The following is a 288,358-nucleotide window of genomic DNA, read 5'->3' on the forward strand; positions in this document are numbered from 1 at the left end:
AACTATAATGTTGGTCTATTTTTCAGCTAAGGAGAATTGGAGTCTTGTAAATCCCTAAATCCGATTCTCTAATTCTCCTTTAAATTAGTTTTAGGAGTCTGTTTCAGGACGACACTAATTGCTCCTGAAAAAACATCCATAAGCTCAGCCGTGAACAAAATTACTATTTCCAATAAAATAGACCATTCTATAGCTAAATTTTTTCACACATATTTTTATTATTTTAGCTTAGCTAAGCTCTTTTATTTTTTATCCCTATTTATATATATTTATATTGAAATTTTATTTTTTTGTATATTTAAAACTTTATCCTAATCCACACTAATTTATGAAGATATTAAGAATTGAAAGCTGTTAATGTATAAACATAATAAATTAAGCTACTACGGGTGAAATCTCACAAAATATTCTAATAAGTTAAAAATGGAATATAAAAAGTACGTTATTCCTTTAACATTTTTATTAACAATTCCAGTTTCTAAATAGTATTTATAATATTATAATTGCAAAAGTAAATTTGCTTGTTACCTCTTAACGCAAGAAGATTGGTCGAGTACATATAAGTACTCAACCAATCTTTTTTATGTTTTGCATATATGTAGGTTGAAGTTGGAAAAGGACATAGGGTGTCTTTCATCCCGGAATCCCGTTCCGGAAAAAAATTGTTCTCATTTCCGTGGGAAATTTGTGAAGCCGAAGGCGAAGCCGCGGGCTAAAGCTAGTTATTAAATAAAATCAAATTTCAAAATTCCTTAGTACGACGCGAGAAAAATTGGAGCGTTAGGATTTAGTATTTCCGCTTTGTTGTGCCCACGACAGTTCAGCAATTAATAAGGGATCCAAGAGATAAACTATCAGGAACATCATAAATCACGTTTTAGTTAGCATGTGGACTGTTCGATAAGCTGGACCTAGCTTGACGAGACTGATGGCGCCTCCTAGTTGTCCTGACCAGCGCAACTTGACATCTTAAACAAGTGACTATAAGTCTAAACCATAGATAAACAAAAAGAAAAAAATACCCGGGTCTACATTTTGGCTCTGGATGGTTCCTGTTCCTGGGGTTCATTTCTACATGCAATTTGGAGAGGAAATACGAAGTGTAATTTGAATCAGGTAGTATTCAGGATGATGTTCGCATAATTTGATTTGATTTAATTTTTAAACGGTATGCAACAACTTGCAATAACGTATGTGTTCCGATTTCTCCATGATATCTTTCTTTACTCGAAACTGATGGCCTGAAGTGGTATTTTATGAAAATAACAATATAATGGCAATTATAAGTTAACAATAGTGAACACCCACTCCAAAACAGAGGGTTCTCATTCCAGTGGGCAGCTCAAGCGCAGTCCACGCACGGCCGCATGTCTACATACTTGCACAGTTTGACAGATGGCTGTGGTATGGACGCTGCTTCCAGTTCAACTTAACTAATTTTCTGATGTTAGGTAAATATTCTGGCCTTGTATCAAATAGTTTTAAATGTTACAATATACCAATTTTATTAATTGATAAATTGAATAGAGGTTATTGCGTTAACATTGCAGTAATACTTTCCGGAAAAAAGGACCTAGTGTATATTTATATTCATCTATTTGTCAAGTAAGCATTTTATAGCAATTGTGTTATATAGTAACAAATATTTTTTTTATTTATCTATCTATCACTTTAGCGGTTGTCTGCATGCATACTAGTTAATGTTATAAATGCTAAAATCTATCTATCACGCTTCCATCGCTAAATCGTTGGACCATTTTCGATAAAATTTAGAGCCGATATTTTTTTCGTCATTGGGCAATAGCTAGTACTATATATAACACAAATACTTGCGCCAACTTTAACGATGGCTCGTACCCGTTAGTGGAAGAGAGGCCTTACTGTCGAATGATAGCGGACATATTATTCAGAGTATCGCTGACACTGACAAAGTCTGTCGTTAATAAATAGTCAGCCGGTGCTGACAAGCCTTACATGGTGTTTATCAAACAGCAAACTCGCCCACTCAGTATGCAAGTAATAGATATTTTTAATTTGTTTAACAGTTTATGTTACCAAAGTAACTTTAAATGAACTGAAAGTTCTAGAAGCATCGAAGAACGATGATGATGAATTTGACGTAATAATAAATGAGTTTCTTTCGGTATCTCTGCTCAGCAGTGTACCTACGTTCCGAAATGCCAGTACTTCGTAGCTTTTTGAGAAATTACTATTTACTACATAATATTATAAAATTTGAAATAAAAAGTTCCTGTAAAGGCCTAATTTCCGAATAATTATTTTGACTATGACTTTGCTTTTAAAGCTACGAAAGCTGTGATGTCTCGTAAAACTAGCTACGACAGCGACGTTTCGTAGAACTAGCTACGCAATATCATGGAATTTGGTACGTAATCTCGTAGAAATAGCTACACAATCTCGTAGATAGCTTTACGAGATTGTGTAGCTAGGTTTGAATTCCTATAGTTCATCAATTATAAGTTTTTTAATGTTGTAGATGTGGCATTAATTAATTTATAGTTACTTTTCCTTGGGAAGTAGACTCGGGGTTCTCGACTTTATATTGAACTAGCTACGCCCCGGGTTTCGCTACCGTGGGAATTTTGGGATAAAAAGTACCCTTTGTATTATTCCAGGTTATATTTTACCCATGTACCAATTTTCATAACAAGCAGACTAGTAGACTTTGCATGAAATAATAACAAACATACATACACACATACATCCTAACTTCACACATACAGTAACTCTCGCATTTAGAATATTAGTAGGATTAGCAGGATAAGATTAAAGATCATGTGAAAATCTATATAAAGCATTAATTAAATAATCTAATAAACTAATACAATGCTGTTTCTATTATTAGTGGTATTGGTCCAAAGTTTGACTGCCAACTCCCACGGCCCATAATGATAAATATTGGCGAATTTGCTGACGTCTATTGTGTAACAATCCGATTAAATTAAAACAGATCAAACTTAGTTCGGGATTAATTTAATCCCAAACAGTTAATCCTATTTCATTTTTATAATAATTTTCGAAACTTTATATTATAAGGCTCATTAAAGTGCTTAGCCAATGTTGATCCAATTTTGCAATTATCCAATTAGTGCTCATTCTAATTTGTATCTAAAATCACTGGGCCTGGCACAAAAATCAACCAAAAAAATCAGTCACTCAAAAACGTATCATATTAACGTCTACCATCTCAGCAGACTCTTTAATTTTAGTTTAATTTTCCCTTTACAGTCTTTATGACAGTAAATCATAATATAAGTTAAGCTTTCCCTTATATTTTATACCATAAAATAACATCACATGATCACATAAGTGAATATGATTGTAATTGTATTAGTGTAAACAAGAAAACATTTATCATTTAAACCAAGAGTACAGTAATAGAGTCGTCATCGTTACTCTTTAGTCAGTTCGGCATCACTCGACTGCTGCTAAACTAGAACCACCTCTACCAACCGCCATACCATAAATCCTGGGATATTCTAGTACTACCGGGTGTTGGTACCAATGTATCAGGGATGGGACTCGTTTTCCGCCAAATAGGTTCATATCTCTACAAATACTTTACATACTTACTTCATGTCATCGCAACGACCAATTATTTATAATACGCGATACATCACTAACTATGAGGAGTACGATATTCAACAAACAAAAGCGTTTATATCAAAAGTTATAACTACCCAGTAACAAAACTTTCCGCACTACGGGAACATTGAATCTGGTCGCTTCTCGTCATGCGTGCACAAATGCATCTGATTTATCTACATGCGCGTCCGACAATGTTGTTTTATAGACCCATCGGCCATCATTGTATACCCGCTGCAATGCAATCATCTGGCTTCCACGCTACTCTCGACAAATTAAAATGGACTATTGATCGACGGTCGCCTACATTTTATATGTTGTACATGCATATTGAAATCGCATCATTTTAATTGAATTTTCAACGAGTTAAGATTTTTTTATTAAAGTACTGATTCCAGTAATGCTTATTCGTGATCCAAACGAGGCGACAAATAAAGAAAACCATCGAAATAGGAATTTTCTGAGAAAACCATAGATAAAAGAAATATAGAGAAAACCTATTTTCTAAACATAGATTTACGGTTAAGGCAAATTGACACTTCCGTTATCCTAAAGGCATCGATATAATTTGTTTATCGTTTGTTATCGAAACAAAGTTCGTCTACTTTCATATGTTCCCGACAGATATCGATGGCACATGGTTGCATTTACGGCGTCCCGAACACATTACAAAAGCCATTCCCTTATCTAATGTTCTCCTTGGATTTATTTAACTTTTCCACGCCTCCACATCTTGAAAATCGTTCGATAAAGATGTCAACAAGGAAAGGTCACAATTCTGGGCGCGAAGATATTAGGGGCCCCCGATGTATTTATACGATTGCCTGTCAATATATTGTACCTTTTGACCTGACCCCAAATGACAGAGATTATTGAAGAGTGTGTGTGTGTGCGTGTGAATATATACGTTTCACTTAAAGATTACTTTTATTTTGTACTATCTTTTTCTATAATCTGCGCGAAAGTTACTATAGTTATTTGGTCAAAAGAAAATCTATCCCACGGGAACTGTACTTTTATTCGGGATAAAGATAGCTTATGTGCTATTCCAGAACATAATCCATCTCCTTGCCGAATTCATCCAAATCTAGTTACAGCGTTTTATATATAAAAAAGATAGATACCATGACCATCGCAAAATTGAAGCAGCAGAGGCTAAATAATAGATTTTAAAAACTTATTTATTTATTTTATGAAAGCAAATAATATCTTGCGCATATAGCTTTACAAATAGATACTTTAATATCGGAAATTTGAAACCGTATAAAAATATCACAAAAACCATAACGAACTTGAAAGTTGCCGAATTAACAGACTAACCTAAGAAGTTCAGTTCATTAACTTTGAGAAAAAAATTAAGGTCGAGCAATTCAAGAAAGAATTAAAATTTGCTAGGCAATAAATTAACCCGGCCCGTGGGCGGGGTCTCAATCTGCATTAGTCGACACCAAAAACGGGCAATGATCTCAGTAAACAACAGGTTGTATATTTATTTATTTAAATATATAAACGTCCAAATTTTTATTTATTTTAAGTTAAATTTTTCCCGATTTCTTCCTCAACCGTTGAACGTCGGAGCACTTCTTGGGTTTGCCCCTTCTGCCAGGGCCAGGCGCAATCGACATAGCCATGTTCTTTACAGAATTTTCCGGTCTACGCAAAACGTGGTTTATCCGCTATGCCGCGGATATGAAATCTAATGCGAATTTCTTCAAATTTATGACTATGCTATTTTCGAGGCCATTACACGCAAATTATACATTTCAGACAATGTCATTAACTAATATATCAGTCTAACAAAGTAAGTTCACTGGTAGTAACGTTAACTTTTAAATGTTGGACTGGTAAAGAAACGTATAAATCACAAGTAGTGTTTAAACCTGGAACCTATCGACCACGGACGCTTTCAGAGGCAATCTTCCCACTATCACTGCCGATACATATTAATCCTGTTTATCTAAATACGTCTGTTTGAAATCGGCCGGTTTTGTCGGATTTTTTCCCCTCGAGGTCGAGACGCACTTCTCTCCAGCGATTAAATGAAATTTCACGGCCGGTTGCCTGCAGAAACTCACTGGACAAAGGTCTCGAATATTTAAATTGAATGCTTTTAATCCGGCGAACTCTTCCCCTTTTTCTTAGGGCTGAATAGGATCTATTCTACGCATAGTTATGGTTGTGTCTAATGTAAAAGACACTCGTCGCAAATATTATTATAATAATTTATTTAAACACCTATCCGAGTTCAATTTATAACTTTATTTTCTAATACTTTTAGACAAAATTAGGTGTACTTAAGCATATAAAAATATACATTAGAAACAATATCTAAAACAAAAAATATTCTAAATGGGTAATATGTTTTCATAGAAGATTTACGTATCCCTGTCAGAAGTTGCGATGCGGTAAGAGTTCTCTTGGGAATACTTCAATTTTCTAGAGTACGCAATAAATTAAAAACAAATAAATCAGCCAATGCAAACCAAATTCATATGTTGATAAAGAAATAAATAATCTAAACGAATCTAATAATCCAAGCATTCATCTCTTTCATTAAATAAAGTAATAGGTACCTCAAAAGCAGCATTCTTTGACTGAACACCGTTCGTTTGGTATATTTGCTACGAGCAACTAGACGCGAGGTATGGACAGATAAATTACAGCAATTTTTAGCATTTTCCCAGCAAAAAAGTAGTAAAAGAAAATATTCGTAGATTTGCCTTTTTTAAATATTGAGTTATATTCCTACTTTGAAAAAATATTTTTGTCTTAAGTAATGACAAATAAGTAAATTCGAAGTACAATAAACATCAATGATTTGAATGCAAGTATTTAGATATAAACAATTAATATTGCGCAAAAGACATAAGATTTGACCAACACTAACATCTGTACTAACAGATAAAGCCTGCCAAAATAATGCTTTTTCTGATCCCACATTATGAATGATATTTGATTTGAAAAAATAATACGAGCAGATGCTTCACCGTATTGACATCGATGCCAAAATTTGTGGAATGTCTCGGCATCCCAATCCGAAGCCGGCACCCTTTCACACTAATCGAGCAATTTCTCCCGTGTTATTAAGGCAGAATGGGAATGTTCGCAGGCCGTTGCGTTCTCGCAACGAGTTTCTTATAGACGGTATTGAATTTTTAAACAAATTTTTCGGCCCTCCGTACAATCCGCTCAAATTTATTCTATAGGGCTAGATATTGCAACATTAAACCCTCAATGAATAATAATAAAAGGCATTTTGAAGCCGGAATGTAGCTATTTAATTAGTTCTTTATTTTCTAAACTAAGGCTTAATTAAATGAAAATAAGAGAGATATGGAGTCATGTGTTTTGTGCCTCTGATTCGTTCGAGTATCCTAAGTCAACACGACGAGCTCGGGCCGGCTCTGATCAAACAGAGAATAACCCTGGGAAGCCACTGGCCAATACACCGCGGCTCAGAATTGTCTACAAAGATCAAATATTGCGTATTTATACGAGTATAATAAAAAGCGTAATAAAATATTGAAATACAAATAATTCTAATAATAATACGATTTAATACTTAAATCTTTTAAAAATTAAATACAAAGTTAGAGATCTCTATCAAATAAAACGCTATGCATCACTTGAATTTAAAGCATGATTGAATGATCATAGTATTACCATGTATTTTACTAAAGCATTGATTTCATTTGTTTTAACATCTTTGAATTTTAGCTGATTGAAGATTGAAATCTTGAAAGTAATCTCTTAATGAAAATCTGTTAAGTCTAGTCGTTAATAATGAAGTTTAAGAAGTTAAGATCAATTTAAAAATACTACAAAATACAAAAGATATTTCCCCAGGGCAGCGTTAATGTTCCGGTGCTGGCGTGGGCCATTCGACCGAATCTCTGGAAATTAAGGCAGGAAAAAAGTCAATAAATCCAAGAAGGAAGCTGGCACAGATAACGAATGTCGCTGCGAGGGACGCGCGCCCGCGGGCGATCATTCCTTACTCACTATAGTCTTAATTAGCTATACTGAACTTATTAGAACGTAAACTTATGTCACAATTAAAATTTAAGAAAATATTTTCTTCAATTGTAATCATTGGTTCTCATAGTTTATTTTCCGGTGATATAAACATTAAACACTTTATTGTATTGGTTTCACCTGGATTATTAGATCAACTACGGGAAAAAATTCAAGTGGTTCACTCAATTAAATAAGGCGATCGGAAAATGGACAACAAAAAAGTCGGTGTTACTTTACAACTCAACCGAAGTCTAGTTTCGTCCATGACTATCCTAAACGTTACAACTATGTACTATTAGGGCTCTTGCACTTACTCATATGTATCTAATAGTCTATATGCAACATATAGAAAAGATATAGTGTTAAAAATTGTGTTTTTACAAGAGTTCGATAGGGTTAAATGACTAAATACATCAGGCAGATTTATCTAGCGCTTACATGTTTATCTGTCATTACAATATAATATTTTATTTGAAAGTGATGAAACAGGCTCAATCTTTTGTTGTAATACTGTGCTGTAATACTGGGCAGGACAAAATTTGTTACGTGGCGAGTCGAAACCGTGTCGAATTAAGAAGAATCCACCGTGGGCTCCGTTGCACACGAAAATCACACTCCTGTTAATGTGGCACAAGTCCCGCTTCCAGTCGGAAGGGTAAACAAAACACAAGGGAAGACTCCGTTATTTATTTTCTTAAAACTTTTGATTTCCCAGACAGATAAATGTCTAATTTAAGAACGCGAGTTTTTATTAAATTAAGCTTTTAAGTAGCCTGAAAACTTTTGGGTCCTTTTTCAAACTTTTTAATCAAATCTGTAATCTTTTAGCGTATATTTAGTATCTGTAATAGCCATAGGTAATAGCCATAAGTAAGAACACTGTGGCAGGTAAAGTATTAACATAAATAATATACAAGTAATTAATGATTTTCATTTGTATAAAATTCTAACCCTTGAATTCGTTTACTTCTTTCAACAATCAATCTTCACCTTAGATGATGCCTCATCATACAGCATCAAAAATTGTATTTTTGTACAATAAAGCTTTAATTAAATAAATACAACATTATTAGGTAGCTAAAGAGCAAAGTTAGGCAAATATACAGTTTGTCTGCATGCCGAACGCACTTCGCGCAATTCGCCACTGAAAGTTGGTCAACTAATCCAAGTTTTCCTTTACGGGCTAATGAGACGAGTTTGATTCGAATTCCCGCTCCCGACGCGCCGGGAAAGCAGCCATCTTTGAGCTCCGCGCCGCGCCGTCCATCCAGAAACGACTGCTATTTATCTCGACCAATGAATTCTCGATTTATTCAACCAACAAACCAACGCCTTGGGGTTTCAATGCCATAGGAATTTCAAGATAAGGTGCATCCTATATGTGCTCTTCGAGGTTTTATTCGACTAGTGTGCCTATTTTCACCGAAATCCATAGGACTGCAGTAGTTGAGTCGACTATAATTTTAGTTCAATTGAAAAACTTTGTAATAATCGGCCGTAATATCAGCATACAATAAAATTTTCCAATTAAAAACACCTACAAATTAAACAAAACAAATTTAATTCTAATAATAAAAATCTTTATAATTTCTTCTTTATAATGACTTCACAAAATATCTTATTGTTCTATCTAGATCTTATTTTAAAAATCTGCATAGAACCAATTTCATAAAGTAAAAAAACGCCTTGGGAGAACAAACAACTACGGACTGAAGAAACTACACAACTCCTTGAGGAAATTAAACAAGCTGGCGGAAACAAAGAAAGAATTATTTCTAAAATAAATTTGTAATAAAAGAGCATCGACATCAACGGCTAATTTAATTAACTCATAAGTATCTAATATTTTTCTAAGTCTTTTATGGAAAATTCCCAGGTGGCCTAGGAAGCACCATTTTATTATACACATAACCCACCTAGGGTTCTGTGTATAAATAAAATGGTGCAGCCAATTAAGTCGAATCTCAACGTATTTTTTCTTTAAAATAATAACAACTTCTACAAACAAACGTTTCTGTGCTATTCATAAATAATTATACACTAATAATGACTCTTCCCACATAAACGTTTTCTTGTAGATTAAACTGCGATCCTCGACAGGGTTAGTGGTCGGCGGCGAGTACTCAAACAAAGCGGCCTTCCTAATAGAAATTACACACCCTCGAGGTCGAAAATCAAATTGACAGAAGAGGTTAAACAAACGACGTGGTCGGGGCGCGGGAGCCAGTCCGTCGAATATTAATCGGTCGGCAAATGCGCTTTTATTTGTTTTCCTTCCGATGGATCGCCGCCGCGCGCCGCTGCCCGTGATCTAACTTAACGGCAATCAACATACTTGATTACATTCATTTATTTTGTTCCTTTTTCAAACGGGACTTTGATATTTTCATGGCAGATTCTTCAGTGTTTTTCTTGCGAAATACTGGCCATCACTTCTAAGTGTTGTATTATATTATATTGTATGTATATACCTAATATACATGCTTTTAAGTAACGTGAAAACTTTTGGGTTCTTTATTGCCATGAACATTTCAAAGTTCCATTGGAAAAAGGAATAAAAAAAATAATATTTACTTATTTTGTTCCCTTTTTCAAATGGACCTATGATGTTTTAGGGTTCCGTACTACAAAAGGTAAAAACGTAACCCTTATAGGATTTTGTTGTCCGTCTGACCGTCTGTCATCTATCACGTTAAAATTTACATGAAATATCCAGGTTGAAGGTCCCTTGAAGCTGTGAAAAAATTGAACATTACCTGTTTAGTTTAAATTTTTAAGACGAAATCAAAATTGACGTCATGCAATACATAATCATGTATTGATGGGATATTTAAGGTACCTACTCGAAGTGGCACTCGTAAATTACGGAACCCTCAATGCGCGAGTCCAACTCACACTTGACTGTTTTATTATGACACTCTTTTCTATACCTTTGTATGGTGATCCATTTTAAAATATTTCATCAAACATTTTGGAAACATTTTTGTTAATGTTTGTTTAAATAATTTAGTTAATTAAGCAAGCAAAATAAAGTTATAAATATTTGTTATAGATTATTATAGTTATAGATAATTATTAAATCTAAAACTGCGAAAACAAACAAAGTAATCATCAAATATACAAATTATTGGTACTTAGCCACCATCAAAAGCATTACATATTAAGTGACTAGCTATTTTTTTGATCACATTATTCAATCACACTTCGGTGGTACGAGTAGTAGTATCAGACATCGTCATCATATCTTCTTCCGCCGGCACAAAGTTCTTCTGGACCACGTTATCTTCCATGAACTTCCTGCAGTATGGAGTGAACTGGAAGGAACAATACAGAACTATGTTGGCAACTGTACTATCGAAGCTTTCGAAAATTGATAAGATAAGTAAAGAGAGTATTTTTATCGATTATCTTCCATCCGATACCTATTCAGTATTATTGAAAACATCGATGAATGATAATTATAGAGAAATAGAAAAGTATACCTAGTTAGACTTTCTAGCTTAAAATTTCTTGCTTTTCTAGATTAAAATCATGACAAATATATAGAAATTATTGTGTGCATTTCTAACCCACTTAACAAAAAAAAATGATACTACCTTCTCTAAAATATGCTTCACCCTTATATTGATCCGTTTCATCTCGGTACGCATGTATGAATCTCGATCAAAATATTTGTTAACATTCCAATTTTCTCCCTCTATAATTAATGGCAACACGCAAGGTAACCCTGAAAAATAAAATAAAATCTTAGATTAGCATATAATGTATCTACTTAATAAAAATAATGTAATGATTTATTACGAATTCTAATCTAATAGGTAGGCTTATTACAGTAGCGCAAATAATGTTACAGTGTATTATGTGTGTGTAATGTATTACACTAATGACTAGCTATTTTGACTAGTTAGTTGGTTTTAGTTAGTACTTGACTAGTTTGTGTATGTACACTGTAGTGTACATACACAAATTATAGTCGGGAAAAAATACACACAAAACAGAGATGGGCAAAATTATATTACGGATTAGAATCACAATTTGTAGACCGAAATTATGATACCATTTATCACCAAAGTTCTTGGAAGTTCAAACGTTTTTTAAAAAATCACCTTTTTTAAAATTACAAATTTTTGGATTGTATACTACTTATTTATCATTGATTTATTCACCTTTGAGTGAACCCAGAGAGCCGTCGCTAATGACGCCCAAGTTGATGTACAACTGAAGGCCATTGGTTATTCGAGGCTTCCAAATATATTGAAGTATCCTCACTATTTCCGATGCTCTGAATATAGAACCATAAGGGTTCTTTCCTAAACGAGATACGACCTAAGTATTGATAAAAACAATTAAAATACTAATAATAAAAGCAATATACTACTTCGAGGGGGCCCTTAAGTCGTTTCGTGTCGCGGGCGTATATAGGTCCGTATACACCTAATCCCCAGTAGGTTACGAAGATTATTTTTAAATCAAAATCAAATCATTTATTCAGAAATTAGGCCTTCACAGGCACTTTTTCACGTCATATTCTAAATTAAATGATATTTACCAAAGCTATAAACTACGAGTATTTCGGAACGACCACTGCTGAGAAGAAATGCCGAAAGAAACTCATTCAAACAGTGTTGGTCCCTATTATGCCAGAAGGGCTTACCATTTTTTTTAATGTAAATTTATGTATAATTTTTTATCATCGTCTGGATCCATTAGCTAATAAAAAGCCATAGCAAATAAGCATTTACAATGAACAGTGCAATGGTAAACATTCACAGTACCTACTTCAAATATTTTTTGTCTCTTTAAAAATTGTCTTAACAAAATTTCACTCACTTTTTCTCTCAGTTCAGTTTTCAGCCAATTATCACATAACTGCAAATAGTCAAAGCCATACAATTCGAGTGTTTCATTCCCCATAACTTCTTTTCCACAAGCACGACTCTCTTCTAGCGTATCGCTCTTTATCAAAGGTTTTTCTATTTCAAAATGGAAAATTTCATCGTCTGCGGCCCATGCATGTACATGATTAAATTTAGTCAATTCCGTCTGAAAAACCATACGATATCTGATCGAAGGGACGCAAGACTTATTATACCTATGTATTGTATATCCATGATCCACACGACCATGATCGCCGTCTAAATTCGTAACACTCAGCTTTAAAGACGACGATGTCGTCACTTCGTCAGTCGTGGAAGTTTTTGAGAGGCCTGTGTACTGAGGGCTTAGTGAGGGTTTGCATTTCACTTCTCACTGTCGAATTGATTCAAAGTGACACACAGCTAACCAATCACATTTCGGTGTGGTTGTCGTTGCGTCACAATAGCCCAATGTAATTGGTTCGCTGCGTCTCACTTCGAACAGATAGACTCAATGGTAATATGTAAATAGCAAACTCGCACTAAGCCCTCTGAAGTAGACTTATTGTGCTCGAAATGATAATGATGCTGAAAGACGGCAGTCATGATTGAAATTTAGAGGAGGCATTGGGTACCATAATTCTAAACTACTAATTATAAGTTTTGGTTATAGGTAGCCGGTGATCAGCTCAGTACCTACCTACACAGTAAAATCTAGAGTTTTTGTCTACAAATTGAAAAATAAGTAACGAATTACCTTTAGATAATCAGCTAACACAGATCTGACCACTACGGGCACAGGAGTAGGACAAAAGAGTATATCTGAAGGAAGATCCTTGCATACTTCCCTCAAAATATATAATGTTATCAATCCATCAGCCACAATTACAGGCTTCTCTTTTTTCTTTTCAGGTATATTTTTCTTACGTTTTGTTTTTTCTTCTTCTTTAATTTCATTGTCGGCCAACGAAGCGGTAAGGTTGGTGGCGACTTTCAAAATAAGATACATCGTGTCAAAGTGCCTTTCGTCGTGTAAATTAGTATAATCAATTCTGTTCGGATTTTTGAAATTTGATATAAACATAAAAACATCCGCATCTGAAAGACTATAATACAAGGAATATATTTATTATGGTGCTTACCTGTATGAGATAGAACTATATAGTATTAATACATCATCATCATTAGATTAGTACCTGTTTTATGACAATAAACCCTGAAGTGGAACCCAGAACCAAAACTGATATAACTTCAGAACCTTACTTAGGTTTCACCCCAGTCCCCAAAAGAAAATAGTGCACAATGTTTAGCACAGAGACAGACGAAACGTTCAGGAGTAACATAAGACTACTTTTTTATTATGGTTTCACCCGAGCGAAGCCGGGACGGGCCGGTAGTCATTAAAATATAAAACTTTAAATCAAAATTAGGAAATATGGTAAGTGGACGTGGCATACACTGTAACGTATTCCCGCCTAAACAACCGTATAGTGAAAGTGAAACTGTTTTTCAAATGTAAGTATTTTAACATCAGCCGCAGCAGTTGTTAGATTATAAAGTTGTTTAATTTCTTTAGAACTTTGCCCGGATGAGTCAAAAAATTTAGTCCACAAATGGTACTAGGTAGGTACTTTAATACTCAACCATTATCTGTTTACTCAGGGGAAATCCAGCTGCACCTATTATGTTATGAAAGAAGTTACGAAATGGCCTCTGGCGTAATCTTATTAACATCTGTAATATTGCTCCTAAAACTATAGATACATAAACAAACTGAAACGAACCTGGGCAAATCAGAGGATACTACAATATTGTTGCAATTTGCAAAGGCACATCCTCTGAGCTCCATTTTGAACTGTTCAGCTAAAGATATTTCATTGCAATACACGAGAAGAATAAGGTCGATGTAGCGATTGTACCCGAATACGGAACCTGCCATTATTTCCGAGATCGCCAGCTTGGACCCGGCCAACAGTGGATTCACGACCAAAAGCCTTAAAGGAGGCTCAACGGGTGAGATTTGCAAATTCATTTCTATTTTATTTTTCTACGAAGGTTAAATAATGTTATTTTGATTATAAAAATAAACATAACAGTGTATGTTTATATGATGACATTGATGGTTTTCAAATTTCAAAGTAGAAAATTCTACGTACCTATTAAGGGTATAAAAAATAAAGAAACCTTTGTTCCACATCACATCAATTTGAATCATAGGAAATTACTGCACATTTTGCTATGTCGATTAAAACATTTATTTTAGACTTTATTAATAATTTCATTATGTAAGCATTCATTTGTGAAAATAAACAACAATGTAGCATATTCGGGTGTCGAAATATTGGGAAAAATCGTTTTCCATAAGATAAAAACTTCGAAAACTATGGAATACGCCTCGCGCTGTAAAATTTTCGAGCCAGTAAACGGTCGAAAAAACACTTCTTACACGACTTCTTAAATTCAAGACGTATTAAAATATGGACTTCATACAGGTAAGATCTTCAGTCAAAATCAAGTTTATATCACTTTATGACCACAGTTGACCAAATATTGCAGAACATAACCTAAAATAGTGTTAATATTTTCAGGATAATCCACTAAATCCTTCCTTTTTCCTTTAAACTCGCACCACAATTGCGTAGACGTATTTTTGGTCGTAAATCTGCAACAATATTGAAAATTGACGCTTTTTGCCTCCATTGGCAATGTTTGTGTACCTTAGTTATACCAGTAGCGCCATCTACGCTGAGCTTTGCGTAATATGCCCTATTCAAATTGACGCGAATAGAGATAATATCGCATGAGCTGCAGCGAATTATACGCGGGATAGAGAGCGACTGATATTTCGAAATGCCGTTGAACTTGAACTTTGAAATATTTTTACAAAAAGTAAGTAATTAAAGAAGTAACTTTCTTTGTACTCAGCTCATGAACCCATTTTCTTCTTTTCTTCCTCACATCTTGAGATTCTTCTTCAGTTAATGCTTATAACAAGAAAACCTCAGCTTCGATGTCAAAAGACATGTTTTCCTATTGAGAAATCAAATATAATGTCGCGCGAGATTCGCCTCTTATTCGTCAAACCCTTCAGATTATATTCCATTTCTACGGGTCTCCTTTTCATATATACAGAATAATTATGAATGGATTCCTTCAAGCCGCTGCTGTCCCGTTGTTCTCTACATACAATAAACAGGTTAGTGAATAGTGTACTTTAAATGTTAAATGGTAGGTATCTACTGTCTTTTTGGCAATGACATTCGTTAGAGTTTGACATTGACATTACTTTGACGCGTTTACTTTCGTTTTGCAAAGTTGCATACAATCGGCGAGATGCAATACAAAACAATTATTCAATTTAGAGTTTATCTTGTGTAATAATGGCTTCGGCAAGTGATAAACACGCAGAAGTATCACCAGCTACATCTACGACGTCGGTGAGATCTCAATTCTTCGATAGATCACCATCAGTTTCATCAGCAAAAGATGACAAATGGCCAGAGCTGTTGATATCACGACCAGACAACTCCTACTTCTATAGTTCTAAAAGTAAGTCGCTCTTATAGTCAAATTACACTTGTAGTTACTCCTTGGTACTGTGTGCTAAATTTTACAAGTTAGTGTATGAAGACGCTTCATGTAAATTGGAGTCAAAAAACAAGAAAAACATGTTTTAAATCCATATTCATGATATTTTACATGCTCATTGCTAATGTTAGCATAGTACCTATATAATGCTAGTTTAAAAATCATTTAAATAAAATATGATCTAAATACCTTTACATTTGATTATTTATTTGTATTAGTAGTTATTATAATAATTCTACTTTAAATTAAAGATATTACAAACATTGCCAAATAAAGTTGTTGCACATGTTTAATTCTATAAATGCTAACAACTCTAAGTAAAAAGAGACTATAGGGTAATTTAATATTAAGTAACAAAATTAATTCAATTATTTTGCTCAATAATAAATCGTAATAAGTTTCTAGGATTGCAAAAGTATTGGCTCCAGTTTTCCAAATCACAGCTTTTACTTTATTACTAGTTATTTTAACAATTATAATTATATAATATAAAATATTATATTAATTTGTTGTAGTAGTGTAGGTATTATTATGTGGTCAAAACTATTTAGTTTATTTTTATGCAGGGCTAAAGTCCTAAGTGCACATGCAAGGGTAAGAGAGATGTGTTATAATGTGTATTTAAATTTTTTGTGACAATAACATTATTTCATACTCCTTAATATATTTAATATATTTGTATGTATCCACAATGGTTGGTATAACCTTTTTTTTAAATTTATAATTATATCTTTACCTACTTACTAACTGGCATGGCTACCAATAAAAAATAAATTTATGTATGTATGTATAATACTTAAATCATGTGAAATGGCCCAGTAGATAGTAAAACATAAATTATAAATTGATGCTTATTCATAGTCGTATTCCGCATGGCTGAGGGTCGTGGTTATTACTTGCAATGAAAGAGACAAAACAACTTTCTTGGCATTATTAATGGAGTGGTTTGCCATTGCCTTCTCCATTTCACACACAAGTTAATAAGAATCAACCAGTGTGCAGGTTTCCTCACGAAGTTTTCCTTCAGAGGGAAACAAGTGGTGGACTTTGAAAACTACTATACATGAAACAGATTGGTATACAAACTCATGTGGTACAAGTAGGATTTGAACCTGAGACCTTTTGATCCACAGGCGGGTGTCTTAACCATTACACCACCACCTTATGCTTAAATTTATAATTATTATATTATAAAATTAGACCTAAAAATCTAAACTTCTTCTTACTGATGTCTAAAATTATCTATAACAATCATTTAAAATTCAAAATCTTAATAAATAATATTGAATGTAAGTCTACATTTAAAATAATTATTTATTATTATATTATAAAATTTTGTTAATTTAAATATTTTTTCATAAACTTCATTTCCTATAACTATTTGTTTTATAAAACTTTATTACAAAAATATAACAAAACAAATGGTGGCCATATGGGATTATCTACCTTTGGCAGTCAACTAGTAAGTATTAAGTCATGAATTTCACCAACTTTTTAACGTCATAAACTACATCTACAATGAAATCTGTAAACAAAGTAAATTCTGGGAAAAACCTCTGCATTGCTACAGTTCAGCAAATTTCAACCCTCACCAAATGTTTCCCTAGTTTTCCTAAAGATGGCGCCTGTCTCGTCATGTATTGATTTTCCGGCCACTGTAGACCCTCCACGAAAAAGCAATCAATAGTGTCGAATTTTGCTGGAAAATTCTTATTACGCACATTTCCCGTGATTAATTAGATTGTTATTATAACAGTAGTTCTTTTGAAGTATTTAATAATGTCGCTGCTTATTATGGAGCAATAAAATGTATTAGCTGACCACTCGGCCATCGCCTTTGACCTTCAAGTGAATCCTGTGTGCAATGCATTTCGAGAAGTGATCGTGTTTCACGGCAGTGCATTGTTTTCGCTTCATAGTTTCTTTGCGGGCTTATTATGCGTTCTCTTGCGGCTTCACACGGGGTGGATCCCTTGCCTGGGTTAGACATTCCACCTGGATACCATCAGGGTGACAACCCGGACGCCGAAATGGCCGGCGCGCAAGATACCATCTACTTGTGCAACTTCCGCGTCTCCGTCGACGGAGAGTGGCTCTGTTTAAAAGAACTCCATGATATGGAGATGACTGACTCTTACACCCGACCATCGGAAGCACCTATCACGTCGCCTGTCGATCCTATGCATGCACTCATGGGTAATATATTATCTGTTCTTTATTTCATAAAATTTCTTTAAAAATAAGTACAGGCAATAGGAAAAATCATTATAGCTGTAATCAAGACCATAATGACGTTATGAATAGAGTGAATCATCATTATTTGGTATTTATTGTTTACCTTCCTTGAGTGTCTTACATATATACTCAGTTATCTCGAATTCGATAGTACGACGTAATGTAAAATGAAAATCTAACTGCTACCAGACATTTGGTATTATCAGTTTATGCATTTTCTATCTTAACTCTCTCTTGATAAAACATTTTCTTGTTGTATAATGTTTCCAAATAGCAGTTCCATCCATCAACATCAACTTACAGCCGTCGAAATACTTATTGGTTTCGTCTGAGTCTGATTTTTGATGTCCGATTTTTCTTACTGCCAGGCAAATAGATACCCTTTTTCTCGCATGAACACTTTCATACCTCCTCTGAATGATTGCACGGTTATTTCCTCTATATTCATTATAACATGTCATAACTAAACGATAAACAGTCGGAGCCCATGGTCCGTTCTTCCCTGAAATGCTAATTCTTAGCGTGTTTACTCGGCTACATTTGTGAGGACCAATACGTCTATAAAAATTAACTGTATGTACATCAAATGTTATATTTACAGGTTATAGCTATCTTCACGAGTTCTTATCAGCAACATGCTTCGACTTTACAGAAATTCATCCGATATTGGCTTCGTCAAATCTTTATAGAGGAATCCATCCGCAACACGCTTCGCTTCGTTAAACTAAATGTTGTTTTGTTACAGCTCGAGACCCTGTGGTGATCGAGCGCAGCAACCTAGTGAACATCTCTAAGCTGATCGTGAAGGAACTGATCGAGCAGTCGCTGCGCTATGGCCGGATGCTCGACAGCGACCACCTGCCCCTGCACCACTTCTTCATCGTTCTCGAGCATGTCATGCGACACGGCCTCAAACCTAAGAAAGTGAGTCACTTCCTTTTTTATTTTTTATAAGCATGAACTAACATCTGAATCATAGATGCTTCACAAAATGAAAGCCTGATAGGTACCAGGACACCTGGTCCTGGTACCTATCAGGCTATAACATACATACAGGCTACTAACATTTTATAAGCCTGTTTTGTGCCCCTGTGCTAGTCTAAGGTTTCAGCTTTCTGTCTCCATAATGGCGTAGTTGCCAGGGTTAGCAATAAAATGTACAAAAGTTTTTAGAAATGTAAATGATACATACTTTTAATTAACGCCACTTATTTGATCAAGTGGCTACCTTGATAACCGATTTACCTAATAAATATTTCGGCTTATACCTACCGAAGATATTTTATTAAGGGACAGAATCAGGTTTGCTACTAAAATAATTGTTTTTATGCTACTATATTAAGGCCATGTCAAGGTCATGCGATGCGGTCACTAATATTTAGATAAGCGCGTCAACAAAGCGCTACTCTTTTGCAAGAATGAACAGTATTTTGTTATACCTTTAAAACTTATGATTCTTGGCAGCCTGTGTAGCTGGTAGCTTACTCATATTTATTATTGTTGGATATACTTACATGCCTATCGTTGCGACACAAGAAGATAATCATTCAAATTACAGACGTAACAATTTCGACTCCCACGCTGCGCAATAGAGCTCAGTACAATGACCTGCCGACATATGTTACTGGTTTATAAAAATCGGATGTTACCTTTTTATTTATTTATTCGTATATTCTTATTTCTTGTAATAACTGAAACTTCTCCGATGAATCTCCATAAAGCCAAATATAAAACGTGAGTCGTTTCAATGTCCTTGATCGGCTTTGGCCATAAGGATGGACAGTAGAAGGGGCCATATCCAAAAAAGATCATCATTTTTTTAGTTTTCGTGTACATGAACTTTAGTATTTTTAATTATGGTATCTCTTTTTAGGGTTTACTGGGACCCAAAAAGGAGCTATGGGATATTCTTCAAATGGTCGAGAAGTATTCACCAGAGGCGGCTGACATCACCGCGAGCATTAGGGCTTTACCCACTGTCAAGTAAGTTTCAAAGGAGCACTTGTACATTGGTAAATCATTAGGGAACTTTTCACCGAAAAATTCCTTTACCGCCTAAAACAGGATGTTTTTTCATTCTAGCTTAAGCACCGTCATTTTTATTACCGACAGTTAAATAAATGAATATAAATATCTACTTTAAATATTTAGCACCTAAGTGATTTTAATATTTATTATATAGAACGGCAATGGGCCGCGCGCGCGCTTGGCTCCGCCTAGCCTTAATGCAGAAACGGCTAGCGGACTACCTGAGGATCCTCCTGGAACACCGCGAGGAAACCCTCGACGAGTACTTCGAACCACACGCCCTCATGCTGAACGAGGAAGCGGTCATAATCACCGGGCTGCTTGTCGGCCTCAATGTCGTCGACTGCAATTTGTGTGTCAAGGTAACGCACTCATTTCTCTATAGATCAAAGTCATGTTTTTTTGTTACCGTATTGGTTCAGTATTTGTAGTTCATCGAAACTTCACTAACACGACAAAAATAATTACGTTTAATAATATATCTTAGAAAATATATCCCGATGAAATCTTAGGGTTCGAACAATTTATTTTCACAATTTTAAAGATCGCGAAATTATAAATGCAAACACCGATTCGGATGATAATGTCCCAACTGAAAACATGGGTAAACAGAAATCCCCTTAGACGATCACCGCGTAGAAATAAATACATTATTCGGTAAAAAATATTACAGTTTTTATATTTGCTTACAAACTAAATAAGTCTACGCAAAAAACGTACCCAAAGGTCAGCCTTATGCCATGACTGGAAGCCACAGCGCCGATTTCATCTAGTACCTAAACATAAATATAAAAACGTAATAAAAATAACACTCATACCTTTTAGGAGGAAGATCTAGACAGTCAACAAGGCGTAATCGACTTCTCGCTTTACTTACGAGGCAGCAACTCCAGCACAGACATAGCCGGCAATGGAAACAACTCCAACAACGAGACCAAACAGCGCCATATTAACACTATGCTCGATCAGAAGAACTATATCGAGGAACTTAATAGACATCTCAAGTGAGTCCCTTTTATTTACTTATATATTTACTAGTATATAAAAAATACATTACATCGTTTTTTTAGACAAAATAACAGATTTTTGTCAAATGCGGGGCGTAATAGAGAACAAGTAAATTAATACTTGTTGTTTTTTAACTAACTAAACCATTAGCTTTTGGTTTACTTTTATCCTTAATAAAATTTCTAAATAAATTAAAAAAACATCATGTTAACATCGATATGTTGATTCGTCGTATTATTATTTGAAATTCTATAATATTATTAGATTTCAAAAAGATTCTTCTTCGGTTGGACTTTCAAGTATCATCTTTGAATAAATGATAAGAAATAATTTTAAAACACGTTTATTTTAATATTTCACCTAGTGAATTAAAAACAATATTACAGCGCAACGGTAGCTAATCTCCAAGCCAAGGTCGAAGGCCTAACAACCACTAACGCCCTAATGAAAGAGGACCTTGCCATCGCCAAAAATACTATGATACAGCTGGTGGAAGAGAATAATCAACTGAAACATGCATTGGGTAAATATGTCACATCCTTAAACTACCAATATATATTGGCAACTATATTTATATATGATACTGACGTGTGATAGACAAACACAAGTAGCCATAGTTCAATGCTCTCTAAAGACAGTGCAGTTACTTTTTATAATGACATTTTTGACGCAAAAACATCCATATACATTATATACCATAACCATGAAAGTAATGTACACTTTTGCAAACGTAATCACGAACTTGCTGTATAGACCGGCTGTTTTTGAAAAAAACTATTTCTGTTACAGGTAAAATTTCTAGACTACAATAATTAATATTAACTTAAACTATAACAATATAAAGAAGTTTTAAGTTCATTTACCTACATTTATAACCATCCCGAAAGAAACACTGCATTAACAAATTTCTATGTCTTTTCCTCTCATGAAAGCACTTCCGTTGACCTAGTTTGACATGTGTTGACGAAAATCTTATATTCGCTGAAAAAATGACTCACTTTTATTTAGAAAAGTGTTATCTTTATGGGCTAACCTGTGTGATTTGTCGTAATATATTTATATTTATTTATTATTTATTCTATTTAATGTCGATAGCATAAAATTTGTCCAATAAATAAATGCAACTAAAATATTTACAAAATATTTTTTGGTAAAAATCTTTTTTATATTATTTTGCCGATAGAGAGGTTGATTAGTCCATTTTCAATTGATTTGGAGCACTTCAAACTTACAAAAAAAAACTTTTTAATCACCTCTCTTTAATTACCCGTGTTAATTACTTCGCAGCTTTGATTCAAAATGCGAAGGTTGAAAGTGAAACTTTGTTGTTAAATCACCACGAAAATAAATACAATAGGCACTTCAGATTAGACACCTTGCGATCTGATGAGTCAGTTCGGTTTAGTCTGCATTAGTATGCCGCAGTCGCCGCTCGTCTTTATACCATTGTCATTTAATAATCCACTACCGCGACCCGTTATGCTCCATAGCTCAACCTTAATGGGAAATTCTACAGCAAAAACGCGTAGTCAGTGGTTCAGATCTTGTGAGTTATTTTAATAGTTTTAAATATATCACGTTGGCGGCTAGTGAGTTGGGTTTATTTACGTATACACGTGATTTTTTTTTCTCCAGGCCAGGATATAACGAAAGACACTAGGATGAAAGTGACAGAGTTGCAGTCGGACGAAGAGGTAACTTATTTTAAATTCATGTGTGCTCATTAACACTTATGCGTTAGTTTATCTACTCTTAGCAAATATTATATCACTAGCTATTTGTTGGTTGGCATTTTATGTTGTTTTTTTCCTTCATTTTATTTTACAACAACTACTCTTAGTTGTGATAGTGATAGCTCCATAATCTTTCAATACTTTAGTCAATACTAAAGTATTGAAAGATTATGGAACGTCACTGTTATTGTTATCTATTCACGCTTAGTAATGATATATGATATGACAAAGTTTATTTGAAGCTAGTTTTTTATTTTGTTATAAATACAACAATAAAGTACTACTAACATTTGAAAAATATGAAAACGATTTCGTAAATAAAAAACGCATCAATTTGTTTCATATAATCTTAAATGACCAATTAAACAAAATACGATTAATTTTTTCAATTAGCATATTAAGAAAATATTTTAATATCGCCCATAAAGATTTAACAACAACCGTGTTCAATATATTGGATTTTTCGACAGCGTTAACCGAAGCAGAACAAAGTCATTATTTAAATCGACAAAATTTAAGGAAAAATTATTTCAAATACAAATTTTATTTTGTATATCACCATGTTAACTTTGTGGTTGCAATAAAATATTGAGTATATGTTCATATAATCAACACTCAATATTTATCAAGCGTGCAACGCATAATTTGCGTTAATTAATTAGTATATGTCAGCATAATGTCAAAAACCCAATACAAAGACACCAATTGAAGGGTAAAACCAGCTCCAAAGAAGCGTATGAATCAATTAATGAGTCAATATTTTGAAGATATTTGGCTCTAATGAATGCATGTTCATATTTATTATTTCCATAATATTTAGTTTACTGCGGTAAACAAGAACTAATTTTATTTTTTTTTTTCTATTATATTACATCTTAAGTTTCGCTTCTGCGCTAATTGTGGGATTTTGGATATCGACCCTAAACCTTCTTGAAGAATATTATACACAAAATAATTCTACAAATCGAACCGGTAGTCAAAAACCGTGCGAAGTGGTGGAGAAAAAGTAGGAAAGCGCAACCTGGTGCTACCGCTCCATACCTGGGGAAGCAAACGGGAAAACACTCAGATGTCTCTCATCTGAGTGTTTTCCCGTTTGCTTCCCCAGTTCCCCGTTCCAGAGATTAGCATGTCCAGATGAACAACCCTCCTTGAGGTGAATGCTATTGTTGTCTACCAACTGCCAAGGTCCGCTTAGTCGCTTCTTACGACATCCAAGGAAGTCATGGAGTGATCGTATTTTAGGGCGGAATTACACTCCATCGACAAGAACATACTAAATCTTAAATAAGACGAAAAAAGTAACGTAGAGTACTTCTTTTCTTTCATTGGCCTAAAAATAATAAAATAAAAATATTTACGGACATACGACATTTTAGTACATACTAAAATGCGATATCGCATTTTAGTATGTCCGTAATCGTATTTTAGTTATTGAATTAAAATTTTTAATTTTAAAATTTCGCCCATACATTTCAGGAAAAACGTAGCGTCAAAAGCGTAACCTCTGATAAATCAAAGAATGACAAGGATAGTGAGACTGGGAAAGTACTTGAAGAAGAGAGAAAGAAGAATCTGGAACTACAAAAAGAACTCGACTTACAGGTATGACTGATTATATCTAAATTAAAATTTAAAATTATTGTAAATTAAACAATATTATTAATATATTTAATTATCAGTACAATATCAATAGCATTTTCAAAAAAATACAAACCAGCGATGGACTTGCCACTCATTACTTCAACAGTAACTGAACTTCAAAAAGAAAAAGGAAGAAAATATTCAATACCGCATCATTAATTTGCAGATATCTTTAAAAGCAGAAATGGAAGTAGCTATGAAACTATTGGAGAAAGACATACACGACAAACAGGACACAATTATATCGCTGAGACGACAACTAGACGACATTAAGCTAATCAACTTAGAAATGTACAAAAAATTGCAGGTAAGTTTTTAATATATCAATAGCATTAGTACATTTTTACGTAGACAGAGAAAACTAGAGAAAACAAAAAGAGAAATGCGTATTAGAAATATACGAGAACGTGACGAGTGCTAATATATTTAATCCCTTACTGTGTGCCCAGTTTTACAAGGCCAAATCTGCCACTTTGTATGAGGCGGGCCAGGAAGTTGTATAAAAATTTTCTATCTCATATAGATATGCTAGCCCGTTGTCTTTAGTTTTCTTTGTATTTGCATTTTTAGGATTTTGTACCCTTTATTGACAGCATTAGTTACATTTTATGGAATTCATCAACAAGCATTTATTCCTATTTCCATGACTAATGGCACAGTTTTCATTCCAAATTTATTGGCGTTATTCAATTCACCGACTCAGACCCTTATTATAGTCATCGTCTGTACTTTATACACTAACACACTGAGTTCGAAAATTCTTAGAGATACACCATTTACTTTGTTCGGTGTATTTAAAGTGTTTCAAATTTATTTAAATCAATTAAGATTTATTGATACAAAATTATTAAATGTATTTTAAACTTCTACAACATTATTTTCATGTTTGTTTAATTTAATCTACACTAGTTAATTTAATCGCTCCTGATTAATTATTTCTACGAGATTTCGAACTCTAAATCGCTTATCCAAATTACTAGTCAACTATATTCATTTGTTTGTTTTCATCAATCATAACAAAGGCAACACGCATATTCCATCATGTTGCGTGGGCGCTTTACTCGTCTCCTGCCCACTCGATTCACCGCTTAATTAATTGGTATCTTAACAACCGAGTATGAGTGTACTAACATTTTTGTCTTGTCCTTATTTTGTTGCAATCGATATACTAGAATGTTGCTTAACTCCTAGTCCTAACTTGCTACTAAAATACCAAATAGCTTGATATCAGGTTTTCAATATACAGCTTATAAAATATATACTAGTAAAAGCTTTTAAGTGTTTTTTGTCTTATTATTGGACACTTAGTTAAATACAATCGGTACAAATGTCTTCTTTAATGGACTTCCGCTTAGTCACTGTTGTACTGTTTCATGACCTGTACTATATATTTTTACATATATTTTGTGGTCAGAAAATTAGAGTCACCTTATTTTTTCTTTTTTGCATTTGGAAATACTTATACATATGTATTATATCAAGTTATACAAGTAAATATTTGCCTTTTATAAACCCTAATTCATCGTATTTGAAATATTCAAATAAAACTTGTCCAAAGATTATACAAAATATGTGGCAGTCCACACAATTCTCACCATCTTATCTCTCTAGGCGGACCCTAATTTTTCTGATTGTCATTTAAATTATTATATTTGTTACGTTTTTCATATCTATATTATGAAACGATAATTCCGAAACAACATAGTAAACGCTTACATATATCTGATAATATTAAAGTTACGCAGTTCTATTTATTAACTTATATTGCTTATATATAACTACTAATTTTACTGTTATTATATATATTACTAATGCAATGCTGTATTCATCAATGCCGCGTTTGTCGCACGGAAGGAATGCGAGATGGAACTCACGCAGAAGGGCGAAATGGTCTCCAGGCTTCAGAGCAAGGCCGAGCAAATTGGCAAAATTCTCCACAACCTTGAGAAATATAACCACTTCCTAGGACCCGATCACGATCTAGTCAAAGCGCTCAGGTCTCCCACCACTAACGAAAATAACTTAGGCGAGAAATTAGAAAAACTCAAGGCCCTAAGCGCACAAAAGGGTACAAAGTCCAGGGACGAAGGGCCGCCTAACAAAAAATTAAATTTACAAGAAATACCACCGTTTCGAAAGACCAGTAGTAGTAGTAGTGATAAAAACACAGATTAATAAATCTAATTCAATACCATCAGTGTAAGTATTTGTACAAATGTTCCGATAATGTTACGGTGTTATTTCTTCTGAAAACATTATGTAACATTACTAACAGCATTATTATAATTACTAAATTGTTATATCAATGAAGTATTCTAATGTTGAGGCTAATATAATGACATCAATTACCTAATGTTAACTATTTCTCATACATTCTAGTACTTAATCCAAATAATATAGTCACAATATTAACCTATAGTTGAATAAACATGTGAATTGCTGCTTGAATTGTGTGAATAATGTATATTTTGTATATCATAGTATATTCTAGCACTGACAAATCTATGTTGTACAAGTAAGCGTTATTCAGTTAAATTTTTATTGGCCTTGTTTTAGGAATGTGAAAGTTCCTTGAAACATAAAACTGAGCTAATAGCCAAATTGGAAGCAAAGACTGAATCAATGGGCAGCACAATACATCAGCTCGATGAGAAGTAGGTTTAACACTTTTTCCTTTGTCATCGTCACCCGGCGGGCGCTGCCTGCCATACATTCGGATCGAGAGGATTAATCGATTAGCATCGCTTGATATATTAGTATCGATTCCGCACCTAGGTGTGAGCAGTGCACCGCTTGCGAATTAATCATAATCATACGGTGATTTCCTGTCACTTGATATTGGCAAACCCTCACAATAAACGTATAGAGAATCAGTATTTTGATATTTTCTTGTATAATTTAGGGAAATATTGTTGCGGTGATAATGCTACTGTTGCTTTAGCTTTCATATTGCTGTGAGCTCCGTTGAGACTTTTATATTCTTATTGTTTCAACTTGTTTTACGTTTATCAATCCAAGTTGTTATTGTATTCGTTAATGTTAAGGCTCAGGACGTTACATATTACTACCTTATATACTAGGTACTCCTTTCTATCGTCTTAATTTAGGTAATATATAAAATGAATTAGCGCAAGGCAGCTCCAATATATTCAATTTAGATTAAATTATTTATATACTTTTTAGTGATATCCATTGTAAAAGTGACGAATGTAATTTGTAATGTCTGCAATCTGATCTCATTGGTTCCATTTTAAATTATATAAAACTATTAATTTTATAGAATTATTGTGTAAGCTTGTTGATGATTTAATACTCAGTTTGTCTTTGATTACTTTTTAATAGTTTTGTAATTCGGAGGCCGTAGATGTGTAAACCGCCTTATTTATAATAAAGCATTTCAGTCGCACACAGTATTTTATTGACCAGAGACTAATCTCGCTTGTTTTCATTTTATGTTGATTGTGTAGGTTTGCCGTTATCAATTTTCTAATTAATTTTGCATGCTTTTAACTGACCAATGAAAATATATTATTGTGTATATGTATTAGTGATTACTGTTTCGGCCAAAAATATTGATTATGCACCCATTCAATGTGTATATGAGTTTAAAATACATTTATGAAACTCCTTACACTGTATGTACATAGCAATTAAAATTTCTTTTTTACTTTTATTTGCGATAGAATATTTTCATTTTAACATAATAATGGATATATTTTGAAACACAGTAACATCTGCTCATAATACACGCATATGGTACTTTGTTTTGAAAATATAAGTTGTCTCTACAGCTCTAGCCATGAAAAATAGTTTAGTAATCCAGTATAAACATTGCACTTGGATGTAAAACTTCCTCTTGAATCATTCTATCTATTAAAAAAACCGCATCAGAATCCGTTGCGTAGTTTTTAAGATATAAAGAGCGGGAACTGACTTTATTTTATACTGTGTAATGATTGTGCATAAAATGGGTCCGATGGGAATGTTATAAACTCATTGGTTCGACTTGGATCAAACCTAGACTTTTCGATCACAGATGGGTTTTATCTCTCCCATCACCGCTTAGGAGTAGATATCGTATGTGCATAGACTGCACACTTTCTACAAACTATATATCATCCAAAAGGGTCTATAGCCAAATATTTCAACAGAATTCCACGATAAACTATAAAAAAATTACATCACTGCTTAAATTCGTGATGCCAATCATTACTGGCCGAAATGCAATAGTTAATGAAATTTGACTTGAAAAAGTGCATGTAGTTTCTGAACAAACTTTTTCGATTTTGACCAACCTGGCGGATGCCACTACATATGATGTGACTTAGAGATAAAAGAGTAGGTAATAGGCATAATGAAGTGATGGATAAAACAGGTTACAAGAAGACAAGCTAGCCCGGAAGAGTTTGGAGGAGAGCGCCCGCTCTCTGGGTCAGAAGGCGGCCGTGGCTGAGACCAGGGCCGTGGCGGCCGAGGGGGACCTCAGGATTGAGCGCGAGTGGAGGATATCCCTGCAAGTACGTATATTGTAATTATTTTATATTGTCCCTTCACATTGGTATTGGGTCATATGTATTTGCAAATAAACGACTTACATTGCGTAGTTTTGATGCGAATTATGGATTGATACCCGACAATAGTAAGCGTTGTATGTTTTTGCAAATATCGAATAGCCATGTGAGGTATGCCAGCATTAAACAAATACCACCTCCGTGGCGTGCTTAAGAGTGCTTATGGATCTGCCAGCCAATAGAATAGCTCGTGGGCTATTCCATTTTGTACAGAGTTAATTCACTAGGATCCCCATGTAGTGATGATCTTTGAAATGAAGAGGTCATATCTATGAAAACTATTCATTAGTCAGAATTATATATAAACTCGAGTGGCACGAGTTGAGTTTCAACCTGGGATCTCAGGGTGATCTCAGTGGGCGTCTTGGCCAGTGGACCACAATCGCTAGAACAAATGGGAATATCTTTGTATAGACAGATGTTCAAGTCTAAATTTTCAAGGATTCATTAAAATATATAAATGTCAATTTTGTTAACAATTGGCTTCAGAGAAAGTTACTGTACGTGATTTTATGGAACATCAATAACGTGTACCAAACAAACCCAGATATTCGTAATTTTAATTAATTAGTGAGTCGGTTCAAGTCCTAGTTGATATACTTAGTTTGGCTGTTGCAAACTACGGTTTGTTCCCATTGAGATACAACGCGATTTGTAACACATCGGGGGGAAAATTCTCGTTGTTTGTAACTATCTTCCTCCCAATGAGTACTGTAACTCAATAGCACGCTGTATTAACAATACTTACGAAGATTAAACATTCATATATTTTGTTCATCAGTTGTTGTATGTAAGTAGACTTAGTACTACCGAACGGGAATACAGAGAGATTCACCAGGTAGGTGTCGAATGGACAAAACATAATTCAACATTTGTACATTTCACAGGAATCTATGATAAGAGATCGAGACAAAATATCAATGCTAACACAAGAAGTGGAATCTCTAAAATCTATAGGACAGGTCAGTTAATTTATACTTTTATGTTTTAAAACCACGACGGATCTTCAAAATTGTATAATATATTTCAGGCAAGATGAAAGTAACATGTGTTTTAATTTAATAGTTGACTGATTGATTAAAGTTAAACTTATTAGTTGGAAGCTATCCGTAGAAGTGCTTATAATATATCGAGCTGTAAAATATATTTTCTATAAACCGCAGAAATACCTAGCCTTGCAAGAAGAGCAACACCTCCTGAAAACACAGTACAGCGAAGCTCAGAAGACGCTGGAAGAGGTTGGGGCAACACTGAGCGAGAACAAACTGCAGTTGGCAGAACTGCTGGAGAGAGAAGCCAGTGTTGCCACAACCAGTGATGAAACTCCAACGTGGACGAGCGACAAAGACGCAACAGCGTGTACTGCATGCGTTAAGGAGTTCAATATTACTAGGCGGAAGGTATGTTTTGTTATAGTTTAGAATAGTACCTATTACCTATATCTTTGGTATTATTGGTTAGCGATAGTATTAGCGTAACGTCATGAGGTCACAGTAGGCTGCCATGCAGTTGTAAAAGCGGGCACAGAATGAGGATCAATACGAATACACGTTTCTCTAATAATGCTAATAAATGTGAATAGTTAGCTTGAGCTTGCTATTATTGCGGTAAATTGCATGGAAGATGAGCGTTTTTTAATAATACAAAAATAAATAGTTATGATTTTTCTCTCATTCATTAAAAAAAAGTCAAATCCTGCTTAAACTTAAAATATGTTTTGTTCTATGAAATATTGTAATGTATATATTTCCTAAGCTTTTAACATTTTTATGAAGAAGAATATGACATTCCACGAGAAATGGTACGCTATGGAGCGCATCTATAATAAAAATAATCCTCGTCGAACCTTTTCTCTCGGAACATCAAATATTCCCTCTTATTCATAACAAAATTTAACATAAGTTAATATCAGTAACATCATCTAACCACATTTTAACAGCCAACTTTAAATTCAAATCCAAATCATTTATTCAGAAATTAGACCTTCACAGGCACTTTTTCTCGTCAATTTTTATATTATATAGTTATTTCTCACAAGCTACAAACTACTGGCATTTCGGGACGACCACTGCTGAGAAGAAATGCCGAAAGAAACTCATTTGAACAGTGTTGGTCAGATCGGCTTACCATTATTGTTTCTTACAATGTTTTTTTTCTAATAATATATAAAAGTACATAATGTACATAGTCAAAAGGTATATCAAAACAGGTTATGATTGTGATCCGAGTGCTGATTATAATATATATACATATATATATATCGATGTGATATATGAATTCCAGCATCACTGTAGAAGATGCGGGCAGATATTCTGCGGCGCTTGCAGCGAGAAGTCAGTGGCGCTTCCTGGCAACACCAAGCCGGTGCGCGTGTGCGACGGTTGCTACGCGGAGGTTCGACTTACGTAGATAATATTGTAGTTAGAACCGGTGTAATTAGACAGCTCCAAAATATTGTGGGACATAGTTTATTTATTTTACTACTTTAGATACTATGTGCATCAATCTATAGTCAATGTCAATTTACGATGGGCAGATGCGGCATATGGGATGTTCCTAGGGTAAAAGTATATAGTCCATATTTCTGCATTCTGCTACTTCTATTCAGAACAAAAATAAAAACACATAATAAAACCGTGCATAAAGAACCTTTGTCCATGGAAAGTCACATAATTATGATTATTCTCTACTTTGCTATAATTTAATGAGATATTATATCAATTGATTTGCTTCGCCGAGCGTTTGATATTTTTTAAATTAAAAAAAAAGAAATATTTAGATGTTTTTCGACATCGTTTGGTTTTAGACGCATTTATTTAGATACATTTCCACAAATATCTTAGTTTACTCGTAAATTAACAAAATTAAACTGTCTTTGGGATAATTTAATCATAGACACATAAATTTGTATAATATAAATAAATATATTTTAGACCAATTACAAAATATTCCGTGGAGGCATGTCTTGAGTGGTTTTATTAAACGGTATACCGTTTAAATACAAAATATTTTGCAACGAAACATAATGTATATGATAGGAAAATGTATTAAATATATTTTAAATATTTAAATAAATAAACTTGTTTATTATAAAATAATCGTTTGGACTGAACGCTAAAGTTAAAGTAATAGTAATAAAATTAATAGTGCCTAGTTATTATTTCAAAATGAGTATAAAAATGACGAGAATTTTATAAAATAGCTCTATATATATATTCCTTATATGTATAACGATCTCCGTCATATATGAAGGTAAGTGGTAAATATTTATGTAATTACTTAAGACTGTAATGTTTAAATTAATATGAAGTTGTTATATAGAATTTATTACATATGTTGACCGATTTTAGTTCTTACGATTAATAATGAATAATCGTATAGGTAAAAATGGCATTACAATTATGACATGTATGTAATTTTAAATATATTATTGAATTGTACATATTTAGTGGATGCTCGAAATGTTTTGTATAAATATGAATTGTTAACAATATTCAAATGTAAATATGTGTAAATTGTGCTATAATTTATCGTGTACAATATATAGATATTGAAATTAAATACTTTCGCTTTTTATTTGCTATGTAAGGAAAAATACTTATTACCTATATAGTTTGCAACTAGTCATCAAATTAGATAATATAAAAAAAAATATTATGTCGTCTTTATTTTATCAATGACGTATTCTTTGAATAAACGGAAATTCATATTTAAATAATATTTATTTAAAATTATTATTAATCTAACATTGTGTCTAATATATGCGCCATCGCCTCGGGGTTGTCTTCTGGAATCTGGAAAGTGAATCCATATTTTATATTGCTGAATGGACGAATGACAACGCTAAATTTAAACGTTATTGGTCTGATCACTTTCAACATATAAATATGGTTTTTAATTATTCTGAGTCTTTAGTGGACCAACATATTATAATATATTTTTTCTGTAGATAATTATTTAACTATATTAGAACTCACCCAATGTCCTGCTCGGAAAACAGACCAGAAACTTAATTGATTTGCCGTTTTGTAGTAACAATTTTTCTCCCCATTTATAGGGAGCCTTTTTGCGTGCCTGAACTCTTCTGCTCCGTACCATTTTAATTTGTGAATCCAATTTGATGCTCCTGCAAAAATAACCTCTCTAAACATTTTAATTATTTTGGTTCATGCATAAATTACTTTTAAATGAAATTAAAACGTAGGTTTACCAGCTAACGATGTGATGACATCCAAATTTCCGTTATAAACAGCAATTTTCAAATCCGTCGTATTTAGAAGAAACTCTACTGAAATTAAAATAAAACTATAGGTTGTCACTTGGTTGGCAAAAAAACAATTTAGCCATATTACATAATTAAGAAAAACAGGTCGTTACATAAATAACTACTTACAGAACTTAGTCGTTGGGAATAGAAAACTTATGTTCAAATTGTCAAAAACAAGTGCCGATGTATATGAGTATTCTATGCTTTGATTTACTGGCAACACTGGCTTTACATATCTGTTTACTTGAACATCGAATCTCTCTAAGGCAGCCTCTGTTTTCTCTCGGTTAATGTTGTAGAAATTCGCCTCATAACCTCCTATTTCCGTCACTATGGTTGTGAAAAGCAGATTATACCACTTGTCCGCCTGAACATATTCCTTTTTGTTCATGGCGTTGTTGAATTTTTTCGTTACTTCCATACTTTTCAGATATGTGATCTGGTCTATAATGCCCTAGAAATAACCAGTTAGTAACTCATGTTTTTGAATAGTACTTAATTGCTTAACAATTAAAAATCCTTCGATTTAACCTGCCATTGACTTTTATAACATTGCCATATAACATGGATAGATGGAAATGTGCTTTATCTTTCTAACTGTGACAGACACAGGTCACACAGTCTATGATTCGTAGCACCCGAACTGAAGAACCAGTATTTATAAAAATTTTAATAAGTAGTATAAAGTGCTCGACATTTGCTTACCATCATGTACATGAATTCTGGAAACATCATTGTGCTTTCTTTCGGATCCACCCAAGCGCTACCGATACCAATTCCTTTAAAATTCATTTTCAAACGCTTTCTCTGTATGGCCTGAAATGAATTAATTCACTTTTGTTTATAATTCCCACATGACGACGTCGACGTCGTCGACGTAGGGCGAGTAAGTTATTACATAAATTAAAAATGTTAAAGATCGTTCGGTATTTACTCTCAGATACTATGCTGTCACTATACATTATTTAGGATTCCTTTATTATACTAATGTAACATTATGAACTTTAACAGCAACTTTGCACCTTCTGTAATTACAATCTGCAATCTGTGTAGCAATTTCAACAATTTCACACTTTAATCCAACATCGATATCGATGAATTAACCCATTATTACCTCAATATTTACAATTATTTCGCCAGTAATTTAAGTTTAATTTAATACCCAAATTTTCATGACCAATACGTTCTTATTTGTTATCTATCTAAATTTTTCATTAAAGGGGAACTCCTAGCATATCAAATGCCTCCTATGCATAGCAAACTTACCGTATGTAGATAAAATGCTACCCGTGGACACATTTTCCCTCCATAACTTTGTCCGAAAATATATGTGGGCGTATTGCGAAATTCTTTATGCCTTCTAAAAAACGCTTTTACAGCCTTGGTGAGGTCAACAGCTGGAAGATGCAACAATGGTGATTGTCTCATTACGTTATTAACATCTTTCCCACAAGTCTCAACTTGCAAAGATGCTCGACAGATCCTAATCGCTACGTGCTACTTAATGCTACAAACTTTATTGTCTCATTATATTTCTTACTGATTTAATTAATTTTACACCTTATTTACATTCTTAGGGTTCCATGTCTCAATAATAGGTATAAACGAAACCCATATGTAATAACGTCGTTGTCTATATTCTGTCAGTCATGATCTACGGTTTCTTTCAGCTAAATAAAAAAAAAATAAACTTATAAGTCAACGCAAAATCAAGAGATATGACCATTGTCTCAATTTGCGATTTTATAGCGGAATCACAAATAGGTTACTTCCCGTTGAGTTTATCATAAAATTCGGGAAAAGTAGAAAAGTTCCTGTGTGTGTTGTTTTGTTGCTCAACTAGGTATAGTTGTTCCATAGGGAAGTTTTTTTTCACTCTGACACTACTTGAGTAGTGTAGACTAGCATAGATATCTTGTGCGATTTTGTTATAAATTATTTATTTCGTAGTTAATATATTCTTACCAATTTCCTTATCATTTTTTACAAGCAGTGAGTTATTTTTGACATAGCTAAAACCAGTCCCAACGGGATGGTCTATTAACAACAAATTCCTTCCCTTCACCTGAAATAAAATATGACACGAGGTTATAACAATTCAGAAACTATGTTGCTCTCTGTCTAATCTCAGTGTTTTCCCGGGTCTCAGAGACCGCTTTGTTACTTCTTCTCCACTTCCCTATAATTTTTGCCATCTTTTGTCGTCACATCATTGGCACACATATCATCCTTGAACACATTCAGGTACCTCAAGCACTCTTTGGGTTTGTCATGGCTATATTATTTCCCTACTGGAGGCGACCCTATGATATGATAATACATTAGATGATATAAATTCCAAGAAGAAGACTGATTCCGGAAAACTTTGTTAATCGCTAAGCGTTACATAGAGTTGAGCAACATACCTACCCAAGTGTGATTTCGTGGTTGGAAGTCCATATCGAGCGGTCCAATTTCCCCAAAATTTGCAACGATGCTCGCAGCTAGGCCGGGCCCTCCTTGTATCCATATAATGAGAGGCTTGTCATCCGCGCCCACGCTGGTGCCGTCGGCGTAGTAAAGCCAATAAAACATATATGCCCCTGGCCTGACCATAACGTAATCCTGCACGCTCTCCCATGGCCTTGCCTTTAGAGCTTCTAGATAAGGATTCGTTTCTATTTCTACAACAAATTAACGAAATAACTACTTACCTACAATAGGTATTTTTGTTTTTTTTTTTCTTCAATTTTTTTTCTCTTTACACATTGAAAGTCTAACTCGCTTTTGACCGGTAGAATTAAAATTAGTGAACAATCTCTATAAAAATACACTTGGTCCTCACTATCCTATCAATCAATACAAACATCACTCCGGAACTACTAAACCAATTGGTTTCTTTAGATGTAAAAATCGATAGATAGGTCTAGAGAAGAACAAGTAGTAAAATAAGTATCTGAAATAAAATATAACCACACCACAACAAAATTAAAAATCCACATTACCAACCTTAGATCCAGTGTTTTGAGGATCTCGAATATGTTTTTTGTTTAATTTTTAGATAGGTACTTACTTGCTTTAAATTTATTTCGGAATATGTGAATAAATTATGCAAAAAAAGCCGTATACCCATTTTATTACAGGTATACATTTATTTGTATTTACTTGAAAGACAGTCACAATCACAGCTATCTAGCTAGATAGATCAATTTTTTGCACCGATAATTCGCTATAAGTAGGGTATCGCAAATTACATAGAAATATTTGGTTACAGGTGTTTTTTTTTTAATTTTCTACTCTATTTACCTACAAATATAATGGGTAATTTTTTTCTAAGTACCTACATTTACGTATATAACTGACTTCACAAGTAAATTAGTTTGTTAATGAAAAGTTTAATTTACAAGGGCCTTACAAGAAAATAATTTCCCGCCTCTTATAGCGAGCTGGTGGTTTGTATAAAATCTTTTTAGATTTTTTTAACAGTTTTTTAAATAATTAATTGCATATATCAAATATATAGTAATAATAAATATAAAAATACCTAGGTAACTTGTTATATGTTAATGTTATACATATAAAGTGTACATAGATAGTCAAAGCCAACAAAAATAAATTGTCAACTTACGTATCGTTTAATTTTGGCACAAGATATCTATGATTACTGATCGATGCAATGATCTATGTGATAAATGAGTAGACAAACAAAGGTAATTTATGAATTCACACATTAAATAAAACGTACTTATATATAAATTAATAAAAGTAAGAAGTGTCACATAATAAAATAATTTAAAAAAGCTCACCTCCGTTTATACAAATCAATGCATATAATATTACCGCTGCAATTGCACTCAAAATTGCACTAGACATGTTGAGGGTGTAGAACAACAAAAAAACCACACAACCACTCCGCGAGTCTCACTCACACTTTTGCCGCGCTAAATTTTACATTTCAGACCTAGCCGTCGTCGGTGATATCACCAATATATATAATGATCTAATGAATTAAAATGGCTCAAAATACAGACACGTGCCTCGAGCCTCAGGTCCTTAAGTGGAGACTGTCACGCGTTTTCCATTACTACACAACACTCAATACTACGTAGGTAGATGGTATTTGATTAATTAGTCACGATAATATGGGAAGTCTAGCGAAATTCCTTGCAAATGTATCCTAGCTAAAGTTCCTGTGTTCACGTCTTAAGACACTTTCAGAATGACGACGAAAGGTTAACGCTTGATATTTTCTGCGAAGGTTACGCTTGAATTATTTGCCATTTTGTGACGACATAAAACAATGAAAGGTCAATTCCATGTGTTATGCAAAGATGATCAACGAATGTTACTCGTAATTTCAAGAAGTTTATTTTAAATGAACAAATCTACAAACGATCTTACAACTGTGTTTCCACTGTTTGGATATGTGGGCCTAGGACGTCGAGTATATCTTAGTGGATTGGTTCCAGTTGTGTGGGTGCCCGGAGTCGTTATTGCAGCGGCTGTGAAGGTGGGTATGGCTGGTGAGGCACCTACTATGTTCCCAAGGGGACCCCCGACTAGGCTTGGCCAGTAGGTGGTCTGGCTCTCTGATGCTTCATGCTCATGGACAGGTTTGATGCTATCTAGAAACAGAAAATCGAAGGATAAACTTATGACTAGGGCACAATAGCGCCACCATCACGTTTTTATCAATTTATAGCGAAGACTAAAGAAATACGATCATTCGATTTTAAAGATTTGGCTATGCTTTTACAGCCGGCTGTCGGTCTAACGTCAACCCTCTTTGGAGGTGCTATTGTGGCCTATCAACTGTTAAGTCATGTGTCCCTTAATAGCCGATGACATTCACAGGAGGATTTGGAGTGGTCCTATTCTAGGGCGGGACCACACGCCACGTCCATTCCTAGCATAGTCGATGAAAAAATTTACCTGATGGATTCTCAGGTCGTGGCGGGCGATAGGGGTTACTTCCGAACAAGCCCCCTGACCAGAAGGGGGAGACTGCCGAATATGACGGCAGAGGGGGGAGGGCGGGAGGCAGGGAAGACGTGGTCGGAGGCCGCGTCCTCGTCGTCAGAGTATCCGAAGGCTTGTTGAACAGGTTGAAGAAGAAGCGCTGGTGCTGCTTGCCTTGCCTTTTGTGTAGTTTCTGCGTTACTGCGAAAAAGTATGCGAAAGTTTATATTTCATCTGCTAGGTATATTTAGTTAACAAAACAAAGACGATTTTTTACTTGTTAAAAAAATTGGAAGTTATTACAAAGTAAATTTTGATGTATTTTTTAATCTACCCCATTCCACACAGGCCATGTTTTTTATTCTATCGACCAGAGGAAATAAGTAGTTTACTTTAGATGTTTGTTGGTGAAAAAAATTACCTATGTTCTGCGTAAAACTATTTAATTTACGAGTAATAGTAGAGTATTTACCTACATGCACGTTTCCGATTTTAAAATTCATATAGACATGCACGTTTCCGATTTTAAAATTCATATAGACATGCACGTTTCCGACTTTAAAATTCATATAGATATTTTAAAAAATCATATAGGTATTAAACTTAGGTAAGTACCTAAGCTCAAATCGTTTTCATCATAATCTTCTATGTCTCCGCAATCATCTGGATCGTCCTCTTGAGGTTTCTCTTGCAGATTATTTTGTGGGAGCTCCTGAGGCCTCACCCCGTCGTGAGACAGCAAGTCTATGAATGCTCCTCCGAAGGTCCGACCTCGGATTCTGGTCTGCCAGTTTGGAACTCTTCTATGTGGCGCTATCTTGTTGGTAGGACAGCGAGAGGGTCTCACTTGCGCTGATAGAGGAACAGCCAGCAGGACTACCTGATCAAATACATGATTTGCCACTCAAAATATGTGTTTTTAGTTAAATCATCACGAGGGATAATCGAGCGTTCGCCGTTAATCAAAGAGATCTAAAATATTTTTTTATTTTTAAGAAAGGCTTTGGGGCGTCATATCCTAAAATGTAACCGGAAATATCGTTTTTTTTTGTACCACTATTTTTACCAGGTATGACTTAGATTATTTCTAATTTACGTACCAGAACTACAGCGCAAATATATAATTTTTTAACAGACTCCATGTCTTCGATTAACACAAACTCAAAATGAACGTGTTTATTAACTAACAAGTCAGTGTTGGCTACTTCTCGCCAAGATAACCGGTGAATATCTGTCGTGGAAGAAAATGTATTGTCGGCTCACAAGTTGGGTCTCCCACACAAGTTTACGTATGCGTATCGTTGGGCAATGACCGCTCCATAAAAATCTTAATATGGTCAAGAAATCGCCAGGATGCAGGTCAAACGGTAACTGTGTTTTTGAAAGAGGCAGGCCTTACTCCTAGGTTGCAACGTAATAACGTGAACTGATCATGAATTCAAAGTAATTTTCTCTAAATGCGATTAAGATTCTGCTTTAACTTGATCTCGTGAGAATAAATTAAAGCTATGCTATATATAAATATAGCGGCTGTAACTTAGAGTAAGTTCCCTTTAAAGTACCTAAGTACCTATGGTTAAAAATAGCTGCAAAATAAACTAGAATGAATAAATTTAGGTAGATAAACAAATGGACATCAATTAACTTAGAGCCATTATTCAGCTTAATCTGATATCTACGTACAACCAATGATCTACATAATTTTGTCTGACCTACTTGGATTAGGTATACCATTGTGTATACCATTGGTACCATTGGGTATACCATTTAATTTTAAAAGAAATAAACTTTTCAGGAGCCACAACTTTATTACATACCTACTGTTTTTTTACTTTGTGAGGGTCTAGAAAATTACATTATCCTAGCCTTGCCAGGTAGGTAGGTATTTTATAGTGGATATTGTTAAAGAAGGCTTAATGCTCTAAAAATATAAATCAGAGACAATCTCGTTGCTATGACGATTATTATAAAAACACAACCGTCACTCTCCTTAAAAATCTTTCCTATGAATATTATATATATAATATATATAATATATTTCTAAATTAAAACTCTGTCTTATTCTTCCTTTGTTGATTATTTTCTTTCTTCCGTAGTTCTAAACTACGCTCTGCTACCATAATTAATAGATATGGAGTGTGAACTAGCTGCCTATTTGTCCAGATTGATTCTACTGATAGGTACCTAAATATAATAGGTTACAAATTTATTTAACAGATTTGAGAAACAAATTTGTCTTACAAACAAAAACATTCGGTAAATAAATTCGGCATAGGTACCTAGTTAGTATTAACTCCATAGGTATTCACCTAGTTGGGGTAATGTTGGTGACATTTAGGTGACCAATTTTTTGCAATAACCTTTTCCTATTTGAGTAGTTGTCTGATCGGTCTCAAATTTGAAGATTCATTTCGAAATTTACTGCATAATTTTTAACTACCCAAATAAGTTCAATGAAATACTTTCAAGGCTTACTTATGACTAATCAAATTAATAATGGCTTTTCCAAAGTGTTCCTACTGTTTATATATTCTGTGACGTTACCTACTGGCAAAAATTGACCACCTTATATGGTGTTGTGAATTGCAATGGCAGACCTACGTTGAAGAATGTTTTTTAACGAAAAATTAAGTTTAATAAAAAAATTTAACCCTTTGACATCTAGTCCAAATCCCTCCCTTTTAAATCTAAGTATCCTCCCAATCTAAGTGCAAAAATCATCCTTCCCTATATTTTATTATAAAACAAAGTTTTTTGCCGCGTCTGTCCGTCTGATGTGATAAACTCAAAAACTACTGCACTGATTTTCATGCGGTTTTCGCCAATTGATTCCTGAGGAAGGTTTCGGTGTAGATATAATTTACGTTTCCGTCTATTGTATGTACTGTGATTTGCCATTACTTTTGCTTGTAATTTGCGTATCGATTATATTGTATATATGTGTTTAAAATATAATTAAATCATTGTAATGAATGTTTAAAAAAATATATTATTAATTAAAATTTAATTTTATAAGTATATATCTTGACTTCTTGTTTTTCTGTTTGCCATTTTGATACAATGTTGGTACGATCATTTCTTACCGTTTGCGTTGTTGGCAATGCTGACAACTGACAATCTGTCTTTGTCATTAATCTGTCATCACTGTCATTATATATGGTGTGTGGTGCATTACAAGGTGCATATGTCAGATGTGACAATCAGGGTTGCACGTTGCAATAATCTGTTCTTCGTTCTCAGATTTATTTTTCTGAATAACTTACTTAAAATTAGTTCAAAGAAACACATTTTCTCATCATTATAATGTTTTATTTACCCCGTTACTCATAAAAAAGTTTTAATACATTAAAATATGTTTTGTCACTATCGCACTTCATAATATTTGATATTGACAGAAAAAGATAAAACATAAAGTGTGATTATTAGCTTAAAGTGTGATTCTTTTTTATTAATAATACCTATACCTAATTACATAAATTAATGATCTACCCTTCTTCATAAATGAAATAATAAAATCATTTCAGTTCAGAAAAAAAAATATAGCAAATAGCAACCCCAACCCCAATTTTCATTCAAGATTTTCGGAAAATCGGTGTTTTTTATTATTGAATTAAAATATTGAAAAATATTATTTTATGAATAATTATGGCGAAACTGCAAGGCAAAATTTATCTGGGATATGAAGAAGAAATCATTAATGATAAAACGCAATCACTACTGAATTACACAGTCAATAAAATCGGTGGTTTACCAGTAAGTAAAAAAGGCAAAATGTGATTTTTAAAGAAAATTGCTGTATATTATTATTTATTTTTCAGGATTGGCCTCCATTGGCAAATATACATCCTCCTTCGAAATGCCCATTGTGCGGTTTGCACAGATTATTGATCGTACAGTGTTACGCGCCGATTGAACATTCCATTTACCATCGTACATTATATGTATTTGCTTGTATCAGTCCCAATTGCTGGATTCAATCAGAAAGGTGAGATAAAAATAATGATAGACACAGACCATTTTTTATTTTTATGATACTGTAAGCATTTCTAACAACAATTGAGAACCAAAGTAAAAATAAAATCAAAATTTTCAGTTGGCTATGTGTTCGAAGTCAAATTCAAGATTCAAGTACAGACTCGAACACAATGGTTGCTATGCCGAGTTGTGACACAAACTCGTCATGGTGCAGTGGAGCTGATGAGTGGGATGAGAATGACAATGGAGATACAGCAAACGGCAATGTTATGAATATTGACAATGCTTTTAGTGCCTGCAATATTGCTATGCAAAGGTGTCACAATATTATTTTAATTTTTTTTTTCATCTACCAAAGGGTACAATTTGCATAGAATTAATTTAATAATGGCTAGTGTTGTGAACCGTAAAAGTTAATGACAACAACTGTATTAACACTGTCAAGGTGTTATTATTTTTTACATGTCAATTGATACACCCTCATTGATGAGGAATATGATTATAGATAGAATTAACTCAAAAACAAGTTGGTATCACTGCTACTTGGGTATCGTAACAGCAATAGCCCAATCAGTAAAGATACAAGCCCTAAAGGTAAAGTTTTAATATTAGTTCTGATATATCTGAACTACAACTTTCCAAATCTCAAAAATAAATAAATAATAATTTTTCAGATGAAGATCTCTTCCTTCTTCGAACTAATAAATAAAATAAAAATATAGTTAAATAATTTTGTTTATTTTGTTCTTTAACTCATTCAGGAATTCTGATGAAGATGATGAAAGCAACTCTTTGGAACTGGAATCTGTGGAGCAGGCTTTGGGTAACCTTCAAATGTTTGATGCACATAATGCTAACATGTCACCAGTACAAGGTATGTATTATGTCAATTTCATCAGACATTTTCTGTTGATACTCATGAAAACAAATATAAATTCTTTAATGTAGGTGAATTAATTTTTTAAAAGAATGTACAGATATTCACTTATTCAATTTCTCCTATAATCTAGTGCTTATCTACTAATTTGAAATCAATTACAATCTTTAGGAGCTGTGGGTGCGATAGGCGTCCCCGCCGCGGCGGCCGAGCTGGAAGGCGGCGATGAGCCGGGGCTGGTGATTGTGGACACGCCCACTGCTCCATCTAATGACATCCAAGCTTTGTTACATCAAGTGAGGATCATATTTTTCTCCACTTAAATAAGGACCCAATCCACACAATCTGACAGACAATAAACAAATATCTGTGATCACAAGTACAAATATTTACCTGGGTTGGGAATCAAACTCAGGACCTTCAAATAGCAGATAGGCGACCACTACGCCATAGTACAGTTACTGGTAGTGACAAATAAAAAAAACGTTATTTTTATATATTAAATGGTCTATAATTAAATAATCTCATAGTAAATGTGATTTAATAAAATATTTATATTCATTGTAGACAGCAGAGTTGCCGCCCGATGTAAGGAGTCGACTAATATGTGGGTCGATGCAATTTATTCCTAAATATATTTATGTGGAGGAGGAGTGGAGGACCACATCCAACAATGATGATAAAGTTACAGATCTGCTCAACAAATACAAACGGGAAAATGGTAAACTACTTTTGTTAAGTAACATAAATAAAGTAGTAGTATGGTCAACCAACTTATTTACGTGGTTCCTACAGTCGAATTTCAAAATCGAAACAGAGAGAGCTTGAATTGAGCACTCCTCTACTACTAGGTTGTAAATTTTGGAAATCAAAATTATTAATATACATAATTTATTTTGTAAACATAACAAATATGGAAATATAGGTACTTAAACAAATATGAAGTTACGTATTTCACATTGTCTGCAGCTGTTTCGTCCTCATCTTGGTCATCAAAAAACAGTTTTTTTAAAATAACTGGAGAACACTCAACAGCCCACACTAAGCCCTAAGCTTGTATAGCAGGTCCAGTGGACACAACGCGCACAGAAACGGGTGATATAAATACCCCCCGTTGGGAATCCATATAACGGACGGGCGTGGTGACCACTACGCCAAGAAGGCCGTCGTTGTCTGAATCTCATCAAGTGTGGTATCGGTTTCAGATCTGGGACCCCGGGCGGGGGCGGGGGCGGGGGCGGAGGCGGCGGGCGCGGCGGAGGAGGAGGCGTACGAGGACGCGGCGCCCGCGCACGGCGACCGCCTGCTGCACGCCTTCCTCTGCCGGTTGAGGCGCAACCCGCATCAAATACTCAGGTACTATATCACCTCTCTCTCTCTCTCTCTCTCTCTCTCTCTCTCTCTCTCTCTCTCTCTCTCTCTCTCTCTCTCTCTCTCTCTCTCTCTCTCTCTCTCATCCCGGTGTGTCCCATTTGTCCTATGAAACATAATGCCGGCTACAGACTATCGCCGAATTCAGACAAATGCCATGAACAAGAACATTGCATAGTTTGCAATGTGTGCCGTATCCTCCAGTTTTGGCGTATTGATCCGCGGTAGTGAAGAGCTGGCATAATATAAAAGATCAAACTGCCACGCAAAACATGTAAATAAAGATAAATGGTATAGTTTTCCTCTGAACATTCACAAAAAATATCTTTAATCCTACACTAAGGCTACCGCTAACGAATTTTCTAACAAACGCAAAAGGTTAATTATTGTAGAAGCTTATGTAACAGGAGAGTTATCAATATTTGTTTATGGTATGACATGACATGGTACTGACATTAATAACTGACGCGTTGGATCAAATCATTCATCAATGTCTATCTCTCTTGCACTTAGGGACCTTATGAACCTTTAGCACTCTTTTTAATCTCCAACCTACTGTTTCAGATACTCCCGTGACGAGCCTCCGCTGCTGGGCGCCCCCCTGCCCAGCGCGTCCCCCGAGGCCCCCTCCCCCTCTAAATGCCCCCGCTGCGCCTCCCCCCTCATCTGCGAACTGCAACTCGTGCCCGAATTCGCGGAAACACTTCGGCTTCACCCTCACAACACGCCGATTTCACATCTTCACTTCCTCTCAGTTCTAATATTCACGTGTTCTCAAAGTTGTTGGCAGCAAGCGGACACGCTCGTCAAAGAAACCGTTGTCTTCCAACCAGAGGTTTAAATTTAAATGAAACTGCCAATATCTACTGCAATATTTATTGTAATAAATATATAATAAGCACTCGTAGTCGGTACTTTGAGTGGTCAAAATATGAAAATAATTCTTCATCATATGTTGACGTCAATGACTCCATGACTACTGCTAAAGATGTAAAGAATCGATCTAAATATATTTAAAAAAATAATCTTAATATTATATTGTTTAAAATGCCTTGTATGATGTATGTTCTCCATTTTGTTGCCAATTACATTGGAAATGTGTGAATTTATATGTTTACAATCCGTCTGTGATGTTTATTCATTAGATTTTAATAGTGGTATTTAACAGTGATAACGATCTTTGAGTGATGAACTTACCAATAAATTTTAAATAGTATTTTACTCACTTGTATGCCAGTTAATTATATTCTAATTATGCATAAGGCGTATGCACATGTTTAGTCTTCTTGTATTTTTTCATCCTTTTCAAACTATACTCAAAATGTAGAGTAGAGAACTCATTTTAAATTGGTTAAAATAGTCTTACTTTTAAAAATAGCCAAATCTTTTTTATTCAAAATAATGTATTTTTTATTTCATAAGTATAAGCTAGATTTTTTTATAGTATAAGTGAAATGATTTTCTAAATCTTTTATCATATAAAAGGCAATCTGCCAATTAAAGTGTTTCAGTAGTAAGTTTGTACGTAGTTAAGATTCTGTAAATTGGTAGAAGACTGGTTGCCTTAGACTAATCTACAATAACTGTTTGCATTCAATTAAATAATGTGATTGCGACGTTCAAAACAGCAAGCAATATATTTTTTAATTGGTTCTAAACTATAATATAAGAAATACAATGACCACGTCGCAATCACCTTAGTTATGCTCGTCTATTCTTCATTGATTTACGGTATAATAGGGATCTAAAATGGAAAACCGACGCTAAAATTAAAAATAATATTTATTGCACAAGAAGTCAAAATATCCAATTTCCATCCATTTTAAATCGTAAGTTGTTTTTAATATTGATGTTAATATAGCGACATTATTTTAAGAAATGTTTCGCAATTAATATTATCTGTGATTTTTATAAAAGTAAAAAATAGTGCCGATCCATAAAGTCGTTATCTAAACTAGTCACTTCATTTGTTATTGTAATACACTTTCAAATATGACTTTTGTTTTATTAATATTTAGTACTATAATTTCTTCAACTTCCCAGTATGCGAAGACCGCTCACCCAGTTGGTGCTTGCGCTGTACTCATGAAGCTAAAGATAATGCTGGAGCCCGCACTCATAAAGACATAATGCAAGATACCTACATGCCATCCACATTTATTCTTCTTTTTCTTACAAGATGCGTTTTGATACTAGTGTATGGTAGATATTGATACTATATATATGTGCCTAAAATACACTAATTTCATGTTATCAGAAGGGCGCGGCAGTATCAAAGGTCAAGGAGGTATTAACCAAAACATGCCTTCTATTAACTTGTAATGTTCTTATACAACTGTATTATTCGCATGACATTGCGAAGTGGAGATGACAAAGTAGGAAAGCCGTATACCTCCAACGCTTTGCGGCTGGGAAGAAACGGGGCACACTCAGATAAGACAGATAATTCAATGTGCATATATTGGTTTGTGTAGATGTTATTTGTGCACTTTCTACAAGGGCGCTAGTATATAAATATTAGGAAGGAATAAGTAATGGTCTTGGGGCCCAGTGTAAAAAGCATTTTGACAAAGGATAAAATCTATCTACGGTGAGTATACATACCTACAAATGAATAGAGCAAATACGGTAATAAAAAAAATTACATACCACATTTTTATTAAAAATATATAGATAAATGTACCTAACCAAAATAAATGTCTGTGTACCTACTTAATAGATTTTTCTGGAAGCTAACGTATATAGATTTTTCTGGAAGCAAATTAATAAAAACATATTTTTAGTACGTGTATTCGAACAGATATTGACTTTTTGACACTTCTCGAATATTACCATTATATGGAAATTTGCTATTTGGTAGAAATGTTACAACACCATCACTATTTAAATGATTCTAAGGCACAGATATTAGAATGGTCTAAGAGGGAAATTCGGTTAAAAAATATTTCTCTTGTTGAATCAAATAAAATACATGAATAATTAACACAGCAGTCCTTTTATTTTTACGAAAATAAAATTTACCAAAAACTTGAAGTCTTTAAAAAAAATTGTAGTGTATATTTTTATTATATTTTTTATATGGTAACCCCAGTTTCCATAAATGAATCGGCGAGTCGGTGTGACTGAAGAATAGAATATCAAATTGTGTGCCGAATTTGTAGTTTTGGCCTGCAGTAAATCAATTATTTCACGTGGTGTCTTATCATACAATAGAAAAATCAAATATTTAAGATGTCGGGCGAAGCAGCAGTCCCACCTCCTGTATTATGGGCTCAACGTAAAGAAGACATATTGCTCACATTCAGCGTGGAGTCAAAAGATCCTACTATTAAAATAGAAAAGGACTCAGTTTATTTCAAAGGCGTCAACGTGCCAGACAATAAAGTGCACGAGGTCACAATACCGCTATACGATGCAGTGGTTCCTGAAAATAGCGGTTTTGTAAATAAAGGGAGGTGCATAGAAATGGTGCTTCGTAAAGAAAAGAAAGACGCCTCATATTGGCCGAACCTTACCAAGGATAAAAAGAAGCCACATTACCTGAAAATAGATTTCAATAAATGGAGAGATGAGGATGATGATGAAGAAGGCGACACCGGCAACGCTTACGACCTCGAGGAGATGTTGCGGTCTATGGGCGGCGGCGGCGCCGGCGGTGATAAGCCCGACAAGCCTTCCTTTGATGACTTGGAGAGTGATTCAGATGATGAAAACTTACCAGATCTTGAATGAAATGAATGTAGTGATAATGCTAATATTTAACTCTTGACAGTACATTATGTATTAAGGTTTTTACAGTTATAATAAAACCATGATGAAAAGACACATTGCATTTTAGTTAAGCTTTGAACTCTTTGGCTTTTTATTGATTGGTCTATAAAAGCAATTTGTTATTTTGTAACTTACTAAAACTGAGGATAATAAATAATTTTTGATTCTATTCTGGAAGCTAGTTTTAAAATATACATCATTTTATTTCAAACATTGAATTTACTTATAAAAAAGGAAGAAAGCATCTTAATATTACCAATAATAATTATATTTGATTAGAAACATGTCATCTTGTGATCATTCAGCTACTAAATCTGTTGCCCGTATCACATTGAAGATTCATACATATTCATACACATAAATTTGTAATCTAGTAGGCCTCTATTTCATAACTAACCATCTAGTTAAATCAATACTGCCTATTAATGTATTACGCATTAATACATTTGTTCAATGGAAGAGAAGCTTGAACCAATGGGCTGACTACCTATGTTAGAATTTATTTTCAAAAATTAAATTATTTAAAAATTCGAAATTACTTATTTTTTCACTAGCGGCCCGTCTCGCCTTCGCTCGGGTAAAAACATAATCAATTATAAAATCCTTGCAGTTGTTTTTGAGTTTATCGCGAAGACAGGCGCGACAGAGTACTTTGTTGTATAGTATGTAAGAATAAAGGATAAAATGTAGCTTATGTGCCATTCCTCCATCTACATATTTATAATGTTAAGGCGAAACGTAGAAACACATGGACCTCAATAGCCACTCCAATGATTTTTCAGAGCATACCCTTTTAAATATATAGGTACCTTCTATTGTAGTATCTTCATGGACCAAATTTTTATTTTTAGGGTTCCGTTGCTCGAAACGAACTTATGCGTTTTGAACTTAAACTTTAAACTGGCCCGGAAGTAATAATTATTTGAAATAATGATATACTCTTCCTTTTCGTCCTCTCCCTTTTATACAGCTGTACTAGTAATGAATAGTACCTACTACAAGAAAGCTTGACAGACTTATGACATTAAAAAATATACACCTTTGTATAAAAAAAAAGTTTTATTTGTCACTGATAATTGCGTTACAGACTCACGTTATCATTTGCTTCTTTCACTCAATGATACAGATGCGCTATACAAGTGGAATTGTTGGCCATGTCTTCTGAAGTTGAGGGTCATGGTCATGCAGTACACGAGTCTGTTGAGGCTCTCGCACTTGAGCATGTAGGAGGCGCCCTGGCCCGGGCTGAACACCGGGGCGCCGAAACTCTGGCAGTCGTACATGAAATACGACCCTTTACTCTTACCGAAAGCCAAGTTTTTGCTCGGACTGGTCAAAATCCCCAGTTTATTCTTCTCAAAAAAGTAAGACAACGCCTTACTCAAATTAAAACGATCCGGAAACATGTTATAAACGAACCCGAATATAACTTTATCAAACCTAACCGAAAAACTGTATGGGAACATATCGTCGAATTTGGGACTCAAATCGGTCAAGGAGATCTCATGGTTTTTATTACCGCCTATTTTCTGTAGGCACTTAGTGTGATACATATCTCCGCCTTTAACGATTCCGTCGAGGAAACTACCGGTCCATGCGCTGAAGTTGCACGCTTCAGTCATCATTAGTGCGACGACACTGGTGGCCAAGTATTGTTGTCCTCTATTTTTCTCACTAAATCTAGTGTCTAACGGATGGATGGTTCCCCAGAGGGAGTACAAATCGCCAGGGAATTCGATATCCCAGTCCTTCCACTTAGTCCTCGGAGTCCCCCGCTCGAAGCCCAGATCGTTGACGGGGCTCATTCGGGACCAGGGTATGACCTCGATGTTGAGCCAGTACATCTTCTCGTCGACGGCGGGACGCACCTTGCGGCGTTTGAGGTAGGGCAGGTTGGGGTTCTCATCGGGCCGGAACAGCGGGCTCAACTTGTAATTCATGGCAGCGTGCCGCGGCGCGTTCTTCACCGACGTCAGCTCGAACGTGTAGAACTCCGGGTTGTCCATTTCTTTGCAACTGACGACCTTTTTTATGCGACGCATCAGAGCGTCCATGGAACGATACAGAGTCCAACTGGCGACTGGATTTCCCTTTTTCCCTTCGTCTTCCTTAGCCTTCGCATCGGACTTTGCTGCCGCTTTGGATTCCTCGGCTTTGGGATCGGGGTCCTCGGAGGGCGGGGGGTAGGGGTCGAACAAATGGAAATATCCGCCTGTTTGACAGATCACCATACTGCACTGAGGATATCTTATTATAACGTACCGCAGTCTCCTCATTACAGCTTTCAAATACTGCTCGAGCCTCTTCTCGGGGTTCTCATTGACGACGATAATTTTCTTTATATTTATGTTGATAAATTTTCCATCCAATAGCACATTTTTTATTACTCTCTTTTCACAAACACTCAAGTTGGTCGCCTTTTCGTGTATCTCTAGCCCTTTTTCTATGCAAGTGTCCACCATGAGCTGATCCCAGGTGCGGATGGGATGCATGGCCGCCATCAGCATCGCTATCAAACTGACGAAATGGCAGGATTTGACGTCGGTAGTCTTCTTCCTGTCTTTGAGTGCGGTGGTACCTTCCACGCGGTAGACGCCGTCCACCAGCTGGTAGCCCAGGGCCGGCTGGCTCTTGACGTCCGACACTTCCAACGACGTGGTCTTCTTGTCGTTCGATGACGGAGCCAGGGACGATTTGGATTTTTTATTTTTAGTTTTCATTGTCTGGTAGTCGTAGTCCTCCGGCAACTTCATCCGCGGCTCACTCATAAGTCTCCGTACTAAAATTCTACTTAGAATGAATTGTTGATCTTCATTTTTTCCGTCCTTGTTGAACAATACTCTGGAAAAATAACATAAAGTTTCATATTTGAATATATACTCTTGAAAATGATATAAAAAAATACATTTCCACAGAAAAAACAGATACATTTCCACAAACAAGTATGTGGACTCGCTGGAGCCTAAGCTAGGAAAGACGCTCGCCTGTGATTTACATATGAAAGGACAAACAGACATATTTTCACATCCTTTACGTAGTTATTATAAAAATATACTTCCGACAAACGCGACAGGGGTTCTGTTGCGTCTGTCTATCTGTATTAAACTCAAAAACTACCAGACGGATTTTTGTACGCTTTTCACGGATAGATAGTGCGATTCCCGAGGAAGGTTTAGCTGCGTAACTTATTTTGGTTTTATATTATTACGAAGCGGGAACGGCCCGCTAGATTATAATATTAATGTGCCTGTAAATTTACCTGCTAACAAGATCATGCAAGGTCTTGAACCTCAGGAAGCAGGCCTTGCCCTTGTCCTTCCCGTCTCTAATGCCCATGGCGTTACAGCTGCTGCCATCGAACAGATAATAAAGCCCGGCTCGCTTGAAGAACGCACAACTATAGTTGGAGGTGGTGATCATGCCGCGGTCGTACTTCGTCAGGAATTTATTCGCGAGAATCTCTTCCATTTGCCAGGAGACGCCTTCGCCTACCACGTCGATGTTGGCGTGGTATGCCTGGAATTGATTGGTTTGGGTGTAATCCATACTAAAGATCCCCATGTCGCATCTATCTGTATGAACGCGATAAACTGATCTAAAATTGCCGGACGGATTTTTATACGGTTTTCACCAATAGATAGTGTGATTTCTGAAGATCTTCTTATAATTTCTTATGGTTTTACCAACCCGGACTGGCCGCTAGTAATAATTAAAAATAAGTTTTTAACTAAAGCATTTTTAATTCTTTTATTGTCGTCAGAAAGATCTTAATGCATTCAATACGTGACCAATAAATCACGTCCGTCCAGTGAACCGTTTAGAAGTTCGCTTGTTGCCGATCTTGGACGCACCACGAAAAAAAAGTGAAGCTACGTGGAAAATTTCAACTTTGTAGGACAAGCAGAAGTAGATCATTGGAAGATGACAAACATCGGGACAGGTACCCAAAAAGCCCAAAAAACTCAATACCCAAAAAGCGATAGATCTCAGGATCAGCATAAATCAAGAATCATTCTTTTATCGAGTATGTTATTTCTAACAGCGGCGGCAGATTTTCAGACGCCTAACTAAAGGCTCAGACTTTTAAAATTTGTAATGCCATGACTTTTATGAGTACGTATACCGCAACTTGTCGCAATAGCACATACAAAGTGATCTACTTTACCGGAACCAGATGTTGATATGAAAACAGCAATAAACGAGTCGGTTGGTGTAAAAACTCTAGTTAAAGAAGTTCGGACAATAACAATAAAAACAGAATTAATTTACCTGATGTCCGATAGCAATTTTCGGTATAATATGCAACGGGGCCAGTTGGAATTTGTCTTTTTTATTGGCATACAACTTCTGAGCGGTGTCCACGACGAAGCTGACTATCGCCGGGGTCCATGTGTTAATGCTGTATTTATATGACGTCACGATCGCCATAATCGATGCGAACGGTAGTTGATCGACAGCGTTCGCTTCAGATATAGCCGCAGAGCCTCGAACCATTTGTGAGGTATCGGGCAAGTCTTTGAAGTTGCTGGGTTTGAGGAGTTCCTCTGAGGGGGTGCCTTCGATGAGGGCCTCGTTGAGTGGAGGGGTCATCTTGTTTCGCAGTTGTCGCAGTTTGAACCTGTAGCGGGCGTCCTCAGTGAGAAGGATGCGGCGGTCGACGTTGGTCGCGGCTGCCGTCTGGACTTCCTCTTCTGCGGGGACATCTTGCATGGGCGCCAGCTGCAAACAGCTTTGTTTTTAGGGTTCCCCACCACACAAGGTAATCGGAACCCTCATAGGGTCATTGTGTTGTCCTTCTGTGAAGACCTTTTTCTCAGAAACGCTTAGAAGTATCAACTTGAAATTTATATCAAACATTCGAGTCTAAAATCTCATTCAAACGGGAAAAATCAAATTTGTAAATCAATGCGATCAATATCTATGACCATTTATTTCGCAAGAAAATCAAAAGCTATAAGGCACTTCCCGTTGGCTCACACTTAACAGGTTTTTTTAAATATAATTGATTGCATGTGATTGAAAATGATTTTTAACAAATTCAACTAAACATAGACTGAACTTGACGTCCCGATATGTATAACTGAAAATTCCTGAAACACTACTGTTTCGAGATAAAGATTCAATTATTATTTTGATTTTCAAGACATTTGTATGTGTGGTGCAAAAATCAAACTGGCGACATAGATTTCTTTCACTTTGTGCACTTGGATGATATCACAAAGTGGAATAAACCGATGTAAGTGCGTACCGGCACTTCGACCTCGGACTGCGGCGTGGGCGGCGGCGGCGGCATCTCGGGCGGGAGCTCCTCCGCCTTGCGTCGCGCCTCCTCCTCCTCCGCCTTGCGGGCCGCCTCCTCCTCCTTCTTGCGTTTGATCGTCTCTTCGTCCTCCTCTTCTTCTTCCTCCTCCTGATCCAACATATATCGACGGTCAATTGTTTGAAAAGGAAATGCCTTGACTTAAGGAAGCAACAACGACATTCCTAAAAAGGGTCGAAGTCGACTTTCTGAGATTGTATAGTCGGTAGTAAAACCATGAATTTTTTTTTCTTTAAAGTGGATTTTGGATTTTCCTACATCACAGAGTACACGTACGGATGTGGGAGAGAGATCGACAATCAATCAATATATGTACAAAATGTACATAGTATAAAACAATGGAAGTGGGATATACCTACTATACTTGCTCTTCCTCGCGAGTAATGGATGATCTTTTCATTATTTTTTACATAGATAGATACATATAATTCACTTGTTAATTGATAGAAAGAGATAAGAAATTATTCAAATAAGTTATTGTAATAGTTTAAAGCAAAAAATACATACCGCTTCTTCACCTCCCTCCGGTGGCTGAAAATTATAAAATATTATATACATACGAACTGTAGTTAATATTTGGCTTTTTGGCTACGGATTTTTTGCATTTTTATAGGTATAATGACGTAAATTTATTACTTCAAAACTTTCTGTGCATATTCCCTATTGTGGGTTATGTAATTACTAATACTTACATCCTAATTTAAGTAGGCATACACATAACTTTTTGTCCCTATCGAGTCGGGATAACTATTATAATGGCATTCGACCAGAATGTGGCTTCGCTGAAGGCTCTGTCGATATCCTTGTTCAAGCCCTCATAGTGCAGGACATGGGACATTTGGGGCAGGACAACAAGTGGGCCATTGATTGTATAGCGTTGCAGTCACACAAATTGTTGCTTTTGCTTACAATTGTTGCTTGGGAAGAAACCCCATTTGGATAGGTTTTTTTATTTGGATATCATTTGTTATACATGAATGAATGAACTCTTCTCTGTTGTACACAAAGTAGGTATAAACGATAAAAATGTGATGGTGGGCATCTTATGCCAGCTACACACTATCGCCGAATTCAGACATGTATTTGATCTTTTATTTATCGCAATGAAAATCCGAAAATATATGGCGAATCCGGCGAGTCGTTTGTTGATAGTGTACAGCCGGCATCAGAAAGTAAATTCTTAAAATGAGATGGGAGAATAGTATAGTATATGTTACGGGTGCGGGGGGCGGCGTGGGCGGCGGCGTGGGCTCGCGGTCGGGGTCGGGCTCGGGCATCTCGTTAGACTTGTCGCGGGGCTTCGGCCACGGCGGGACCACCTGCGTCACCGACACCGTCGGCGAGTCCAGGTTCACTGCGGCCCGGGGGGGACGGAGAGGGGGGGGGGATAAATAATGCATAGTCTATATCCTCTTACTCTTATTTGTTAAAATAAAAGAACTCAAACCTATACATTTTAAAGTGAATGAATGAATGAATTTATTTTAGACTGTGCACATATACAAGTCCATATTATGTTAATAAGAGACAATAACTAAGTAAAATTTAAAATGCAAGTTATTGTATTGAACATGTAAGCACTTAAATAATGGGCTATCCACCCTTTCTGACACCACCCTCAGGAGTGTGTAAAACACAGTAAGAGTCCCCTTTCCTACTTTACCTGTCCACTTCGCACAGTCTCGGCGTCCCTAATTACCAGACTATTGGCACGCGATTCTACCTTGACGACTTCATTATTAATGTCGGACATTTATTACTTACCAATCCTCTCTTCGAGCGGTTCCGGGCCCATTTTCTTGTAACGCAACGGTATCGGCGGCAGGTAGTCCTCTTGAATACTGTCCACTAAAGATATTATGTCACCCATCTGCTCTTCATCCAATGGCTGTGACCAAATTAAAAATAATATCGTTAAAAACACCATACATATTAAGGTCAACACTGAAGACATAACTTGAATTAAGAAAAACTTTTGTATTACATGATTTAAACAGTTAACATCACATAAACCTACTCAAATATACTGAAATCTCGTCCCTATTACTATTATTACGATATAAAGATCTATGTAGAGCAACTTGACATGCGGTCTAATGTACAGTCGGCAACATTTCAAACTGCCATGCACTGCCATGCTTTTTGATTTTTTACACCAACCCTGGGCTTCTCTTTATCGCGTGTGTTAACACTAGTGTCAGACTACATTCAATTCGCCTAAAGGCATCTGACATGATTTTTACGAATCTATTTTATAACAGAGTACATACTAACATGTAGTGGGTCGCATACTCACTAGTAACTCACTTGTAAACAGTGTCCAGGTTTGCCTCATGAAGTTTTCCTTTATCGGAAGCATGTGGTGGTCTATATTAACTAGTACTAAAAAAAATTCTAGGTTTACCTTTTCCCCGCCGGGCCTCTCGACTGGCAACACATCCTGCATGATGGCCTTCCCGTCGCCCTGCGCCTGGTACACTGGCAACACTTCGCGGTTGGCCTTCTTCTTAGCGCCCGGCAGCTGCTCGTCGCTTAGAGTGCATACTATTTGCATCTGTAATCAACTTTTTATCTATATCACATAATTGCAATATTCTATCAAAAAACCAATACATATTCTCCACAGTATAACGAATCACCTTTCAGTCTCCCATAGATTCCTATACGATTTCCTAGGTTTGTTTGGCTTAAGTAAGGAATCCTACTAATATTAAAAATGCAAAAGTTCGGATGTGTGTTATTTTGATATACAATCACTCAAAATTTATTGGACGGGTCGATGTACACGATAACCTGAATTATAACGACTTTTTTATATATAGTTTCATCAATTAGTTTAATCAACATACAAACTCTGCGATAGTGACTACTAATGTCTTCAGGGGCAGTATCACGTATATATTTTTTTGTCCGATATAATTGGTATCTCTTTCATCATACAGTGTTATAGAGATAGCAATAATATTGATCAAAGACAATAAGTGAAATTGCACTAGGGAAGAAAGAGGATAAATACCTTCGGCTGTCTCTTCTTCAATTTGAGTACTTTGAACGCGTGAATATAGAACTGTGTGGTCGCTGGCAAGTAGTCCCAGTTCTTAGTGAACACTTCAGCCATAGTCTCTGGATTCAGAAGCATGAAGCAACACGCTTTACCGACTTTGAACGATCGCATCCCATCGTTCGTCCGCGGGTACGGGTCGAACAAATAATACATATCTTTCTGTCTCCATACGGCCAGAGTATAGTTATTGAAATCCAATATACCACTATTGTACTCGTGACTAAAAAATTCCTCCAATCCCGTCTTGATATTCAACAAACATTCTTTCGTAGTAAAAAGCTGCCCTTTGACTCTCTCTCGATATATTATGATTTCGCACGCGTACGGTCCGACGATTATCTCATTAGGTATGTTGTCTATGGAAATATCGATCATTACTTTAGGGTGCATGCAGTCCACAAACAGTTTGTTTCCTAAGCGTAATATTTTGTCTAACGTCTTAGAATACCACGTGTTCGGGGGTGAGATTTTAGCGTAAGTCATCGCAACCACGGATATAGGCAAAGCTTGTCTGAATTTCGCTTCTTCGAAACATCTGTCACCTAAATGCATATTGGCATTGACTATGGCACAATTTTCGTTCAAAATTCGGTATCCCATCATAGCTTTTTCAGCTTGTGTGAATTCTCTTTCTGATTCTAAATCGTCGTCGCATTTTTCATCGACCATTTTGAGTACTTTTACTGGCGCAAGGACGAATTTTTGGTCTTCGACTACACTTCGGGCTAACACGACTTCAGACACGGCTTCTAAGTCCTTGACGTTGATAAGAGCGGCGCATCCCTTCGCGTAGTTGGAATATGCCCTCGAGTCCCTGCCCGCTGGGTCGAAAATATAGTAGCATATTTTGTCTTTCCAAATCACTAGTTTCAACACTCTGAAATATAATATATATAATATACACTCAAATCAGTAGAAAATCTTAAAGCATAAATTAAGTTAACCGGTAATAACCACGATGACCATAAAAACCCATAAAGAGTTTGCACGATGAGAATTAATGAGTAAAGAAGAGGTGAGTTTGTCAAGACAAAATCCTAGTCTCTGGTACTCCCATAGTAATACGTATGTTAAAAACAAACGTACCTAGACATGAAGATGCCGGCGCGGTTATCTTTAAAGAAGGCTTTCAGCCCCCGGCACAGGTTGTAGATGGTGGGGTCCAGCGACATGGTGTAGCCGACAATGTCGGGCTCCCCGAGGAGGACCTGCATTCTCTTCCCGTTCAGCACAAGTGTCTGTTTCTTCCCGAAAGGCAAAACTTCGCAGATTCCTTGCACAGCGGAGTGGTCGTGCACCTTCTCCAAACATTGCATGTACCTGGTGGGGATATTTAGAATCTTCTAAATTAGGATCTTTATTTTGCTTCCTATTTTTATTCTATGCTCTTCTCGATCTTTACGTAGGACAAAAACGAATCTAGGCCTGAGTCCTTAGACCTTAGTCTACCTGTCTTTTGTCCTATTGTTGTTTAGGCCCTTAGGCCTGATTCACCGCTTCTAATCAGACAGATTAAACTTAATGCTAAATAAATCGGCCTGATATTATTGGCTAATAAGGCTAACCCTATTCAACATTTGTGAAACACAATTTTTAACGCTGATATATTACATAAAGACTTTCAGATACTTTATCAGCAAGCGGTGAAATATATGTGACACTGACAAAACAAATAATATAAATAAAAGTGATTGGGAACTTAGTGAACTGAAACTATAGTCTATTCTTCCGTCGATATCACACGTGCCACTCGGCCCGTATTTTTCATTAATATATTAATTCGTAAAGCTTCTAACCCATATTAATACAAACCATTGGTCGCCAGCGTCCACCAAGTTGTCCACCAATTTCATGGTCCACTGCTTGGGGTGGTAGTGGAAGGCCAGGCAGTATGCCATCACGCTCATCGTCAACGCTTGTCTGCCTCTGGACCTGCCACCTACAGAGTGGATTTTTTGGATAAAGTCGTTTGTCATTCGTCGTTTCAAAACAGGGCCCTTAATTTGTCATTCTCACTCTCTACCTGTCACTCACAGCCTATTCCGAAACTTTATTATTTTCGAGTGTGTTATTGCTAAAACTGATGTCATTTTTTTATTCAAGTGGCCTAAAGGCATCTGACATTTAAGATTTACTACCGACATGTAGGTAAGCAGTCGCATACACACACACTAGTAAACTTAAAACTGTCAACCTGTGTAGGCGATGTTTTCCTTCACCGGAAGCAAGTAGTGGTCAATGAAAATTATGAGTCAGATTGATATAAAACTCATGGGGCACGGGTAGGATTCGAACCTGAGACCAACACCGCTTCGGAACTTATATTTCTGCCTTCCGGAAGTATGTAGTACTATTAGTACTATATAGTCGAACTTTTCTAGTTTCAAAGTCAATCACTAACTATACTAATTACCTTTTAAAATAGGCGAGTGAATTATCTAAAATTAGAATATATACAGTGGATTCAATTAATAGACACTTAACGAAAATCGGTTTGACATTTTGCAAATATAACTTTGTCATTTTTACTAACACTAAGAAAAACAAATTTTTAAAAATAAGATTACTTACCGAACTTGTTGTCGTACATGTTGAATGAGCCAGTGAGTATTCCGTAGTGGAGTTCGCCTCTCTTCTCCTTATTGCACGGCAGCACGGTCAGAGAATGCGTCTCGAACATTCCTTTCTTCAGATTCAGCGGTATTTGAGCCTATAAATAAAAGATATATGTTATTTCACAAATAATAATAGAGACAACAAAAAAAAACAAAGCGCACTATTCCCCATTTTATGGTGGCGTATGATGAGAGTAAATGGTGGAAAATAGTTACCGCTCCCTTCAAAATTTACGTTCGTACTGATGGCGAAATTGAACGTAAGTGCAGAAAAGCGTACCTATTCATATCATCATATTCGCTATATATATTATAAATTGGAAACTAACTAAATAGTTTCCAAATGATTTAATCCTCAAGACTTTCATTTATCATTAAGACCAGTTTACCTTCTTCGGAAGGTTTGAAAATTTGCATCAAGAGCCAGAAAGCAATGATATATAAAAAGGGACCTAGCGCGAACAAATTCGTTTAAGCTGCACTACTGGTAATCGTTATAGTAAATCACGTAATTATTAAAACTGATAAATAACTGATAAAGTGACATTTGATTCTCGTGTTTCATCATGTGAATGTATTTTAACATTTTATTTTATATAAAGACAAGTCCCGTACTGTACAATGTGACGGTGCAGACTCACGTGTTCGGGGTTGGGGATGTCGTCGAGGCCGCAGGTGTCGTCCTCTTCGGGCGCGCGGCGCCGCCGCTGTCCGCGCGCGCGCGGCTTGCCGTCCGTCGTGCCTTGCGGGTACGGCACGTCTGATTGGCTGCAAACATCGCTCGCACGTTTATAATTTATGGTTGTACCTAGGTTGCTACTTTTAATAAGAAAAAACCCCCTCTCTACTTCTCTTCTTCTTAGATAAATAAAATTTAAAAAATATATTTCAAGTTTCTTCCTGTGGCAGCGACTGATCCCTTTCTGACACCAGCAAAGTGGGTAGGCGCCAAAGCAATTACTGTTGCTATATCTATGATCACTAAAGCGAACCAACTTTTGGTTTTATTATTAGCATATATTCGCTGTTTTTACATACATAGGTATATTCGCTTGTGTATGCTTGCTCCCATGCATAGATGGGATTGAAACCCAAGACGTGCAGACTCACGTGTTCGAAGGTACATAAAAAGTCTTACCTTCTTGACTTTCGGGATCCTTGGCGTTTTTTCATAGCAGCTGCATATTTTCTGCGTAAATAAAAAAGTGTTACCTATGATTGTATTTGTTCGTTTTGTAGAGACCAGCAAAAAAGGGAAATTATAATTTGACGATAGAGGATGGTATTTAAAAAACAATTTGAAATAAGATATTTTTATTAATCTGTATTTGACATAATATAGAGCAGTTTCCCAATCTATGGGTCGCGTATCCATTGGCGGCGGGCGACAAATAAATTGCACATATCAAACTCACTGCGATTAAAAGTAACTCGAGTTGTTGTCAAAACTGTAATGGCGAAATATAGAAAACAATTTCATTCTTCCCATTGAAATAACTTTTTTAATGTAGGTATTCATTCAAATTGGTTATTGTTAAACGTCCTAGAGTTGAGTCTCGAGTTTGGGAACTTGTATTAGTCACTGGTATAAAAGAATTATGTTTTAAGCAAAATTGTAATAACTTTATTGTATGAAAAATAAGCACATTAATAATTAAAAGAAACATTACAACAGCGATGTTACCCCATGTAGCATAATATGTTGTCACATTTTTGCGCAATTTGAAGTTGAATAAATAATCATCAACAGCCATTTTAACATTGCCCCACTGCTGGGGCATGCGGGCCCATTATGAATTGGATTGGCGTGTTTTAACGACTACAAACACAACCTTCCGAAGCACTGAGAGCTCAAGATAATACATTTTTGAACACCCATCCCATGACCAACCATTGTGAGTGTGTCTTAACAGCCATTATCACAGGCCGAGGGCTCTAACCACTGCGCCATGGAGTTCCTCAAATGAATAACAATATCTTTTTTTATTATAAATAATCAAAAATCGAATATTGAAAAATACTCACCTACATTTCTTTCTGGTGCAAGTTTTCCTGTTGCATACCCTGAAGATAGAGATATAGATTTATTGTTTAATGTTCCTACTAGCGAAATAGTGAATATATTGATGTCGGTAATCAAGTGTTGTTAGTTAGATGCCTCTAGATGATAGATGAGTAATTGTACCTAAAATAAAATAATTCGATTTTTCATCACTGTAATCTCTAGTGGTAGACCATAGTGAATTTCATATCTTCTGTAACCGATGACCCAAAATGAAATAAATCTTTATAAACTTACCCTCCTTTGTGACACGGCTTTTTCTTCTTTTCCTTGCTGTGAAATAATGTTGCTTTAGTTAATATACAATCTAAGTAAATTGAAAATAGTATCCAATTTAAAACACATAAACGGTACTTAGGTAAGTACCGATGGGATCCCAATTTCGTATCAAATAGTAGAACAAAAGGGATCAAGTTAAGATCTTGCCAAATATATTAAACTCTAGCCCGTTAAAAAAAACTAAGTAAATTGTATTTAGATAAGTAACAACATTTTATTTGATGTTTGGAGACAGTGTAATTAAAGGTACAGGACACTGTAGAAAAACCCTAGACCTGTATAGACCACGTCTACAAAGTCGGCAACGCGCGTGTGTCACCCCTGGTGTTGCAGGCTTCCATATAGGCTGCGGTGACCACTTCACATCAGGTGAGACGCCTTGTTTGTCTACTTGGTAGTATAGAAAAAATGTATATTTTATTTACCCTGGCACTTTGGTAAGTCCACCAGGCACGGCGTCGGGAGCGAATTCCTTATCTTTATTGATTATAATGCCGCTGTGAGGTTTGTATAATCTGAAACAAAAGTATATTTATATACATATCTACATTATTTGATTATATAAACACAGATGTATCTGTATTAATGAATCATGAAAGAAATCTCAAAATTAAAATTAAGTTGTATCAATAAGAAATATTTATTCTCATAAAAGCAAATATACGAAACATTATATAGAGAGTGTATCAAGTGTGTCAAAAAAACCTACTCGTGTCCAGATTTCGGTGGGAGTGGCGGCTTCATCTCCCCGGGCTTCACGGAAGCACGTTGCACTTGGACATTTTCGCCGCTCATTTTAGGACTGGCAACCTGTAATACCGGTTTTATTTTAAGTTTGCTTGTCATCAATTTTTTTTCTCTATATTTTTATTACGCAACTATATTTAAGTATGTTTGGAACAAAGAGATATTACTTAACAACATATTTCTTTTTTTATATTATACTAAAAATCTGTTAATATACAGTTTTTTAGAATATCATTAAATCGTCAATTAATGACAACTTATGCCCCATTCGGATATAGTTGTGTCACTAATCTTTTATTAATATTTTTGAGTGGTTAGTTAGCCGTGTATTTGTATTAAAAAATCCATCCATATAAATATTATAATTGCGAAAGTCTGTCTGTCTGTCACAAATTTCACGGCTAAACCGCTGTACCGATTACAATGAAATTTGGAATAGATATAGTTGAAGACCCGGGGTCAAACATAGCTACCGAACGCGGATAATAATAAAGTATACTTGCATTAAAAATAGATTTATCCGAAGCTGTATGCTTTATAACAGGCACTGGTTTGGGCAACATGATGTCACCAGGCAAGAGGTCGAAGTACCGCACTTTCTTCTTGTACTTTTCTCTCTTCCTCCCAGTTCTCAAGATTCCGCTGCATTCGTCTTCGGAAGTCGAGTCGAAATTAAATCGACTGTATGGCCTACAAGTGATACAGAAGTCTAAAACATAGTTATATAAACAAATGAAAGCTTTCTCTCCCACCTAACTATTTGGACCAACTTAATTATTAGGTGATCATTGAAAATTAGTAACTACTTGTTTTATTATTTTGATGATAAGTCCTATTTCTTTCTTGCAAGCAAGTATATTTAATTTACATTATTGGCAAGTTTGAATTTTTTTAAATATACATGGACAGAGAAAGAGAGAGAAAGAGCTGCAAAGTCAGTTTGATATATAGGGTGACACCCTACAGACTACTATAATACGAGAATATGCTTAGATACCCCTAAGTTATCAAATATGTCAATGCACGATATTCAAACCCCTAGTCTGCACTATTCTACGACCCCCTTTATGCCGTATGTAAACACATGCAGTCATAAATTGGGAGAGTTGGCTTTATCCACGAGTCCTACAAAGCGCACCCTCTGAGCCTAGTAATCTCCAATAGGCGGCTCCCAAGCATACGCAATATATAGTTAGTAACTAATAAAAATACATGAGGGCGCGGGTTTTGTCAATGTTTTCTGGGTGTAATTGACATGATCCGTAACAGTTACATTATTTTCAATGCCAGACATCGCAGTTAGAATGTCAATACAACAATGCCATTCGAATAATTAATAAGTTTAAAATTTGTTGTTTGTAAAAACTGATAAAATAAATATTTCATACTTTTGCTTTCCTTCCCTTCCTGGAGCTTGCAATGGACAATGGCTAATGTATCTTAATCTGAAAAATTAAGAAGTAGTTACATAGGTGATATAATGCATATATAAAAGCATTATGATTACGTTACAGGAGTAACTTAACAGGCATAAATCTGTAGCATAACTACAATAAATACGGAACCAGCCTTTATGGCATATACAGCCGCACATACCCTTTTCAGTCATAGGTAAAATCCCCCCTCAAAAATCAAGCAAAATCGTTGATGTCTTCCCAGTATTTATTATTCGTAGCTTCACAGTTTTATACTTGCTCATTCTCCCTTCCGCTCACTTGAAAGTGTATTTCCCTTGCTTTAATAATAGGGGATTTAAACGCACATTTGTTCCCCTACCTATGGTGAGAATTTATTATTTTCTAGGGAATAGGGGCGGCGTAGCGGCGCATTGGGAAAGTTGTCACTCCTTTCCTCAAGTTCTATTTTTTACAAGTATTAATTAATATATGTATAAACTATCTTAGCATTTTTTAATTATGTTACAACAACATGAATTAAAGTAGACTTTTTAGAAAAATATTTTCGTAGTTAATAAATTTTTTACTTAATGTTATAGATTGGAACTAATATTTAATTCACTGTTGTCCGTCACTATGTATTCTACATCTATTTCCAAGTACGTAACGAATTTTAATGCGGTTTTTTAAAATATATAACTACCTAGTTTTATTTCTGAGGAAGGTTTCGGTGTTAATTTATTATGGATTTGCCCGAGATAATGACCTCCCCTACACTACAAATAACAATAGGTACACACTTACCTAATTTCCATGGGCGGAGCCATGGGCACGAAGGGTTCCCTACATATTGATTTAAATTTTTTGGTTTTGAACTTTGGTACTTTTAACTTTGGTTTTTCGTTGCTAACCGCTGGAAATTTCAATAATGATCAAAATTAATTGTTGAATTCCGTTCTTATGTTGCTAGATGGCGCCACAACGAAAATAACACACGTTTCCAAACTATATATACAACTTTATAAGCAGAAGGGGCAAGTGCGGGTTTGCATTTCACTTCTCACTATCGAATCGATTCGAAGTGAGACGCAGCGAACCAATCACATTGCAATGCGGTTGCCGTTGCGTCACAATGGCGCAATGTGATTGGTTCGCTGCGCCTCACTTCGATGGTGAGAAGTGAAATGCAAACCCGCGCTTCACCCACTGTTGACTGTGTTTGTACAACTTTGACATATTCTAATTCGTATAAGTATTTTGGCGTAAGACATACCATAGTGAGATCTAATTTAGAATATCGCCATCTGTGTATTATATTTAGATGAATAAAATATAATATAGAGAATAAAATCAGTACTAACATTCAGCTTCGCAGGTGAGAGCCTGGATGATATCGGCGACATCTCTGCAGCTTGTGTCCTTGCCTTGTTTACATACTTTCTGTACCCTCGGTGGGCATTTACATGGTCTGAAGACATTAATATTACGAACATTTTTTATACTATGTACACCAGCTCCAAATGGATTTAATAATTTGTACCTGTGAGCATTCTACCAATAAATACTGAAATATCACTTACGTTTTTTTGGGCATAACTGTTTCTATTTATGATATTTTTGTTATTTATTTACTAATATTTTTGAATATTTTTCATTTTATAAAAAAATGTTTTTATAGCAAAGCTGTCATAGCGACAGTTAAGAGTAAAGAAACGGATTGTCATAGTATTCCAAATTTGATGTAGTTTGCAAATCAGGAAGGTTGAATTTAAAGTTTTTACCTGCACCACAGATAAGAGCATTACATCAATGTTCTTACAACTGTGATAGTTATGTGACCTACACATAATGTAGACATCATAATGTTTAGGTAGTTTATAATAATAAAATACGCAATATTGCATATATAATTATAAACTTTGTAGCCATCGATTATTCTTAGTTGTCATATATTCCGTGAGTAGACCATGGAATTAGTAAGTACTCCGACAGAGTACCTACTTATTCCATGAAGTATACTTACTTAATCTATGTTATAGTCTGATTTTTTTCCTGAAATATATTTTTATAGGTAAGTAAAATAAACGAATAGTACCTAAATGAAAACAATTAAAAATCTTAAAAATTGGAGGTAACTGTAGTTATAAGCTGTGATCAACCCATGAATCTATAAATAAATGCCAAAAATATTAAAATAAAGGTTAAAATTGCATATAATTCAGTGTTATGTTTATTTAAAATTGGTACAACAATAATTTAAAAAATATTGGAATGTTAAAATGTGTAGGTACTAATTAAACACATGAAATTATTTTACATATACTAACTCGTACAGTCAAGCTACCACTATGCTGCTCTAATAGTGGTCAGTTTGCTTTGAATTTTGTCACTTTGATGTGCAGATGACTGTAAAGTACAAATACATAGGTAAAAAGATAATAACCAACACCATAACATTCACATTTTAAAACAATGATAATAAATCATAAAATTTTGCTACTTTCATTACATAAATAATTACAAAAACACTTAATTTTTTTTTAAATTACCAAAAAGGTAATGTACTTATATATTTTTTAATATTAGCTAAACATTGAGTTGTGAAGTGTGTCCAAATCTTCTTTTCTTTGCTCTGCTCTCTTCTTCTCTTTCTTGAATGCCTCATACCCCTCATCATCTGTTGCTAACTCAAATCGGCAAAAAGGACATGAATTTGTCTGAAACAGAAAATTCCAGTCAGCACAATATATATTAAAATTTAAATATATCAATACTACCTATTTCCTACAGCTTCATGTGTGGTAGCCTATGTTTGACCTCAGGCCTGCTTTCATGGCTAAACTGCTATGATAATATCTATTTCATCAGCCATCTAAATTGGCCCAGAACTTTATTCCATACAATTATTATTATAATATAGTAATATTATTATATAATTACATATCTCTGTAACAAAATTAGTTGTTTTTATTACCCTCTCCAACCAAGTTAATATACATGTGGGATGAAACACATGATGACATGGCATTTCCTTAGCTTTCTCCCCATCGCCAAAGTTTTTCAAACAAATTGGACAATTTTTGCTGGTGTCATCAATTGCCACTTCTGGTAGATTTTTGACAATTTCCTTGGAAGCTGGTGGGGGTAACCTGCAAACATTGAGTAGACAGAATTGAAAATGATTGTGAAACCAAATGTGTTACTCAATTCTTATCCCAAGACCTATAAATCAATTAACTTCTATTTTTGACTACACCTTATATTTATTGTCAAAATAATCCATTCAAAACTGTGTTTATTACTCATAAAATACCTGTAATAAAATAAAATAACATAAAATGGACTAACCAGAATTTTTAATAACCAAAGAATGTATGGCAAAGCAAAATTTGTTACAAATTTATTTACATGAAGTGAGAAACCCTGTTAATGATAGAAAAAATTTAGTTACCTACCTGGGCCATTCCCCAGAAAAATTGTCATCGTACATCCCAAAGTCAATAAGAAATCGAGCCATGTGCAATAAATGGTTAGGTTGCTCTCCCTCTGCTAACTCTCTCCAACCCATTTCTTCAAAATATCCAGCCATTGAGGGAATTAAGTGTGAGGAAATAGGTAAGTGCAAGTATCAATATATTTTTGTAATGTCTCGCAGGAGCCAGCAAGGAGATCTAGCCTTTATGGTAACACAAGTATACGTTTTTTCAATAAATTTTCACCCACTAAAGAAATATAATTGTTTTAATTCAAAATAAAATAATACAAGCAAAATAAATAGAAATAAACATTAGCAGTATTAGCAGTGAAGTGACAAAGAATGACAAGACAAAATGAATTTGACAATGACACAACACGTGTTGCCAACCTTCATCCTACTTTTCAAATGGACGTATTTTTTATTTTGACATTTAATTTATCGGTTATTATATCTGTGGTTATTTTAAAGTGTATATTATAGTATTTTTAATAAATGAAAATCATGCTTTAAAACAAAAAACCAATATGTAACAACTCTTATTAATTTTGTATAAAATTTTGAACAGGACCTACTCCTTTTGTACCTAGTTTACCTACCCCTCAGAGCAAGGATACCAACCTACTCACTGTTATGCAGCCAAACTCTTATTAGTAAATACAGTCAACAACACATGAACCTACCCAAATTCATTGCAAAACTCGTCCTTATTACCATGGTACCTATAAAGATCCATGCAGGGTAACTTGACACGCGATCGACTGTACATGGAGCACCTACTAATTCCATGCAAACTCCTAGGTAAATACCTCCAAAAACTAGGTCAATTAAGCTTATTTTCCTCTGTAAACACCAGTTCATATTTATACTTCCATTTACATAGGTAACAACAAAGTCCTCTGCCGCGCCTGTCTGTTCGCGATATATACAAAAACTAGGTACTGCACGGATTTTCATGCGGTTTTCACCATAGATAGTGTGATTTCTGAGGATGGTTAAGGTGTATAATTGTTATGTATTTATCCGAGCGACGCCAGGACGGGCCGCTAGTTAGTTAATTAATAATTCAAAAGCTTTTGCCAACGGCTTCACCCGCATTTATTTCCCACGGGAGTAGTATTTTTTCCAGGATGAAAACCTATGCGCAAGTAGTACTAATTATATTTTCCTACTTCTATGTACGCCCACTACATCGGTAATGGTACTACAGGTCATACTAACTAGCCCAAGTCCCACACCATAGTGGATGTTCTCACAGTTTTATTTTCGTAGAACAATAGCCGAGTGGACCGGCTTTCTAAAGGGGAAGTATTTAGGTTTACTTACATAGATACTCAGAAAAATAAGAATTCGATCAGAGTTCCCGAAATACTTACATCCCGCGGCAGTTTGTTGAAGTCTCAAAACATAGACCATTCAAAATAATAGAGACGTTGTTATCAGCTACTGGTAGCAACTGCGGGACTTCTTTGGTGGCGCAAACTCTACAACTCTCATTACAAATTTAGAATCGATTCATGCAATTTTTGAGAATAAAGGGCCTCTTTCACCGCTTGCTGATAAAAGTCGATAAATACCGAATATCGATTAAATACCGTAAAGGTTTGAAACCTTTACGATATTGATAGTGTTGAATAGATTTTATTTTTATTAGCAGTTAGTTTTATCTGTCAGATAACTATAATATTTTATGAGAAAATGGTGAAATAGACCCAAAATAAATTAATATCTAAAAAAAAATATTTTAAACATACGTACTTCCTATACACACACATTTATAATTAACAACTAAATAAAGATGGTAACTAGTTTGATCTCCGAACTTTGCCCATAAGGGGCATAGCTTTATACATAGGCCTCGCAGGAATCTTTGCAATTCAAGTTTGAAGCAGATATCTTCAACGGATTGAGCTGAAATTTTGTATACACTCTTAGTTTGGATGACAATGCATTATTATGATAAGCATGGTCTGATGGTGCACCCAGGAACTGCTCCAGACGTGGGATCTTGTCAACGGTTTACTGCACGGACATGATTTTTGTCACGGATTGAATGCAAAAGGATCTCTCTGACAACAGCTATACCTAAAAGCTTGTGTCAGAAATAACGTTTGAAATAAAAAATTTTTCATTCAACAGCAAACGTAACATGGAAGCAAGACACCAATAACCAAATAGTCCACCCACGTAGGTATCTTAAAATAGCCTGTAATTTAAACTCCCAATTTCTAAACAACCCTAAAACTTCCAGATGCATTCGGAATTTCGAATGAATAGAAATAGAGCTGCTGCTGGTGGTCAACATGCCCAAAATAGATTTATAGTTTTCCTTGCACCGATAGCATCTTGATGAATTATGTTCAAGAAGGTCATGCTGTTTATCAATAGCGATGCGTACTCGCTTGGGAGTCATCGGAACGTCAACATTCCGTCATCGTCACCTAGATAAGGGCAATCAAGGTAGGCCAGCCTGCTCTTGCCACCAGCCAGTACCGTACTGTAAAGCGACGCGACAAGACGTTGCATTCGTGTTCGTGTATCCCGTAAACTACAAAACAGAGGTATGTTTACATTTTCTATTTTTAAATTAGTCAAACAAAACTGGTTATTAATGCCTACTATGTGAAACGAACCTAAGATACTTTACACGCTTCGCACTATTATCTAGGTGTGATAGGTATCACTAATAAGATAGGTATGATAATAATAATAATAAACGTAAGCACTATTATTATTAAATCTGTTTTATATTTTAATTATAATAATGAATCATAGATATATAATAGTAGCTGTTTACGATTAAAAGAAACTAATTTTTATTTCACTACAACAGATAGATATTTATCATCTGAGTATATTAAATACATAGGTACCTTACTTATATTTTGAAATCCTACAAAATAGTAAGGAAATACTTCTATTTACACACCTTGTACATGGTAACTACATATATGTAATGTACAGTTTGATTTTAATTCCACTTTAAAGAAATACAAACGAGTTTAAAACAAGTAACGAAATACCTATACATACGAGTAGGTGATTAAATGATGATTAAGGTTTACTTCATCAAAAAATCTAGGTTTTCTAGAAATTATTACAAATTGGCATCATGTTCATTTCATCAGCTTTTAACGTTCCAATTTTATGTCGGTCTATTAAAATTCATATTCAAGTTTTTTGTACTACTGCTATAATAGGAATCGACATTATACACGTTGTCTTACCGGAAGGATGGCACGTTGTTTTTGTTAAATTAAAACAAAAATAAACTTCTGAACACACTACAAACTCCGTCAATAGGATGTTAAACACATGTGCATGTGTCTGATCATAAAAATGGAAATCTCGAATGTCCGCTCAAAATATCAAAGTCGTATTTTGAAAATGTGTCCTTTTGAATCTAGAAAGCATTCCTCTATTTAACACGTTTAAGGGGTCATTTTCCAGTCCAATACACTACCAACGCAATGACTAGCAAGTAGCACGTAACTAATTATCGCACACGAAATCAAACAACAGCCGAATTCGTATAATTAAATACGTATTCGTATTATCGCGTTCATTGACTCAGTCCGACACTTTCACCAGCAGGGCACGCTACGGGAAACAGCGAAGGAGGTTTGGATTCAAAGCGTAGGTGTGCACAGTGCATCTTAGATTAGATATCAAGTGACACACTTTGGATAAGCATCACTCGTATGCACACGTTTTAAGACCGAACTTCCGACGGCTCCTGTAGTCGTGTAATAAAATGTATGTCAAAGTGTCCATAATGGGTTTAATCTGCTGCAAAAAGGAATAAAATGTACAAACTACACATAAATAATGATTTCAATAATGCTATTATAATAGCATATATGAACTTCACTATAAGAATTTAGGGAAGTAACTTTCAATATGTCTATTTACAGCAATGGCGTAACTACACCCTCTGCGACTCGTGGCAAATTCATTTTAAAATTTCCATATGCTTGTGACCCGATCTTCAGGTAGAGTTCTAGCTAGAGCTTCCTTCCATTTTCAGTTATTGAATGTTATTGTCTGAAGTGTGAAAGGTTGCTGTGACCCTTCGCCTATGAGAAGATTTCCAGTATTTAAATTCTCCATTTATTTTTCCCTAAGCAAGAGCCACTGTCATGTCTTTTATTTACTTTGGCTCACAATGATGAGTAACAAAAAAGTAGCAGCATTTGACTGGAATCATACTGGAATCGATTGATTTACAGTAAACAAATATGAATATTTCTGACAAAAATAATTATTTAACTCTATTCAGTTTGTTTTTAATTCTATTATATTGTATGTAATAACATACTAGCGGCCCGTCCCGGCTTCGCTTCAGTAAAAACATAATAATAAACTATACACCCAAACCTTGCTCAGAAATCACACTTATCTTATCTGTGATCTTCATGGTGATCTTAAGTGGTCATAACTGCATAAAAATCCATGCAGTAGTATTTGAGTTTATCGCGAATAAACAGACAGACGCGAAAGAGGAATTTGTTTTATATTAAGTAAGGATTATAAAATGCTGCGTCTGTCTGTCTGTGCAAAAAAAAACAACGTAGCCACATGGTTTTCGGATAAAAGAATTGTTGTTTGACTATTTCCGACCGTAGATACTTTTATATATCCTACTACGGTTTTCCTATTTATTTTGGGGTTCAGAATTGAGTGTTTATCGAGTCAATAGTCACATCTGTGTGTGTAAGGTAATAAATAGTATTCTGAATTCTGTGGTATTGGGTAATACACTAGATGGTAACGGATTATGCTATGATTATAAACGGATATAAAAACGATTAGGGCAATCGATAGGCTAAACAGTATTTTAGATATGATAAGAGTACAGAAGACATACTATATAATAGAGGTACGGTATACCGCAAGAAGAATGCGATAAACTACTTAGGTATATATTTAGTTTCTTATCGAGAGATTACACGCCGTCTGCGTATTTTTGTTGGTGTTTTTACATTAAGTGTAAAAAAAATAACTTTTAAAGAAAATGTATTAACTATTGGGCTTTGGACAAACAAAAAAAAACTTATATACTTATTCATAATATATAAGCTTATATTATATCGTTATATAAAGCCAATTTTTTCATTTCAAAAATATCTGAAATCAAAACTATGTATGGGCGATTTGCCACCTACGTATTGACATTTGTGTAGTTGATAGTGAGTTAACAAAATGACAAGTTATATCCACAAATAAGTGTGTAGGTGGCCGTGAGGACACATTTTATACACATGCAAACTTACGAGTTAACTCTAATAAACGCTAATCTATAATAGTCTACGACCCCAATACATTGCTGGGCAGGATGCGTCAGACTGCAAAATGCAACTACTATTACGTTGACATTTTTTTCGGCTATGCATATACATATGTAGAGAATATCTTTATTATGTTGCTTAATTTCACCCATATATCTAATCAACTTAAGTATCAGTTTCCTCAAGATGTTTTCCATCTATGGAAACTACTTCGTATATGTCAGATTACTTAATGCCCTTATCAGAGTAGAATTGGAGCCTGGGTTTTTCGATCACAATTGTCGATGCAGTAAGTTTTTGTGGTGATACACACAGGTGTGCACCGGCCGTTCATACTATACTTATATTACCATCCTCAATATTCGACTGTAGGATCAAAAGAATTATATATTTGTTTGCAACAAATAAAATAAAAAAATAGATATCGATTTTGTGATGTATGTGTGTGTCATGATTTATTTGTGACTTAATAAAAATAAGTATTAACAATTACTACCTACTGCGAGTATAAGTAATTAACGATAGACTATATCCAAAGCTATAACCGTAATGAGGAACAGAAAATACAATATAAAAAATCGTTTGTTTTCAGATAATGGGCAACGTGTTGTTCTCCGTGATTTGGCTCATCATACTCATATTCATATCGATATGGATAGCAGGCATCGCCGCAGGATTCTACATTATCTTAATTCCTTTCACAGTGTGCATAGAGCCTTTATCGGTAAGTGACTACAATTTTATCGTTTTATTCACGACCAATATGACCATGACGGCGGAAACAATATGAATAAGAATGACGATATTACTTAATCATTTCGGTTGAAATATTTTGAATAATGAACTGAGTACATCATGCGTAATAAGTGGACCACACTATCTAAATTCAATTTAAAGAAAATATTTTACCTAGTATCTGCGAATGTGAACTTGATTCTTTGTTACCTATCACGCTTTATCTACTCAACCAATGTCTTTAAAATTGTACATATATACATATTAGTTAGAGTACAGAAAAGGAAGTATGGTATCTTACATTCCGGAAAAAAGTACTATTCCTGTGGGAAACTTACGCGGAACAAGTCGCAGGCAAAGACTACCATTGCTATTGTATATACTACAAGAAGCCTGTCCCGGCGTCGCTCGGGTAAAACCAATCTAAGTTACTACTAAAGGTTTCGTCTGTCTCTATGCCAAATTTCATCACAATCGTTCAGTAGTTTTTGAGTTTATTCATTACAAACAAAAATACAAAACTTTTCTCTTTATAATATTAGTATGCAAGTATGGATTATTGAAATGTATAATATGAAGCATATATTTTTATGAATATTTAAGCAGGATAAATAAAATTCTGACACAGTCATAGACTTTAACTATCTTCAGATTGTAAAATTTTAAAAAGAGCACGAAATTATTTAGTCCTCTCATTGTAAACTATGATAATGATACTTGCAAACACTATTTGTTTCAAGGCGACTGCTATTTAACATAGTTGGAAGAAGTAATAATAATTTAGTTCTAATTAACACTTTTTGTTTTTCAGGGTCTAACGGACTTCCTGTTAACGGTAATACAATTCCCGAAATACTGCGCACAGTGCATGATGGACGGTAAAGGATTCTAATTTTTTATAATCGATCGATTAACTTTTTAATCGACTGATCCATGAGATAAAGACTTGTGCCATGTGTATTTAGTGATGATATCAACGTGCAAATCCATTTCAGTGGTTGTGTATTTGTATTTATTTTGTATGAACAATATGGTGTAATGTGAAAGCTATGTTTATATAAATTTGTTTGCACTATAGTTCATAAACCTTAAAATTCTATGAAAAAAGATGAGAAGAGTTATTAATTTTCTAATATACTTAACCACGATTTCCGAAAGTCAATTGAGATGTTTATGTAAATAAAACCATGTGTTTGAGATAAAAAATATCAGGCTTATTGCCTGCTTTTCTATATTGTTAACAACTAAAACAATATTTATAATTTAAAACATTGTCCATGTATTACACTTTAAGTTAAAAGAAACCAACTTATCTATGTACACTTAAAACATTAAAACATGTAAAATAAACATTTGTTTCTTATTTCATACAGTCCATTCAACAACAACAGCTAGATCACAACATATCACATTAGAGTACATGCTTTTATATAATATGGTACTATTTAAGTTTTGATAGCTTCTATGATGACATTTATGGATTCCAATAGAGTATTTCCTTGTTCGATACAGGAACCAATCACATTCCTAAAACAATAATACATTTATTTACACTTTAGGACGAATATATTTTTATAAGAGAAAAGAATCTAAACAAATGCCCACGATTTAATGTTGGAGGAAGAAAGTACGTTATATTGCAAATATAAAATAACACATTCCTAGAAGTTATTTGCGTAGTCCGCGGTGTTTAACTAGTATTAAAACTACAGAGATAGCATACTTTATCTTATCATAGGTAAAAGAAAATTCTGGATTGAGAGTGAATAATCAATGTCCTACGTCGAAACAAATTTTACACAGAATTTCCTAGACCATGAATATAATCTAAAAATACTTTATAATTTCCAACTAAGAGAATAGTTCGGTGTCCTCCAAAGTATATTTAACACTCAATGAAGTTCAATTGGATATGCTTCTAATAGTGGAAATATTTTTATCGAGCTGACAAGCAAACATAGTAATGTAAAACATAGTAATACTGCCATCGTCATTTTGAACATGTCGTCCTCAAAATACGTTAAGTAGGTATTATAATGTCCGGTAGCGGAAATCGAAATAAAGACGACCACAAAAACTAGTCTAGAAATTACTTGAGACATTCAGGAGGGAACGGGTCGAGTCAAATCTCATCTAATCTTACTTTGGTGAGAAGGGGGTTGTGGTAAAAATTACGCATTTTTTCCTGCTAAATTAGTTGCAAGTAAAACGTGAGTCATAATTAAGATATGGCCAGACGGTAACGGGAAATTATTAGATTTTTTTGTTTTCCTATAACATTTATACGCTTTCTTTCATATATTACTAACGTATAATGTTAGATGACAATAAATCCAACGCATTTATTATAGACACATTTTGAAAAATATCACGTCACATTGTGGGATGGAGAGGGGCTTGATCGAATCGCACATCTCACCTCACGAAATTTCTAGAAGTCTCCTAAGAATAATAATTAATGCATCATTATGTTGATGTCTCACCTGTAGACTGCTTCTTCCCTGTCATTCAGAAGGATACCAGCTTCTTTCAATCGAGATTTACCAAGTCCATTTTCATTATTTACTTCATGAATCCTAAAAAACATATATATACATATATAAAGCCAGGTTTCAAAAGCCCTAAAATAAATAAAAAGCCCGGATCGTATTTTGATTAGTGTACGTGCAATTGATAAGTAAGATGTCAATCGTGAAAATTGCGAATCAGGCTTTATTCAAACTAACAGTTATCAGTGTTCGAGCATAAAATTCATATTAATAACTTAATAGTCAAAGCATTTATTCAGAAATTACACCTTCACAGCCATTTTTTCAAAATTTTGTGTAATATTCATAAGTTAGTCATTTCTCAAAAAGGATTTTTTTCACAGGCAATCTTGATATTGCCTTGAATTTCATTTCGGAACGAGGGTTGCTGAGAAATGCCCAAAGAAACTTGTGTAAACAGTGTTGGTCCCTATCTTATCGAAATCGATTGATATTGAAACTTTAGTCAGATATTCATTTCTTGTCTGTTTTTATTGTGTCACGTACACACACATTACCTAGTATCACATCTCTATCCCTTACGGGGTAGACAGAGCCAGAATTAGTGAAACTCGGAGGCCACGTCTACGTAAAGTGATTGAGTAACTATTTTTGAATTTATTCTTGAATCACAATTCTATACTAGTGATTTGGATTCATTTATGTCATAGTGTTATGGAGTTTAAATATTTTAATTTGAAAAATGGAAACATTCTGTTGTACGTACCTCCGAAACAAGTTACAAATATTTTTAATGTGCGCGTTAGTCTTTTGAGCCTTATCGTGAATTTCCATTCTTCTACCACTGGGAAAATTCTTAGACTGTATTTCATCTTGCGTTGTTTTACTGGAAACGGAAAATCTGAATGAATCTTCAAAATCCTAGCAAATTTTGATTTTATACATAATGAACGTAAATAAACGAGTAAAAGAATCGTAAAATCACGAATACATATCTATTTAAAAACGCGTACCAATGAATTGAAATATTTAAAAAGAAATCATCGTAAACTTTCTGTCATCAGAGTAGACAAGTTCACACAAATAAAATGTTAAACAATATCTCATAAAACGAAATAACAGAAAATGATTACCAAAACGAATATACATTTGCCGTAGTTTGTTTGATTTCACCCATTAATTTGATAACAAGCATTTTAAAGTTATTATTATTAGCATCAACTGCAGCTTCCTCTACAGGCTCATCTTTATTATTCTCCATATACTCTTCTTCATTACCCTGGATGTTATAATGATCATACTCATCTAAATAACTTTCTTCCATATTGTCATACTCATAATCAATCAATTCATCATTGTAGTTAGAATAATCAAGCTTATCCATATCTAACGGTTCTTTATATTTGTTTTTCAGTTTCTCTTCAAACTCTGGGCATATGTTGAAATTTCTTATGACATTTGGCTCCTTAGCTGCTGGTGTCTCTGAATTTGTATGTACAATGTTATGTGTCAATTTAATAGGGTCTTCTTCGTCGATATTCACATCATTGACAGTTTCAGTTTCATCTTTTCTCAAAAGATGGAGGCTCGTAAAGAAATCGTCGCGAATATTGATTTTCCTTACAAATTTTACAGCTCGATTTTCATCATTCTCCTGTCAAATTTAGAATAGTGTACATAATTTATTAAAATGGTAAATTAAAAGTGTAACTCCGTTATTAATAAAAAAGTTAAGGCATACTTTAAGATAAAGTGTGTTTTGTCAACATCACACCTTATACTGTTTCAAATTGACAGAAAGAGACAACATATTCTTTAGCTTAGCTTAAGCAAGCTTTAACTTTTTTATGAATAACAAGGTAAGGCTTTTCTATCAGTCAACCAAAAGTATTCCCAATATAACAATATCCTACGTGTATCCATGGACTTTGGGTCAACAAAAAAAATGCTGCAATGTAGTGTGTTGCGCCGGCGAGGGCTATAAAAAATCTATGAATAATGCCCATTTAAAAAACAATATGACTTAGAAGTAACGATTTGACCTTACCTCATTCGGTTTCATTTTCTTACTCGACCGTAAGTTATATTTTCCAGGACTTTGAATATTCTTAGCCTCTTTAGGAGTTCTTCGTGAACTACTGGATTTGTTTGAAACAGTTTTGGTATTTTCTTCAGTTGCGCCCGCTGTACAAAAATATATTAAATAAATACTTCAATTAGTTTTTTACTACATATGTATTACTACTACTACTATATTGACATATCATATTTTAAAATTACACAAATCTTACTTACTGAGCTCGGAGCTAACTCAATCTGTGTATAAAAAGAGAGAGAAATATACTGTGTAATTTATTGATGACTCAATAACATTTTGTTATAAGTAGGAGTTTACCTTCAACACAGCTCTTGCCGCCGGGGACGTCGGTCGTGTCTCCAAACGAGTCGTTAGCCCCGCCCTCCGCCATCGGACTCTCAATATGCTTCAACAGTTTAGCGAGGGATTCTGAGGCTACTTGCAGGTCTTCACATTTGTCCAATATAGACTGGAATACAACATTCAACCATACACATTATACAAAAGTGCTATTCAAATTATGTATTTAATTATTACACGAATGGCCTTCTTGGGTTATCTGAAATTTTACAGCACTAATATTTTATTTACAGGACTTCGTGTTGAAAAACTTTGCATACAAACTCGATTTTTATTATCTCGAGCTATTTCGTGTCGCGCCAAAATTCCGCCTCTTGTAATGTCCAGTTCTATCAATGTATGTCTCTCACCGTTTTAACTAGAAGTGTTCTTTGCAAAATGCTTAGAGAATTATGATAAAATGTAAATAGTCTCAAAAATACAGATAATTATAACAAAATAGAAAATAGTGATTGTAAAGGGACGAAAAAGGCAATTTGTACCTGTAACGAATCCACGAGATATACACCGTAGCTGTAAAGTTCCATGAATTCATTTGGATTGAAATCAATTTTTATTTTACCTACAAGAAAAAAAAAACTGTATAATATAATTATTTTGTAGTATGATGTAAAATAGTAGAAGAGAAAATTAAAACGCTTATTGTATGTTTGCCAATGGTTTGACAACTAAGGAGACCGTATTAAGTGGAGAAAAAAAGTAGGAAAACGGACCATGTGCTCCGACGCTTAACGCGCACGCTCAGATGAGATAGAGAGAGAGAGAGAGAGAAATGTTTATAATGAATAAATGTTGAACTTATCTAACCTTTAATATCGCTCATTCTGTGCAAAACTTGAGACAACCTAGAGGCAGCTTCGAATACATCGTAGTCGCCTATGAAGGTTCTCTTAATGCATTCCGCGGCTTCGTGCAGCGTCCACGGCGGAGGCATAGCCTTCACGATATCCTCGGACTTCCTCCTCAGTATCTGTGTCAACACTTCCTCCATGATTTGATTGAACTCTGCCAACCATTCATCTCGTCGCGTCCTCAAATTCTGCTCCATTTCTTTACTAGTTATCTCAAACATTACATTCTTACTTTTCACCTTGTAACTTGTAGCCTTTGAATTTTCTTCACCTTTATTAATCTCTTGAGTCTCTGAACCGACGTTACTGATTGAATTTGAAATAACGTCTGCCTCCGAGGTAGAAGTTTCTTCAATTAATATATTTTCACTAGCTTCTTTCTGCATACAAACACTGCTATTTTCGCTTCCTTCGCCATAGTCAGAATAGTAAATTTGTGTGCTTTGAGAAGGCGGCTGATACATGTCATCGAATATATTTGAAATCTGAGGTGCATATGCATGGATTTCAAAGGGAGCACTCTGCCTGCTGCTACCATCATCAAAGCTCGAGGTGGAGTCAGAGAATACCATCGACTCATCTCTTCTCTTTCTATGCCATTTAAAATGCTTCTTATCGCCGTCATTACTATTGCTTCTCGAAGTTAAATTTGATATGCTACGTTTTAATCGAGCCTCTCGGGTGTTGTCATGACTAATTGTAGTGTTACTTTCTTGCCTTTTTACTGCGTTGTTTTTTTGACCTATTATTGTACTGTTTTCAGGAACAACATTAGTCTCTTTATCGACATAAGTCATTTGTGTAAAGTTTTCTACTGTATTAACACCGACACTGTCTTTTTGTACAGTTGTTTGTGTAAATTCTAAGCTGAGGTCTGTTTGCACTTCAGCATCAACCATTTTACGTGCAATAGGAATAAGATCTTCAGTCTGTACGTTGGTTTCCTTTGTGTTTGTTTCAGTATTACATGTTTTATGACTACTCTCTCGCACTGGAATGTTTGTATCAAGGGTCTCTATTGCCCGAACATCGTCAGAAGTGTGTGCACAGCTTTGTATATCGTTTGGTATAGTTACTTTAATATTACGTTCAATGATGGGATTGACCATTTTAACTTGTTCATATTTGTCACTTGTTAATAACTCTTTTACATCTTTGATTGTAAAAATTGGTATGTTCGAAGTATTCTTCTGTAAAGCTTCTTCATTAGAAAGTAATATCTGAAATATGTGTGTTTTATAATATTTACCTTTTGGAAGTGGTAGCATTTATTTAATCTTATGACATTATGAATTTAAATATGAGTTGAAATTATCGATTATTAGTTAGTAGTTTACATTATTACGTACCATATGTTCATTTTGTCGCCGTAGCATCAAGCAGAAATTGATCATACCAGTGCCATCCTTTATTTCACTAGGTTTGAAAGAATACTCCGCTAGAAAAAAATATTGCTGATACATGTTTCTATAGACGTTGTTGATTAATAAGATGTTATTAATCAATGAACATCAAAAAAAGTTAACACTCTATATATTTTAAGTAATTATAATGAACATGACCGACATGTTTCATTCCATAGGTAAGGTACACCATAGGTGAAGGTTCCTACCAACTGGAAAGCACAATAAGCAATTTTCCTCAACTTTATTTATAGAGGTAAGTTATTCGTAGTATAGTAGATATGTTTACGCTGAGTCGGAGTTTTATAGCACTACAGCCCCGAATAATACAGTCAACACTCGAAGATGAGAAAGAGAGAGTTGATGTATTTTGTCTCTCAGCTGTCAATATTTTTTATCCCTTGGCTTCGGCTTGTACCTCATCGAAAGAGTAATGTCGACAGTGGTCATCGTGACAGACAAGACATTCGCATTAGTATGGATATTGATTTAATAAAGACACTGATGCCGCCTTAGAATAGGACCACTCCATATCTTCCCATGGATCGTATCGTATGAGGCGACTAAAGGGCACATAGCCTAGGCAGCTCACGGGCAACAATAACATCTCCGGTCTTCGCGGCATTGTACTCACCGATGACAGCCCGCTGCGCCGCGAACAGCTGCGAGAGGCCGCGCAGCACGGCGCGGGCGCCGCTCAACGCCGCGCCGGCGCGCGCCGCCGCCTGCAGCTGCGACAGCACGCCGCGCGGCACCAGCAGCTTGCATTGCTGGTCTGCAACCACTTGCTTGTGAGTATCGCCCGTCAACAAACACCAAAAACTATATCTATATCATTTAAAAGATAGATAGGTGTAAGTTTGATATACAGAGACCCGTATTCCTCATGACTGAGGGTCGTGATCATTACGTGGAATTAAACACACACAACAACTTTCTTAGCATTAGTAATGGAGTGGTTTGCCATTGCCCTCTCCATTTCACACACACGTTAATAATCAACTAGTGTGCAGGTTTCCTCACGATGTTTTCCATCACCGGAAGCAATTAAGTGGTGGTCGATGAAAACTACGAGTTAGATTGGTATACAAAGTCATGTGACACGAGTAGGATTCGAACCTGGGACCTTTCGATCCACAGGCGGGCGTCTTAACCATTACACCACCACCGCTGTGGTTAAAGTTTGATATACCACTACAAATAAGTCAACATGGACTATTTGTAGAAAATAGCCAAAAAACAAAAGAATTACATATCCTGGTTTAAACCTAATTTAAACTCACATGTAATTACTTATCAAAAACTTCATATTACCTGAAGTAGTCAATACATTCAAGAAGTTAAAATGATGCATCAATACATTTTTATCGACTACAATGTACCAAAATACACAATCAGAATTTTCTGTAGCCAAATTCTTTAAAATGTTTATATCAAGTTTTATTTTGGTTCCATCAATGGTACCATTGTTCTGAAAATAAAAACAAGATTAGAGTGATATTTTAGATTGTTATAGTAGTATAGTCAACAGCACATTAACCTTCCCAAATTCATTGTGATTTCGCCACTATTAGCATAGAGGAGAGAGCGCTATAGAGGTTCATGCAGGATAACTTGATGTGCTGTTGACTGTACTAACTTGTACTTGAATTTTATTTATAAAAATACATAGATTTTTACCTTTAACCACTCCTCATCTTTATGAACAATTAAAATATCTTCAACTATTTTACTTTCAAGTTTGGATGAAGAAGATCCTGGGGCCAGGCTTATTTTATTGCAATCAAAATGTTCTGAAATGTAATATATTATACCTTGAACATTGCACAAATTGTTTCATTAACCAACACATATAATACAACAGATATAATATTTATATCTTGGTAGACAGAGCCACAAGAGCAAAAATCGAAGCCCAATAGTTCCACATTCTATTATTGTCTTGAAATTCCATGACATAAATTGGAATCACTACCACTACATAGTATAAAACAAAGTAGAACAAAGAAGACAGTTTACAGACAGACACGGTATCTGTGTGTTTGTAAACTTTCTTCTGCAAATAAATGCAATGAATCTTGACTTTTTACTGTGATGATATTATGTTATTTAATTGATTTTTTTTCCCAATTGTCCCAAGGTTTACCTATATAAATGATATCTGTATCATTGCTTGTTTGCTCTGGCAAAGCCAGGCCAGGTTCCTAGTTAAAAATAAAACTTACCCTGAACTGTGTTATGATTATTTTCCTGAACCACTTTCAAAGTTTCATTTACTATTTTTTTTCCAGATATAATATTTCGTAAGTCACTAACTCCATTCGGCATTCTTCGAGGAGTAAAAGTTTTCCTCACATTAAATTTATAATTCCATGGTGTGAATTTTCCAACTCCATGTGAGCGAACAGAAAAGTGTTTGCCTCTAGGTTTCGTATTTTCAAATGCAAAACGTCTTGAAAGAGACACTGATGTATTTTGAACAGTGATATTGTGATTGCAGCAATTATCATGAGAAATGTTTTCTGTTGTTTGGTTTATGTTAGTTAAGGATGGGCTTGGGTTACCCAAGAATATTGGAGGATGATGGATCCACATATCAGGTCTAATGCCAACCATATTCTGAATAGAACTCATGGGAGTGCAGTTTTGACATGGAGTCACATAAGGTTGAAAATGTGGTCTTGGATAGTTACTATTTATGATTTGGTTATTGTAAACGCTTGGTGAAGTATATTGTGATATCTGAGACTGCTGAATATTATCTTGATAGGAATCATGGTTGCCATGATCGCAAGGTGGCTCTCGAGGTTCTGGAAAATTATCTAGTTGAAGGGGCAGCTTTGCTGTTCTCTTCTTAGCTTTTTCAATCTGTTGAAAATCAGATACCATTTGAACAGACGACTGTTTTTTTGTTGAAGACTGTTTTATTATTATTATAGTTTTTGTCATGTGGTTATACATGTTACTTGTCAAAATCTTGTCCCTGCCCATAAATGCCCATTACTGCTAATGCTAAGCAGTAATATGCATTTTAATTTATTATATATATTGATATAACCAAGTGAATACAACTATAATTATATTTTCTTTTTAATACCTAATTATGTCTGTTTCATGTATAACAAGTAGGTATATTTTATATGTATAGTTAATGCATAAATCTCTCTCATCTTTGCATGATCTCATCCCAGTGGCATTAGTGGCTGTGATGCCTTAAAGCCCAGCAAAAATAAACCTTATCCTTTGATTTTACAACTGGTCTTCTAAACTAGCTCATTTTAAAACATTTCATCACCTGTATTTTAACTTAAGACATATAACAAACAGGTTAGAAGATAGGTAATTATTAAAATCAATGGTAGCACAGTGTTTCTAATAAAGACATGGATTGATTTATAAATTTAGAAGGTATACATATTGTAAGCACATGGTATCTTTTTGTCAAAATTGAAATACAACAGGACACCTGCAACAGTCCACTTTTCCTAGAACTAAAAGTGACCATGTCCAATATGCAAGCCTGACCGGTGTTCTTACACGTAAGGTATACACAATATTGTAACTATTCGCTATAGAAAAAGAAAGAACAAGAGAAATGGTCCCAATATGAGAGAACTAATCAGTAGGCCATCTGGTGCTTGCACTGGCACTACAATTTGACAAATGCTGCAAATATTTCAGATGCAAAAGTACAACACTAGGTACATTAAATACATAACATGTGTAATACAATGCTTTCACAAGTTCACCTTATTATCTAGTTTAAACCATAGTTTGTCCAGTACTTTCACCAAAACAAAGTTTGTTTTTTTGTTCAATGATCATTTTCCATAGTATTACAGACATTAGTTTTATACAGATTATACACAGTATAATTTAATACCTTATTGATTTGTTTGTTGGTAAAATAAAACTCAAGCTACAAAAATTATACTGATTGAATACCACCTTACCTCCTCATTACTTAAATTCCAAACTGCCTCCCCGGTCAGAGTGTTAAAGTAATATACACGTCCCGAATATGATTTAGATCTAGACAAGACCCAGGCATGTCCAACAGGGGTAATAGACTTCTGGGCACCATGGTTTTTATCTGTATTTGCTTCACTCTCCATTGATGATGATTGCAAAGAGTAAAATACGTATGATTGGTTGAAAATACTACATACGAAACCTGGAAGACAGACTGTTTATTAGGTCATTTTTCAAAAACAATAGTGACGTTGTAGGTAAATAGGTACCACATACACAGACCAAAGTATTTTATTTTACGGTTCTGTTTTTTATATACCTTCTCAACTATTTCACCAAAATAAAATTCATCGAGTCATGCGTGTCGCCATTCTATTCCATGGATGGAATTAATTAGTAATGGAATGGATGGAATATAATATAATTTTGCAAGCAGAATAGTAACTGGAAAAGAATAAATAAGGCTTGCGGATAGCTGACTGCATACTCTGCATAGTAATCTAAATCTGACTAGTGTTGCCGCTCGATTCGATAAACAACAATCGATTGTGATTCGATTGACTATCGATTGTTTGAGGAAAAGCAATAGTATCGATAGTTATCGATAGACGGGTTCGGTGCACAATACTATTGATAATGAGCTACAGTATTGAACTCTTATGACGAGAAGACTTTCGACACTATCGATAGTATTGCTCTTTATCAATAGTATTGCTCCAAAATAGTTATCGACACTATCGATAGTAAGGCCTTATTCGATCGAAACTACAATACGGCAAAAAGTGTATAATCCATAGATTTAGAAGGACCCCGCGTGGTATAATCATAATCACACAGCGCAAACTTTGATTGGAATTGACAAAATGTGCCCTGATTTCATGGATTTGGTCAGTACTTCGACGAGTACTACCCTACTTATTCCATGGATTATCCACAAATTGACATTTCTGACATCCGAATGTCACGTTCCAGCATTGCGTTCTCGTAACATGTCCTAAGAACGTTAGTAGTAGGAGTAGTGCGTAGTAGGCTACGCACTGTGGCAACACCATGGAATTAGACATGTTTAACCAATTTAGACATAGTAGGTGTACAGCTTGACCATAATGAGTAGAAATTACGTAATTAGAATTAAAATATTTCCATACAAAATTGTTGCTATACTTGAGTGTTTTACGTCAAAAATGTGACAGCTACGAAGAATCTAGTGTCCCAAAGATTTTGGATACTAAATTACTAAGATTGTTATTGCGAGTACAATAACTCCATAGGAATTGGAAAAACAATTGTATCATGAGAACACTAACCACGTTTAACACAAAACTCGGAAACAAAATGTATGGAAACTCAATGTATGCAATCATCTTAATCCAAATCTTTGTAGCGTCCTCATTTTTTGTCATCTCTTATGGTCAACGTGGTCAACACATATGCCTCCACTTGTGTTGCCAGTTGCCACTGTGTCAGTAGCCCTTTAACCTGTAACTTGCGTCTCTGAACTTTATATCGGACGTGGATGTTTGTTTTATATTATGAGACGCAAGTTGCAGTGATAGTATTTATTTGTAATAACTACATTATTTGCATATCTAGACATACTCAATAAGTGACGTCTATCATCCTAAATTGAATAATTTTGAATTTGAATACTATGGATAAGTAGTTTTTTACAATCAATACTGACAATAATAGGTATTGAAGAACAATACTATCGTAGCTCGTAGGTATCTCCGGCACTACTAATCAGTATTACGGTTCGATAGTATACAAAACTATCGATACTATTGTTCTACTATCGGTAGGTAGGTCCATGGATTTAGTGGCATGGTAGAAGAGTGTAGCGGCGTGATGACAATATTTTAAGTATTTTAGTGATGCATCTTCAAATGTTTTGTGTTTTAGTACTTACGAAACGAAAACAAAAATTTTGTTCGAAACATTCATCGACTTTCAAAAATGTTTAGAAAAATATAACGGTATCGGAATCCGGCTGTTGCTCGTTAGCCAATTAAAATTTCTACGTAGGTACTACCTACGTCGAAATATATTACCTACTAGATAGGCACAGGACAGAGGTAGTCTTCCTTCCGTAGATTTCTTTTTACATAAACCAAATAAATAAAAATAACAAACACATCATCAAATCAAGCAATAGCACATTTACTGATAATAAGAAAATAATTTGAGCTAGTAGCTGACACACAGAAAAGAAGTAACTACCTACCTAGGTACTTAGTAAAACTGAGCAAAGATTCGAGATGTAAAAAATGTAAAGGGGTTGCCAAACAAAGGCTAGCACATGGATGATCCGTGTAGCCAGCACATCGGACATGGGGCCTGCTAGGCACATTCTACGCCAATCAGAGAAGGCCAATCACTTGCATAAAATCCAGGGTGAATTTCACGAGCGTCTTGAACTCTGCCGCGGGCCGCGGTTTGTCATTAGTGTTTATTAAATTTTACCATTGACAGTAATCAATTTCATTATCTACCCTATTTTATATGAGTAAAGTATGTAGCTACTGCTAAAATGTTAATTTTAAAAAATGATTATTCAAAAAATTGTAAGACACTAATGAAACGCCACACGCCGCGTTCAAACGCACGTGAAATTCACCCTCCATCGCAGCCTAACTTTTATGACGGTAACTATTACATGTTTATGTACATATCAGTTTCTATGAATGAAAATAGAATTAAAACGAGCTAGCAGGTACTTCTTCATCGCCAAGTCGACAATCCTAAATTATTTTGAAATAAAAATAATATAACATCGAATTTTCGAGTTATACCAATTACATTGTTTTGTTTACGAATCCTAACATGTAACCATTCTTCAAGTACTTATTGTTGAATTTTTTTACAAATAAACTATACATTTTAAAGTGAAACATTAACCACGAAAGTGATTTCCGTAATTTCCTAAAAATCTATATTAATATACATTGCTGTATAATTATAATAACACATGTTAAGATTGTTTACAATACTTGTAAGAAACATTTGAGTTCTACATCCATATTTTCTTTATAAGGTAACATTTTCTTACTGTGTTATAAGAGAGTTTCCTTGGATGTAGTTAATTTTATCAGAAATACTAGAGAGTATGACTAGAGACAATATAAAGACCGTAACTCACCCTACCCTAGGTGACTTATGTGAAAATATAGTTTACAATTGATTAGATTAAAAGAAAATTTTACACATTGATTCTACAAAATAAATATTATGAAATTATTACAAATACTTTGCTATCATTTGAAGGTTTATGTTATGGTATAAAAAGTCATACAAATGGGATTTATGTAGTTGTTTATGATAAGTTATTACATATAATATAAAATCAAATACAATATTATTAAATATAATAATATTCAATAAGAACTTTGGAATAATAAAGTTGTATAAGTTGATTACTTAAAAAAATTATAACTAACATTTAGATCAAAGTTTTAAAAGTTATTAGACAAGAAGAAGAGAAGGTTTTTAGAAGATATTGACTGCAAATAATGGGTAGGAAGGGAGAATCATCTTCCTTACCACTGCCCATTATTTGGGGTCTCTGCAATATGTCTTATCTTTCTTAAATTCATTTATTACTTAAGTATATAAATATTTTATGACTTTACACCACATCTATATCTATGCCTACCCTATGCCTGTTTGTCTACACTACTATACTACAAAATAGTTTTGTGCTCTATTACTTTGTACAACATAAAATAACACTAATTCGTTGAGTAACATTAAAAAAATTCATTCATTAAGACATGATTGTAGTATTAAAATCATAACTGTACAAATATCATTTTTTACTTATTCGTAACAATATAATATCTGAACTTTTGTAGTTAGCATGCTGCTGTTCTTCTGGGATTTTTTCAATATAAAAAAATTCCGAAATTTTATCATAAAATGACTCCCAAAGTCGTTTTTGAAGTTCCGAATCTCTTAATTCTTGTGTGAGATATATAGTAGGCTTTTTGTTTATTGTATTGTTCAGATGTTGAAGTGTTTGTACAAGGGGATCAATGGCCTGTAACAAAATTTATGCAAAATTTTAATCTTAACATGAAGACCTTTTAAAAAGTTAAATTGATTAAAAAGATTATTACAATAAATTATAATATTTCTGGTAGTCAATATTAAGAGTTTGAAATACATACTTCTTCATAGTAGATGCAATCAGCCAAAACAATCATGTCAAATTCTTCCTTGAGAATATCTGATGTAGCATCACCCCACACTAAAGATTCTGCAATTGCATAACCACCCATACTGCCAATTTTAGATTTGTTTTCATTGATATTTAATCGAAGTAAAGGTAATGCTTCTGGTAGATCAGTAAGTGTTACCTGTGCACTGAAAATAACAGATGTAAGAGGTCGAACATTGCTTAAGGATGACATGAAAAGAATACAAACTTTGCAGATTAACAGGGCTTAGTATTTTTTCATTTTTCATTTCTTACCCTTATTAGACATAGTTTTCAATAAGCATAAAGCACTGAAAAGGGAATTTTAAAATACCACACAAATGAGAGTAAAAAGGGAAAATAACGACATGCACAAAAGCGGAGCTGCTGACAGAAGCTATAGTCTTTATATAAACTAACCCCAAAGTGGCGGCAGTCAATCCAACAACACCTAATCCGGAACCTAGCTCTAATACTTTTGTTCCACTTAAAAAGTCAGCTCTGTTCTGTGACATGGTTTCTAAATATTTCGCCAATACAAGCGAAGCATCCCAAACAACACAATTAACATCTCCTTCCATCTTTTGAAATATTTTTAAGGTTTTCAAACATACTTCTATGTCAATTTCTCTTGGAAATAAATCGTTCGACTGAAAGCTTGAATTTCTGTGCGCCATTGTATGAAAACCCTTGAGTCAGATCAAAATTCAAAGTAAATAATTCAGCGATCTTAAAGTTTAAAAACAAAAATGTAATTTTATTTTAAATAAAATGTTCTGAAAGATAGGTAGGTAGGTACGGTACAAAAATTTTGTAAACAAATCAATCAATCAAATATAAAACGTTCAAAAACTTTTGACATATATTGTCAGAGGTTTTCGTTTAGAAGTTAGCATCGGTACAATGAGAACGAAAACCGGTGCAAAACCAGTTCATACCGGTTTTGAGTATATCTTTTTAATGTATTTATTACTTTTATTAGGTAGTTAAATTCATTTAGGTAGACACGTATTAGTTCAGGATATAAAGTTGTGAATTTTTACAAATAAGAGTAATAGGGCGAGATCGAGACATCTATAACACTCTCCAGCCAGTCCCCTTCTAGACTATTTTCCTTTTTAATTTTTCTATCTTTTGATACTAGCAATACTGAAATCATATGACAGTCAGCCACTTATTTTCGAACAAAATGGCTGTGAAAATGGTACTTTTCTGGGTTTCTCTTATTTTCTCTATCATCGGTAAGTTTTTGCATTATTCCTTTATGGAAATAAAGTTCATTTATGTGCGATTACTTCTGTTAATCTTTAAATATATTTTTTTAGGCTCAAATGCCTCTGGTGAATTAAGTATACTTCACACCCCTCCATCCCTTAATTTTGCCGGAGCCTTCGAGACATTGGAGAGTTATTTGAAAGAAATTTACTCAGCTGCACTTGGGTTGTCTGTAGAAGAGGTAAGAATTTTGCCATTGTCAATATATTACAAAGAATTAATATTAGTTCCAAGTAGGTATTAATATTATAATGAATATGCCTTTATCTAAGACGTTTTTTATTATTTCAGACTCCTCACTGGAATGGAATGTATATATTAGATCCGTTCAGCACTCCTGAAGCAGTTGTAGAAGTATACATTGATGGAGTGGTCTCCTTATCATCCGCTGTAAGTATTATTGATTTTGCACCAAAGTGATTTTAAATATTGTTTGAGATATCTACTATTCTTACGGTAAGTCTAAACTTTGGGTACCTAACTAAATTACCTAATTTAGTACTAAATAGGTATTTATCTAAGTATGTACTGATGAGCACATAAGTCACAGTACATATTGGGCATACCTATGCCCAATGTGTACTGTGTCTGTACATATGTTATATTTTGCATTTTCATAATTTCTGTGAGAATATGTAAATATCATGGTCAATATCCTCATAAACTATACTCAAGTTACTTATACTCTAGTTATCAGAGTGTATACATAAGTAATGAAAAATGTGTGTCTGTGGTACCTACTGAATAGAGGTCATATTTTCACTGTCAAGAATGTTCTTAGAATATCAAGAAAATATCATATCTAAGAGCTTTTTGTCCAATATATTTGACTTTTTCTTTTGAGTTTGTCTTTTTTATTTATTTTTTCATAGTATAGATAAATTGTAATCTCCAATGATTCTCATGCCATACATACTTCTCAAAATGAGAACTGAAGAAGAACTTATCAACAACATGATATTAAAGTCAAATCTCTGTATAGCCTGTTCACATTTCAAAAAGTCAACTTTCCTCCGTTCACCCTTATTTGTCAGTCTAATCATTTCAGTCAAAAGTTACCCGTTATAATATTTATGATATGTAATTTTACTAATTTTTTTTTATAATGTTTTGTTTTTTGCAGGCTGATCTGAAATCTAAGAATTATGTTCTGAAAGTTGATGAATATGAACCAGATTCATTTGATACTATGAAACATAGAATTCATCAGCATTACCAAAACAATGCTAATAATGTGATTCAACTTAATTTGATTGATACTGACCAGGTGAGCTATACTAGGCATGATTTATTTATAAATGTGTAATAACTACTTGTGCCTTATAAAAATACTGGAATAAAAAGTACAAATTGTGTTATTCCAGGTTATAGTCTACTTGTGTACCAAATTTCATAACAATCAGATTTTCCATGAAAAAGTAACAAACATAACACATCCTCTCAAACTTTCGCAATAATAATATTAGTAGGATTTTTCATTACACTTTAAATTTTATAGGACTAGTGTTTTATTTGATCATCACTTTATTTTCACCAATGCATCCAACTTTAGCATACTGGTATCATAATGTACTATTATTTTTCAGTTGGCTGTGTACCAAAGTATATTTGGGGACATTCAACCTGACAAACCATCAAGAGCTGAACATTTGCGATACAATGTTGAGGAAGATTACCTATTTCTGACAGAGTTGGAAACATTGAAAGCTTTGACTGCAAGAGTAAGACGAAAATTTTCATTATAATAAGTATATAATGTATAAAATTCATCCTGTTATTCATAAAAAAGTTAATACTTGATACTTGGAGTATGTTTTGTCACTATCTCACTTAACAAAATTTGGTAGTCAGAAACAGACATTAGCTTATAGTATGCTTTAACTTTTTCATGAATAACAGGGTATAATTATAAATTAAAAGTAATTCTATAAAATTTCCTAAACACTTTGAACAAAGTAATGTTTACTTATTTAGATTAATTTAGTCAGATTGTGTTGATATTTGAAAAATTCAATATTTGTATTTTATATTTTCAGATTCACAAAATCACACCTGACAACTTGGTTGACTTCTACACTCTCCGGTTCATTTCACTTCATGCTCTTTCGGATTTCCATGGCCCCAACTCCAAACAAACTAAGGAAGCCAAAAAGCTTTTAGGTAAACTGACCAAAATGCTTTTAAGATAATTTAGGACAACAGACAGACATTCTAAGGATTGCCATGATTCCTATCACAGCTATATCATATCAAGGCATACAAGATTCTTATGCTCACTTTTCAAAATCTGATTCCGTAGTGGGGGTTTGCAATTAAGTAACTTTTCACACACTCGAATCTTTTCACAGTGTGGTAATCGTCGGTCACAATGTCACACTGGTTGAATGCTTCTCACTGCCAAAAAAAATTGGGCTTTTTTTCTTTTTATCGATTGCGAAAGAATCTGCTTGATGTACAGATATATCTGTAAGCCTTACAGGATTGACAGAACTAAAAATTTCAGAAGTCACTGGCCTTGCTTGGCTGGGTACATAGTCGACTGCTTTTTGACATGTAAACTTTAACCTACAGGCGCAGCTTTGAAGAGTCTTAGCACTGCCTTTGCGAGAGCTTATGATGGTTCTGTCCTGGTGGTAGCTGTCACTACAGATGTGGCGCACACCAGGAGAGCAGTTCGTTCCGTAATCAGTCGGCAAACCCCAGCCAATGTGGTAAGTTCTTTTTGCTTGATTAAGGATTAAAGATTTGTATTGTGTATGTATAACAGAGGAAATTGTTGTAGTACAATAGCGATAAGATATTTTGTTCATCAGTTGTTTTAAAAAAATTCTATTTAGAACATATATGACAAATCTGTAATCCTCTTACTTACGGGAATGGGAATACAGAGTGCCATACCAACATATAATGCCAACCGCAAAGAGTTACGGTTGGTGGAGAAGTCAATAACCAGTAAAATTCATAATTTTTACAGACAATACCCGCACCTACCAATTATGCAGCCATCTTCAACATCATGCTGTGGTTCGGAGTGGTGTTCACGTTCAGCCTGGTTGCCATTGTGTACGCCATCATGGACATGGATCCTGGCAGAGACTCCATTATCTACCGCATGACCAGCACCAGGATGAAGAAAGATAACTAAATAATAGTTATTATAAGCTTAGTTCGTATTTTGATTGTTGTATGTGAAAATCCTTGGACTCGCACCCAATCAGTGCAGTGCAGATTGAGTATTTAACACTTGCCCTTAATACTAATCAAAATACGGACTAGGCTATATACATAGTGTTGTACAAGCTCAAGTTTCAAGTCAGTCTAATAACTTGATTTATCTATGGTGTGTACATAGAAATGTACTTTTACTTGAAAGGACTAAACTGACTTGTGAGCTAAGACTCGAAACGAAGGTTACTGGATTCGAGTTTATTACAACTTTGAATTAGTTTATATTAACCTGGTTTTGAATATTACCAGGTATAAGTCAAAACATCTGTGACTGTTTGTTGATCACATTCGCAGGCTTTCCATCCTAGATAAACACTGCGAATAGTGATTAGGTACTACATAGTCAAATGTGTTAATTTGTTGAAATTGTAAATTTGCGAGCAATTTTGTGTTTATTTGCGTTGTTTATAAAACAAAATGGTTACCTAACATTTGAATTATTATATTCTATGTTTTACTGTAAGCGAAAGAATAAAGTGTAATAAAAATATGTAGAGAATAATGTTTACCAACATACTTTTTCTCAGTGTTAGTATGTAGCAGTATTACATAAATATTTATGATGAAAAGTGTGTTTTCTTAGATTACTGGTCGTTGTTGAAATACATTCCCTCTACAGTAACATAATTGTTTCATTGTGATTACGTATGGATTGGCCAAGCTCAAAAATTCTTATCGTTATGGAATCTATCGGAACTGCAATATATGTAGATTTTGGATTTATTAAAAGATTGATTGAAATGAAAATCTTTGTAGTAGAAGCATTAATAAAGCATTATTTTCATGATTACATATAATGATGATTCTTGAATCCACTTTGGATAATTATATAATATTATATTTAGATAAAATATATTAGTAAATATTCATATAATCCACAATCAAGCTTATATTAGCAATTATTTACATTAGTCACATTCTAAGGCACATAAAAACATATAGGGATGTCACTATACATACTATTAGATAAACTAATTTTAGTAACATTATTCAACGTGACAAAAATTGCATTGTTTTGAGAGTGTAAAATTCAATAAAGTTAATAAGGTAAAGGCAAAATACTTCGTATTTTTTTTCGTCTAGATATCATCATAAAATAAGTTTCCAACAGTTTCTTAGAAACGTTAACTAGGTTCAGCAAAAATATATTTTTATGAATAAAACAATTATACACTAGAAGATATCGACGCACAATATAAATTGAATCTTTATGTAAATTAACGTTAGAAAATTCAAGAAAACGAAAAAAGGGTATAATAACTATAAACTTATTAACTAATCATTTACAATCTTATTATCATAAGATAATGATAATAAGACTGTAAAATGACCAGTTATTGTTTCTGTGAACATCACTTTGAAAAACGTTAAAATATCACTACTAGTATAGATGAGTAACATTGACCGCTGAATACGCACATGAATTTCTAACAAAGAAACGCGAAGCCTACGTTTTCAGCAGTCATTGCTATTCGTCGATACTATCGATATTCCTGGATCGAATACCGATAACCCCATTCGCGACGCATATTGATTTTTAAATTAGTTTTTTTAATGACCACCATCGGCAGCAGTGCACGTAGTATACAACCCCTGCTCCAATAATGATGGGAAAACGCTCGGATAAGAGTGGACAAGAGTCCGAGTGGTTTGCTGAGCTACCGGCGCAGCGTGTAGTGGTGCGCGCGACGCAGACGTCGACGCAGCTCCTGCGGCAGGCGCTCGAGGCAGCGGCGGCAGGCGGGCCGCTGGTCGTACTCGTAGAACTTGCTCTTGGTGCTGAGCGGCGCGTCGCACACCGCGCACGCGAAGTGGTGCACGCACCACGCCTTGTTCAGCGCCGTGAACACTGAACACGTTGCGGGCCTTAGTTAGCGTCTTACGACTTGCCATCGAGACGGTGGCAAATAAATCTCTACACGTTCACACACTACGTGTTGAAAATCGAGAAATTAAAACTGCATATGAAATTGTATATAGGGTACTTTTTATCCTGAAAACTTGAAATTCGGGTATAAAACTGGAGCACGATAATTTTTTTTGTGCTCAATTTTATTAATAACTAGTGGCCCACCTCGGCTTCGCTCAACAAAAAAATATATATACCCCTAAACCTTCCTTAGGAATCACATTAAAGCGTTAAAAACCACACGAAAATCCGTGCAATAGTTTCGAGTTAAACAGACAAACGCGGCAAAGGACTTTGTTTTACAATGTGTAGGAATAGGGATGTAAGGAAATTTAATCCGCGAAGCATACAGAGGACCGCTAATAAAGTAAAAATCCACGTACCATCGCCGGCTATGACCTGGTTGCAGACGTAGCAGAGATTGCCGAACAGCTGGTGGTAGTGCTGCTCGCAGTACGCCAGCCCCTTGCGCTCGTAGTGCCGGTGCCCGTGGAAAGGCTTCTCGCACTTCGCGCACACGAAATGCTAAGAAATAATAATATTAAATATAATAAGGACAAATCACACAGATTGAGTTACTCAACGATACTATATTCTATAAATGATTTATACATAATTTTTATTTATTTATTTATATTGTAGAAAACCATCAAAGAGCATTAAATCTTCTTTCATTAATTCGGGAGAAAAGGTGACTTTTGGAAGGCAGTCACAATGTATTATGCATAGCTATTATAAAAATTTGCTAGTGAAGTGACATAAACGATAAGGTATATTTACACATGGATTGTCACAGATATTCTTGAAACCGGCTATTAAACTAAACAGTTGGCAGTTTCGACGTACATTGCTGGTTTTTCTATAAGGTCAAAAAAAAGCTTGCATACACACTATGCGATGAATTTAAACAATATGTTAATCTCTTTTCAGCCGCTGTCGAAACTACACATATTTCGATAACCAGATACGATCGAACACACGAACAACGAAACATCCTTGTTTGTGATCAGTTATACGGACGATTTCGCACAATTATTTTGGATAGCTTTAGTATATTATGTCGGCATGAATCCGACGTTAATATGTAGAATTCATTAAACGTAATATTTATATAAACAAATAGTGTCTACAAAGACACAAACTAAAAAGATTATAGGTTAATACAACATTATTTGTACAATACCTCAACATGCCAATGTTTCCCGAGGGCGGTCACAATCCTCTCCTCGATGGGTCGGCGGCAAGCGCCGCAGATGGGAATGCCCATCTTGTCATGGCAGCGCAGGCAAAATAGGTTGTTCTGAAATAATATATTGCATTCAGTTATGGTTTTAGTACAAATTCCCAGGGCGAAACATATACAATATAAGTGTAAAGTAGAACTTACGACCACTTCTGACTCATGTATTAGTTATAATCAACCAACACTTGTTTCGTGTGAAGGGAAACATCGTGAGGAAACCTGCATTCTATTCGATTATAAACTTGTGACATGGAGAAGGCAATGGCAATCCCAAACCACTCCACCACCACTAAATAGTGCCAAGAAAGTCGTTGTCTTTCGTTATTTCTTTCTACGTAATGACCACGACCCTCAGCTATGAGGAATACGACTATGAAGAAGAAGAACTCACAACGTCGTTGGCGGCGTACCCCGAGCGATGCTTGACCTCGCGCGCCGTGTGGTCCAGCTCCACGCCGCACGTGGCGCACGTGAAGTGGTACCCGTGGTACACCTCGCCGCGGTACCGCAGTGGTTCGCCGTCGATCACGCCGCTACGATTTATTATTTGCTAATTTAATTTCGGGAACACCATTGAAGGAAGTTTATACAAGTTTGCTGCAGAAAAATTTATGTGAAAAACTTATCCACCAACAAATCATATTTATACATGTACTTGTACTTACTAACTTATAAATAACAGTACATGTTTTAATAAAGTTTAACGGCACACCCTCAGTCTTTAATCATACATAATCATAAATTAATAAAAATGAATTTGTCATACTTCATTACGTAACTAGCAGCATAAAAATAGTTTTGTATCTAATAATTTCGTCAAACATTTCACGGAGTCAGATAGAATGTCGTATCCGTCATTTTAGGTACCGTATTGTACTAATCTGCAAAGCAAAGTAGTATCTTAATGAAAGTAAAAGAAAACAAGCAACTAACTGGCATTTATGGCACATGTAGTTCTGCAGGCCGTCGGCCTTGACGCGGGCGTTGCAGGCGTGGCACAGCGCGCGGCCCGCGTGCTTGATGAAGCCCGCGTCCGCCAGCTCCGCGCTGCACTCCTCGCAGCGGAAGCAGCGAGGGTGCCAGTTGGCGTTCATCGCCTTTATTACGCGCCCGATTATGAACTCTCCTGGACATTCACATGTAATAGGGTACTTGATTAATATCAATTAATATAAAGTGAATTGACTATGGAACTTTTAATACCGCCTGATATTGATGCATTAGTTACAACAAGCTGCCAGTTTATGACAGCATTTACATGCATACAAGCCGCGCTCGGGAGTTTGGGAAAAAAATACAGTGTTATTCCAGGTTTTATTCTACCCATGCACCAAATTTCATAACAATCGGTCCAATAGATTTTGCATGAACGAGTAACGAACAAACGTACATACACACAACTTTCACATTTATAATATTAGTAGGATTCATAAAATAGCTAGTCTACAAATAAAACCTATTACAATGCCACTCCAATCAAAAACTATTTGGTACCATTAATCCAACTCACCACATTTTCCACAGCATGGTGCAAATAGCACTTGGAAATCACGCTCACAGTACTTGCGGCCCTCAAACTCATAGAATACTCCTTCAGGGAAGACACGGAAACATTGGGCACAACTGTAAAATACACATAGAAAGTTATACTTTAGCAATAAAGGTCCATTTATTACAAAATTATGTCAGTAACATACTTATTTCTATTTAAAATATCAACACTTTAGTTCAAAGGAATTCTGAAGGCAAAATTGTATTTTACATACATTGACAGTGAAATGAATTAATCATAAAATGGTGTACTATTACTATTCATGTACAACTTCTGTGAGGCAAGGTAACTCTTTATCTTGCTACAGGATCTATTGATGATGATTTATTTTTAAATTGGTCAAACTATTTTTATTGTTTATCTATTGTGTCTCAATTCTGTGCCAATGAGGGGTTAAAGATTTACTCACACAAAGCAGTTTGTATGCCAAAGTTCACCATTGGAGTTCACAATCTTCTCGTTGGGCTCAAAACCCTCGCTACAGCGTGTACAGAACATATTGTCAAGAGACATAGTTGCTATACTGTAAAAACAAAATGGTGTGAAATGTCAATAAAATTGTATTTTCTTGTAATAGGTACAGTTCATAATGACCAATATTAAAATTATTTGCTGAGGAAAATGTTAATAATGACTAAGCCAGAATGTGATTATGTAAGTAATTAGTATTATTAATTTTCATGTAGTATGACTATTTTAAGGTTGGTCAGTCTAATTTTTTTAATTGTTGTTGTGATTTCCTGTAGAATCTATGTAAAAAAAACCTTATTAAAAACATAAATTACAATCATATGATTTTTATATAATTTTCCTAATAAGTTTATAATTTTATTTTGAAGACTAGATTTTGCCCGCGGCTTCGCCCGCGTGAATTTCATAGCAAAATCTCAGTAATTTTTTTTATCGCGTACTCTGTAAGACTGGTAAACATATATATTATTCAAATTCGCATTTTTTCTCATCTTTAGTTCAATTTTCTGTTTCCCGCTGCGTGTCTCATCCTGCAAACTTGTCCAATCCCGCTTCCTGCTATGTAATGTAAATTAGATATCCCGTACCGTTTCCTACATATCTACATCATGTTTTTTGCAATGTGTCCCGTCCTGTTTCCCACTACGTGTCTCCTTCCCATTTCCCGCTCCTACTCCCACTCCCGCTTTCTGCAACGCGTGCCGTCCCATTGCCCATGACGTTTTAAGTCCCGGTTTTTTATTAACCACAAATGTAAATTAAACAATTTTGTATTTACTATTACTCTTATTTACTACAAAAAGTAAGTGTGCCAATTTTCAGCTTTTTATCTTGAAAATAGTATTAATTCCCATACAATCTTTCACCCCCTTTATGAAGGGGTTGAGGGTTAATTTTCAGAAAAATCTGAAACACATATTCATTACTTTGTTGTAAACAAACAAAATCCAACTTCAAGGGTGTAGAACTTTCATATTTACAGTTTTTCATCCCTTTCACCCGCTTCGGAGTAGAATTTCCAAAAATCTTCTCTTAGTGCTCACCTACACTCACCTACATAGTAGTTCCGGGTGTATGTTGTCTGTTAGTACACAGTCACTCAGTAACGGAGAGTTTTAAACTGATATATAGATACATACTACACCCATTATATCTATATCAGACTTCGATTGATAAAAACAATTTGTTTATATTCTGTTTACACCTTTCTACAAAATTTTAAAGTAAGTCAGGATGCAATGTCTATAAGATGTTAAGCCGGGATTCTGAGGTATTTTTTATTCATAATTAGTTTTTCAATTATCCTATGGGAACCTGACCATTTACCGGGATGAAATTTATCTAAGATGTTAACCTGGTATATAAGGTACCTACATACCAAATTTCAAGCAAATCGGTCCAGTAGATTTCAAGTGATGTGCATTCAGACAGACAAACAGACAAAAATTTTCAAAACTATATTTTCATCATCTATATAAGTAACTAAGTAATATACTTAGTTACTGATATAGCATAGCATTCTTACCATGAAGAATTTTAAAAAATATCCAATGTACAAATTAGACCTTTCTTCAATTTTATTATATGTATTAATATTGATAAAATAACATAATGAAGATTAGAATGAGAAATTGATGTATGAAAGTCGTTTGCAATGATACAAATTGAGTTATTACAATCAACTAAAGAATTAAGCCTCAATTATTTGTGGTGGCATGGCCGAGACGATAGTGTGGGTGCTGTGTTATGTCCTTATAAAGTAGGCCAACCACTCCCTACAAGCAAGTGTTGCTTACCCAGGCATTTTGCACCACAATCACCACCAATATCACTATTCTGTCAAAAAGAAGAATAGTTTTTACTAAAAGTACTTTGTTTATTCAGTTTACTAAGCCAATTTACAAAGATTTAGTTAAAACTCGTTTCTTGATGGAATGATGTCATGTTCTTGGTAGTACCAAATGTAACAAAAATAGAAAACCCTTCTCGTATATGTATGATAATACTGTAACGTAATACCTACTTACACTGTAACTTGACAAAAGAAATCGAAGCCTTGTAGCAATTAGGTATAATAAAGTTCATTAACGATAGAACAAGAAGCAAAAAAAACTTCGCCTTATATTTCACAAGTGAGACGAGACAAGAAGATCACCACTGATCACCACACAGAGAAATAAAATAAATAAATAGTTGCCTGTGTTGTCTGTCATTTGTCATGCCAATGCCAAGCAAAATTTTGACTGGACTGACAAACAATGACAAAATACCATAGTGATTGTAAAATATTTGTTAATATATGATATAGTAGCTGTTTACCCGCCGCTTCGCCCGCTTAAATTCCCTCGGGAACAGTTGAATTCAAATAAAAAGAAAATAAAATAAAATGCACACAGCGCCATCTAGTGTTTTAATATTTGACGCCACGCCACTTATAATATTATATAGTAGGTGTTTTGCAAATCCCACGGAAACAATAGCTTTTTCCGGGTTAAAAGATATTCTATGTCCTTCTCCGTACTCTTAAATGCGAAATTTCAAGAAGATTGGTTGAGCAGAGTACATGTGAAGACAACAACGACAATGTAGTAACAAACAAACTTATTTTAGCATTTATAATATTAGTTGGAATTGAAATGGAATAGTTGGAATACTTGAGTCACATGTCAGACAGCAGGATGAGCCGATGCATTCGAAATAAGAGCGACAGAGAATCAGAGACAGATTTATTAATTCCATACTCTTTAACATCTGTCATTTGACTCGAGTTATTTTTTACAAATATAGCGATATGCAGTTCTCGAAGATAACCAAATAACGTAGGTGATTTTTATAACATAAGTTGTGTGTGCACGTTTTTGGGTTTCAGTCTAACTTATAATTTTGAATTAACTTTCACTGCTGATGTTTTAGAGGATAACTAGTTGTATAAGCCTAAATAAATAAATTAACAATTCAACTCAAATGATTGAAGAAAGAATGAAATACTCATTACCATTGGGTAGGTTACCTATTGGGGACATTGGGGTAGGTATTTTATAGCATTTTTGTTGGGAAATAAATGTCATCAAATCGTCATGTCAATCATGTTTTGTGATGTCATTGTCAAAACTAATGTCAAAGCGAGTTTTGTTGTTCTGTTTGTCAGAATGTCAGTGTCAAATATCTGTCAGTCGCGGATTTAACATATTTTGTGCTTTTGTGCGCGGTAAAAATCGGCAGTAAATAATACTACGTTTCTTTTATTTTATTACATTAACTTCGAATTGGAGAATTTAACGAAATATCATACAATGGATGAGAATACTTGGCAAGATAATTACAATACCTTAAAGGAAATGGTGTTAGACGAGGGTAGATTGGTTACTTATGTTTCCATTAGTAAAGATTTGTGTGTACATGTCAATGAAAGCAAGCGTTTATTAAACCATATAGTCGAACATGTTAAGAAAACACACCCCGATATTGCGCTAAACGTTAATTACATTTTATCAGGTCTGACAGAAGGTAACAATGCCATCACCACTGTTTGCTCAGAGACAGACTTTGCCTCTGTTAGACAGAAGTTGAAGACAGTATTTTTTGAGCATATATACAGTGTTGGAAAGGGTTCTCCATCAGTTGATAATGTTGCTCTTATGTGTGTCAATAAGTTTGAAGATTTTCCATTGTGTACAGGAGTGATTAAAAGCAATGTGTGTGTTAAACATTCCAAAGATGAAATTTGTAACTTTAAGTCTAATAGCCAAGAGATTGCAGTCCCCGACACTAGGGTTATTAGTACACAAGCTAAAGTCAAAGCTATCAAAATGGAAATAAGTAAAACTGCTAACAATGAAGTTAAAAATCATGTCAAAGTTAGTGAAACTAAAGAAATTATTAAATCTGAAGTTACACCACCTAAAAGTGATAAAAAGGCTAGCAAATCCAATAAGGGCATTGCAGGGTTCTTTAATAAAACAAATGGTGTCACTAAAAAGTCTAATAATAGTAATAGCACTAGTTTATTATCAGTTGTAAAACAAGAAAAGGAGGATAAACCTATTGAAATAAAGAAGCAAGAGAAACCTATTGAAATTAAAGTAGAGAAAATGGATGTAGAGATGGAAGTTCCGGCCAAACAACCTGACAGCAAAATAAATCCAAGTACAGATAGCAAAGCAAAGAACAAAAACCTGAACAACATCAAGAAAAATGCTAAAGTGGATAAGAAACGAAAGAGAGTGCTACATGTATCTGATAGTGAAAGTGATGATGAAAAGAATGATCCATTTGCTGATAGTACTCCCGTTGACAATCATGCTTTAGAATCAGATGATGAAATACCACCAACACCTACAGTAAATGCTGTCAAAATCACATCTGGCATAGTGAACCCAAGGAAGAGGAAGAGAATTGTAGACAAAACATATACAGATGAAGATGGATATATTTTAACTAAAAAGGAGGAAGTATATGAAAGTTGTTCTGACACAGAATTTGATGTTGAGACTAAAGAAAACAAAGGAAATCAAGTTGATGACTTACCAGCCAAAAAACCAAAGGTTGAGATTTCACCAAGTAAGAAACAAAATGGTACAAAAAATGGCAAGAAGAAAGTGTCACCTCCTCAAAAAGGGAAACAAGCTACATTGATGAGCTTTTTCAAAAAAGCTTGATTTGAATATTGTAATGTATTGCAGGTTCAATTCGACACAGATAGAATATCATGTTTATGTTTTATTTATACAAGTTGCTTTGTTTGATGTAATTATTCTTTTATTCAGGGACACTGTTAGGTAAAGGCAAATAAAGTCTTCATCTACTCACAATTTTATTTATTTACATTACACATTATATATAAAAGTATAAAAAAGTGTTTAGAAAGTATTCAAATTGAAGACATTTTGACATTATCTGCTTACCGTCTCATGCAGATTAACTTGACATGTGGTTGGGTGTTCCTGTTTCTAAAAACTGTACTTTAAAACAAAAATACTAACATGGACTGTCTTTTAGTGTTCAGGTACAATTTTTATAAGAATGAGAATAGTATGCAAGAAATAGAGAATGGAACTACTAGGATTATGTATTATTTTATTTTCTAGCTGGGAACACCAGTGTAACATACCAGATGGGTGATCAGTCCTCACATACTGGGACCATGTCACCCAATTCCTAACTACTGGGATACAGAGTCCCTTACGCAAGGACTGACTTCACAATTGACCACTTGGCCCATAGGACTACTGGGACAGAATCATTTCAGTTAGCCTATTACTCAACTCAATGCGACTACAACTCAATGCGACTAGTGAGATAGACGGCAATTTTTTACATAACATTGTGAATAATTTATCTTTTGGTTCCTATAGCTAATACCCAATCTGGGTGCACTTGCACGTCTACCAGGTACGAACATTTTGTGTTGTAAGTTGCTGACTGGACATCTTGGGTGCACACTTGTCTGAAACAATACAGATTAAATTTAAAGCTGCTATATGTTATTATGCTTATTTGGCAAGCACATATTTTTTTAATATAACAAAATAAGATTTATAGAGTTTTTCAGACATCACTACTACACTCAAAATGACAAATTTAAGGCCAGTGCAGACCAAATTCATAGCATGCACATTTATTATATGGATGTTCGTGTCTATCTGATGACAACTCCGTATAATAAATTCGCACAAATACACATTTAGTCTGCACTGCACTGGCTTATTATAATAGTATCATATATATTGTAAGATATTATCATGTTTATTGAACCAACATAACAATAAAGACAAAAATAAGTCATGGTTGGGTAAAAAGTATAGTCTGCGTTCTCGCGCACATGGAACTAGAGAATATCTACTGGTATACGGTTCAAATAACCCATAGTTTCGCTAAAAGTTTATCAAGGAATACCTAGATAAGAACAATAAGAAACCAGATCAAACGATAGAACCAAACCGACGGTTAATAGCAGAATTTGACTGCCAAGTGAAGAATGCCCATACTCTCGATATTTTGCTCCTATTGCCTGTGACAATGGGTAACAAAGAGACAGGGGTAAGCGCGTATCGACTGTGACGTGATGCGTGCGGCTCCAATGGGTCTCGTCAAATATCATATTCAATATCAAAATCAAAGCTAAAAATATTCGAAAGATTACATATACTAATTCTATACTTTTTGATTACATATACTAATTCTATACTATATTCCATACTTATTCTTTCCTTGGTTTTCCCACATGACTTTCACAATCCCGTCCATGCCAGTAGAGCACAGCAAGGAATTTTCAATAGACAAATCCCCGGGGTCAGCTGCTACTCTGTTGGTGAGGCTTGGCTTGCCGATTGCAGACCAGTCCAGCGCTGTGACCTTCCCGTGATGACCTCTGTGCTCGTGGACGCAAGTGCACGCAGCTAAATCCCATACTTTTATCTTTTTGTCATCTCCTGCAACAATGTGTACTATAAGTATGGTTACTAGTGGATTCCACATAGTGACATAGTCAGAGAAAATATCTTAATTCTACTTAGGATGATTTCTCTCTACTAGTTTAGAAAGTACGGTCTTCCAAAAAAGTTAAGAATACGGATTTTAAACGAACAAATTTTTTTGCCTTTGCAATACCAAAGAGAATGGGCAAGATTGGTTATCAATTATATTTACTTGATTGATGGACCAGACCTGAGACAGCACCCTCATTAATTTTCATCACTTTCTAGATAGACTGTGTTGCAGAATTATCGACAGACTATGGATTACATGACTATGGACTACTAGCTTGTAAAACTATCGATTCGAAACGCTATCGTCGCATACGATCCACGGCCGCACATTGCGGCCCGCGTCGGCGCCGCTTGCTGTGTAGATACGCTAAGTTCGGGTGGAACACTACACTGTAGTTCCGTACCAGCGCTGGCGAGGTAGTTGCCGGTGGGCGCGAAGGCGAGCGCGCGCAGCACGCCGCGGTGCGCGCACAGCACGCGCACGAGGCGCGCGTCGCACACCGTCCACAGCCGCACGCTGCGGTCCGCGCCGCCGCTCGCTATGTACGCCGAGTTCGGGTGGAACTTCACGCACTGATGGAAACAAAGCAATAAGTATACAATAAATTGCAATTGGCCAACAGAAATGAGTATGAACTCGCATATAAAACCATACTACGACTATTGTTACAATGATGTAATTGCGCAGACATCAAAATTTTTACATTAAGCGGGAATATTTCAGCCATTAAAATAATTCAGCCAATCACATAGCGCCAAATACGCCAAATATACAAACAAAAGTAGGATGTTAGCATTAAGTAGCATGTTTAAAATTTTATTTTTGATTTATTTAAACCATTAAAAAAAATGTAAACGGCGGACTTAAAGCAGGTCGTGATTTTGAGTTTTTGACGATTTATTTTCAGTTATCTGAGGATTAGGTATGCTATTTGTAGTGCGACCCGAGCGATTAATAAATACGTAAAGTACACAGCAGTAAAAGTACAGTCGACAGCGCATCAACCTACCCAAACTCATTGCAAATTGGCCATTATTACAAGGGGCATAGTGCAATGAAGAGTAACTTGACATGCGATTGACTATACTTTTCACTTTCCGTGAGCATGAAATACTTATTTACTTACAGTAACATCTGACGTATGACCAACAAAAACTCGAATTGGGAATGTGCGATCTAGGGACCATAATTTTGCAGTTTTGTCATGAGATCCAGTGACGATGTAAAGGCCGTTTTTTGACACATCCATGCACCATATTGGGTAATTGTGGCCTCTGAAAAAAAAAATTATACAGGGTTAGGTACAGGGTATCAAACGCAAAACCTCCTAAAGACTACTTGGGTACATTACCTTATTATCAAAACAAGCAGCTTTTATTCTACGACTTTTCGTAATTCGTAGTTTATTTTATTCATATAAAAAAATACAATCTAATTTGCGATTCTATACATCTTAATTATATGTAATAGTCAAGCAACACGAGACAGTACAGTAGCGTTATGTAGCGGAATCGAACATAGAGGTAATGTTTTATTAGAAACGACATTAAAACTGAAAAAAGGAAAATTGTTGTGTTTATTATGTTTAGACAAAAGTCGTAGAATAAAAGATGTTAGTCTCTATGTACCTTATGCGCCTTTGGAATGTTATGCGTTAGATACCAGTAACCCTGTATATGTATTGTCAGTTTCAGGATTTAATTGGGTTTGTAACTGGTGTGATTTTTGTCGAACACAAAATACTGACAAGTATAAAAACTTAAATCAGTCTTTATATGTGTCAGCAATGTATATTTTATCACCTAAGGATGGTTAGGCAACCAGAGTGGGGTAGATAGAATGAGCATTCACTCGCTTGGTGTAAATGCATTTTAAGTTTATTATTACGTGAATTATGATTATAAGAACAGTAAACAATTTATGAAAACAAAAGCTATATGTGAAGTACAGTACCTATAAATAGAAGCACAAGAGTAGTCACTAAGTTTCCATGCTCTCATTGTATTATCATATGATGCAGAGAGTATTAACTCCTCTTTCCACAGTACGCAGACAGCTTGTATCGGACCAGAGTGACCCCTCAGAGGCAAACCCGCGCCTATTTGTCTGAGAAATTTAGAACGCAAATTAATTATATGTATAATAGAATTTAATCTCACTTCAAGTTATTTCAAATTTTACTTACAAAGTATTATCTTCTACTGCAGGTTCAATGGGCATATAACATGCTAGTTCTATTTCCGATATATTTTTGTTCATTCTTTTTCTCACATTGTTCTGACCTAGATCCCACAATCTAATCTCAGAGTTGCCGAATCCTCCACATAGTATGTTGCAGTTGGCGTCTGTTTTTGCACAAATGAGACTGTAAAAGAATTAAAATATAATTGATAAATAAAAAAATGTTCCACTAATGATGTCGAGTATCATGGTATTGAACTAAGAAGGTTAGATTGAGATAGAATATTTTATTTAGATATAACTGATATGAATCAATACATATAATGAAACAGTAGAAAAAAAAACCTGTACATTGAATAAATGTACATAAAAATAAAATTAGGCGATAGAGTACAGCAACAAAGTAAGAATAAAAAAAAAATGATTCAGCTTGATGAGCATTTTCTGTTGAGATATAAAAATCGAACACCTGGAACACCTGATGTAGACCCATGATGGTGCAGCTAAACTATAGGGAATATAGAAATGACGACTTAACAAAAATTGTTCAGTCTAATGAGCATTTTCTGTTGAGATATAAAAATCGAAGATCTGGAACACCTGATGTACACCTATGATGGTACAGCTAAACTATAGGAAACATAGAAATGACTCTCTAATAAAAGTTGTTCAGTCTGATAAGCATTTTTCGTTAAGGTATAAAAATCGAAGATCTGGATCACCTGAAGAAGAATCATAATAATTCAGCTAAATCATAGAAAATATACTTTTTCAGTCTGACTAGAATCTTTGTCTGTACAATTAAATTTCTCTAATAATTTTGACTCCTTACAAAAAAATTGTTCGGCCACGCGAACGAAGTCGCAGGCATCAGCTAGTATTAAATAAAATAGTACACTTACTGAGTATCAGGTGCCGCTATTTTGTACAGCTTGAGGGGTGCTAGAGATTCCCGAACTCCTTGAATTGCATCTTGCAAGTCTCTCAACTCCTTGTCGACATTTTGATATTCTGCATGTCCATTGCATTTTGCAAAAATATCTACAAAAAAATATATAATTCACATGATTTACAGTTAAGTTACTAACTTGCAACAAAAGCTTGCAAGTTGTCTGCCAGCAATGTATAGCATGATTGCTATTAAACAGACAAAATATTCACCTTTTACATCCAAGGATTTTTCTTCAGAGTTAACAGTGACATTCATTTCCTCTAATTGCTCTTCTTCATCCTCCTGCAAAGTATGACATAAGAGAAAAAGTATGATTTTGTGAAACAAAAAATTTGTCATCATCATATTGAGTGTGTTATTGCTATCACTGCTGTCAGATTTTATTCAAGTCACCTAAAGGCATCTGACATGACTTACAACTACCTACCCCATTATCTAGTGGCAAAAATCTGTTTTCAATTAATACTTAATTATATAGGATTTTTGTGAATAAAACTTCATAATCAATTTTAACGATATTTCAAGTATTGACATAATTTATTTTCGAAAGTGAAATATTTTATAACTAAACCAAGAACATGAAGAAAATAATAAAACAGAAAACTGCTTGTAGGCAAAAACTCACAGAATTCTTTTTGTTAGCATCACTATTTACATCAATGTGAAACCATGTCTGCAGCACTTGAATTAGAAGCACATGTCCATGTTTAGCGAGATATGCCTTTAACATATTCAGTGCATCTTGGGACAAATAAATATCATATTTACATGACCTGAAAATAAAAGTACATAAAATGTCATAGTTTATTAAGATTCATCATACATGAACATGAAACTATAGATTTATTTATTTCCACCCTTATCTTTAGTTTCACATTATATAATAATTTTTATTTACTTGAAAATTTAAACTATATAAAAAATAACAATGTATGATGAATATTATTACCTAAATGCAGCAATAGTTGGCCGAGATTCAACTTCTTGTAGAGTGTAAATTGTTCCAATATCATCTAGTATTTGATTCATATAGTCTTTCTCAGGAGTTTCATTGTCAATGGTACCATTTTGAAGAGAATTAAATAATTGCTCCAGGCTGTTAGGGCGGTACAATGCCGAAGGCAGATTTCCATCAATAGGTTGGTGGAACGAGAGATCTTTCTGAGGTAATGTGGCAGAATGTCGCTTGAAAAATACTTGTGCTGCGCTGCTATGACCACCTCGTAGCATTTCCAGGTACAAGTGACAGAGTAAAGGACACAACAGTCCTAATAACTCATTTTTGACATTTTCAATTTTAATTTCTTTTATGAAGTTTACTAACCTGCAATATTCAAAATAAACAACTACATCCAAAAGGATATTTATAGGGTTCATGTTATGTTATTTACTTTCAGACACTTACCTTGTATACTGTATGTCGTACTGGGCGAAATCATTGTTAATACAAGAAAATAGAATAGAATTAGCACGACTAGATTCACACTGAACAATCGTGGCTACTGCCATTTGTTCAGCGCTTTGGTTCGACGAATGCGTATTGCTGAACACATCTATGTCCTGTAATAAAGAAGGTTTTCAACAATTTGTTAGACATAACACATTCGACAAGAAAGAAAAAAATTATTTTATATAAAACCGTTAAAAAAGTAAGGGTAAATAGTTTTGGCTCTTGTATACTTACAGGATAGTTTCGTCTTTCCAGATAGGATGTAACTGCTGCTTTGATGGCATCATTTCTAGATTTCTTTATAAGAGACATGAATTAGATTGATGAAAACACACTTATTCTTAAAATTGATGCAATCAGATAGAAAGAAATAACCCTATCTTACAAAAATAACAAAATACATAGCACTTGCTAAGTAGGTAGGTATTTATATGGTATTTATTTATTTCCTTTTTTGTCCTCTGATCTGACAGATGTCGACTTGACAGTAATGTTTGACATATTCTTTTTTTTTATTAAGTGTAGTTAGTTTTGGATTCGATATTGGCATAATATATTTCTGAATAAATTAATCTTCATTAAGCCCACCAATCTAATAATATTAACCGACTACAAAGATATTGAAGTTTTAAATTTATGTTCTATGTTCCCAGTGGGTGATACACGTCGACCTGATACAGGATAGTTAAATAATGATTTCGTGGTGGATAGACAGCAATAATAAGCAGTGAGATATTTATTTTAAATAAATCTATGCTAAGTAAAACTTGAACTCAAATATCTTTACTGCATTAACTGTGTAGTACAACACATGCTATGCGTTTCTCAATATCTATCCACAGTTCTGTGTCTATATTCCTACCCTTGCTTACCTTTACTTATGTAACACATGTCCGCCTCGCACTTTACCATCTTTTATATTATTATTATACATATCGACCTAACGTTCATAAGTCTGCCTGAAAAACAAAAAGTAACTGGTACCTAATTGTAGGTGGTATACGATAAACAAAAAGTTTGTCGTATACAACATTTACACAGATGTACTTCAATCTGTGAATATTTAGCAAGGTACCTAATGTACATATTTTACCTAATGTTTCCGATTTTATTATCACTCATATTAATCTACTAATTTGCTACCTTACCTACTTTTTAAATGGTACATAACAGCTGAAAATCAGCGCTTCAGCTTGCTCCATGGCGCCCATGCTTAGTTGTTATAGACATTTTATTTCTATTTTTTTTCTTTTTTTGCGTTGTTACGATAGTATTTGAAAAGTAGTGCAGGAGTGGCGCCTGCGCTGGTACAACCACGTCTTTTGTGTAAGTAAACCGACACATTACCCAGAAACAAATCGCCGGCCATGAATGCCGTTCCCGCCAGGGTCTGACTACTAAAGACCGTGAGAAATGGAGAATAAAAAGTATGACAGCGGCACTTGGATTTCGCTTTCCGGCTGAGGAAAAAGGAAGAGAGAGACAATCTCATTCGATTTTGAAAATTTTGTTTTGGCATGGATTTAATAACTTATTTTGGGGCTAGCTCAATCTGTGTGATTTGTCCTAATATATTTATTTATTTATATTTATTTAATAAGTACTTCGTACAACCTACTAATTGTCAGATTGTCACCGGCTCCCGGGCTATGATTGTCATTCTGTACCTACAGTTGAGCATACACTCATAAAGGTTCATTGTACTTACAGAGTACATTTTTAGATACTTTGTACTGTACGTACATTATTAGGTAATTGCCCTGTCTGTTGTTTACTCTAGATAGCTAGATTGGGTAGATACATTCTTACTTAAGTAGAAGGCAAGTACCTAGTTACTTGTTAGACTAGCGACTAAAGTATCTCAGAGGTTTGTCTATAAAAATCGGATTATCTACTACTGTAGCTTTATATTTAATGGGCCTGCTGAGCCTATTAAATTGTCAAGATATTTAGATCAATACGTTATTAAGCGGCTCGTTGAGTTTCGAGACTAACACATCCATTTTATAACAAAGCAGTAGTTTCCTGGCCAATATGATATTAAATTCACATTTACGAAGAAAACAGAAGTTAACGATGGAAAGACTTTTTGGTAAGTATAATTAAATTACCTTCCCTAGCTATTGTGGGCCGTTATCAAAAGTATTAAACGTTAAGAAAACATTAAGAAATAGCATTCAACAATTTAATAGCAAACTCGCACTAAGTTTAAGGATGAAAGTCAAAGCATAGGTACTTACAGTTTCTTTGAAAACGCTACAAACTACTTTAGCATTTCGGAACGGCTACTACTGAGGAGAACAAAGACGTGAGTGAGAGCCAATGCTAATTGAAAGATCAAATTTTATAAATTTAAATGACAAAAAATCTTAGCAATAAATAAGTCTTTGTCTTGATGTAAAATGCTGTTATAAAAATATTAAATAGAGTGTATACGAGTAACTTGTGGAGTTGACGTAAATAAATGAATTTGGTATTTGTACTTTTTTATACCTATGTACTTAAGTACTTAGATTAATTGAAGTTCTAAAATGTACCATAGTAGTGCTTTTTTATTAAGTACGGTTTTATTAATAGCTAGTGGTTTTGCGCATATCCGAGCTTTCAAAAATTATTTAAACGAAGTGTTATTTTCTGGTAGAGGTATGAGGTATGAGAGTTTGGAAGCATCCTTTTGATAAAGACACGTTTTACTGGCAGAATACTAAAACTTTACTGAATTTACCAACCAAATCGAAGAGACTGACGGGCCTTATGATCCTTGGTGAGTACCTAACTACAGCTAACGGTTGTTTCTCGAGCGAGATAATTTAAATAAACGGGTAATTGTTTCCAACGTTTGAACATAATATATTGTAAATGGAGTTAATATGGTCTAAAATCGCGTGCACACTATCCTGAGGTCATCATATCACTTTAGTTTAATCAGTCAGTATTTTATATAGTTTCGTTCAAGATGGTAGTCTTATCTTTTGTGTTTCTGCTCTGTATTTTTGATTCATCATTGACAATTAGTCAAAGTTTAAATGATGTAATATTCAATAACGGCTATGAGTTTTTTGACCTATCGCACCCCTTTGATAAAGATACAGTATATTGGCCTGAGACACAAGTATTTAACTTTACCAAAAAAATCGAAAACAACGGTATTAATGGAACTTGGTATGTAAAACTATATTAATTGTTTGAAAGAAATAATTTTGGTGTAATCAATACATCTACCCACACACTACATCTATATAGGTAACAGTAATAATATAAATTAGTTTTATTTTTATTTGCTCGTTATGTACTAAAGGACATAAATGATTATTACATATCTAAATACTGGAATCAAAGACTTTCGCTATCGATGGCTCGGCTCATCCGCTTGCCTGTCCTGAGTGGTTTGATAGCAGCTTCTCTTGAAGGCATCGAAGTGGCTCGGTTGTGGTAAGACAATATTTAGTATCCAATAGAGCGTTTATATAGATTTGCCATCGACACACAAAGATAGATATCCCATTAATAACAACTTGATTTCATACCAATCTATTCAAGGTATGCGGCCAACGACTTTGCGGCAGGAGAGCACGGGGGCACACACATAGATGCGCCTTATCACTTCCACAAGGAAGGCCTGCATGTTGGTGAAATACCTTTGGAAAAACTGATCGTTACATGTAAAGTATAATACACAGATATGTAATAAGTAGTTAAGTATACTATTAAATAATAGCCTGGATACCTGGGTGAGTTTCATGAGCGTTTGGAACTCCGTCGCGGGCTCTCGTTAGGGTTTATTAAATTGTACCATACACAGTAATAAATTTTATAAACGCCGCGTTCAAACGCTCGTGAAATTAACCCACCAATTAACCAACTCACGAAATAGTACGTACGTAGTACTATTTCGTAAGTTGGTTGGCGATTATCTTTTAAACGTAGGCGGGTGAATTTCACGACTGTTTGAACGCGGCGCGTAGCATTTCATTAGGGTGGCACATTTTTTTAAAATTAACATTGTACCAGTACTTTACTTATTTATAAAATAGGATAATTAAATTGATTAATGTGTATGGTACAATTTAATAAACACTAATGATAGCCGAGCCCATGGCGGCGTTCAAAACGGAAATCACCCAGGCACGTTGTTTTTTACAGTAATCATCGTAGACGTCAGTTCTATAGCAAACAACGATCCCAATTTCGTGCTCCACAAACATCACCTGGACAATGTTCTGTATTTCGACTTGAACAAGCCTTCAGTAGTAATCTTCAAATTCGGCTGGAGCAAATATTTCAACGATAGAAAGAAGTACTTGGGCTTGAACGAGTACGATAACACTCTTAACTTCCCTGGTAAGTATATTTTCTCAAATACTTATTTTTATAGTCCGTTCACAACGACTTTGTTTTTTATCTGATAATATAACTATACCTAATAGGTTATAGAAGCATATTTAATTAATGTGTAAAAAGACGACCGATTACCCCTGTGTGCTTGTCCTGGCGTCCCCAAACAAGAAATAATAATAAAACTTATATTCCAGGTTTGAGTGAAGGAGTAGCTGAATGGATAACGACTACGTACAAAACAGTAGTTGGCATTGGCGTGGATGTGGCGTCAGTGGACACAGGCTCCAGCAAAACGTTTCCCGTGCATAAAGCCACGTCCAAGGCGGGTCTTTACAATTTGGAAAATGTCAATCTCAACCAACAGATACCCGGTAAATTTGTTATTGATTCCTATTGCACCATCTGTTTTCAAAAAAATACTCAACAAAAACACAACTTTTTTGATGTTCTTTTACACAAAGCAAATGCATTTATTCAGAATTTTCATACTTTTTCATGTCATATTCTAAATAGTATTTATCAAAGCTACAAACTCTAGCACACGCTTGGACTAGTTTCTCTAACAAACCAATTATCTGATAATTGCCAGTAACTTGCTCCTTTACGAGCGTGGTATGAGTAAGTTTTCTATAGGACACAGAAAGCAAATACATTGTGCAAAACTTGTAGTGAAATAATATTTAGTGTAGGCGATTATGTGAGAAGTTCACACGTTTTTGTAGATAGTGTAGGACAAAATAAGCGATGTGGGTATATTAACAAGTATCCAGGTCACAATAACTTTAGTAACTAATGTTAATCTAAAACGAAGGATATTAAAAAAATTAAGTTATTTGAATCAAATTGTGTTTTATTATTTTCAGATACCGGATGCACAGCGCTTGTGATGCCAATGAAAATAGCTTTGGGTACCGGAGCGCCGCTACGCTTAGTGGCTATATGTCCAAAACAAACACCAAATAAGTTCTAATAGGTCGGTTTTATTGTTAACATTATAACCTACAACTAGAAATAAAAAGAAACAATAAGTCATTGCTTGGAACATATTTAACACTTTATACTGGAATAAGTTTTATTTCTTCGAATAGATAAAACAAATCTTGTTACTATTAATAGAAAGATGAAAAAAATATCGATGCTATTTCTCTTTTATTTGGAATCGCTTCTGATCCTAAATCAAAATAACTAAAGATCTTATTCAATAAGATTCTTATTAAACTAGATTACTGTTCTGTTGATTACAGAAAAATAAAAATAAAGTTCTATATGTCCCCTTGTTCAGTTCAGCGGGCAGAAAAATGCAGAAACAAATGATTGAAAGTTCCTTAAGTTTATAATGATCACACAAACAATTATAATCTTAGTCATAACACATTTACGTTTCTAGATGTTTTTCACGTATAGCTCAGCTATTTATGTATCCTAAATATTCTTTTTAATGTAAGATAACAAAATTAAGAAGGCAAGAGAATATTGTCAACGATCAGATCCGCACAAGCCAATTCGCCGTCGGTGTTTCGGAGCTCTACGAGCGGCAACGAGTCCTCGTAGCCCAGCACCTTGGCGTGGAAGGGCCCGCGGTCGAGCAGCGCGGCGGCGAGCGCTCGCGCGCGGCGCGCGGACGACAGCTGCGGGTCTGCACTCAGCGCCCGCGTGCGCGCGCGCAGCGCCGCGCTCGGCAGCGTCAACCAGCGCGCCGCCGGCTCCCGCGCCTCTGCCAGCGATATCACGGCTACATTCCCGAAGTCCACGTATCTCACTTTGATCTGATTCTTCGCCTCGCTGTACTGGACGATGGTCGCCCGGTACCACTTCTCGTCGTCGGGGAAGAGCGCTATGCAAGCCTTGTTCTCGTATATCCCGTTCAGCGGGCTCATGTTGACGCCGTTCTCGTTCACGTCGTCGTACAGTTGCGAGTACGCGGCGGCCGTTTCGTCGTCCATAATGATGCTCAGCTCCAAGTGGTTCATATCGTTTATGACGGAAACGTTACACAAAAATTCCTCGTTCGTGTATTGAGGGTACGAGATACATTGTTCGGACGCCTTGACCACTTCCTCCTCGTCCAATATTTGGTTCCAGTCCTTGCCCTCCATGGAATTCATGTTGAAGGAGTCGTAGGAGGTGGAGGTGGTGTGGGCGGGGGTGTCGTTCTCGTCCACAATGTAGTCGGGTTCGGAGTCAGATTCCACCACAGCGAGCATTTGTTGCGCCTTGCTGATGAACATGGGTACTTTAGCCTTGGAGCCGTCGGTGTACTTGGCCATCTCGAACTCGACGAGATGATCGTTGATCCAGAGTTTGTCGTACTTGAGGTCTATGGGCGTGACGTCACCCTGCGTCTCCCCAGTGACCCGCACGAAGCAGAGTTTCTCCACGACGGACTTGTGTATGTAATCAAGAGCGATGCGGTTCCATCTCCCTTGCGCCGGTTTAATACGGTTGAGACGGCATTTGTGAGCTTGGATGGGGAGCTGATAGAGGGCGATGCTCTTTCTCATGTTTTCGTAGGGGCAGAGCTCTTCGTTGCCGTAGTCTACGTATTGAACGAGGCAGGCCTCGTTGTGCACTTCGAGGACTTTTCCGCGGTAGAACTTGTTGTCGAGGTAGTACAGAGCGATGCAGGGCTCCCCGGTGGACCACTTGGCGGACTTGGCCTTGGGGTCGGGGGCCTTGAAGCGCACGTCCAGCGCCTTGCGGATCAGCTCCAGCGTGTCTTCTTGTGTCTGCTGATGGAGATAAATGATTCCGTCATTGTCCACATACCTGCAGAGTAAGTAAAATAGTTTTAGCGAAATTATGATATACTTTTCCATTGTTGTATTGTTTTTAGCATTATGTTAGTCGCAACCATCTTTTTCTCGTCGTTCGTGAGTTATAAGCTACTATATAGTTGAAGTCTGTTAAAAGTTAAAATTGTGAAAAGTGTCTATTTGCGTTAGTCGTTGCGACACACGTTTATTTTGTCAATTTGGTCCTCAATGTGGTCCCAAACCCAAAAAGTGTAACGACTGAGATTGCCAATGATCTAATGGCATCTAATGATTTATATGTGATGATGAATGATTTATACCTATATGTTATTAAGTTCGAAATAATAATATTGTTGTACTTTTATTTAGTAAATAAATTGAAAAAGAAAATAAAGCAAAAGCCATGCGAAGTGGAGATAAAAGAAAGCCTGGGCTCCGCTCACGAGGTATTTTTGTATAAGCACAATATGCGTGAAACAACTTACGAAGGTATAGCCGCGAACTCCGTGCACTGCAGCGGCTCGGCGGGCTGCCAGTCCGTGATGAACATCGTGTTCGGGTTGTTAGAGCAGGACGGCGCTATCTCCTCGCACTCGGGGCTGCTGGACTCGTTGCTCACTTCGCATTGGTTCGCGTCGGGTTTTTGTGGCAACGGCTCCAGTTGCAACCACTCGGTCACGGAACCCTTCACGTTTAGGAAGGAGAGCATGTCGCCGGCTTCGGCTTCATTTTCAGGAACAGTCACCTGAAAATACGTGATTAAATTATAAGACGCCTATGGTATGAAGCTTGGAGGCTAACATGATTAAGATTGATAGTTGAAAATATCGAGTGAATGTGAATAATCTCTATTAATTTTGACATTAGCAAAGTATTTAGCTTTAATGTAACTCTTTTCAAATTAGAAGTCAATGAAATTTTAAGAAACTTATTTTATATGAATAAACAATGTACCACAAACCTCCTGAGACTTATCGGGCACACCTAGCCCTTGTTCAATAATCCTCTTATTGAGGCAGCGCCATTCAGACCTGTCCGGCTCCAAGGCTCCGCCCTGGATCACGTGGTACACCCAAATCTGGATCGGCAAGCTCTTGTCTTTCTCATTGAAGTTGCCCACTTTAGTTATGAATATCCTCTTGTAGACATCGAGCAGTTCCTTCAAGAATTCCTTAGTTAATGACGGCCATTCGTCCCCCACGGCGGGAACTACACCGCTCAAATGACATTTGATGGCAGCGTCTCCGATCGAAGCAAACTCGGGGACCAATTCGTGTAAGTTGGCCATAGGAACCGTTTCAACGCAAGCGAAATCGGAATAAAATATCTTGGCATTCGAGCCGTCAATTTCTACAACTAATCCACGACGCCATGTTTGAGACGCGCTGCAAATAGTGCAACATCTGTCACCGACTTTCCAGTCCCCTTTACCGGAAGATTTTTTTGTTGCATAATGCTTTTGGATTTTATCAAACAATTCGTTGAACACCTGTTGCTGCTGAACGAGCGATATGTATATCAGAGACGGAGATTGATAGTGCAACAACTTTGCTTCTAATGAAACTGGTCCTTTGTCTTTTGCTTCGAGATCTTTGTCATTGATTTTCTTTTTGGGCGATGTCTGATTCTGAAGCACAGTGATACTTTTTTTCTTTTCCGGCTTTGGTTTTTGTTCGGCGGGCGCTCTGTTAGTGATGGCTTCACTTTCCACAATGTTATTTTGGTTGAATGAGTAAATTCTGAAACAAACGCGGTGATTCTTGTAGGTATATTAAAATACTTGCGTACCATGAGAATAATAATGTCAATAACGTTACGACCACCTGCGTATAACGTTCTTTGACACATAATTGTGTTTTAACACAACAAACCTCACAGATTGGTGAACTTATCTGTGAGGGCGTGACTGTGTTTATTAAATATAACAAGGCCAACTATATTTTCTTAATTAACCAACCAAAATTAATTTGCATGAATACATTTACAATACATTACAGCACATTAAATATAGACGTCACGATCTAATCTATTGACAGACGTGCAAAATATTATACGTAACTTCACTACATAGTATAAAACAAAGTCGCTTTCTCTGTCTGTATGTTTAAATCATTAAAACTACGCAACGGATTTTGATGCGGGTGTTATTTATATATAGTTTGATTCCTGAGGAAGGTTTAGGTGTATAATTTTTTAAGGTTTTACCTGAGCGAAGCAGGGACGGGTCGCTAGTACTTTGAAGTATTATCTACTATTTCTACCAACTTTACGATTCAAACTCACCCAAAGCTAACGGCATACTTGTGTCGTATCATCTCCTGGTTGACGCAGACCACGTTTTCCTCGTCGCTCCTGTCGTAGAGCGACACTCCCACGGAGCCGCGGTTCCTGTTGTCCTCCACCTTCATATCCAGCTCCGTGCCGCAGTACTGCTGCAGCAGCGCCACGGAGCGGGGGTTCCATTTCTTGTTCTGAGGCGTCACGCCCGCCAGGTAGCACTCGATGGCCTAAAATATAGTACATTACGATATAAAATTAAATTCATAGTAATGTCAGTCATAACAATGTCACTGTTCACTAGCAACACTCGCACTCGCCGCGACATCTAGATCTGAGTTATGAGACAATGCTGACCAGAGCCCGCAGCGTGGCCAGCTTGGGCCGCAGCCGCCGCAGCTGAGTCCAGTGCACCAGCAGCGAGGGCCCGCAGTCCACCAGCAACACGCGCACGCGGCCGCGCCCCGGCGTCTCAGTCACCAGGCACCGGGCCCATCCGGCTTGCCCCGCAGCCTCACTATATCGGTCTAGGTTCACCACACAAAACATGCCTGCAACGGGTATGCAAATTTATTCGGGTACGAAAGAAAAAGATACCCCAGACCTTTTTCTTTTGTTGATTTGGCTTATGAAGACTACATTGACATGAAAATACGCACCAACTTCGGGCAGATAGATGCTTCCCGAGGTATCACTCAAGCTGTATTCTTGATCCAAATCATCACAGAGTTTTTCAAACACTTCTTGCAGATGTTGCTAAAATAAAAAGTTTGCAGTTAATCATATTTGAACTGCAAAAAATAAGAATAACTTTTGTATAAATTTAGATATAATTTATTAGTCTTACCTTTCGCACAAAGAATTTGTCTGGGCTCATAACATTTATAATATATACCTCTTCAACAGACTTGTATTTCAAATCGTTATTATTCATGAAAATAGTTGGCCTTTCGGCGATACCAGGTATTTCAGGATACTGAAAAAAAAAATTCAGCAATAGTTACATTCACTACACAATATTATTAGAATAACATAATATTCTTTGATTTTTTTCTAGCTATTTATATCCCACTGATAGGCAAAACATAGGATTTTCAATTCATGCACTAAATAAATAAATTTATTTGCAACTTTATTTTAATACATACCGGCAATCTAGGATTGACAAATCGCGCGCGCTCATGGAATACAAGCGCGTGCGCAATACTGATGCCGTCCTCGAACGTTGTGACGTCACAGTCCACCTTCAAAGACTGCCCGACAATGCATAGTTGGCGAACGTAGATCACGGCTTGTTTGCTGGAATTATAAATTATTGCCAATGATGTTTTTTACACAAGTCCACTATTTAGACCTGATTTCTTTGTCGTCGTCGTCAGTTGTTTTGTCATCCGTCGATGGATCAACACAGAAATTATGTGGAAATTCGTCGTACGTCAATGTTAAAACCTATGTAAAACAACAGACCACAACGGAGCGGCAAAGCACTACGTCGACGTAACGGAAAATATCATAATAACGGAGCATCATATGTTCACACAAAAGCAATATAAACATGTAATGTCAGGAAAACACGGGAAAATTAAATATTACACAGCTAAATATTAAATTAAATAAAGATTACTTACTTGTCAATAATGTTTCTTATGAGGTAGGAATCGTCGCATGTCCAACCTCCGGCTTTGGGCGTACAGTTGGACAAAGAGCAATGGATTGCCAACGGAGGTGGGTGGTGCAGTCTGGCTGGCGGTATCAGCCGCAATCTAAAATAACAAATAGTATATTGAACACAGAGAAAAGAAAGTTAAGGGTATATGTATGTTAAAGCTTGAGACGCAGTCAAGGGCTTTAAATATGCGAGTTGATTCGTACTTTCGTGTGATACATACTGCTTTATATAGGCCGCCTATAAAATAAAAATTAAGAATAAAAACACAATTCTTAATTCATTTCATTCACACATTTTGTAATGTTTACCCTGATTTCCTGTAGGTACCATGCCTAAAATTATCATACGCTCAGAAAAAGAAACAAAGCCAACCTATTTTTATGAAATCTTTTTGGTTATTGAATACAATTGAACTAATAAATCTTATATAAAAGAAAGATAATCGACACTAACTCGTCAACGGTAACCTTCTCCGTGCTGCCGAAGTCGAAGCAGAATACTTTGAAGACGGGCTTGTTTACATCCTTCCTGTCGATGTCGACGACGCGGCAACGCTGCCACATGTTATCGGCCTTATTGTCTACTAAGTATACTTTTTCTGCGAACAATAACAAATCTCAAATTTCAGCTAACAACGCGGCTAATGTTCGGTGGATAAACAATTTTGTTTCACGTTTGCTTTTGATTACTTTTTACTATAATTGCATGTAACAAAAACTTCAATGAGGTTACTCATTGAAGTTTTTGTTTATACATAATTTTAGTGATTAGAAAGAAAAAAAATAATTCAATAGAAATTACTTTCAATCTCTCCGTCCGTTTCAATGTCCGCTTTTATACTTTTTCTTTTTCACTTCGCATAGTCTTCAGTAGCCTTAGTTGTCAGACCATTGTAACGCATATAGTATAATAGAAGGTTCCTTCTATTATACTATATGCGAACCAATGGTATTAGTATTATAATATATAACTGTTATATCTGTACTATTGGTCAATCAAGTTAACAATAACAGTAAATACCTCTTGCAACGTGGTTCACAGATGGTTTGAGCATAGACGCGGCGTTTCTAAACGCTCGAATTATCTCTTTGACAGCAGACTGGTGGCAGACTCTCTGCACGTAGAAGTTGTGGGGCTCCACGATATGCGATATGTAGATCAACTCTTGAGAACCTAGGATGAAATCATAGATTGGTACATATAAAAAAACAGCTCCAAGTGTTTTGGTAGTGTCGCCATGTAACTTAAAGGTGACATAAACTTTACGATGATTCGTATTAAATCCTTTGTTGATGAATTGTAACAGCTTATTTATTCGATAACTACTTCTTCCTCTCTACACAGCCTAGCCAAAACCTTTTGTTTGACGTCAACCGCCCTGGAAACGCAATTATTATCATCTCATACGACTTCTGGGAGTAATTAGTTTTATTCTAGGCCGGAACCACAAGCACGCATTTACCTATGCAGTACTACGTTGCTTCCGGTGACGGCAATCGTGAGGAAACCTGCACCCTGGTTGACAGTTGAAGTTTACTAGTATGTATTCGCTACTTACCACTATATGTTGTTATGTATGTGTCGTAAGTCATGTCAGATGACAAGAACAAAATTTGACACCGCAGTGTCAACAATAACACACTCGAAAAGGAAAGAGAAGACTGTTACATTACCTTCGAGTAGAGGTGTAGGATGTTGGCTCTCGGGAAAAGGCGAGACTGGTTGAATCACTGGTCTGTTCTGGTTGCGGCGAGCATCACCTGTGACAAAGTGCCAGGCCCATTTGAGATGGTAACATTTTGCGTAACATTTCATCAACGAGCCGTTTCCCCTTTACATCTGCCTACAAATCTTATTATCTATACAATTTTACCATATATTTTTATGATTTAGAATTAGATTTTGAAGACTTTTTAGGAAATTACTTTTGTGGTTAATAAATGTTTTACTTTAGATTGTTAACTTATTTTCAACAATAAGTACAGTGAAGATTGTTTATTAAAACTGTATACGATGATGTTACCAGTAGTGGCGATGGAGCTCTTGTACGAGGACTCGCTGCTGATAGAGTTGAGGGAGGTGATGGAGTCGCTCTTGGCGCGGTAGTGCGGCACGTTCTTGTAGAACGCCACGTACGGCGCCTCGGGCTTCGACTGGCTCGTCTGCTTCGACTTGCTGGACTGCCTTACATCTAATTTGGGAAATAAAGATGACATGAAAAAAATCAGCACTCGCGCGGGAATCCTATCCACGCCCGTACCTAACCAGGAAAGCGCTATCTTTATATAGTGCTATATAACTATGGTGACAGCTCGGTGGAATTAATTATTCTCTCTACGTCTTACGCCGACGTACATCTATGTAATTAATGCCTAATTTTAATCACGATACTGGATTTATGATTACATGTGTAAACGTCAAACGTATCTCTCTATCTATCTGAGAGCCTATATACATATAAAGTATTATCATTATCTGATACTATCAAGGCCCTTGCATCTCTGTAATAACAATACTCCAAATATGATTATACTTCAAAACAGATTTTCATTCACCTGTTCCTCTACTAAACTTAAGCTAACACAAAAAAAGGTCTTCCAACATACAAAACATAAATTACCTTTAGGCAACTCAGGGGGCATGACGGGCGCGGAGGGAGCAGCCGGTATGTCCTCACCCAACTCTTTAGAGGACTGAAGTTTGTAACACGAATCCCACTTCCCTTCCAGACGAATATAATCCGTAATTGTTTTGCACAATTCTTCCTTAACCAGCAACCTATAATTTAAATATATGTGTGAATAGGTGCAGACAAGTAAATCAGATACCTTGTTCCTAATGTTAAAAACCATTTATGTGGAACTTGTATGTCAGTGAGTAGAGGTGTAGTATACATTTTATTTTTAACATAGGTGCCTACCCCATTGGTAGTTCCATTTGCAAGACTTACTTTAATGGTTCGCCTTTCACTTCATCTTTGGTTAGGTACCATGGTGTATCGATTACTTCTTTTGCAGTTTGCAATAGTGCTGTAAGATTGATCTGAAAGACAAAATTAATATTTTCAATTAATTCACAATTACAGGAGTTTAAATCAAAACAAAAATGGCAGAGGAATGGGCTAACGCGAGCGAATTCACCGCTAGGGGCGCTGGTATAGATAAACGTTAATTTCCAAAGAAAATTTGATGAAGCAGTATTTAATTATTCACTGAGTTAACAAGTCATGCAGGATTTCAATACTGGAATACATACCTCTTTGTGAATTTTCGGGTCACCAGAAGCTGTGATCGCATTAGTTACAGTTTTTGATTTTTTAATAGCATCTGCCACATGACTCCTAGCTTGAAGGAGGGAATTCTTTTCAGACAACTTGTATTTAATGAGCAGGTCTATAAGCTCCTGCTTATGCTTTTGTAATTGACAATCAAGCTTCGAGAAGTGTTGCTCCACATCTGCTATCATTTGAGTTTGTGTGCAGGATGTTTCAGTATCATTTTCAATTTTATACAGCAGTTGACCAACATCCTGTAACAATATATTTATGGAAATGCTGTTTTTATCTGTTAAGTCACAGGTTGGTCACTCCCATAAGTCTTTAGATAATAACAGAGCCCGCAATGCTAGGAACCTTTCGATGCCAGGTACATTTATTGCTATCTTTATCATCTGCGGCCCTACAATCTGTCAAAAAGTGATGAAATTAAATGAGGATGCTGTCTCCTTTTGGTTGGCAACAATAGGTGTTTATCAACGAATGTTTACCTTTGCAAATATGTAGTTCGCCAAAAATGAGTTTTCTTCACTTTCTTGACAGACTGTATGTCTCTTACTCTCTTATTACATTATTTAAATTTAATTATATTGAAGTTCCCACAAAAGCACAATCTTTTGGAACAACATTCATGTAAAAAATTATGTACTTTATTGATTGATAAGCGTAATTACTGTTTGTACTTACAACAGCAGTTTTTGTCAGTCTTCTGAAAGTTTCATCAATTTTAGGCGAAATATTACTAAGTTCTTCAAAGATCTGTTCATTCTGTAAAGAAAATACTATTATAAAAGGTACAAGATAATACATTCCAGAAATTGATTTTAGTGTCTTACATAGGGTAACAAGATAGACATAAATGATTAAAATCTGAAAATACTCACAACTTCTTGTATGGACACAGTATTATGAGTTTTGCATGAGTTGGTTCCACCAACCATCATGCAATCCATACAAATGGCTTTCTCACAATCTTTGCAATAATAGTCCAGGTGTTTGCCATTATGGGCACCACAGACATTAGGAACACCTACTGGAGCTGTAAATATGAAGTAATAAATAGTATATACCATTCAATACAATTATGTCTGAAAAATCTTCATTTTACAAAGAAAAATAATTATAGGCATGTTATATCACATTATTATTATATAGTATAATGTGTGATAAGAAATAATAAGTCCTACTTAGTAATAGTTTTGTTTTCATCACCTTTACTTATGTGTTTATCAATGTAATGATCATAATTAAATTAAACAAATAGTAACAAAAATAAAAAGTAAGTAAGTAAACAATGGCAAATATAACAAATTCTCACCTATATTCTTGAGGTAGTGGTTCTTGAAAATAACAAAATTTTTGTGAGTCTTATTAAAGCAAGTATCACAAAGAGGCATGCGGCACTGCTCACACATTTTTGAGGTCATCGAGTGACATTCCAAACATTCTCCTGCAATTATAATTATTGATAATTTTGGCTATAATGATGGTGTGATGGACGAATTTCTGGTTACATTGTGAGACCCTGAAGCCCAGGGTTGGTGTAAAAAATCAACCATAAAATTTTGAAAATTTAGCTATAGTTTTACAACTGTCTGACGTCACGCCTCTTTGGGTTTTGGCTCTCTGGGAACCATGGTTTACAAAAATTATTAACCTAACCTTAATTAGGCGTCGAAGTGATATAATGAGAGATAGATTGGAAAAAAAATTATAGCTCGAGAAAAACAGACCAAATATTCTAATTAGACTGAAGGGAAAGTTGAGTGATTATTCCAGAGGGTGTTTAACTTTCTTTAAGAAGTGGAGGAGTGATATAAGAAATATTTTATGGTACAGCAGCACAAAAAAAAATAAGGTAATAATATAATCATTTCATTATTTTATCCATGAATGATCATAATGCATTACTTATATTCTTGTATCTTCCAAATTAAATTGTCCAAGCCAATCAAGAGAAATGGCGTAAGATTATTCCTATAGGTGATGGGCTAGCAACCTGTCACTAATTAATCTCAAATTCACCAACAAGCCCATCATACAGCTAAATGTGAACTATAAGTTTCGCATCTACCTATTTAATATATACATCAGTTTTTATTTAACATTTCTATCATATAGGAGTTCAAAATTGTATATTTATTATGACTCACCTTCAGCACACTCAATTTCCTTCAATAAAGCATTTAAATTGAGGAAACAATCATTTGAACTGGTTTTCGCCTCAGATTTCTGAAAAAAAAATTGATATTAAACTTCTTGATTGTCTGTTTAAAAGGACTCTATCTCTACCTTCTTTCACACATGTAACCTCCCACCAATGTGTATATAAAACATATTTATAATAGTTGGACTTAATGCTAAAGCATTATCTAAAACAGTCAATCTTTGCGACATACATACTTCAGAAAATATTGACTTATAGAAGTTAATGTAAAATTTTAAACAATAGACATGTTCAAATATGAGTGCATACTTGCATTGCATACATAAGACTTTTCTTAGACTAAAGAGCATATATTACCTGTAAATTCTGCACATACAGTTCACCAAGCATGTGAACATTAAGAGGGAAAAATTCATACAATTTTACATTATTCTGAGTAATCAATGTAACATTGTCTGGCTCTAGAGCCATATCCTGATGGCAAACCTTGCATTCAATGGGTTCTCCAAATTTTACTATGTTTTTGATACATTTTTCACACATAGTATGCCCGCATGTTAAAAACAAAGGCAAATTGTTAGGTTTTGTATTCGAGGAACCTGTAAAAATGTTATTCAGTTCATTTTATTCAAATATAATGCAGACATAAAGCCATAGGGGTCCATTAGCAAAGCTCAAACTAGTGAGGATGTATGTGTATATGTTTGTTACTCTTTCATGCAAAATCTACTGGACCAATTGTTACAAAACTTGACACATGGGTAGAATATAAACTGGAATAACACATAGGGTACTTTTTCTCTCAAATTTCTCACAGGAGCGAAGCCCCAGGGTGCAGCTAGTATATTATAATTACATTGACCACCATATAATGATTTTATTTTAATTATATCATCAAATAATCATAATATGAATTTATCTATTATCTATTACAGGTAGCTGGACGAAATGTTTATTCTTGTGGCTGATACACAGTCGGCCTGTAACACTGGAGTTCCCATGTTCAATCCCCAGTCGCAACAAGTTGGTATTTTTCTGATTCACCTGGGTCTTGGACGATTTTCTATATACTATGTCTATGTTATAAAACGTAACATTCATTAGAATCCCATAAGAAAAGTCTCGTACTTATTTTGGGGTTACTTAATTAAAATTTGTGTAATTTTTGCATGTATTTATTTATATAAGTAATTTTTATGAACCCTTGATGACGTTTTTTATTTACTCAACCCTCTTTGAGAATGTTGTCGTTGCCTATCAGCTGTCAAGGGCCATGTTACCGTGTACGACATCCACTGGAGGATATAGATCTGCATGGAGCAACAACCACGAACTCCCACTTTACAACAATAGGATTCGCATTTTAGCTAGATAGGACCTAGGACTGCTATTACCTACCTTTTTTTGGTAGGTAACTACTATTGCATGGCGGGTAGAACTTAGGTGTTTCTTTTTGCTAACTCAGCACAAGACGATAAGTCTTTCACTTTTTTCACGATCAATGTTATTTAATAGTAGTACTTACATTTTCTCTCATTTCTTACAAGATAATAAACACTACTTACTCAAAACGTAAAGTTGACTGCAATTAGGACAATACTTTTTTGCGGAGTCCATTTCAAGTATTTAGTATGTACCTACACTACAAATGAAAACTATAAGAAAAGACACATATTTTGTGCCTTTGTAAAATAAGTAGATTTATTTTGAATAAATGACAGATTTTTAGAGTAATTCGTGGCCGGCACTTTCAACTACAAAACAAACGACAAAAGCGAAGAAAAAAATATGACATTTTGACGTTTGTTTGATTGATGAACCAGTGTAGCCAGGTTAGTCAGTGTTGCCACACATGCGCACTTTTTCGAAATCTGGAATTTATGGACCTAAAAGGCAATATTATGCTCTTTATTTATAAGCTATTTAAATAAATTATTACGAAAAAATATTATTTAAATCAAATCTAAATAAATAAATTTTAAAATTATTATTTTGAGCGTTGTCTTTAAGGCCAAATGGTCTGTGTCTTACATGGAATTAATAGGTAGTTGTACGAGTACCTATTACTTCCATGGTGTTTTAAGCATTGTCTTTAAGGCTAAATGGTCTGTGTCTGTAAAGTATAGGGCATATTACGCTGAGCTCAGCGCAGATGGCGTTATGGTATAACTAAAGTACACAAACATTGGCGTTTTTTGCCTCGGCACTATTTCGGCATCCGAATATGCTACAGTATTGTATAATCCTTTCATTATGTAAGGAGTAATGAGAGGATTAATAAATTTATAAAATAATAATTAATAAAGTATTCTAAAATAAACGTTTTAATCGACATAGCAAAAGGCGGCAAAGCTTTTATGTACCTAACATACAGTGCTGTACTCTAATATGCCCTATTGATCCACTATACGAGACAAAACAATTTTAGGTACTCTTTGGCTCCGGCTAAATGGTCTGTGTGCGGCTTTTGCTGTCCTGTGGATCGTGGCCACTTCCGGTGTGTTTTGGCGGGATAACATCTCTCTTGACTGTTGGTGTGGGTGGGTGCCATGCGGGCGGAAAGTACCTATGTAAATACCTAGGTATAAATAATTCAATTTGAGGCCTAAGTACGATGTTTTCAAGTGTACGATTTTCGTTATTAATTAATATTTTAGAATCCATGTGAAATAATGACTTCTAGCAAGATAAAATAACTTTTATTATAAGCTACGTAGCTTATAATAAAAGTTATTTTATCTTGCTAGGGAATGATGTAGGGGTGGAAATGTATGCGAAACTTTATTAATTTTGAAGAGAGGTCCATGAAATGTTCGGCACGCGTTTCTGGAAGCGGGAGTAGGATACGTAGTGGGAAATGGGATGGGGCACGTTGCGGGAAAAGATATTGCAGGACAAGTTTCGGAACGAGACACGTAACGTAAATCGTAGCGGGAGACGGGGAATTTATTAGTTCTAAAGATGTCAAAAATATGAATTTGAATCATAGTAATAAATAAATTTTACCAGTCTTAGAATACGCGATAAAAGAATAACTGAAATTTTACTTCGATTCCTTTTCAGAACTGAAATTCACGCGTGCGAAGTCGTGGGAAATAGCTAGTTATACATATATTAGCGTGAGGATGTAACAAATTTACTTTCCTAAATACCTAAATGTTAGTTGTGGTTATATGCTAAAGGTGTAATAATCTTGGTGATAAGATAAGGGGCAGGGTAACAGTCTTTATACGTCACGAAAAGTAACCAAGATTTAATCCTAGGTCTAATCGTGTTGTCAAGTAATGCAGAAGAAATGAGAGAGGGCACAAAAATAACATATAGGTTTGTAGTTATATTCTACATACCTATTCATACTCAAAATGATGGTACCTAGGTAGTACTTTCTCATCGAAATGATTTGCACAGCGCTCCTATGGTGTGCTTTAGTTGAGCCGATAGCCGTGAGGTAAGACCGTCGAAACATTACGTACTTTAGAGGTCAGACTCCCTCAGATTTGGAGTCTCTGATCAAGTACCTACGTTGGTATAGTGAGTGAGGCGCCGTGAGCATTGTGCGCTCAGCTGTCAGCCACTGCGCCCGTGCCGCACCGTGTTGCGTAACTTTACCGCGCGACCGGCGACTTATCAACCACAATAAGAAAGCCATAGCGTATAAGCCAAGTTTCGCAATAAGTCAATCCTTTTATGAGACCTTCAACTTCAATGCCGCCTGAAGCCACCATTGTGACACGGTTCAATTGAATATGTGTTTTTGTACGGTTCTGTGATTGAATTTGTATGTTAGCGGTACTTTGCCAGCAAGATGAAGGGAAGAGCTCTTGGCGTTTTGTCAGCAGTGTTGATATCATATTTCACAATCACAGGTAATTTATTTATATATGTTATTTTCTTCCAGGTGTCTAAAATTTATGAAAGCTAGTCTCTATTTGGAGAAGAGCACCGAGCGTCACTTCGTTCTTATCGGATACTTATGTTACACTCCGAGGTAAAGTTGGCTTAGTAATCAGAACTATGTTTTATATACAGAATTTTGCAAGACAGACAAGCTTAATTAATTCATACATCATTAATTCGTCTTGGGGAGCATCCCCTCAAAACTCTGCAGTCTGCGGGTGTGTTCCGAGAAAACTGCAAAGTAAATAGGTAAAGAAAAATGTCTTGAGCTTGTACGTTAATTTATTGACATTTTTACAATTTCTTCATAAAAATATTTAAAAGAATATTTTACAAAACACGTTAAAAAAATAAGTTGTTATTTGAGACAAACAAATGGATTAATTACCTACTAAAATATTGTAATTTAGAAATTTTGGCATATAGTTGTAGTTACATAACTTTGAGTCAAATTAGACACCAAAATTCTTTATTAGATAGCTAACGCTTCGCTCTCTTTATTATCAAGCAACAGTTCTTGCCAAACTTTTTGTTTAGTAATTTCTCTTGGATAATTTATTATTATATACACATTGTTTATATTTGGTAAGAACTGTTGCTTGATAATAATGAGTTTGTACAAAATCTGAAAATCATAAAGGAACCCAAAACGTTATCACGTAAAAGATTTCAACGCGCTGAAGCTTCATTGTATTGGCGATAGGCTAATAGCTCTCGTTTTAATTTAATAAAATAACACATTGTTATCATAATCTACATTTTATAATAATTCTACAGGAGTAAATATATCGATCCATCTGAGAAATAGTATCAACAGGCACCAAACACGCTGAAATTAACGTTGTGACTATTTTCATAAATCGACGTATAGGTACTTTATACCTGAACACAATTTATAAAATATATTTGGAGGTTCATTATACCTGATTTCAGGATGTGCGGAAGAAGGTGGTCGAGTGAAAAGGGTCCGCGCGGACAGTGCCTCGGTCGCCAGGGAGCCTGCGCAGGCGCTGGATGCACCTGAACCCGAACAGGACGCCGCTCCCGCGCCCCCCGCCTTCCTCAGCCCTTCAGTCAAGGAGTACCTTGAACTTGGCATGGCAATACCAGGTAAGCAAGGCCGTCGCTAAATTAAAATTCAGATGTTTAAAACGGACGTCCGCAGGGCGCGCCAACCTGTTCTGCGCTTCGGCATTCATGCAAATGTAAGTAGAAAATTTCTGCTAAGATGCTAAGAATTTTCTTCTTGAATGGATTTCTTTTCGAGGCTATAGGTAGGAGTTGGTAGACGAAACGTTTCTACACGACGATTGCAGGAGGTGTTAAAAGGCTTAGTAGCACAGTTTTAGAATCATCGGACTCATACACGGGAATGAATATCTTCATTTGCATTAGATAAAGGTTTGCATATAAAAGATGTTAAAATAAATTCTTTTTCTACCAAAATTAGCCGTTTCAATAGCATGCAAAAATACATTAAAAACTCAATTTTTACACGTATCTGAGAGACGTAAATTTAAACAAACTATTTTCAAGTTTCATGTAAATTTTTGACGGGAGTTTTCCTATTTATTTTCTGTCATACTCAAAAACTATGCTAAAGCAATTTACATAACATTAACATTATTTTATGTTGGATTGATATTTTTATAAAACATGAAGTCACAAGACTCGCGAAACCACAAACCATTTCGAGGCAGATGGGCTGAGGTGGCAGATCATTATAAAGCAATTTTGTTTTGTTTACTGTTAAATAAGAAGGATTATTAAAAAACTTTAGCATTACCTAATTTAAAATCAAATTAGGCGTTGTATACCTACTTAAATGTTAAACGTGGCCTTAGGCCTTATCTACCCTGTAAGGGACAAAGAGGTGATTCTGTATGTATGTAAAATATATATACACAAATAAATATACTTATATGCATGCCCCCACATATTTTGCCTGAAAACGATCACATCTAATTATAGTCTAATTGCAATTACGAACCCCAGAACACGTTCGGGCCGTGGTCGTGAGTCTCGCGAGAGATAATTTTGATCAATGTATCGAGTAACGATAATCCGTCAGAGGCATGTATACGTTCGGGTTCACTGAGCATGACTCAGTCGTTATATGTTGGATGTTGTTTTTATGCACGTTTGGCGTGCAACGGAACGTTATCCTTGAAGCGTGTTGTATGGTCTAAAAAGAACAAGAGAACTTGTATGAATATCAATAACACTATGGGAATCTTACTAAATTACTTAGTAGCTTTATTTTTTTAGAACATTTGATTTAAATATTTTGAATCTAACCCTAATTGAAAAGTCCCAAAAATATTAAGTAAAAGCAAATGAAATTAGATTTTACATATGAAATAGTGACTATAACTAAGTAATAAGCACTTATTTACAATCTTGATCCTCTTGTGTAGATTGAAAAAAAAACGAATATAAGAAAGATATTTATAATCTATCTATAATCTATTAACTGATCTTGCAAATACAAGGCAATCAACCACTGTACCTACACACACTCTATCATATCGTAAATAAGACTTTACATAATATTAATGTTTACATGGATCTGCCGAAATTTAATCACTTATGAGATTTGTTGTAATTTATAAATGTATTGATTTATGTTAACTTGTTGAATTTTATAAGTTAGGTACCTACTTATAATTATTTAATATGTACATTTACAGATTATGTTCTTTTTTTTTTAAAGTGTGTGACCCTTGTCTAGTCTATCCAACCACGGGAAGTCAGACCCATTTAAACAAACAGTGAAATTGAGAAAAATGTCTATATTTTATAGTCTAGCCTAGATTTATTAACAAGAGCTATATATGATACATATTAATCATTCATTATTAACACTATAATTATTCCACTGAAATTTTAATGACGGTGATGTATGGTGCGAAAGTATTTTCAAGGTTTTTGCTTAAACATAAGTTAGATCTTAATTGTGCTAACAATCGAGCATTGTGAGCGAGGCCGTGTTACTATTACTATCGTGGTATAGTTTGGGTGCCACACCCATAGTAACCTGGCTCCTAAGGCCATGTAATAATTTATTAGCATAAGTACATTAGTTGTAGTGCAAGTAGCTCTACAAATAATTGGCAAAAGATGTAGTCAGTCTCATATTTCAGTAGGTGCATACATGCAGTATATATGTTAATTTGAACTGCGTTTGCGTGTTGTACGCCATTAGGACATCAGAATTAATCTGACATGCTCTGTACACAATACGACCAACCAGCATTTAATACACGTTTGAAGTTACATAAAAGTGAATTGATAAAACATAGTGATATCCAAAATCGAAGCATTGAAATTGTCAAATTTAAAAGTCAAATTTTAATTATTTAAGCAGTATTTCTCAAAAAGATCCGAACTACTAGAATTTCGGAACGACCGCTGCTAAAAGAAATGCCGTATGAAACGCAAATTACATTAGTTAATTGAATTTTACTACAAAATTTCGAAAAAAGGGAAACTCTTGTTCTTACTTAGTCCAAGTCTACTCGTGCAAACCACCCTGACATTCTGCATTCGAGTAGAGGTCGTATGAAGGCAGTCGTGTGCTATATGAGAAATATCAATCTTGTATTTACATCATCTAGAATAGGGCTAGCTCATAGATTTGGCTTTAGTCAGACAGTAATTTAAAACAACCAAGTTAATGATATAAAACACTTGATAAACTTAGTGATCACGATCGTTACCTAGGACAAAATCGACAAAAATGAACTAAAAGAATTTCATCATGACTTTAAAAAAATTTAAGAAGAAAAATGCCTACTTTCGTGTGGTAAAAATAAGTTGTACAAATAAAAATTAATAGGGTTCTTATAATAGAACCCAGTCAAAACGAGTTCCACAGCTAGTTTTTTTTGCTCTGTTTTTTTTTTTCTACAATGTAAGTAATTTTTACGATAGATTTATTAAAACATACATAACATTATCTAAAAGACTTTTTCAAACTGCGATGTTTTATTTCTACCACTCCTAGAGCGTGAGCTTTTAGTAATAAATCGAATGTCAAGGTGTTATCAGACTTCGTAAATATATGACGTATATATGCCGTAACAATTTATTTGATATTTTTATTGTATTTATATGATAAATAATTACTTTTATGAGGACATGAAACGAATAAGGAAATGGGACACTGATCTATTTTTTAAATGTAAAGCGGATATGTTATGTGCTTTTTTACGATAAGTAAGAAGAGGGTTCCTATTCATGCGGTCAATATCCTCGGTAAAAAATAAACTCATCAATAATTTCAAAAGATCACTCAAAAAAGTCCTATGTCTGTGTTTCTAAATGAGATACAAAAAAGAGAAATGATTAAATTCATAGCGTCAAATTACACTAGGTGTTCTCTAGTGATTTCTAAAAGGTTATAGGTTTTTAACAAAATTAAGAATCTTCAATGACAATATTAACATCACCGATATAGCGCTTCTTCCTTTTATTCCGAGCCGGTTTGACAGGTTCGGCTACCACTAAACCGTCGCTCACACCGAACGATCAAGTAAACTAAACGACTGAGACGTGTATCTAATTACATAATTGCATATGTGCAATATGCATGTTCTGTGTTTATGAGTACTATGAAGTTGGGATTACGTCTACCCCCTGACTCTCAATCGTAAATTAATATATCATAAATTTATTCAAAAGTGGTGAAACTTTATGCGTTTTGTCATGGGGCAACCGTAAATATTTATTACAAGTGCAATATTTTTAATTGGGCTTATTAAATTAGACTTGTATTATTATAAAAATAATAAAACACAAAAACTTTATCTCATTTTTAAGAAAATACTTTTATATCATAGAAAAAAATATCGAAAAAATATTTGAATGTCAACACTGAACTTCGAACTGGATTTAAAATAGGAATGGGACTAAACTTTGATTCTCAATTCAACTCAATTTGATCAACTTTTATTTTCGTGAACTGAATCGACAACTGGGTTGATCTATTTCACAAAAATATAAAATGTAAAGAAAATATAAAAGCACACGAGAAATTACAACATGATGCGTTGCATGCAAACTTCATTGATCGCACATTGTTATGGTTTCACATTATTGCCTTTAGCATTAATTTACATTCGCTTGTGATTTCGCTCGGCGATAATTTGGCATTGCGAAATGTGCATACACAATATTATTAGACAAGGCTAGATTTGAGACTCGCCATATTGGTATTGAACACGACAATAACGAAAATTGCTTCCTATGATCACGTATTCTGCGAAAGGGCCCACAACAAGTTGTAGAGGTCCATGCCGGAGAACTTGACATGCATCTGTACATAAAATACGCATTCAAATGCACATCATTGTTGCATGTAGTATGGTACCAAATGATTTCACCTACCTACTTCTCTAATTGCCTAAAAAATAATGCATTGGGGAGTTAAAAGCAGAAATTTAATAATTAATTCAAACGGAATTCCAATTAAAATTGAGTGAAAAGACGTGTCCATTATAAATAAATCAAAATATTAAGACAACAGTTACTCTCGGTTCCGTATCTGAGGTTTACCCGTAATAATGATGAAATATTAATATGACGGGCTATTAAGTTGTCATTTACAATACAATATGCAACATGTTTTGGAGTTTTGAAGGCGCGGCTTTTGTAGTGCCGACTTCCACGTCTAGTTTTGCTTTCAACATGCGTCTTTGCTGTTAGTGGTTAAGAAAGAAAATCCTTCGAATTATTTGAAAATGTATGTTAGTTCCCGTATTTAGCGGCGCAGGCGCTGGACTGGCGAGCTTGCGCTTGCGCCACAGCCCATAGTTCAAGTTGCGCCACTCGGACTATGCATACATACGTTTAGCTATTATTAATGTTAAATATGGCGTGGTGGTTTTAATTAATTGACCATACATTTGTATTCTTTTGTATTTGGATGACAGCTCTTTTCAATATTTAATCTCCTATATTTTATATTTCATTAGGTACTCATCGCGGTACCCATTAATCAGTTAGACGAGAAGCTCGTCGGATAGCTTTGAAGTAATATCCTGTTCACTACTTTATTTAAAGATTGCTTTATGATAAGCGTGGGATAGAAGTTATATTCGTGAGTGCCCTTGAAATTCAACGGAAGACTATCAACATCTCGTCAATTTGTTTTCTAATCGAATGTCCTTAATATTTATACGAGTCTATGTCCTAAAGTGCAAAGCTTCCATTAGCTTTATGTAACCGTCAATCTGAGGTCACTTCTAAATATAAGATCAAATACTAGAAAATCCGGTTCATTGAAGTGAAGATGTACATAAATATATGATGTAGGTACACTCAGAGCCACAATTAGTACGTGCACTTTGTTAAAACTCAATTAAATATATAATTGCATGCACTTCTAAAATGTCATCCGTTTTATTGCACGAGAAACTAATTAAAATATTTATATTATTGGTTACCTATGAGATTGATTTTCTCAATGTGACCTTCCAATCTTGTTCGTGATATAAAAATTATTATTTTCTATTTTATTTGTAGGAAAGAAGTGCCTTAATTCTTATAGGATTTTGTCGTTTTAATAAACATTTAAGTTAAGTATGTACGTACAACATAAGTACAGTAAAATAAGTAGTCAGTTGCCAACGTAGATTTTGCAAATTTTGCTTATGTTTTATTTCTTACAATGACTACTTATTATCAGATTTATGACTAAGATTTATCGTATCGTATGATGTAATATTGGGTTCCAATTATATTTACAAGCTTTTTTGCATTTAATTTTGAATGCCTGTGAAGTATACCAGCTAGTTAATGTTCTGTTGTCACCTTGTTAAACGCGTCGCGATCGTATGAAGACACTATGATGCTAATGAACGTGCAATAGTTAACGATCGCAGTCGCATTTGCATCGTTTCATAAAGCGCCCTTGGACCTGTAGCACCGATATTCTATGAAGACGAGTCCACAGAGAATAATCAAACCGTTTGTAATCAACGTAAATGTTTTTTTTTATTAACTATCAAAACTTCAAGAATTTAGCTAGTAAAATGAAGTTTATCTACTCAACAGATTTCCAAAATTTTACCAGTAGACACATTATTCATGAGTGGCTTAAGCTAATGGCGCGTGTTAAACCACCAATATACCATTGAATATATGCAATATGTAATGTAGTTAAAAATATTTCTCTAAAACTGGTAATAAATTATCTATAACCCAAACAATGCTTAGACAATCAATCTACACAATAGCAAAGGTTTCATATTATTTTGTCAACTGTAGCGACATTAATAAATGTTATTTCTGACCTTAGATTTTTATTCCTACATTGTTTTTCAATTCACACATCGATTAGATGTCGACTGAGGATGCTCGGTCCATGTATGCAAATATTTCCTGATGTCTATATTTTTCTTTGTGAGACTACTGTTCAAGGCTTGTTATGTAACATTATTAGTACTTCCATATAAGAGTACACTTGACACTGATATCGGTAAAGTATTGAAAATATTGACGCGTTGAGATAGATATCTTGTATAAATAGTGGGTTCTATTTTTAAAATTATAAATTTTAAGTAAAAAAAAACAGCTACAAACTGTATAGGCGTCTGAGGAATTTTTTTAAATGTAATTAATCTACGTCTTAAATGTACGTCTCATGTTAAAACTTATTAGTTTTAACATGAGACGTACTATCTACATAGCCTGGAAACCGCAGTAAATGGCGTTACCTACAGAGTCAATTTAGATTTCTTTGTATATTTATGTCGTCTATTTCTACATATTAACAAAATGATGTAGGCAGAGCTGGTGAGGACGACCTGAATGACCAGCAATGCTTGGAATCGCTTCTTACCCAACACTATCTGGACAGAACTCGTCGTTTATCTGTACATTTAAAATATGCTGTGCATTTAGATTAATTGAGAGTTTATGTAAGTTTGCAGAGTTGCGTAACGTTTGATCGGGCACTTCCCTAGACCCATCCAGTAATGTACGAGCGGTTATTGCGATAGCCATTCAAGAATATGACGAGTAATTACTCATTTACTGTATAACAATTTATTGATCACATAATGAGTCCGTCCATGATCGTACGGTGAGGTGTACCTATGAGCGAGAGTTATATGTGGAGCTGATTAGAATACTAAAAATAACGAGTATTGTAAGATATTTTTCAGTTCGTGTTAAATACATCCTGTAATGAATTTGAGGTAATTTTTGCTCAAATTGCGAAATACTTTGCAAGTTGCTCGTAAAATGCTGGTCGATTGATTCCTACTTTACCCGAAACTTTGAGAACTTTGACAAATCCTTATTTGATGTCAACATTATGAAGTAATGGTGCGGCAAAAAGTGCTCGCTTAAGACGTTAAGGAGGATATGCAATCAAAGGCCGTACGAAGTGGTAAAGAAAAGTATAAAAGTGGACTTTGGACGAACGAAGATGAGGCCCCGGAAAAGCGTCCAGATGTTGAGAGATCACAGAAGGAATAAAACGACCATTCAGTACAGTTATCTAGTCAATAAATAATGTATATCACGAAGAATTTATCCGCGATTACATAATGTAATACCTAATAGTAGGCCGACCATTATTCTCTGCACAATCACGGTGTATTGCAGTTGCAGAATTAATGAGGATCAAAGGTGGCTGCATCGCTCGCAGCAGTTCAGCTACGAACTACGGGAGTGGTCTTCAATGCTGACGATCATGAAACTGGGCTAGATGTATATGTAGAAAGTTTAGTTTTATCTCAGAAATGGGCAGTCTATCATCCACCTCATTTCCGCCACAGACTAAGAAACAAAGAGGAATAATAATTTCAATCCAAAAATAACCCCATTTTTAACTGAATTTAAGTTACTGGTTTGTTAATTACAGATTTAACTATGCACTTCACGAAAGTTTTGTTACTGAGCTGGCTATAACAACACAAAGTTACCAATCATACGTATTATTAAAGTCAAGATATTTGGCATTTCTACATTCTCTCAAACTGGGCTTATTTATGGTCGCCTTTGCAATTTTATACCTATTATTTAACTGGTATAATAAATAACATTATATACAGAATAATCGTGAGAGTCCCTAGTAAGGGTCAGGACCTAGTGAAAGTAGTTATAGCAAGCGAACTTTCGTTATCTCGGAAACTACCAGGGCATTATAAACGATCGCATTATGCCAATATAAAACGGGCATATTATGTCATATTCAATTTACTAATAATTTTGAATCAATATTGCTCAAATTTGCATACTTTTATGCTCAAAATATTACACTCCTGTTTTAGGTTGTATAAATATGTATGTGACTTTGTTATTTGAATATTATAATATAATTGAAATATCATGCCATACCATAATATGATCAAGATACCATGTATGCATGAGCGGTATGACTCATTTCAAACAAGCACATATCCTACATAATTTGAGCTAAAACTAAGAAGTGTTTTGCAACATCAATGAGAAGAAACTCTACAAGAAACTCATTTAATGTATTGGTTCCACCTTGTTTATACATTGGAATTATAATTTGATAACTAAAATTAAGTTTACACTTAATATTTTTTTTAAGTTATCCTCGTGTACTTTTGGGAATTTGGGATACCCATTTATGTTTGAAATTGAAAAAAAATATAAAAAACCAAATTAATGTGCAATGTTTGCACATTAATTTGGTTTTATATACCTATTCAGGATCTTTATATTTAGTTCAATAAAAAAATAATTTTAATGAGATATAAAAAAAAAATTGTTTAGTTATCTGATGGACGTTGTACAAGAACGTACGGGCCATCATTTATCACGTCAAAATTAGCAATTAAGCTATCAGTTAAATTCGAGTACTTTTTTATTTGTGATATCTCCGCAGATCAGCACATGGTTACTTCAGATTGATTACAACAATTGTGGATCACTTTAACATCAAGGTTTTATTACTTACATGTTGAAATTTTGAGCAGAGATGTGCTGCATTTTATGTTCAGTCCAATAAATATATGCCAAAATGGATACTCTCTGGTATCTATAATGTCCCTATCTGAAGAAATCAGCGCATATGAGATTTGATGATGACGTCTCTTCAGTTACATTTAGTACACGTATATAAATAATAAATATTTAATGAACTACGATTTTTAAAAATAAATTATAATTGTAAATTAAAATTTGTGTATAAGGTATGAAAATTACCATATCTTATATAATTTTAAAACTAGTTTCAAGGTTGAAAACCGTAAAAACAAACAAAAAAACAATTTATTGCCGATGATTATGGGTGGGAGAAAAAGGGATAGTTATAAATAATTGAATATCTGCCACAGAATAAGTTATATTTACATATACATTGAATTGTAAATGAGGCAGTTGTCTGTCTGCTATGATAAATTTTATTATTGTTCGACACTATTTTGGTCATGCGGTCTTTATCCATGTGCATTTATATATTTCTCGCGTATTATTATAGAAATCTATACATTGTATGAAGGTTCCCTACAAAGTGTGTATTAACACTTTCACGGGCACGAGAAAAGACTCCATAAAAATATTTGATTAATATTTTTTCAGGATACTACGCGTCTATTCACATGATATTTTTTTTTTACAAATGGTTAAAAGCTCCCAAACATGTCGGGACGGGATATACGGGACAAAAAATTGGTAATGCACGAATATTTGACCAATCAATGAATTACTGGAAGGTTCCCGATTACTACAAATCGTGAAAGCAAGACAAGCCATATACCTCATCATGGCTTCCCTTCAGGTTAGGTTCCTCAAGCTTCGAGAAGTCACAGCCGTGAATGTAACTGGGAATACTCGAAAATGAGGGATATAAATGCGGGTATTCCTCGTATCATTTTGATACGATGCATATACATATAACTAGTATTAGTGTATGCTGTCGTATACTGTATAAATATTCCCTGTACCGGCCATTCACCGCCTTCTATCAGATAATTATCGTGAGAACTAACTACTAACAATATATCGCTCTGTGTCACTTCGATAATTACCAATCACTTTTGAGACTAATTAGTACTTAATTGTCAAAATTTATCGGTTAAGATTTTTATTGAATACATCCTATCCTAACATTTATGTTTGATTTAACAATTCGATTATAATTATATTTTGAAACAAATTGTGTATGTATATCATAACCATCTATAATTTAAAACTAAATAAATACGCAAAATAGAAAATATATTTTTCAAAAAAAAATTACTCCACGCAAAAGACATCAACGCGTCTTGTATGTGAATGTGACTGTTCTTATAAATGTGAATTAATTTACGTGAATATTCATAACAAACATGTGCTCACGGTAAGTTGTTAAATCGTCTACGCCTTTGCTTATAATATGTCGTCAACGTTCCAGGTAAGCCAGGCACTGACTACCCCGTGCTGGGCGCGGTGCCGTACACCAACTTCTACTGCGACGAACAGCCTTATCCAGGCTTCTTTGCTGACATGGAGACGCGTTGTCAAGGTATTATAACTATCTCATTTCGCGGGTTACTCCCATTACGACAAAGCTCGAGGCTGTGATGCTTCGAAGCCTGTGGCCAACATCGAAAATATTCAAATGTTAAAAAAATAGCTCTATTAAAATACTAACAATTTTAACACTTTCGCATTTAAGTATTGGTAATCTTTACTTGGCCTGATGAATAATAAGCTCTACGTAGTTTATATAAATATTGAAAAATAACAACATTTATTTAAATCAAGATGGAAATGACAAGACACCCAAAAATTTATTTAACCCCTTAAGTCGACAATTTTTCAATTTTGGTTCGAAACAGAAGATTTTTTTTCGAATGACATCTATTACTTTTTTATGAGGTGAAAATGTTCTATTAATATGCAATAAATAATGCGAAATGTCTAATTTAGTTATACGTAAAATAAACATTCGTAATCAAACTAAATATAACTTTTATAGCTCTCTGAAGGACACCCATAAACTGAAATCATAAAGTGGGCGGAAAACACGCAAACGTTGCTAAATGTGTTTGCTAATACTTAATTACAAAAAAAAAATAAAAATAAATGAACATCTTCAAATAGTTTTGGAGTTCTTTTTAATTCGGTCTACTTATCCTTTGGACGAAACGGTGGTGGTGTAATAGTTAAGACAATCTATAATTGTGATGCCCGCCTGTGAACTGAAAGGTCCCAGGTTCGAATCCTACTGATGCCACGTGAGTTTGTATGCCAATTTGACTCATGTAGTTTTCATAAACCACCACTTGCTTCCGACTAAGGAAAACATCGTAAGGAACTTGCACTTTAGTAGATAATTTATGGGTGTGTAATGTGGTAATGGCAAACCACTAATATTGCTAAAAGTAGTTATGTGTACTTCATTCTGTCATAATGATTGATTGCACTAGATTTTGACAATCACACATATTTGCAACATACATACTGCAATTCATTTAAATATCTAATTTGACACACGACTTCGATACGCCAGACTGTCTGATATTTATTACTGTTGCTTGTCTAGAAGTTACAAACAAGTGTTTAACCCAATTCATGCATGTCGAGCGTGGGCCATATGACACATTACTGTGCATAAAAGAAGCTATTACATTACTAGTGTGGGTGTCCGAACTGATGGTTCTATTGTCTAAAGTCTGTAACCGGCCTTGGCAGTGTCAAGATGATTAAACATTCTGACCTTATTGGTACTGAGGTCAGATAATTGTAACAAAAAGCCACCCGGAAGGCGGTGATAAAATGTTATGTTATACGTTTTAAAGTTAATTATGTGGTACCACATAATTAACTTTCGGTTGGTTATAGCAAATATTATCGAGTTTTTCCACCTCGAATGTCGCATGTACGTCACAACCAGTTACGTCTACAAATCGACGTCTGGTTGTGACGTACATGGCTTACTGACAATTTTACTACTTATAAAATTTGTCCTTAACAACTGTCCTATCATACAATATAGTCATAATCACAGAAGAACTATGTTATACGTTTTAAAGTTAATTATGTGGTACCACATAATTAACTTTCGGTTGGTTATAGCAGATATTATCAAGTTTTTCCACCTCGAATGTCGCATGTACGTCACAACCAGTTACGTCTACAAATCGACGTCTGGTTGTGACGTACATGGCTTACTGACAATTTTACTACTTATAAAATTTGTCCTTAACAACTGTCCTATCATACAATATAGTCATAATCACAGAAGAACTATGTTATACGTTTTAAAGTTAATTATGTGGTACCACATAATTAACTTTCGGTTGGTTATAGCAGATATTATCAAGTTTTTCCACCTCGAATGTCGCATGTACGTCACAACCAGTTACGTCTACAAATCGACGTCTGGTTGTGACGTACATGGCTTACTGACAATTTTACTACTTATAAAATTTGTCCTTAACAACTGTCCTATCATACAATATAGTCATAATCACAGAAGAACTATGTTATACGTTTTAAAGTTAATTATGTGGTACCACATAATTAACTTTCGGTTGGTTATAGCAGATATTATCAAGTTTTTCCACCTCGAATGTCGCACGTACGTCACAACCAGTTACGTCTACAAATCGACGTCTGGTTGTGACGTACATGGCTTACTGACAATTTTACTACTTATAAAATTTGTCCTTAACAACTGTCCTATCATACAATATAGTCATAATCACAGAAGAACATCAAGAAAATAATTTAACTTAACAGCTACTTCATGAATAATCACAAACTTGAACGTCAGTCACTTTGGTCAGGTTTACCAGTGTTTTTTTCACTGTCCACACCATTACTTTACTTATAATGACAGATAAATAATAAAATAAATTAAAAAGATACACAGACAATGTTAAACTTATAACTCCCCTCTTTCTGTAGTCGGGGGTTAAATATGCATTGTTTGTTTGTATTGTTTGTAATAACTTTATTGCATGAAAATAAGTACATTAATCAAAATTAATACAAGAAAGATAATTGTACAACGGCGGACTTATCCCATGTAGGGATCTCTTACAGTCAACTGGCGATTGGTATTATGCCTGCTCTTGCATACTTATCATACTAATTTTATAAATGCGAAAGTTTGTGAGATTGTATGTGTATATGTTTGTTACTCTTTCACGCAAAATCAACAGGACGGATTGTTATGAAATTTAGTACACGGGTAGAATATAACCTGGAATAACACTGAAACTGAAAACTGAAATTCCTATGAGAAAGTAAGTTTGTTTGTTACCTCTTCACATTCTATCTACTCAACCAAACTTCTTGAAATATCGCATACATATAATTTGGAGAACGGAGAAGGACATAGTGTACCTTTCATCCCGAAAAATTGCACACGGGCGAAGCAGCGGGTAAAAGCTAGTAAATAATACTTGGAGTTTGTGACGTTCCAGCTTGGCACTACTGCGACATCGACGGGCGGCAGGCGTCGTTCCTGTGCCCCAACGGCACGGTGTTCTCGCAGGGCGTGGCGTCCTGCGACTGGTGGTTCAACGTGCGCTGCGCGCTCTCGCCGCAGCTCTACCCGCTCAACGCGCGTCTGTACCGCCGCAGGAAGCAGGCCCGGCCGCAGCCGCACAGGCTCATTGACAAACAACTCGTTGATGAGATATTCCTCTGATTAAAATATGTTTGAGTTATTCATTGTGTGTTTGAGTAGATGGATGGGAAATTTGCAATGCGATCGAGAAAGTTAGTCGAGACAAACTGTAGATACATGGATAATAACATGTGAATGAAATATGCTTATGTAAAAGTAAGTTTACAGTGTTGCCAACTTCTAGTTTTTTTATCCCAAGAAGTTGCTAGAAGTAGCTAAATGTGAATGTAAATTATGTAGGTAGTTACAAAAAATATATTTGAAATATGTAACTAAAAAAAAAATAATATGACAATTGTATTAACTGTCACAAAAAATAGCTAGATCTAGCTAAAAAGTGAAATGGTAATACAGTGTAGTAGGTACTCCGTTACTAATTTCATGAGTTTATCTAAAAATACGTGGTGTTGTCACCACACTGTTGCCACTTTTACCACACTGTGTGACTGTTATTCAGGCGAAGAATTATTACTATCCTTCCTAGAAATTGTAATTTTACTGATTCTGTTATGTGCAATAAAGTTGAAATAAAAAAATAAAAATTTATTGTTAACGTATAAATAATTGAAATTAATTTAAAAAGCGTTACGATATTTAAATTTCCAATACTTTTTTATTATAATATAGTATGGAATAAGCGTAAAAATGAGTGATTGAAAGGTTTAGCTATAAGATTTTTTAAGCTTGTAAATATAGTGCTTGATTTTTTACTTTAGATGTAATCTTTTCAAAATGTGATTAATTAGGTAAGATTAAAAAAAGCAAATATCATGTGGCCATAAATTAGTTTTCAGACCAAACAAATAAATTCATTTGAAAACAATTGTGTTATTTTTATTTTACCTACAAACAACAACAACGGAATTATGAGCACATTCATCACATGTATGATTGTAACTTTTCTTAATGAAGCTATTTCACTATCGGTAAACAGTTCGGCAAACTTTGGTGGATTCGGCATACATTGCGGTAAATAAAAGCTTACAAACTATGTAATGTGTGTTCATTCGTCGACATCTGTCTGAGTTTAAGAAGTAGCAAAGGTAGCCCTAATATACTAGTAAGTTATTAATGAGACAGTCAAGTTGGCTTGAAGGGCTTGAATTATATATTATATACGGAAAAGTATGGTAACATACACCAAATTTATAATCAACAATAAAACATAGTAAAATATAAAAGACTATATAAAATGTGCAGTAGACTCCACCCGTTCATTTTCTCACGAATGTGTTTAAAATGATTGTAAATAAAGGCCACAGATGGCGCTACTTGCAAGTTGCAGATGTTCTCACAAAACAATGTAACATGATTATTGGAATCTATTTGGAACCAAACTATAATCAAAATCAATAATAAATGTTAAAAATAATAAGTAAAATAAAAAAATGGTTTTATATTATCCATATTTTTTCCGGATGCGTTTGTATCCAACCACAATACCATAGCTTTTGTTTAATTATAATTGAAATAATTACGCAAATATCGCTTTCAATTATTTTCTACACAATTATTTACCTACTTGTTGTTGTTTTTTTTATTAAAGTTGTCAAAAATTGTTACAAATATATATTTATCTATTTCTACATTCATCAATCTAAAGCTAATTGCACAATCTCATATATAGACAAACATCACTTTTCATTAAAAATACTTTATTTAATCCCACTAATATTATAATTATGCGAAAGTTTGGATGTATGTGTGATTGTGTGAGGAAAGTTGCGCTACAGGAATCATGAACAAAGTTAACTACTTACTAGGATTTTTAGGGTTTCATGCCTTAAAACGTACGGGTACGTTATCTCTTTCAACTGTGAAAAAGTCAAATTTGTAAGTCAACACGACCAAAAGATATTTATAAGACTATTTATGTCGCATATTTTGTACTTCAGAGGTTTTGATTCAATTCAATTTGGTTAAAGGTCTAGGCCTAGGTAAAAAGCCTACAGGAACTTCCCATTGATCTAGAATGATGTAACAAGAAGTAAGAAGAAAATCCGGAAAAGGTACATATATTTTTTTGTAATAAATGGATATATCACACAGATTGCGTTAGCCCCAAAGCATGTTTAATGTACATTAAGTACATTAAGTGCAATGTACATACATAAGATCTTGTAAGTTCATTACTAGAATTTACAAACTTCTCTCATGACACAATCAAGTAAAAATCTTTGTCGTCCTTTATCATATATGCTGACAATACATACAATACCAAGGTGACTGCCTTAACAATGCCAATTCGTATCTAGGGGTCGATATGAATTGCCTACTGTGTTGTTAAATAAATAGTCGTGGGAAACTACACACGACTAGAGTTTTTCACACAGCATATGGTACGCAAAACGCGCTATCGGACAACATTTTCGCCTTTTCCTGTTCAAAATTGGCCGCCGCCGCAACTTGTGGAGTGGTTACCATTACCACGCGCAGTCATTTCTTTAGCGTTGCGCGCTAAACGCACGCGCGTGGACTGACGCGCCGGTTTTCGCGGGAAATTCAAATTACGAACAACCTTGTGGTCACGTGGAAAATATTTTGAATGTGAACACAACGAGGATTTTGACGGATCTTTTAAAAATAGTACATTTAACTTCTGGATTTCAACATGGAGATGATAATGCTTCTTTTATGCGGTAAGTTCGATAATATTTAATATTATAAAAGTTTGGTTTGATAATTGATTTACCAGTACTACACCAAATTGTTCAGATATATTTCCAAAAAAACCGATACGATTACCGATACGATACGATTTACCTGAGTGTTGGAAATTTTATACCTATCAAAACAATATTAACTTAAAAACTTGAATAAAACGTGTCTACCATAAATTATTATCACTTGAATAAAAATTTGTAATATGTACTTATATTAAGAAATTATATAATTTAAAATTGATATCTAGATTCAAGTTAGAAAATGGAAACTGTAAGTAACAGGAACCACGGCTGAAGCATTATATTCTTTGTTATTAATCTTGTTATGATATTTCACAACGGCCGTGCTGAAGGTGCCAAATGAGATCGTGTCCAATGCCAATGTCTTTCCTAAAAAATAAGTGGCGAGTATAATAACAGAGAATTACGTGGTTTGCTGTGTCGTGTTCTAGCAATTATGATCTTGGGTTGGACACAGAAACTGAAAGTTAAACACTAGGCTTAATATTTAATTTTAATTTCATGGTATTGTTGAATTAATAAAACTCTAATAAATAGTTGAACTAATAAAAATCTAGTTGAATAATCATCCCGGGTGAAATCAAGGATAAACAAGGATAAAGGTAACTTTTGAAAGATAAGAAATTTCGGAAAATAAAGACAGAGGTAAAAACAAAGACTAAAACTGAGAAAAGTAATATAAAAGTAAGAGTGCCGGATTGGGTTTAGATACCAAAACCGCCATAAACATGTCCAAACATATTTGTTTATTTTAAAATAAATTTGGTTTATCCTAGCAGCTTTAATGTTCACATAAAGGCTATTGTCACTACGCTTAGTATCTACTGTGTATTATTACGTTACTAATGACCTTACGTATATTAACATTTTACACTATAAAGGGCATCATAAAGGGCAACTGCGAATCATAGGTGCACTTTGTGGAATAGGCTAGGTGCTATTCAGCCAGGTACTCTAAGTGGAATACGCACGTTTGCGTCGAGAAGGTTTCGATACTATTGGTTGCATTGTTACAATGTGAAATACTAGCTATGTCCCGGGGCTTCGCTTCACTGGGAATTTCGGGATAAAAATACTATATCTATATATTCTACCCGTGTACCAAATTCCCAAATTTCAATAGATTTTGCGTGAGAGTAACAAACAAATATACATACTCACATAATATATTATAATGTTAATATGATATTAAAAAAATCAATCAAGTCTGTAATCTATTTTCTGTACCTTGATTTTGTAGTTTTTCTTATTCTCGATCAAATAAAGACCATTATTACACATGTGGAGTGTCAACTACAACAGCAGTAGACCTTCATGATTAAAAAATATAAGGTAAAGCCTAGTAGCGGTAGGTACGCCTAGTAGTTACTAGCACCTAATATAGTATTGAGTAAGCGTTGAATATGTAAATATTCAACAGTCCACTCAACATTTATATTTACTAGACTTTACATTTTCAACCTAGAACTTTAAAGTTAGACATGTTCAAAATTATTCGTTTTTTGGATCATTAAGGTAAGGTACCTTAGTGTAGTAATGGGTCAGCGTTGGTACGGTTATGAATTATATAATGCTTGTACATTAATAACATTGGAGCGTTAGTAATACTGGGTGTCGATATCATTCGGGACATGAGGGACTGAAATTAGATACTCAGGTACATTGTAGCTTTAGCATAGAGCTAAAGCTACAATGTATCTAAAACACGTATCTATACAAATTATTTTAATTCTCTTTTTCCTCAATATTATTATTATACGGTCGGCTGCAAAAGTCCATATTATAAGCTATTGAACATTGTTCCCTAGAAATAAGGTAAACTGACCGTCCGTCAACATGTGATTTCTACACAAAATTCATTTTAAACTAAGCAGCTGGAAACGAAAATTGCAAAATATAGTTTTAGAGCCCACAAATTAAGTAACTAGAAGCAATAACTTGTCTCACTCAAGTGACATACGAAAAAGTTTTCGTATAAAATAGTCTTAGTTTGGATTTTGTAGGACAAATCCTACCAATATTATAAATGCGAAAGTTTGTGCGGAAAGTATGTGTGTAACACGTGTACACGGGTAGAATATAACCTGAATAACACATAGGGTACCCAAGTTTTACCCAAGGGAGCACGGGGCGTAGATAGTATTTTATAAGTAAGACATTTTATAAATTAACATTTTAAGGTATTAAATTTTATGATTAATTCTATATTATTAATTTATGATTTCTATAAGCCATGTAAGTAATATCTTTTCGGAATAGAATAATTTCCAAGTACTGTACTTAACAGAAAAGGTATTAGCTATGTAATTAAACACTCTCGAAGTAGATACGAGTAATACATTTAGTGTAATTACAAATACCTACGTTAGAAACGTTCACTATTACAAAAACTATTGCATAGATATCGATGCTCTGACACTCGTAAAACGTTTGTAATATAAATCTATAGTATAGTAATGAATGATATGAACCAGTTAGGGTTATTTATGTGAATATCATGTATGCAAGAACTTTTAGTATGGCATAAGTAGGCAAATAAAGTAATAAAACCGTTTTCGTCAATTTTAAAGTTGATTGATCCAACTGATCGAGACGAATTAATTATCTAAATTTAAATAAACATAAAAATATTATAAAAATGCTAAAAATTATATATGTTATGTCGAAATGGTAGTTTTTTTTCTTTTGGCTGTTCAGTTTTCAACAGTAGGCAGGACGAGTTTATTTCCAAAACGAAGAACGTTAACCATTTCGAAACGCGTGCATTTTGTCTGACCTTACCGTATTCGTCTTCATAATTAACATCTGGTATGGACTCCTTTCCAAGGAGCAAAGATTATTCAGCATTCGGCATTGGCCGCCACTGTGCTCTAATTTAAAATTCAATTAGCGATGTAAGGTGCTTAAAAAAATGCGTTGTTATGGTTTAGTTCGATTGACTTTTAATCACTTAAGTTTATAGAAATAAATGAGCCGATTAATGAAATATTTACTGATTTTAAAGATATCTCTTAGCTTATCGCGTTCTTACAATGTTTACCGATGTCCGTAAAGAATAATGATGTGCTTCTAGTATAGTCGTTTTGTATAGTGTTAGATTTGACTCAGTTGTTAAGTGTAAAACAAGCTTCTATTCGATACTCGCACGCAACTTATGTCGCCAGAGAATTCATTCACATTCTTGTCGGTGGAGTATTGCATTTTCAGTTCTAAAAACCATAAAGAAGGCAAAATAGAAGCGAAAAGAGGAAAGGGAAAGCTAATAAGGGCTTATTGGACCAAATAAAGGAGAGAGCAAGAGTGGTGTCGTACCGGCATTAGCTAACGAAAATATCTGAGCTATTACCACCATGTGATTGACATTTCTTAAGTAAGGAAACGTTTTTCCTTTGTCCATCTAGTCCCAGCTTTCTCTGACCATGTCGTTAGTCGCTTTCCGCAATTAGCCATGTATTTCTCGTGGCATAAGATCTCGGGAAGATTATAAAGATTACTTAAAGATTACGACTGGATTTATGGGGACAGATTAGGTGTTATGTTACGTAACTAATAGTAAGGCAACTTGAGACAATGCCTTCAAACTTCGATAAAAAATGTAATGACAAGGTGTTGAAAGAGACATTGTTTTACGTGCATTATTTTGATTGAGGCTGATAGGTATTTATGTGCATCTCATTTTTATTTTAGCATTGGTAATATAGTAATCATTATCAATCTTCACACAGGGGAGTAGCTAATTAGTACGTAAGCAATTGGTGTCAAGCGTGAATTAAAATTTGAAGCTTCATTTATTTCAAGCTTTTATTTAATTTACAATGTAACTATTTATGTAAGTCGTTATGTTCCTATGGCTCGGGTTCAACCGATTGTGCTAAAATTTTGTACACACGTTTAGTTTTAATGACAATGCATTATTATAATAAGTATGACCACCCTAGTAAAGGCTCCAGACGTAGGAAATCCTTAACGGTTTACTGCAAAGACATGATTTTTTGTCACACATTGAACGCAATAAGATCTCTTTGACAACAATAAAAGCATGTGTCAAAAATGTCAGTTAAAAAATGTTAATTTTTTTTATTGTCAGTGTTAGTAGAGCAAGTGCCCATCGTTATATCACGCGCTTGAATCTGCGTAAGATTCTCCGTTATGTCACGAGCGCCTCGCAACTATTCCATGCCTGTTTATTTGTCGGTCAAGCGTTTAAACTCGAGCACGCAATCTTTTGCCGAATGTTATAAAACTGAAAAAACAATTTCCTGTTTTTTTTGTTTTGTTCTGTATATGGACCATTACTACTGGTATAGGTATGGCTACTCTTATATAGAAGAAAATATAAACATGAATACGAACATATCGGTCTCGCTTTGATAGGTACTTATAGAATTATTTACATAAAATTAACCGGAGATTTGAACAACATCCGTCGATTTTGTTAAAATAAAGATAGGGCAAATCGAAGGGTGCAGGTTGTATGTGCAAGCTTTTTGACGCTGCATCAATCAATTGAACGATAAAACACAAAATAATATTTAAATTGGCAATAAGTTCGTTTAATCACATTCTTGGATCCGGGATCTTTAGAAATGGAGATGAACAAATATGTAATGAACAACTAAAAGTTTGATAATGAGTAAATTTCAATATTTCGTTTTAATTTATTTTACTAACAATAAGATAGTATAAACGCATTCTACTAAATATTTTAATACATACTTATTTGATAACACAACGACATGGAAAGATAATTAAAATATTTAGTAATAAGGCCAGTGTTGGGTGGTGCATCCACTTGCATCATTACAAGAGTTGCCAACGAAAAAAGTAAGATATGTCCGCTGCAGATGGCTGCACCACACGACCGTGGCGTGGCGTGGCGCAATACTGCAAGGTTGACTGTGAGTTTTTATAAACAGCCTGGTTATTTCAATATTTTTTTTTAAATAAATTTACATGTACATTTATATAAATAATAATGAATGGCTAAGTAGATATATGCCTACACGAAGACCGCATTTTTTAAGTAAGTCTTGAAGTTTTTAGAAAAATTGAAGATTCCAAACCGACTGTGTCCACTCTATTCCGATAAGACTTTAACAATTGGCCACGTCTCAAAAAGTTGCTCGTATAGAAATAAATTAATAATATAACTAACTTCATCTAATTGTTTTTTATTTGTAAGAAATTTCGCTGGTACATAAAATGATGTAAAACATTTTTGCCGAGAAAAATGGCAAGATCGTTGGCTTAGCTAATTGAAGGTGTAGACATTTCATCACATGTTAACGTAATTAAATTACGATATATTGCTATTGTAATTAAGATGTAATATAAAAGTGTTTCAATTCATTGAATTTGCATAAAAAATATGTTCATGATTTTTAACCGATTTCCAAGAAACGAGGTTATATGTTCGAGTGTACCTATATTTTTTTCTTCAAAGTAAAATCAGCAACCTCAATATGTACCGTAATGAATGTATTGCGTAATTAACTGTATATTTTTTTTGTATAAAACAAGAGTGCACCAACAGATTTTCATCGCATGTAAAGGCTAGCTTGAGATTAATTAAAATTCCTTGCCATGGGCTAGCAACCTGCAACTATTTTAGCATTTCACTTCTTTATTAATTAATCGACGATTTTTCCTATTCGTGATGCAATGAGATAAACATTACACGGGAATTTTCCAGAATTCGGAAATGGCGTGTAATGTAAATAATCTGATGAAATAATAATTATATTAACTAGATGTGCCGCTGTGGCTTTCTCTACCGCCGACCTTGTCGACCTCTCCTCTCCTTACAATGACATAACATGATTTTTTTATTGCCAAGGTTCCATTTGATTTCGTTTTATCTGGAATAAATGGAGGGGATTAAATATCCTCTTGTGTTCTGGTACATTTTTCTAACACAATATTGGTTGAAGACCAATTAAGATTCTATGGAAGGAAGGAAGTAGATTATTTTTTTTTAAATATTCCTAAAATAATGTATCGTAACGTAATTTTTTTACCGAAATTGTAGGACGCTGACCAAATTACCTAAAATTATGTTTATCTATAAACGGGCATTAGAATATCTCACTTCCGCGCGTTGCGTGAATTGAAAATAACATTGAAGTATTTGTGAAATTTGCGGTAAGCGGCGAATAATAGAATCAATCTCTATGTTTGGTTGCCGATTTACATCGAGTTTAGGTTGTACTTATTCAAGTGCCGATTCTAAACGCGGTGGTAATTTTGCATAATTTCGCTGACTTCCACGTCTCGCCTGTGGCCATGATGCAATATTTTAGATGCAGCTTGTGATGTATTTGAAGCAGACTGGTTTTACTGTAACTGGTAGTACTAGCACTACTTGTTTGATATTTGTAGGTAAACTCAAACAACATGAAGTGCGCGCGTAATATCTCTATAACTTCCGTGTGTATTTACATGAAATTAGGTACAAATTATTAAGGTGTAACTTGCCAATAAATAATTTTTTTAATACATAATTTTTCCATTGTAAATGTTTCACATAAAATTATATGACTTTTTTTGCTAGTATAATGTAGCAAGTAAAAGTAGGTCAGGTCAGTAAACATAATCTTATTTAACACATTCGATATCCTTTTCCAATCACATGAATTATGTAAAATAAAAACTGGTTTCAATGTTTATTTCATTATGTGAATATAGTTATAACTTATAACACTTACTTATTAAAAAGTAGGTAAGTGTATTTAAGTGGGAGTACCTATGCTTTTCGCAGGCTCCTGGCTGAAAATTATGTTGGTAGTTTTTGTGCAATGCGGCTGCATTTTGCTGCCTATTTTGTGGCGTGTAGACTATATATTATAATTGAGTCATTTGTAAATAAAACTGACATTGAACCAATAGCACGCGACAGTTGTGTAATAGCGTCAGTAGTTATTTAGTAAACATGTACTGGATCAGATATTGGCAACTGTTGACGGAATGTGATTACAATCACACCGCAAAATGTAATCGTTGAGATTGAGACACCGCTCTAGGTTCGCACGCGATGCATGGTCAAATGTCAACAACTTGGATCGGAGGCTGCAGCCGTCTAGTGGGCGCTGATTGTGGGGAAGGGCGCGCTAAATCACTGTCCTGGGGTCTTTATTAAGAGAGGGACCCAAAAGCCCACTTCTTCTTGGGGTGCCTCTCCGATCAATGAAGGTGGCGGTTGACGGCCACGTTTGCAATTTGACAATATACAGACAAATTAAAATGTTTTTATGATTTGGAAAATAAGGGGTATTTAGCGGACGCCGCCCCTGCATCGCCGTAGGCTCCAAAAATCGAAATCCGGCCCAACTTTAGTACAGGAGATCCAATTAAATTTGAACTGCCATGCCTCACGATGTGCATGTAAATGTGTTTCAATATCAACAGTTTCGAAGTTCGTGAGTTACCGATATTTGTATTGAGTTTACATGTGGAAATAGCATTTTTCTTCTAATAGAGATATATTAAATGACTCTAAGATAGTGATTAGTGGTAGATTGACAAAAATAGTCTTTAGTTGGCTTTTAAGTTCGATGATGTTTAGGAAACCTACGTAACGCGGGAATTTTACTTTTAACTACTTAATCTGAGATAAAAACGTACCTATAGTCCAATTTTGCAGTTTTCTAAGTAGGTAGGGATACCAGTTTATTATACAAGAACATACGCCTTTCTACCTAACATCCGTTGAATTACAAATTTGTTTCTTGCAATGTATCAGAACTCCGCGGAATTATTACTTATACAATATATAACTAGGTAAACCTGTGATATAAGTGATGATCTAAAATTGAATATTTTTGCATAGTAGCGATTATTTCTTAGACAAAACCAAAAGAGTCTTGTTTTTATAAAGCTTATAAGCATAAGCTATTTAGATCATACGTACACCCCATCCGGTGAAGGAAAACATCGTGAGGAAACCTGCACTCTAGTTGATGAATTAACACCAAGTGTGTGCAATGGAGAAGGCAAACCACTCCATTAATATTGCTCAGGAAGTTGTGTATGTAACATTCCATAATGACCAAGACCCTGAGTCATAAGGAATACCACTATAAGAACCCTTTTTATTTATTTCGATTGAACCAGAAGGCTTACAACAAAATAAACACGTAGCACGTTACAAACGTCCACGCTATCTCTTTTACCCATTTGTGTACCCTTCGTGTAAAAAAAAGAGAAAACGCCACGACGTGATATATGCATTTATATATGTTTTATGTTTCATAGTACCCCCCTAGGGAATTGTACAATAAGCATAGATATGCGAAACGGTAAGATATGTCATCGCGTCGTGATGTCCGACTTCTCGCGCCTGGGGATTGCAAAAGGTACGCCAGTTGGTGGACGCTGGACTTAGACTTACCTACCACTCTCTCGATCGCCTACGTAGCATATACATGGTGCTTCAAAGGTATTTCGCTCGTTCAGTTCATGATTATGTGTATTAATTATATCACCTAAACTAAACTATTGTATCACCTAAATCTTTTTAAAAAATATGACGTCGACGACATTCAAATCTCACTCACTAATACTATCGCAACCAAAATATCAGAGACAGGTCGGAATCCAGACAGCGGAAATATGTTTTTATACTAACTCTGAATAAGACTGAATGCAAGGAGATAAGTATATAAAAAAGAAGAAATTTTTTAAATATCTTATGTATAAACTCAATGAATTAATCGGATGACCGAGACAAGTTTGCCAGTTCCTACTATAAGATTTTTACCTTGTATTTTTATTGTTACCCTTTCTCTTCTGTTCTCGGTTCCATATTTTCGATGGTGATATGGTGGCTGTGATATAGTTGCCTCGTAGGTACGATATTCACGGGAGGATATGGAGACCATTTCCACCACAACTGGAAGTATTGTCTAATCCGTGCCACCGCACTGCAGATTGAGATTATTGGGTATGATATTTGCCTATACAGGATGTAGTTACATCCTGTATAGGCAAATATCATGCCCAATAAAACACTGATAGCCTGCAGTCGATTAAAGGCTAAATGAAAGGACAAGAACGTGTATGGGACTGAATGTGAACTGTGAGTAATTCTCTTCACGTGGTCCAACTTGGTACAAAGACTATAATTTACATACCCAATACAGTCATCGAGATAAGGTACTTGGATAATACATTCCACTTAGAAATATAGTACGGTTCATTTACTTAACTAGAATTGCAACTGTTTTCATAACGATTGATTCAAAGACCAACGGTATAACATCTACCGCCTCTTGTGCTATAAACAAGCGAACTTGATTACAAATCTCGTTATTACCATATTTAAAATATGGAAGCTGCAGCGTTTGAAAGAATACCGTTTCACCATAACTGTAACAATGGGGGTATAAGAGAGCTATTAAGAAACAGTGGTCCATACACTGTTGGACTTGCACCTATCAATTATGAGCAGTTAGTAATATGTACAGTTGTAGAGGTCGCCTCAAGTCTGTAGAATACTTCATACCTACCTACGTCACGTGGGAAAACTGCCTTCAATTATAAATACGTGCCAGCTAGAGAATATTCTAATATGGCTCGTTCGCACATAAATAAACAAATAAAAATATTACACTTGCTGTTATTAAAACGGCCCTTGACCCACATATCAATACAATACTTACCTTCTCCGACAATCTCGCTTATTGATTGCATATATCGCTGCCTATTTTTTTAAATAGTAGTTACATATGTAGTTAATTGAAATATCACATTGAAACGCAATCAAAGATGGTTGCTAATAATATTGAAAGTATGGAAAAGAAAAGCTATTTTCTCTGAAATCTGAACAGATATCAGAAACTATCTTAATCTGCGGTTATGGCTAAGCATTGGTTTAAGATATAATCTAATATTCAGATCATTGCGTTGTTCAGTATGCAACTAGGAACTGCCGGACAGAAAATAGAGACTGCATTGTATCGTAGATTTGTTACTTGGTTTAAGATTGTATCTTCAATCCAGAGGTCCCAAAATAAGGTAATAAAAACACTATTTAATTTTGACTATTTAATGAATACTGTAACTCTTTATAAAAAAACAAAAATTTTCAATTTAAAACAACTATATAAATATAAAATGTGCATTCTTGTAAAAAAAATTCTTGAAAAGAAAATTCAAACACAAATCACTTTTACGATAAATAAATATAAACACCATTTAAGAAACACAAATAAAATAAAATTACCCACACCTAGAACTAAATATGGAAAGAGTGATATATTATACGAAGGAGCTAAAATGTTTAATGACTTACCTAAAGACTTAAAAAACATAAAATCTTTGACTTTGTTTAAAGGAAGACTAAAAAATCATATCTACACCAAAGTTTTGTAAATAGCATAACTCTTCGAAAACTACACTGTTTATTTGCGTCATATATTTTTTACAAATTATTTATAAATTAGGTTTAGACTCATTATAAGTGAATTATTGTATTCTTTATGAGTCAATAAATATCTATAAACCGAATTTAATCTATTAAATATATTTGCGGACCGTGCCTCCATTTGATCAGATGCAGATTATGATAACCCGATGATGACATAATGAGAATCTTTTTAATCATGCTATAGTTACTTTAATAAATATTGTATAATTTAATCACTACGAAATTATAAAAGAACAATGATTGATGTTTACCAATGGTTTTATTATTACCTTTGTATAATACCGTGTGATACATTTTTTATCTATCAATTTAATGGTGTCTATGGGGAATTCGTTGTAATTTTTGAAAACATGGAGTAAAATTGCAGTGGTCGACTTCTCAACAAATTGTCACATTCTATCTATTAGGTACCTAGGATTTTTTTGTCTTTTTGCTGATCTATGAAGGTACCTGAAATAAGAGTTAAGTTTCTAGTGCTATGTATAAGTCGTCATATATCTTGTCATTTTAAAAAATACCAAGATCTTCGCAATGCCAAGTGACATAATTGAAATGCTTGTTGGCCACTGTTGTTAAATGTTACTGTTATTATGATAGGTGTAATTCCGGTGGGTCATTACCTCTTGATGTCGTCATCTCATTCTGAGACATTCAAATTGGTCGAGTCGAATGGTGAGTTATTTGATAAATTAATTTTCCGATTTTGAAATTAGGGTTTTGACTTGATAATCGTAATAATGTTAAAGTTTATGTAAATCGGGATTTTTCCGATTTTTAATTCCAAGATTGTTCTTTGATTGATGATTGCATCTTTTGAAGTATTGGGCCTAAAATAATAGTATTTACCTAATAAGATTTCTAAGAAAATCATTAACTGTACTTGTAAGTGTAAAATGGAAAGTGTATCTACCTATACAGTGTAAAGTAGACATTGTTCTCGCTTAAATCAAAGTTATTGTCAAAGGTCGTAAATAAACTTGTATTAACTAAGTTATGTTTTTTCGAAAATGTTTGATGGTCTCTGATCTGTGATCTCTATTCTCGCCTATGAATCAATTGGACTTGTTTGAAGCAATATAATCGCAGTCTCAGCATGATCTCACCTAATCGGTAAACAGCCGGCGTTTATGTAACAACATTTGGCGACCACGGTGCGGTCAGCGTCGCTTTCACTCAATACCTCACTTTCTCGCTTTGGGAGTGATCCACGTGAGTTCTAGTGACATCACTTTCGACGAGTCAGGGCAAATAGACTCTGATAGAACAAATAAGTTATATTATGCGAGATTTGTATATTGTCTATGTAATATGGAATAACAAGCGTACCAAATGTGGTACCCTTTACCCATAAATAAATTGTCTTTTGCAATTGTCTATTTAAATAAACTCTAGAATTTAAAGCTTTTGCTTGCGCATCCATTTTGTAGTGCGCACCCTATCACATAGAGCACGCATGCAGGGTGACTTGACATTCAGTTGACTGCACTTACCCATCTTCATTACATGTTATAAAACAAAATAGTTGTCCCGCTGTCTTGTGTTTTTTTTTTAAATATATAAGTCTGATTCCTGAGGAAGGTTTAGGTGTATAAGTTATTATGGTTTTACCCGAGCGAAGTTAGGAGGGGCCGCTAGTTTTAAGTATATATTTAAATTCTGCGTGAAGTTAAAATTAGATATTTTCTCAGATAAAAAATTTCCTGAGCGAAGACAATTCAACTTTCATGGAATGATCGAACCTCGTCAATAATAACGGGTATCCGGCTGTTTCGGCACGTTTATAGTCGAAGTATCCGGTACGAGTTACCTTGGCTCACAGATTATAACAACTGTGATATAATTATCAGTTGTAAACGCACTTTCCTCTACATCGATCATATAACCATAGGAAGGTAGGCTGCCACTTTTTATTGTAACATAGCTGACTTGACACCCGAACTGATATAACATTTTTTATCAAATAATAGTTAAATATAGTAAAATGCAGGAAAGGAATCAGGATGTACACAAGATGTAAAAAAGACTTTGGAAGTTTCAACAGTTTCTGTAACATTGGTGCACCTGCCTACGCGTATGATATATGAATTTTTAAAGTTGTTGAAGACTAGTCTATAATTACCGCCAACGTTTACGGCTGTATGCACATGGTCGCAGTAAACACACACATTTAGTTGAAAGCTTGTACGTAAACACGTAGGAATACAACCCAATCAGTTCCTTGTTGTATGACCGCCAAAGAGAGCCATTCACTTTTGTCAGAAATTGTTATAAATATGTATCGATTAAGCACTTTGAATGTTGCCTCACTGCTTGAGATTGCCCTAATAGAAAAGTAAAAGTTACTCGTTTAGCAATTTTATCTAAATTTTAGTAAGAACTAAGTATATTAGCCCAATTTTTGTTCTGTGAAGATGACATTTTATAGAAATATACTTACCTACTGAAAAATCAAAGACTGACCTATAAGTACAACGATTTCTAACATGACCAGTCATATCGGAGCATTTTTGGTAAATAATTAAAAACTTTTCTAGAACCTGTATGCATCTTTTCATTTATAACCGCGGGTTTCTTGTTCCATTAAGTTAATTTAATATAAACCAACAAACAAACTAAACAGAATCGAGAAGTCTCTATGAGGGGTGATTGGATCGTTTTGGGTTAGACATCTTCATAGAATGTTGCTCAGAGAAGCCTAGAGATGAGACATCTTGAGAGGTAATTATGAAGTTGTAAGTACGTGGTATTATGTCGACGTCCGTCACCCATAGCGGCGAAGACGTGCGCATTGTGCGAGCGCCGTCATGCGTGCGCGCATTCGCCGTGACGAGCCTCCGGGTCCAAGCACGCTTCAGTTACGTAACTTGGCCCATTTTTATTATCTTTTTGTTCAACTGTGGGAGTGGTGCCACTGAATCTTGGAACATAATCCGTCAAAAATAGACCTTTTTGATTTGTACAGTGGTGTAGTTGCTCTGCTAATCGCACTTACTTTCAAGAATGTATACTTAGACTAATATGAGACTCGTAGGCAGTAAACACTTAAGTAGACATTAATTTTTTTATTTCCGCACCCCTGCTCGTGCACTATTAATGCACTTGCTACGTATAAGTGTGTGAATAAAATAATCCAATAATTATAAGAACTGGATTAGTGTCTGTCAACTGAACAGTACATCGTGCCCAGTTCTATTAATTTATCTCCGTGCACCCATCTATTTAGTATGTTATGCGATGGTTCGTGACTGATGGAAAGACAATCTAGTAAAGTTAAGTCTTGTCTAAAATAAATGGTTTCGTGGCTCACGAAACTCTGACGGCGAGTCGTTGACAATGCTTCCAACATGAAAATGTATTTAAACTGATCGAAATTTAATAAGATTTGAGGAAATAATATCTGTGGGAGTTCCTTTTGTTGCTCGTTTTGTTATGTAACCTGAAGGTCGTTTGTTTATGGACATCACATAATAATATAAGAACTTATTTCAAAAAGAAGTCAATCATGAGTGACAGCATTATTTTAGATTGCTATAATTATATTATTTACTTATGTTAATCATCAATCATCATCAATAACAAAATTGAAGAAAGGTCAAATTTGGACATAGGATTTTTTTTTCAATTCTTAATGGAATATACTTAGTTATTGATATAGATGACGAAAATATAGTTTTGGAAATTTTTGTCTGTCTGTCTCACGCGCATCATTCGACGAGTGTTTAAGTAGTGGACCGATTTGCTTGAAATTTGGTATGTAGGTACCTTATATACCGGGCTAACATCTTAAATACATATCATCCCGGTAAATGGTCAGGTTTCCGTAGGATAATTGAAAAACTAATAATGAATCAAAAGTAGGTACCTCGCAATCCCGGGTTAACATCTTATAGACATTTCATCCCGGAAAATGAGGAGGGTCCTGTAGAAAAATTAAAATAACAATCCACGGAACCGATTTCCTTTAAAATTTTGTAAAAAGAAAAAGGGGCGAAAAACTGTTACTATGAAAGTTCTACACCTTTGAAGTTACTGACTTAAAAATCTGGATTTTGGTTGTTTACAACAAATTAATGAATATGTATTTCAGATTTTTCTGAAAATTAACTCTTAACCTTCAAAAGGGGGTTGAAATATTGTATGGGACTTAAAACAATTTTCAAGATAAAAAGCTGAAAATTCGCCCACTTTTTGTAGTAAGTAAATACAAAAAAATTTAATTTACGTTTGTGGTTAATAAAAAACTGGGACGTAAAACGTCATGGAAAATGGGACGGCACGCGTTGCAGAAAGCGGCAGTGGGAGTCATAGCGGGAAATGGGAAGGAGACACGTAGTGGGAAACGGGACGGGACACTTTGCGGAAAACATGATGGCACAATATGTAGGAAACGGTACGGGATATCTACATTACATAGCAGGAAGCGGGATTGGACAAGTTTGCGGGGCGAGACACGCAGCGGCAAACTGGAAATTGAACTAAAGATGAGAAAACCTGCGAATTTAAATCATATATGTTTACCAGTCTTACAAAGTACGCGATAAAAAAATTATTGAGATTTTGCTATGTAATACACGCGGGCGAAGCCGCGGGCAAAAGCTAGTTACAAATGAAATGATAAGCTTAAAACCTTAAAATTAAAGTAGAATCTTAATAAGGTTTATTTATATCTATTATTTTAATATAATTGCTTTTGTTTAATATATTTTTTTTGTTTTTGTTCAAATAGAATGCCGTCTGGCATTGAATCACGACATTTAGGTAGAGATTGCTTTTTTATAAAGTTTACGTTTGAAATGTATATGAAATCAATTGACAATAAATGTTACACAAGTCACATTTAATGATATGTACAAAACCGGTGATATTATTTATGAAAAGATTATAATTTAAAAAGTCAATTAATTGTCCTTGTCCAAAAGTAGCCAACCGATCCGATCCGTGTGCATGCGTTTCATTTTACTTGTGTTTAAAAGAATAACTGACCTTGGCCGTTGAATAATGAGCAAATGCCCCGAATTCCGCCATTCACAAGTCCAAAATTGCAGTCACTTTGGTCCGAGATTGTCGAGTCATAGTCTTAGCCCCGGATCTCGGTGGAGTAGGATAGTAAAGTTCACATTGATGGAGTTGAACTCAAAGATTTTAGTTCATGGCAGACGTGCGTATAAACTATATCGAATCGATAGTCATAACCCAATAATCAGTCGGTCCAATATTGTAATGAAAATGAGTTTTCCGAGATTTACCTAATAGGGATAAATGTTACAGTTACACTAGACCAATTTGAAGTTGAAATATATTTTAACCAAACGTTGTAAAAGTTTGATCTTGTCTGATCTCACGGTCGCGGGGTCACGATAATGGCATTGTTCACTTACGCTGGCATTTAACATTACTCGTAATCTCTGCATCCTGTTGGTCAAATGTTATCAGTTAATTTAGTTGTGATTGATAAAGTATATTGTTTTGAGATTCCGGTTCTTGCGGATACGTTTTTGTTTTAAAATATTAGGTGCCAATGTGTAGCACAGAACCAGTTTTCTATTGTGGGTAACTGAACTAAGTGCATGGAAGAAAATTTAAGTTTCGAATATCGGACAATTTTAAATGAATTAAGTTAATTTACAATTTAATTTTATCTGCCAGCCAGTTCGTGAGAATTAGATAGTAGAAGGATGCTTAGTTGATCTTTACTTAAAATAGTTTTTAGTATTTTACCTTTATCATTTTAAGAGTTTTTGCAGATACCGAATATTCTAAGGAACGTATACTGGTATACTCTACCAAATTATAGAACTGCTAGCGGTAATAATACCTACTAGGTATTTACTAGTTATACCTAAAGACATTTGAACTTTTGCTTTAGTTTGTCATTATTATAGTTTATTCCAATAAACCAAACCAACCAGCGACTATTATCCTATGACTCATAAAGGGCTTTCTGGGTAATTTACCTAAGGCACGTAGGACAATAGGTTATAATTGGAAGACTAGGCTGTTATTTAACGAAGTTTACTGTAATTTATACACTGTGTGGCGATTGTGTGTTGGGTATCATAATTTTATAGCCCCTTTTTTCCCTTTCCTATAAGTAGGTATAATAACTAAGTACGATTGTATACTAATTAGACCTATTTTGTATTTCCCTTTCTGTAATGGGAAGCCTTTTCCCTAGCACAGACGCATACATACGGGTCTTTACTTTTCGATTCATGAAAGTATCTCCAATAAACAGGTAAATAAATTAAACCGAGTTAACCTTTAAGTTCCTACATACATCTGATATATATTTATTCACAAGGCCATATATCAACTATAGTCAAGTTGAAAATCATACATCAACATCTTTGTGAGGACATAAACATAACACAACTTTTATTGCTATAAGTAGGTATTGAAAACAATGAGGAATAATGAACTTTCACGCTTACTGTCCAGTCAGCGACGTAACCATAAAATGGAGAAAACTCTCTTCAGGATGACATTGCATTTTGTGTAACTTCTTCAAAATTGCACGTTGAAGCTTTGCTGATTCAGAGTAGGTAAACAAATACAATTATGAAGTAAAGAAAAATAGTAAGAATACATTTTCAAAGTTATCTACTTATGTAGGTACTAATTTCTTTTAACACCAGTATTGAAAGTCAGTAGTGAATCCATATTGAAACATATTAGCGACATCAACAAAATAAATCATGGATATTTTTAGAGAACTCAAAAGATGAAAAGACATACCTTTTTGCATTTGGGATAATTTTTGATACATGTTTTCTATTGTCATAATTACATGTTTTGTAATTAAAACAATTTAGCATGCCAGTCGGCACCACTAAAACATAAAGTTCTCACGGCCCACTTATCAGTGTGTTATGTATGATACAGATTGACACAAATCAGATTTGCGATCTTGACATGATTTATCTACAACAATTACACATTTAATATTTTGTGTTAATGTATTAAATATTCTTTAATTTAGTTGTAATTCCATGTATTGAACTGTTAATGTATAAGTGCCATAAATACACAGTAACATATTCTTACAAATTGCATTGTAATAAATTGACAGGTTTGTAGTCTTATCAAATTATTTTCAAATCATCCTATATACCAATTAAATTAGGTAGTTATGGTAAACATGTAGTAAATATAGTAGATTTTGCAAATTTTCAAGTAGGTAATTTTCATGATCATTAAATTAAAAATAAATGATAAAGTATCTAGGAACACAGAATCCGTGATCATAAAATACCAGAGACAATGTGGCGTGATCACGATGTCGTACATGCATACTAAAATATACCAGGTAATGCAATGCCAGCTACCGTACACTGTACTGTCTGTACACCGCACACCGTACACCGCATAGGTTGTATGAGAGCTTTTATTTACCGCAAGGAAAAACCAGCAATGTATGCCGAATCAACCAAAATTTGACTGTTTGCCGATTGTGTATACCCGGCATAATGTCGTGGGATCATTGTGCCGCAGGATGCGGATCTGCCCGTCACTCGGCAAGGTTCCGCACACCGCGGTAGGTAAACATGATCCAGCCTTTCTAAAATAATTTATGTACACTATCGTGCACTTTAAATATATTCGTGGTTGTAAATTGAAAATACGATGCAGAAATACTTACGTTATAGCTTTGTAGTTTGCGCCTTGCGTGACACGGCTACCTGCCTTACGTCGGGGCATATAAAACTAACCACCTAACTAACACATGTGAGCCAGGTGTACCTATCTATGCCTGACTTGTACATTTATGAATAAATTTGGCATTGTATACCAAGTTATTTTAATTTACATCATTAAAACTATTACAAAAACATCGGTTATTTTTAAATAAAACTAGCTAGCTTCATTTCACAACTACTTCGAAATTAAGAGTTAACCGCAAATCAATCTAGACAGAAATCCAGAGACACGAGTACTATGCGGTCAGTCGTCGTAAATGGATTTGCTACGGGCGTCATTATACATTGACCACACATTGGGATTTCTACTGCCACCACTGGGTTTTTTTACGTGGTTGAGAACAAGATAATATTTTATCTTTTATCTCATCTACATTCAATTTTAAACCTGAACTGGAATAGGTCAGAAATATTAATAATATTTTCCAAAGTCTCAAGTATTCTCAAAAATCATTTTAGATAGTTGACGAACTTATCCCGACCCTGAAATTGTTAAAAGGAGGAAGTACAAAAAAAATCACAAAGAAATCAGCCATAGCCAATTTGATAATGTTTATGAGACGGCAATGATCGTATCCATCTAATCATAATTGTCTTGTCAATTCAATTTAATGAATGTTTCTTTCCTTCTAGTATCAATAGAAAGACCTCGCCTAAGTATATCAGAGTGATTAATGTTTGAACGCTTAAATGTATTTCGTAATGCTATGCGAAAGTGAATAAGTAGATCCGAATTTAAGAATACAGGTGTCGATAGGTGCCGATTAAGCAAATACATCTTATAAATGCGAAATATTACCTCCTCACGATCTATCTAATCAACCAATCTTTTTGAAATTTTGCATAGGTACATGTAGTTTGAAGTATGGGGAAGGAAGGAACCCGGAATATTAACGCGGACGAAGTCACAGGCTAAAGCTAATTTAAAATATATTTCAAGTTGCAAAGAATAATAGAGCAAGAACACGTAATCAAGCAATTATAGATACCATTGTATTAAGGTTCTATTTCTCTGATGATTTATTACAACAATCGGTTTATATTAAGGATCGAATCACTTAGATATCCTCTGCCTTCTACTCTTACGAACGATTCTTATTTCACAATTCTCGGAACTCCTACGGCTTCGATTAAGTTAATAGTTGTCTCACGATCGAGTTATTGAAATATGCCGTTAGTTGCTGATCCGTGATGCTTTAATATTAAGCACATCCATTATACATTAAACAATAGTTAAATTCTTCGACCAAGGTTGTTCTTGAAAATGGTTTGCTTTTATTTTTGTTTCTGTCCATATATGATTTTTATAAAATTAACGAACTAATTAAAATTACACATTAAACATATATTTTTGTTACAGTTATACCAGCGCTAGTAACACCAATAACCATATCACCAAATGGCAATAGTCCAGAAATCAAAATGGTCGGGGGCATGATGGTGGATGTGCAGAAAGGATTTATTCCGATGGCGTCGAATAAGAAGGAGACAATAGTAAATCTAAACAACTACGAACGAAGCAGAAAGTTAGTAAATAACAATACCAAATTATCAATAAACGAACGGTACAGAAGACTTATACCGTACATGACATTTTACTATGCCAACGATTTGGCAACACCGACAACGGAAGCTTATAGTACTAAGAACGTCGAAGTTGAAAAAGCGGAAATCATTGAAGCAACCACCATCGGTCATCCGAACGACCGCCAGCCCAAGAAGATATACTATCCATCCCACAGAAATATACCAAGGTACCAGGGTAATAGATTAACCCAATATAATATAGCTTCGGCAAATCCTACAAAGTTTTTATACAAAGAAGTAGTACCTGTTTATGAAAAACCTGTAAAAGTAACTCCTAAATATAATCCACTGTTATCTAATAGTGGTTATGTGATAGACAATAATTATGACTATGAGAAACAAATAATCAAGGCTCCGAGTGCACCATTTTTATCACCGACTCGAAAACCATACGTAAACTTATATAACAATGACGATTCAGCGAATATTAGATATTATTTATCAGAAAAAGAACAGACTCCGAAATTTAAATTAGTGCCTTACGAACAGACCCCTACTGTTACAGTAACGCCTCAAAACCACCAACTTTATGAACCGAAGAAGCCTGTCCGTATTTTAATACCAAAAGAGCAGGTATACATAAAACCTAGACCACTTCATCCTCAGCTTTATTATGGTAACGCAAACATTCAGCAACTTACGGCGCGAAAACCACAAACCACGCCTTTAGACAATTACTACGAAAAGCGAAGACCACAGCCTGTAATTATACAACCGATAGTCGAAGGTGGATTCAAACCTATCACAAATCCAGAACAAATCTCAACGGAAGCACCAATTTATAGCACGTCATCACCAGAAAAATCATCATTATATTACGAGAGTCTGAAGCAACCACCAGTTCCACAATCGTATGTTACCTCTACTGTTGCCCCTAACCTTGTATTTAAGCCAAATTATTATCAATACGTAGTAGAGCAACAAACTTTGAAACCAGGACCGGAGCAAGTGGAGTATAGACCACAGATAGAGCAACCAACATACAACCCTGCTCAGCATTCTCCTCCTAATACTATTACTTTGAGCGATTTAATAAATACCCTACAGCTGAATAAATCTATTCCTAACCCGATTACGCAAGAAAACGTAGGGGCTTCGATAAGGACACTCATACAAGTGTTGAATAGTTTGAAAGCAGCACAGCATCATAATGAATTGGAGTCTCCAGTGTTAAGTACTCCTGCACCATTTGTAAGCCCTGAAGTGGATGTCGATGTGACAGCAAGGCCAGTGGTGGAAGCCACTCCGATACCAATAGTAGATGAACCTGGATTAATTGAAGAACCATATCTTGCGCCTGTTAAAACGCCGTCCCAACATATTGATGGTGAGTTGAAATCATTTTGATGGTTACGCTATGTGAAAACTCCAAAACCCTCTCATTTCCACCTGCTATTCCATTTTGAAGATGTAATTATAATTTACGAAAGATATAAGTAAGTAGATAATAAAGATATTTAATTTAATATTGTAACTTGCATTTACTTAGTGACGAAATAATTTTAATAAACCTTAATTAACGTGACTGCTTACCGTATGATGTTTTATTATTTATAACTATGAAGTGACGGCAATGTAATTTTCTTCCAGAGTACCCCAGCAGAGGCGTGACTAGCCAGCGGTTTCCTCTTCCAATCACGTCAGATGACGAAGGCGGTACTCCTGGCGTGCCAGGCGTGGACTACCCCACACTCACAACGATCCCTCAGACGAGGTTTAATTGTAAAACTCAACGTTACAAAGGTTTCTTCGCTGATCCGGAGACTAGATGTCAGGTAATTGTGCATTTTTATACCTATTCCCTTCTATAAAAAGTAATACGGTTATTCATATTTACAGAGTTAAAAATTTAAAATAACTACCCTTACACTTTTCAATTATTATACTCCTTCTAGCAGATTTAACCACCACCAAGGAAACCACCTCGATGAACTGTGACTGTCGGTGTTGTTCTCTATTGTATACGGCTACCACCAAACATGGGTTTACGTTCATTATACATTATTCTCAGTTTATAACCATAAAGTCCAGCGCAAATCCAACTAATTGTCATTTATTATCTAGTTGGATTTATGCTGGACGCATCCGGTTTTCTGGAAATGCTTAAATAACGCTTAACACCTCTCAGGCTACCACTAAAATCTAGCGACTTTCTGAATTACAAAGTAGAATGGAAGAAGGACAACTCAAGTTTTCTGCATATCAATGCAACATGTCGAAATTAAAAACTTCGAAGTAATCAGAGCTTCACAGACAGCAGACATTTTTCTTTTATGAAAATTTTGCTAGCTACAAACTATGGTTTGTAAAAAAATCGTTAGTTATAGCTATATAAAAGTGGCGTTCTTGTTTTTAACAAAATCTGTTTATAGCAAAATATTTCTCAAACGACACTTACATTTCAGTAATGAGGGTAACGAAACAAGAAGTAGTTAGTCCCTTGGGATGGGATAACTTCGCCATTCTATATTAACCTTCTTGTTGTGTATTTTTAACATGTGTTTTTTGTAGAAAGCATGTAGGTACATAACGATCTGGTTATTTTTTTCAGGTGTGGCACTACTGCGATCTGAACGGGGGTCAAGCGTCGTTCTTGTGTCCCAACGGTACGATATTCTCGCAGGCGGCGCTGACCTGCGATTGGTGGTTCAACGTTAAATGCTCCACTACTACCCAACTCTACGTGCTCAACGAGAGCTTGTACAAGTACATACTGCCGCACTCGCCCAAATTCCCAGAGGATTACAGCGGACCTCTGGTCGACAAGTAAGATCTCATGTTCTCGTTGCTCGGAGCTGTGACGCCGTCAAGCCTGGGATCAACGTAAAATTTTTGAAGATTCGACTGTGTTTTTATACAATCAGCCGCCTGTTTGATGTCACCTCTCCTCATGCTATTGTTGCTTATCAGCTGCCTAGGCTGTGGTCCTTAGTTGCCTCGTACGACATCCACGGGAGGATATGAAGTGGGCGTATTTTTTACCTTAACTTATGGTAAATCCTACTAAATATAATAAATGAGAAAGTTGTGAGATAACAAAGATACACATATAATAGAATAGAATATAATCTATAATAAGACATAGTATAGGGTACTTTTTAACCCGACATTCCTACGGGAGCGAAGCCCTGGGAAAAAGCTAGAAATTCATAAATCGAAGTTTCTTGAAAATTCCTTTGATCACAGAGTAGGTATAGAATGGAAAAAATATTTGACAAATATGTTGATAAAAACGAACAAGGTCACCTTAAATATTTGACTATTTTGCCTAACTAATGATACACCTAAAGTATTAGACGAGTAATTTATGAATAACTTTTATAAACCGGTTAATATAACCTTTTAGTATAATCCGTCTCCTCGAATAATAAGATCTGTTTTCCAAATTCGCAGAATATCAACGACAAAGAATTATTTTAACGCATCCATCTTACAGATACCTGACACTAAAGTTCAAGGAGATGGAAGAGCAGTTTAAGAAGAACAAGAAGAAGACTGCATCAGAGAAAATTGATGATGGTGAATCGGAAGAATCCGGTGAACCAGAAAGCACAGACGCACCCGATCATGATGACAAGACCAATACAGTCAGCGAAGCGAGCGTCATTGTAGGCACCCCTGGCAGCAGCGGAAATGTTGAAAGACTGTCAGAGTAATAACATTTAGTACAAGCAATAGAAGCATTTCGTTTGCAATTAATTTAGGACATTGGTCTTTGCTTACGAAATACTGAGTCAAATAAGATTTGTAATAACATTCGTATTACGTACTTACTTATGAATATAATTAAAGCCTAGATCTAATAAACTGTGATAGTTCAATGTCCACTCTATGTATTTATATCATGTATTTATATATTTATGCTTCGAGTGTGTTACTACCATTGTTACAGTAATGCACTGATAATATTATTTATCGTTGCGTGAATCTTATTTTATAAATTTTGTATTTGCTATTTAGCTGCGCAATATTTTATGCTAAGCTTGTTATTGAGTGGACAGCATTAATTTAAGGAATTAAACTTGCCATACTTTGCCATGTTTAATTCAATGTTTTGTAAAAAAATGTGAGCTTGGGGATACGTGACGAACATATAATTTTGATGTAAGTCGAAATAAATTATTCTAGTTTAGAAAAATGTTCCAATACTCAGTGTTAGGCATATATGTTGGATTTGTGCAATTTGTAAATATTAATGTGCGAGTGTATCTATTGTCCTGCCATTCATTTCATCAATATTTGTCGTGCAATAAATTATTATTCAATGTAAATCTTGTAATTTATTTGTGAGGGTTGGTTCAAAGAAACACTGACCTGGTGATAATTGATAATGAATTTATTTACATTGCTGTTGAATTTACCAACTATTATTATAGAGAATTTGTAAGCATATTTTGATAGGTATACAAATTCGAACAGTTATAATGACCATAGAGAGCTAGAACCAGAAATAATAGAGAATGGGAAATTATAATCTTTGAAACCATAAAAATGAAGCTGAACTAAATAGAAGTAATTTAATAAGGCTTTGCAATACCTTTTTATATATTTCAATTATCAATATAGGTACATTCTTAGATTGGGACTCGTAACATCAAATGGTACTAATTATTAACCATATATTTGCTTAGATAGAATGATAAAAGCTGTTGATGAGATTATATTTATTAATTACGCAGAATAATGATGAATATGATGGTCTAAACACAGACTACTGAGACACTAAAATGATTTGTTAATTTACTAGAACGACATTTGGACCATTAAAAGCTAAGGTACCTAAACAATTGGTACATGCAGTTATCGCACATAATACGTTTACAAAAATATGATTTTGGGATGAAATAATTCTTAAACGTAGATAAGACGACCTTACACATACAAACGTGTCTTCTTTATAAGTATAATTTTGAACACGTTCTTTAAGTCCCAGGAATATTCCTATCTAAAATTTTAAATAGTTATTTACATCAATAAGTATTTACATTAAGATCACGTCTCTTCTGTTAACTTCAATCACAAGTTGTTGCCATTTCAGTCTTTTCTTAGCATTCCCATAATTAAGTATAGTAAAGTAGTAAATTAGTTCTGCTAAGCAACTCTTTAAAATACCAGTCAATACCTACGTAGACAACACTCATAGATATATCTACTACGCAAATAAAAATTACATCATTGCTGCGGATCATCATACTTACTTACTATCATTATATATTAGGAGAATTAAGTTTTTATATTGTAAATGCATTTTATACACATCAGTTTCTGAACATGCATAATAAGCTACATATATTATGGCAAATCAAGTAAATAACGTATTATTCACCTACAAGTTAAGTTTTGCTGAGAAGCCTTTCATTAAAATTTACCCTGTTAGTCGAAACATAGTCAAATTATGTTAACTACAGTACTTACCATAAAGAACAATAAATAATGCACGAAAACGTGCGTAAAATATTAACTATTTATCGAAATTTAAAATGCAAATCGTACGTCGATATACCGACAAAACAAGGTATACGTAACAATAGAACGTTTTAACGTCGTTTCGAGTGCAAGTCCCGGTCGTCATCGAGTAGGGGTCGAGTGGCGTTTGTTCGTCTAGTGTTTGAGCAGCATGGCGGAGTGCTTGAGGCGCAGGTGCGCGCGCAACGTGTCGATGCGGCTGTAGGTGGCGGGGCAGTAGGGGCAGGGCGAGCGCTGCGGCGTGTGCGAGTGGTAGTGGTGCCAGCGGTTGGACACCTCCTTGCCGCACGACTTGCAGCGCCAGAGCGTGAGGCTCTCCGCCGCCGCCACGAACATGCTGTGGTACGAGAACGCGGGCGCAGGCGCCGCGCGCTCTGCAACAGACCGCCGCCGTCACTAAGTGCGGGAATCGAACCCGAACTCGCGCTACACTGACATACGATCGCTAACTCGCTAAATTCAAGTGGGTGCGGGGCGTGTGAAACGCACAACTGAAACTACACGGATTGTAACATACCACAATTTAATGTAAAAATTAGTAATAAATACAACAGATAAATGCAGGAGTTTGCAACATGTTAAAATTGCATTACATAACATCAAACAAACAATGTGAAAAAAAAATTGCATTAACTGCTTGCATAAAACAAAATTATTTAAATTAAACTTTAACGGAGGCATCAAACCAAGACATCAAACAAAATATTCATAAACAACATATTGTTCATAAAATTTTATGTAATAATATAACAAGACTGACAGTCAGCAGATAGGTTCGCGATTTGACACCCCCTCCCTATTAGAATTACACTATTGTGATATACGACACTATAACAAATTTGCTAATTGTATAAAGACGAACAAAATAAAACTAGACCATTGCTATCCTGAAATAACCATAGAGCTTATCCTGCACTCCATTGATTCGAACTGATAAAATCACATCCCTTGCGATACAATTGTAAAATTTAAATATACAATAAATTGGAATATTCAATAGATTGGCCAAACAAGTGACTAGGTCCACAAGACCTCCATTTTCATAAGACTAAATTTAGTAATTCGTTAACCTTATGTATAAATTCCATATGGCATAAAGTTAGCTTTCATTAAGTCCAATTACGTGGTCACCATACAATAATTAAGTTGCATACTTTCTGAAAGCCGAAAAGAGATCAAAGATAGATATTTTCTGAGCCAAACGATGTGATACTCCAAAATATTCTGGCCAGACACTATCAAGTATCCTAAGCTAAAATATCTAAAATAATATTCTATGTTACTAATCAACCAATTTGCTATAGAGCAAATTCAATATTTAAAATTGGTCTCGAGTGATAGTAATATAAAATGCATTGATGATTAGATGAAGCGTTTGACGTGTACTAGCGACGGTGTGTGCAGCCCTCCCCCCGCTTACCCCTCGTCTCCCCCGGGCTACCGCGCCGCCACGAAACCCGATACGGATAGCTATGATCTATTTCAACAAGACTCCCACTTGCGCGATAATAAATTATTAAATAGTACATAACTATTACGATTGGCAGAGGTAAACAAGCTAATTATTATTAATATTACCAGCTATAAAACCTGTACATCGCCGTAACCCAAACTGTTCACTAGACTGTGATAGAAATTAGGAATAGTTCACTTATGTAAATACAATTAGGTAGTTCTCTTCGAAGACATTAATTATATACTTTTAAAATATCCTTTAGTTTGGTTACGTAATTAAATAACTAGTAATATTGCACTGAGTATGAAATGCTATCAAATAATAAGCGCCCACGATATATTATTGAACAGTAGGTATAAAAATCTTTGATATCCTTAAAGTAAATATAAAAATCTTTGTGGAAGTACATTACATGTTTGGTGATTTTAGTTACAATAAAATTACAGAGCGGGAGCTTAGTGCCTATTTCGGGTGGGCCCGTATATTCAATAGACAATTGTAAAATCTATCTATGAGTTATGACTATTTTCAAAAATTGCACATGTGAAATTGTTCACAGCTTCTAAATAGCACTAACACCACAACTTAGCTCTCGGAAATGATCAAGGGTCCTATGAGGATGCCGTTATATTTAAAATCCGAACTTTCTTATATTTGGTAGACATTAATCAGATTCAAACGTGGTCTTATTATTATTTAATATTTATTTATTAGTAAAATTGAAGATCTCTGAAAAAATTAAGGTAAAATCTCGAGTGATACTGTAATCTCTAGGAGCGAACGATCCGTGGTGTACCCGTTGACCAGACATGCGACCTCAACTGGATGCTAGATGCCTTACATTATAATGCAAAATAACTAATCATTAAAACATTAATAATATTATAATAGGAGTCGAATCGTAGCGTGTTAACACTCTTGGTTCTAGCACCATTCCATTTTATCACATTTCAGTTACCGTACCACTCTAAGTGTTTAGCTAAAAATGTAACAATCTTAAATCTTAATTGAAAAATACATACATAAACGCTAGGTTAGTCCCAATCGCAGAATGCCAATATTAGTTACTAAATGCGCAACCTCGAACGATCCATCCTATCTTATAGTAATTGAAAGAGGTCTGAGACCCCAGCACCGATCTCACGGCGGCGACGGTTATTCCCGTCGCCGCCGATCTGATCTCACGATGGCAGTGGGTTATTCCCGTCGTCACCGATGTGATATCACGATGGCGATGGTTATTCCCGTCGCCACCGATCAGATATCACGATGGCGATGGTTATTCCCGTCGCCACCGATCTGATATCACGATGGCTATGGTTATTCCCGTTGCCACCGATCTCACGACGGCTTCGGGCATTCCCGTCGCCGCAAACTAAACACCTACCAACGAAAATAATAAACTTGTTAACATTTTATGTCCATACGTCTAACGTCAACTGAATATAAACGAAATCAATGTTACTATGCTGAATAAAAACAAACAACACTAATAAATCATATTATATAGTTATATAAAAGTATATTAAATCAGACATAGAATATATCTAAGTATAAAAAAAACAATCTCCGTAAATAGATCAACTAGTCTAGTATAAAAATCTTTTCGTATGTTTCCTTAGGCGCTATCCTTTAATACATCACAAACCTTAAATTTATCCATCTTGCAAAGGCCTCATGGAGTTACAAATGCATCTACACTGAGATTCAGTCAATATTTATATGTCGTTGACCAACGACAGATCACAATCTCTTGACAGTCCTCGGTATCCTCCCTAGATGTCGTTCGCGCACCACCCGTACGATGTACATAAATAACATAAATACAATTGGCTACAGGAAACTCATAATTTCCTATCTAATGAATAAATATAACAAGAAAGTCGGAGACACGTCGTGCCGCCCAATAGCCAGCATCACTTCGCGGTCGCACCGCTACTCAATATAATGTATATTTCTTAAATAGCTTAAGATTCCTATCGATATAATATAAAAAATAATATGGTAATAAAATTAACATCATATTATTGCTTTTGCCCGTTCCCGTATAGCGATTGGTATAGAAAAATTTGCTTACCTAGTTAAATACGCTTCGAGTCATTTAATTCAGTAACATCGACATAATAGTTAATATTCCCGACTTGGAATCTATACAAGGTCACACTGGGGCAAGTCTAACGCACAACCGAGACAATACTAAACGAGTCGCCCGAGACGAGCGGCTTAAGAAGGCCCGTTTAAGTAATAGCACTTCAGCTTAATCCTAATTAGGAAGCAGTTTCGACGCGAGACGGTCTGTTAAAATTTTGACACATCAACAAGGAGTCTCTGACACCGGTGCGCTCACAGAGCGTCCATGCCGTGCCAGTACATGGACAATCAGTCGAAGCCCGCGTCCAGGTGGTTGGCGAAGAGAGGCGCGGGCGGCGGCGCGGACTGCGGCGCGGGCGGCGGCTCGAACTTGCGCGTGTCGGGGTTGTAGGCGGGGTGCTTGAACTTGCAGTGCGTGCGCAGGTTGTCGGAGCGCGTGTACGTGGCGCGGCACAGCGGGCACTCGAAGCGGCCCGGGAAGTGCACGTGGTAGTGGTTGCGGATGTGCGTCACCACCTTGCCGCACAGCTTGCAGCGGTGCAGGTTCAGCCCGCCCGCCACGCGCTCGAACGTCAGCCGCATGTGCCAGCCCTTCGAGCCTGCAACCAGCCACCCGTCACACCACCCATCGTACGCACCGCTGCGACGCGACCTCGCTTACCAAACAAACTGCATCGCCTACATACTTCGTAATATAATTCCAGAGTATATTGCAGAATGATGCAGTTTATTTCCTAAGACTGGTCTGCATAGTTGACAAGTTTATATTTTTTTTACAATATTAAAAAAACACAGTGCGCGCGGCTGATCTTAGTAGTCTTGATCTTAGGAATATTTCTATACGCGTTCAAGAGCTGAAGATGACAGTTTTCACATTATTTTACAAATAGCATTGTAGTAAAAATCTATTCATATATATTGTATCGTGTTCGGCTAATATGTTCTTGATTTGTTTTATATTTTTTTCAGTTTTCAATAGACAGAGGAAAAAGATGAAGTTTTGCATACTTTGTACATACACAGGATTGTGAAGTCATTTTTTTTAAATTGAAAATTTAAATGTACCTTAGTTCTCACATGCAGATAAGGACCTAACAGATCGGCCGCGCGTACTATTTTATAAGGTTCATTTGGCAAATAAATAGTTTTCAGTTAATTTAGCACTATTGAAAGCTTAATATTGGGTGATACCCATAGGCTGTACTAATATTGCTTTTCCTAGCTCTATCTTAGAAGCGTTAAAGTACAAATTTAAAATTGAAGTCTCAAAACCAAAGAGAACTAAATGTATTTAACCAACGAAACAAAAATATTTAAATGGAAGATTCATGCAGAAATGAATCAATGATGCTGAAGAAATGGTGTTTTAGTCTTGTTATTTTCGCATGACGTGTCGTTATAAACTGTCACCAAGATTGTTTACAAAAGGCGTTTGTAGAGTGAGATAGGTCTGCCATTTACATATATAAAGAGAAAGCATGGAAAGAGGATGGAAATGAAAAGAACAGTGGTTTAAATAAAGGAATATATTTGCAACAAACACACAATAACGATAGACTTACAAACAAATTAGTTAGAACTCATTACGAAGTAAAAAAAGAGGAATAAATAAAAATAAATTGTTCCTAAATTACAAGCAAAATCAGTCCTTGACACAAAATGTGTCGATATTATATCTACAAGGAACAGTAAGAGATCATAAGTCAGCTATTGATATCGATCTTCCAAGATTTCAACAAGATAAATTAATTAGAAAGCTGTGCAGTTTTATATACAAACAAGCTTGATTTATCTCATATCATGAATCGAATTAACGTGATGTACTGATATCAATTAATTTTTTACTAGATTTCTAAATAGATTAATTAAAAACGAGAAAATGATGTATTTTGCATATTTAAAGATTCGTTATTGGAATGGACATTTTAATAAAATAATTCAGTATGGAATGTTATAGATGTTGTTATCGCTGGGATATATCGTAATGTATTATGTTATGTAAAGGATATATCGTAATGTAACTCTGGAATACCTCTATATTTTTTTACTTCAATGTAAATGAAGTCCAAAATTAAAATCGCGACCTGTAATTCTATAAGTCAGACTCACTACGAGAATACATAACGATTTACATTGGTAACAATGTCAACACTGTATACAAATATCAATACGTACAAAATTGTCAATTTTTATAGCTATTATGTAAAAGCGAAAATCTAGATCATTCATATCAAACATCTTTGGACATTTAAAGGTATCACTGTGTATAAACTTAGCGTGGGTTAAAAGATTTTCGCTTTTCCATACTTTATACTTAACGAGTATTTTATAGAATTAAAAGGTAAATAAGAAATGAAACACACCACACCTTAAAATCTAAGTACAAGTTGGTAATTGTTAATAACAGATAAGCGCACTTTATGTTAGGTATTATTTATAATGAAGAAGTTGGTTATTTTATGTACGAAGAAGCGTATTTCTAGTGCATCCTTACCTATATTGTACAATTTGAGTATCTAACAATAAAAAATCCTGTAACGATTCTACAAATCCAATTAACATTTGGTTTGAATATTAGATAAACTACTAGACCTCAGAACGGAGCAATGTTTCATGCGCAAATGCCTTTTGAGATTATCTGCGCGCGTCAAAATAATCGGGCACAGAGGGCATTTGTGTTGCTCTGGATTGTGAGATTTCATATGTTTCTTTAGGTTGTTGACAAGTTTACCACAAATATTACACGACTCTGGCGCACTGTATGGTTTTTGACTCAGAGCTACTTTAAAAGATTTCACTATATTATCTATATTACCGAATTTGGGCATGAAAGATTCCTGTGGTTTTATATTTTCGTCATCGCCGTAATATTCACCTGTAAGATACGTAATTATTCATTTCGGAATTACTTTTGGCATGCCGAGTCCTCAATTATAAAAATAGCAAGGGATGCGCGCATCCACCGAATTCCCAAAACTGTAACGTCCGCACCTCATGCTACCTAAGTATATTAATATAAAATGCATATATATTTATTTTACTCTTATCGTTTATAAAACTATATACGTCTTAATAAATCGAATATATCACATAACGGACGACCTATGTCCCTCAGGGGCGCCAAATCATTGTCGAAGTGAAACCGTCACACCGATTTCTTCAAGTTAATAAAATAAACATACTACAAAAGCATACCAAGAAAAGCATTGGCGAATAACACAGTGGAAATAAGCGAATGGTGTCATGCTTTATTTGAATGTCTATACATGCTACAAGGAAATTATCTACCAATTTAATACACTTCATCCCATTCCGTATGATAGTTAGATTTTTTAAAATAATAAACAATACTTAATTAAGATAAATGCAATCCAAAATATGTTTCATGAAGAAATAAGATATTTTTAATCAGTTAATTGACATACAAACAACAAAATATATTCAATACCTAATATTTCAAAGAAAAATATCTTTCTTCTGGTAAAAATTCAAGCCAACCTAATGCTAAACCAACTTAAATAGGAACTTGAAGAATTTGCCATTGGATTTGCACCATGTAGATTATCAATTAAAATACAGGACTTGAATAAAGTATATTAAAAAAATGGCTAAAACTCCATCACTAAAAAGGCGATTGTAAAAATCTAATGAAATAATCGAAAGCTAGACTTTGACATTGACGTTCCGAAAAAAAACATTTACAATCGTCTGATAGTAGGTGAACACCGAGCCAATGAACAGTGTTCATAGCATTTATATTTGTCTCGTCCTATTCTAGAATTTCACAGTATGCTAAAAAGAGATAGAAATACATTCCTCGGCTCGGTGCGGCATGAAAAAGGAGCAGATTGACTCACCATCTATGGTGTCGTTGGGGTCGGGGGGCGGCTGCAGCATGGGCTCGTTCTCGTTGCATTCGTTCCCAATAGAGTGCTGTGTTAGCATTGTTGCCATCTCCATACTCTGGAAGATATAATGTAACAAATTTAAAATTAAATAACTACTTATATCATGACATACCAAACTTTAAGTAGATATAAATTTTGAAATACATATGTTGAAATTCGGTGGCTAGTATTACACTACGACTCCTGGCCCTGGTTCCCAGAAGCAGTGACGCTACTGCTGGCTATACACTAGCAGCAAATAGTTCGGTTTTTTTCAATACTTTGTTGGTTGCAAAAGAAGATCAACAACTATAATTAATATACATAAAGAGCCGTTATCGAGGTGAAATTGAAATATACGAAAGCTTTAATCAAAATAGTATTTATTATATCACGTCAACATACTGCACTGAAGTTTACACTATGGCACCGATTCGGTTTCATTTAAGTTATACATGCTATTTATTATAGCATATCATTATCACAGTTTAAATGTTTACTCTAGCAAAAAAATAAAATTAATAACAGAATTAAATTAGAAATGACGATTATAGATAGGAAATAAGCGCCGGATTTCTATTTCAATTCTCCTAAATCGGATTCAGAATGCTTCAAAATGATGATATCGGTAGTATATCGGTTAACATTGCGACTTCACCATATTTACATAATAAGGACTGACATTGTTTAAAAAGCCTTCTTGGAATTCCTAAACAAGATTCTTAGTTATCACACATTGTTCAGTGAAAAATATATTTAAATGCTACAAAGATAGCGCCATCACAACACTCATAAGATTAACCAATCGAGTGATAAAATCATAAATTAGCATAAAATATACAAATGCAAAAAGTCAACAGTAACATAATTTTCTCGTCGAAAGTACAAATCATAATAAATGTATCACTACAAATACAAGCTCGTGTCTTGGATATCACTTCCATGAGTGCAAAAGCTAGTTGTCTTTCTATTCACAAAGATTTGCAGATCAACAGGAAAAATATCTGATTTTGGTGGAACATTTTAAAAATTCTAATTGAACTGAGCCTACACCAGTTAGCAAGTTATTGTTGTAGCTAGATTTGCTTTACACAATCTTCAAAATGTTCATTGTAGATGATTCTCCTGTGTTATTATTATATAAAATATCAAATAAATAAAACAAATAGGCAATCAGTCAACTTAAAATCTTAGTCTTAAATGCCAGTTTTACTAGGAAATGGTTTTGTTCATATTACATACCATTTTTACAGACTTCATTGTATTTTGTAATACACTAGAATTCTTTGTCATATTTTTATTATTTAATAATAGTCAAATGCACCATTTCAAAAAATAAATCAACTGTGTTCTAAATACTAGTTTTGAATTAGGTAGGGTTTGTCATATTGTCTGTGTCACTAGGAGTGTCTTTAGCTGATTCTATTTCAGTATTTTGCGATTGTTCACGTTCGTGGCAAAACTTATGGGCTTTGCACTTATCATGATGATTTACTATTTCGAGTCTAAAGTTGGCATTTCCCTCTATGAAGGACGTCCTATTCGCGGTCAATTCGTGGGACCACTTCCTACAATAGGTGCAGTACATGATGTTGTGATGTTTATCATACTGCAGCCAAGGGTATAGACTAAGCCAGCTGGGTCGGAAGCGGCCAGACTTTTTGACAGTTGTATTTCTCGCGGACGGAGACTGGTTTGAGCAGTGTTGTGAAGGACCGGCGAGGATTGAAGCCAGAATGGTGTTGTTCGCTCGCTCGTGCCTCAGGTCCAATGGAGGCGACCCCAACCTCACAACGGCTACATTCGTCTCCATAACGGGGTGATCCAAGGTCTGCCAACAGATAAGGAAAGGATCTGCTTTACTTTCCAATTTTGATATTAATCCCAATTAATGATCGTAATTTACGAGGCAGATCCATTCCTTCCTGTTTTTAGACCGTCCGTTGATTAACGGCATATATTAACATTTATTAATTTACAGTTTAAAAAAAAAAGCAAAAGCGAGTACAATGAAGTAACAGAAGAAAAAGATCGTCCTTAAAACTAGGAAAAGAGGATAAGTATTAACTGCAAAATGTTAACATTACTAAAGTTGTAAAAATGAAAAGACACCCATTTAATGGGAAAACATACATTGATTAATAGAAACATACTTTACTATTCGAAGTAGAAAGTAATAAAGTTAGAAGGAACCTATCATAACTACAACTACTATCGTTAAACAATATATGACATAACAAGACTGTTACGAACGAATACTACATATATTCCTAATGCAATCAACATAAATAGCAAAGGAAGCATAAAAAATAAATATTGAATTCAATTCAAGAAAAATATTTGAATGTTATTTACACAATATGCTTTGACATATTTTTTGTTTGAAATTATTTTTTTACATAAAAAATAACTTTTAACACGAGTCCTAGTCGTTAAGGTCAGTTTGGCGTCGAGAAAGAAAATATACAACAAATTGGTTATTGAATGCGTAAAAAATAAAATGCATAAAAGCGTCACTTTGATAGATCAAATTTTTGCATTCATTAAATATAGGTATTAGGATTGTTTTTTATTAATCCGAAACGTAGATCATAGGATATCACTGTTATACACCTTCCATATAAATTATGTTTGATATTATGAACAAAGTATTTGCAGTACAGAAAATTAATATAGAATGGAAGATGGGCATGGAAGAATGACCCAGCGATCAAACTTTTAAACTTGTAAATAAATTCGACAGTGATAGCGACTCGGTCACCAAACCATATAATATGCTTGTTTATTACTTTTCCAATGAGAAATAAATGACTGACCGTGAGATGCGGCGCCTGGTCGAAGTGCGGCGGTGGGTGGAGCGGCGGCATGGGCGCGGGCGGGGGATAGGGCGTGTCGGGCTCCTGCTTGACGTGCGGCGTCTGCGGCGCCAGCGGCGAGCGCGCGGGCGCGCGGGGCACGTGCGCCGGCGGCGGCGTCGACGGCTCCGACCCCGACCCGCAAGACCCGCTCTTTACTGACTTTAGGTGGCCCTGGAAATATGACGTGCTTAGTCGGGATTTCTTATGATGATATGCACTTTTCAAGTTCAATTTGTAGAGAACCTGTGTTGATTTGTGTGAAAGGAAAAACTTAAATGGTCGTTAGTTTCGTCCATGATATATTTCCTGTCATCAACCTTGCTATAGTTGCCTATGAGCTACCAAGGTTATGTGTCCCTTAGTGGCCAAAATCAAAGACATGTTTTATGGATACAACTATTACGTACAAATCTACTTTGTAATAGATATTGTAGATTAGCAATAACCTTATAAATAAAATATTGTCGCTAATTCACACGAAATTGCTCGACTAACCGCGATTCGAGACTACACTGAATTTGGCATTCCACATTTTGCATTGTGTCATTATACGTGTTTTCTCGCAATCCACACCACAAACTGGGATAATTCAGTTTCCCGGTACCTCATAATGTCTGTAGGAGAGGTCGACGTCCTCCCTGGGCGCGGCGGAGTTCTTTCGGCGGCGTTTCTCAAGCGGCGCGTGCGGGTGCGCGGGCGCCGGCGCCGGCAGCGGCGTCGGCGCCGGCGCGCAGTGCGCCGCGGGCGGCGTAGCGAACTCACCGCGCGACGATAGGTTCTCCGCGCTCACCGATGGCGTTGACCGGTCTTCTGTCTAAAATTGAATACGCAAAATCTATTACACTACGGCATTGAAGTAAAGAATCGAAATTCAAACTCAACTTGGTGCAATTTACTAAATTTCTTAAAAAAAAAATAAAGATTTTTTCAGTCAGAATTATTTATATATACTTCATCATTGATGATTCTAAGGTGAAGATTACAAAAAATAAACTGTAAAATTAGTAATAAGTATTAATTGTATAATATAAACGTCAAACATAATTAAACAATTCTATTACAAAGAAACAAATTATTCTTTATTCACATTTGAATACTCGATCCCCCTGGGAGTCGACCACAAATTACGCCTGCAATACAGTGGGTCTAAAAACCAGAGTTTAGTCTGTGCAGTCTAAAAACAATTAATGCAAATGTAAGGGTCACTGCGCCTCAGTTGCCAAACTTCAAGGCCAACTGCTAAACCTAGGCACAGACTAGAATTTTAATTCATCTAGGTACAAAATAAGAAGCTGATCGGGCTACAACATTTATGTTATTTAAAAATAAATTAACAGTAAATTTATTATTAGGTTTCGGGCCTCATATCTAATCTTTATTTAAGACATATAGAGATAACACAGTTGGTACATTTATGCAATACGGTCCCATTTATTGTAAATTAGGATTGGGAGAAAATAATCACATCTCCCATCCTTAATAATAAACATATAAATTATTTTAAACTTACCTTAGGATTCAATGTATTATTTTCTGTCAAACCTCTAACTTGTAGACTTTCGGCTGTTTTTAGGAACATAGGTAGCATATTTTGGCCAACATTTACTTCACCCTGTAAAAAAGTTAAATAAAATATTTAATATGTAATGTGTAAATGTAATGTGTAAATAAAAAATAAAATTGTTAAAAGTTTAAGTATTATGTAGTATATTTACCTTATACATGAAATCCAATAATGACTTCATCTCTGAAAACCGGACATCTTTCAGGAATATTATCGGGTGTGGATGAGAGTTTTGCAGGAATATACTTTCAAAATATGGAGAGCAGGCTGACAATATGGTCTGGTGTGCCTAAAATTAAGAGCAAATATGTATGTTAGTAAACATTAAATAAAACAAAAAACAAAATTTATATGCATTGATTTCTTGGATTGGTATTTTATTGGTAAGAATGAGCTCAGAACTATTATATTAATATATAAATATAATATATATTATATCAAGCTATATAACGCGACTAGTACATATAATTATTTTTAGTTGTTTATCTCATTTTAAGTGAAATGTTTCTTATGAGAATAAAGATCTTTAAACCTAGCCTAAGAAAGACCAAAAGCAACTGGCATGATGGACTTATAATTAAGTTTGAAATGTTAACCTAACTAACCTATATAGGTTATGCATATGCATGCACTGAGTAAAAAATTAAAATATCTTTTATCTATTCTATTAATACTTCTTCCCTGTCAAATATGCAAGCAATATTCGTGAAGGTCTTTTCAATGTTGTTAGTATTCTATATGAAATAGTGCGTAACTGCCATTTAGGCAGAAGTATTGTTATTATAATTATGCTATAGGTAGTGCTTACTTGTAAAGGAGAATTACTAATTTTGCATTCATAATTCTGAGGACTACTAATATTTTGAAAACACGACTTAAAACCTTATTTGAACTTCAGCTGTTAATTTCTATTGCTACAACGCAAACAACCTGCATAGATATATTTTATTGGTTAAAATGTAAATGGCTAAAATCATGATTGCCGATGTTTGGGTGTAAGATCATGTTCACTCCCTTTTTAAAAATATTAGTTTCTATTCACCAAAAAGCAAACTGCTTTCACGACGAGTTTTTATGTTTCAAATAAATTAAAGTTGATGAATAACATTATAGGGAAGATGTAGACTACAGCGGCGCCGGCGCAAGATATAAAATATATGAATGTCTGCGCTGCTCCGAAGCACTTGTACCGGCCACTAAGGATTCCCGTTACCGAGCTGGCCAGGCTAAATGACGGTACTATAATGCAATTGCCGTGCACAACCAGATCCGAAAGATCGAACATTTGAAGCAAAACATCAAACATTGTAATCATTACGATATTTTCAAAACCTGTTTGATTATATATTTCATTGACTTTCTGAACTTTTTAAAGGATGCCCAAATTGGAAGTATATAAAACATAAGAGGTTTACATTACAAACGCTATTTAATCGAACCATAATACTTCTAAATTAGTACTCGTTAATAAAATACTTATTAGTTTGGACGAAATGGCTCGGCAGACAAGATGTTTGTTTTATTTATAGACATGTATGCTGCCTAAGCCACTTCTAGCCGAGCGGAACTAGTCCCTAAAACCTGCCAAACAACTGGCATTCAAAATTAGAAAGTACTAAAATATGCAACTCTTTTGAAGACTCCTTTCAACCTACATACAAAAAAAAAATGCATTTTATTTGCATAAAACTTTTAACTTTCATAATTGTTGAATATAAACGGCTTAAAGGAAGTGGCTAGCGGACAGTGTTATTGACCTTATTAAAACTGTATTTTTGCGCGTCACAAAAGAAAAGGGCGAGGTATGTTAGGATTTGAGCTGGATTTGGTTACTAAATACATTAATTAAAATTTTATAGGTACTTGTTTACATTCATTAAATATCATGGAACTCTAAAATACATAATTATAATGAGGGTTTGTGATTTCTTTTTTATAGAACAAACAGTCTTCAATCGGGACGAAAAAATTGGAAAGCGGTCCCTGAGCTCTGACGCTCAACGGCTGAGGAATAAAACGTGAATACGCTCTTTCTAATCTGAGCGTATAAACGTAACTTCTATGTACATTGCTGGCTTATCCCTGCGGTAAAAAGGACATATACAAAATACGTAACGTACGTTCATTCGCGTCGGCATCTGTTTGAGTTTGCCGATGGTGTGGAGAAGCCATTAGAAACTGCTTATTCAAGATGGTACCCATATGGTGTTATATTTATCATTTAAACGCACAGACTGACATTGACATTGTGGTTAGTGCTAAACATTTGGTGAGATAAACCTGTACGCATTAACTTTGGCTCCTGAATTCAAATTATATAATTTAAAATATATGTACAAGTGAGGTAAAGACTAACCTTCTGACATTAACAAATATTTAAATATCCAGACTACCTTGACTAAATGAATAGAGATAGTCAAAGTAACGTCCGAATAATACCTAGGTAGGTACTTCACATAAGGTGCAAGTTGGAACATTTTTCTGGTAGGTGTATGTTGTAACATACATACATCCAGGATATGGATAAGATAGATATGGATATTTACTATCTATCTACAATCCACACTAATATTATAAATCAAAAACCGCTCGGCAGATTTTAATACAATTGGAATAGATTGTAGTTAATAATGAATTGTCATGCCTCCGGTAGCATGGACAGTTGATAAACTCAATACTTTATTTGCATCTTTAATATAAGGGACAGGTCTTTCATAAAAGCTACATACATACTAATAATTATAAAGAGTTTGCATTTGTGAGTTTGTATGTTGAGGGCGGGTAATCTCCGAAACTACCGATACCGATACGAACCAATTTCAAAGTCTTTCACCATTGGATAGGTAGGTACATTATCCAATTTTTTTAAATCTCAAAATTCCCAGAGGAGTGAAGCCCCGGGCAACATTTGATATAATATTAATGGGAATTATCACACATCGTAGAAACAATTAAGGAATGTAAGAACAATTAATGAGAAACTAATACATAATAACTTTAATAGAAGTGGTCTGCCAACATGATATGATAGAAGGCCAACAAACTGTTTAATGAAGATTTTTTTAAATGTGTTTTAAATTGTTGGTCCAGGAGCAAAGAAGGAACATAGAATATGTCAGTTGCATTTCTTCATATGCAGAATAGTTAAAAGTAAACTATCATAAGTGATGTACTAACACTAATAAAAGTTCAATGCTAACCACATAAATACATTTCTTCAAGTGTGTTTGAAGTCTTTTGGCTCTATTTACCAAGTTAGGGATAAAGATATCACACCTATTAAGATGTTGATAGGAATTACTACTATATTTAAATTTTATGATTAACTAGTGGCCCGTCCAGGCTTTGCTCGGGTAAAAATACAATAAATTATACACCAAAGCCTTCCTTAGGAATCATACTATCTATTGGTAAAAACCACATAAAAAATCCGTACACTAGTTTTTGAGTTTATCACAAACAGACAGACACGGCAGAGGACTTTGTTTTATAATATGTTAGGTGTCAGTCTTCAATATTTGCAGTTTCCTGTCTCGACAGAAAAATTTAATAAATACAGCAAACAAAAAATATTTATTAATAATCTAGCAATACCTTGGTGCCAACTTACTAATCAAGTGATAGACATTGCTTTTAATTAAATAAATTTTGCTTCTGGTAAAGTCATAGCTAAAAATCTAAATTATTATTGATTACAATTGATATATTTGATTAGAATATCATTGCATACAATGCTAAATGATTTGATATAAACTATTAAACCCTTTTAATTATTTATTGTAATAAAGTTTGATTTATTCTACTTTCAAATAAAATTCAATTTCTGAAAAATCATACCTATAATTCTCACAAAATCAAAGAATAATGAATGGATCTTTCAATGACATAATCTATTATTGCATTTCATTACAATGACTCAAGTTTGTTTACTATTAATGCACTTTGTAATATAATAACAATCAGTTGCAGATGATGCACTATGATGCAGTAGGCAAATATTTATATGCATCCTAAACAAATACAACCAAAACAGTAATCATACTTTCTTTGATTTTAGATTCAGTTTTGCAATATGTAGCGATGTTCCATAGACTTTTGAATATAAATAGAAATAATTTTGTAGGTAGGTTATTCACTTTATATTGAATATTGTTATTTAATTATAGCTTCTGCAATTGAGTAGGTTTAGGTAGCTATACATTACACCTCAGATGCATATTGTAATCTCTATAGTTGATATAATCAAATCTTAAATTTATTATCTATATATGTATATGTTATAGAATATAGTATCGTTGAGTTAGTATCCCATAACACAAGTTTCGAACTTACTTTGGGGCTAACTCAATCTGTGTCATTTGTCCCTATTTATTTATTTATTTTATTATTTATTATTATTAAATGTAAATTAATTTTACGAATTTCCACTAAACACAGATGAACTTGAATTACACTTAAATAAAGATGTTTGATTGTTAAATATAAGAATGATACATACCTTGACAGTCTCCCCATCACAGGCCAATGTGACATCGCACAGCGCCTCTCTCTGTAGTAGACTTGCAAGTACATCAGTCAGGTTGTTCGGGTGGTTGTTCCAGCGCAAACAGAATTGCTGGTCCATTGTAGGTGCTAATGTCAGTGACCGTGCTGCAAACAGTATCACTGAATAATAGGCAATATAATAATAATACACATAACCTATGAAATATTATTTCGAATAATATATCCAAGTATGAGCTCTGAAAACAAACCTAGAGTTGCATCACTAAAGTATTTTAATAGCCGGTAATTAGAGCTGAGCGCCGGTTATCAAATTTACATTAAGATATCGAGTGCAAAAAATTGGCGGCCATAGGGCCTAGATAGGAGAACGCAGAGTTAAGTGACATCAGCGGCTCGAATTAATGGGGGCCGCGGGCATCGAGCTTACTGTACTCCACATTGACAGTTAGCCCGCCGACACATATCTACTTGTTGCATGCTCCAAACAAGACCCATACATTATGTAATTTAAGTCCAGAAGACGGACCGCGGGGCCACCGACCCTACGGGACGCGGAAACCTCTAGCCGCCTCTATAAACGAGTTTAAAAAAGTAGTACCGCTCGCCAAAAAAATCGCAACATGCTGACACCGTTATAATCGCCAAGCTGGATGTCCCAGTTGCTGCGTCCACAAGCTTAACACCAGGAATTTGAGGATGCACCACTATTTGTTGTTATCACAGATCGTGCCGCGTGCTTATAAATTTACGACCGAAGATGAACGGGGTACCTAAACGCGTAGTTGTGTCAACTTTAGCTATTCGTAGCGCCATTTGCCGATCCCATATCACAGAATCCGAGAATTTTATTAACAATCAACACTAATATTTTCTCCAAACACACGATTATCTCACTAACACAAATTAAAATTGACTCCGTGACACACAACAACTCAATATTTCCTAACTCACCATTTGCAAAATTTTTGCCATCACAAACGCCACCCGACCCCTACCTTGCACTGTCTTTTTGACCACACACACATCTCGATTTCCGTGTTCACTCACGGCCTTCGGAATATCTTTCACATCATTTCGGGCAGTATTCGCAACGCGAACTTCACACGTTTCTCAATTGCGAGCGGCAAATTTAAATTTTGCAGTATTATGATTAATTTCTCTGTAACTACGTTGGAAATTGATTATTAAAAATAAGTGCTTAATTGACCTAAAGTGAACAAAAGACAATTTAAATTAAACTTTATAATTTTCAGTAAAAAAAAAAACAAAAAAATATAGTCTGTAGCATAGATAACAAATTCGAGGTTATAATGCGGATTTCTGCGGAAATGTTTACTTTGCGATTTTATTGACATAAATGAAGGCAATATCTATTATATTTACTATTGTATAATAATTGATTTATTTATTTTTAAAATAAATATTTATTTTCAAAAGATTGGCCTTGAAATGAACTGTTATCATTTTTTGCATTAATATTGCAATACACACACACATTCATACCTGACATGCAGCGCCATCTAAAATCATTTCTCTGAGTCACAGAAGGCGGTTGGTTTGTTGCGCCGAGATTTTGTAGATGGCGCTACTAGAAAGAGAAATGTATATAATGGTCAGACAAGTGTGTGTGCATACACATGATGCTATGCTATGATCTTGATCTAGTATTAGTCAAAGTACGATGACCCTGGGATGCTGTTATTTTGGTGGGCTTGGCATAGCCACAGACCTCGGATACCGTCATGTTATACTTAGGAGAATGAGTTGTATCTAATTTCTGTAGATTGGGCAGCGAGGTCAATCAACACGTACACCCATTACTGTTGAGCCATCATGATGTATCTAGTCAGGTAATTAATCGAAGATTAATTTATTCAAAATCGTATTTATCGTATAAGTAGATAGGTATACATACATACATATTTAATAGATGGTAAGTGTATGTGTCCCTATATTCCCTAACATACCCGGTTAAGCTAATTAGTAGGTACCTACCTATATCGGTATATCCTAATCTTAGATCCCCGATATAGAATTAACTTCTTATGGAAACTTACCTAATAAGTAGGAAGGTACGCACTTACCTTATTGTTACTTTACCTTTTACGCAATAACTATCAGAAGTGATTTCTGATATTTGGTATAGGTACCTACTTCTAACATATTTAGGAGGTGTAGTTATTAACCTACCTAAAATCCAAGAGAGATATAAATGATGTAAAACTTTTTTATACACATTGAAACATACCTTTTATTTATAACTAGTCTCGTCGTGTAGACAATTGACAATCACAATTTAGTGTTCTGGCCTAAATAATGCCCAAGAGCAGGGCGCTGAACCCGACAATAAATCTAGATTTCGGCCTTGATTCATCATCACAAAATCGTGACTAGTACTTAGATTGTATCCTGAAGTTACTCGTATTATTTCATCTGCTAGAAAAAAGCTGAGGGTCCAAATGGTTGAACATACATTTTCCAAACATATTCAAACATATTCATGATGAAATGGAGAGTGAAGAAAATAACAACTAGACCAAAATCTGTTTAGCCGATTGGCTGCTCAGACAGTCATTCTCCAACTCCTGCATCTGCACTAATCAAAGTGAAAATATGTAGATCTTAAGAAGGCCCTGTAGGCTGGCCTAGGGCGGCCAGATAAGGGGTGCCCAATCGTGGCAATAAAATACGTCGATGTAAATACGGATGTAATATACCTACTAACCTGTTTGATGCTTACGATGAGAATGGTAGAAAAAGCAATTGTCATATCATATATGTTTTAACGTATTTATAATGTGGAATAACCATGGAATTAGTATTATTAGTATTACCTACTAATGCCATGAGAATAACAGTTAGACCAGACAAGGCAAGGTATAAAGCGATAAGTGTTCGAAATAAATATAGAGATTTATGTTATTTTTTGAATACATTTCGATAAAAGTCGAAAAAAAAATCATACTCGAAAGTAGTGTCTAAGGCCTGAGTAATAGGAGGTGAGAAAGGGAAGGCTGGTACTACATGGGTAGTACTAGCCTAGGGCGACCAAGAATGCAAATCCGCCGTGGAAAAGTTGCACTCAGCACGATATGAGAATGAGATGACTGGTCGAAAATGTCAGCACTATGAAATCTTGAAATGAATATTTACCGATATGACAAATTAATCAAAATCCCTTGTGCAGAGACTCCCAATTATATTATATTATCTAGACATGCTAATAGAACCTTAACCGAGTTAATTCCATGTCGAATGGGATCATATTAAATTACAAACTGGGTGTTTGTAATTTGCACCGACATTCAGGTGACTCTCATCTAAGAACCTAATAGTATGATGTCTTCCATTAAGGGTCTCTTGTCAGTCTTTTCCTAAGTATGCTTGGGTCAGATTTGATTATGTATTTGAAGCTTTGCATACCTCATATTTAGGTTTGTGATATTTGATATGTTAGGTACTAGGTATCTTGGGTGGGTGGAATAAGTTCCTGTGCATAGAGTCATCATGTGCATCCTATGCAATGCATTCGCATACCGAATTATTATTATATATTTTTAAAATCTAAACGCCGAAGCTACCTATTCGAAGTAGCCTATCTATTCTATTATACACGGAGATCCACCTACCATACCAATAATTAGTAACCTTAGCTTAGTAACCGTGGCTTAGTTACTCCACCCTTGTACGTCTGCCTTTACGGACATGATGAGAGTGGGCAGTCGTGTCGCAGTAATGTAATGCAGTGCAAATGAGTCAATCTCCACGGGGCCGCGCCATACAGTGCCATTAGGAAATCGATTTGAACATACTGAACCATCCGCATCTACAAACGATTACGATTGCCAGAGTAATCGATTGTGATAGAATTTCAATCCACAGTTTCCCAAGATTGCGATAGTATAACTTCAAATATTGACATAATAACTACGTACCTATTTAGTCCTGCGTATAATTTTATTACGTATAATTTTAGGCGTATGTGTCTGAAAATTACTAATGATAGAATGGTAGCATGACATTTGGGAAGTACAGAATTAGATTGACTATTTGTAGGTACTTAAGTCAAGATCAGTTTATAAAGCCAGAACTTGACCAGAATTCATAACGAATGACAACAGCGCCGGAATAATACAATGAGTGGGTTGATTCAGCAAAAAAGACGCCGGAACAATCTTCTGACAGAATAAGAAAGATATTATGATATTATCTTCCTTATCCTTGTTCCTTATTCCGGGAGCTATTAAATATTTTTGTGGAAAGCGGATTGTCAGTTCCGCATTCACAATACCTGAAATCTAATAATGACGTGAGAGGAAAGTCGACCACAGCCGCACTTAGTTTTCCAATCTAAACAATAGAAATTCAACGGGTGCACGTTCCGCCGGGACACTGATCTATCTCTATGTAAATTATGCTGCAAATAACCCCGACTTGCGCTCATCAGGTTGGCACGTGGGTAAAATAAGAAGACTACAGATACTGTTGTTTAAAACGTACAGTGCTATTGTTTCTAAGTATATATACCTAATATTTACTAGTTGATACTACTCGTAACTGTCGTAATACTGGATTGAAAAAAATATTTATAAAAGTGTCGCTTTGCAGTCAGACGGTCGGCATTGAATCTGTCATACTGGTCATAATATGTAATAAATCTCATTGTAGGTACCTACTTAGCCATTTTGACTCCGAAAAAGCAGGGTTTGAGCATTTTAGAAGGAGTTCCTACTGACTACTGACATCGGAAGTCTGACCATTATGAGGTTATATTATAAGTTCTATAAATAGCAAAACATATTAGCGATTCAAGGTAACCTTCTGTTCTATTCATAAGTTGTAAGGCACATGACAACGCGGCGCGTCGAGTCGTCGCGACACATTTTTTGTTCTATTGACCAATCAAACGGCTTGATAAAAGTCCTTCGACCTAATCTTGGACTTTGTTACACTAATAATGTAGCTACTTACTTCGTTAATAAGAGCTATTTTTTGGCGAACGGTAAAAGGAGATAGAATTCTTATACAATATAATTAATGATGATTATATTTACGACAATTCCTATCCAGGGTACCTACTTAAGTTTAGTATAGACGTGGCCCGATCGAAGGTCCCGATGTGAAGGTTTCTTGTAATATTTATACGACAGCAGCGACTCGCTCACCCGTCCAGATATCCTTGTCGATCTGCACTGAGATTTTATCTTATTGACGGAGCTCATAATGTAATGAATGTTGGTAAAATACTTACCATCTCGTTGTATTCATAAGGAGGTGACATTCGCAGAAGCAAACAACGCACAGCCAAAGAAGTTTGTTCATGTTGTCCTCACGCTTGACGTCCATTTTCAATAGGTACCTTGTTAATAACGAATGAATAAATGTCGCAAAGCTAGAATCGTTAAGACTTCCTAGAAAGAAGTTGAGACCTATAAATTAAATGAGTTAATTTTAGAGACTTGATCATCAACTTCGTTTGTAGTTCAAACAGGTTCTAATGTAGTTCTTGAACTTGCTTTTGGAAGTGTTAAAATCTGTGAAAAAAGACAATGTTAAGTACAGTTCGCATAGCAAGATCTTCATTGCCTTAAAACTCTGTAAAAATAAAAAATACATTATTTATTATGAATCATGTCAAATTAAAGGTAGAGAGGGAACCCCGCGCCGATTGTTGAATCTGGAGACGATTTGGTTCGCATTTGCAAAATGTAGGTAACGGATAAGTTGTACCGAAACAAAAATTTTCCTCATTTTTAGTGTGTTCTTGGTAATATAAAACTGGTGTAAGATTTTGTTGGCGTCTGATATGACATTTACGAATATCGTCATCTATAATCTATTGTTAAACTTAGGTACTTGTGTGTGATGTGAGGGAAGTATATTATATTTGCTATTTTCTTTTTGGGAACTTAGCTACAAAAACCTTGATTTGATAACAAGGATTTAGGATAATTTTGTGGTTAACAGAAGCATCTTGAGGAATTGAGTATAGTCTCTTCTCTATAGAGTTATTTGGCACAATAAGTACTTATTTAAAGTAGCCGTGTATCGCGTCTTGTTTTGAGCGCATGACCTAATCAGGTTAGTTTGAAGTTCTCAATCGAATCATACATATATACATGTATATACATGTAATTTATTTATATGTATTATATACATAATATAATAATATACGTTGAATATAATAATTTTAATTTCACGTAACAAAATGAAATGTGCTTGGTGTTGTACAAAATAGACAATATAAGGTCCAGTAAAGATCCAGTAGAGAAATCTAAAGCATTATTTTGTTTACTCTAGAAGAGATAGGATCAAATGACTTGGTGTTTTTGAGATTGGCACACCTTCCGTGAAAAACCGTGTCAATATTCGTATTGGTTTATTCATTATGCACATTTAATATTAGTCTGTGTCTCAAGATGGAATTTATAAACCCAATCATAACCTATTTTTATTATTAAATAAAATATACATTTTACGTTCGAGGTTAATAACTTTTTATCCATTCAACTATTGTTTAGATAGATTTAATTAATACCTACTTAGTACCTGTATCATATTTTTATTATGTATTTGTATTACATATAATTTAATTGATTAGTATTGAATATATTTTAGTCTTTCATACTTCATCGTTATAACTTCTACGGTTTAATACTTCAAAAACGGAATCCTCATAGGATCATTATACTACACTTCGTTGTCTGTCTGTCCCGATCCTTTTCTCAGGTACGGTTAGTGTCTCTTGCGTTGAATATCAAATACTCGGGTGTACCATCTTTTTCAGGTTTAATAAATTATATTATGTCATTTCACAGGGGAAACGTTTCACGTTGATAGGCTTATATACATGAAATACAGATAAAGGACCAAATTTTACGATATCCTCTTTACACAAATCCGACTCACACTTGACGGATTTTTGAAATATACTACAAGGGGAGTCGTCATCTGGAAATGAGCCGACCATGTAAAGCGTCACACCTCATTTATCAAGGCAGGCCGATATAAAAAAATACAGGCTTGTGATGCGGGACTTTACACTTAATTTGATGCTTAATGTAACGGTACGAAGTTGCCTTACTAGTTTTTTTGTATATTTGTAGAATAGTAATTTAGTTTTAGTAGTAAGTGGGTTCTTTTATCTATACTACTGGAAATATTGTATTGTATATTAGCTGTGTCTATACTTATATTATAATGGGAAAGATTTGTATGTTCTAAAATATTAGCCATTTATAGTTTTTGAGTGAAATTAAAATATTATTATATATTGTATAATATTTTTTAAGAATCACGCATGTGATTTGTAACACATGCATATGAGTCCAAAAAATGATGTTTGTCCGCCACAGACCATTTGTACGCTATGTAACTCCATCAGTCCATCTGGGAAATAAACATAATATTTTCCTAAGTATAATTTTATTTTAGTCTAATTACTTAGATTTATTTTTCCTGAATGAATAACATTTTTATTTTCATTACATGTAAACAATTATTGTCACGTGTTTACAAAAAAAAATCGTTAAGTAATTATTTTCACCAATCTCCAAAGTATTATTATTTGATTATTTTCAATTTAAAATGATAGATATAGTATTTTAGAAATAGATTTGCTTCTATTTTTTAGAGTCGTGTATCCAGATTTTATATTTCCTGAAACATATTCAAAACGAAAATTTACATTCAAATGATTAGAAATGTTAGAAAGCCCATTCGCCTAGTAGCTGAGATGATCATCATCATCAGGAAACCAAGCTCACCTCTGGTAGTTAAATTCATTCCTCCCTCTTCAGCGTTGCGCCAATCAGCACCGAATGATGCTGGATACGGGCTTATTAATTTTGGAATGCCGGATAATTACCCTGTGAATTTGCGAAGTACTCTCTCAAGTATCATGAGTTAGGGTGTACATGTGTGTATTGTATGTGTACGTGTATGATTCGTATTTAGGGTAACCGAGACAAGTGTCATTCAGCTCAATTGCGCCACCTCTTCGTTACAACGAATACTAGGCGAGCATACGAATGAAGAGCTCTCATATAACTCACACTTAATTTAACATGTGAATCTATGGGACTCTTTGCAATGTGTGGTTGTTGTATTGTTGTGTAACGCGTCTTGTAGTTTCTATCTCAGCGTTCCTTTCAGTGACGTAACAACAACGGTGCTTAAAGTTGTTGTTGCCATTTGTTTGCTGTGCTACCGAATAGTTTCAATGAAAAGTAAGTTCTGTTTAGCTTTGTATAGTTCTGTAAACCAAATGAAATCTGTGTAGTATAGTGTTTTCAAAAGACTTGTATGTTAGTTGTATGGTCAGTACGTTTTCATGAACGGCGAGATTTGAGATCTGCACTGGTTTATCTGAAACAAAAAGAAGACATATTTTGACTGATATGCAAAAATAGAAATAATTTTATTGACCTCGTCGTATACTAATATTAAATTGACGTCTTTGTAGAAAATGCTGAGGTGAAGGTGCTGCGCCGCTTCTTTCACCTGCGCTTTGGAATTGGGCAGTAGACTTATTTTTAAGTAAATTTTACGCGTCATATGTGACGCATATCATCCAAATTGGATAAATAATTTTGAATTTGATTATTTTGCAATGGGTATATCTAAGCCTCATCATATGTCCGTCTGTTTAAAAACTTCGATGCAATAAATCAATCCCTCCCATTCATTGCACCGTAGGATATTATTACAGAAATTTATTTGTTCACATCGAGCACACACCCTCTGTCCGATTTAACACAATCACCAAGATTTGCATGTCACAGGACACGGGCGGCCCCGGGGCGTTGCGGTTGTATTACGTAAGGCATTGTATCACAACGCAATACCTGGATAAATTAATTTTCATCATATTATCATGCGATTGTCAATTCTACATTGATAACACGTTTATCTGTGTATCTGAGGATTGCTCTATTATACGTGCGAGATTTGACTATAATATACTTACAAGTTGCCTTGACACTGGAGATTATTGATTTAATTTTTTAGGTCCTCTATATATTTTTTGGATATACTATACATATGTAATGTTTATACTTTGGATTGATATAACATTACAATACTATATAATATATAACATTATTATGTTTGTTACAGGTAACTTTCAAAAATATGTTTTAAAGCCTTGTAAAGGCAAACTAACTAATATGCGTTACTTGTTTACTAGTTTCTGTCAAAGATATATACTTTTTGGAGTAGATCCAATCCAAAGATGTGGAAAAATTCGAAGGTTTTATTTTTACAATATTCTGGAAAGTTTCCGAGTTCAACTGAATTTCTTTCAAGAAAATTCCACGACATTGGGAAATAAAGAATTATGTAATGAGCATTAATGTTAATCAATTGGATGGACAGATAGCGGATAGTTTCGGGAATTTATTCAGGCCTTTGTGTGCGAGCGTATGACGAATTGAATACATAATTGACCATTTAGCTCTGGGAGTTACAGGTAACGGAGCCGTAGCCCTCAGCGGTACAACGGCCGGCCGGCGGTAACTGAGGGGATACATCCATGCATTTGCATAACAAAGAAACATCTGTCTGCATTGCCATAGGTCCTGTTTGTGTAGCATCGGATTTGTTTCATGAACAAACAATTACGGACCAATACGAGACAATACGATCTATAGTGTTGTCATTTGTGTCTACTTGTTACGAACGTAGCGTGAATGTTTGATATGCGAATATACAGTATATATAGGATAGTCAATATAACGTGAAATAGTTACCATTCAAATGTTTCATAAAGGGAGGAGGAGGTAGAGAGGATTCGTAAAAATTCAATGGTAAATTGGCAAGATTTTTGTACAGCTATTAAATAGATATATCTACATAATGGAAATCTAATTTATCCTCGATTTTTTTAGCAGCTGTAAGTAAAGCTGAAGGTAATGACTATAATAAAATAATCTATTGTTATGACATTTTATGATGACAATACGAGTGAAAATATTTTAAAATATTCTAAAGTTGATTTTCCGTGCTCACTACGCTACGCCCGCCGCCGCCGCCTCCACGCCGTAATCCACGATGCAAGGCCACAATAATGCGATAGTTTCGAATTTCTTACATTTCTACACGATAAATTATACAACCCCATTTTAAGGTATTAAAATTAATGATAATAATATTTACACTGAAATGAAAAGCTTTATTTGAAAAAAACATGCAATGCAATCAATTAAAACCCGCGGTCGTGTAAAATTGTTATTTTCATCACGTTCTCATAATAATAGACACCCAACAATAAAATGAAATTCAATTCACGCATCAATTTGTTGTTTTAACTGGAAATGTAAATGTGTAATTAAGTAGCATAACATTTCAGGTGACAGTGATTTCCAATACAGAGCTAGACGGTGTTAATTTTAGGAGACATGTTTAATTCTACATACCTATTCAACGATCAATTACAATTAGGTATTTATTTATCAAAAACATGTGAAAAGCAGACCAAGTGGTAATGCTGAGAGAAAATAAGATTTTTCTAGTAATATTGAAAAAAGTAGGAGAAAAAAAAATCAAAAAAATACTTTAAAAAATAAGTTTCATTAATATTTTTAACAAACTTTGAAACACTTAAGTATATTTTTACAATGGAAAAATAAAATCGTGCTTAATTCTCTCTTTTATGTGAGCGTTTTCTCGGCTGCTTCCTCAGCGTTTGACCTTCGGAGTCCAGGGACCGGTTTTCTACTTTATCGTTTCCACTTCGCACGCTCGTTGGCTATATATATAGTTATCAGACCATTGGTTGCATATCCCTTACGACATCAGCCATCTTTTCTTGGCTTTTCCCCTTCGGGCTAATGGCCGAGGAAACTAATATACCCAATTGTAAATAATATTTTTGTATTGTCCAATGCAATTGTTTATTGAAAATCTAACACTAGTGTTATTTATCAATTAATGCTTACACTCGAAAGCAATAAATTGAATTACAAGTTACTAGCAGCCCGTCCCGGTTTCGTTCGGGTAAAAAACAAAATAAATCCTTATTCAAGAATCTCACTATCTATTAGTGAAAACCGCATGAAAATCGTTAGTAATTTTGGAGTTTATTGCGAACAAACGCGGCAAAAGACTTTGTTTTGTAATATGTTAGGATAAAGAAGTTTAGGGTGAAAAAACGTATCTTCTTGTATTTATTTTTTTTAATATTCTTACAAGTGGAAACGCGTACACAAATTTAATCGTGTCGATTTATACATTTACAATGCGCCATATATTTGTAACAATGGAACAAATTGACCGATGCCCGCCTATGAAACAATAGCTACAATCACCAATCAGTTTGCCGCACGCAATACAAATACGTTCATTCAGATTCAGTAAAATTTAGAACTTGATTGGATTTAGATGGAAATGTTTTAAAAATTGACAGTTTTCGAAAATATCTGAGAGTCAACCAAACGTGTACTGAACTGGTCCCTCGAGGGTTTGTACAATTTTTTACGTACGTTTGTAAGTCGTTCCGTTTCGTTGGGATGACAAGGCATTCGGTTCCCGACGAGGTAACTTTTTAACCTTTACTGCACGGATATGACGTTTTCTCACTTTAAAAACAATATGATCTCTACTTGACGATAATAAAAGCTGTCAAAGATGTCATTTCTATAAAAAATATATGTAAAATAATTTAAAATCGTGTAATTAGGTAAGTAGTAAGTGAAAGATTTGTGCATATTAGAAGTATTTAAAACTTGGCCAACTATGCTAAAACAAAAACCTAGATACAGGTTATGAATATGTTTAGCATTTACAAAACTAAACTTTCTAAAGTGCAGTTAAAGAGTAACATTGGACAAAACTCCACTGTGTTACACCTCAAATAACTACTCGATAACTAGAGCAGATCTAGTCAATATACATCGTTAAAATTTCACCACGGTTAGTCCATATGACTGTAGAATGTTTGTCTAATAGAATGTAAAATTTCTATTTAATACTTCACACGTCTTGTAAACCAACATGGCAGCTTGGCGTCGATTCAAGAAATCAGTGGACAGTTATAAAAAAAAGCAAATGATGTTTGAGATAAGTAATTTAATTTTGTGCTCTCGTGTACTCATAAGACGTGTGATATAACGATTAAATAAGATGTTTGATGTGAGAGAAGCGCCATTTTATGAAAAAATCTACGATTTTGGAAGTATTTATTTGTGTCAAGCAGTTCAATTGTTCAGACTGGTGATGGCTTGTGGTTGGGTCTTGAGGTTCCTTCTTTACGGTTGAGCTTCGCGGTGGTTTGACCCAAGCGTTAACTTGTGAACGGGTGCTGCCAGGGAGAACTGGTCAGCTCAATTTTCATATATGTTGTTTGGTTAATCGTGTTTTATATTTTTTATCAGTACTAGATCACAATCATAACATAGTTTTTTGTATGCTTTTGACCATGTACATGCATGTTAACAGCATATCAACCTACCCAAATTCATTGCAAACTCGCTGCTATTACAGCTCCATAGAGGTTAATGCAGGGTAATTTGAAGTTCTGTTGACTGTACTTTATATACTTTGTAATAAACATATTCCCTACGTAAGAAACAATAACAGTAAGCCCTTCTGGTACGGTAAGGACAGCACTGTTTAAACGATTTCTTTAACGGAAATAATTTTCATTCGGCAGGTTTCGTGCGACGTGTGTTTTAATCAGATGGAAAGAAAGACTGGCAGATTTTCTTCTGGCCCTATAAACAAATACTCTTCAAACATTTTTCCTATAATAATAAAAATATTTACAATATAATTACTATAAGTTAAAATTAAAAATTAAATGTAAAATAATAAATACTAAATTAATTTAAATAAAAAATTGACACTAAATCGCCGTCGCCATGCGGTAAGGTTCTCAGAAGGCTGGCGACATTTCCTCTTTGTATGGCCAAACTCAAACGTTGGTCAAAATAGTCCTATTATATATAGAAAAACCGTTCAAAAATAAATCAATTACGGTTTTTTTTACAAATAGTTTAGTATAGCCCAGCCCTGGAATAGGACCACTCCATATCCTCCCGTGAATGTCGTACGAGACCACTAAGGGATACATAGCCTTATCAGCTGACGTACAACAATAGCTTTCCCAAAGAGCGTTGACGTCAGGTGGACGGCTGGTTGTAAAATTATTGCCAAATATTTAAAACTTATTGGAAAAAGTTTTACACTAACCCTGGGCATTACAGCTCCGAATGTAACCGGGTTCAAGCGAAAATGAGAGGGTGAAATGTTTACCTATACATATAATCGTTGAGTTAGTATCCCGCGTAACACAAGTTTCGAACTTACTTTGGGGCTAGCTCAGTCTGTGTGATTTGTCCGTATATATTATATATATTTTTTATTTTTATACATAAGTTTTATACTTCTAATTAGGTTCGGGAAATAAAAAAGTCAATTCAAAATTTGAATAAGCAAGCAACTTAATATAAATTTAGCTTTCGACTAGTCGATTACAAGAGCCTTTCATATTCTGTATTAATAAGTCTTACTAACAAATAATGAAGGTAATAGACAATAGAGAAAAATGAAGGGAAGGCCTTTGTCCAGCAGTGGGACTCATAATTAGGCTAATAAAAAAATCTTTCCAAGTAGATAAAAAAAAAACAAAATACGATGAAGCTATAAAGTTACCATTCGTTATTACGAAATTATGATAAATACTTTATTATTTCTAATTTCTATATTATTAGATAGTAGAAATCATCAATCAAAAGGAATTATATTATTACTACTCGTAGTAATAACGAGTTTCGTGTATTATTAAAGTAAAAATTACCTCACTGTACGGACTAAACGGCTATCAGGACTAATGCTTAGGTAATGCATATGTCATATTCCATGATTATAAATTATTGGCTAAATAATATTGTATTTAGAAACATGTTTTTCTTATAACTACTTGCAGATTTAATATGCCATGATAACCATTACTTTTAAATGAGTTTCTTTTGACGAAAATGCTGGTTGTAGGAATATTATTTAACTTAGATCACGACGACTTTGACGACCTCGGTGGCGCAGTGGTAAAGTGCTTGCCTGTGAACCGAGAGGCTCCGGGTTCGATCCCAGGTCGGATCAAAATAGAAAATTATATTTTTCTGATTGGCCCGGGTCTTGAATATTTATATAAATATATGTATTTGTTATAAAATACGTTGAGTTAGTATCCCATAACGCAAGTCTCGAATTTACTTTGGGGCTAGCTCAATCTGTGTGAATTGTCCTAATATATATATATATTTATTTAGATTATGATGTTTAAAATTGAACACTTTCTAAAACACCCGAAATTACTTAAATTTAGTTATTGGTATCTTTTTAAACTAAGCATATAATGTGATTCGATTACAGTAATCGAAGTCATAAATGTTACTATCGAATTTGGATCAAGATGTATGAAGGAAATCCTTTACTCGTCATAAAATACACGAAGTGTTATTTCCGACGTGATATATAGTGAAAAATTAATTGAATTCATCAAACCGGCCAATAAATGATCTACACGCGAGCTACGAAAGCGCGTCGTAGCAAGTACTCGTAGCAGAGTGTAGTAGTGGCGTAGCTCGTTTGACCTGTTTTCGTAGCTATGTCGTAGCAGTCTGTAACCGCGCGTTCGGTGTGCACGGACAGTTTGTGAAGAGCCGTGATTGCGACGCAAAAGCTAACTTACACTCTAGCGAGATACTAATTTATAACTAACATCCACACTTCATTTCAACTCTATTGATGCTAAGATATATTCAAATTTATTACATGTTAGCGCTGTTGTCCGCGGCTATTGTATAGCTACTTATATGTCATTATCCAGTCCTTTAAATATTTCAACATTAAAATTCACAAAAAAAGAAGAACAAAGAAATAAAACGTACAATTTATAATGCCCTACGCCATACGTTTAGTCAAGAAAAGCATATGATATTAAAATTAAAATATCAACCATAGGCATAGATGAGCCAATAAAAGTAGCGATTGCCATTAACTCGAATAAACTAATGTTTGCAAACTTATGCTGGAAAGTTGTATTGAAAAGTATTGCGTGAATACTTCACTTAACTGTCGGATGAATTTTCCGCTTCAAAGTTCTCGCAAACTAGATCGTTTACAGCGGAGCGGGGCAAGTACTAGGAGCGCAGAAAAGCGAGAGGGCTGCATTACACGTGGAGCACTCACACATCAGCGCTGGCATTCCGTACATGTGTGCGTTCTATTTGTGTAACTTACAAACGTGGCAGACTGGAAAACGCGTTTAGCCGGAAAAAGACGGAAAGATCAATACAAAATTAGTATCAGAAACTCTAGTATTAAGTTTATTTAAAAAGAAGTATGATTTTTTTTGTTTACTTACCAGCTTACGTTTTGAAGTCTATTTATTAAAGAGGTCTTATTAAAGTCAAAAGCCAGTTCCCTCGACAACCTTTACAACGCGAGTGCAATCACTAAAGCAACCTCAGTCTCAGATTTCAAACGAAACGAGAGATGGAAGTTCTTTCTAAAGGCAAAGCAACGTTAACGACTTACTCAAGTTTTATTTCGCCATGTAAGCGAGGGCGGCACGTGACATTCAATTATAAATTTGATTAGAAATTTTCTACTAACCTTCACGAATCGCGCGCTTTTCATAGATTGAGCTGGAAAATTAAAACATTTTTAAATGTTAGTTTTACGCGAGCTAAGACAAGAATCATGTATGTCGTGTGCCATTGTCTTTGATATTTTAAATACAATCAGTATCCAGGACAAGTACAATCAGTATATTATTATGCCGTGGATTTTATCCTTTACAGAAACATAAATATATGAATAAAAAATATAGGAATACGTTATAAAATGTAGTCTAAAGACTCTGCATTGGATAGGAACACTATAAATCTGAAGCAGGGTTGTTTGTTCACACGAGCTAGACTGTCCACCCACCATCTCAGTTTATTGTTGTCTAAAAATAAACTACACACAATTACATTACCGTTTCTTCTATGAAAAATCGAATCAATACAGTAAGTATTTAAATTCTCCCTACGAGCAAACAAAAGATTTCCTTATTATATTAGTTTCTGTAGATAAGGATTGGGTTAGAGCCAAAACGCTTGCTGTTTAACTAAGAATAATTTTTAAAAAGCGTATAAAAATTTGTAGACTGGAAGAACTTTGAATACTTTTCGGATATATATAAGACCTTAATTTTGTTTTAGGGTTCTATAGTAAAGCAAAACCGATATTATTTATTATAGATCCACCATACACCGTGTAGTGATCGCGGCAGAGATCAACCACAGTAATGAGTTTGTAAGCATAGAAAAGTATAATTTCATGGTTGTTTATTTTATGGTTGTTTAAACTAGGGGTTTGATTACCAATGATACCTCACAGGTATCATTGGTAATCAAACCCCTAGTTTTCCCAGAGGGGCAGTAAGTTATCCTAAATAATAAAATTAAATATTTTCATCTTTCGTATTAATTCACTCTACTTAACCAAATGTAAATAAAGGCTTCACCGCTTACACGTAGCGACCCTAGAGTGGAAAACTTTCAGATATTCAAGCGGCCTTAAAATTAACATGAAACTCCATGTGAAAATAAATAGGGCTGAATTTACAATGATTTTGGGTAGTTTGATGTGCTGTTGACTGTATACATAGTATGCCATAGTTATGTTTTCATAATCCAATGAACGTGTGATTTGTTTCTGTTACATGTAATCAAAAACCAAAAAAGAACATCAGTGTTACGCCGTCATGTGATAACTATTTGCATTAGAAAACTGTTTTTATAGGTTTTATCTGAGACGTTACCTTGAGTAAGAATTATAAAAGTAGATCAAAACATTGAGTTTTGATAGTTTCTTTAGCTGGAGGTAAACGAATTATAATAAAAAGATTATAATAAGATGTAATAAAATTTACAACATGTTAGAGGTTACCAGTATCTCTAATTTGGCAAGGAGTAGAGAAAATAGCGTTAGTTTTGTCTAATTGGCGGACATAGCTTTCACAGTAGGTTTAATTGCATCCCTGGCCTAGAACTCTTGGCTCGCACCCTCACCCCACCACCACCCTTTACAAATCACTGGGTATCAATGACGTGCGTTTGGTGATAAACAAACTTCACAGTTGGAGTTCGATTTGCTGTTTTATCTGAAGTCAGGGTGACATTTTAAAACACTACCTATTTATCACATTTTGCTTCGAAAGCACGTGAATAAATGGTTAATTATTTAAGTATGTGAATTTGTACGTATTTGTTATTTTTTAAAATTATATTACAATTACAAGTTATAACTATCATTTTATGGATGAGTTTTTATTAGTGTATTTTCATTAAATTAATAAAATTAAATTCATGTTAATAAATAAACATATCGTTTAAAAGATATATATATATAACTCCGAAGGTCGATCGCTAGTTTAATGTGCTATCGGTAAGTGAATGGCAACTTGAGAGACCTAGTTAGTCCAGCAGTGGAATATAAGACGCTGCCGATCATGATGATGATATGAAAAAAAAACAAACGCGCAGCTAGTATGTACCTAGCAGTAGAGTATAATTTGTGTAGACTTGCGAGTGGAATCCAAAGCTGTGGGACGAGCTATATATAGACAAAGTGGCTCGCTAGAACTGCGCACAGTCAGACACCCCGCAGCTTGTAATTTGTGCATTCAGCCTTGGCACGCACCGTGTTGTAACTAAATTGTAAGACTGGACCAGAGCCAGGCTTTACAGCATCGTGAATCATCGATGTGGCAAGATCTACGAATGCCCTTGGCTGAACTTAAAAAAGATAAACGGTTATGTTGTTGCATTAATTTTAAATGGCGTCGTTTTTATTGTGCATATAAAAATAACACTTATGAAGATCCTTTATTTTTTCTTCTTGTTTCGTAGGGGTTCTATAAAATCACATTATTATCTTATATTTTTAACATGCAATATTACATAAATAGAAGATATAACAACGTTATATAAAATATTCAATTAGTGAACGACAACCCTCTTTGGATATGCTATTGTTGCTGACCAATTTATTCGGTCAGCAATAAATAAAACTATTGTGTAGCGGTAAATGAATGGATTGTATAGACTTTCCAAATGTTCTATATTTCTAGAAATCAGCAGGAATATTCAAAGGAAAAATATTTAAATCATGAATACAACAATGTACAATAGCAAATTTGTAGTATAGGAAGTCATATCGTTGATGCCAATGTGTGGGTAAGCCAATACGATAATTGAAACATTATCAAGTCTGATTCCAGTAAAATTCAAATCAATCGGTGTCTAATTATAGTATTCTACCTCCCGGGATTCACACCTACCGCGGGATTACTGTGGGCATATTGGGATTTTTCGTTCATTTCACTTCTGTGACGTTTGATTGAAGGGAACAAACCCGTTGACCAGAAAAGCTCAGACATGTTTAATTGGCATATTATAAAATAGGTCAAACTGTTCGCTTGTGGCCACGAAAATAGACATAATTCCTATTGTGTCCAGTTAAATGATCGTATATTATCTATTTGTCTATTCATTATTAACTTGCTTTTGTCTGGATCATCCTACGTTGGGAACTGTGGGAATTCAATATAAGCTGATTTATTTGTTTATATCAACTGCTGTGTTACATTTATTGCAAATTTTATAAAAATTGGTCCAGCGGTTTAGCCGTGAAAGCAGTCATACTTATTTTATGTTAAATAGACAGATTTTCGCATTTATAATATTAGTATGGATTTCAAAAAGGTTACCGTTATGATCTTTTTGCAATCAGCAATATAGGCATATTGCTGATTTTCATATCAAGAATAGACAGAGGAAGTAAGTGATTGGTAAATCAAAAATTTTTGTTAGAAATCCAGTAAATCTCTTGGGACACCTGACGATGTCTCGTAAAATACTCTCCAATTCAAACAGTTACACTATCACAATCGTAAGGTCCCTGGAGTTTAGACAGCCTTAGCTTTTTATTTGGACTATATTGCGAACCTACTTTTTCTTCTACGTGCAAATTGTACACAGGGTAACAGCATTTTAATTATTTACGGACAAAAGAAAAATTATAGAACCTCGTCTATAATTTTTCGATGGGAAAATATTAGATTTTTAGACGAGTTTCTTTTCTATTCTTTTCATTACGATCACTTTTAGATTTCTAAGAATTTTCTTATTATTTTGACTTAGAATGCAGAAGAAATTCATCTAAGTATTTTTATATTTTATGGACATTATTTACAGTGTAACATTACTTATAATTTACTACGAATTATCATTTAAAAGAAAAAAGTAGTAATTGGCTCCGACATTTAACGGCTGAGGAAACAACCGGGATAACCATGAGATGAGAGAGACTACTAATAATATTCTTTAGTAAATATACTTGTCTTAATATTGACTAGTAACTAACACAAAATATTTAACACCATTTTTTTTACCACCATAGCGAGCGCATCGGTGATAGCCAATTGAGGACGGCTTTACCTTGATTCTAACTTTAAGCTTCTCGCTTTTACATTAATTCAAGGTGCAATAATTGATATTTGAGATGTTTGATTGCATTGTGGTTTAGTTTCAATCTTCAATGGAATTCACATCATAATAACAATCATATCATAAACAATATTTTTTGCGGAGTTTGACAATGTTAATTTTGGTGAATTAGTTACGGACACCCTTTAGACGTATTAATAGTTAGTTTTTGTAGTTATTATATTAACTTAAAATTTCACATAAATCAACCGTGTATTTCCAAATTGTATGTATATAGGTAATATGTTAGGTATAGGTACCCTTTATGCATGTTATGCTTATATATTTTTTATGCATGAGCAGGCATATAATTTAAAGTCTATATATAATAAATAAAACATATAAAGAGCAAAACGTTTCTACTCGAAATGGGAAAGGATTATAGGCGAGCAACCAGTTACTGTTTCAGAATCTAAGCTGGCTATCTGGCTAAACATAGCCTTCTAGTTCCTCTACTCCTGGCTCCGTCTACCCCGTGAGGGACAAAGATGCTGTCTGTTAAGTACAAAACTTTGACGGCGTTATTTGAAGCGTTACATATAAATTCAAAGTAGCCTTCAGCACACAGGACTAAGCTTATGTATTCTATAATCGAAGCGGATGGACGCAGAGCTTTCACTTGAAGCGTGAAAGCTCCATCAGTTAATACAAATATGTAATACCATTGGTTTATCTCGTAAGTTAAACGTTCAATCAAGGTTATGTTAAATTGTTTGTCTTTCTTATCGAGTGTGTTATAACAAATATTATCAGATTTTATTTAAGTCAGCTACAGGCATCTGACAACTTTTATATATAGCGGCAGTAGTTGCAGAAACACTGTCAAACTGTGTAGTTTAACAGTGATTGTGTAGTCACTGTGTAGGTTTCCTCACGATGTTTTATTGGGTTTAGGAATACAGAGAAGCCAGCAAGATTAATAAATTAACTTATTTCGTAAATCACAAAGTAATTCGAATATACTTCTAAAGAATGTACGCGTATAGAGGTATAAAGTAGAAACTTATATCAAACGCAATAAAAATATATGACCATTTCGCATAATTTGCGATTTTACAAGGGAATCAAAACTTACTTTCCGCGATAATATATATAAGTTTATAAAAAAATATTTTACGGAACCTTCGGTGCGCGAGTTTATTTCGCAATTGACCGGATTTGTTGTATTATATTCTGTGTTATATATTTGTTTACGAAAACAATAGCAATGTGTGCGAGTCTAACATAAAAATAGTGATGCAAAGAGATTTAGAAGAGAGGTAAAGTGGGCACCCTGCCTGAATATTCACATTGAATTTCCATCACTTTACAGGCGATAGAGTGGTAAACGAAAGCTTTCAAACCAATTTGATACGCGGGGATAAAAATCAATGTTGATGACGCAAATGATATGGCAACAGTTACATTCATTTGCGGATTGGAATTGTGAAGTTCATTAGTTAAGTACATGTTGTGTAACGAAACCTAACGACTACATTGTCAGAATTTAGCTAGCAATATTCTGATATATTATTTGGAATTCTATGAAATATTTGTAATAAAATGACAAGTAAAAAGGTGGCCAAGAGCGCTGTGGTCTCACTCATGAAGAGTTTTATAGTAGCCTACATAGATTAGAGATGTGAGCAAAAAAAACCGTGACACAGTGGTGGTCAAATTTTGACAGTTTATGATGTCGAGGCGTCTTTACTAGTGATGTAGTAATGTAAACTTAGTCTATAAATAATCATACCCTTAATTTGTTGATGCTTCATTCTGTCAGAGATTCAATATAAAGTGAATTATCTGGATACACTAATAGGAAGAATGGTTCTGAGAAGTTATAAGGGCGGTCGGTGGAAAATATCCGTAGGTACGCATGGTCGCCGGCGCGCGCCGGCTACTTGAATTTGCTTTTGATGTATTCATCGGGCACTCAATCAGTGAGGAAACTTATCGTCTGGACTAAATGTCTCTTCAATCTATTTTTGTTACAAAATATTATCACATGTTAAAATTTCACGCGTATTTTAGTAGTAGCCAGTTACGAACTGTGCACGCATTTTCAATAAACATTTTTGTGTATGTCGATTAATTGAAGTTATTTATTAAAATAATATAATCGTTTATTAAAATTATTATGATATAATTTAGCAAAGTTTTGCTGAATATAGTCAAGTACAAATATAGTCAAACTTTGACTAGACAAAAATTTGCTTCCAAAATTGCAATCTAAACAAAAATTTCTTATAATGCTTTTTTAATTTTTTACACATCTTTATTTTCTCAGCCTTTCTATAATCTAACTATAACTACAAACTGTTACATGAATCAGTAGTTCATCAAACTAATTTTGTTCCATCGTTCTCAATAACTAAGTTTATTGTTGCGAAAGTTCGCTCAAAGCATTTACTCGTGGCGGGTAGGAGTTGATCGGCGTTACACGGCGCCGCTCTTTACAAAAGCTTTTGGCAACTAAAAATTTTAGTTTACACACGAGTCACGACTAACGGGAAAAACAAAAGAGAATATCCAAATAGGTACTACCATAAAATACTATTGTTTTTTTTTCGAAATTACTCGCAACTTGTCTTATTAACTTTCTTTTTGGGTGGTTCTCTCAGCGCTTCGACCGCTGCGGCCGCGCTGTCAATACGATCTGTCAATTTTCTTGAGGAAGAAATCATTTTCAAAATCAATCATTCATAAACAAAAATTTACATTAGCACAGTGCTAATTATTTTAAAGTCTTATTCTTGTCTTTGTTAAAATTTGAAAAATTTTAATGACAGCGCGGCCGCAGCGGTCGAACCGTTCTCAGAATCACCTTTGAGGTAAACTCAATTCTAGATAAGCATATATTTATATTTGGTATTTATTTTATGTAACAATCAAACTGACACATATCAACAAGTCAAAAAGAACAAAAGATAACACCTGCCGACATCTAATGGCAAGCAGTCGCATACACACTGTACACCAGTGTGCAAGTTTCCTCACGATGTTTTCCTTCATCGGAATCAAGTTATTAAAATTAATAAACATGAGTCAGGTTGGTATACAAACTCATGTGGCATGAGTAGTATTCGAAGTTTCGAACCTTTCGATCTTAGGTGAACAGTTTACTGGACTACCATCTCTTAATTTTTACAAAATAGTAAATACTAGCTGCGCCCGGGGCTTCGCTCCCGTGAGAATTCGGGATAAAAAGTACACTATGTGTTATTCCAGATTATTTTCTACCCGTGTACCAAATTTCATAACAATCGGTCCAGTAGATAATGCGTAACAAACGAACAAAGAAATAATTATAATATTAGTTGGGATTATTATAAATACACATTTCCCTGATACCTGCAACGTTACACTGACCGAGTTTCGTAATGGGATGAGGTAATACCGTTGTCCTATATTCACGGGCGAGGTCCTATATTGGTAGGTCAAGGTCAACCTTTACCCCAAAACCAGCGTAAAATTACCCGGAACCGAATTAAAATGCTTGTTTTTGTTACTAAGGAAATAAGAAATAGGTGTTTAGTTTTTAATTGTGCTCAAATCTAATTCTTTTACTTACTTTCGAAACAACTTCTAAATTGATTTTAATGTTAACCATGAACGTAAACTTTACTCGTAGTATAACAATGATGTTTTTTATCATTTCTATACGTATATATATTCCAAATATACAACGAAGTTAGGATATATTTAAAAGTTTTACTAAGCTATTTCGTATCGCAACATAAATACGTGTACGATTATTACAAAGATGTTCGTGAAGTTAGTTGAAAGTATGTGTTGCGAAGCCGAGCCGCGCGGAGTTGGGAACTATACACACGAGGATGCTGACGAGATGAGAATCTCTCACTTCTCAACAATGCCACGCTATCGACCCCCAATCTGACCTGCCCCTTAGGGATTTCAACAATTTCCAAAGACTTCAGCGGCAAATAATGATTGAAGGTATTATACCCAAATTGTTCGCTCGATAAATATGGGGAAAAGTTATACATCATCATCAAATATCAATTGCGAAAAATAAAAACGATTACCGCGATAAATAAAGAATAGTTAATTTTATTGATCCCCGTCATATAACGTCCATGCTAGATTATTAATAGAGCCCAGTGCATGAAATAAAAAGCTGCTCAACCAATCAGGACTAATTACCGTAATTGCCGTATCGAAGCTTAAAATAAACGGCAAAAATTATCCACTCGTCATACGAAATGTAAATATTTGATCAGGCTATTTCAAATGTCGATGAATTGTCCTCAACCAGGACTCTTTTATTTTATATTGCAATTTTATTCGGCATGTGAACAGTCAGACGTATCTCATATTATACCGAGTGTCATTAAATTTTAACTACGCTGCAGTTTCGGGAAAATTAAGACTTTTTGTTTTACAGGTTTTTACGTCAAAGTAGGGTTGGTTTTTGCGTTTCCTGAAATTGAGACCTATTTTATTTCCAAAACTCACCACTGCATTGCAAAAGCAAGTTTCGTATTATGTATATAATTTTCATAATTTCATAGCGCATTAATTTGAATACATATAGGTACATACCATATCCAAATAAATACATTATACATTGAGTGAGATAGCTTCAAAGTAAGTTCCACACTTGGAATGTGAAGGATTATTTATTTACTAGGTATTGTTGTACAGGCAGATCCCAACAACTAAGTTTACTGTAACTTCATCTGCCTGCAAGTTCGCACTACTTACGCGTTTATATCAATTTGCTTCATATGTGAGAAATATTGTATAATATTTAACTATCGTTTAACTTACAAAATACTTAGGAAGTTTAGCTAGATTATGAAATTATAAGAGTGGTTACACTGGTGATCATAGATGTAGAAAGTTTGCGCACGTATCGGCATATGCTTTATTTATGTTGGTACAGATGCATTATCACGTCTGTATCCCTTACGGGTAGTTAAGAGTTGCGAAACTCGAAGGCCAAGTTTAGCTAATAATAATATATGATATGTACGGCTTGTTAGTGAAAGAATTTCCAGTTTATCCTTATCCCATGATTGACTTTTACAATCTGCGCGGGAGGAGAAGCGGCTGGCACCGTCTATGTTTTTATTTAGATCCTAGACCAGCATGAAAAATCTATGCTGGTTTATAGGTTATATGGCTGGCATTGACAAACTATAATAACGAACGATAATAGACCACAAATATGATGGAAACTATAGTGAAGTCAAGCGACGAAATCGAGTAAATTTTATCAATGGCCCACACTACTGTTTTGTAAACTAGTTTGTTTTATCAACACACGTAGACTTTTGTTGATTGCAACAAAACAACATTTCTAAATGCAGTGGGCAAATATGCAACACTCATGGTTGCCAGCAACGTGTGGTCGATAACTCGGCAACACATTGCGTCAACACTGTTGCTCAACAAAAGTTTGCTATGAATACGGGGCGTCGACATTGTGTAGTGAATTTCGAGTAGTAAAACCTTTGTATAGATAGATACATCGTTTTATCAACTGTTACATGTAAGTTAAAAGAAACAACAGATAATTAAAACGCAGTACAATATATTCGTGTGCTACTGCAGCCAAAATCGTCATAACTCAGCAACATTTTTTCACTAGCGAGAGACACACGAAGCGAGTTAATCTCAGTAAATAAATTAAGTATTATTAAAAGTTTATTATTCGAACAACATGTAGCCTTGGACAGTATAGGTTTGCATAAAATCGGTTCAGCGGTTTAGGCGTGAAAGCGTGAAAGACAGACAATCGCATTTATAATATTAGTATGGATATATATCCATATATATATGTTACTAGGTGATGTAATGCTAACCACTGTTTAATATAGGTAGCTATTATTACGCAGTATACATTTTGACTAATACAACAATTTTGTTATTTGTATAACAAGTTTATTTGTTAGACAAATTAAAAAACCCTCCGACTTTAAATATTCATTTCGCTACAACTTTTGAACAACTGAATTATCTATGACATAAAAAAAAAACTAAATGAAAATAGGTTTATCCGTTTAGGAGCTACGATGACACAGACAGATACACAGACAGACAGACACTTAAACTATAACACCACTCTTTTTACGTCGGGGGTTAAAAAAGCATGCAGATTCAAGAAGCGATCACACTTTTATATTGAACTAGCTTTTTCCTGCGGCCTCGCCTACGAGAATTTTTCCTCTAAACATAGAATAAAAGTAAAATGTCTTTAGTCCAATTTTGCGTTTCCCGCTACGATTTCCGCTGTCTTCTTCTGTATTTCGTTCCATATCCCGTTGCTTGTCACGTCCCGTGTTTTAATAAACACAAAAGATTATCTTTATAGTTTAATTTAAACTTAAACCTTCCACATCTCACACTCCCATAGGAATGCAATTTTCAAAATTCGATTAATATATTATCAGTTTTCACTATCCACTATTTTTTGTCTAAAATTTCAAGTCAACAAACTTGCTGTCAATAAATAAATAGTTATTATTAGGGTTCTGGTTAACGGAACCTCCATAAGAACACTTTCCTAATAATTTAGTGGTCTGTCCACAATTATAAATATATCTATGAATAAATAAAGAAAGAAAGAAAAATTTATTTGCAAAACATGAGTACCTAATACAAATTGGTGTTAAAAGATAAAGCTAAGCCTACGTATAAACATTGCCGACTATGAATATGCAATATACTAAAAAGTAAAATTAAATGAAGAGCATGTTATATACTAAATGATATTAAAATAATAGAATAGAATTGTTAAAATTGGCAAGGAAAAAGCTATATTTTTTATGAATTTGCGGATATGCGGATAGAGTTTGTGGGTGGCTTTCTAAATTATGCCATATGCTTAACAGTAGCCTAATATGCAGTGTTTTACTTACTAGACCCATGAGAAAAACTAAATGATAGGTGTGAAAATCTCTCAATCGATTCGTGATGACATAGAGACCGAAGAGTTGCGCGTTCCGATTCAACCACAGTTACGTAAAGCGTCAAAGCTTGTTGCCGTGTGATATAGCCTGAATATAGGGATGTAAGTGCAGCCTTCGCCAGTGCAATGTAACTATGCTGTGTATAGGACGCGCGGCGCGTGGAAGATCAGGGCCATTCGATACCTCCAACCCGCCTATGCTCGCCTGGTACTTTACCGAGCAATTGTAAGCTTGCGAAACTAATTCCAGTTAGTTTCCACAGGGTAATGAGATTGTTTACTATTTTCAAATGCAATTTACCTACGAGCTGGTGTATGTTATAGAAAAAACAAACATGTTTACGTGGACATAGTGGACCTCTATTTTAGAATGGTGTAAATGCATTTATTAATAAATTAGTATAGAAATCGCAGTCTGCAGCCAAAATCGACGATGGCTATATTGATGGAAAACGTACATTATATATGAGACATCACACGTTTTGATGTTTCGAATCTGATAGTCTGCGCCATGAATGACTTTGGTGGCAATTGGTAATTTCATTTCATTTTGACAATATAGGTTTAAAAAATAGTTACAACAAAAATAATGTAACATTCATTATTTTTTTCATTCAATTAATTATTTTTTGAGTACAAATAAGAAAATATAGATGAAGGCAGCATGCTAATCAAATCTTTTGTTGACAAGATCGCTCAATCGGTAAGGTATTTTGTTTATGATTGAATATTTTCAGGTCATATTAGTTGGATATAGTTTCCCGACGGAGTATATTAATATTGGTTTGCCCTTGTCCGCTTTTGATGTCAATTAATTTAAAAAGCTACTGTTAAAACTGAAACTATCTTAGTTAGTACACTTTATCTTTAAATTCCGAACACCTTTCTGGCCTGAATTTTGTAATAATCATTTGATCGCCAATCCCACCAAGATTCGCTTTTATTCAGTTTTTGTATAATTCTGACTTTATTTATTAACTATAACTATAAAGCTACCAATTCAGCTTGCAGAAGAAAATCTTTAAATATATGTTGTTAATAAATATAATGAGAAAAGAGCAGGTACAATAGTAACAAATCTTTTTTAAATATCATTCTCCAGGTGCTACGTTGTCGTGTAGATACCTATTTACTTGAAGCTGGAAGTTAAAATCAGCTGGTAAAGCCGATTACATAAAGACCTTTACCAGAGATGGAGTGAAATAAAACAGGGTTCAAATGAAGAAATGTAAAAGTAGGAAAAATATTGTTGTCTTGTTGTTCAATGTATAAAGCCCTTGGATGCAACTTTGTACTTCAGGGTTTCTTGAATGAAGAATGCCGACGGGATTTTTATATGGTTCGTTAGGTGTTCGATATCATTTTACATATGTTTCGTACAAGTATGTAAGTTTCTAATCGTATACATACGTTTAGAAACTTAAACTTAAGTGATGTTTTTAAATTAGTTCAACGAGAATCTTTGTAAATAAAATGAATTGTTAGCAAATATCGTAAAAGCTAAATTCAATGAAAGTAATCGAATGGTATAGGTAGGTGCACCACATCACAAAAATAGGACGACCCAATGTAATCTAAACAAAAGGCGGGGAGAAACTATCCTAAATCGGCCAACTAAAGCGCTGGTGGTTGGTTTGTTAAGAGCGATCGATTTAACTGTTGGGAAGTTTAACTAAATCGGAAGCGACCGTAAAAGTTTTATTTCTGATCGACGGTGGCGACGCGACATATCCATGGCGGTTTGCGTCGAGTGACGGTCGAGATAGACAAGCCGCGCCCGTCGGTGGCCGAAACCGACGCCTACAAAATTCACGAAACAATTCATTATGCAAATCCGATTTAATTCTGTAATCGATAAGCTGCGATTCGAAGTGTTTCCATGTTATTGGCCGGGGGATTTGGAAAATAGCCCTGCTCCCTGGGAATCTTTATATAGGTAATACGAGTACATCAAAATTATATTGTTTTTGTTAATCACTCAAATAAAAAATATTTTTTTATTAAAAATCGCATAGGGTTAGATTTAGAGTCATTCTTTATTGTAGTTATATTAGCAAACTTGAAATAAAAAAAATATATAACGTATATTAATTTAACTTTTTTGGAAGTATATTTTATTTATCACCATTGCACGTTGATACTTTGTTCCTAGTACTTTAGAAATCGTTGGATATTCCAAGAAATTGCTGAATGGTTTGTCGTTGAAACGACTCGGGCATTATGTTATCAATTCTACATGAACCGCGTCTAGGTTTCATAGTTTTGTAACCATGCACTAAGTTAGGTATTGTATTAAAGATGGTATTGTGTATGCAATGTTTCCAAAGTTCGATACGTTAAATTTAATCGATTGGTCATCTCATATGGAATAATACTTAGAACAATTTAAAAAAGTTTAGTTAAGTGTACAGCTTACTATAAATGTCCTGATTTACATGTACAAAACTTACATTTAAAAACAGTCAAATAATACTAAAATCGTGAACCGTCATCACCATACTAAAATAAGTTCAGAGAAATTATTCGACAACCCAAATGAATCGGGCAAAAATATCTTTCATTTGTTCGAATGCAGACGGATATCAATTTCATTAAGAGCTGCGATTATTATCATTGTATCAGGATATAATAAATTGAATTGGCAAGTAATGATATTATGCGTTGCACAAATTAAGTGTTAACCGCAACCGGAATGACGTTCAATTTAAACTATAGACGGAAGCGAGAAAAAAATATCGGGAAATTGGCGGCTTGAAGGGTGCGTAGGGTGGCTTCGGGCCCAGTCCCCGGGGAGGGAGGAATGGGTGTCAGGAGTGTAACCCTCTTTCAGGATATGCTCGCCTAGTACTATTTGGCATTGACTTAGGGGAGACGATTTGTTGAGCAATTCAATTGTTCTCAAAGGAAATTCAGCTTAAAAATTATGTTCAAGGATGACATTTATTTGCGAGAGAAACTTTGATACATAATATTACGTAGTTAGTTACGTGTTAATATGGTTTGTTGTCACATATCCTTTATATTATTTTCTAAGTGATATTGTTTATTACTTTTTTTTTTCAAATAGGCCTTTTATTTTCTTAATATTTACGCCCTAAACCTGTTCATAAAAATAATAACGGAGTACTAAAAAAGGTACATATATATGCATGCTTACAAAGTTTTCCAGAAAAATCCCAGCTCTTAAGAGGCTTTTACTGGTCTTCTTTTTACATTATCTTTAAAAAGCCGTAATATTATTGACTTATGATACACATGGAACTTTTACCATCGTCGTGAAAATAAAGAATGTTCGAGTAAAAGGTTTTGTTTCAGCTCCTTCTATTATTTAGATCCAAATTTTTATAAAGAAAGAATCGGCCAAGAGCGAGCCGGATTCTAAAGATTTCGTACAAAGTGTATTGAATAATATGTATTGATATTGTAAATATAATGTTTCATTAAATATCGTTATTCGCCTAATGTTGTAAATAAATGCGAAAGTACATATATGTTTGTCACAGATTCCCTGAAAATTGAAAAGACTAATGTCGCTGTAATTTGATACATGGGTAGAATGTGTCGTACGTAGGATATTTGTATCCCAAAATCTCGCAGCTAGTCCATACTATATAGATACTAATATTATAAATGTCTTTATTTGTTTGTTCTTTCATGACAACACGGATAAATTAATTAATATGAATTTTTATGTGGAAATAGTTGGAACGACGAAGCGGCGGACCACAGGTGCGAAAAAAGCAAGCCTAGTAATATAGTATAATATTTCAAATATATTCTTTATTATTTTTGTTATGTATGATATAATATAAGAATCGCCACAAAATTGTCTTGTTCTAATTTACATAAACGGACCGATCACTTGTAAGGGACCTTTCATAGACCTGAGAAGTATATAAAAAGTCAAATTAATGGTCACGCGTTTTAGGCGACTATTTAGTGAAAAAATGCCGACTTAATGATTTACAAATTGTCTATAAGGCAATTCTATTTAGTTCATTGTATAAGGCTCTCCCGGAGTTTTCTATGTTTAGCCACCGTCGGGTTCACGGAGAAATTTAACTATAATAAGTTGATAATATTTCAAGTAATATATAAGCAATAAATTGCGAATTTTCAGCTTGAGTTTCACAAATATTTTTTTTAAAGTCGATTGGCGAATACTTCAGAAGAATGAAAAGAATCCATCAACTTATCGCCACCGGCACAGCAGGTTGATTGTAAGAGGGAACTCTTACATGGTCATTGGATAAATTCACAGTCGTACATGTATCTTTCTTGTATTAATATTGATTTATGAACCTAGTTATTTTCGTATAATAAAGTTATTACAAATGAGAATAAACAATTATTATAGAGCGCTTTGGTTAGTACAAATTTCGGAGAAAATGTAAGTTATATTTTTTGTGATGACTAGGAGATACTTTTTTATTTAAGTAATTTTTTTACTAATTATTTTATATTGGGAAAATTTTCATTTTTTATTGTAAACTTCTTTAGATTCCGGTGCGCAATCAAAACTATTACTTTGAAGACTAATAAAATCAATTTTGGAAAAACATCATACACCATGTGATGAAAAATAATCAATCATCTTCTAGTGATGTGCAGTATCATCTTCGGTATAAAAATCGGTTACAATGTCCCAAAGTAAACCAAGAAGAACTTTAGTTCTGTCATGTGCGTCCATTCGTCCGTTCGTCATCGGCTTATTAGTGCTAGTAAACTGTAATTTCCTTTGTGTACTTAAATTGCAAACATACTAGCGCCATTATCACATCTTTATCAATTTGTTAGTGAAAAATAAAAAATGATCTTGACAAATAATGCCACACTAATCTAAAGAATTGTTTTTATAAAATATTATAGTTTTTCATTAGATAGTTGATTAAATTTAAAACGGTGGCCATCAAAATTCGTATATTGACTATACGAATTTTGATGGCCACCGTTTTAAATTCTATTGTAGTAAATGATAATACTTTTTACTAAGTATCTTTATCTAATGTGGCATAATCTTTTGATATATGTTTTATTTTTCGCTAAGAAATATAATAAATGAATAAAAAATGTGTTGGTGGCTAGTGTGTGGCTAAGAGCGCCAGATAACAGAAAAAATCTCAATAGTCTCCTAACATTTCGCGTTCTGACATTACTTTTATATTTTTTAACAAATGTCGATTAAAGCGATGATAAAAAGATTGATTGCTAAAATTGTAAGATTTTCTATTCCGCAGCGTTTTGGAACGTTGCCATTCTTCTTGGCAATGATTATTTACTTCAAACTGAAAATTTAAAGTTTATTGTTACAACGTCTTGTTAGTCGTCAAGGAAGATACGTGCCAATAGACACTATGGTTACCTACCGAAGAACGTAGTAGAGAAGTTATATAGGGAAGCGGCGGACCACGTTTAAGGGCTAAGGAAGGATCCGCGATAATGCCCATATAAGTAACTATGTCTTTGTTAAGTGTTTATATTTTTTTATATCTATTCTATTGCAGAGTCAACCAGCTTACCTGCACTTACCATGTTTTTTGATCCGATGAATGGTGAAATTTTTCTTATATCAATTGAATGTCGTTAATGCGTCTGATGTGATAATGGAAATGGCTTTTATTTGTGATATTTTATTATTAGCCCACTTGAATAAAATAAAATTTCTTCAATAAATCCTTAAGCTAATCAAAAATATACCCAGTATAAATTAATATATTAGGACAAATCGCACAGATTCAGTTAGGCCCAAAGTAAGTTCGAGACTTGTGTCGTGTTTTATGGGATACTAACTCGGCGATACTATATTTTATAATAAATACATAATATATATAGATAAACATCCAAGACCCGGGCCAATCAGAAAAAGATCATTTTCCATCATGACCCGATCGTGGATCGAACTCGGGACCTCTCGGTGCAGAGGCAAGCACTTTACCGCTACGCCACTGAGGTCGTCAGTGCACGTCGAGCAAAAAATAAGGTACGGCCGTACCATTCTTTTCTCGAAGCAAATCAGGCCAATTTCGAACCCCAATAACTTCCTTGTAGATAAAACAGGAAGTACACTGTAAATGTCAAATTTATCAAAAGATATATGTAATTTATTTAAAACCTAAAAGATTTTTAATATTTATTTATATGATTATTATATAAATATTGCTATCATATAAACTTGCGTAATAACTTAAGACAGACGGTCCATTAAGTAGGGACTAAATAAATTAATCGACTTGGTAACATGGATCTTACAACTTTTTACGGTAGAAAAACTGAGCTGCGAGACTTTGGTTTTTTACAGCATATATTTGATGGCATCGTCTTTTTCCGTAAGTTTTCTTTTTTCTAAACACTGCTATTTTTTTGATAATTGCACTTATTTGCATTAATTTGCCCTTTTATTTGTACAGTGTACAAAAATTAGTTAATTATTTTTTTATATTATTTAATTATATCATATTGTAGTGGAGTAGAATAAAGCAAATTCTTTGATTTATCTGAGAGTTTTCCCGGTTTCTTTCTCTTCTATTTTTTATTTTCCATTTCGCGACATCAAGCTCACTTCTTGCGAATATATTTTATTATATATGGATTTATACTTTATACTATTTAGTCTATAAAAAAGCACCAATTTTATTATACACAATTTTATACATTAAAAATGAGACGTAACAATCAAGTAATTTTGAAAACAAAATCCTTTGCGAATTTCGAACGCAGCAAAATAAAAAAAGAATAACATCCACGTATTCTCCCTGCGTGCCGCCGCTCACCGTCCCTTTTGATAATCGGCTTATTATTACAAAGTGAAAGAGAGAGTTGGGACACCGAATCCTGGTGTCCTACATTCCAACGATAAAAGGGAAAACTGTGCAACTTTCCGAGGCGTGAAAAGGGATGGAAACGGAGAAAATCGGAAGGTGCGAGCGGATAGGGTAGAGGTAGTGTAAGCTTACCTCTTTATCGGTTCTGGGAGCCTGGTAAGTCGTTACAGGTCGCGTAACGTCGCGCGGGACTCGAGGGCGCAGCGAGCGAGGAGCTGCGGCGGCTCGGCGGCGCGGACTGCATTCGCATCGCGCTTTACTGGGGGTGGTGCATTTGTGCAAGAGAGACTGCACCGCCCGCCCATTCACCACGTGTCTCACTTTCCCGCCCTACAGCGTTAACTTTGTTAAAACTTACAACACTTTTGGATATTATTTGAAAAATCATTGTGTACACAGTTGTAATGATTTGAATTATACGTTTGTCAAATCACGTTAATTAGTTTGAGAATAGATGTAATTTTGATGGTTTTACAATGTAATGTAATATTGTACACTATTACATGGAATTGTGATGTTAATGTTGTTAACAGGGTAAGGGTTGTTTATAGACTAGACTTAATCTGAAGATTATGAAAAAGTTACATAGTGAGGTGGGTTCGTGGGCGGGCCCGCCTACTGGCCGACGGCGGCGCGTCGTCCCGGCGACCGCCCGAGCCGACGCGACGCGTGCGGAGACGCGCAACGCGACGCGACGCGCACAGGTCGACTTTTCTTGAATTAACAGCGTCACAAATCGCGATGTCAATCTCGTAATAACCTGTAATGAAACACTTGGTGCAAAGCCGTTGGTTCCCACAATATGTCACTGGTGACCAGTAATCTTGAACTGGCATGAAAAGCTTATGGATGCATAATTTGGAGGACAAGTAATTGACTGATTTAATAAAAGCAAGCTTTGATGTTATTAATACTTTATTTATTGATGGTTCCCCTAATAAAATATTTATATATAATTTGCAAATATAGGAAGTGATTAAAAGTTTTGAATTGGGAAATAAATTTAAAAATACTCAGTTCAACAATAAAGTACTTATCTAATTTTTAAAAGTTGCATCCTAATTTTTATTTCTTATATTTCGTAACACATTGATCGAAACAGCCCGGGTTTGCCAAAATAGTTTTCATCGTTTATTTTTTCCTTCTTCTACTCCTTTACGATGCGTAATATTTTGGTATGCTATCCATTTTGGTATGCTATCCATTTTCATGTCATATTTTTATAACTAAATTTAATATCTAGTTCGAAAATATGCTAGGTTGGGAGCTAGAAATTAATTGACGTAGATAGAATAGCTAGACGCCGATGAAGTAACGCGTTTTATGACGTACTCTGTGATTTCCATAAGGTGAGCTGACGGGTGTGAACTCAGTATATTTGATACTTGTGACATGAATTTGTTACAAGACAAACTGTTGCTTGTAAGCGTACGAGGCGAAACGGGGATAAAAAGCATTAAAGCTGAGCGGCAACCAACAGTAAGATCGATCTGAGTTTAATCTTCAAGATTTTAAGTATTGTTTTTTAAGCGGAGACAAGGCTTCGATGCGTCTCAGCCGTGAATGTTGTCGGGAGCACGTTCAGATATGAGAAAGAAAGACACTGTTGCTTGAGAAGTCACAAACAGGTCGTACAAATTTTGATTCAATAATAAGAGATAATTATGAATCAAAAATGACATGTAAATAAGTACTAATTAATTAAAATGTTTTAACTACATAGTTTCTTACTGTATAAAACCCTAAATATTTAGTCATTTAATACAGCTCGACATAAATGACATGTGGAATGGTGTCTTATTAGTAGTAATAAACTTATATTTCCTTACTTATTTGAAGAATACTTTATTTGTCTAACCACATACATAGGTAAGTATTTACTTATGCCTAAATAAATCATTGTGTGTTTGATAACGTAGCTTGATCTTAAAATGTCACAACATATAAATATACGAATACACACCTTATTTAGCCTGCATGGTTATTAGAACCATGCATTGTAGCGTGCGATTTCTATTATGGGAAATCTCTCAGACCGGCCCCAAAATGCGAAAATCCATTTTGGCAATATCTCGTCAACGTCCATGTCATTGATTTCAGAATCGCACTACAATAACACACATCCTCCCATTTAAAGGCAAGGGCTGTCTATTAGATTTCCTTTTAAATCTTAATAGTAATAAATTATCATTGTTTTTGTAGATTTTGTTTATCTAAGTCTTTAATAAATTAAGAAGCAATATTTTAATGAATTCATATTAAACGACAACATTTTTAGGGTTCCGTAGTCACACATAAGGAACCCTATAGTTTCGCCATGTCCTTCTGTCTGTCCGTCCGCGGTGTAGCTCAAAAACTATTAGTTTGGTATAACCATTAATAACGCCGACAAAATGGTCAAATTTTAGGGTACATGTGAACTGGGAATAGTTTTTTTTAAATCTTTCCTATAGTGTGGGTGTTGTTGGATAAGTCTTTCTAAAATATTAGATATGTGGACTGTTTTTGGATTTAGTATACCGTTAGTAAAATTATTAAGCTTTAATCTTTCTTTACAGTCATGTGAGCATCCCTCTACCAAACGAAACGGAAGGAAGAAAGTAATTCAAACGAAATTTGCAGGAAAACTATCAAGTACATACTTAATTTCATTTCGAACTTGTTATTGCTAATACTGGCGTTCGATTCAAGTCGTTTCAGGCACAATAAAATATAAAATAAGTACAGAGTAACCCTACGGAATCCGTTGTTGGCCGCACGGTTCCCACAAAGATTCGGCGGTGATGCCCGTAGCAAGCCCGGCAATTACCGGCCGAAATTAGGGGACGATGGACGCCCGCGGGTACGCACGAGTAGGACGCGACTATACTGATCAATTTGTGAATTCAAACGTTTTTAGGCCTATGTCAACGTTGTTCTATACGGCATAATATTATAATTTATCGTTTTTAAATCATCTCGCAATATATAAATGATTTTTTGGTGAATAGTTTCGCTGTTTCGGCTGTGCAACTGTTTATTACAATTTCAAATAATATTATTTTTTACTTTTATAGATTAAACTAGCTTTTGCCCGCGGCTTCGCCTGCGTAAATTTCCCTCGGGAACAGTTATTTTCCAGTATGAAAACCTATGTCCTTCTCTATATTTCAAACTACATGTATGCAAAATCTTAAGATTGGTCGAGTAGTTTGAGTTTGAAGAGGTAACAAACAAACTTATTTTTGCGTCTATAATATTAGTTAGTATTAGTTATGAAAACTTTGTTTCTACTTGTTTTGAAATACAAGCTATTTGCTTAGAAAATGTGTATACTTAGCATGTCCTTCAATTTAGGACGAAATCAGCTAAAGGGTCTCAATCTAATTTATTAAACTGATATCTCTAGACAAAGCTTGAAGAATAAACCTTGTGATACCTTATGTAATCATGTACCTAGTCAATTCGTTTTTCTTTCCAGACAAATTGTAGTGAAATTATTTGTAACACAATTTCGTATAAGACAATCTTTATTGTTCTAACAGCCTTTGAATAAATCATTACTTACAGTGAGGATATTTCAAACGTCAGTGAAATATTTTGAATACAAGATATATTTTTGGAACTACTTGGGTCGTAAAACTGTCCTGGATTCTAATAAATTTATCAAAAAATATGTAGAAGTAAAATTTGTAACTTTTAAACTCTATTTATACGTTTTGAATTTTAAATTTAAAGTTAAAACTGAAATGTATCAAAAGTTGTAAGGATAAACTTACAATATAAATAGTCTTGTTATGAACAACAATTTTGTTTATCAGTTAGTAGGTTTGTTGAATAAGTATATTGCCGTATGATTATTCGCGTTACTTACTTTACTGAGTTTTGGGGTAGTAATAAACCTTTTCCCCCAAATCAACCCCAACCCCAAAATAACCATTAATGAGGCTGAAAGTTTGTATGAAAATCATGTTGCGTTTTCGCAGAGAAATTTCTTCTTAATTATGTAATATTGAAGCTCACAATGTAGATAGAGCCTTAGCTTCACAGGTCAGTGTTATGGGGAGGTGATCGCGGCAGTCATTAACCCCCCATGACAAAAGCAGCTTAAAGATAACACTTTAGATTGCTAGTTTGGGCCCAATATTAACAAGTATGATCGGGATTTGCATACTTTTATCAATTCTCTCTTTGTGAACGCCTTGATTAAACGTGTGTTTGCGCAAAATATATTCATATGGAGTATAATCAAAGCGAAAAAATAACGATTGAAGTTATAATGCGTGTTCATTGTACCATTTATTTTTTGTTAGTTTTAAATTGTCAATTGTCAGTTTACTTAAGTGTAGTTAATTAATTTAATTTTACCTTATTTTTATTTTACGAAAAATTCATTTTAGGCACAAGTGTTTTTTGTCATCGCGGTTTAGAAATGATAAAGCTTGCTCGTGCTTATCCGTTTATCATAATTACGCAATGACATAGAAACTATGTTGATAAACGTAACTCAATAAAAAATCAGGTTTGATAGTTTGTAAAAACAACGAAAAATCAACGTAACTGCTGGCAAAATCTTTACAAATATGATGAAATACAGATACATCGGTACAATTTGCAAAAATTTGTAATAAATCCTGATGGAATTCTGACCAATTGCACTCGTCAGTATTGATTGAATGGGAATCCTATTTCGATGATTACACTCGGTCCAGAATCAGTGTTACCGAATAATTCCATCGATGATCGCATCCCAACCTGTGACAAAATATGCTTAAATCCTGTCCTATATTATTTTTCCGATTTCACACCATTATAATTTATCAGGTGGCCAGAAATAAGTTTTGTGTAATAATGGTAAAACGAAATCGAATAAATAACGAGTACAGTTAACTGAAAATCAACTTACCCGAATAGGTACTATTATTACCGAATGTATGCTGGGTCGTGGATTTCCCCGTTGGGGCGTGTGGTTTCCACCCCTGAAATCACCAATCCATATTTTGCTGTGGAAGTCGTTCAAAGTTGTCTAATAGGCAGATAGGCGACCGGTCATAAAATCAGAGCAGAATTTTTAAAAATATGAGATTTATTTTTCACGTGGACCTAGGTCTTCCGGTGCCACAGTCGTGAATGCAACGGTATGCTCGGTTGGTGTTAGAATGAGAGAGAGAGGGCGCTTAGAACCCATATACAAACAGGGCTCTTGGGCGATTCACACAGCGGTTCGAATCCCTTGTAGTGGGAAACGACTAAAGACCCGCATTTTTGTCACCGTATTTGCTTATTGTGCGGTTTATTTTGTCTTTGCTTACGAATTCTAGTGATCATAATTATGTAAATGTCCATTGACTGCAACAGTCCCTGTAAACACCACAAGCTGATCAGGCTCAATAGCGCTTGCATTGTACATTGTACATATAAATGTACATGTGGCCTTAAGGCTAGGCTGATTGAGATTACCAGTAGGTAATCAAAAATAATTTTGTATTAGTAATAATGGAGGTACTTACATATATTAATTTAAATTTGTTTTGGAAATAATTTAACTTTACTAAAACTTACTCTACAATTAGAACAAGTTTAAGTAAAGTTAGATTACTTACGTTCAATTTATATATGTGCTTTGTATTGACAAACAGAAAGGAAATTTTACCATCAAATAGTATGTTCTCGACAAGGCACAAGGCACGACTAATGATTGCGTACCGCGTGTGTGCACTTTTTAGTATAAAAATTAAAATAATATATGGCTTCTGCGTTCCTTGCAGGAACGGTAACTTATGTAACAGCTACAAAAAAAGCGCACGTTATTCAGTGGATATGCGGCCTTAATCCAGCAATCGTTCACTTTCTTACATAATCACGCGATTTGACATCTAATCTCGATCGGATGAACTTATTTTCCAGTTCAATTAAAGTTATCGGCAGGGTTCTGCGGGCGCGGCGTTTCATTACTGAGCTGATTTACACCACGGAAAAATATTGCGAGTAATTTTCCCGTCAATAGCAAGTACTTTCATCCGATAAATAACAGTCATAAATAGTTTCTTTTTATATATTTGAAGGCAATCTCATTTTACAGTAATTTTATTTGTGTCCGCCACTGTGAGAGAAAGTGCGTAGCCTGATACACAATTAAAAAAAATGTATAAGTATTTATGATCTCTCACAAATCATAGATAAATCACTGTCTTAGCTATGTTAAGGGAGTCGCCATTTTCTTTATATTTGTCACAGTAATTCTTAAAATCCGAGAATAGAGATGGTCTAAATAAATGACATGACACAATGACAATGAAACATAATAATGCCTAGTCATATTATATTATCATATTGTCGTCTCAGGTTGCGCTATTAAAAATAACCATTGGTCCTTGTGAACCAAAAAATAATGATAAAGTCATTACTAGGATTTGAACCTAGAACTTTTTAACGGCAAGATTTAACCAACCCGTAGCCTAGTAATTAGCCATAACCCAGCGTTTGATTTATCAGGTCCATACCAAATTCAAAATTGACGTTTTACTTTCCTTACTTAGAATGTCGCTCGATGGTTTACGATTTCCCATAGATAAGACGTAGAAAAGCGAAATTTTTGTTGAAATTAAAATAATTGTATTGTTTCGAAATTTAGAAAAAATAATGTACCTCTAAACTTACTATTGAATACATCAACAAACTAGCACTATACACCATTGTGTATGCTATTCTCATAACATTTCGGTACATAATCGTCATCACATATTGGATGACATAGCAATATTTTATACTGTCAGCAATATTAGCAGCATACATTGTTCCCGAGGCCCGCTCACAAATTAAGTTTCGAAAGTTAGATGACATGCCTAATATAATACTTTGCTTTCTGATATTCGGGAGCGAAGCCGTGGGTCACAGCTAATACCCGATAAAGAAAGATTGCAAATAGATCTGAACAAGAGGTAAAGACCTTGGATAAAATAAAGGCTGAGCTGAGTTCCGAGACGATACTAACGACTTACTGTAGTCATTTTCTTAGAGGTTTATTTTATGTATCATATTATTCTTACATTTTTTATGATTACATTGCATTGACTGTATACCTGAAAATGAGGCAAGTAAAATCTTCCCTGTAATAATTTCGTGTACCTACTTCTTTTTTGTATAATATAGTACTACCAAAGAAATAAAAATGGAAAAAGAGGTTCCTATACCGTAAAGGAACCCTGAAATGCATCTACCCTATTTTCGGCCGATTCAGACAAATTATACATATTCCCAGCTAATTCAGTTGGGGCTGGCGTCTGGCGAACAAAGGCTACATCGGATTCTAATTAGGCTTTATTAGATTTGACCGACATTTAAAACACTGTGCTTCAAATTGAACCGGGAAAATTGGATTGCTTGCGGGGCGGGGGGAGCGGTTGCGAGCGAGCATTATCTGTGCATACGTCATAACTCTTACACTCGGATTTGTTCCGTACTTGTCTAAATATTTACTTAAGCTGTTTTTGAAGACTCTGTTGCTATGTTACGATTTTCCTGATTGTTAAATTAGATTTGGCAAATTGAGCTATTTTTATAAATTGGGTTTCCTATATTATACCTTAAACTTCAATCGCCTAAGTAAAATAAAACATATATATTTTGAAAAATTTGTTTAAAATATGTATACATACATAAAAACTATCGTTGGATATGAATCATGTTTCTTTATTTCATCATCAGCCATTTTAATGTCCCAACTGCTGGCGCAATGCCTTTCTTATAGATGGATAAGGAGTACATGCCACGCCATGACCCACCACGCGGGCCCATTGCGGATTGGTTTAAATAACAGCAACTACAGCCGAGACTAACGGTTTTACGTTCCTTGCGAAGCACGAACATTTTTGGTCACCCATCTGATGGCCGACGATTGCGAAAGTTACCTAACTGCTACTTTCGCAAGCCGAGCGCGCGAAGCATTACGCCATTGAGCTCGTCTTATTAATCTAAATCGCAATTAGTGCCGAAGGATCGTCGTAGAATCTAAACAGCTTTGAATAAAAACGAGTTATCCAATTAGGAGCTTAGTTACAGTGAGCTTACATTGGATGTGTCGTTAGTCACAGTTAACTTTTAATTGCTAGCCGACGAACAACCAACATACATACACATATAGCTATCAACGTCAACAAGGCTAAATAAACACACACAATATTGCAAATAATTAATTTAATAAAACAGTTAGATAAGGCTTATTATCATTTGCTTTGTGATATGACGCATTTTTATTTGGAGTAAATTTTATATTCTAAAAATTGCTACTAAAGTTTGTTTTTCAATTCAATGTATTATTTTGATTTCTGATAAATACCATTGTTTCCGCTGCCTTCCTCTAGTCTACAAAAGCTCTACGAATCCGTAGATTTGCTACGAGTCTCGTAGGTGCGTAGACTATGCTACGATGCGATGCTAAACTGAAGCTTCTTTTAGTTTTTCATTTAAATTTTAATTTGTTATCGTGAAAAGTTAATAGTTTACTTTTAATAACAATCTATAACATATTTGAGTTGGTACATTTAATAACGACGTGTGTTGGTTTTTCGTGATTTTTAATTTTTGTTTTATTATTTTTACTATTTATGTTATTTCGTATTATGTTTTTCTCTATTATATTTGTTATTATTTTGACATAAATTATAATTTAAACATAACAAATTACCGATTTTACGTTAGTCAAATAAATATTGTAGATGACAGAGAGTAGACGCTTGTGTCCATGTTGATCCTATAAATAACTTTTTAATCAGCTTTTATGAACTAAAACAGAGCTATTTGGGAAATTTCATAAAGTTCGTCAAAAACACACGGAGCTTTAAGCATTCAGTATAACGTACCTGAACGTATTCAAACGAAGTTTATTCCGTAGTCTGGAACAAGGACACGGTAGGCACGTAGGTAACAGATACCGTTTAATATCCATAAACGTTATTATTCTGAGATTTTGATCGCGAAAGCGCATATATTTTGAAAATAAAATTGAAGCAGCCGTTTTAAGAGTAAACATCCATAAGGTTTATGTTCAGGTCAAATTTTGCCTTGTCAGAAATAATTAAAAGTCTTTACGATGGGCGGGAACGACGCTGTAAAGCGGCCAGGAAAATTATACGGAGCTCAGGCACGTCGGTTAATGTCGTAAAGAGTGAAACTATCATTCGGTATGTCTTCCATTCATGCCCTTTGCCATTGAAAAATGAATATCAATACTACTATTGTTTTTATTTTCAAAAATCGAAAAGACCACTTCTCTGCTTGGCCTGACATTCTACGTTTGACTGCTATTGCAGGAAAATATTCTTTGTGATTATGTTTCGTATTTTTTCGAGTGTTGTGCTCATTTTTGTGTTTCTAGTGAAATGGGATAAGATATGATAAAAAAGAAGAAGAATGAGTTCTTATTCTAGGTAAATAAGATTACATACACTGTATATAATAAAGACATTACGAAAACATTATTTAATATGCCACCATCATCGGGCGTATATCATAGAATAGAAAATCCATGTTGCTGGCTGTGAAATACCTACTAATGAAGTTTGAATGATTTAAAATGGGCTTTTTGCAAAAACCAGCGACTAAATTGATATCAATCATGTCCACGTAAAACAAAATTGTCTGTCTATGAATATTTACGTGAACAATTAAAAACTGAACGATGCAGTTTCAGATTATTACTTAAATATAGAATAACTATTTTTAACAGTAAATTTCCCAAGATAAATATCAATTAAATCTCTGTTTTAGTTTGCCTTCTTCAGTCGAATTTAACAGTTATCAAATTAATATTTAACAACAAACTCCATTACAAAAATAAAGATATCGTCTGCAGCTCTAATTCATATAATTTTAAAGTATAGTGAAAAAATTTGCAAACCGGCGACATTTTTTTTACTACAAGCGGACATAGGAATGTGCGACCAACCTGATGGGAAGTGGTCAGCGCAATAGACGCCTGCAACATCAGGTGTAAATTGAATAAATATCTTTAATTCATTATTGCAGTGACATTAACTGTTTACAGTAAATTCTAGTCAAGAGCCTTTAACTATTGGTAGTTATCGAATCTTAACATTCGGAAATAAAAAGCTTTCATTGCCGGTAACAAAAGCTACATAAACATTTGCTCTAAACAGAATCGTGAAGCTTCGGCTGAACTTTAGAGATCCATATTCAGGGTACATCCTGGATCCTTTACAAGGCAATATATCGAGGCTGTCGTAAAAACTTTTAATTATTTCTGCTAAAATAGAACAAGAACCGCAAGCATAAACCTGTATGCATTCTTTCCACCCTCTCGAGCAACCCCTAAAAAGCATAAGAGCCTTGTTTTAAAGTGTTGTAAAACGAAGGTAACTTATGCGCACAGCGTGGGTTAGTTTATAATAAAATATTTTCGTTTTTATTGTCATAAGTAAAGTAACGCGAAGAAACCGAGAAATGTTAAAGTTTTGAAAAGTTCTTTGTTACGGTTTCTTTCGCATATTCTTATAACAAAAGAGAAATATTTCAATAATATAAATATTTCCCATAATTTATCACAGAACATTAAGTCTTATTTATATAATATGTATATTGTATAGTATATTCTAAATGTTAACATACTCTTTTTTTATGCCATATTCACCATGTATGATCGGTACAAACAAATAAAATTTATTTAAAAAGTTAAAAGTTTAATAAATTTAAACTAGTAAAATTTACTGATCTCGATATTTATTAGTTAATTATGAAGGATACTGATTCATTATAAGTATAATAATAAGTGTATAATACTCTAAACAAGGGCATCATCTGATATATCAGATGATGCCCGGGGCTTCGAACCCAACGAATTTTGAGATAAAATATAGCCTATAGCAATGATAATGTACCTTTCTAAAGGTGAAAGAATTTTTGAAATCGGTTTGGAAGTTTCAGACATTACCCGCTTCAAACATACAAACTCACAAAAGTTTAGGTAAACGTTTGTATAGAGAGGATTATAGAGGTCTATATAATAATAGTATAGATAAAAATCGATCCAGTGGTTTAGACTAGAATCATACATACAAAGAAACTTACCCGTTTATGATGTTAGTATGAATGGCATAATTACAGTAACCCCGTAACTCCAGACTACCTATGGAACTAGAGGTTGTCACTATCGGTAAGACTCCCCTTGATATATTTAACGCGAGTGATTAAATTTCATGCCCGAATTCACCCCCTTACATAATCGAATTATTTGAAGTTAATGGGCATGTTAGTAATTATGAATATGATCATATTACATACCTACGTATGTAGACCATACGACTTTTATTAATTTCTTATTTTAAAAAAATAGTAAAAGCGATCCAATTTCTCTCGGAACCCGAAGTCCGATTTTCTTCTTTTTTTACCCGCTTTGGTATAAGGTATTGATTGACTTTTTAGGAGACGTACTCAATATTCTTTTCTTTATTAGAGGTGCATAAATGAAATGACACCTACCTATGCATTTCGAAAACGATGTTACTTTTTAAAGATCAGGTAAAGTATCAAGACGTACTTCTCAGTATTTTCCTGAACAATAAAATGCAGCAGTAACTTATTAGACATATGAAGTCGTTTGAATTTGCCGAGAGAAAACTTCGCAATCGCTATTCAGACAAGTAACTCTAGTGTTAATGTTTAGCCTTTGTGATACGGCGACAATTGGGATGGGCCAGAAATAGACTTTTTCATTCCGACCAATTAAAGGCCAAATATTTTTTACCACCTTTTACACTTTACACGAAAATAATATAAAAAATATATTTCCGTTTGCTTATATTACAGGCTTATTAACAACATATTATTACAGGCTTACCCTAAAGCAACTACACTAAAAATAATTAATAAATTTGTTACATATGGTAAAAAAAACAAGTATAATACCATTACTATATGTCCGCGTATATGTCAGTGAGCTAAAGAGTTTATGTCATGAACACTGTAATACTCCTTTTGAAGCGGTCTGTTTGATGAAATGTCCAGGCTGTTGCCCACGCGTGGACACCACGCACGACGTGTGTACGATGCATACGTATCACTTTTCTGAGTTAATTCCCGTCTCATACACAATCTATAAAGTTTGGAGTGCTATTGCGCCTTGCGAACGTGTCTTTTGCGAATTAGATGTTTCCTTCTCTTCATACATGTACTCAACGTACAGTGCATTACTTGTAGCTATTTGTCTAATCTTGTTGTATGTAGTGACATTCACATTATCCGTATATTTTTAAATATTTTTTACTGAATGCATCGTAAAAAAGAGATATTAAATAATATATTTAAACAAACAAAAAATGCTACCTGTGAAGGTTTGTGAATCCATATCAAAACATTTGAATAAATAAAATAGAAAACAAAGATCTACTCATGATAGATAATAGATGCATTCTGATCTGAACATTGATTTCATATGATTGCATTCCGAGGGGATCTTCTGACGCGTACATTCATTGTGTTTCTTGTATATATGCATCTTATTCAAAATTAAATATGGCTTCCTTTTACCGGAACTTCCTATGTTTAAAATTTGTAGTAAATATAAAAATTAAGTAAATACCTTTTTCTGCTCTTACTGAGCTTCGGTGGGGCTGTATCTTACTAGCGAGCCGACCCGGCTTCGCACGGGTGCAATATTATGCATGTTTATATATTTAAACTTTCGCCTTGAATAAGTCATCTATTACAATAACAATCGCGTGAAACGCATTAAATTCCGTTGCGTATTAGTTTTAAACATCTAACCATACATAGGGACAGACAGACTACGGGAAGCGACTTTGTTTTATACTATGTAATGATAATGATCAGTGAACACGTTTGATAAAGTAACTAGATTTTATATTTAGACGCCTTTGCGCCAGAGCGATATTTCACTAAGCGAATGTTGTATATTAACGTCAATAAAAATCATCATGTTTAAGAATGATGTTTAAGAAATTGCTTTATATTTTACTTGATATTATTAAAATCTGATTAAATGAAGAACCTCAGGTAAATCGATGCATTTTAAAGATTTTCTATCCTAGATTTCCGAATACATTTTTCAGTAGTATTAAAACTATTGTTACGTTTAAATTCTAGAAAATAATTCTGCATTCAGGACTGGGGTTCGGTGGCGTTCTGTGAAAATCCACGGATGGTGAGATAAAAGAAAGTAGGCAGAACAGGCACGTAGCGACAGGTAACGAACTGTATCATACCACATTCATGAGAGATGGGCAGGACTAACACGTGGCAAAAATTTGACATTTTCAGTTTCAGCCCAATAAAAGACGCGGTTTGAACACAACAATCGTGACTGATCTGTTTTTATTTTACACCCTAATAGTTAGTTATACTAGATTAGTGTTGTTGACTAATCTGCACACTGACTGTTACTTGTTTATACGATAGTTGGTAGTCGTTAACGCGGCCCTTCTAATTATTCAGTCTTCTATTCTATTCAGTTTACTTGTAGGTAGAATATTCTGTAACAAAATATTAAACTCCTAATTCAATGTGTTATTATCGATTATTAAGGGGGCAAAAAGACAAAAGAAATAGATACGAAGATGGACATTTTGGGAAAAGTCCATTTTTGGCTATGGTCTGCAGAGTACCCTACCCACCCCCCTATGTTACACTCCACGCCACGCGGTACTTATACTCACAACTTTGTGTCGGTGTTGATTTCAGTCATTTTCAGTTTTCCTAAGATTTTATTTCAGTGTCAGATGGATTCTTTTCATGCTCGTAGATATATAGAAAATATTATTATACGTATAATATAGTTATTTTCTATTCTTATTGAAATATTACTCAATGAAACTTAGTTTTTGTTGATGGCATTTACAAAAGATAATTTTAATATGAAATTAATATTTCTATCAACATACAATAATTGATTAAATAATATTAAAAAATTTCAATAATGAAAATTTAACTTACCGCAAACATTTTAATTTATTTGTAAAATTGTTGCTTATACTAATAAGTAGACAATCGTTTACTATCGCATTCATTAATGCTTTAGCGAAGTTGAGCTTATCCAGGTATTATAGGAAAGCTCATAAGCGATAACATCGTAAGTCGATTGTGTTATTTAGAAAACTAGCTTTTTGTCTGAAAGCTGTAGAGAGGTAATGGAGCGATCTCTATCGGGCTCGGCCAGTGTGTAACCAGACTAAGTTTTAAATATTCACTAATAGAAATTTGATTCTATTTATTTACAATAAATACAGTTTTAATCTAATTAAAAACAAATAACATTTTCTGAAAATGCCAATACGGTGTTCGGAATTATCGTGACAATGATGTTTGAAATAGGCGAATATTATGAAACGTTTTGAAATAACCTACTAAATAAGACCAAGTAATAATAAATGCATCGTTACGGTTTATTATGAGGATATTCGCTCAATCCAATGTTGTCTAGAGATTGTAGAAGATTGTAGATAAAAAATATGCGTTAGGGTTAAACATATCGTATAGGCACGAGTCAAATAGAGTATAAAAATTGATGTAGTTTGCATAAAGAGATAAGTGCTATCAAAGGATTGCTCGACGTGGTTTACCTCCAGAGCATATTTAAGTTTTCATGAAGTGGGGAAATGGAAAATAAATTGGATTTGTATGAGTTTCTTAAAGCCGCTAGAGTATGTTTACTTTCATACCTGGTTTGTTAGCGGCCAATATTATTTTGCTTATTTATTTTTGCAGACAGAATATAATTAAGTCTGTATTATTGTATTTTTCTACATTTAGTTCTTGCCTGCTGCAAAGTATTCTTTGATATCAATACTTTTTTGCAACTTTTTATCATACTCAGGAAATTATCAGCGTAATGAAATCAGAAACACTATTTACTTGAGGTTTCCCATTTAAAAAACTATTAAAATGGTCAAAAGAAAAAGAATTCACTGAAGAATTGCAAGCAGTATTTTTTGCAAAGATCTCCAAGAACAATAGCTAACGTTTATGTATATGTGGTGTGATGTAATGGCTGTGATACTAATGAGTAAGATGATCTTAGGCATCAAGTGGTAGAGAAGCATTAAGTGTAAGGAAATACACAACGAATATTATCTTCTCCATTTCACACACGAACTACTATTTACAAATCTTTCTCTCATTTCTGCATGGTTATATTCAGGGTTGTGAAGCCGCGATGCCCGGTGTCAGCGTAAAAAAACCTTAAAATTTTGAAGTACGATATCCACGGGAAGATACGGAGTGTTCGTATTCTAGGAAGGAACCATACGCCACTACACAATAGGTAGATTTAGAAATCATTTAACGTTACAATAAGGTACCTACTTTATTAAACTAGCTTTTCTATCAGATTTATAATAAAGGTTGCATATTTTAATCTAGCTATATATTATCCTCCATTCGTTTATTCCTCCAGTGCATCAGCTTAGTACTTAGGTATTTAATAAATACAAAGTTCAGATACAGAGAGGAAATACATTAACATAGCAACTTCGCTTCACGTGAGTTTGAAACATTTTGCGAAACTTTTCTATATGTGTGAAAGCTATTGAAAGCTCTCCATGGAGATTAAAAGCCCCCCTGAAATATGCTCAGGATTAAGAGGTGTTAGAGTCTCGTTATAATGTTTCCGGCTACAATGAGATATTAATGCGAGCCTGCAATACACGTCTCGATAAAAGGAAGAATTTCGTCTGAGAAAATTTGATGTTGCAGTAGATTTTTCTATTACAGATTTGAAGCAGTTTGTTTTTTATTAATATTTTTGTATTATTTAATCTTCGATGTATTTGTATCAGCGTGAGAATGTATTATTATAATAAATACACAATTAAAGTACATAATACAAGTAAGTTCTCTTTTACCTCGATTTTATTTTTAGTTTAAGTTTAAGTTTCGTATAATAGAACCACTCCATATGCTTCCGTGGTTGTCCTACAAGGTGTTGCCTAGGCTACGAGTCCATTAGTCCATTAGTCAACTAATAGGAAATAGCATTCCCAGGAAGGATTAACGTTAGGCAGGCGACCGGTTGTAAAATCACAGACTAATCTACAAGGTTTTTTTACGCTGATCCCGGTCTTCGCGCCTCCTCAAACCCTAGCGCAACATTCGGAGATGAGATAAATAAAATATATCAAGTTCTAAGCAGTTTTGAAGAAACAAAAACTTGGCAAATGACCAACAAACCTGACAGTGATCCGTAGCAAATTTTTCTTTTGAGATTCAGGAGGAGGAGACAAGTAAAATAATCTTTGAAGCTATTTTCAACAATTATAACATATTCGCGTATATAAATTATACCTGAATTGGATTAAACCTTTTTAATTTTCGTGATAAATACGGTATTAATTTAATTAGTTACCGAGTTAATAAAGTCCTAACTGAGCTTCAACGGTCGTACTTTGGCTCAAGTAGGACACTAGCATGCACGGCAGTACTTTAATATTTGAGTGCGGCCCGGGTGCGCTCGCTAGCTCGCAGATTACCTACGTGTCCGACCGCCACAGTATTGCTGCGTCTTGGTTATCACCAGGTAACTGGAAAACTGCTTACACAGTCTCATATTGTCTTGCATGAAGAAAATACAAAACAGAAGTGGAAACAACACACTTTGTTCTAAATTAGCTGGTGTACGCGGTTTCTACGTCATGTATTTCGTATCTACGAATATACTACGCAACATGCTTATGTTAGTGATATAGTTTTCTATATAAAGAAAATTCTAAAAATGGATTTAATATTTAGCTCATTTCTCTCTAATGGGACTCCAATTGCGAAATAATAAGTGCGTAATAATATTAGGTAAGTAGTATTTACGTTTTATTACTTATCTACAATAGAAAATGTGTTATATTGTAATAGTTATTCTTTATCTCAGCTCCAAATTTGGTACTTACAATTAAACATAATGTAAAAAAATGTTTAGTTAATTTTTTTCGCTACTGCCTTTTATTTTTAATGTACGTAACAATTTAAGAATTAAATATTTTTATGAAAATCTTGCTTTGCTACCTAATACTTGTCATCATTATTAAAAAAACAATCTTCCTACACAAGCAGCAGTTTGCCCTAAAAGAAGATCAAAATAATCAATTCGTAAGCTAGTTTCTGACACAACCAGCAACCAGGCAAACATGAAGCGGCAGGCGTCATCATCCGCTAACTAGATCTTTGAGAGCAGTTTGGACTTCGGTTGCATCGTGTTTGATGCCACTAGTTAGACTGCGTATTGTGGATGGCTTCTTTGTGTTTCAATCGTAACTTCGTTAACTAGCTGCCGTTGACTCACAGCTACCAAACATTTCGCAGGAGGTAAATCAAATGTTTTGACACGATTTGAAATAAAATGCAAACGTAGGTATAATAAATATAATGTATTTATTAATAGTTATTTTGTATTTGAGAAGAAATTAAAATTTTCTTTTCATATAAAATTAGACCCAAAATTATTTGGTCGTATAAAATTAGACCCAAAATTATTTGGGTCTAATTTTTGCCTTTTAAAATAGAGACGAATTTGTTACTTCGTAAAAAGTGTCATTGTATACAAAAATTCATATAGTATAGTAGACAAAATAGAATAACTACTAACATTTTTGGAGAAACAAATTTATTAAATGTATCTTCTGTAATATAAAGGATTAATAGGATTATACACAAAACCTGTGGTTAATTTATTTGTCAAAGCAATCAAACGCAGTCTTTCTGCCGGTAATATACTAATTAATGGATTTAAATTAGCACAAGGCGCGCACACGGCATGAGAACAGCATTTCTTTTTCTGAGTAATGGCGTAGTATGGATTAAAATTAGTGGGAAACAGTGACTGTCGCAATGGCCGATGGTAACGTATTCCTGGATATCTGAGGTTGTGGTGAATCACGTTGATTAGTGGTAATGGTATCGCTTGATGTGCAGCTGTTATGGGCAAAGATGTATTTCCTGATAATTGAGGCATATTTGAACTTGGATTTTGATGTTTTAATCGTTCATTCATATTATTAACATCAACTATTTCTCCAATATTTTTATCGTCTTTGCTAGGCTCTGTCTCATTTGTTTTATGAGGTTTACTATCGTGAATTTGAGGAGTAAAGTATTGATTTTGATGATTAGATGAGGGGTAAGTATATTTATTATTAGCAGTAGGATTGTGTTGAATTTTAGGAAGAGGTTTATTATATTGGTGATCTAGAGGGTTATGAGTTAATTGGAGAGAAGAAGGGCGATTATATTGATGACTTAGAGAAGAGAAGGCATATTGATTATTAAGAGGTAGACCATATTGAGCATTAGAATGAGGCTGCTTATATTCATATAGAGATGCATCATCAGATGTGTCACCTGTTTTTGAATAATCATTAGCTATTGGGATTTCATTTATAACTTCTTGATTATCACTGTCTAAAATAGTTAAATCTGTCTTTAAATTATTTTTATTTATGTTTGGTTCTCGTTCAGTCTCATTTAATTGATTTTGAAGTTGATCAAGTAACTTCTTTAACTCTAATTCACTTCTATTTTCATTGGTATTCCACCCCTTAGAAATGTTAAAATTGTATAAAATCTCATCCAAATCCGAGTCTAATGTCTTTATATTACTTTCTGTTGATTTTTTTCTATTTTCATCTCCGAAACCAAGTCTAGGTGTGTATTTAAATATTCGATTCGAAATTAAATTAACTGGTTCATCATGGAGATCTCGCCTTGCCAGTGGATCAAAAACAGGAAGTGGTGAATTCGTATCATTCGACGGTGTTCCAATATCAACATCTATTGTTACTTCCTTTTCTAATATCAAATCACCAACATTTTCAGATCGGGATGAATGTTCTTCAATTACAGTTTCTGTGATATCATCGTAATTATTATTATAATTGAAATTTCTTCTTGTATTTTCTAAACTTTCCATTTTGTCATTTTTATCTGATTCAACATCATTCGGATTCAATGGCGTTTTGAGATATACAATATCAGAATCATTTACATTTTTGAATGACTTATTTCGGAATTCTTTATCAAATTCTCCAAATATATCCGTAACATTGTTACTAAAATTACGATTATGTGTTTCTGTAATTAATTTATCTAATAATTCACTAATACCTTCAGAGTTGTCATTTAATTGATGAGATATGTTTATGGTTTCGATAAATACTAGTAAAATTACTGAAACAAATATTGTAAATTATATATAGCGGAAAATATATTAGTTTTCAATTAAAATTAGATATAAATAGTAATTGGCTTATAATTAATCAACAAAAAATATATATCTTACGGTGCACGTAATCCATAGCCTACGTTAATTTCCACACACTGACTGATTTGTAATAATGGCATTGAGGTGCAATAATTAACTGATATCGTTAAGTAAAGCATTCACATTGACTTAATTAAGAGTTGATTAGCCATAACAAGCATGATAGCTTGGTTTCATTAGCCTGAATAAGTGTAATTAATTTTGTCATATACATATGAAAGAAATATATTTGAAAGAATTATTATAATTATATGCTTCTTTTACATTATTTTATTTTTCATAGACCATTTAAAAGTATGTGGTATTTTCTAATATCTAACTAAGAAAAATGCACAAGTACGATTACGTACATGAAGTGAAGGACTACCTCTAGGTACTTCGTTCAACGTTCAAACATTGTCTATTCTTTTTCAAAAATCAAATATAATAACATAAAAAATATTCTTGAAATAAAATGAAATATAATAACATAAAAAATATTCTTTTTAAAAGAAGTTAAAATAAATAAGTTGGTTTTCGAACAACTAAAAAAATTAAATTTGCGTCTTCAAAGGAAATTTACAAGTGATCTTAGTTTTAAAAAAGCAATCTTAGTGGTAGCACGGAGGAGATCAACAAACAGTCCCGTCCTGCATTTCAATCGATCTATTTGTATTTATCGACGGTGGCGCGGCCAATGCGCCAAGGCTCTGCTTTATTGACTGGTTTTTATGAGGCCCGCACAATCATGCCGCGATATTAACAGATGCTTTTAATTGATTGATTTTTTTCATGAGGCGGTTCGGTTTTTTAATATTTAAGTATGTCAAGTTACAAAAATGATCACTATTCTTTAGCTATCGTTAGCTAGCTATACGACCATAGAACTGATCTAACAAAAGAAGAAACTGTTTAACTGTTAGTCCTAGATTGTTTATTTTTTATTTATTGATAATACTTAAATTTACTAATTACGTGACAGCAGCAGCATCAAAAAATTATGCAAGACATACCTCAAAACAATTATTTTAGAATTGTAATTGTATTCCACTTGCGTAGAATGAAACGTATAAACTTGTTTATTTGTGGTCCGCCCGCGCTACATTTCAAAACAGTGTTACGATCGCCATAATGAACCAAAGCAAATGCAAACAGTTTAAATAGATTTGCTAGATTTGAACTAGCGTTTCCGAATTTTACATGACAGATTGTTTCAAGCGAAACTTTGTGCAATCTGGCCGTAGTTGACACGTGGTTATTTGTCCGCAAGCGGCCGTTGGAATAATTGAGGTGTACATTTTCACTTTGTTCGTTTCCATTCGATTAAAATTGTTGTACCTCGCCTGTACGACCTATTCGGTGTTTACTAAACGATTTGGATGGTTCGGCGGTTTGCCCATTCGAGTGCAAGTTTTTTTTTTACTGATTTCAACGATTTTTAAACTGTGTGTTAAGAAAATTTAATTTGTTGATTGAGCGTGTAACTACTCCACCAATTTTCCTTTTCCATTCGGATTCTTTGACCACTTTTTATATAGTAAGTACCCTTTCACAAAGTTCGGACCTCATAATTTGAACACTCTTGTTTATACGCAGGACCTAATTATATTTAAATAAATAAATTTAAAGTTGTCAGACAAACACACAAGTAGTACTAACCTAAGTATTAAGTTAATGGTACGCAATCCTAAAAAATTAAATTCATTGCAAAAATATTTCATACTAAATTTGTCTAATAATAAATAATATTTTAACCATTAAATTTTTTTTCATGGTAAGTATTATTTAGATTTTTGACTGTAAGGAACATGTAAGTAGATAATTTTGAATTACGCACGCAAAGCTGTTCAATGAGAAAACAGGCTACTTATTTAAATCTAAAATACTTAAAAGGTTGGTTACAGGGTAGTTTGAAATATATTGGCTACTGGGAGTCGCGGGTCGTCTCGGTACATTTTATGGGCGACCAATAAATTTTTTATCGTGTAACAGTAAAGAAGCAATCAGTCCGCGGATATTGCCTGTGGTCCGTAAACACGTGCATTTTTATGTCAGCGTGCAATTACTGAGATATGGACGGGTACTTTCAGAATTACCCTGTTTATTTAATTCCCTTCTCGTCTTATTACAGACGTATTTTCGGTGGCTGAGATTGAACTAGGTTGGGAATCACACTATTGCCATTATATTATAACGTATATCTTTCTTGAACTTTCGCTATTCAAAATTAATTTATTTTCTTGTAGACAATATTTTCTACCAAAATATCAAATTTACTTTTATAGATAAGTCTTGTTATTTAATTTACTTTAGACGGAATAAAAAATAACCTTTAATTAATATCAAAATTATAAACTTAATACCAAAACATGTACTCAATTGTAAATTGTTAAATGTTAGGCCTTGATTTATTATTTATAGATTTCTCACTACAGGAAAGGGGCACACAGTTGGCAACGTATACATTTTTCCAAACGAATTGCTATTTTTCAAACAAATTGCTTATTCACCGACTGATTAGTAATTGCCTGGCTGTAACTCGGTAATCATAGATGAGGATAAGTTGTTCCAGCTTTGTAATTTTCTATGAGGAAAAAATAATTGCAAAATCGATTTGCAAATTGTCGTTTTGATTTACAAGCTTAAGAACATTGGGGAATATATATTTGCTTATTACAGATATTATTTTTAGTTGAGTAATTAGCTTGGGGTAAAGCAACAACTATTTGAGAAAGATATAAATTATTATCTCATTGTGAAATGTTGCGTGTAGTTCCGCCCTAGAACAGATTGAGAGATATAGGCATATTGACGTGACGTTGTCGAAATCATTTTCAAGTAAAAACTCTCAATGCATAACGTTAAATAGCTGCGGAAGAAACCCCTCAGTTGAGAGAGAAATGTATAAAAATGTTACTTGGCTGAGTCTAGTGTCATTTCCATTTCTTTTTCTTGTTTCTTGTAAAAGAAATTAATGATATACCTACCTATGTAAGTTTTTGTTAAAAACTAAAATTAAAAAAAACTAAACTTAAAATCAAAACAACGATATCGAAAATAAGAACAAACATTCCCACTTCACGTGTAGGGAGGTACCCTAAAAATTTGGCAAATTAGAAAACCAAAACGACATTTCCCAACCCAGTTACCGCAATACGGGACGAAGATGCGAAAACAGACAATCGTGAGGTTTTGCACGGTGAGTTGGTTTATGGGTTTGTTATGCAATGGGGCATCTGCCTGGATGAGGAGATCCCGGCGACCTCCCGGCCGGCACGCGCGCCGCGCGGCTGGACGCCTGGGATTTACCACGTTTACTAATATGTTTGAGCCTCTCAGCCTCTGTCAATGCACGGCTGTTCATCTATCAGTATTGCATTGGAATTCCTATATTTATTTTATGTCTATTAATATTACCATTAATACCTCTTGTTTTGGGCATTTATGTCCTGATTGTATTGAATTCTCTCATCTGAGCTTTCCCAGATTCTCCCTCAGCCGTTGAGCGTCGGTGCCCAGGAACCGTACCAGTATTAGGATTGGACTGTAATGGCGTTAATGTTAATTAATATTTTTTGTTGAAAGCAATATTTATTTTTTAGCTAAGTATTCGTCATCGTCATCGCCGTACAAAGTTGCAGAGTAAGTACCTAACTTGACAGACAGTTGACTGAAAGTATTCGTGGAAAATAACTTCCATGGTCATATAAATAACTTACGATACTGGTAGTATTAAGTTACTTGCATTATTATATTACTAACATGATAAACACACAATAGAGGTAAGTATCATACTCAGAGTAAGGGATACAATGTAGCTGATGTCGAAACAAAATGGCTTCCTGATGTGGGGGCTAATGCAACTTCATGGTACGTATTTCTAAAAACGGCAAAACAATGCCCAACTTATAATAGTGTGTTCAGTGCGATTGGCAGTTAATTTCTTGTTGCTACCAACACTGTATTGTGACAAATTTTTAATCGGTTCTCTTTGTCACGAGTTCCTTTAGCTAATGAAAAAAATAGAAAACAACATTGAAGTTGTATGTGCTTTTGAATTTAATCCTGAAACTTATGAAATAACCTGTGAAATTAATTAGATAATTTTGATGACATAATTAAAGTTAGTAATATTAGTTTTATACATCAGTAAATGAACTCTGAATATGAGTAAAAACATTGCTTCGTATTAAACTGAGAACATGCAATACTGAAGCAATCTGAAGCTAGCTAATTCTGCCATAAAAGAAAAAAAAAACAAAAATATGAGCTCCAAAATTTGGTTGAAAAAGATTTATCCATCTCGTAATAGAGTAAATGTGGAATTGAGATCTAATTTTCATAACCGCAAAACGGATATGAAATTAGGCACCAGCCGCGGCTACAGGAGTGTCATAAAGGTGCCATATTAAAGTACTGCTTAGGCGCATAATATTCCAGACGGAACACGGGCCAATCCTTGGCCACGTCCGTCTGTGAAGTAATAAAACCTGTCTAGTTATGGCAGAGATCAACTACGCGAATAGAGCAAGCGTTTAGCGTTAACCGACAGCGACCCGCTTGCGTGATATACTTTCGCATTTTTAATATTAGTGTGGAGATATGTTTCACAGCACAGACAAGCACACATATTTTTTGTAATAACCTGTATTATTTGACCCCCTGCTGGGCAAAGACACATTATTACCAGTATTTAAAAAAAGTATAAGTCCTCAATTATTTACTTAAATAAATTTTGAAAATGTAATTTAGCAATTGTAAAATTAAAAATAAATCAATGTTATCCTTTTAAGAATAAATATATAATTGACAGATTCATGGAGCTCCGAAAAATGTTTATAAGCTTGTAGATGGAACTTGCGTTATCTATTTGTAAATACGTCAAGGCGTACTGTCATAATGTGCATATGTGATGAGCCCGCGACGAACATGTGATATGACTGCCTTTAAATTCTCAGAATCGCACCAAATGCTATATATGGAGACTAGTAACGTTTTAATGCTTTTTGAATAAAAAAATTATTTAAATATCAGATAAGAATCGGAAAGAAGTTATTTTATATGTGTTCAATATGTTTTAATGGCACTCAAGCATGGTGACTTTGTGTAAATTCGTATATTTTTTTAAGAAGACATTTTTTGTGGTTTAAAAACAATAAACGAATCAATTTAATTATAAAATAATTACTCATAACAAATTTAAACGGTCATTTCAACAACTTTATTTATTTATCGATGACTATAACTAAGCGTCATCAAAAATTGGATTGCCTGCGTATCGAATCCATCGCAACCCAAAGCAAAACAGAAATAATCTAATAAATGCACTCTGTGATACATCGGTCATGTTTTTAACGATGGTATAAGTTATAAATAATTAATACGTCACATTTGTCGACTGAAAGCACGCAGATGGAAAATGCCAGCGTAGCTAGTGGGAGACTAGCCGGTGACGCGCATCAGGGACTCAAGGGGCCCTCAGAGTGCCTTGTTAGTGACATTTTACAGTCTCACGTCGAAAATAGGTATAATTACATGGCCAACACTCAATATAGTATAGTATTCATATCATACAATTTAAACGGTTTAGTTATGGTGCGTTCCTAAATCTTTTTCGTTTAAGGCATTGGGGCGTTGGTGACGGTGGCGTTACCTAATCTATACTCTAATAAAACTTTAACAGCTAAAAGTTGTAGTGGGCCCCCGATGTTTTCGTGCCCTGGCCTACATGTAGTTACGTAGCTACGACATTGGGAAATGCACTCGGCAAATTGACTGAAACCGCAGTCGGGAAAGGCTAAATACTGGCTAATGATCTGCGATTGATGTCGCGTCCGAGTGCGTACGTACCTTTTCTGGATAAAGCGAAAAGTTAATTAATTTCGTGTGCCATTTTGCATCGCGCCACATTGCCATTTAAACTCGTTACTTTTTAATTTTCTCCTTTAGTTTGTGTTCCTAGTAAAACTTGAATATTTTTCAGTTTGGTTATTGATTGTACTAAAAGAACTATTACGACATGGTTCCACGCGTTAACCCGCGTCCGAGCTAAGCTACGAATGCAGGAAACATGCCATTACATCTTGTTGTGTGGTCTTGCACACAGCACAGCTAGGCTTGTAAAAAATGCGCCTCGATTAGGTTTTCTTGCATCATTTTGGTTTTAAAGTTTAAAAAATATCTGCTTGTAACAGCACAGCTGCTGTTAAATAGTTCATTTTTGGTAAACTATACTGGATAATATCACAAAATGATTTTTTAAAATGTTTGCAATACAAATGGTCTATGAACGTCATTGATTGACCAGACCGCACGAATACCAATTTGTAACGGAGTTGAACATAATTTGCACACATTGGTGCTAATCAACCCTCGTTAAGCAATTGCCGATTCAGAATTACAATTATTCGTGTTTGTAAATTGAAAATCATATTTTCTGATTATTGGACAAAATTAAATGTCATTACAATAATTACAATTCATAAATATACACTTCAAAAAGTAATTGACAAATCTAAATATAACAAAAATATAACAAAAACAGAAAAATGAGTTTATGATATCCATCTTATTTGTTTATTGGATAGAGAGTTCTATTCAGAAAATCTAACTTTTAACCATATCTTTAGAGGTACAGGATAAAATGTGTCCAAAATTGTACAGATAGAATGGAAAACCTGCAAACTAAATAAAACAAAACTGTACCTTCATTTGTTTCGTTAACAAGACTTTGAATTGTTACGTATTTTTTGTCAATACTTTGCTTAACAGAACTTTTTCCACAATGTAAAACAAAAATACGCTTAAAACATTTTTAAACATACCTACACGCGAAATTAGCTAAGTACTATATTAAAAACTTATGAAAATTCGCTAAATGATACATGTTTATTTGAAAATTTTAGTGAAAATCCTAGAAAAAATTCGGAAGTACCAAATTGTACATTCTAAATGAGAGGTGTTTGAAAACATGCAAATCGCTGAAACAAAGGGACAAAGCCGGACAGGTGTGTGTTCAACTGGCGTGGAGAGGGTTCCATACAATTACATATACAATCGTATGGAATGTTATTAATCTGATTTATTTATAGTTAATACGATTCCGAAGATGGTACTTTATTCAAATATTACAAAATAATAAAATGTGGTAAGATATGGTAAGTTTGAAAACTCTTAAATGAAAATTTTTCAATGAAAGGTTTCTCTCTGTCGGTATATCTTAACAATTTTAATTGAGCAACATAATTCATAAAGTTTAGGTACAACTATGAAATCGTAAACGCGGGTATTTTAAGACTTAGTAGATTATTATTTTCTGTGACAAACAGAAGATTATGTACATACCACATACCTGTGTACCTTGTAAGATGTTCCATATTTTAATTTATTTACGGGACCCTAAACCCGACCAAACTCCTCTTTTCCGCGAGTCGAGTTTGGAACAAAAACTATTAATGTAGAGGCTCTCACAGCCCGTTGGGTTGTCGGTGCGTCCGTTTGATAATTCCGTGTACACTGGGTTTAATCGAATGAATCCGTGCACCCCTACAACCCTCTCGCTTCGGGCGCTATAAAATTGTTCACCCCAATTGTTCGGGGATGAATGGAAGGTGTAATTTTGAACTTTTCTTTGATTAAACAGGCTTCAATTGTGGATTTTTATATATATACAATTTATTTTAGATGTGTTAAGGATTATGCAGTAATATTTCAACGAAAAGGAAATTTAGGGTGAGGTTGGTTATAGTAGTAAACTATAAATGAAATGAAATTTATTTCAGCGATTTATAAAATTACGAAAATATATAAAAGATTTCATTATTTTTAATCTGCGTTTTTAACAAATACTTTAAATAAGTCAGTATCAAACAAAAAAAGAATCACACAAATGCTAATAACATCACATAGTTTTATAATAGCCTAAACTTTTAGTTGCACGTAGTAGCTGCAACACGACGAAACAGGAACAATATTTTGTTAATAATCCGTACTCAAACCAGTCATATTTGTTTAACTGTTTACCATCATAGAATAAAACAATTAAGGCGAGTCGCATCGGGTTGAAATTAAGCCCTGAAGCGGTCCGCTTCCGTGGTAATAAAACACATGCAAAGTTTTTCTTTGCTCGCCGCAGCTGCAAAGTAAAGTGACGACGGAAGACGAGCGTCATCCGTTATCTTTCCATCGCGATCGTCAACTTTTCAGGGATTAGATAAATTCATTGTATATATATTATAGTCAGCACTCGGATCACATTCATAACCTGTTTTGATATACCTTTTGACTACGTACATTATGTACTTTTATATATTATTAGAAAGAAAAAAAAAACATTGTAAGAAACAATAATGGTAAGCCGATCTGGCATGATAGGGACCAACACTGTTCAAATGAGTTTCTTTCGGCATTTCTTCTCAGCAGTGGTCGTTCCGAAATGCCAGTAGTTTGTAGCTTGTGAGAAATAACTATAAATATAAAGATTGACGAGAAAAAATGCCTGTGAAGGTCTAATTTCTGAATAAATGATTTGAATTTGATTTGAATTTGAATTTGTACAATGAATCTACCTATGTTGTACCCATTTTTGGTACTCAATGTGTATACCTACTTACCCAATTATTGTTTATTTTTATACAATTATTTGTTGACAGACTTAAGTTTTCTTGTCTCGTTTCCACACTTTTGTAAAAAATGCTGACATGCTGTAGGAGTAGCTAAAATTTAAGAACGGTACCTTTTAAATATAAATCCGCGACTACTGTCAGTATTAATACGATAAATACAAAAACTATTGGACGGATTTTTACACTGTTTTCCCAATGGATAGTGCGACTTCTAAGGAAGGTTTAGGTGTACAATTTAATATCGTTTTGTTTTACGCGAACATATGTGAGACGGGCCACTAATAATATAAATTTATAAAAAACATTGATTCTTTTATCAGCTATAAAGGAAATTCCTTCGTCCATTTTCGTAGCAAAAGTTACCTACGCAGTTACCTAAAGACATGTATTTATTTATTTATCATCATCTTACTGCTTATATATATTTTAAACTTATAAAAGTGAGTTTACCATGTGGGGCAAAGCTTAATGAAAGTATCCATCAAAACTGTGGCTATTTTGTGCCAGCAGCTACGGAAGCGAAGCAACAGGCTTGATTAAAACACGTGTTTACAGAACGCACGTCCTCAAACGCAATAATACGATCCAACTAGTTAACATCCCAGCGGCTAGCGCTGGCCAACTCCACTTATTTAGATCCGCCGCATATGAGTTTTCATTACGTTTTTCTTTTGATGTTTTAGTTCACAAAACTTAATTGTATTTTAGGATTTTGGAAAATCATACAATCAAGTATAAGAATAAAGTACCTAGAGACGACCGAGCTCTATTCAGTGTTCAATTTTTTTCGCAAGCAGTGTCAGTATGTTGCAGTGGTAATTGCTTCAGATGAAGTAGGTAAAAACATCGTAAGGAAATCTGACATCGTTGTAGTAAACATACGAGATAAAAAAGAAGATTCTTACTGATTACACTTATTCTATGATCACTAATACATAATCTTTAGAGAGCATTTTAAATTTAATTTATAAGTAAAGCATTTGAAGACCAGAAACCCGATTCTCACGCAATAAAGTTCACTTCATCAATTTTCCCCAACTTTTTTCGGTTGTTTTATGCAAATTTGCAAACGAAAATCTTCGATCTATCTATTCATTCGCTCGATCTTTTTGACGTAGATTTTTTGTAAATGCAGAAACAGTAGCAGAACCTTCAGAAAAAAATGAAGAAAACTGATTAAGTGAACTTCCATTGCGTGAGAATCGGTCCCCAGAAATCGTTCGGATCCGTCGACCATACAGCTTTTCACACTTTTTTGCTTTGTTATATTTCTCCGTTCAATCCTAAAAAGAACAGTTTGATATGTAAGCAATTTGTTATATGTCAGGAAAATAAAACTGCATCGAATACCTCAAGTCTGCTTGCAAGACTCCGCGTAACATATAACTCAGCGCATTTTTACGTCTGTAAATTATACTTTTACGATCGAAAATCATTTTTATGTTTTCGGAGGAATTTAATATCACGCTAGCTATGCTCGGCACATTCGCTCTTTTATTGCGCTGTAATTTTATTGTTTTCTCAATTTTTATTAACTATCAACCACCTACTTAGGTTTAGTTATTGCTGATCAATAGTTTTTACTACGCGCATATTGGAATAGGGTATAGTGCCATGAGGGCTTCGTAAGAAGTTAGTGTGGCGGTTGATATGGTTCTAGTGATTCAAACTTTGATTTCTGATAAATAAAAACAGAAGGAAAAAAATCGTTGTGATATCGATAGGACGAACGAAAAATTTTAAATAAACAGTATCAATTTTTATTTGGTAAAATATCCAATTGTATTGTTTATTTACGAGCAAGAAATTCCAGTGTTATACAGTTTGACACAAAGGACTATCAATGACAGCCCTTATACCCTATATGTACAACATTTTTAATTATGGGAAAAGAACTACCTAAGCTGTCTTTCGACATCACTAAAAAGTTAATGTGGTGTGGTTTTGTTACAAAGAGAAACGTTTGTGCAAACTACTTTCTTTGATATAAGTACCTACTCTATATTTTATGAACGTTATGAACACTCATCCTTGGAAAAATCTCAAAGGAGTTTACAGTTCAGCTTGTGGTTAATTTGCTTTTTATTGAAAGAACAAAAGTAAACTCTTGTACAACGCCTGTTTACGCCAGTACCTCAGTAGTTGTTGTTGTTTTTAGGGTTCCGTAATGAACGAACAATCTTCGCCGTATCCAATTTCTTTTTTCTAATCTTTCTTAGCTAAATTCAGTTTTAGTTAGTACTAGAAAGTCATAATTTGTCATGACTTTTGCTTTAATAAAGTTTATTTCTTGAGAGCGTCTTTGGGTGGTTCTTTTGAAGGGTTGATTAAGAAAATTTAATAATTCTTTTACGAAATCCCTCATAACACGTTAAAATTATAAAAAAATAGAATGACATTTAAATCGTAATGAATAAAATCAAATCAATGTAAATAAAGTACAGTGTTAGGTATTTAATCTAATATTTATTAAAATTGTGATTTGTGAGACGGAGGCAGTTATCTGGGTCGATGGACATGAAAGGTGTTTACAGGTCATGGATCACCAGACACGGATTATGGAATTGAACACCTCGTGTAATGTGAGAAGAAAATGAGCAAAGAAAATAATAACAACGTTTGTATTTTTTGTGACTTGCACGCAATTTGACTCGACATGAGATAACGATGTGTACTTAGGTACCATTAGAATCCACACTTTAACCTGCCTGGGTATTACGTAACATACCCTATATATTACCCAGTGGGTAATATAGGCTATGTTACGTAATTATAAAATCAATGTCTCCTACAGACCATCTAGTTAGTCGGTGAGCAAAAATAAAGAAAATGCGACCAAGTTATACCTACCTAGGTATAACTTGGATGTACTTCTTCACGAAGGACCATATAGACAGACAATTGATGCTACGTTTAATATCGATATTTATAATTTGTATGTCTTGCCCATGGAATCAGTTGGTACTCCGTACGTAGTACCAACTAATGACATGTCAGCATGGATTTAGTAAGTTCTTCATACGGAGTACCTACTAATTCCATGTATGTCAGTCAGTGGTTATGTGTTTCTTAGCAACCGTCGTTAGATAAAGTAAACAACCTGCTGTATTTTGTCAAAATCGTATTAAAAGTAGATTATTTATTTTATATTTTGTTTAAACTTCTACAGTTTTAGTCAGTTGCTGTAAAAAATCACGTAGCAAGATGGATGAAAGTAATACTATAGGATATGCCCCACACCCGGATTGCCTAAAAGAGGTAGTTGCGTGCCAATGCGAATTAGGTCGGGAGAAGCTCCTGACGGCTCCGCCTTACAAGCGTGTGTGCTCTCCCCCGGCTGACGACGCCACGTCCCGGTACTCCACGGCTCCGTGTGCCCGGGACCTCGAGCAGTACAAGTGCCCCATCAGCCACATCCTCGTCACGTTCAAGTCCCCCCTCCACCCCGACCAAGTGTTCAACAAAGTCTTCCCTGCGAATACGCCAGTTAAATTTGTCAAACGTAAACTAGCCAGACTGCTCTCCGTGTCAAACAACAACCTGCTCCTAACAAAAAACAGAACCATATTGAAGGACACTAGCCTCCTCTCCGACCTGAAGACTGATGCCCTAGGCAACTTAATCGTCGATGTGTTCACTAAAGACTCCGAAGACTTCGCTCTATCCTCTATTCCGAAGGAGTCATACGTCCATGAACTTTTACACGCCGTCATACCAAAGAAAAAGACAATGCCTTTTATAGCCATTAAATTTAGAGTACTCAATCAAAACGAAACGTTCACTCGCTCTTACCATTCTATAATGAAAGTCCACGAGATAAAAAAGAATTTGGCGGGAGTTTTCCTAACGGACCCTGATAACTTGGTGATGGTGAGAGGAGATCACACGCTTAAAGATCGGATGGCTTTATTGGATTTGGATTACAATAAGTATGGCATTGTGGAAGTGGAATTGATGACGAAGAACAACGAAGTCCTGAACTTGGACAAGCTTTACAAAGAAATAGCTGTGAATGATGTTTTAACAGTTACGGTGCCGTTCGGCCGTACATGCAAACAAATCAATGTAGAAATATTTTCTGAACCAATGAAAAAGCCTTATCTTGGAGGATATAGAAATGTTCACACAGGTATCTATATAAAAAACATTTCTTGATATCCACAACATGGAACAAACAAATCGAAGTTTCTGCAGGATACTGCATTTACGGACTATGTATCTACACGCATTCAGTAGGAAATTTTGATACATAAATGTACACTTAAATTCAATATATTATAAGTAAATCGTTCAGTTAATTGCTCATCAACTTACACTAAATCATTGACAATTTACTGTATTTCCACGTCTGGGGACAATACAACGTTATGTATTTGAGATACAGTTGACTGTATCTATGTACGTGTTGGAGGGTTCATCCGAACATATTAATCAATTTATTACACGTTTTAGAGTAGTAAAGTAAACACGTATTAAGACTATCAAACACTTGTTTGTTTGCAACAACTTATTGCACGAATGTAAGTACACAAATAAAATTAATACTAGACACAGTATATTGTACAATGGCGGACTTATCCCATGTAGGAATCTCTTACAGTGAACCGGATACTTTATTAGCAAGCGAAATGTGAAACAGACCCAATAATATCGTGTTTTCTCATTGCAGGGACTGAGTACCATCATGCTTACACGCAGACACCACAGAAGCCCGAAAAACTACCCCCTGAAAAGAAAACGTGTAGAGACACCCAAACGGCTGAAGAGAAAGAAAAACTTTACGTAAGTAGTTTTCAGTATTTACCTTATTTTTGATTATTGATTTTTTTGCAGATACCTCAGTTAAATGTAGACAAAATCGTGCTTGTTTTATCGATATACAGAAGAATAAATGATGAGAGAAGCACAGGAATGATAATGCGTGTGTTTGTCACTTTAGAGTAAGACTCCTCCATAACCTCCCGTGGATGTCGTATGGGACGATTAAGGGATAACTAGCCTTGACAGTCGATATGTAACATAAGGCAACCAAAGAGCCAATTAAAATCAAAACAAACCAAAAAGGGACTGTTTACACCGAGCTGGAGGCCCACTGAAAAATCACAGCCAAATCTTCGACCTTATTTTTCTTTTTTAGGACACATGCTACAGCCAATCAACGCAGATGGAGACAGTTCACGCGTATATTCCTAGCGTGACGGACAAGATCGTGGTGCCGCAGCCCTACGAGACCTATGAAGAGATGATCATCCGCCTCAACCACAACCACTACGCCACCGTCATCCAGCGAGCTCTCAGACACCACCAGTTTCGACAGAAAGTCGCTAGATGGCTTGCGGAATGCAGGTATTTTAGAAACAAATATTTTTAGACTATTATCGGCTGTCGGCATCCCTATTTGTCAGATCATTATTGGCACGCATATAATGCTTTACGACATCAAGCCAGCATTTCATGGGTTTGCCCCTTCCGCCATGGCCAGGCGGAAGAAAGCGCGTGTTCCTCACTCTGCTTTCATTATAGATTTCACTATTCAATTTAAAAATCTGAAAGAATACCGTCTAGTTACTTTTTACTATTAGATACATTGACGACGTAACTGCTACTGCATTGACGATGTGACTGCTATATTTTTGTGTTTCTAGAGAACGAATAGAAAGAATGAAGGAAGAAGAACGTTTGGAGCGAGAGGCAATGGATCGACGCCTGCGCAAGGACCTCGTGACCAAAACATATCCCAGGACGCGTGAGGACTTCGATCAGCTATATGCAATGGTGATCCATTTCTGCCTTATGTATCAGCTTTATTTCTTTGCGTGTTCAAAACAGGTCACAAGATTCTTATATCGTTCAGTTCTGTTAGTAGCAGTTCTAATCGGAGAAAAATATCCGTGTCTTCTCAAAAAAGCTTTACTTGGAATCTGGGTCAAAACGTTGGCTCATTGACACGTGATCAAAACATTCTCTCTTTCGCGCCCGTGTTATTATCAATGTTACTCTATAGCAACTGATGTAGGTATTTGTTAATGCTGGTCAAACTGGATGATGAAAATATATATTTATTTGTGTACACAATTTTGCACTGCAAATATAAAGCTTACAAATAACAAAATAAGTACAAAGGCACTACTAATTTATATAAAAATTCCAGTAGAATCGCATAGCCCATTAGAGTTCATATTATTATATATTTTTGTATGCAAACTTCCAGTAGAATATATTTTTTTTGTATTTTTTTGCAGGTTGATCGCTGGAAGCACGCAGAAATTGCTAGGATTTCCCAATTACACGCCAAAGGTCCAAAAATTGCAGAATTCACATTACTACTCGATAAAGAAGTGGAACTACTTCGCTGTATCGAATCTTACAGAGTAAAGGTGAAAGAGGACAGCCAAAAGATAAAAGAACAGAAGTTCCTAGAAGAAATTTCCAAGCCGGTCGCTTGGTACGGAAGAGATGGCAAAATAGTGCAAATGGAAACTATTGAAATACAGAAAGCAAAAAAACTGAAAGAGCTTTATTATACTTTTATTCGTGAAGACTTGGAGGTAAAAGAACGCATAGAGCTTCTGGTGGACATGAAGTTCGCTTTGCAAGAGTTCCGACATTATTTGGCAGAGGAAATAATAACACTATTGGATAGAGAATGTGACCTCCTCGTTCGCAGGTGCAACGACCATCAGCTTGAGTTCCTCAGGCGCAGGACCGCCGCCAGCGTGCTCCAATTTATCAAGAATTCCGAACTCAATTCTGGCGTTACAAAATGCAAAGACATCAGGGACTACAGAAAAATGGAGGACAGTCGACTTTACTTCTGCGAGCTATGTCATCAGGTGAAGCTGTATACGGAATTCCCTATAAACGCCAGAATGAGTGGTTTCTTTATTTGCACGTCGTGTTCGTGGAAGGATGTGACGGAACGCTTATGGATCGACATGGCCCCGTATAGATTCATACTCCGCGCGGTGCAGCGGGACGAACGACGTCGCAAGTGCTGGGGTTCTCTCGCCTTCGTTCTTCGGGACAGGGATGTTTTCTTCATAGTGGAGAAGCTGTGGCACGCTCACTCTGCGATAAGCGAATGCAACGACCTGACCGAGCTGAGACTGTGTCGCTGGCACGTACACGAAGATTGGTCGCCTTGGAACTGTTTCCTGGTGACGGTGCAGGAGATGAAAGCGCACTTGAAACTGGAAGTACCAGAAGACGTGTACGATGAAGAGTTGGTGCAGAAGGTAGCGAATAAGCACAAGCTGGCGAAGGCCAACTTCGAGCAACTGCTGGCCGTGAACAAGAACTACACGGAGACGGGCGAGTGGCAGGGCGTGCGTGCGCCCGCACTCGCCAGGGTAGACGGCGTCCCGCCTATATAATGTGTTTTTAAAACGTTTTAATTTTGTACATTTACGGAATCATGGTTAGAATTGTTATAGCGTATGCTTTTCCGTTGTTTGTTAGTTATGTAATATTTATTTCGGATATGTAGGCGGTAGGATAGTTGCACATTTGTGGCAGACCAAAATATTGATAATTCTGATTTCTGTTTAGTTTATAACTAACAAAAAATGTTGAAGCTACTACCCTAAATGTACATACATCAAGCGACGCAGTCATCTGTTTTTTAAACAGAATTTACAAAAATCGATCACTTAGAATGGACTGGCAAATGATGCTTCTAGAGTCCACGCCACGAAACAAGTACCGCAGACGCGACGCTACAGTAGCTGATAGTTATTGATAGTTCCAAATCTTGCCGCATTTTTTTGTCGAATCGGCTCGACACTATCAGGGACTAGTTTGGCGAACTTCGTGGATTCGGCACACATTGCTGGTTTTGCATTGCGGTAAATAAAAACACTCATACACACTACGCAATGTTCATGCATTCGCGATGACAACTGCGAGTTTAAGATGTAGATACGAGTGTAGCCGGCAGAACTCTATAAACGCTAGCAATACACTGCCGGCAAAGTCAGTCCAATGCGTACGCGTGTCAATTTATTGTAAATTGACACGCGTACGCATTGGACTGACATAGTTTTTAGCCGCATTGTTCAACAGAATTTTCTAGCCGATAGTGTATTTCTAGAACTAGATTTTCTGAACCTTATATGAGCTTGAAACTTAGTATGCTAGTTGTGGTAACTCTAAACGCGTAAGTGAAGTTACACGTTGTTATTATTTATGTAATTACATTGCCAGTCCTAGTAAAAGCACGCTTGTAATCATATTTGACAGTTATTGTTTCAAAAGACAACGTTTTGTTACGTAGAAATAAATCACTTTGAAATAAAATATATGCTGTAATATTTCCCTTTAGGTGTACTGAATTGTGCAAACATCCAAACAAAGAAAAATAAATAGCTTCATAACAAGGCTACCTTGGTAATATTTTCATTTTAAGAAAACGCAGGTATATTTAAATCGTCTTCTTTTAATAATTACACGTAATACTTTATAACATAATTACACGGTACATATACAATAATATAATTTCTCAAGATATCAAACTTCCGCGAGTCTAAAACAACATTATTTTCAAAAACACAGGTGTGATAAAATGACGCAATTCAACAACAAAATGCATTTTAGAGCTACGCGTAGTCATACATAGGGTCAATAAATTACGTAATATAATTTAGGCAATAAGAATGATCTATACAACGAACACCAAGGAAAGGTCTATCAGTAAGATAAAAATAAACCTCAAAAAAAGAGCAATCACTATCATTCACAACTGCGTTTATCAATAAAACCCGAATCTTAAAAAAATAACTAAAGCTGTCGGAAATGACGTTAAAAACACGTGACCATCGAAACGCCAGCTTCATTGTCGGCGTTATAACGTGTCACATAGGTCATAGGTTATTTTCTATTGTATTAGCACTGTATAAAAATATCAAAAACACAATATAGCTCGTATAAGTTGAAATGATAGGCGCCATACTAAAATAAAAATTGCTTACAATTTGTGATTGTGACGAACGTCATTTCAATCTAAACAAGCTATAAGTTTTCACTAATAGTTGAAATCGCGACGAATCTATCCGTGTATTGGAAACATGCCCACAAGATATCTCGATAAGTACAAAGTGAATAAAATGTAAGATTCTGTTAGAGCAAATGATCTAGAAATTGGATGATTTATATAATGCAATATTGTTAATATCGATATTGCTTTCGTTCAATACACGAGTACAATAGAAAATACGTAGCTGACATAGGAACAAATAATGCCACAAATGTCCGAAATAAGGGCAATATCTGTCATCATTATTGGCTAGTCAAATTCATTAAAAATCCAAGCTTGTACATAATTTTGTGACCAATCCATAAGCGTATTCATAATTCAGTATCGAAATTAGTTAAACACAATGTACATAGTTGCATTTTGGCAATACATATCGATGAAGGAAATTCAGGTCAAAAATCATGAGGTGATATTGAAAATTACAGAAGACTGATTGATATAAACAGTATTTCAATATATAAAAATATGTTGACTAAAAAAATTTACGACTTTTATGAAATTTAAAAAATCAGAATAAAAAAATATTCTACCGATATTGTTCTTTGGTTTGTATGTAAAATTATTAATTTTCATGTTTTTGCCCAAACATTTCAACACTGAATTATGTAATAAAAAGTGGCAAACATTTTAAAACACAGAACAGTGCTGTGAGCGGAGAGCCTAAAAGAAACAAGTTCATTATTCCAAATCAGTGAAAATAAATTACATTCACAGAAAAAATAACAACTTCTAAAAGTGCACAATGTCAATATTAAGTAGTTTATGTGCCTTAGCATTTAAATTCCTTTTAAAAAAATAATCTTAAGGTTCAAAAAATAAAATTCGTATCTTATCGGACAATCAGTCGGGTAAAGAACAGAAATCTATGAAAAATAAGACACGTGACAATGAAACAACTAACCATCATTTGCCGTCTAGCCCTATATCTATTGGTTAAAATTCCAACATCATAGATTGTCCTATATTATATAACTAAGCATATATCATTCTCTCGTTTTCGAGCAACTAACGTCGTTAGTAATTTGTACATTTATCTGCGCGTATTCCTTGTCTTCGGGAACGAACTGACGCCAAGATAGACATTCATTATGAATACAGGCGATTCCGGACACGCGCGTACAATCTCATACGATCCAATAAAAGAAACCCCACTCTAATTAACTCTCAACGGCGACCAAAACTATTGTTTACTAGCTAATTTTATTTACAATAAAAGATTGTGCCTCATTAGAACAATACTCTTAGTAATTTTAACCCTCTCGGAGTCGTATAATACAAAAAGTGCAGACACAATATTGACATAAAAGAATACATATCTATTATACACTTACACAACTATTTTTGCACTTTTATATTGCCAGTTCAGTGGCTTAAACTCGGAATATCTCAATTTAATTAAGAATTCATAACCCATGTCCATGATCAACACAACTAACTATGCCTTAACAGTCTGTGTTATATTTACAAAATATTTTTGGAAAGGAAGAGTTATTGATACAAAAAGAGGGGGTGGGGTAATAAAGCTGTGTAAAAGTATCTTCACCAGGTGAATACGAATTCGTTATGTGGATGTGACAATTATAACAAATGGCATGTAAATTATTACTAAACAGGATTGACAATGTACAAGGATTCGAACAATTGATTTCATATTTACAAATCTTATCACAAAGAGTCAACTCATTGCTTTCTGCGACGTGGAACGACAATAGCAGCCAAATTTATATCAAGACATATAAATTAACACTTAATTTTTCTAAAAAGGCCTGTGTGAGGTCACTAACATTGCCTAAATCACTCGACAACACACCACAAGTTTCATTACTTCACATATTTTGATATGATCATAAGCCAACTTCTCGGTAATATCGCAACATAATTTAATAAATACACTTACATAAAGGTCGCGCGCATTTATAATCCGACCATTTGAGAGAGATGTCGATAGTATTCGGAGATAAGTATTACAATCTGTTAGACTATTATATATATAATTTAATATGAATCCTAATAAAAACGAAAAGAACACGTGAAGTGAAGTTATATACTTTTGGTTATACAGTTTTGTCTTTATTAACATAGTATTGTCAAAAAGTTTTATCATCTAATTAAAAGTTTTAAGATTTGTTCAAATGTCATTATAAAAAAAAAAACAATATAAAACGTCTTTAAACGAAATTGTTGCCTTTATTTAGTTTTTTTTATAATGACATTTGAACAAATCTTAAAACTCTTAATTCGATGACAAAACTCTAGAGTGCGAATTTTACCGTCCAAATAATTTTATAACGACTAAAGTCGCGTTAAAAAAAGAAATGAGAAGTGCGTAATAAATTACCCCGAATACATGTCAATTCAAGCTGACACTGTTACCGTTACATGAAAAACAGACGCATCTGACACATTTTCGAAAATATTTTACTTACACTCATCTACACAAGTCGTGTATAGATATGATATGAAACGAGTACACACATACACAGCCCAGTATTTTCCCAATTTTTTCCAAAATAGTCCAGCTCAAGCGCTGGAGCGAACTGGGCGTAAATCCATCTAAGATTTTCGTGATGGACTTTGACCACATAACTAATTTTCGTGTGCCAGACTGTTTATTTTCACACGACGGCAGAATCGATATCTCGCCAGACGGAAGGACCTGAAGCCCGGTGTTTCAGTGGTAGCCGTCGACCTCCATGGAGGCGGCGCTGTAGCTGAGGCCGCTCAGAGACATGTCCTGCGGCACGTCGGACGGCGAGCTGTACGGCTGTTGTTGCTGCTGCGGCTGCGGCTGCGGCTCTGCGTCGCTCTCCTCCATGAAGTCTATGATCTTCTTCGTCGATTTCACATGCTGCATTATCGTCGCTTCGCCCTGCAATTTTACGTAGTGATAAATTAAATTCCATTTTTTATATCGCTCTCAGATGAAGACTTTACTGGATTGCATTTCATTTCTTACAATGGCACACTGTGATGGATTAGCTAGCTGTGTTTCATTGTGAATCGATTTGATAGTGAGATATAAATAGTAAGTCGCACTGTGTACATAGAGTAGCAAGTGAACAGTTAGAATTAATTGAATAAAATGTAAAATTTTCATGAAACGAAATTAGTGTTAGCGGTTCATGTCGAATGTTGTCCGGGGAGAACGTAAAAATAGTGCACTATTAATTTTTCCCCCGGTAAAAAATATAATTGTTTCTCCATCTACCACGATAAGAACTACTATTTAAATGAGTTTCTTTCGGTATTTCTTTTCAGCAGTATTCGTTCCGAAATGTTAGTAATTTGTAGTTTCGTTAACTATTATTTAGTTTAAAATACGACGTGAAAAAGTGGTAGCTGCGAGCGCATCGTATCAACATGATGGTACTCACGCTGGCGGTGAGCGCGAGGAACTTGTAGTACTTCCAGAGCGTGGGCAGCATGGGCGCGAAGCGCGGCACGCGCGCGCGCACGAGCGCGGCGACGCGCACGCCCGCGCCGCACGCCGCGCCCACCAGCAGCGCCGTGTACGCGCCCACCATCGTGTGCTCCATGTGCGTGCCTGCGCGCGCCAGCACTGCGACACGCGACACATTGCTTTACACTCTACTCTACTCTACTCTACTGTTACCTTGTCAGTCGATCAAAAATAACTCATAATAACCTCCTGAGCAAAGGCTTTTACACCGGGGATTTTCAGGATTTTTCTTAGAGGAAGAGAAGTGTTACTGTATACCAACACCTGTCGCTGAACTCACGTCTGAGCATCTATCGTGCCATTGTGCCATCGTGGCATTGCATAGTTTGTATGAGTACTTTTATTTACCACAATAAAAAACCGGCATATACATTGCTGAATCCGCTAAAATTTGTCAAACTGTTCGACGATAGTGTGAAGCCATTAGACATACGTACACATCGACAGAAAAATGACACGCTGCCTTTTTATCATAGGGATTCTAGAAAACTAAAAATTTCCATGAGGCGTATAAGAAAATCTCATACAAAAGTAAAAAGCTCTTCTCTCTTTCTTTATAAACTGTATTTATAGAAACTTTATTATCAACTTACGTTTCTGAACAGTTTCTTCAATGTCGTCCTGAGATTGCTTTTTCTTATCCCCCTTATGCTTGTCTTTTTCTCCGTCTAACAGCGCATCTGCATTCTCCTCCGCCCGCCTAGAAATAAATAAATAATTATTGATTTAGAAAATATGGCAACAAATCATTAGCTGCTTCGTTCGGGTAAAATCATAACAAATTATACGCCGACAAATTCGTCAGAAATTTACTGAAAAATCCGTGCAGTAGTTTTTGAATTTATCGCGAACAGATAGAATATATAATATAATAGATAGACAGACGCGGCAGAAGACTTTGTTTTATTATATTAAGTAAGGATGTAAGGAAAATTCCATATAACAACAACGAAATGGCAAACAAGAAGTAATAACACATTTCATAAAAACAGAGGCAAAATTTAACCTATGTCTATATAATATCAAAGCCGAATCTATAAAATTTTGAAATTTTTACGCCGCCCTGACTTTCGCGGCGTCACAGTCCGGAACACAACCGAGAAATGCGGAGATGAAAGAGAGTATGGATTGTACCTAGCCAACTCTTCGCGTTTGTAAAACAGGTCCACAATGAGATCCAGTGCGGACACGCGAGAGGAGATGATATCGTCTTCGTTGTCGACGCGGATGCGAAGGTTCAGCAGCTGTTCTGTGTTCGCTTCGTTGTTCTGAGTCAGATTTATTAATAGGTGCAGCACCTGTGGGAACAAATAGATTGTGATTAGCTTTAAATTAGCATATTCTTGTTTTACTGAGTTGAGTCAGGTGGTAGACTGAACTGACGATAGTACAAACCGTTTAGAATAAATTGCTTTATCATCACATCTCGAGTGTGTTATTATCAACACTGGTGTCAGATTTTATTCAAGTCGTCTAAAGGGATTCGACATGATTATTTGATTTATATTTCTCTTTTTAGTTTAAAACTACAACCACATAGTTACGTTGTACATTTCATATTGATACATGTTACACACAAATGTACTCACACAAACACTGAACTCGAAGTTTCTGTCATCGGGTATGAAGTTCCCTTGGTTGTTCAACACGATGAGGCAGGTCTCCATGACGTGGGGCTGCGCGCCGACTACTATAGCACCTTGAGACACTGAAATGTATTATAGTTATTGTGAGAATTTGAAAGATTCTGATTTCCTAGTAGTTTTTGTATACTCATATCTTTTAAGGAAGATCGCTTTGGCATGTTTCTCCAAGGCGTAATCATAGACCAGACCAACAGGGCGGCTCACAGGCGGGTAGTGAGTGACTCACCAGTGCTGCTAGCGGCGTGAGTCAGGTTGACGAGCACCGTGACGGCGGGCAGCGCGGCGTCCAGCAGCGACGCGCGCAGTCGCGGCGACGCGCCCGCCTCCAGCACCAGCCGCCGCAGCAGCGACGCCAGGATGCCGGCACCGTTCACCGAACTGCTGATCAGGTACTCTTGGTTGTCTTCGTTTTGTTGAGTCACCTGGGATAATCATTATTATATCTTTATTGGGCCATAAAAATATAAAAGAGTACTTAAAAGAAAATTGAAGTAATGACGAGAATTGAAAATTGATGTACGATGACGAATAAATGAATTAAAATATGATGGCTGTATCACTTAATAGCGCAGCCGAAAACTTGATTCCCGCAGTAAAATTTCTAACGATGCAGATCTATTGTGGCTGAGGTGCAGATTCCAATCCAGAGAACTTCCACCTAACATTATAATGGGAGAACCAGGTATGATGGGTCCCCAGGTCCAAAGGGTCCAGGATCAATTGGTCCAGGGCCAATGGATCCAAGACCAATGGGTCCAAGTTCCATGGGAATTAGTGTCTGGAACGAAGTTGAACAATTCCATAGCCATTAAACAAACTAGCATGCAACCATTAGATATACACCTTTGAAAAGAGAGTAAATAAAACGATTTTATTATGTTATTACTAAAGTGAAGACATTACTTGATTCGTTACTATCAAATGTATCTTTCATCTAGGAAAGGTAGTAGTACGATACAACTCACATTCTCGAGCACCCGCATGCAGCGGTCGGCCTTCCGCAGCACGTCTACATCGCTGCTGGTCCAGGTGGACGCGGGCGCCTCGAGCCTGCGCGCGCATTCTTGTATAGTGCGCACGATGTGATCCACGCCTCCCAACACGCGTAACTCCTCTTTGAACCACTCGCCGGCGCGCTTCGACGTTAGTGAAAGGAGAGTTTCCATAGCTAAATGCCCGACCTGAAATTACAATACAAAATGAAGAGATCCCTATATAGGTGTTTTTTTTTAAATTAGATATTACAAATAAACATAAATATTTAACGAACTCTGTAGTCTAAAGTCGGATAACACTGAGGTCCCGGGTTTGGTCTGACAGTTCAGGTCGAGGTCACTTTTTTTTAAATTGAAATAATCATCAGAATGCTATGCTATTGAAAAATATCCAATATAAAGATATTGTCTTCGAGAAATTTATAGAATGAGGTACTTATATTTTTAAATCATATAATGTAATTATTTGCTACTCATATACCCAGACACGCGATTCTAATTAAGTATGCAATTTCATTTTAATCACTTGCTGAACTATAAAATTTGCGTGCTAGCTAAGTACATACAACAATAAAGCCATTTGCGTAACACATAGCAACTAGTCTTAATATACTCACAGTAATATTGTCCAAATCTAAATGCTGAGCTTTCCCTTGGCTCTTGATTTCTGCACAAAGTTCTCTGACACGTTCTTGAGTTTTCGCCAGTTGGACTGAAGTGAGCCCGCAGTCATCCAACGCATTTCTGGAAGCAATATGATTGTTTTAATTTCCGTCAAAACTTCGCTATAAAAACAACTCTTCCTCCATTCTGCAATATGTGTTATTGTATAATATGCGTTATCTCTGCAATATACAGAAAATTGCAAACTATGGAGAGGAGCCAATATACACTATTATTTATTATAAAAATCTACAATAACAAAAAAACAACACCACCGCACCGCGCGACGCCTGAGTTAAGACTGAGTCATTACAAAGCGGTACGCACGTTTTATAGCATACACAGGTGGGGTGACAACAGGTGACATCAATGCGCTTTGCTGACTCGAACCATTTTACATATAATACTTGCTGTTTACCCGCGGCTTCGCCCGCTTAAATGCCTTCGGGGACAGTTTTTTCTATGAAAATGGGATTGATATAGTGGTAATAAAATTTCCATAGCGCAATACACGCGGCGCCATGTAATGTTTTTATTGCAATTTTTTTATTGGCATAAAATATACACAGCTCCATCTAGTGTTTTTGCATTGCATTTTTTTTCCAATAGCATAAAAATATATATAGCGCCATCTAGTGTTTTTAGGTGAACTTTTGAGCATTTCGATCACCGTCATTACCCTCCTTCAAATTTCAACAAAGATAAGAATATTTTTACTACCGTAATTTATGAATAATAATCCAAATTTTATTAATATTTGATTTTTAAGTTTCTAGAAAGGTTCTTTATTTTGAAGACGGGTAATGACTGCGGTCAAAATGCTCGAAAATTCACCCTTTAGTTTGTTTATTAGCATTTAGCGCCACCAGTAATAGAATATAGGTTATTCGCAAATCCCATAGGAACAAACGTTTTTTCCGGGATGAAAATTAGTTTATATCTATATTAATTATATGTATATATCCGAAATTTCAAAAAGATTGGTTGAGTAGATACCACGTGAAGAGGTAATAAATAAGTAAACTTACTTTCGCATTTATAATATTAGTTGAGATGACAATACTATATATCTATATATGCTAATCTCCAAAACAAATAATATTAAAAACAGCAATAAAGTTATACTTACTTATGTGACACATCAGATTCAAGTAGATTCAGCATGAGTTCCAGCGAATCCCTGTCGACATCCATATTGAGCCGATCTTGAGACAATACAAACATCACTGTGGCAGTGCAGAGACCCAAACTCTAAAAAAAAGTATTTATATAATCAATTAAAATGTTTTTACTTGTAGTCTGGTCCTGTGTTGAACATTTTCTAGTTTTAGTATTGTAATGAAAATGATGTTTTAAATTATTAGTTGTAAGCCGAAGGAAGAGATGTTTATACCTGATCGTTGGTAGCGTCGTGCAACGCCCTGAAGAACTTCTGCACGATGCCGTGCGCGCGCAGGTGCATGCGGAACGCCGGCGCAGTGCATTTGCTGGCCAGCGTGATCGCCGACAGGCACCGCGTCGACATCGGGTTGTTGTCCTGTGATAACACAGTTTCGAGTCAGTTGATCGACGTATTTGAACTTTAAGCATGTTAATAATCTTTTTTAGTACATTTTGGTATTTGCTTTGAAAATGCTGTCAAGGTCAAACTTGTTTTGCATAAGTTATTAAAATTTTATAATATACATATAATAGTAAAAATGTTTTGAGTTCATTCCTCGTGAAGAATTATTGTAATAATATTGGGATTAAGTAAAGGATATATATTTTATTTTATTATGTTAGGAAGATCAACAGCAATAAACAACAACACATTAGTAAATAAGAACAGTTACACTGAAGCATATTATACAAATAGAAACGGTATATGTTTACAAATGAGTTGAACATAATACACGCTACCAAGAAAAAAAAAGCTACAAGTAGGTATTTATGTAAAACAAATGTAACAATAAACAAGAATTAACAATAAGGAGATAAAAAGCAAGCACTATGTTCTACCTACTCAATAATAAATTTGGGCAATTAAACTAATATCACTTCACAAATAAGCCTACAGTGATTCAGTAGATACGAGAAAGAGAATAAAAAAAAAACCTATCCAACATTTTACTGGAGCAAATAGATTGATCTATTGTCAATATTTTTTGAAAATTTGTTAAAATTACTACCTGCACACAAAATTAACGAACTCTTGCGATATTTAGTAGATACAACTGGAATGTAAAGGGGGGGATTAAGTGTGAATAACCTATGAGGAGCATTTATCGTGATTTTGGAGAGCAGTTCAGGAGAATCAACCTTACCAGAAGCTATTTTCAACAAAAAAGCAATATCTGCAACATCACGGCGAATTTTCAGTGGAACCAAGTGGTGTTTCTTACATAATTCTAAGTAGTTTTCAGAGCTGTACATTATTTTGAGACGGAAACAAAGATCCTTGACAAATTTTATAATAATGTTTCAATACGGTTGTAGACCTGCCACCAAGAAACCCATGTTGGAAAGAAGCAAATGCAGTTTTTAGAGCCAGGTACAACTGATCATATATAATAGGCTCAAATATTTTAGCAATGAGGCATAGCTTGGAGATAGGTCTATAGTTGGAAATATCTGTTTTTGGCCCTTTTTTGTGGACTGGTTTTATGAACGCAGACTTCCAAATAGATGGAACGACACCTTCAATTAACGATTTTTTAAATAACAAAGCAATAGGTACTGATATCATATTAGCAGTTGCTATTAAAAAGGAAGCTGGTAGCTTGTTCGGTCCTGCCGATTTAGATGTGTCAAGCGACAATAAATGTTTCTCGACATCATCCAATACAATCTCAATACTGGAAATATAAGATGCGGTGTCACCAGACGCCAAAGTAGGCGGTAAATTAGTATTAGATTGAGGAGTAGACTGTGTATAATTAGATAGAAATAGAGATGGGCATCTACCCGGTAAAAACCTGAGACTTGGTTAAATTCCCATTTATTACTATATTTACCCACCCGTTTTGAATTTACACCGGGTATAAATTAAAATCAGTTAAAAAAACGGGTTTCAACAGATAATTTGATATTTATGTTAAATAGAATTTGGTTTCCTATCAACTAAATAACCGAAATTGATAAATATATATATACTTCCAAAATACAGTATTTAAAAGAGTATTTATTATAAACATGTTGATGGAAAATTCTTTTGACCTGCTTTTTCGAAACAATTTTGTATTTGTTTCCATGGAAAGTGAACAGAACCGTAATATAAAATGTCTATGAATAAAATTCCGGGGTAAAAATTTAAATCTATATATATATGTAATTTAAAATATTGTATTTTGACAGATATATAGTTCTTATTAAATAAAGAAACCAAACGTTATACTGGTTTTTTGAGTAAAACCGTCATCGTTTAACATATCCAGACATTTCGTTATCAGTAGAACAAAAGAACATTAACAATAGTGCTGTCTCTGTCTCATCTCTTTGTCGGGTAAGTTGGAAAGTGGTGGGGATAGTTGAGTTGATGTTGTTAAGAAGTTACAGGTTCGCCATTTTGTTTTGCATGCACCACGCATCGGTTGTGTTATTATGTACCAGGTACCTAATGTTTGAATAATATTTTTTAAATATATATCCAGTTATTATTATCAACGGAGTGCAATTTCATTCATTTTATATAATCAAAAGAGGTGAGTCACTTTTAATACATACTTTTTCAATATTTTAATAATATCTTATTATCGTGTGTGTTAGTGAGGTTGTTAGGTTTCCTTATCACGTTTTCCTTTACCAATAGCAAGTGGTAGATATGTGTGTCTACATATGTTTCAGTTTAGTCAACAAACGACAGACTATCGTGCCAGGCGAGATGTGAACTAGCAACCTTTCACAGGCCGTACACATTGAATTTGTAGAATAGTTGAATGCGTAGAGTAATTGCTATTGGATCTATTAAATAGAATCATTCAACCATCGTGAAATGTACGTCACTTTTTTTAAAAATGATTTTTGTTCTTATTATAATGTAAAATTATTTTCTTTTGTTTAGATAATGGGAAAAGGCAGGAAGAAACGCGAAAACATTTGGAAGCACTATCGTGTGGGGCCTAATAAATCAGTGTTTTGCAAGCATTGCGACCACAAATATAAAATAGCAAATGTCAACAAAATGGGAAGTCATTTAATCAAATGTGATAAGTGTCCAGCAATTGTAAGAAATGAGCTGAAAAATAAAACCGCTGTTAATGACACCAGTGCTACTAACGATGCGGTTATAGCAACAACATCATCGCACCCATTATCCTATATTTGTCATTCGTTGGAATCAGAAAATAGTGAACACTGTCTGAATCAGCCATCGTCGTCTTCGCAGAAGCAATTAAAAGGAGACGAAGACATGGAAAAACTGACGGTAAAATTTGCAAAAGCAATATTCATTTCTGGATCACCTCTGAGCCTAGTGGAACATCCATTATGGATAGACTTTTTTCAAGATCTACAGCCATTGTTTTCATTACCGTCCAGGAAGAACTTGTCAACAACACTTTTGGATAAAGTACACGCCGAAATAAAAACAGAAGTGACTGAATGTTTAAACACAACCAATTATTTGCATTTGCAGTGTGACGGATGGACTAATGTTAGTAGTAAAGGAGTAATAAACTTTATAGTTTCAAATCCTGAACCTTATTTTGTGAAAAGTTTATCCACTGAAGACAACAGGCATACCAGTTTATACTTAAGCGAAGAAATCACAAAAATAATGCGGGCTTACGGTGAATCAAAATTTGTATCTTTGATTGGAGACAATGCCAGAAATATACAAAAAGCTTTCGAATTAGTTAAAAATAACATTACACAAATAGTGCTTCTTAATTGTGCGGCCCATGCATTAAACTTATTAACGCATGATATCATCAAATGTGAAGTTATTAAAGGGTTTATCGAAATAGCAATAGATGTTGTAAAAACAATTTAAAAAAGCCAAATTTTGAACTCATTATTAAAGAAAAAAAATCCGGCGAAACCCTGAAATTGCCAATAGCCATGGCACGGGGTAGCCATGTAACTTCCCTAAAAAGTTTAAATAGAACAAAGTCAGCCTTGCTAGCACTGGCTATTCACGATAATACAGCGCTTCCTTCAGAAACTAAAAGTACTCTTCTAGATGATAGCTTTTGGGGTATGTTAGAACATTTAATCTCTATTTTGGAACCCATCACCAACCCAATTTTTAAACTAGAAGGAAACCAATGTAATATACACAATGTCTTTCCTATATTTAAAGACATGAAGTCAAAATTAGAGTTCATTTTACCGAAAGTTACAATAATTAGCAACGCAGACAAGCAAAAAATTTTTAATGCAGTCGATAAAAGAACGAAAGACTGTATAAAACCTATACATTTAGCGGCTTATCTTTTGGACCCCAAAACTCAAGGGTTAATCTTGAATGACGACGAAGACCTGCAAGCAATGGAATTTATAGAAACAATGGCCCAAACCCAGAATATAAATGTTATGACAGATTTAGCCAATTACAAGGCCAGAGATGGATTTTGGAGAAAGCGATTTCTTTGGGAAAAAGTCGAAAATATAACTCCTATTACATGATGGAAGGGACTTTGTTCACCTAAAAACTTAAGTAAAATAGCAGTACGTATTTTAACTGCACCATGTACATCTGCGGCCACAGAGCGATCCTTTAGCAAGCATGGTCATATTAATTCTAAAAAAAGAAATCGCTTAACTACCGAAAGAGCAGCTAAACTTACTTTCGCTTCTTATAACTGGGATCTGCTTCACAAATACAATGAAACCGTGCGATCTGAAGCCAGTGACTCTCCTGGTCCATGGACTCCAGATTATGATCAAAACACTGAACAAACAGGTAGTGAAGACGAAAGCTTGGACGAAAGTCACTATAACTCCACTAGAGTAGATAATGCCTTAATAATAAGATCACCAGAATATAATATAGAATTTTTTGACTGTGGTAGTAGTAATAGTAGCAGTAATGAAGACTGACATAGATATAATGGGTATTTTAAATTTGATTCAGATTTTATTTTATATGTCTAAAACAGTGCCATATCAACCTACTAAATTAGTTCTATTAGAGGAGATATATGTTAGTATTGTTGATATGTTGTTAATATTATTGATTATATTTTAAATGTCAAAAAGAAGACTGTGATTTGATTTTGATGTGTGTGATATTACAAGATTTATAGTAATTATGCGTATGTTTATGCGGTAAATGGATATTTGTGATTATTTGTTTTTATTATTACTATGTATATTGCATTTTTACTTTAAAACTAAAATCGAAATATTTTTTATAGTAAACATTTACTTGCTTTAGATTGTTGGTATTGTGTTACATATCTATATCCTATAAAAATCTAAGTGAACACATAGATCGTGCATCCCAAAAATTAAAAAAGTGTGACATAATATTTGTTGATAAGTACAAATTTTATTGGAATATATATTTTATAGAAATATTTATGATGATTAAAGAGTATATAATATATATATATATTTGTTCGTTTCATTCTAAATATAAATCTTATATTGAATGGCAAAAGGTTAAGCCAATAAAGTAATATCTTACTAATTTTTAAAGACAATATTCAATTCTTACCCGGTATTTTTAATAAAAACCTGGTATGAATGGGTATTTTTTAATTTTTACCCTGGTATTTATCACTTTTTACCTACCCAATATTTACCCACCTGCCCATCTCTAGATAGAAAATATGTCGAAAAAGTGTTATAAATATCCTAACCAGTATTGGCTTGAATATTATTATATGTAAGGCAGCTTGGAATAGTACGACATTTATTATTATTTTTCGATTTAATGTAAGTCCAAAAAAAATTAGGGTTGTTTACAATTGATTCAACTTTCTCTAGATACAAATGATGACATTGTTTTACAAGTTATCGTACCCTGTCAAACAGCAATCTAAATGCATTAAGATCCGCTCTATTACCATAAGTCTTGTATTTACAAAGATATTTATTTTATTCTTTAATCAGCTTAATCAGCGCTTTAGAATACCAGACAAGAAACGACTTATTATTTGACTGAGCAACTGGTATATATTTATTGATAAGTGAATTAATAGTCATAAAAATACTGAACAGAGTCATTAACAGTCTATTAGAGAATTCCTGCACCCAGTCAATTCGTGAAATTTCACAATTAATCTTATTGTAATCCCCTCGGAAAAATAAACGCTTAGTAACTAACGCAGGTTTTAAATTGTTGACAGAGATGAAGTCGGCAGTAACAAGCAAAGCACCATGCAGTTGGTCTATAGGTACCAACGGATCTGGACACACCTTGACATTAACTATCTCATTTGAAATTACCAAGTCCAACTATATGTATATTTATTACCTGTAATGCATCCAAAATATATTCAACATCATCATTCAATTCCTGGAACTCTCCAATTTCCTGTATCTGATGGGCCTTCTTGACATTTCTCACCACAGTATAATACTGAAAAAAAATTAATAAAGTTAACATGATTATGTAATAAAAAATTACAACATAAATGACCGAATAATGGAAGACAAATTTAAAAAATAAGACAGCATTACTACATGAGTAATGCTGTCATATTATTTCACAACAACACAATATTGCATACAAACAAAAAAGATGGAACCAAGATAAGTTCATTGTATGTATGACATAAGTTAACTTTTTAGGTTCATGGTAAGCAGTTGTTTTGTTATCACCCAATGTAAAATGACAAAGTCATTCAAAGCATTCATTCAATTTTATTGTTTTGCCACTACATAGTAACACAAAGTCGTCTTCCACCTCTGTTTGCTTTGATGCAGTTTACAATGTTATTTTGACAATTTATTCCTGAACATTCATAATATTATACAGAGCGAAGCAGGGCCAGGTTTCTAGTTATTTTTATAATGTACTAGCGGCCCGTCTCGGGTTCGCTCAGTTAAAAACACATAAAGTCTATAACGGTGAAAATCATATGAAAATCCGTGCAGTAGTTTCTGTGTTTATCGCAAAGAAACATACAGACGCGGTAGAGGACTTTGTTTTATAATATGTAAGGATTATAAGCATTAGATATACCTCTTTAGCTTCCTTTGCGCATCTGACACTAGTGTAAGGCTTAACCGTTTCAGTGTCATCAATAGGATCGACAATAGGATCCGGAGCTCTATACCGCGTGACTCTAGTGAGTTCTTCAGACACCGGAGCAACAGGATTTTTCAGTTCAGGGGTTTCTGTCGTCTCAGGTCTCGGAGTCTCATTTCCTTTCTGAAAAATATCAATGCCTTTGTGAAATGCGGATTTGAAAATCTAGGGCTTATTATGCCAGTCAACAGATAAAAGTGATCTAGAAAAATGCCCCTATTATATATTATAATATTGAAAGGCTTGCTAAATTGTGTGATGCATTTATGCATAGCTCTTATACATTTTGTCTCTTGTCATATACTAAAGTACATTGTGCGTCAGAAAAGAATTCTTGGTCCATGGGTGAAAAATAAATAAATCAAGCTATGAGCAAAAGCTAATATAAAACAATTTTACACTTACATCCCATTCATGTCTATAGAGATGTCGTCTTTTCCTTGCTGGCAGTGGAGAGGGATTATCATTGACCAGAGATTTACTCTTGAAGATAGAACCTTTCTTCTTTGTAATCACCAGTTTTACACTGGGTTTGTCATCTATTTGCTCCTCTGGCTCTGACACACCATGAGGAGATTTGAAAATTTCATCATTTTGCATCTTTTGACTGTCTTCTTCTGAAGTCTCGTTAGGACAGCTATTGTACGCAGAATCAGATGATTGAGTAGGCTGTGAATAAATTTGATTCTCATCTACACTAAGTGTTGGAGTAGATTCACCTGTATCATGCTCCTCTTGAGGTAATTCAGGTTCAGCTGTGTCTTTCTTTTCTTGATGAATATTGTCCTGAACATCAGAATTATATTCAGGACTTGAAGGTTTGCTCTGTTTATTTCTTTTCTTGCTTTTAACTTTTGTAGAATCACTTGCTTTTCCATCATTGCCACCAGATAATATATCAATTAAGTCATTATTTTTGTTACCATCAGATTCCTCAACATTTCCTACAATCTCCTCTTGTGATGCTAAAGTAGTGGTCTCAACAGAATCTTGTTTTTTCTTCACTTTCCTACCTTCTCTTTTGATATCACTCACTGTTTTTGTTCCTTGTTTAGAATAATTAGATGTTATGGCATCTAAATAATCATCATTTTCACTGTAATTTATATTGGGCCTATTTCTCCGTGATCTTCCTGTAGATCTTTCAGGTGGCTTTGGCTCTGGTGGGAGTTCCTTAGGCTGCACTTCTAGCCTTGGAGACTTGGATACTGGACCAGCAGAATCCAATTTAGCCAATTGACTTTCAATGTCATCCTCTACTATAGATTCTTTCCCATTATCATGAGCCGGTGACGCCAAAGTCTTATAGAGATCATATGCATCAGATCCTGGTGTAGGTGAAGCTGCCTTCTTTAAAGGCTCATCTTCAATAGCTTTATAATGGCGCTTATGAGATTTATGTTCTTTTTTACTTTTCTTATCCTTTTTTATTTCTTGATTTAGACCAGCACATTTTATTGTGATTTTGAGACCTTCATGTTTTGGAGAACAAATTGTTTCTACTGAAGGACTTTTCTTGTTGTCCGATCCAATATCAGAATGTGTATCAAGGGAGGAATGCCTATCAGAACTTGGTGAAGTAAATCCTTCATTAGAATCTGTACTAACAATTCTAGATGTGCCTTTAGATATCCTCAGGACAATTGGTGGTGGTTTTCTTTCTTCACTTGTATCTTTGCTGGTTGAAGGACTCACTACACCACTTTTAATTGGTCCAGGAGTGGGGCTTGATATTACTGGGCTAGCTTTTGGTGATGAAACTTTAGGTGAAGCAACCTTAGGAGATGTAATTTTCACAGGTGGCTCAAAATGACTGAAATCTGGAATTGGGCTGTTGCTGCCATCTTCAGCATAATTGATAACCTTATCCCGGTTGCGAACCAAATATCGCTTATTAGGTGGTTGAGTATTTGGTGCAGGTACCTCTTCTTTTCTAGAGGCCTTTGTGGCCAAAGTCTTTTTAGATTTAGATTTTTCAGTACTACGTCTAGGCAGCTCTGGAGAAGATGAATCTCGAGTGTAAGCTCTACTTCTTTTTGTTGATTTTTTGTCTCTGCTATTTGATGGATGTTCTGGTGAAAGAGGAGCTGCTGGTACTGGTGGAGCATATGTTATCTGTGGTACTGGTGGAAATGGCTCAGAATTACGGGACTTAAAGAATTTTTTAGGCTTAGGTGGTGCCTGTTCAGTTTCAACTGCAGGCACTGTCAGCGGACTGTTCTGATCTTGGACTGGTTTTTTAACAACATTATTGGCAAAAGCTGAAAGAACAAAATTCATTCATTACTTTTTTACAAATAAATATCTATATCTATCTATATATACAAGATAAAACTGTAAGTGGGCTATGTTTGTTAGTGCAAAATATAAATACTACTGGATGGATTGATGAATTTTGATCTGGTTTTCACATTTGTGTAGTGGATGGTCTAACTTAAAATCTGGTATAAGTTTAATCGCGATACATTGTTTAGAATCCGAGATTTGGTCAATAATAAGTTATGAGCTGACGCAAGAAAGACGCGGGCGAAGTTGCGGGCAAAAGCTAGTTATTCATAATTTAAGCTGTAACATATAAATATGTAATACCATTTTAGAACAACAATGCTACATTCAATACGCAAGACAGTTAAGACATTGATACACAAGTGAACCAAATTTACTTTCACCAGTTATCTAATGGGAATCTCGTGCCACTAATGAGCGCGTCAAAATTCAGGCCCGGGCACTGTGTTAGTAACTTTATACTATAGCTTACTAATATTTAGATATTATAAAGGGCTATACAAACCGTATGGCGCACTCCTGATCGAAGTAAAACTTGTGATTCCCCACTTGCCCACGGTACCTGCCGAACGGGCTGCGGAAGGGCAATTACTGTTTTCTCTAAATAGGGCACTGTCCAGTGGCACGGCCACACTGCCAGCTCGGCCTCTGCCCCAACGCGACATGGTAATAATTTCATCAAAACTGATGACACCTGCACCGTCTTTACCAGATCAATCACGTCTTCTAATGTCAAATTATCAAATAACACATGCCGACGTCGAAAACGTACTGCACGTTGAACACAACCTTGCTTTGCACTTCAGGACACCTTGAGAACAATTTCTAGAGTTTCTCCGATTGGAATGAAAACACAACCCAGAACGATAACACACCCGCCATTTTTACGGGAGCTTAGTACTTTTCCCACAGACGCACTTGTAAAAGTATTCGCAGTAAAAACACTTGACTAATATATTTTAGAATTTCATTAGTATAACCGATTCTCTTTGAACGTATGAGGTAGTTAATTAATATCGATAATTACACATTTTAATGACAATTAGGGCACAAACTGCGATGTTGTCATCTCAAAACACAAGAGGCGCCATATTGGCAAAACAAGAAGAATAATTTGGATAGCCAATGAGAAAGCCGAATCTCGCTACTCTTTCCATAGACGAGACAGACAGTGTTGTAATATCATATTCCATGTGAATCGATCTTTTCAACCGGAATCGAAATCCTGTGATGTCAAAAATAACCTAATTAGCTCTATTTTTTTAGATTTCCTTATTGAATATAAATAAATAATTATAAAACGTGTTAGTGGCGCTAGTGGCATGCTGGTATGCGGCATGAAGTTATAGATAAAATAAAATACTGATACACTGGAACCAATACATCCTTCACTTTTTGATGTTACATGTATCAGGGCCGGTAAATAAATAAATAAAAAGACAATTAGGTATAACATCCTTCTTAAATAAATTTGGACGGCTGATTACAATACCATTTTCGCGGCACTTTTGACAGCGAGACTTTTATAATATTTTTTTAATCAGTCAATGTAAGTCCTAGCTTAGAGTAGAGACATAGCTAAAAATAAGTTTTACAAAATTTATTTCCTAAATCGACAATACAGAGGGCGACCGTACCGTATTAACACTGATTAAACAATAATTGGAATTATTTTTAATAATGTGTATCTAATGGATTAGATACACATTATTAAAAATACAAATAATAAAATAAAACATAAATAATTGCAATGTCAATCAAAAATGCTACCCCGAATTGTACCAAAAGTACCCATAACGCTAGCTGCATTTCCTCGTTCGATAGCAATTGATATCCAACTTCCATTAGTATTTAGGCTTGATGATACTCACAGGGAAAGGGTTTAAAATATGAATTTACAAACCTATTTCTGTAGTTTACTGTATAAATTAGGTACATACATAAATATCTTATTTTATGGAAACCTTACCAGTTAAAAAAATAATCCAAACAAGGGTTAAAGGTCCTGAAGCTATATGAATCCAACCAGACCTTCTTTTATTACTCGTGCACGCCTGAAGAGGCATGTATTTTGCTTTTGTTTTGGTCAAGGTATAAGCCTAAGCCTAAGCCTAGGCCTCTCCATTCCAGCAGAACCTTATAAGAAAGGACTTTTAAGGAAGTAGCAGACCATTCCCATCACGAGTATCATTAGATTACTCACTGGGAAGTCCTAGCCTTATATTGTAACCAACCAAGATTACTGGAATAAATGACTATTTTATTTATTTTAATTACGACACAGAGAGGTGCGTCGTATGCAACCTATATTTATCTATTATCGTTTAAATTTTTATGGATTCTGCTTGTAAAATAGACACCACTAAAATCAAAGACAATGACAATTGTGGTTTTTAAGCGCGAAATTTAAAAATTAAGGAGTCCTGCCTTTTGTTTACTTCGAAGGCCCGAACTAAATTTGATTCAATAATTCGTTCGTGCCCGACTGCCCGCGCCTTTCTAAATCTTCGTGGTTCATGTTTATTTTTCTCCAGAATTCCGGAATAGATCAAATCGGAAAATCATGGAAAAGAAGGAGATTTAATCCTTCCCTCTTCGTTTACTTAGCCGTTTTCTTCACCGACGGTTTCTTCCCAAAAACCTAATTTTGATTTAGTTTTTAGACTTTAATGCAGACAGATTGTTCCTTATGCCAGCTATAAGTATTATCGCGGTGCAGTATTCCGAACTTTGCGGATTCAGTATGTATACGTTGCTGGTTTTTCAAGCTCATAAAGCTCTCTTCATAAAGCTCAAGTAGGTACACATAGGTACTACGCAATGTTCATGCATTCGCATTGGCATTCTGTCCGAGTGAAGCTTGTGTATCATTTGTACCATGTTGTAGGTACGTATTGACGTCAAGATTTGGAGTAAAAAAATATTCCCATGGTCTGAAATAACAGGTATTATAGGTAATATTATGCACGATTGATTTTTGATATTTTATTATTAATTTTTTATTTTATTAGACTTAATTCCTAACTTGACTATTGTAGACAGTGCTCTAAATTTCATTAAAATCGGCCAAGTGGTTTAGTGGTAAAAGTAACAACAGATGGACAGATTTTCGCATGTACCTACCTATATTAGGTAAGTAGTTAATATCAGAATGGAAATAAGGATATCGAAGGGATGATGTTTAGGAAGAGATATGTCCTATGTTTTTCACTTGGGGAATAGGTATAGCATATTTATTTCGATTTCACATACCGTTTTGCAAGTAGTTAGGGGTCATAACACAGATAAAAAATAATATTTAAAAAAAACCGACAGCCATACAGTACACACAAACACACAAATAATAATGACTACCTAACTACCTAATAATACTACCTAACAATAATGAACTACCTAATAATAATGGCGAAATTTATGAACCTGCCGATGCGCGAATACTACAACTCAATACAAAATACCTAGGTGTTTAGGGAATTAACACAATCATCTATTCTCTCATTTAAAATTAGTCCAAATAACCTTGACAAACTTGTGTTTAGGTCCTTTATAAAATGGCACTAATATAAATTCCAATGTACCTACTTATAGAGATTGTGCCGACGGATCCATGTAGATATGTGATCATGAAATGTACGACTAAAGTACATAATTGAAATTGAAGATGATAATGAAGATAATTAATTTAAATAATGCCAGTTTTTCATTTCTCTAACTAAACCCGTGTATAGGTTAAATTTTTTTACATGACCATAATTACTAGATAAAGGCATCTTATTGTTTGAAAAAATTTCAAGACTACTTTGGGGCAGATATGATATTGATCATAGTGCGAAAAAAGAACTACATATCTAGGTATATACGTGTCTGTCTATAGAACCCAATTCATTGGCTTAGCCGCGTGTCCGCGCCGCATTACAAACACCATTGCCGTGGCCATAAATAAATTCCATACATTCTGCATTTACGACCGCACGGCCATAATGCAACGCATGCAATTTTCTTCCCAAACTTTATTCTCTTTTTATGGGCATCTACTTGAGTAATGAAAAACTATTAAATTCGCGAGGGGATAAACCCGAGTCGTTGGGACCTCCAGTTTTATGGCCCTGCGGCGAATGGCGCATAGCTATTTTTATAACCTCGCCAATTTTATGTGACGAGCTAAAATGGCCACCGTAGTTGGGTCGGTTGGGCACGAATGAATAGGTAGATTGAATACGATTAGACTTGAGACGAAATGCTATAGTTTGTAGCTTTGATAAGCAATAATGTGACATCAAAGGGCCTGTAGCCTGTAATATACTATAATATATTTACTTTCATACCCTTCATATGCTCCCAATGATATCGTACAAAACTAAGATTCCTTCAAAATGAAAATGATTTCTTCCTCAAGAAAATTCGAAAGTCAGCGGTCGAAACGCTCTGCGAATCACCAAGTAGGTAGTATACAAATTCATATGGCACGGATTCGAACCCAGTACCTTTCGATCTCAGGCAGACATTCTTAACCACCGCTTCAGTTCCTTGCCAGCTGGTAGGAAACAAGAATACCTACCAATTCACAAGAAAGATTGACGTCAGGTCAGCGGTAGGCTGCCGGTGGTAAAATTACAGCTCAATCTATATAATTCATGTTTAATAAATAATTTTGAATTGGATTGAAGTTGTGAATCGAAAAGATCTTAAAATTATTAAAGTTATTTTATTAGGAGGATGGCGTTCCACGTGTCTGCATCAACATGATACGGGTGTCCTATTAAAGTGAAAATAAGTTTCTACAACAATGACTGTCCAGGATTAATGTTTTACTGGCCACCAATAAAAAAGAAAGACATTGTTTTATTATTGATTTAATTATAATATAATATATTATAATATTTTTTCACACAATGACAGATACTAATATCACCGGCGATTGCTTGTATGTGATTTTTTATAAATTCGTTGTTAATTTGGAAAAGTCAATGTAATTTCATTTAATTACCACTACATAGTTTTATTTATTGCTGACCAAAGATTTTGGCCAATGACACTTTTGACACAAGCTTTTATTGTTATCAGGGAGATCTTATAGCATTCAATGCGTGTAAAGATTAAAAAAAACATGTCCGTATGCAATAAACCATTGAAGAGTTACGTCGTTGGGTTGGGAGCCGTTCTTCGTACACTAGGTCCGTGTGTTTGTACACACGCTTCAGCTCAATCGGTTCAAGATATATCTGTTTCAAAATTGAGTTAGGTACAAGATTCCACCCGAGCATTACATACGTTATTATTGCATACATTGCAAGTAAAAGCTAGTAAAATGATATTTATTTTGTATTTTTTTGTTTGTTTTAAATAAGACCTATGTGTGCATTGGAATATCAATACATCGTCAATATATATAATAAAACAGTAAAAAGTTTGTAAATTTTAATATATTTACAAAAAATAATTTAGGGCGATGAAGAAAGTGCAATAGAATGAATAAAACAAATGCCTAGACAGGCATATATACACGCTAAATCTCCGGGACTACAGGACGGATTTGAATGATTTTTTTATTGTAAAGCCGGTGTAACATATAGAGTACTTCTTTGAAAACTGGAACAGCTTATTGCCTTACTCTAACGGTCCATCTAAACTATGAGAAATATAATTATATAATGCCTTAGCAAAAGTGTTCAGTATGATAAGCATTTTCTATAGAAATAGAACACCTGATTTGACACAAAGAGACCAACTATTAAATAAAATGATGTCTTAGTAAAAGTTAGTCTGTCTGATCTTCTCATAATTTGATGTGGAATTCAAACAGACCAGCAATACTATAACACCAAAAGTTGTACAGCGTAAGTAATAAGAATTTTTACTTATTTCCAAGTATTTTATGAAACACAATAAGCTGGGAGTTCCTACACGTGATGAAGGCGACGATGGATCATTTTATAATCTTTGATACATTCCATCCAGCTGATTTGGCATAACTAAGTAACAAACATCCTCACTTTCGTATTTATAATTCACCGGAGTCATAAAGTCCACGTGAACAAGTTCGCGGTCATCAGCCAATATATATTAAGTATTTGAAAATTTACAAAGTTGCCAACAGATTTGGAAGTTTTCAGAAACTATTTTTAGTATCAAGAAATATGGTTTCTTGGCAGTTTTCAATTTTAGTCTCTCTCGAATCTACTTTATTTTGCTTAGGTACATAGGTACCTACAGTATAGGAGACCCGGTGTAATCCAATATTTGGTGATGTATTTACGTCTAGAAGTTTATGTAAGGCTCATTTAATATCAGTAAGCAACTTCCGGGTTATTGAAATTAAACACGGGAGAGAAGTCAATTTCTTCTATAATATAACAAACGTTAACAAATGATAAATGTAGGTACAGGTAATAAAAGTAATAGGATTTGTATTTACTGGGGCGAAAAATTTTGTAATATCCGATTTCTGTGGTATGTATATGTAACATTGTAATTTTTTTATACATGACTGAACTAAAAAGATCAGTCAATATACGATTTATGATCCATAGCATAAATCCCTTACATTGTCACAATGTGGCCAAACAGTCTTAATTTATGGCGACCGTAAATCTCGAATTAGCGTTATTGCGTCTTTTACGACAGATCCCGTAAACTAGAACTAATCAGTTCACTAGATCAATATTTTCCCATCCAGAACCCCCTCGGTTTTATGTATGTAGGCACAGTTTATGTATTTTTTGGCAAATGTGAGGATACGATAATGGGAAAAGGTCGTAAAAGCGAAATCACTTGAGTGCGTCACATCTGGTGTATAAAAACCACAATAATGTAATAAAATAAGTAACTAAGGTCGGTGCCTGCGTAGACCAAATATCCACAAAGTTAACACATTATTTTTCAGGCTCGTTAAGAAATATTGTAGTATTAAAATAGTACATTAACTAGATGTTGCCCGAGGCTTCGCTCCCGTGGGAATTTTAAGATAAAATGTAGCCTATAGCAATCATGGATAATGTATTATCCATTATTGCTATAGGCTAAATTTTTTTCTTCCTTTCATTAGAAAGGCCGAACCGATTTCAATAATTCTTTCACCATTAGGTGAAAGAATTATTGAAATCGGTTCGGTAGTTTCGGAGATTACCCGCCTCAAACACACAAACTCACAAAGTCACAAACTCACAAACGCTTACATCTTTATAATAATAGTATAGATAAAAAAGTACTTATTGCATCTACTAATGGATGGAGATAATGAATTTTGGATGTGATATTTATTTAATCGGGGTTTCAGTAAAAATGAACTGGTTTGTACACCTACCTACACAAAAAGTCTCAAGAAGATTGAGTAGAAAAGGACATTTGGAAAATGATTACTGCCAGAAGTGTTCCTAGATACAATTTATTCTATGGTATAGAGTGTGTGGATTGATTTATGGTCGATTTTTACGTCCCTGTTCCAGGTTAAATTATCGCGTGAAATATTTAGTTTGCGAATAAATCTGGTGTTACGTACCTATATAAAAAATGTAATAAAATAAACTGTAACACTAAGGTGTAAGAAGGTACTTAACTAAGTAGACCAAATATTACACATTATTTTAGTATCTAAGCGTTACATATTTGTGTATAGTATTATAATAATTGATCCCACCAAAAACATTTTCATGGAAAAATGTTGCTAACAAGAGTCTAGTTTGCTTCACAAACTCTACACTTTAGTCAAAATGTATGAAAAAGTGGTCAAATCTCATGTAGAGCCAAGATTCTTGATATAAGCGCCCTAACTTTACCAGACCTAACTTCACATTCTCTACATTCTGGTTAAAACGTGTAGCTTGGCCGTTTCGTTACTCTAGAAATATGATAACGAATGCCATCTACGTGACGGTAGCAAAACGGCCATGCCACACGTTTTAACTAGAGATGTAGAGTATGTGAAGTTAGGTCTGGTACCTACATTAAATATACAAACAAACAAATTCGATATATATGTGAATAGAGATTGTTTATGTCAGTACAAAAACGTTTATGTCCAGTTTGTACCAAGGCCTAAACAATATAGTAATTTGATCTTGATTTCCCGGAATTCATAAATACCTACCTACTAATTTTGTTCACTTTACCATACCACGTATAAGTACTACGGATGCAAAAGAAAAATAAAACATACTTAGCTCTAAGGTAATTCAATTTATATATGACAGTTTAAGAAAGTGCATAAATAAAAAAATCCTACTAATATTATAAATCCGAAAGTTTGTGAGGATGTATGTGTGTAGGTACCTATGTATGTTTGTTACTCTTTCACGCGAAATCTACTAAATGAATTGTTATGAAATTTGGTACATGGGTAGAATATAACTTAGAATAACACATAGGGTACTTTTTATCTAGGGCCCGTCCCGTCCCGGCCTCGCTTGGGTAAAACCATAACCTAAATCTGCTTCACGAATCAAAACTAAAATGGTAAAAACCGTACAAAAAATCATCCATTACTTTTTGAGTTGTCGCTTCATATAGACAGACTTGCAACCCGTCCCAGCTTCGTTCGGGTATAACCACGGGTAAAAACCCTAATTTCCATCAAAAGTCACTAATGCTAGTAATATGGTCTCATGCCAGTAGTTGGCGAAATTTTAAATGGGATTATTCTTTTCATGTCAAAGTTATGTAGCCGTGGGAACAAAAACATAATTAGAATAGAGTAAAATTAATTATGTTGAAAATTGATATATTCAAAAGTTTATATACAAAATTAATTAAAACATAACAAAAGATTTAGAAACTAAAAAAATGATTCAAAACATTTAGAAGTCGTTCCGTACCTATAAACTGACAAAATTACAAATCCGCATTTTTTTCTTTACAATATAAAATAAAAAACGATTTAAAAAAAAACATAAACAAAATCAAAACAACTGAAGTTCAGGATTCGAACAATTAACAGTAACAACGTGAATTAAACGGTGTTTACATCTGAGCTGTCTACTCATATTTTTAGTTGACGAATGACCTATTCGTTATTTAACTATCCTAAGGGACAAATTTTAAGAAATCCTGAAACACGGGTTTCATTATTTTTGTTGCATTTCATTTATGCCAATTTTCAAGTAGATTTTCGTTATTTTTCATACAAACTTTACCCCCAATTTTTACCCCTTTAGGGGTCGATTTTTGAAAATTCCTTTCTTATCTGAGCACTACGTAATAACCTAAAGTTACTGCCTAAATTATATGGTTTAGGCTGGGCGTTGTATAGTAAAAAACGCTTGTTCTTTTATATATATAGATAGGCACGGCAGGAAGACTTATTTACAAGCTTTTATTTAACTTACAATGTATGTAAGTACATAATATTTTCGGGTGGAATCTTGTAACTTAACTTGTAATCAACGGGCTTTCTTGTCACGCATTGAATATAATAAGATCTCTCTGACCACAATAAAAGCTTGTGTCAAAAATGTTATTTTTGTAAAAAATTTCAGTGCATGTAGGTATTTCACAAGCTAGATGCGCAAAAAGGAGTAGGGTGAAGTAATTTGATGTGGTCTTCCGTTTTATCGCGGCCGCCTCCGTATTACTTTTTTATTTTTACTGCGAACGTGCTGCCGGCGACTTCAATTATTTATATGTGCTGTAAAAGTAACTATATTCGTCTCCCGTATATATATATATATATATATATATATATATATATATCCCGTATATGTATATATTTTTTAGGTAAAGATACAGCGAGGATAGAAGTAAATTCATCTGAATCAGGCTGTACAAGTGTGTATTAGTTTGTTTAAAACTAAATAATGTTCGTTTTATAAGGTTCCGTTAGTAAACTACTTACTTATCCTGTAAGGGTTGTTTACTTCGTTTCGTCATGTCTATCTATTCGTATGTCCATCACCGGCTTAGCTCAGAAACAATTGGTACTAGAAAACTGTAATTTCTCACAGATAAGGAAAATAATAAAAAATATTTTTTTTGATGTATGTACGATATACGTAGTCCTACACAAAGAGGAACCCCTTTTTTTAACCGATTATTTCATCGTGTGAGGTATGATTTGATACTTAGGTCTTTAAAAACATTGTTTCATATGTTGGTATTAACAAATATTATTTTCGAATAAGGTAATTATGAGGACATGTACCTTCGTTCGTGGCTATGTATAGAATCTACATAAGAGGCTTTGTAGGAAAATCTTAAAAAGTATTTTCATAATTTTACAGCACGCGCGGGAGGAGAAGCAGAATTCTGTTAGATATTTTTGTCGTCATAATGTCATATAATCGACAAACGTTTTATGAACATAGTTTAACCTAAGCAACCATACTTTTCTTTGTAGAAAACTATATGATCTCACGTGCATCAGAAAATAAATCGATTAAAATGATCCCGGTGACAAATGTTCCCGCCTTAACTTCAATGGCTGCCGGAACACCACTGTCTGATTGGTCGGTTTACCGCGCTTTCACCCATATGCAATCGCGCATGCCTGTCAAAATCTCTCCTCCATACTGTGCCAGACTGTACGACCTTACAGTGCTTCAAAGGATATTAGACTATTAGTACTGGCAATAAAGATCAAATTTGTAAAAAAAGAAACAAACATTGGTTATGAGCTGCTGCAGATTATTTTGAATATTATTCTCTTGGAATACAATTGAAAATCCTATGATGAAAATAAAACTGCATCGCGATGTGCCATTTGATTTCAAACGTAAGCACAATATGGCCGACTAAGGTTTAATCCGCTACGGTCAACAGTTTAGTAAATACAATATTCTTACTGGTGGATAATAGTTTTCTGACTATACTTGAAATTAATTATACTTAACAGTATTTAATAAGATAAATAAAGAGGGCAGCTACAAAGGTGCTACAATCTAGCTACGCGCTGCTACGAAAAGCTCAAGCCACGGATAACACTTAGATAATTATCGCTAAATGTGCTACGTAGTGGTAAGTTTACTTCAGTATGTTTTTTAACTTGTAAGTATTATATAAGTCTATCCCTTTCACTTGAAACTATAGGTATTTAACTATTTATCCTATGTCAAAGTTTCAATGAATAATCTAGCAGTGGACAGCTTTTCTAGTGAGATGTAGCCTCCGAACCTAACCTAATTTAGGTTAACTACGCCGACAGTTGCAGAAATTAAATAAAATTATCACAAAATATATCAAAAACCCTCACCTACCACTTCTATTTTGACCCTCTGATTGCCTTAGGGTTGATCTAGTCATGGACCTAGTTCCACCACCAGGATTGTTTACCTATTTGATGCACTACAGGATATAAGAGTATTTTTCCTCTTGATCCAATGGACAATCGAAAATATTATTACTTAAATAATAATATTTTAGATTGTCCATCCACTTGATAAAGGGACAACAATTTCTTATTCTGATAGGAATATGTGCTGAATACATTTGTTTTATAATTAATCGATATGTCTTAGATTTTGATATGTCTTCACTAAGTATTATAAATTATTTGTCTATTAAAACTTAATTTATATTGATATATGGCACAAAGGTTGGACTTCATGTTAAAAGCATTACCTACTAATCAACCTTCGGGAAGATCGGAAAGATATTATAGCTAAATTATATTGAAACTCTTACCTTAATTTTGAATCGTAGCGGAAAATAAAACACATCCATTTTGGTACAGTCTTGTGCACTATGATACAATTCTATCAATATAAAAACAAAAAGTTATTTATGTACTTAGGTAATTTAATGAATTCGAAATCAGAATTCCACTTCGAAAATTTAAATCCACCAATGGTAGAGCGGGAAGAAACTTTATTTTGATACCGTGTAAAACAAGTGTATCCTTAGCCTAACCAAATCGTTAACTGATTGTAAGATTGTAACCAATCAGTTAACACACGCATCGGACTTGCTTGTTTACAACGTTAATTTTTTTTTAAATCACGCTTCTATAAAATTAACCCATTTGTGTAAACCTTTTAAAAACTCAGGACCGGATTTAGCCAAGTGTAAGTATAGTTATTCTATAAATTTATTATACGAGTATCTACATATTTTTTAGTTTTTATACATTCACAGTTTTTTGGAAAATGTTTTCTTGGCAAAACCTATTTTGATTCGTAGGTACTACAAGAATCATTTAGCGTAAGTTTTATGTTATACCTATTACCTTATCAAATTGGACTTGTCATACGTAATGAAACGTTTTATAAAAATAGCATAATTA

At 34.7% G+C, this 288,358-nt stretch overlaps 23 protein-coding genes and 1 long non-coding RNA gene across 45 annotated transcripts; 11 read left to right on the forward strand and 13 right to left on the reverse strand.

Annotated features, from left to right (window-relative positions):
* Positions 1 to 10,731: 10,731 nt before the first annotated feature.
* Positions 10,732 to 14,630, reverse strand: LOC128672619 (uncharacterized). The gene is made up of 6 exons (XM_053749877.1): positions 14,264 to 14,630; positions 13,237 to 13,585; positions 12,454 to 12,666; positions 11,790 to 11,949; positions 11,220 to 11,350; positions 10,732 to 10,937 (listed from the first exon to the last, which is right to left on the reverse strand). The coding sequence occupies exons 1-6, from the start codon at positions 14,509 to 14,511 to the stop codon at positions 10,821 to 10,823; spliced, it is 1,218 nt and encodes a 405-aa protein (XP_053605852.1). The 5' UTR covers positions 14,512 to 14,630; the 3' UTR covers positions 10,732 to 10,820.
* A 1,132-nt stretch (positions 14,631 to 15,762) lies between these two features.
* On the forward strand, positions 15,763 to 32,058 carry LOC128672345 (uncharacterized protein). 3 transcript variants are annotated; one of them, XM_053749443.1, is made up of 14 exons: positions 15,763 to 16,028; positions 19,048 to 19,226; positions 20,176 to 20,285; positions 20,485 to 20,692; positions 21,156 to 21,334; positions 21,725 to 21,861; positions 22,974 to 23,032; positions 24,551 to 24,676; positions 24,882 to 25,022; positions 27,272 to 27,369; positions 29,091 to 29,232; positions 30,174 to 30,248; positions 30,450 to 30,686; positions 31,570 to 32,058. In XM_053749443.1, the coding sequence occupies exons 1-14, from the start codon at positions 15,860 to 15,862 to the stop codon at positions 31,693 to 31,695; spliced, it is 1,986 nt and encodes a 661-aa protein (XP_053605418.1). In that variant the 5' UTR covers positions 15,763 to 15,859; the 3' UTR covers positions 31,696 to 32,058. The 3 variants fall into 3 exon arrangements, with proteins under 3 accessions (XP_053605418.1, XP_053605419.1, XP_053605417.1); XM_053749442.2 differs by lacking the exon at positions 15,763 to 16,028 and adding an exon at positions 17,699 to 18,263; XM_053749444.2 differs by lacking the exons at positions 15,763 to 16,028; positions 29,091 to 29,232; positions 30,174 to 30,248; positions 30,450 to 30,686; positions 31,570 to 32,058 and adding an exon at positions 17,698 to 18,263 and having other exon boundaries at positions 26,570 to 28,121.
* A 931-nt stretch (positions 32,059 to 32,989) lies between these two features.
* Positions 32,990 to 37,479, reverse strand: LOC128672346 (retinoid-inducible serine carboxypeptidase-like). 2 transcript variants are annotated; one of them, XM_053749445.2, is made up of 9 exons: positions 37,339 to 37,479; positions 35,963 to 36,216; positions 35,519 to 35,618; positions 34,820 to 34,950; positions 34,259 to 34,369; positions 33,680 to 34,007; positions 33,497 to 33,574; positions 33,264 to 33,412; positions 32,990 to 33,080 (listed from the first exon to the last, which is right to left on the reverse strand). In XM_053749445.2, the coding sequence occupies exons 1-9, from the start codon at positions 37,403 to 37,405 to the stop codon at positions 33,024 to 33,026; spliced, it is 1,275 nt and encodes a 424-aa protein (XP_053605420.1). In that variant the 5' UTR covers positions 37,406 to 37,479; the 3' UTR covers positions 32,990 to 33,023. The 2 variants fall into 2 exon arrangements, with proteins under 2 accessions (XP_053605420.1, XP_053605421.1); XM_053749446.2 differs by lacking the exon at positions 37,339 to 37,479 and adding an exon at positions 36,606 to 36,898.
* LOC128672348 (uncharacterized) lies at positions 37,339 to 40,045 on the reverse strand. The gene is made up of 4 exons (XM_053749447.2): positions 39,592 to 40,045; positions 39,107 to 39,371; positions 38,465 to 38,692; positions 37,339 to 38,157 (listed from the first exon to the last, which is right to left on the reverse strand). Exons 1-4 carry the CDS (start codon positions 39,631 to 39,633, stop codon positions 37,904 to 37,906), a joined length of 789 nt encoding a protein of 262 aa, XP_053605422.1. The 5' UTR covers positions 39,634 to 40,045; the 3' UTR covers positions 37,339 to 37,903.
* Positions 40,046 to 41,957: 1,912 nt separating this feature from the next.
* Positions 41,958 to 46,710, forward strand: trus (toys are us). The gene is made up of 8 exons (XM_053749777.1): positions 41,958 to 42,244; positions 42,310 to 42,476; positions 42,585 to 42,782; positions 43,228 to 43,340; positions 43,515 to 43,639; positions 43,911 to 44,064; positions 44,549 to 44,699; positions 45,279 to 46,710. Exons 1-8 carry the CDS (start codon positions 42,137 to 42,139, stop codon positions 45,553 to 45,555), a joined length of 1,293 nt encoding a protein of 430 aa, XP_053605752.1. The 5' UTR covers positions 41,958 to 42,136; the 3' UTR covers positions 45,556 to 46,710.
* A 1,097-nt stretch (positions 46,711 to 47,807) lies between these two features.
* On the forward strand, positions 47,808 to 48,539 carry LOC128672366 (prostaglandin E synthase 3 homolog). Its single transcript, XM_053749470.1, has one exon. The coding sequence runs from the start codon at positions 47,946 to 47,948 to the stop codon at positions 48,444 to 48,446; it is 501 nt and encodes a 166-aa protein (XP_053605445.1). The 5' UTR covers positions 47,808 to 47,945; the 3' UTR covers positions 48,447 to 48,539.
* A 994-nt stretch (positions 48,540 to 49,533) lies between these two features.
* Positions 49,534 to 65,698, reverse strand: LOC128672365 (uncharacterized). The gene is made up of 23 exons (XM_053749468.1): positions 65,550 to 65,698; positions 65,331 to 65,437; positions 64,774 to 64,882; positions 63,961 to 64,017; positions 63,076 to 63,262; positions 62,535 to 62,635; positions 62,251 to 62,340; positions 61,784 to 61,819; positions 61,510 to 61,548; positions 60,623 to 60,673; positions 60,126 to 60,252; positions 59,441 to 59,579; positions 58,682 to 58,808; positions 57,956 to 58,189; positions 56,822 to 57,746; positions 56,210 to 56,359; positions 55,570 to 55,693; positions 55,023 to 55,159; positions 54,313 to 54,336; positions 53,734 to 53,895; positions 52,755 to 53,204; positions 51,745 to 52,001; positions 49,534 to 51,326 (listed from the first exon to the last, which is right to left on the reverse strand). Exons 1-23 carry the CDS (start codon positions 65,561 to 65,563, stop codon positions 49,583 to 49,585), a joined length of 5,391 nt encoding a protein of 1,796 aa, XP_053605443.1. The 5' UTR covers positions 65,564 to 65,698; the 3' UTR covers positions 49,534 to 49,582.
* A 478-nt stretch (positions 65,699 to 66,176) lies between these two features.
* LOC128672585 (uncharacterized protein) lies at positions 66,177 to 67,809 on the reverse strand. The gene is made up of 3 exons (XM_053749834.2): positions 67,425 to 67,809; positions 66,944 to 67,118; positions 66,177 to 66,686 (listed from the first exon to the last, which is right to left on the reverse strand). Exons 1-3 carry the CDS (start codon positions 67,556 to 67,558, stop codon positions 66,552 to 66,554), a joined length of 444 nt encoding a protein of 147 aa, XP_053605809.1. The 5' UTR covers positions 67,559 to 67,809; the 3' UTR covers positions 66,177 to 66,551.
* Positions 67,810 to 69,819: 2,010 nt separating this feature from the next.
* LOC128672720 (uncharacterized protein) lies at positions 69,820 to 74,817 on the forward strand. The gene is made up of 3 exons (XM_053750040.1): positions 69,820 to 70,005; positions 73,325 to 73,456; positions 74,279 to 74,817. The coding sequence occupies exons 1-3, from the start codon at positions 69,835 to 69,837 to the stop codon at positions 74,357 to 74,359; spliced, it is 384 nt and encodes a 127-aa protein (XP_053606015.1). The 5' UTR covers positions 69,820 to 69,834; the 3' UTR covers positions 74,360 to 74,817.
* On the reverse strand, positions 74,723 to 85,148 carry LOC128672716 (uncharacterized). Of its 2 annotated transcripts, none has more exons than XM_053750030.2 (15): positions 84,939 to 85,148; positions 84,601 to 84,821; positions 82,873 to 83,515; positions 82,328 to 82,440; positions 81,962 to 82,118; positions 81,282 to 81,422; positions 80,594 to 80,682; positions 79,201 to 80,464; positions 78,876 to 78,955; positions 78,352 to 78,502; positions 78,004 to 78,140; positions 77,090 to 77,610; positions 76,723 to 76,842; positions 75,951 to 76,043; positions 74,723 to 74,994 (listed from the first exon to the last, which is right to left on the reverse strand). In XM_053750030.2, exons 2-15 carry the CDS (start codon positions 84,760 to 84,762, stop codon positions 74,913 to 74,915), a joined length of 3,753 nt encoding a protein of 1,250 aa, XP_053606005.1. In that variant the 5' UTR covers positions 84,763 to 84,821; positions 84,939 to 85,148; the 3' UTR covers positions 74,723 to 74,912. The 2 variants fall into 2 exon arrangements, with proteins under 2 accessions (XP_053606005.1, XP_053606006.1); XM_053750031.2 differs by having other exon boundaries at positions 84,902 to 85,148.
* A 1,610-nt stretch (positions 85,149 to 86,758) lies between these two features.
* On the reverse strand, positions 86,759 to 89,657 carry LOC128672719 (protein N-lysine methyltransferase METTL21D-like). Its single transcript, XM_053750039.2, has 3 exons — positions 89,235 to 89,657; positions 88,786 to 88,981; positions 86,759 to 88,655 (listed from the first exon to the last, which is right to left on the reverse strand). Exons 1-3 carry the CDS (start codon positions 89,489 to 89,491, stop codon positions 88,425 to 88,427), a joined length of 684 nt encoding a protein of 227 aa, XP_053606014.1. The 5' UTR covers positions 89,492 to 89,657; the 3' UTR covers positions 86,759 to 88,424.
* Positions 89,658 to 89,940: 283 nt separating this feature from the next.
* On the forward strand, positions 89,941 to 93,939 carry ATP6AP2 (ATPase H+ transporting accessory protein 2). The gene is made up of 8 exons (XM_053750038.1): positions 89,941 to 90,055; positions 90,140 to 90,270; positions 90,381 to 90,479; positions 91,213 to 91,356; positions 91,676 to 91,810; positions 92,126 to 92,249; positions 92,661 to 92,800; positions 93,064 to 93,939. The coding sequence occupies exons 1-8, from the start codon at positions 89,974 to 89,976 to the stop codon at positions 93,232 to 93,234; spliced, it is 1,026 nt and encodes a 341-aa protein (XP_053606013.1). The 5' UTR covers positions 89,941 to 89,973; the 3' UTR covers positions 93,235 to 93,939.
* Positions 92,659 to 100,690, reverse strand: stck (steamer duck). 5 transcript variants are annotated; one of them, XM_053750036.2, is made up of 9 exons: positions 100,520 to 100,689; positions 100,289 to 100,323; positions 98,431 to 98,544; positions 97,980 to 98,092; positions 97,403 to 97,595; positions 96,861 to 97,002; positions 96,410 to 96,526; positions 95,610 to 95,751; positions 92,659 to 95,166 (listed from the first exon to the last, which is right to left on the reverse strand). In XM_053750036.2, exons 2-9 carry the CDS (start codon positions 100,294 to 100,296, stop codon positions 94,976 to 94,978), a joined length of 1,020 nt encoding a protein of 339 aa, XP_053606011.1. In that variant the 5' UTR covers positions 100,297 to 100,323; positions 100,520 to 100,689; the 3' UTR covers positions 92,659 to 94,975. The 5 variants fall into 5 exon arrangements, with proteins under 5 accessions (XP_053606011.1, XP_053606008.1, XP_053606010.1 ...); XM_053750033.2 differs by having other exon boundaries at positions 100,289 to 100,328; XM_053750035.2 differs by having other exon boundaries at positions 100,289 to 100,328; positions 100,516 to 100,689.
* A 947-nt stretch (positions 100,691 to 101,637) lies between these two features.
* Positions 101,638 to 103,303, forward strand: PolD3 (DNA polymerase delta subunit 3). Its single transcript, XM_053749240.2, has one exon. It carries the CDS (start codon positions 101,786 to 101,788, stop codon positions 103,148 to 103,150), a length of 1,365 nt encoding a protein of 454 aa, XP_053605215.1. The 5' UTR covers positions 101,638 to 101,785; the 3' UTR covers positions 103,151 to 103,303.
* On the reverse strand, positions 103,289 to 110,012 carry wda (will decrease acetylation). 2 transcript variants are annotated; one of them, XM_053749238.1, is made up of 12 exons: positions 109,799 to 110,012; positions 109,520 to 109,674; positions 109,064 to 109,438; positions 108,740 to 108,887; positions 108,324 to 108,396; positions 108,065 to 108,203; positions 107,167 to 107,346; positions 106,935 to 107,087; positions 106,108 to 106,255; positions 105,385 to 105,553; positions 104,692 to 104,923; positions 103,289 to 103,938 (listed from the first exon to the last, which is right to left on the reverse strand). In XM_053749238.1, exons 1-12 carry the CDS (start codon positions 109,874 to 109,876, stop codon positions 103,827 to 103,829), a joined length of 1,962 nt encoding a protein of 653 aa, XP_053605213.1. In that variant the 5' UTR covers positions 109,877 to 110,012; the 3' UTR covers positions 103,289 to 103,826. The 2 variants fall into 2 exon arrangements, with proteins under 2 accessions (XP_053605213.1, XP_053605214.1); XM_053749239.2 differs by having other exon boundaries at positions 109,064 to 109,460; positions 109,799 to 110,010.
* A 1,309-nt stretch (positions 110,013 to 111,321) lies between these two features.
* Positions 111,322 to 112,329, forward strand: LOC128672233 (uncharacterized). Its single transcript, XR_008404937.1, has 2 exons — positions 111,322 to 111,656; positions 112,265 to 112,329. It is a non-coding gene; the product is annotated as an uncharacterized LOC128672233 (long non-coding RNA).
* Positions 112,330 to 112,423: 94 nt separating this feature from the next.
* On the forward strand, positions 112,424 to 115,034 carry LOC128672231 (kynurenine formamidase-like). Of its 2 annotated transcripts, none has more exons than XM_053749241.2 (5): positions 112,424 to 112,726; positions 113,105 to 113,226; positions 113,708 to 113,905; positions 114,097 to 114,273; positions 114,766 to 115,034. In XM_053749241.2, the coding sequence occupies exons 1-5, from the start codon at positions 112,521 to 112,523 to the stop codon at positions 114,870 to 114,872; spliced, it is 810 nt and encodes a 269-aa protein (XP_053605216.1). In that variant the 5' UTR covers positions 112,424 to 112,520; the 3' UTR covers positions 114,873 to 115,034. The 2 variants fall into 2 exon arrangements, with proteins under 2 accessions (XP_053605216.1, XP_053605217.1); XM_053749242.2 differs by lacking the exon at positions 112,424 to 112,726 and adding an exon at positions 112,770 to 112,996.
* On the reverse strand, positions 114,863 to 127,831 carry qin. Of its 2 annotated transcripts, XM_053749236.2 has the most exons (22): positions 127,608 to 127,831; positions 126,400 to 126,641; positions 126,029 to 126,107; positions 125,194 to 125,325; positions 124,760 to 124,914; positions 124,563 to 124,643; positions 123,857 to 124,129; positions 123,552 to 123,643; positions 123,222 to 123,379; positions 122,625 to 122,792; positions 122,275 to 122,361; positions 121,622 to 121,774; positions 121,055 to 121,199; positions 120,561 to 120,695; positions 120,081 to 120,231; positions 119,780 to 119,908; positions 119,592 to 119,688; positions 119,290 to 119,483; positions 118,939 to 119,162; positions 117,617 to 118,394; positions 117,141 to 117,400; positions 114,863 to 116,668 (listed from the first exon to the last, which is right to left on the reverse strand). In XM_053749236.2, exons 1-22 carry the CDS (start codon positions 127,657 to 127,659, stop codon positions 115,357 to 115,359), a joined length of 5,097 nt encoding a protein of 1,698 aa, XP_053605211.1. In that variant the 5' UTR covers positions 127,660 to 127,831; the 3' UTR covers positions 114,863 to 115,356. The 2 variants fall into 2 exon arrangements, with proteins under 2 accessions (XP_053605211.1, XP_053605212.1); XM_053749237.2 differs by lacking the exon at positions 126,400 to 126,641.
* Positions 127,832 to 129,574: 1,743 nt separating this feature from the next.
* On the forward strand, positions 129,575 to 145,084 carry LOC128672724 (uncharacterized protein). The gene is made up of 4 exons (XM_053750054.1): positions 129,575 to 129,908; positions 130,873 to 131,049; positions 141,314 to 141,424; positions 144,336 to 145,084. The coding sequence occupies exons 1-4, from the start codon at positions 129,848 to 129,850 to the stop codon at positions 144,560 to 144,562; spliced, it is 576 nt and encodes a 191-aa protein (XP_053606029.1). The 5' UTR covers positions 129,575 to 129,847; the 3' UTR covers positions 144,563 to 145,084.
* Positions 145,085 to 146,967: 1,883 nt separating this feature from the next.
* LOC128672721 (uncharacterized protein) lies at positions 146,968 to 171,203 on the forward strand. The gene is made up of 5 exons (XM_053750041.1): positions 146,968 to 147,180; positions 166,706 to 168,259; positions 168,523 to 168,707; positions 169,484 to 169,698; positions 170,369 to 171,203. The coding sequence occupies exons 1-5, from the start codon at positions 147,153 to 147,155 to the stop codon at positions 170,586 to 170,588; spliced, it is 2,202 nt and encodes a 733-aa protein (XP_053606016.1). The 5' UTR covers positions 146,968 to 147,152; the 3' UTR covers positions 170,589 to 171,203.
* Positions 171,204 to 171,330: 127 nt separating this feature from the next.
* On the reverse strand, positions 171,331 to 222,299 carry fru (fruitless). Of its 11 annotated transcripts, none has more exons than XM_053750049.1 (9): positions 222,168 to 222,289; positions 196,527 to 197,127; positions 188,753 to 188,904; positions 184,406 to 184,543; positions 184,201 to 184,302; positions 183,295 to 183,504; positions 182,649 to 182,861; positions 179,803 to 179,908; positions 177,454 to 178,820 (listed from the first exon to the last, which is right to left on the reverse strand). In XM_053750049.1, exons 2-9 carry the CDS (start codon positions 196,543 to 196,545, stop codon positions 178,501 to 178,503), a joined length of 1,260 nt encoding a protein of 419 aa, XP_053606024.1. In that variant the 5' UTR covers positions 196,546 to 197,127; positions 222,168 to 222,289; the 3' UTR covers positions 177,454 to 178,500. The 11 variants fall into 11 exon arrangements, with proteins under 11 accessions (XP_053606028.1, XP_053606021.1, XP_053606024.1 ...); XM_053750044.2 differs by lacking the exons at positions 177,454 to 178,820; positions 179,803 to 179,908 and adding an exon at positions 180,031 to 181,663 and having other exon boundaries at positions 196,527 to 196,628; positions 197,087 to 197,127; positions 222,168 to 222,299; XM_053750051.2 differs by lacking the exons at positions 177,454 to 178,820; positions 179,803 to 179,908 and adding exons at positions 180,032 to 181,663; positions 194,012 to 194,294 and having other exon boundaries at positions 222,168 to 222,298.
* Positions 222,300 to 239,379: 17,080 nt separating this feature from the next.
* LOC128672635 (probable serine/threonine-protein kinase clkA) lies at positions 239,380 to 241,429 on the reverse strand. Its single transcript, XM_053749902.2, has 2 exons — positions 241,306 to 241,429; positions 239,380 to 241,193 (listed from the first exon to the last, which is right to left on the reverse strand). Exons 1-2 carry the CDS (start codon positions 241,319 to 241,321, stop codon positions 239,638 to 239,640), a joined length of 1,572 nt encoding a protein of 523 aa, XP_053605877.1. The 5' UTR covers positions 241,322 to 241,429; the 3' UTR covers positions 239,380 to 239,637.
* Positions 241,430 to 252,984: 11,555 nt separating this feature from the next.
* On the forward strand, positions 252,985 to 258,270 carry LOC128672274 (uncharacterized protein). Its single transcript, XM_053749311.1, has 5 exons — positions 252,985 to 254,019; positions 254,560 to 254,672; positions 255,028 to 255,236; positions 255,536 to 255,665; positions 256,133 to 258,270. The coding sequence occupies exons 1-5, from the start codon at positions 253,095 to 253,097 to the stop codon at positions 257,261 to 257,263; spliced, it is 2,508 nt and encodes an 835-aa protein (XP_053605286.1). The 5' UTR covers positions 252,985 to 253,094; the 3' UTR covers positions 257,264 to 258,270.
* A 36-nt stretch (positions 258,271 to 258,306) lies between these two features.
* LOC128672273 (protein wings apart-like) lies at positions 258,307 to 277,254 on the reverse strand. The gene is made up of 14 exons (XM_053749310.1): positions 276,656 to 277,254; positions 274,270 to 276,125; positions 273,799 to 273,987; positions 273,088 to 273,192; positions 267,079 to 267,222; positions 266,815 to 266,936; positions 265,640 to 265,766; positions 264,993 to 265,208; positions 264,254 to 264,449; positions 263,971 to 264,089; positions 263,516 to 263,679; positions 262,975 to 263,081; positions 262,296 to 262,480; positions 258,307 to 261,790 (listed from the first exon to the last, which is right to left on the reverse strand). The coding sequence occupies exons 1-14, from the start codon at positions 276,813 to 276,815 to the stop codon at positions 261,593 to 261,595; spliced, it is 3,888 nt and encodes a 1,295-aa protein (XP_053605285.1). The 5' UTR covers positions 276,816 to 277,254; the 3' UTR covers positions 258,307 to 261,592.
* Between the last annotated feature and the right edge of the window lie 11,104 nt (positions 277,255 to 288,358).

This window comes from Plodia interpunctella, chromosome 9 (assembly GCF_027563975.2).
Source record: "Plodia interpunctella isolate USDA-ARS_2022_Savannah chromosome 9, ilPloInte3.2, whole genome shotgun sequence".
In the NCBI taxonomy this organism is placed as follows: Eukaryota; Metazoa; Arthropoda; class Insecta; order Lepidoptera; family Pyralidae; genus Plodia; species Plodia interpunctella.

Bases quoted from the DNA above. Each gene is read 5' to 3' on its own strand.
- LOC128672619 (XM_053749877.1), bottom strand. From the start codon at position 14,511: ATGAATTTGCAAATCTCACCCGTTGAGCCTCCTTTAAGGCTTTTGGTC. The intron at 11,950-12,453 runs GTGAGTGAAATT...ATCAATACTTAG, and splicing joins AAACTGAACTGAGAGAAAAA to GTCGTATCTCGTTTAGGAAA. The intron at 11,351-11,789 runs GTGAATAAATCA...TTTATTTTTCAG, and splicing joins CTCTCTGGGTTCACTCAAAG to GGTTACCTTGCGTGTTGCCA.
- LOC128672345 (XM_053749442.2), top strand. From the start codon at position 18,005: ATGCGTTCTCTTGCGGCTTCACACGGGGTGGATCCCTTGCCTGGGTTA. The intron at 18,264-19,047 runs GTAATATATTAT...GTTTTGTTACAG, and splicing joins TCCTATGCATGCACTCATGG to CTCGAGACCCTGTGGTGATC. The intron at 19,227-20,175 runs GTGAGTCACTTC...ATCTCTTTTTAG, and splicing joins ACGGCCTCAAACCTAAGAAA to GGTTTACTGGGACCCAAAAA.
- LOC128672346 (XM_053749445.2), bottom strand. From the start codon at position 37,405: ATGTCTAGTGCAATTTTGAGTGCAATTGCAGCGGTAATATTATATGCA. The intron at 33,575-33,679 runs GTAAGTAGTTAT...TTTTAATTTCAG, and splicing joins ATTCCCAACGACTAAGTTCT to TAGAGTTTCTTCTAAATACG. The intron at 33,081-33,263 runs GTGAGTTCTAAT...TTCACTTTCCAG, and splicing joins TTTTCCGAGCAGGACATTGG to ATTCCAGAAGACAACCCCGA.
- LOC128672348 (XM_053749447.2), bottom strand. From the start codon at position 39,633: ATGGAGTCTGTTAAAAAATTATATATTTGCGCTGTAGTTCTG. The intron at 39,372-39,591 runs GTACGTAAATTA...GTATTTGATCAG, and splicing joins ATATTTGCGCTGTAGTTCTG to GTAGTCCTGCTGGCTGTTCC. The intron at 38,158-38,464 runs GTAAATTTTTTC...TTCTGTTTCTAG, and splicing joins ACGACCTGAGAATCCATCAG to ATAGCATCAAACCTGTCCAT.
- trus (XM_053749777.1), top strand. From the start codon at position 42,137: ATGGCGAAACTGCAAGGCAAAATTTATCTGGGATATGAAGAAGAAATC. The intron at 44,065-44,548 runs GTAAACTACTTT...TATCGGTTTCAG, and splicing joins CAAATACAAACGGGAAAATG to ATCTGGGACCCCGGGCGGGG. The intron at 44,700-45,278 runs GTACTATATCAC...CTACTGTTTCAG, and splicing joins AACCCGCATCAAATACTCAG to ATACTCCCGTGACGAGCCTC.
- LOC128672366 (XM_053749470.1), top strand. From the start codon at position 47,946: ATGTCGGGCGAAGCAGCAGTCCCACCTCCTGTATTATGGGCTCAACGT.
- LOC128672365 (XM_053749468.1), bottom strand. The intron at 64,018-64,773 runs GTAAGTGTGTAC...TTAATTTTTCAG, and splicing joins GCTCCGCCCATGGAAATTAG to ATTAAGATACATTAGCCATT. The intron at 58,190-58,681 runs GTTTGTATTAAT...TATCCCCACCAG, and splicing joins GTGGACGCTGGCGACCAATG to GTACATGCAATGTTTGGAGA.
- LOC128672585 (XM_053749834.2), bottom strand. From the start codon at position 67,558: ATGGCTGGATATTTTGAAGAAATGGGTTGGAGAGAGTTAGCAGAGGGA. The intron at 67,119-67,424 runs GTAGGTAACTAA...CAATGTTTGCAG, and splicing joins TTTTCTGGGGAATGGCCCAG to GTTACCCCCACCAGCTTCCA. The intron at 66,687-66,943 runs GTAATAAAAACA...TTTCTGTTTCAG, and splicing joins TATTAACTTGGTTGGAGAGG to ACAAATTCATGTCCTTTTTG.
- LOC128672720 (XM_053750040.1), top strand. From the start codon at position 69,835: ATGCGTACTCGCTTGGGAGTCATCGGAACGTCAACATTCCGTCATCGT. The intron at 70,006-73,324 runs GTATGTTTACAT...GTTTGTTTTCAG, and splicing joins CCGTAAACTACAAAACAGAG to ATAATGGGCAACGTGTTGTT. The intron at 73,457-74,278 runs GTAAGTGACTAC...TTTGTTTTTCAG, and splicing joins TGTGCATAGAGCCTTTATCG to GGTCTAACGGACTTCCTGTT.
- LOC128672716 (XM_053750030.2), bottom strand. From the start codon at position 84,762: ATGGAGAGTGAAGCAAATACAGATAAAAACCATGGTGCCCAGAAGTCT. The intron at 80,683-81,281 runs GTGAGTACAATG...ATTTTTTTCTAG, and splicing joins GGCGCAGCGGGCTGTCATCG to CGGAGTATTCTTTCAAACCT. The intron at 80,465-80,593 runs GTACGTAATAAT...CACATATTTCAG, and splicing joins GGCGACAAAATGAACATATG to ATATTACTTTCTAATGAAGA.
- LOC128672719 (XM_053750039.2), bottom strand. From the start codon at position 89,491: ATGGCGCACAGAAATTCAAGCTTTCAGTCGAACGATTTATTTCCAAGA. The intron at 88,982-89,234 runs GTTAGTTTATAT...TGTTATTTTCAG, and splicing joins TTGACTGCCGCCACTTTGGG to TGCACAGGTAACACTTACTG. The intron at 88,656-88,785 runs GTATGTATTTCA...ATTTTGTTACAG, and splicing joins ATTGCATCTACTATGAAGAA to GCCATTGATCCCCTTGTACA.
- ATP6AP2 (XM_053750038.1), top strand. From the start codon at position 89,974: ATGACAGTCAGCCACTTATTTTCGAACAAAATGGCTGTGAAAATGGTA. The intron at 90,480-91,212 runs GTAAGTATTATT...TGTTTTTTGCAG, and splicing joins TGGTCTCCTTATCATCCGCT to GCTGATCTGAAATCTAAGAA. The intron at 92,801-93,063 runs GTAAGTTCTTTT...TAATTTTTACAG, and splicing joins GGCAAACCCCAGCCAATGTG to ACAATACCCGCACCTACCAA.
- stck (XM_053750032.2), bottom strand. From the start codon at position 100,577: ATGAACTTTATTATACCTAATTGCTACAAGGCTTCGATTTCTTTTGTC. The intron at 97,003-97,402 runs GTTAGTTGCTTG...AATAAATCGTAG, and splicing joins TACATGTGCCATAAATGCCA to CGGCGTGATCGACGGCGAAC. The intron at 96,527-96,860 runs GTGAGTTCTTCT...ATATTATTTCAG, and splicing joins GGTACGCCGCCAACGACGTT to AACAACCTATTTTGCCTGCG.
- PolD3 (XM_053749240.2), top strand. From the start codon at position 101,786: ATGGATGAGAATACTTGGCAAGATAATTACAATACCTTAAAGGAAATG.
- wda (XM_053749238.1), bottom strand. From the start codon at position 109,876: ATGTCTCTTATAAAGAAATCTAGAAATGATGCCATCAAAGCAGCAGTT. The intron at 108,204-108,323 runs GTGAATATTTTG...ATTTTTTTGTAG, and splicing joins AAAATCCTTGGATGTAAAAG to ATATTTTTGCAAAATGCAAT. The intron at 104,924-105,384 runs GTACGGAACTAC...ACATTGTTGCAG, and splicing joins CAACTACCTCGCCAGCGCTG to GAGATGACAAAAAGATAAAA.
- LOC128672231 (XM_053749241.2), top strand. From the start codon at position 112,521: ATGGTAGTCTTATCTTTTGTGTTTCTGCTCTGTATTTTTGATTCATCA. The intron at 113,906-114,096 runs GTAAGTATATTT...CTTATATTCCAG, and splicing joins TAACACTCTTAACTTCCCTG to GTTTGAGTGAAGGAGTAGCT. The intron at 114,274-114,765 runs GTAAATTTGTTA...TATTATTTTCAG, and splicing joins TCTCAACCAACAGATACCCG to ATACCGGATGCACAGCGCTT.
- qin (XM_053749236.2), bottom strand. From the start codon at position 127,659: ATGGACTCCGCAAAAAAGTATTGTCCTAATTGCAGTCAACTTTACGTT. The intron at 123,644-123,856 runs GTATGTATTCCA...TTTGTCTTTCAG, and splicing joins ACCCGAAAATTCACAAAGAG to ATCAATCTTACAGCACTATT. The intron at 118,395-118,938 runs GTGAGTTTGAAT...CGTTTGTTTCAG, and splicing joins AAGTATGCCGTTAGCTTTGG to AATTTACTCATTCAACCAAA.
- LOC128672724 (XM_053750054.1), top strand. From the start codon at position 129,848: ATGAAGGGAAGAGCTCTTGGCGTTTTGTCAGCAGTGTTGATATCATAT. The intron at 131,050-141,313 runs GTAAGCAAGGCC...TCAACGTTCCAG, and splicing joins ACTTGGCATGGCAATACCAG to GTAAGCCAGGCACTGACTAC. The intron at 141,425-144,335 runs GTATTATAACTA...GTGACGTTCCAG, and splicing joins CATGGAGACGCGTTGTCAAG to CTTGGCACTACTGCGACATC.
- LOC128672721 (XM_053750041.1), top strand. From the start codon at position 147,153: ATGGAGATGATAATGCTTCTTTTATGCG. The intron at 168,260-168,522 runs GTGAGTTGAAAT...ATTTTCTTCCAG, and splicing joins GCCGTCCCAACATATTGATG to AGTACCCCAGCAGAGGCGTG. The intron at 169,699-170,368 runs GTAAGATCTCAT...TCCATCTTACAG, and splicing joins AGCGGACCTCTGGTCGACAA to ATACCTGACACTAAAGTTCA.
- fru (XM_053750042.2), bottom strand. From the start codon at position 189,573: ATGGCGCTACGAATAGCTAAAGTTGACACAACTACGCGTTTAG. The intron at 188,905-189,530 runs GTACCCCGTTCA...TACTGTTTGCAG, and splicing joins TGACACAACTACGCGTTTAG to CACGGTCACTGACATTAGCA. The intron at 183,505-184,200 runs GTAAGTTTAAAA...ATTCAATTTTAG, and splicing joins ATAATACATTGAATCCTAAG to ACAGAAGACCGGTCAACGCC.
- LOC128672274 (XM_053749311.1), top strand. From the start codon at position 253,095: ATGGATGAAAGTAATACTATAGGATATGCCCCACACCCGGATTGCCTA. The intron at 254,020-254,559 runs GTATCTATATAA...TTCTCATTGCAG, and splicing joins ATATAGAAATGTTCACACAG to GGACTGAGTACCATCATGCT. The intron at 255,237-255,535 runs GTATTTTAGAAA...TTGTGTTTCTAG, and splicing joins AGATGGCTTGCGGAATGCAG to AGAACGAATAGAAAGAATGA.
- LOC128672273 (XM_053749310.1), bottom strand. From the start codon at position 276,815: ATGTCGCGTTGGGGCAGAGGCCGAGCTGGCAGTGTGGCCGTGCCACTG. The intron at 276,126-276,655 runs GTTTGTATAGCC...TTGTTCTTTCAG, and splicing joins GATCAGGAGTGCGCCATACG to CTTTTGCCAATAATGTTGTT. The intron at 264,450-264,992 runs GTGAGTTGTATC...TGATTATCCCAG, and splicing joins GCATGCGGGTGCTCGAGAAT to GTGACTCAACAAAACGAAGA.